The sequence below is a fragment of the Talpa occidentalis genome, unplaced genomic scaffold (assembly GCF_014898055.3).
Source record: "Talpa occidentalis isolate TD23 unplaced genomic scaffold, MPIMG_talOcc4v2.1, whole genome shotgun sequence".
NCBI lineage: Eukaryota > Metazoa > Chordata > Mammalia > Eulipotyphla > Talpidae > Talpa > Talpa occidentalis.
In genome coordinates, this window is record NW_026555331.1 from 143,041,222 (window position 1) to 143,271,060 (window position 229,839).

Genomic DNA, 229,839 nt, shown 5'->3' on the forward strand with positions numbered 1-229,839 from the left:
GAGGGCGGGGGGCGGGCCTGGCCGCGCGGGAGGGCCAGGCGCGGGCGCTGATTGCGTCACGCCGCGGCCGCCTACCGGCCCTCACGCGCTCAGGCCCGTGGCCCCGCCCTCGCCCCGCCAGGCTCCGCCCCGCCCAGCCCCGCCCGCTGACGCGGTCGTCGACCAGCGCCTGGAAGCCCCCGAGCTCGCTGAGTTTTCCTGCGCGGCTGCGTCATCTGACTGCGGCTGCCGTCTTGGTCAGCTGGGGCTGGACCTTGGAAATATTCCAGATTATCACGAGGCGGGCGGGGGGCGGAGGTGCCAACCCGCGTTCTGTCAATGGGGAAAGGCACGCTGGCAGCTAAGGCGACGCTTGTGAAGTCACACAGCCCGGGTGTCCTCAGAAAGCTCTGGCTCCCCAAAAGCCCCTGCACCGCTGAGAGAAGAAAGGATAGGGGGGGTGGGAATTGTATGGGGAATATAACCAAGATGAAAATGCATGCATTGTGCAAAAATGAAAGATGCTGTAAAAAATATATAAAATAAAAATTTAATCATAAAATAAATTATATAAACAAAAACAGAGAGAGAAGAAAAGGAAGTTTCCAAATAATATGGTCCCAGTCCTTGTAAAAAAGTTTGCAAGTTTGTGTGTCTGTGTTTGTGTACATTTTAAAAATTCAGAAAGCTGAGACACTAGCCCTAGATGTTGTCCCTGAGGTGAGACACAGGACGCTTCAACTTCCTATTTTTCACTTTTTTTTTTGGTTTGAAATCTTTACAAGTGTATGTACTTTTATAGGCAGGGAAATAGCCAGTGTCTTTAAGCCTTATTTTCCTCATCTGTAAATAGGGCAATACTACCTTGCAGAGTAGTAGTGATGATCTAATCATGATAGTAATAACGTGGGTGAAATGAATAGCCCGTCAGTAAAATAATTGTGGGTAAAATTAATACTACCCCCTCAGCAATGTGTGTTCCTTTCTTTCCTCTACTTGTGTGACTTTCTGCATTCATGGAAGTCAACTGAGAATCCTTACAGCCCTTGCCCACACCCTCCAAACCCTCTATGGAAATTTAGCTCCAAAGGGACTCTGATTTGTACTAGAGAAATCAGGAAACAAAGAGCAATCCACAAAGAGCAAGAAAGACAAGGCAGAGACTTGTTTCACCCTCTCTGTCTGCTTTACCCATCCCCCAGACTACCAGCCTTTCTCCTCAAGAAAAGAAAAGACATGGCCTCCATGACTGCTGGAAACATCCTACCTTAAGTGGGGGCTCAGGCTATCAAAAGGAAATGCCAGTGGCAACTGCTAAAGCCTCTGGCACCAGGAAGTTTGCCAGTTAGATTTCCCTAAGGGCACCTGTAGTGTCTGCCACTGTTCCCACCTGCCCACCTCCACCTGCCCTGGCAATTCTCAGACCAAATTCTATAAAACCAGCTAATTTTCTGATCAGTGAAAGGCAGCAACTCTGAGCCTTAGCACAAGCCCTTTCTCTGCCTGGAATGTCTTCCCCCAGATAAGTACATAGCTAGCTTTTCCCCTCCAGTGTTTTGCTGAAATATCATCTTATCAGAAAGTCTCTCTTATGGCCCATACAAAATAGCAGTACCCTCATCTTTAGCATTCTTATACCCTTGCCCTGCTATGACTTTCTCCATAGTTTTTATCACCATCTGACAAACTGGATATTTTACTCATTTAATTATCTGTCTTTTCCCCTCCTCACTAAATTAGAAGCTGCAGGAAAGCAGGATATTTTAGGTTGTTTGCTGCTGAATCCCCAGATCCTAAAGCAGTATCTAACTATAGTGGATGCTCAGTAAATATTTATTGAATGCCTAAATGAGGATAATTTCAGTGAAGATCCAGCCACTTTGAAGAACAGTTCTCTTAGAGGGAATATAAACTGTTGGATCACTCATATGTGTAGGCTTTGTGGGTGTCTGACCAGCATCCTGTCCAAAGCATTCCTTTCCCCCCATCTTCCCTGCAGACCTTTTTACTCACTCTTTAGAGATAACTGAGTTGTCTTTACATAACCAGAGAAAGTACTAGATTTTCCAGCTCTCATTCACTAGATCTGATTAGTTGTCCCGGTTAATTAATCTGTTACTGCTCATGTTCTGGTGCCTGCTACGAAAGTAGCAGGTAATATAGTTCATTTAAAAAAGCGCAGTGAGGGCCTCCCTGGTGGCGCACAGCGGTTGAGCGCTGGGTTGCGAAGCTGCCCGCGGCCTCTGCGGCGCCAGTTCGATCCCAGCTGCTCCCCGGCCTGGAGGAGGGTCCCACATGGCGCCCAATGTCTCCAATGCCTACCGTAGTCCACTGGAAGTAGGTGCTTAATAACTGTCTGTTGAAACAGTGAGCAAGTGCATGAAGTCCTCACGATGGTACTACCTGGAATTCCAAGAACAGCACATCCATCTTCATTAGTTTTAGCCAGGAAATCTTTTCTTACCATGGGCAGTGCCATAAGGATGTCTGCACACATCTGAAAACTAGAAGTGGCCCTCCATAACTCAGCCAGCCAATCCTCCACCTTGTTTTAGAAGACATGTTAGTATTTAGTTCTCTGAAAATCAATGACATACAAGTTAAAATAAACACTCTTTTGCCTTTCACTTTTGCATTTTTTAAAAAAAAATCTATTGCCCATTATTGATAAATGTAAAATGAAATGAACATTCTCATAATGTTCCAGAATGAACTTCTTTTCTAGAGATGAATTTATAATTGATCAGTCCCCCCAAAATGTTGACTCTTGAATTCAATGATTTGACTTCTAAAATTTCCCTTCAAGAAATATAAAAATAACAAGATTCACATAATAGTGCACATTAATTGAAAGTTATAAGTAATTAAAGGCTATGGTGAGGTATCCTTCCGAGAACTTGGGAATAAAGAAACTGCCATTTCCTACTGAGCACTAAACAGCAAAATCAACTCAACATGGATCAGAAACCTAGGATGCAAAATCAATGGAAAGAGAGAAAAGCTACTAGATTCTCCAGACTTGACTGAGGGCATCAACTCACAAAATAAATGCTGTCAATGAGAAGAGGTATTCAACACAGACACACAACAGTCCAGAGTATCTGTAGGCAGAGCCCATGAACGTGCTCAAGTGCACTTCAGTTGGCAGATGTCCTGTAATCTGTCCTCTGTCAAGTCCATTCTCAAGAGCAGAAGGGAGAGTGAGACCATCCCAATATTGTGCCACTAGAGAGACCTCGTTTCCCTTTTCCTGGCTCCAAGTTCACCATGGGGCCATCTGGTTCCCCTAACACTTGACTACATGAAGAGTTCCCTTTCTCCTAAAAGGGAATTTCCAAGTATGACTGCCTTCCAAAATGTCATTTATGCCAATGCTACCACAAGCACTTCCATCTGGGAGACAGAGGAAAGAATGGCACGCCCTGAGGTCCCTGTGCACTGGAACTAGTATGAATCAGCCTTGCACAGCCTGCTTACGCCTGGGCACTGCAAAGGACCAGCTCCAGCTCATCAGTTTCTCACACCAGCTCCACCTGGAGGAGTCCGTAAGGATCTTCACAGGGAAAGAGAAATCTGAAGCAACAAAATGTTCATCATTAGGCCTAAATAATGGTATGCCAAACCATGTGATATTAAATGGTCATTAAAAATCTGGGATTTTCCCAAATATTTAATCACTAGAGAAATGAATCCTGTATGTGTTTAAAATATATGATTTAGGGCCTCCCCTGGTGGTGCTGGCAGTTGAGCACCGCACTGTGAAGCTGTCCGCAGCCCTGTAGCGCCGGTTCGATCCCAGCCAGCCAGCGAGGGTACCACATAGCAAAGCAGACCTCTCCTATCTCGCCCGCTGCTCCCCTCAGCAGTGTATTTTGGTCATTCTGCCTGTTCTATTCCCCGCTCTGTCTTTGGTGAATCCTCTCACCCTCCTGCACATCTGGCCTGTATCCTGGTTCTTGTATAAATAAAATAAATCTTAAACACACACACACACACACACACACACACACACAAATATTTACAACTATTAGCTGGCTTTTGGTAGTAGGGGTGTTGGATTTGGAGGATAATTTCTGACATTGTCTTGTTTTTAGTAACTTTCAAATCTCTTACTATGGACACAATATTATTTTATGAACATAATGAGTATCTTGAAACAGCATTTGTCGTAACAACCATATCTTAGTGTCAACTCACACAAAGGATTTATCAGCTAACCCCCCAAAACTTAACTATAAACTACTGCTAAATTAGGAATTTATAGAACCCTGCATTTGTAGAAGGTTATAGAATTCTGTGTTTATACAAGCCAATCCTGTGTTTATATAAGTCAGTTTTGAAACCAAATAGAGGACCTCATACATGAACTCTGGCAAGTTGCATTTTGCTTAGATCAGAAGGGCTCCTTCCAGGTCTTGAGATCCATGGATCTCATACCTGTGTAAGGTTCCTGCTGAGAACCAAGGTCTGTCTGTTTAGAGCTGACAGCACCCAAGACTGAAACCATGAACCACCTTCTCTCACACCACTGTGATCATATCCCTTGAGGCATGCTCAAATTAGTGTGAGAACATGCGTTTCCTCCACCCTTCCTTCCACCTTAGAAGACAGCAGAGTACTCCCTTGCTCAGGAAAGTAAATCTCCAATAATGGCATTAGACAGACAGTAGTGGGAATCCATAGTTTATGAGTCTATAAAATCATTCACTTTCACTGCTGGAACAAAGTTTCCTTGGTTAATAAGTAATACCACCTTGGCAAACATCAGTGCAGAACAGCATAGGGGAATACCGTCTCTGCTGTCACACTTCCTAAAAATCGACTCCTTTCCTCCAGCAAGTTGGCTTCCACCTTCTGCAACATCTGGGACTCCTCCTATCACCCCTTCCACCCTCCTGCCCCTCCTCTCTGCCCCACCCCCACCCCTTGGCTTGTCTGCCTTGACCCATCCTGATGTAAATCCTTCCTCTTTCAACACATCATTCTCTTCCTCTGAGTTTCATTTCATTCACGTCCTACTGACCTTCTCTGTAAGAAATATTAAAAGAAGTCTTTCAAGATGAAATGAAAGGACACAGAGCATAACTTATAGACACAAAGAAATAAAAAGCACTAGTAAAGGTAAGTAACTACGTAGACAAATACAAAACACAGTATAAAGGTATTTTTCTTTGTAACTCTTTTCTTCTCATTTAAAAAAGACAAGTGTCAGCACAATAATTATAGACCTGTGTCAAAGTGCCTTAAAGATGCCATTTACATGACAATAGTAGCAAAAGGAATGGGAAGAAACAGTCCTGTATTGGAAGAAGTTTTCCAATGCTAGTTAAGTTATATTATTGCAACTGAGAATTCACAAATTCTTCCTAATTGCAGATGAATCATTTTCCCGGATAGACCACATATCAGTCCACAAATCCTTAATCCATCTCAAAAGAATTAAAATCCACTATATTCCAAAAATGAGTGAAATCTTTACAATATTTTTCTTTCTCCTGGTTTATTTCTCTTAGCATAACCCCCTCAAATTCCATTCATGTTGGATGGTGCTGGAAGGGATCATGCTCAGCAAAATAAGCCAGAAAGAAAAAGAAAAATACCGGATGGTCTCACTCATAGCAGGAATCTAGAAAACTTAAATAAGGGACCAGGAAAAAGAATAACTATAAGAAAGTAAAAATCAAAATCAACAAACAACTGTGAACCAGAGACACTCTATGGGGGGTGGGGGGCGGGGAAAGGAGGGATTGGGGTCAAAATAAGGGGTTGCAATTGTATGGGGAATATAAAAAAAAATTAAAATTAAAAAAATAATAAAAATTAAAATCTATGTTAAATACTATGCTACAAATGAAAGCACTAGCATAATTGTGAAAAATTGAAAATATATATATATATATATATATATATATATTTAGTCAACCATAAACAAATTGAAACTTGCACTAGTTAAACTATGAGATGCCTACAAAGGAGATGGAAAAAAAACAAAATAAAATTTGAGGACGAGTTCTACAATGGTAAGAAAATATAAAACTTTTGAATAAATCAGAAAGAGATGAGTTTTGAAAAAAAAATTCCATGTTGTTGTAAATGGCAAGATTTCGTCTTTTCTTTTTATAACTGTATATATACCACATCTTCTTTATCCATTCACCTGTTGTTTCCTTATCTTAACTATTGTGAAAGTGCTGTAACAAACATAGGGGTACCTGTATCTTTTCGAATTAGTGTTTTTTCAAATTCTTCAAGTAAATACCCAGAAATGGGATTACTGGCTCACATGGTAGTTTTTTTTTTTTTTGGTAGAGGCATTTTTTTTATTATTATTTATTTGTTTGTTTGTTTTGTTTATACATGCACTGTGTACAGTCAGAAGTGCGGGAGGGTGAGAGAATTCACCAGAGCCAGAGCGGGGAGCAGAACAGGCAGAAGGACGAAGTACACTGCTGAGGGAGCAGCAGGCGGCAGGAGAGGTCTGCGCGCCATGTGGGACCCTCTTCCGGTGGCCGGGGAGCAGCCAGGGATCAAACCGGCACCACAGAGGCCACGGGCAGCTTCGCAACCCAGCGCTCAACCACTGCACCACCGGGAGGCCCTCATATGGTAGTTTTATTTGTATTTTTTGAGAAACATCATACTAGTTTCCTTAGTGGCTGCACCAATTTACATTCCCATTTCCTCGTGGGTAAATGCCCAGCCAAACAGGATTGGCCCAAAGCAAGGCCCAATAGCCTGCCTCACATCTAAGGCACCCTCTGGGCAGGGACCCATAGAAAAGGGTCAGAAACAGCCAGACAAGTCTGGGAGGAAAAGAGCAAAATCCAAATCAAGATAAAAGCTGCCATTGTGTGGGCCTCCCTGTTGGCGCAGTGGTTGAGTGCTGGGCTGCGAGGCTGCCACAGCCTCTGCACTGCCGGTTCATTCCCTGGCCGCTGGCGAGGGTCCCACAAAAAAAAAAAAAAAAGAAGCTGCCATTGTGAACCTCCCCGGGTCTCTCACCCACATCTGTTTCAACCAGGCCAGGACCAAGAAGCAAGCGTGGCTTCTTCACGTGTCTCTACTCCATGTGCCTCCTCCAGGGCTCCTCCTTGCTCCCCATCCTGCTTCCTTCCTTCCCCATTCTCCTCTCCAGCTTCTTCTCCTCCCTGCTCAGCTCCACCCTCCCTTGGGTGGGGCAAGTAACCTGGAAACTCCCCTTTTCCTGGGGACCACCTTGTTACAAAAACAGGGAAGGGAAGAACATGAGGGAATGCGGTGATGGTTCGAGGGTCATATGGTGGCGGGAGAACTATGGGAATTACAATGATGTAAGAAAAAAATTGATAAATTAATAAAAATAAATAAAATGATATTAAAAAAATTTTTTTCCTTCACCTTTGCCTAAGAGGCTTATAGTTTCAAGTCTCAGCTTTCTTCATCAACATGTGTATAGCTCTCTCTGCATTTCAAAGCACTTTCTGTTTTAAAACCTTAAAACAGAAGCCCCAGAAGAAAGTCTCTTGGTTAATACTAAGTCATGATGCTGGGCCCTGAGCCCTTTGGAGTTTAACTCCGGAGGTTAGAGGAGGGTGGGCACACTCTCCCTGGGACATGACCTTGGGGGTCATGCATCTGCCCTCCTCTAGCAGAAAGTGGCCAGTCCTACTGTCCCTGCAGTGCCACCTCCCTCCCATAACGGAACTTGCCTTATTATAGCTGATCCTTGAAGCCAAAGCTGCTGCTGTGCAGAGCAGATGTCAGGGACTGACAAGCAAAGCTTCAGGGTTTGTCTGAAACTCTTGTTGGCAGAAATGCCCAGGAGCCCCTAATGGGAGTGGGAGCGTGCCCTTCCGCTGACCTCCACCTTCCCACTGCTCCCTCAGAGCCACTGTCCACAGACCTTCAGTTCAAACCTGAAGGTCTTGTTCTGAAACTTATAAAATCATGCAAATGTCTCTTTAGCCCAAGGCAGTTGGTATTCATTGAATTAAACGTCATCCAAGAAGGCACCAAGGGCAGAGGGCCAGAGAGAAACTTAGGTACTTAGATGTAAGCAACTCACTGCCCCTCCCTGAATCTGGCTTCCCCCTCCATAAAATAAAAATAAAACTCTTTATAAGGTTGTCCATGAGGATTAGAACACAGTAGATATTCAATACACAATCCATCTCTCATTTTGTTTGAAAGATAGAAAGATAATAGCATTGAGGCCCCTGCCCTTGATCACAAGCAGTACAGAAACCAACAATGGAGAATGTTCCTTGGACCATACACTCTGGGCTGAGGGGCACGGAACGGGTCACCATGCTGGGTTGGCATTAACGTAGGTATCTTATGTAGCTTCGTGCTTTCTGCTGCTGAGCTGCGTAGGGGAAGTGGGTGCTTTCAAACTGGTAAAGAGAGGGAAGTATTTTAGTTTAGGGTCTATGCTACTCTGAGGGGGTATTTCAAGACAGAATCCATGCTATTCTGAGGGACATATTTCAAGGAAGGATCTGTGTACTGTGGTGGAGCATTTCAGGCCAGCATCTGTGTTACTAGGAAGGAGGGGCCAGGGTCAGAAGGTGAGGTATTGTGTGCATGCTGTGGGGAGAATTCTGACTGTATCCAAAGTTGGTAATAGGCCACTAGGAGGTGCAGTGGGCTCTTGAGCAGAGCCTTCCACCTCACAGGGGTGGAGAAGGATCACTGAGGTGGATAGGAGATCTTCATTTTCAATACAGAAATCTGGCTGCCTCAGGTAAGGAAGCATCTTAGTAAGAGCCCCCCACTACTGCTCCCAGGACTGCATTTCTTCTTCATCTGCTCCCCAATGAAGCATTCAGGAAGGCAGATCTATGAGTGTGTGGTGGTGGAGAGGAAGAGGGGGTCTAGATGAAAGCCTAAGGCAGACTTGTTTCAGAATTTGTCGGCAGCCTCTCTGTGGGCAGGAGAAGCTCTCCAAGTCAGGCACACAGACTCCTGGGTGCCCTCTCTCCAATGGGTCCCTTGGGGCTGGTGCTGGGAGCCGAGGAGCAGAGCCAGGGGAGAGCAGGAGGGTGGGAGAGTCATGGCGGTGAGGGGAAAAAATTCCCTCAGAGATTGAGGTCAACGGCTGCCTGAGAGGCAGAAGGGACAGGTTCTCAACTTGGACAGAATTTGGGTTGAAATGGTCATCTAACATGTTTCTGGAAGGGAGAAGGAGAATGGACTCTTTTGGGTGCTTTCTCTGTGACGGTTACTTTACACATAAAACCTTGTTGAATTTAATGTCCCACCAAAACTCTTTTCAAGCAAATCTGTCACTCAGCAAAGCTGAATTCCAGGAGTGTCCACCATATGCCCCTTTGGGCACGGTTTAGTGGGCCTGCCTCATGGAGCCCACGGTCACTGCAAGTGAATCCAAATCCAGACCCCACCACAGGCTGAGCCTGTGGCCTCTGTTTCACCCCTGACCTGGGGTGAAGTTGCTAGCTCAGGTCAAAGAGAGGTCAGCACCCCCCCAAGGGCTGCTGCTCCTTCTCAAAGCTGGAGTGGAAGCTTGATCATCAGGAAATATTTAGGGGTGGAGGGGCTCAAGTGAAAGAGGCCTAAAGACAAGAGTCTATCTGAATTTGAGGGATAAAAAGGGTTTCACTCCCAAAGCTGAAAGAATATCATTTCCCAACTATCTCAGAGTAAACAATTTTTCTTTTTTTCTTCACGTTTTAAGGGGAGCACTCACAGCTGTCCTCTGAGCAGCCCCTCATGTGCCTCTTCTCCCATTTCCTCAATCCTGGTTTAAAAACCCTTCTCCTGTCCCATCTTCGATGAGACTCGATTTCCTGATGTCCACATTTTTTCGTCTTTCCTCTTGAGACATGGAGCCTGTGCTCTGGACTCTATCTGAGGGGTCGTCTCTACGCCTCAGGAGAACCCTAGAAGGCAGGCATTGTTGTCCCCTTTAGAGGGATGAAGGTACCTGGCCTAGATGTCAGGTGAGGGGCACCAGTCAGAGGACATCCATTTAGCCTCTGAGGGCACACACAGGCCACCTGAGGTGACACGGGTTACCCTCCATGACCCTTCAAGGAGCCAGCCTATGAGGTGAGAAGGTCAGCCCTGCCCTTTTCTCCTATCTCCTGCCTTCTGTTTGTGCCCTTCTGCCTTCAGACATGTTACTTTGTTTCTCCCACTGCCCCACTCTCATTGGCCGGTGGAGGTGGCTCCCCACTGGCTTGGGGTACAGGGGCACACTGTGATTGGTCCTTACCCTGTGTGGTAGTCTGTCTTCTGGCCCTTGACAGCCTCACTCTGACTGGTGCCCTAGGCAGGTGACTCTGTCACCAGTCACCACCCTCTGGGCTGCCTGGTGTCCAGGGAGTAAGGACGTCTGTGCCCAGGGCCCACCTTCCTTCGTATGTGAGTACTCGCTAGATTAAACACAGAAAGATGCTCTTGGCCTTCTGGGAGACTATGTGCACACAGGTGTTCATGTACATATAGGTGTTTATGTGCAGGTGAGCGGATTCAAGCCCTATATCCGAATAGGTAAACATTTAGGTCTATGGCAAGCCTTTAATATGAGTATTTGTATGTATTACCGTGACCACCTACATACTTCTAGGAATGATTTTGGATATTTAATATATATATATATATATATATATCATCTGATAAGCCCAGGGGACCACAGAAGCTGCCTGCCCCTTCCAGGACGTGACCCAGTGTGTCGTGTGCATTTGCCTAGGGTGTGCCGATCAGAATGGGTGACATGCAAATGCTTTGTGGAACAAGCCTTTAAAATGATTGAAAATTTCTCAGGCTCGAAGAGGGTGAGGTCGTATTTTTATTGAGTCTAGGGAGTGTTTTTAAATGTCAGCTCTAAGCAAGGATGATGTGATGTTTTCATGAGGTATTTGGTAGGGAAAACGCTGTGCTTTATGAACAAGAAGTAATTCAATGAGGCGTGACAGTATGAATCTTCACAAAATGCCTTTTTCAAAGAACGCCTGAGAAGCTCTTCTCACTCCCCTAAACGGAAGGTTTTGCTCAGCAAGTTGAGCTGATGAATGGATTTGAGCGTAGGGACAAGTTTTTAAAAGGGAAAATATGTCAAACTAGTGTCATTCTTAGCATTATTCCGGTCCCCAGTTTCCACAGAATGACCTGTGGCAGTGACCTGACAGAGGGCAAAAAATTCAAATTTTAATCTACTTACAGACTTCTTCACCCCCTTTATCAAGGAAAGAAAGTACAGCCTCAGCAAAGACGTCACATGGCCGGTTACCATAGAGCTAAGGCCGCCACCCAGGTTCCAGCCAATCTGCAATCTGGGTGTCCCAGTTCACTCCGGCGATGGGGTAGTCCTCTCACCCCAGATCCTTAGCACTGGCTTCCTCCCACCCACCATGTCTGCACTGAATTTCCTCACTTCTCATAAGCTTCAGAGCTTCAGACGCTCTAACCTTCCCAACCCTCCAAACATGCCCAGGCTCCTGAGTCAAGTGAGGCTCTGCAGGGCAAACCCCGGGCAATTGGCCAGCATCACCTGGGAGAGCTTTTACAAGTGCATCAAATGTGTACCTGGCCCTGTGACTCTTTCCAAGAACAGAATCCATGAGGTGGCAAAAGCTTCCGACGCAGATGGAACTGGCTGCTATTCTTTCACCCCAGGCTTCTGCTCATCCCCATGCCTGGAAGATCTTGTCTTAATTAACTGTCCAAGCACGAGGAGGCTTAGCATTTCAGTCCAGGGGAAGCAGGCAGGGAAGGGAGTGTGGATTCATCCCACGCACCAGGACGCTGGGACCCAAGGATCCTGACCAAGGACTTAGTGATTTGTTGGCAAAACAAGATTAAGTTAGAAGCATGTGGATGGGGACCTGGAAACTTCTTAGAGGATGGGGACTTGAACAGGGAACTGAGGGACAACTTGACTCTACAGATCGATGAGGGTGGGAGTGGGGAGCGGAGAGGGGGTTAGCATTCTGGGTGGGAGGAAAAGCAGCGAGCCTGGGCAGGAGAGCAAAGTGTCTTTTGTTAGTGTAGGAAAGAGAAATGTGAGGTGCTGACAAGACCGTCCAAATGCAGTGTTCAGCCCCGGGCCTCTCCCAGAGGGGTCTCAGCCTATGCTCTCCACACAGCTCCAGTTCCTTATACTTTTGGAAAGTTTTCTGCACAAGCTTTGTACTTGCATAGGGTTTTTAGGGGAAAAAAGTTTTTTCTTTCTGTTTTTGTTTTGCTTTTAAATGAAAGGTCACTTCTTGATCTCGTTTTGTATAGATCCCCATTCCTTGGGAGAATGCCAACCCGGGAAGGTGGAAGGAGAATCCCGTGCTCCCTCCCTTCCCCTATCCAAGCCTGGGCGGTGGCACTTGTCCTGGCTGAGCCATGCCCTCACGGGGATCACAGGGCCCGGCAGGACAGGTCTCACAGTCATTGCCACCAAAAGCTTGGCCTAAAAATAGCCCTGTCAGGGTCACGTGCAGGTCAATACAGGGAGCTAGAGAAGATGCCTTCGGGGAATCAGCAAGTTATTCCCAGTGGCAAGTAGGATGTAGCACTTATGGGTAGGGTATTTATTTTTTATTATTTTTTAAAGATTGTATTGATTTTTGCGTAAGAGAATTGGGGTACAGGCCAGATGCACAGGGGGTGAGAGGATTCACCAGAGACAGAGCAGGGAGCAGAACAGGCAGACTGACTGAAATACACTGCTGAGGGGAGCAGCGGGCAAGTCAGGAGAGGTCTGCTGCGCCACGTGGGTAGCTCCCTGCCTGGGGCTCGAACTCAGGCCTTCGTGGCAGGCCACTAGGGAGGCCCTATGTGTAGGAGATTTAAAACTTGCATGAGGTCAAACCAAGTTCAACATCTCTGTGGCTTGATTCTCCCCTTAAAGCAGAGTGGAAAGTTTCTCCCATTGTCTCCCAGCTCCTGACAGAGGGGGTCGCCAAATGGGGTGAAGTGGAGGTCACAGTTCCAAGCAGCCGGCGGGATTGCCATGGCTCTGCCTTTACCCCTAACAACTGCAGTCAGGGCCGCCCCCTATAGGCAAGGCAAAGGCCTGCACCCTTATCCGTGTGTCCAGCTGCACAGCCATCCAGACATTCCAGGAGTGTGTTGGGGCAGAAGCCTGGAAGGAAACGGGATAGTGGGTGTTGGCACTGGGAGAGCTCCAGGTTCCCCACTAGCCTAAAGGCCTTTGGTAGAGTATTCCTAGACTGCTAGAGGTTTCAGATCGTGGTATACTCACCTCTGTTCACATGTTGACATGCCCTGGTGTCCAGGCACATTCATTTCTCTTTAAACAAGAAACCTGTGTTCTTGGGTTCAAAAGGCTTTCCTCTCCCCCGAGGCAGCTCAAAACTTTCACTGGTTCCCATGGAAGATTTGTTGGCATCTGGAAATTGCAGACTATAAAGGTGTGACAGCTGATGTAACCGAGGCCTGGGCTGGAAGGGCTGCGGCAGATTGCACACTGACCTCCCCACCCGGGTGCTGTAGCTCCTGCTAATAAATGTTGACTCCCTGACAGGGGTCAATGAGCCACGTGTGTTTTCCTGCCACCATTCTGAGAGCTAACCCAAGGAAGAAGACGCTGGTGAAGAGCTTATCCTTGGTGGGAGATTTGCTTTCTGACCTCAAAAGGTCAGAAGTCCCACATCACTGTCTCTGTGGCCATTCTCTCCCTAAAATGAAGTGCTGCACCTCCCCCTGCTGTGCTGGTCCGCGGCAAGGAAGTTTTCTTCTGCCTCCTCCCTTGCTCTTCTCTCAAAGGAGAAGAGCCATGGCTATTTGAGAATTCTATGGGGATGTAGACCCAGGTAGAGTCTCAGAATCACCCAGGAATATGCTGCCCACCAGCTGCCCGGGGCCACCCCAGTGAGCCCAGATCCAGGGGTTTCAAGGCAGGTGCATCTTCCCAGCCTCCCCAGCAGATGCTGACCCAGGCCATGCCTTGTCCCTGTGCCCAGGACTGAATTAGAGGAAAGTGGGGTCGCAGAGACCCCTCATTCCAAATCACTCAAAGCCCCAGCAGTGAGTGCCAGCTGGGACACAGAGGTGATGGAGACAGTCCCTCTGTTGACAGAGGCAGTAGAGCAGAGACGGGAACGTTTTCTCTGGGTGGTGGGTGAGCATCCAACCTCCGTCCATGGTTCAAGCAAGAAGAGACCCTGGACCCCGTTTCTGGTTAAAAGGGCTACTTCTAAGTCCCAGAATCTCTTCTAAGGAAGAGGCTTATGTCACTCCAGTGACATGTACCATCTTTAGAGCCCTCTAGAAGCAAGACCAGACATACCCAATTCCACGTCTCATGGACACGTGACTTTTCACTTTCACAGGGAGAAGAGTTCATTCTCCCATTTGCTGTTCCAAGTGTGATAAATAGATATACAGGGAAGTTAGCAAATGTAGAGTGTACACGCTGGATTTTTTATCCTATGTCTAGACTCCAGTCATCACTATGCAGCCCAAACAGCAGTGCATTCTTTCTTTTACTCTTTTTTTAAGATTTATTTATTTATGCACACAAGAACTGGGTACAGGCCAGAGATGCATGGGGGTGAGAGGATTCACCAGAGACAGAGTAGGGAACAGAGCAGGCAGACCCGGGCCTCCCTGGTGGCGCAAGGGATTAAGCACTGCACTATGAAGCAATATGTAGCCACTGCAGCATGAGTTTGATCCCTGGCCAGCCAGGGAGAAACCCACATGGTGCAGCAGACCTCTCTTGTCTCACCTGCTGCTCCTCTCAGCAGTGTATTTCATTCAGTCTGCCTGTTCTGGTCCCCGCTCTGTCTCTGGTGAGTCCTCTTACATCCCGCATCTCTGGCCTGTACCCCAGCTCTTGTATGCATAAATAAATAAATCTTTAAAAAAAAAAAAAAAAAGAACAGGCAGATTGACTGAAATACACTGCTGAGGGGAGCAGTGGGCGAGACAGGAGAGGTCTGCTGCGCCATGTGGGTTGCTCCCTGGCCAGCCAGGATCGAACTCGTGCTGCAGAGGCTGCGTATTGCTTCATAGCGCGGTGCTTAGCCCCTTGTGCCACCAGGGAGGCCCCCCAAAGAGCAGCGCATTCTTAAGACAGGAAAGAAGGCCAAGAACAACACACCCCTCATCAGTTTTTAATAGTAAGGAATGAGGTCCTGGGGTGTGGTTTACTCTCCTTGGTCACAGCAATCAGTGACCAAATGTCTGCGGAGTACCTGTAATGTTCTGGAAACTTCCTGGTATAAGACAGCAGCAGCCCTCCACTTAAGTCAAGAGTCAGTGGCTTGTGTTTTTAGGAGAGGAGCTGACATAATAGATGTTGTGTCATCAGTTACTGACTCTGAATCTCGTTGATGATATTCATCGATTTGAGACATTTTACTTGGGAGTCAATCCCCTTTTCTGCTTGTCTTCCTTAATACTACATCTTCATCATTTTGAGCCTCCTCCCCAAACCTAATCTTATGTTGCAGCTACCAATGGCGACGGCTGAAGAAGGCAGTAACCCCCGGGGCAGAGCAACGGCCCGGCCGCAGGTACAGCTGCAGGAGCTCGAGCCCCGAGTGGCCCGCAGACGCCTGTCCCAGGCCCGCCACCGGGCCACCCTGGCTGGGCTCTTCTCCAAGCTCAGGGAGACCGTCTACTCCCAGTCTGAACTCACAGCCTCAAAGGTAGGATCCAGTGGGGACAGGCCTGGAGCTGTCACCCCGACCAGTGCCACCCCCAAGGGCTGCAGCCGAGGTGGGGTCAGCCCTCAGCTGTGGATGCTTCACGGTGCTTTCTGCTGCCACTCGTGGGTGAAGCCTGAGAGCCGGGCCTGACCCACCTGCTGCCTGGTCAGAAGGGAAACATCGGGCCTGAGAGACCCGGTTAACCAGTGGCGTCTGTGCCTCACCTTGTCGTGGGCCTAGGTGAGCCTCCAGCTGCTCCCAGGCCCCTCATCCCCCCATACAGCATATACACACCCACACCCACAGCCGGGCACACTGTCAGCCTGGGGCGCAGCCAGGCCTTGGCCCTAAGCAAGTGGCCTTATCTTTCCCTGCTCTTAATCTCACCTCTTTGGTCTACACGGCTGTCTTTATTGCTGACCAGGGTCTCTGGCAGTGCCTCAGGGAAGGCTTGGGTGGTAGTACAAAGGGAGGAAGCATTGCAGGAAGTAGGAGAAGATTGGTCCCTGAGTTGCTGGCAGGAACTAAATTGGAGGTAGCCCCAGTTTCTGGCTCCAGCTTCGCTCTCTTCCCACCATCCTTTCTACACCGGAGGCTCCGGCTCACGCGAGGCCCTTCCTGCATGGGGCCCTTCAGCAGGGTGGCTCATTGCAAGGATGATGTGCTTCCTGCTTACGGGCTGGTGCAGGATCCTGGTCGAGGGCGGGGGCAGGGGTGGGAGAGCTCCGTGGTGGGTCAGGGTCTTCGTGGCCCTTAGGGGAAGGCGCCCCCTGAACAGCCCATGCAGGTTCCAAGTAGGACCACATTTGTGTTTAACTGAAGAGTCTTAATGGAGACCCTCCTGCCCTTGCAGAGGGTGAGGTGGAAAGTGGGGGGTGAGAGGGGAGGGATGTGCTGCTCTTCCTTTCTCTGTTGAGGCTGGATGCTGAGCCAGCTCCAGGGGCTCAGAACTAAGGGCTCGGGTCTGCGGGGTGGGGAACATCCTATATCTTGACCTCACAGCAAAGAACCTGGACATAGCTCTGCCATGTCCCCTGGAGGGGGCAGATGTCTCCTGTGGGTGTGATAAAACCCCAGAGGCCCTGTCAGTGGCCAAAGTAGTGTGCCCAGCAGCAAGTCCACCAGCAACGGCATTCAGGGCCGCCAGTGGGAAGTGGGAGGAAATGGAGAGGAAAATCATTTGCACCCCCGAAAATCTGTACCTCCATAGGTCATGGTGGAGAGCCCGGCTGTTATCTGGCCGTGGTTCCTGTGAGGCCAGTTAGCTGCTAAGCTTCAGTTAACACCGCGACTACCCGGGGACAGATGGGTCCTCCGAGGCCTGATGGGGAGGTTAATATGATAATTGCGTGAAAAGCTGTAGCTCTGTCATAAGGGGTTCAAATGTTAGTATCGTTTCCCAAGGTGTGACCTCGCTTGCTCTTTTCATATCACCCACATTTTACTGATGAGGAAACCCGAGGCTGCAGAAAGTTAATTTGCCTGGAATGGCACAGCCCGGGGACAGTCTAGAAACCAGGTCAGCTCCATTTTCTCCTCTCTCTGCCTGAGGGACAACCCTGAATTCTGCATTTGTAGCACCCATGAAGAAAAAGATTTTTTTTCCCCAGCGTGTCGGTGTAGCAAGGTCACGTTGGTTTCCGAGGACTGAATGCCAGAAGCTGGTAACTTCAAACACCAGAAATGTATCGTCTCACAGTTTTGGAGGCTGGAAGTCCCACGTCAAGGGGTCCAGGGGCCATGACTCTTATTCCTTTTTAAGCTTCTAGCATTTTCCAGCAAAGCTTGGCATTCCATGGCTCACAGATGCTGTTCCTCCTGCCCTGTGTCTTCACATCACCTTCCCAGTGTGGGTCGGCTCTACATCCAAATGTCCTCTGTTTACAAGGACACCAGTCACATTGGGTTAGGGCTTTGCTGGCCTCATTTTAACTTGACCACCTCTCTAAAGTCCTGGTTTACAAATTAGTCCCCATTCACGGTTCTGGAATTAGGACTTCAACAAGTCTATTTGAGGGAACACAATTCTACCCAGAACAGAGGTGCTGAGGATGTCAGCCTGTCAAAAACATTCTAGAAACAGAGTTTCAAGGAATGGTGCCTGGCTTCCTGGCCCTGCCTGCTAACTGATGTGAGTGCGGTGTGGGCCTGCTGAGCCGGCGCCGGTAAACAGCCCTGGACCACACCCTGACCAGAAACAAGTGGCCCTGGCAACAGAGGAGGCATCGGAGTCCTTGCTGGCCCAGCAGAGTGACCATGAGCCCCAGGACTGGGGGCGCTGGGGCAGCAGACTGCGTGGGACGTCAAGTGAACCAGATGTGGAGTCTGCAATCACCTGTATTCTCACGTTGCTGTCCTCTGGGTCAGGAGAGTGCTTGCTTCTAGCTCCCTTCAAACCTCCATTTTGTTCACTAGGCAGAATCCGCTTGAATCTGGAAGGATGACCCCCGGCCGCCTGCAGGCGTCAGCATCCCCTCCCGCCACCCAACCTGTGTGAGGCCTGCGTGCCCAGCCTCTGCCCTTGCTCCTGCAGCTTGAGAGTCTGTGTGCACTTTGGAGCTCAGCTCGACTTGCTCCGCTCAGTTGCCCTGTTCTAGTGTCTTCTCCAGCCCTCCATTTGGAATCACTCCCTCCTCCCAGGCGTTTCCACGGCCCTTTGCTTCTAGCCCTTTGTGGCACTTACTTGATTCCAGCTGGTGTTACAAGCAGTGGCTGCCGTGCTTGTCATCCCTGCTAGCACATCCACTAACCTGGACGCAGGGCAGTCTTATTGACCCATGAGCCCGGGCTTAGAGACAGGCCTGATGTGTGGCTGGCACTCCTGATGGGGCTGGTGGGCAGCACACAAACAGAATGAATAGGCTCTCAGAATAGGCTGAACACCTCTATCAGGGGCCAGTTCTAAACAGGTGGGGATGTGGTTTGTGTGCTGGGTTTTTGGTTTGTTCCTCTATTTAGGAGTGAGATAGCCATGTTGTTGAGCAAGCTGGGCCTTGGTTTTCTGAGTCAGCATGCTATTTCTTGAAGGCCATACCTGGTCCATAGCTGCTAAGGGGGCTGACCCCCCTCTCAGACCTTGGTTTTTGAATAATCTTGCAGTTTCTCATTTTTGAATAATCTTGCAGTTACCATTTTGACTGTGGTGATATTTTATACAGGAGAGAAGGAAGGGGGGGCAGGGGGGGCGGGAGGGTCACAGAGGGAGGAGAAGGGAGGATGAGAGGAAGAAAGGAGAAAGAAAGGCAGGAGGTAGGAGGCGACCTGTGAGTCTTGCGGGACAGGATATTTAGAGTTCCAAGCTGAGGCCAAGATTTTAGCTCTTCTGGTGTGTATGCACCTAGCAAATAAAAATATCCTGTTAGAATAGCACATTTACTGGGGTGATGGGCAAATATTCATTCTCAGAGCCTTTCTGTCACCATTAACCCTACCTTCAAGTGGTGTAAAGACTTATTTGCCTTCTTTCAGCTTAATTATCTCCCAAAGCTTTAGGATTTTGGCAAGCACAGTTTCCAGGATTCAGAGGAAAATGTCTTGCCTTCTTGGCATCAGAACGAGCTTCTTGTTCTTTTTACCAACAAGGTCAGAGACTTGCCTTGTGCAGGGAGGGTCCTCTGGGGTCCACAAACCAGCCCCTGCAGTGGAAGGCCAGCTTGTCAGCATTGTCTGTCTCTGTTCTCAGTGGCAGGTTTTAAATAAGGCGAAGACTCATATTCAGGACCTGGAACACACTTTGGACAGTCTGCTGAAGCTGAAAGGTAATAGGTCCCTACCTGCCACCAGGGGGCGCTAGTTTACCTGTCTGTTGAAAACCCATTGGGTTAAACCTAGCGAGGTGACATGTATTGAGGTCCTACTGTGTGCCAGGTGCTGTGCTTGGTCCGGGGGTGTGATGAGATTCACATCCAGCCCTCCAGGAGCTTGCAGCCTGGAAGGACAGGCAGTCATCTGTCTGTTGAGATGTTGGGGTTCTGGGGAAGCTTCCTGATCTCATCTTGCGAGCCAGAGAAGAACCGTACTGGCGCCCGTCGGACTCAACAGCAAAGAGCAGAATCCGGCTCCCTCCTTGGTACCCAGAGAGATGGCTGGAACGGAATTTGGGTTTAATAAGTGATACTTCTGATATCTTGATGGAGAAGAGCCGGTTCAAGAAGCCCTTTTCTCTGGCCTAGTGCTCTCCCCTGGCATCTAGAAGAAGAGGAGGCAGCTAGCTCTGAATGTGGGTGGGCTCGGGGGTCACCAGACCACTCTCTTACCCCTTGTGATCCTGACCTTCCAATCCCCAATAGAAGCCTTCTTCCTGGAGGATGGGAACGCAAACAGCCTAGAAGAGGTCAAGGAAGAATATGCCAGAATGTACTATCAAAATCACAGGTAAGGCACACAAGCACCAGGAGAATCGGAGCTGCTTGCTGTTCTTTTTCTGCTTGGCTGTGTCACAGTCGCTCAACTTCTCCCTCCAGGATTTGGAGCAGAGTGAGGGGTGCTGCTAAGTTATCTAGAACCGTGTTGTGCTGGTGAGCTTCCTTTGCTGTTTCATGATTGTCACCTGCATTGGCTCTTTTTCTGGATATAAAAATAATCCATACTTATGACAGAAAATATCAAAAATATAGAAAAAGGCCCAAAAGAAAATAAAAATACGGGTCATCTCATTTCTCAAGTAAACTGATGTTAATTTGGAAGAATATCCTTTCAGTTTCTGTAATTTTGCATAGTATTTTATAGAGATACAAGGTCATAGGGTTCATAGTGTATTAATAGCTTTAGAAAAACTCAACCAATGGCTTCATTGAAGAAAACCCAAATTTCCTTCATTAAGGAAAACCCAAATCTCTGCCTATTTTCCAAGTTTCAGAGGGATCTAGAAAGTCAAATGAAACTCAGAAAGGCAATGAATGCAGAGATGCTGAAAGGGAACCCCACTTATCATGCCCCACTTGAAACTTGGAAGCAGAGGTTGGTTGGAGAAAGGTCTTTCTCAAATCTTATGATCTCACTTTTTATATTTAGCTCTAGGATGAATTTTGGGTCCATAAACGCTGTGCTGGGCACGCCCCCCACCCCTTCCCCATGTCCCATCCCGCCAAGCTGCTTCCTGGGGGGGATTCTGGGGCAGTGGCGGGGTCCTTCTTGTCTGGGGACCCCAGCACAGTATACCCAGCTTGGCCCTGGTTAGGCACAGGAGTAGAAACAAATTCACTCGCCCTGCAAATAGGATGGCAAACGGCCTAGAGCCTGTCTCGACCTGAGAGTTTACTGATGACTTTTATTTTTTTCTCTGTGCTTTTCTGTATTTTCCGAATCTTTTAAACAATGAATGTTTCCTAAGGGAAATGATGGTGGGAGGGGTGATAAATTATGAATGTTAGGTCAACAATTCACTTCCCTTACTGGTTAAAATATAAACTTTATCACCTACTAAAATCTTATCCATGTTTGTGTCACTTGCCCACGTGAGGATGGCTAAATTTCTTTAAAAAGTATAACAATCAGGGAAGCTTTTCACTAGGAATATTCCAAACCAGCATTAATCAAAACTGTTCATCAGCACAGGAATAGATTATGTTTTCTAATTATTATATGTTAGTGCATTCCATTAGGAGGGAGCTTAAGCATCTTTGTACTTACGTTTTCCTCCCTGGGGATTTTTTAAAAAAGATTTATTGATTTATACATACAAGAGCTGGGGTACAGGCCAGAGATGCAGGGGGTGAGAGGACTCACCAGAGACAGAGCGGGGAGCAGAACAGGCAGACTGACTGAAGTACACTGCTGAGGGGAGCAGGGGCGAGACAGAGGTCTGCTGCACCATGTGGGTAGCTCCCTGGCCTGCCAGGGATTGAACTCATGCTGCAGAGGCTGTGGATTGCTTCATAGTGCGGTTGCTTAACCCCTTGTGCCACCAGAGACTCTGGGGATTTTTTGTATCTCTCTTTTGCCCATTTTCCTGTTGGACTGGGGGCCTTTTCTTTATTTAATGGTAGGTTTCTTAGCATGTCCTGAGAAATTAGCTCTTTGTAGTAGATGACTTGCACACAATTTTCCCTTCATTATTGGTTTTATTATTTTGCTTTTGATGTTTTGGGCAGAAAAAAAGTCTAGGCTACCCATCTGTTTTGACGCCTGTTTGGTGGAATAGTTAGGAAGGTTTCCTCTGTTCTGAGATTTAAAAAGTAATAGTAAAAAGAATCCACTGATGTTTCGTCTGATATGCTTGATTTTTAACTCAGAGGAAACCTTGGAGTCACTTCTCTCAGTATGAAGAGATTCTGGGTCCAAGTCCTGGTTTTTCAAATTGCTTTATTATCTTAAAAGGGTCTTTAAAACAACAACATTTTAAATTTTTGATGAAGTCCTACTAACCCAGTTTTTCTTTCACAGATTGGGCTTTTTAAGCTAAGTGTAAAACTAAGTCTCAAACTTAATCATTTCATGTTTTTTGGTGTGATCGCAGGTGGGACTTCTTAAATTTCCACTTGGCAATTGTTCACTTCCTAATGATGAAAATTACTGATTTTTGTGTATTGAAGTTTGTGGTCTGCAACCTGGCTAAACTCCCCACTCAGTAGAGTCACATATTTGTAGATTCTCGGGGATTTTCAACAAAACATCAGCACTCTGTTTACAAATATAGACAATTTACTTCTTCCCTCCCAATTCAGTACCTCTTATTTCTCTTGTTCACCTATTGGGCTGGCTAGAAACCTTCAGCACAGTTTTGAACAGAAATAATGAGAGAGCGGGCCTCCCCGGTGGCGCAGCGGTTGAGCGCTGGGTTGCGAAGCTGCCCGCAGCCTCTGCGGCGCCGGTTCGATCCCCGGCCACCAGGTGAGGGTCCCACATGGCGCGCAGACCTCTCCTGCCGCCCGCTGCTCCCCTCAGCAGTGTACTTCGGTCCTTCTGCCTGCTCTGCTCCCCGCTCTGGCTCTGGTGAATTCTCTCACCCTCCCGCGCTTCTGACTGTACCCAGTGCTTGTATAAACAAAACAAACAAACAAATAAATAAATAATACATGCCTCTTTAAAAAAAAAAAAATAATAATGAGAGTGGACATCCTGGTCTGGTTCTTGCTTTCAAAGGAGAAACTCAGTCTTTTACTGTTAAGTATGGCATGACTTGTAGGCTTGGGGATATGCTTTTATCAAGTGTAGGTTCTCTTCTCTTGCTAGTTTTCGCAGTTTTTGTCATGAATGGATGCAAATTTTGCCAAGTACTTTTCTGCATCTATTGGGATAATTTGGTTTTTCTTCTTCAGTCTGTTGAGACGGTGAGTTCCACTGACTGATGAGAGCCATCTTGCACTTGCAGGATAAACCCCACTTGGTCATGACATATTAGCATAAATGCTTCTGTCAACGTATATGTCACTATCAATTATTTGTCTGTCTATACTTCAGTGTTGACGTTCATGAGCGACATCAGTCTCTAGTTACCAGTTTCTGTTTTCTCCCCCAGCCTGTTTGCTCCCCCAGTTCATCAGCCTGACTCTGCCACCTGGTACCCCTTCGAGGTAGTCGGGAAGGAAGAGGAGGCGGAAGAGGGGGAAGACCAGGAAGAGGAAGAGGAAGGGGAAGAGGAATTGCTGGAGGAGGAAGAGAAGAAAGTGGAGACGTTTCAGTCTCCCATCACCTTGACCCCAGACCTCATGGAATTTGAACGGTGTGAACAGCTGGGAAGGGTGTGGCTTCGCGCCCCGCGGGGCAGGAGCTCCAGGGAAAGGGGCTCCAGCCAGGGCAGGGGCGGGGGCACCCTGCAGCCTCAGTGCACTGACACCAGGCCCTGAATCCTGGAAGCGTGTGTTTCCACGTAGGAGAAGCTGGGGCGGGGGGTTGGGGGGGATCTGCAGAGGGGCCAGTGCAATCACCTTAGTGCAATCACCTTGAAGCTGCATTCACCCGCCACATACACAGGGTCACTCAGTCTGGGTGCTGAGCAGATTCCCCAGCTATCCTTGAGGGGCGGTTGATGGGGATGAAGAGAACTAAGTTCCTGCCCGAGTCTGCTTCCGACAGCATTACTGGTCTTAGAGTGAGAAAGATGGTGAATGGCCGGCATGGACTCCACGGCTACTCACTTCCCCTCCGCAGACTGGAGACCCTCAGCAGCCAGGTTGACTTCCAGAAGCGGTGACTCCACTCCAGAAGGAGACTCGCGCCACCGCCCAGCCTCACTTTCAGGCCTCAGATTAAAGCGGCATCTCATGGGTGCACACTCATGAGCTAGGAGATTTAGGGGGTTCCCGTGGCGAGAGAGCTGAGCCAGACACGCAGCCCATCTATCAGGCAGCCGGCTCCTGGAGTGGGGGGTGCGCACTGGGAGGACTTGCGGGGGAGGGCCGAGGCATAAATCTGTGTCATCCACACCCCCCAAGGTGGTTTCTGATCTGCAGAGACCAAGGGCTTGCAGAGACTAGTGACTCTAAGCCCGGGGTAAAGCTCGGAGCTGTGGCAAGGCCCCCAGACCGCCGTGGGCCTGCAGGAAATGACTTGGGGCGGGGCCTCCAACTGCAGCTTCAGGTCTGGGAGATGCTGTCCTTGCTGTTCCAGGTATCTCAACTTTTACAAGCAGACGATGGATCTTCTGACTGCAAGCGGGGTCGTCTCCTTGGGGGAGGTGACACTCCCCATAGTCTCTGCGGCCATCTCCCACCTGTGGCAGAACCTCTCTGAGGAGTGGAAGGCCAGTCTCCTGCAGGCCTGGCTGCAGAAGCACAGCGGCCTCCCGGGCCTCATAGCGGCCGGGCAGGAGCCAGCAGGGACCCAGGGCAGCATGAGGGACAGTGGTGTGGACAGCCAAGGGGCCAGCTGCTCGCTCGTCTCCACCCCAGAGAGGTGAGCAGACCTCGGGTGGCGTAGGGGGTGCAAAGGAGTCCTGTCACCCCAGGCCTGGAAACACCAGGGATCTGCTTGGGGTCAAATCTGAGGCCCTGTCTGGATCAGGCTCTCACTTTAGGTTTCTGGTTTTCCCGACATAATCTCCATGACCATGAACAGCAATTCTTTCTCTCCTGTTACTTTCCTGGACTTTCCATGGGGATTATGGAAGAGGCGCTTAGAAGGCTACAATGGTTGGGATTCTTGTGGCTGCAAGTGACCTCCTCATTAAACCATGAGGAAATGTGCTTCTCGCACAGGGAGGCCCCGAGGCAGGACAGGCTCCCTGCCAGTCTCTGGCCTGTCATCATGGACTCAGGGGCCTCTCTTTTCTGTAAGCTGCTTCACCTTAAGGCTGGTTTCTTGCCTTTTCTCCCCTCCCCAGCACTCCCACCTCCTGGGGCTGTGGAGTAGCAGTTGTAGCATGCCCTTTGGGGATGAAGGGCAAAGAGAAAGCCTTTCAACAGGCAGACTGAGAAATACACTGTATCTCCCTCAGCAGCCGAGAGCTGTGTCCAGTAGCAGTGATTCCTGACACAGACTGTGCTTTCTTTAGATCCTTTTTGAAGATGCCTTTGATGTGGCAAGTTTTCTGGACAAAAATGAGCCTCCAAGTACCTCTAGCTCCAGGTGAGGAAGGGGTGTGAGACAACATGTGTGATTGATTGTGTGTGTATCAGTGTGTATGACTGTGTCTTAGTGTATGAGTGTATATGTGAGGGTGAGTATACATGAGTGTGTATATAAGGGAACGTGGACAAGTGAATGTATATGTGTACGAGTGTGTACAAGTGTGTGTGTTTGTGTATCTGTGAGTGTGTAAGAGCATATGTGTGTGTATTTACCCCTGCTGGGATGTTTAGGGGCCTCTCCCCTGCTGCCCTCAGTGGGATGCATAATTCAGGGGAAGTTCTTAGAAATCATTTTTTTCTGTGATTCTAAATGGGCTGGCCCCAGGATTGTGCCACTGCGTAGAGGTGACCTTGTCTGGGGCTTCTTTAGAGTGGAAAGTTCTTCCATGCTGGTCCAGGGCAGAGGCAGAACAGGTTATCAACTCCAGGTGGCACTGTTTTCCAGGGTGAGGTGCTGAGCTTGGTGGGGAGAACAGCCTGTGTGGGGAGGGCAGGGGCTTTGGGGCAGGGAGAACATGCCCTGAGCTTATTGTGGGGGATGCGGGCGGTGCTCTGCTTGGGGAGCTGCTGTTCAGGATGTGATGGGCGTGGATGAGGGAGAAGCGGTGGAGGGGAGGGTTGAGCCCACCAAGTGAGAAGACACGAAATAGAATCTGGGGAGATTCTAGAACCAAAAGCAACTTGACTAAATCTGTACCTCAGGGGTGTATTCTCAGAGGGAACTAGTTTAGGGCTGGAGTCTCCTGCTACTTGGTTTGAAAATCTATGGCCAGTATGGCTTGAGGACACAGGCCCTTCAGATACCAATAGTGTGTCATGAATACAAAGGAGCGTAAACATCTTTTTTCTGCCCTGGAGTCAGGGAGACATTCATGTCTTCATCCCAATGAAACCTCCATTCTCCTGGTCCCCAAGTGGGCTGTGCACTGGGCTGTCCCAGAGAGCTGGCTGCCTGCAGGCCCCTCAACACCAGCATTCTCCCTCCTCCCCACCTGCCCCTCTAGGCCTGTACAGAGAGGGAGACTCAAGGCTTCCAAAGGAGAGTCTGGTCCTCTCCAGAGTGACTTTTTTTTTTAAAGATTTCTTTTTTATTTATACAAGTGCTGGGGTATAGGCCAGAGGCGTGGGAGGGTGAGAGGATTCACCAGAGACAGAATGGGGAACAGAACAGGCAGAATGACGAAATACTGCTGAGGGGAGCAGTGGGCGAGGCAGGAGAGGTCTGCCGCACCATGTGGGTATCTCCCTGGCCAGCCGGGAATCAAACCTGCGCTACAGAGGCTGAGAAAAGCTTCACAGCACTGTGCTCAACCCGCTGCACCACGGGGGAGGCCCTCTCCAGAGTGACTTTATGCAGGCACCCAAGCTCTTCTCAGCTGTGTGTGGGCTTGAGTTTTGCTGGAATTAGCTGGAGGCAGACATTCCTCCTCTGAGCTGGGCTCAGGCTGTGAAGACAACTGCTGAAGTGCGCTTGCCAGTACTTGGAACCCTCATCCTGCTCCCAGGCCACAAAAACAACCTATTAAAAAACCTTTTTTCTACTTGCCCTAGAAAAGGAAGGGGTTGCTGCCAGACGGTTCCTAAGCTGACTAAGGACCGCTTTCCAGGAGGACCTGCGGTCTCAGGCCTCCATCCTGGCCCAACTTGCAGGTTCTTTGCCCTCTGACCGTACTCCTGGGGCTTCTCCCCTGGTCCCAGGGAGCTGGTCTGCACACAGTCCTTCTTCGGGGCCCTCGGTCTGAGTTGGACCTACTGGGTGGCAGCATCTCACGGGATGGCATGAAAATGGGCCAGTGGTGCCTGAGCAGCTCTGCATCCCTGGGTGGGCAGACCCGGGGCATCGCTGCAGAGGTCGACTCCCTTTCTCCCTTGTTGCAAGGCCACAGCTCAGACACTGAGTTAGGGCTCAGGAGCCCACCCCCTAAAGGCTGGCTTTCCCAGAGGGTGCCAGACAGAACGCAGGAAGCCACACAAACCTGCCAGGAACGACACTGGGCTGCCTGACCCAGGGTTCAGCTGGGTGTTTCAAGTGCTTGGTTCACACTGTAATCCTAGTATTTTAGGAGGTACAGCTGAGGTAAAAGAGTAGGGTGCTAAATATCTGTTGTTTCTTCTTCCTTTCTGTTGTCAGTTCTCTGCTTACTAGCAGCAACCCAGAAAATCCAGAAGAGAAGTTTCAGCTCTATATGCAGATCATTGAATTTTTTAAGGGCCTTTGCTGTATTAACATGACCATCAAGGAGGTACGACAAGGCAGGGGGCAATGAGACCACATTCCCCTCCCTCAGGACGGCAGAGGCAACCCTTGAACGGTGTCCTAGCTGGACCTCACTCAGGTCACACCCCCAGGGCCATAGCCAGGGGACTTCCTTCCATGCTCTCTGGCCTGCTCCAGCGACAGGCAATTTGGGCTGTCCAGGGAAATGAAGGTTGTCCAGGGAAACTGAGGCTAGCGACAGAGGGGATGCTCTCCAGGGAAGACCCCAGGCTGGGGATCCCTTGACATTTCTCCAGGTGGTGAGACTCCTTGACACCCTCCCAGGAGGCCACACTCCATCACCTGAGACTCTGGGGTAAATCTGCTGTTAATGTTTGAAGCATATTAATTTCTGCTTCCAAAAATTGTGAGATGTATGGTGACATAGGAGTGACACATAACTGTACAACTGAAGCTATTCGGGGCGAGATAGGACTGGGGCATGCATGAGATGGTGGGGCCTTCTCATCTGCTTGGGGCCTGGAGTCCTTAAATAAAAATGTAAGCCTCCTCTACCCCATGTTTTGCAGGAACCAGACCTTCCCCTTGATGATGAGATGATAATGTTGAGATGCTTGGAGACCTTTGATGATGAAGATATGTGATGCAGATAGGCTGCGAGAGGAAGGGAATGAATAAAGGTGGATAGTTTTCTAGTTTGACTGCAGGTTGCCAAGTTTCAACTGACTTAACTTCTGGGAAATTCTGGGGTAGGCTGACCCAGAGAATTGTGATAGTTTTCGTTTCTGACTATTATAAAGTATTTTAAGAATGGTGTTGCTCGGGGGCCTCCCTGGTGGTGCAGGCAGTTGAGTGCCGCACTGTGAAGCTGTCCGCAGCCCCTGCAGTGTTGTTTCGATCCTGGCCGGCAGGCAAGAAACCCACATGGTGAAACAGACCTCTCCTGTCTTGCTCGCTGCTCCCCTCAGCAGTGTATTTCGTCAGTTTGCTTGTTCTGTTCCCCGCTTTGTCTCCGGTGAATCCTTCACCCTCCTGCACATCTGGCCTGTACCCCAGTTCTTGTTTAAAAATAAATAAATCTTAAAAAAAAAAAAATACCGTGGTTCATGTCAGTCTTTCTCGGTTGTTTGGTGGAAGGGATGGCCTATTACAGGGCATGCACCTGCTCCCACCATGCCCCTATTGACTTGCAGCCCAGGTCACCAGCCTTTAAAGAAGAGAACAAGCAGAATCTATCCCTGGGGGTGCCAACACTGGGTACTTTCAGTATGTTCTAGATTTGAGGCACTGTTCTGCTGGGTTCTCAAGAGTTCTGGCCCTCTCGCTCATCCCATGTGATCTGGGAGTCCAAGAACAATGCTGACCTCAACCCTGTGCTCCAGGACATCAGGGTAGAACCATCCAGACCTGCTCCTTCTGGTGATAAAGGCTCCTGCATGGAGTCAAAGTCAGACCCCACAATGTTCTGAGTGCTTTCTGGTGAGGCTCCTAGGCAGGGTATATAAGGTCCCTGGGGTGCACATCAGGTGTGGTGGTTAACTTTATGTGTGAACTAGGCCAGGCCACAGTGCCCATGTGTTTGGTCATGATTAAATATGTAAGTCATAGCAAATATTTAATATTTGAGTAAAGCACATTGGCCGCCATAATGTGGGTGGGCCTCATCCAATCAGTTGAAGGATTAAAAAGACCAAAAAGACTGACCTCCCCCAGGAAGAGAGAAATCCTTCAGATTTGAACTCTAGCTCTTCCCAGCCTGCCCGTTTACACTGCAGATTTTGGACATGCCAGCCTTCACAATCACATGAGTCCATTCCTTAAAATAAATCTTGATAGATGTATGTAAGTACATATTTATATTTGGATGGATAGATGGTAGATAGAGAAATATGGATATCTGTGTGTGTGTATACATGTATGCAGAGAGAATGGGTTCACCTGGATCCTCCCAGTTTACAAATTCTAACAACTGTGACGACCTTCCACCAAAGTCCTCCCTAATACGTTGACTGTTTCAGGCCTCTGACACACGGGTTAAGCCTGAGGATCCAAACTCTCAGACCCTCAGATCCAAACCCTGTGTGAGTCCACAGCCCTGGCTCTTACCCTGAAGGACCAAGGACGCCCACAGGGGATATGCCAGTTCAGTGGCACTTTCCAGTTTACAAATGATCAAACTGAGGAGGTAGGCCAGGGCTTGCCAGGCAGGGCCTTTATGCTGAACTTGTTGCCTGAACTTGTGCTGGAAGAAAGGACAGTTTCATGACCAGAGGACTCAGACTAGTCACCCTAGAGACCCCACAAGCCAGGAACAAGCCAGCGTGTGGGAAAGAAATCAGTCTTTACAGAGGTGCCTGCACATAGTAGGCCCTCAAGGAATGTGTGCTAGTTCTAGCCAGGCCCTCCCTGATTGCTCTAGCTTTTGCTGATCCTATTTAGTCCAAGTCTGTGATTTCATTTCTAGAACAATAATGTGCCAGGGAACCTCTGATCAGAGTGGACTTCAGCAGAATTGTGTGCTTTCTCCCCACAGCCAGGGACCAGAGCATCAACCCCATCTTCACTCCCTGGCCCCAACACCCCTCGGCTTCCCTATGCACTGGGGCCACTTACCAGTTCCACTCCGCTCCTTGTGGGGCTGCTGGGACTCCCTGGCCCATCTGGCTCCTCGTATGTGCTGTGATCATGGTTTTCCTTCAGGAGTTACTGGCTTGTTCTGCTGTTACCTAGCTGTGAATATATGGAGGAGGTGAGCTTGCTGCTCTCCTGGATGAAGCTCTTGATGGGAGAAGAGGTTTAGGCAAGAACCTGAATATTTTTTTCTCAGCAGTGGGTCCCAGTGTCCATTTGAAAAAAAAAAAAAAAAAAAAAAAAGCACTTCTGCTGTGGAGCTGACACTGCGTGGCGCTGCAGGTGCAACCTGAGTTCCCTAGGGAAATGATGGAAGTTTCTAGAAAAGCTCAAGGTGGCAGAATTGAGCTCAACTGCATCTACTCTGTCGCACTCTGTCAACAGTCTGCGGTCTCAGCAGAGGCTGTTGTCCCTTGTTGCTATCCATGGACTCTGATTTCCTTGGCTGGACTCTTATCCAGTAATTAGCTCACTGCCTGATGTAGCCTATTACTATAGGCTTCCCCTGGTTTTGAGAACAGAAAGAATCTTTATTGCAAACTGATTGCCACGGAAGCAGAAGAAAAACTCGAATTGATGTCCCAAGTTATGAAAGCGAATGGGGTTATATAGGTTTGGGGGGCTGCGGCTGAGAACAAAGGAGTTAAATTTTACAAGCTAGAAAGTGGGTTGGGGCAAAGGAAGGTGGTTGTAGCTGGAGCCCATTGGCTGATTATGGGGCAGTCCGTACACAGTCAGATATGAGAGGCTTTGTTCAGAGAACTGGATTTCTGATTTTCTCTGGCTGGGTTCCTTGCCTCCGGGGAGTCCCCTCCTTTATATCCGCGGTCTCCCTGCTCTGCTGGCCTGAGGCTCGGCTCGAGGTGGTCACGTCTGTGAATGCTCAGGCTGGGCCTCCTGCCTCTCTGTGGGGGAAGAGGACCATTCCTTTCACCTTCAGCAAACAGCCCACCCTGCCCCTGCCTCAGTCCAGGCCTCAAGGAGGCCAAAACCCTGCCAAACACACGTGGGCCAGAGGGGGAGCCACTGGGTGCAGGACGAGGGCAGGTCTTTGTTCCACTCCCACGGGGGAGGCAGAGACCTCCAAAGCCTTCGTGGTCTTCGTGGGTCTTCTCGGATTTGATTCTGTGCCAGGAGGCCTCTCCCCTCCCTTCTTCCTAAGAGATGGCAGGTTACACCTGTTTGCACTGGAGCCGGGAGGGCAGGAGTGTCATGAGGAGGTGACTTGAGGCCAGGCTGCAGTGACGAGGAGGCCAGGTTGAGGTCTGACGTGCAGCTTATTTGCTACCGTGTGAGGGGTGCCCACCGTACGTGGATGGGAGATGAGCATGTTGGGGGGATGGCCTGGGAGGCTTTGGGACATGCCGGAGGAGAGTTCTCACATCGTGGTGTCTGCCGCCCCCTTCCAGTGCTCTCCCGAGGACTCCTGGGAGCAGAAGTCCAGCTGGCTCACTTCCACCTCGTCCTTCCTACGATTTTCCAGCCTGGGCCAGAAAGGGAGCCACCGGGTGCATGAGGAGGTGCAGAACTTCGTGCCAATCCCACAGGGGAGGCCATAGACCTCCGAGACCGTGGTCATCTCAGGCTCCTCCTGGATTTGATTCCATGTCAGGAGGCCTCTCTCCTTCCGGCTTCCTAAGAGAAGACAGAGAACAGTCAAGTCTGGGCTCTGGAGAAGGGGGCAGAAGTGGGCAGGAGGGAAACTCCGACGCCCTCTGGAGGCGCCCGGGAGAGTCAAGTGCCTTCCACCTGCCAACAGCAGCTCCTCCGCCAAGCCCAAGGCTCAGGTTCAGCCCAGCAGAACCTCATCAGGCCTTCCCTGAGCTTCTGCTGGGGCTGACACTGGAGCTGCAGGTACAGTCACAGGTGAACTGCCCTCCTGTCCTCATCTTTGGGGGTGGACCTTTCCCCGTTTTAATGCTTCTGGACTGCAGCTGCATTTTACACTTGGTGGAGAGAGGGTGGAGAGTAGATCATAAAGCAGGGGTCCCTCCACAGGCTGGGGGTGGGGGGCAAGAGGGAGCATAGAAAGCCAACAGCGGTGGCAGCTGAATCTTCGCCTTCCACATCCACAGCACTTAGAGACTCGCTTTACTCATGACCAAGCTAGAACCCTGCAAGGTGACTCTTCCTGTCTCTTCCCCTAGAAGCCTGTGGGTTTCTGGGGCATGTCACTAAGTTTAAGGGCCCCTCACAGCAGCCGCTCCCCTGTACTACCCCGTTATCACTATAAACATCGTTCACTTAAAGTTTCTCCTCCTGCCCTGCCTCAGGCCGAGGCTCCTATTGTGGACGTGGTAGTCAGTTTCCCCTCAGAGGTTTTTTTCATTTTGCTTTGTTTTGTTTTTTAGTTTTTTAATTAACTGTTTTATTTTTATATCATTGTTCATTTTTAAACAATATTTGGCTTTGTTTCACATCAGTCTTGTTACGCGTCTTTGGAGGAGGCATGTCCAGAGTATTTTTACTCTGCTGCCATCTTGCTGGACTCTTGCTCACTGGGGTTTTTTGAAAATAGGAAGGGAGAACAGGAGAGGGAGGTGGGGAGAGACAGAGCAGCAATCGCCCTGTTGTAGTTGCCACCAGCTACACTGCAAGCTCCAGAGGGGAGCTATGCCTTTTTGTTTTGTTTCTTTTTTTTTTTAATTATTTTATATGTGAGAATATTTTTTTTGTCTTGTTTTGTTTTGGTTTTTTTTTTGAAGTTTTATTTATTTATTTATACAAGCACTGGGTACAGTCAGAAACGCAGAAGGAGGGTGAGAAGATTCACCAGAGACAGAGCGGGGAACAGAACAGGCAGACTGACGAAATACACTGCTGAGGGGAGCAGCAGGTGAGACAGGAGAGGTCTGTCGCGCCATGTGGGACCCTCGCCAGTGGCCGGGGATCAAACCGGCGCTGCAGAGGCTGCAGGCAGCTTGCAGCCCAGCGTTCAACCACTGTTCCACCAGGGGAGGCCCTTGTTTTGTTTCTGATGAATTTTCTCACCTTAGGTCCTGTTTTGGGCTTAGTTGTGTCTCCCCAAAATTCATAGGTTGCTGCCCTGACTCCTCATATCTCAGAATATACCTTTGAAGGGGTGATTCACTTAAAGATAAAGTCTTTAGGTTGACCCTAATCCAACTTGTCTGGTGTCTTTTTTAAGAAGAGGCGATTCCCCCAAGAGAGAAGAGGAAGAGATACAAAGGGTACAAGAGGACACAGCTAGAAGGTCACCAGGGAAGAAGCCCCACAGGAAACCACTTTGATCTTTGACTTCTAGCCTCCAAATGATGGGACAATATATTTCAGTTATATTAGCCACTCTTTGTGGAATTTTGTGATGCCAGCTCTAGAAAATGCATGCACGTCAGACCATACCCAGACCCACCCGGGGCCCCCACAGTGTACACTGTGGCCAACCTGCCACAGTAACTGGGGCCACAAAAGCTCAAAGCTGGCCATCTCCCCAAATCAGTAGCTTGTAGAGAGAAAGTGGGTCCTACCAGGAATGGTATTGTCCAGCAGGAAGCCCAGAAATCCACCCACGAACATGCCGGTGGTCAGCAGCACCTGGATGACCTGATCCAGCTGGAGAATCCCTGGGGTGGAGACAAAGGTGACAAGAAATCCCAGGAACCAAAGATCCCACCGGCTCCACCCTGGAGTGATTACAGTCTAGATGTGTTATCACCTGTCTGGAGCTTCTCCTGGTTCTTGTTGACCCAGTTGGGAATGGCGAGGCCACAGTAGATGGAAAAGCCAAACACAAAGAGATTCCGGGATGAGTTCATGTCTACGTACTGCAGGAGAGAGGCCCCGGCGGGCACCAGGTCATCAGTGCATTTATGACACATCAGACACCCACCCCAGCACCCCCACCACTGCCAGAGGGCAGCTAGGCTCAGCGTGCATGCTCTGTGGGGCAGCCAAGCGGAGACTCCCAGCTGACCTTGGGAACACAGCAGTTTGGACAATCCGGTTCAAACTGAAGCAATTTCTATTCTGCACAGGTTTGGAAACTTCTGGTTATTTCTTTCTCCCCTTTGGGGGCCAGTAGGGGTTCTGGGGCTGAGATGACCTTCTCCTCCCTGGCCCCAGCCCTGGACCACTCATCCCAAGGCGTCACTGCTTTTCTAAGGGTGCCTCGTCTCACCTGCAGATTGGAAATCCCCACGGCAGTGATGACCCCGAACATCACCAGGAACATGCCTCCGATCACGGGGGTTGGGATGGTGGCAAACGCAGCTCCGATCTTCCCAAACATCCCCATGAGGAGCAGCACACAGCCTGCGGCCACGATCACCATCCGGCTCCCCACCTGCGGGACGCGGGGAGAGGGTGCGGGAGAGACTCAACACCAGCCATTGATTAAGGAAATATTAGACTTTATCAAAGCTATTATTATGGACTTGGTATAAACCCTGATTTCTCTTTCATCTATTTTGAGGTTTATTTAGAACATACCAAACTGAAGTGAAGCCTGTTTTATGGTCTCATACAGTATTTTTTTTTTAAGATTGATTTATTTGTTTGTTTATACAAGCACTGGGTACAGTCAGTCGCGTGGGAGGTGAGAAAATACCAGAAGAGCGGGGAGCAGAGCAGGCAGAAGGACCGAAGTACACTGCTGAAGTAGTGGCAGGAGCGCGCCATGTTCCTCCAGTAGCAGCCAGGGATCGAACCGCGCTGACAGAGGCTGCGGGCAGCTTCGCAACCCAGCGCTCAACCGCTGTGCCACCAGAGAGGCCCCTCTCATACAGTATTAACCGGTGCTATCAAGAATCTGAAAGTGTGTTTGAAAATTGATGCCACAGACCATCAATTCTGCACTGAAGTCACGAATTCCCATTTTCTGTTTTGCGTAGGTCTTTTTGAGTTGCTAAGTATTTTAGAAGCCAAAGGAAGTAGGCTTCACACCCCTTAAGATGCTATTGGATCTTGGGACCTTCCTGGTGGCACAAGGGGTTGAGCACTGCCCTGCGAAGCAATCTGCAGCCTCTGCAGCACAAGTTCGATCCCCAGCCAGCCAGGGAGCAACCCACATGGCGCAGCAGACCTCTCCTGACTCACCCGCTGCTCCCCTCAGCAGTGTGTTTCAGTCAGTCTGCCTGTTCTGTTCCCCACTCTGTCTCTGGTGACTCCTCTCACCCCCTGCACCTCTGGCCTGTACCCCAGCTCTTGTATGCATAAATAAATAAATCTTAAAAAAAAAAAAAGATGCTATTGGATCTTGAAGTAAAATCAAGGTCCTAAAAAGATTAAAAGAAAACCACCGTGCTATAAGGACCATGACCTGTAGTTCATACACTCTCCCCACAGTTCAGTGCCAGGCTTCCCCAGCTGGCACACTGCTGGCCAGTACCAGTGTCATGTGAGTCAAGGGTTACAGTGTTTGGGTGACAACTACTGTCAGGAATACAAACAACCCCAGACTTTGAGGCCTTCGATATCATCCTCAAAAGTTTGGGTTGCTGGGTCTCCCTGGTGGTGCTGGGATTAAAGTCTCAGCGCTATCAAGGCATCGCCAGCCACTGCGGCCTAAGTTCGATCCCGGGGCCAGGGAGCTGACCCACATGGCGCAGCAGACCTCTCCTGTCTCGCCGGCTGCACCCCTCAGCAGGGCAGTTCAGTAGATCCGCCTGTTCTGCTTCCCACTCTGTCTCTGGTGAATCCTCTCACCCCCCGCACCTCTGGTCTGTACCCCAGTTCTTACATGCATAAATAAAAGCAAATCCTAAAAAAAAAAGTTAGGGCTTCACTGCGCATGTCCTGGCCTGAATATCCCCTTACGAGACTGTGGTCCATGACTGTATTTTGATAGTTGTCGAACCAGTTTCTCACCATTGTGCCTGTCTACTCCCAGTCCCCGCAAGTTACTCTACCACCCTAGATGCAAAGCTGAACAGTCCTGATGGGCTGCAAGCACCAGGCCAGGCTTCACGCTACATGGCTGGTCATTTCACAGAGATTAAAATGGAATTTTTATGTCACATGCCTTTTACCCCAATTAATAATATTTTTAACAACTATTCTATTGTTAACTAAAGTCCATTCATGCAGTGAGAGAGTAGCAGATTCTGCCTTTGCCTCTTTTTCTAGTCTGAGCTTATTTATTGAATAAATATGTCTTCATCTGAAGGCATGTGGTAAGCATTTACCGCCAAAGGAACATTTTGTTTTGTCCCCAACCCAAACCATTAAGTGTGGGAACAAAGGCACGAATCTAAGCACAACAGATCAATTTGTCAGCTGCTCACGGGAGACGCTGATGGTCTGGAGGTGCAGTCATCCCCAATTCCACAACCACAGCACTTAGCATGCAACCTTGGGCCTCTTCTGCTCTCAGGTGCCTCTTCTGGCATCTGAGCTGGGAGCCTGGATCCTAAAGAAGCGACTGGAGGCCTGGGCCTTTAGCCTGATTTCCCCCAGATTGGAGCAAACCCATGGGTGAGAGCTCCTCATTGCAGTCACACCACCAAGAAGTGCCTGAAAAGTCCACGTGGGGGAGGTGACCCCAGATCAGGTTTATCTGTGCCCCACTGGTGCCTCTCTGCTTTGGAGACTGCTCTGTGTCTATGTGGCTCTTTCCTGCTCTTCCCCTTGCCTTTAAAGAACTGGAATTGTAGAACTGGAACATCAAAGAAATGCTCGTTCTATTCATTGATTATGACTTTCTGTTCTGCATGAGGTTTAATTCTTTTTAGCAGGAAGATTTGCTGCATCATTCTCTGAATGTTCTGTATGGGTCAGTGGCTCTCATATGGAAAAGCATCCCCTCGCTTGCCCCAAAGTCTATGAAACCCTAAGCAAGAATCAGGGTCCTTGGCATCACAGCACATAGGACTTGCTGTTGGGGTGAGTGCTGGCTTGGTTATTTGCTCACAGAGTTTAGCTCCCACTGAGGTCCAGAGGCCATGCTGGCTGGCCTCAATTACCCAGGAGGGACCAATCAGGGTAGAGGTGGATGGTCTGAGGCCAGAAAGACAGGATGCTCCCCAGCACACAGCAGATACACTGAGGGAGCTACAGGAATAGGCGGGGTGGGAGTGGGGGATTTGGAGGAGCAGGAACAGACTTGTGCTGGAAACCACTGCAAAGTGCACAAGAATGTGAAAAGCAACAGCATAATATTCTAAGGCATCTTAGAAAGCACCATCCTGCAGAATTGCTGACTTTATGCAGTTTTGCTGTGGAACATGGGAAGCCATAAAGAGACTGTAAGCCAGGGACTAATCTAATCAGAATTGGGTTCTAGAAAGTTCCTTGGGCAGCCAGGTGGCAGCTAGACTACAGAGAGCCTGGGGAGAGAGACTGTTAGGGATACTGTGGTGTCCAGGACAGAGATGATAAAGTTGTGGCATTGGGAATGGAGAGCAGGACAGAAAGATGAGCAGAAAAGTTGAGAAAATGAAATCTATCACAGGGGTCCAGGACAGCAGGACGTTAAGGATGATTTGGGTGAACTCACTAAGGCAAGGATTGTAGGAGGGGAAGCAAAGAAAGGGCATGTCCTGAGTCTGTAGCTTTGCCAGACTGAGTGTGAGGTGCTCTGGGGACTTGCCAGCGGAGGTGGCAGCTGACTGTTCGGGTAATGGACCCAGCTGAACTTCTCAAAGTAGGGAATTTCTTCAGTGCTCACAGAGCCACTGACGTCTGCCGGGGCCAGGACAGACTTTCTGGAATAGCCTCAACCAAAGAAGGTCCAGTCAGGTAAGCAGAGTAATAGCCACTCAAGGATGTCCACACCCAATCCCTAAACCTGTGGATATGTTACCCCATATGCAAAAAGGGCTTTGCAGATGTAAGCGAAGGACTTAGAGATGCGGCAAATCGCCTGAATTATCTAGATGGGACCAATCAGTTATCTAGATGGGACCAGTCTTTATAGCAGAGCTCTGCCCGGCTGTGGTCAGGAAACCTGACTGTGAAGAAAGTCAGCGAGAAGCAGCGTTGCTGCCTTTGAAGATGGACGGTGGACACTGTGGCGAATGAATGTGGGCAGCCTCAGGATGATGGCGAAAGCCCGGCCACAGACTCTCCCTGGAGCCTCCAGGAAGGAACACGGCCTTGCCAATACCGTCGTCTTAGCCTGGGGAGACGTGAGTCAAAATGACCTCCAGATCAGGAAAATAACAAAAGAGAGTTTGTGGGAAGTCATTTGTTCCGGCAGCAATAGAAAACTAACACAAGGTGACGGATTCAGGTGCCCGCGGGAGACTTACCCTGGTGATGCCCAGCGCTCCGACATTCTCGCTGTAGGAGGTGGTGCCATTGCCGGTCCCCCAGGCCCCGGCCAGCAGGCAGCCCAGGCCCTCGATGCCAATGCCACGGCTGATGGCGTGCTTTGGAGGGGGTGGGGCCCCCACCAGCCGGGCACAGGCATAATAATCGCCAACGGACTCCACCATGGAGGAAACCACCCCGGCGATGATCCCGAAGACCCCCGCCAGGCTGATGGTGGGGAGGCCCCACTGTCCTGAAAATGCAGTGCAGAGAGACTATTAATGCAGAGGTCGCAGGACGCGGGAACTCACTTTCTCCACCAAAGGCGCTCTGGAAAGCTGTGGCCACCGGGCAGCCAGGCGCATGTGCTGCTCTGGTCTCTCCCTTGCCACTCAAATGCGGTCCTGAGAGCTTGTTAGAAATGCAGAATCTGGGGCCTCCCCTGGTGGCGCAGGTGATTGAGCGCTGTGCTGTGAAGCTGTCCGCAGCCTCTGCAGCGCAGGTTCGATCCCGGCCAACAGGCGAGGGTCCCACATGGCGCGCAGACCTCTCCTGCCGCGCCCGCTGCTCCCCTCAGCAGTGTATTTCATCAGTCTGCCTGTTCTGTTCCCCACTCTGGCTCTGGTGAATCCTCTCACCCTCCTGTGCATCTGGTCTGTACCCCGGTTCTTGTGTAAATGAATAAATAAAAGAAAAAAAAAGAAATGCAGAATCTGGGCCTCCTTGGTGGCGCAAGGGGTTAAGCACAGCACTGTGAAGTTATCTGCAGACTCTGCAGCTTGAGTTCGATCCCTGGCCGGCCAGGGAGCTGCCCACATGGCATGACAGACTTCTCCTGTCTCGCCCCCTGCTCCCCTCAGTAGTGTGTTTCAGTAGATCTGCCTGTTCTCCCCACTCTCTCTGGTGAGTCCTGTGATCTCCCACACCTCTGGTCTGTACCCCAGTTCTTGTATTCATGAATGAATAAGACTTTAAAAAAAAAAAAAAGGGCCTCCCCAGTGGTGCAGCGGGTTAAGCGCCCCACTGTGAAGCTGTCCGCAGCACAGCTTCTGCAGCACGGGTTCAATTCCCGGCCAGCCAGGGAGCTACCCACATGGCACAGCAGACCTCTCCTGCCTCACCTGCTGCTCCCCTCAGCAGTGCTTTCAGTCCAACTGCCTGTTCTGCTCCCCGCTCTGTCTCTGGCAAGTCCTCTCACCCTCCCATGCCTCTGGCCTGTACCCCAGCTAATGTATAAATAAAAAATAAATCTTAAAAAAAGAAAAAGAAATGCAGAATCTGTGACCCAGATCTCCTGAGAGAGAACCCGCTTCTGGGGCAGTGTCTTCTTAGCCAACCGAAAGCTTTAAAAAAGTTTTCAGTTATGCCACAAAGCAAAGCAAGGAAAGGAACTGCTCTGACACAACAGTAATGTGTGGGTAACTTTCAGAAGGCAGATGATGCTCTAGGACTAGGGGGACACCAGGAGCACCAGGGGGTGACCCTTAGCAAGTACAGTGTTTCCCTTGCGGGCCATAAAAATATTCTGGAATTAGATAATGCTGCGGTACAGGCAACTTTATGAATATAATGAAAACCACTGGATTGTATGACTTGAAAAGGTGAATGTTATGCTACATGAATTACTGTGTGTGTCAACAGAGTTGTTAGAAAAAAAAAAGACTGGGCAGCATGTCCCCACCCCAGAGTGTCCACAGGCCATGGCTGGGATTCCCGCCCCACCTGTCCCCCCATCCTGGGGCAGAGCCTGCGCTAGAATCGCGGCAAAGAAGGCCGGCCACGGGGCCTCGCCCCAGGAGGGCCTGAGGTTTTATTCCGGGAGGCCCTGGCTCCACGAGGCCGGGCACTTCTCGCAGGAACCCAGTTATTTATACCCCAGCCAACAATGGTGGGGAAGGAGAGCAGAAGTGGCCCAAGGATGGCCTTGTCCTCCTCTCTCCAGAAATGTTCTTGGCCTTCTCGGTGCAGGAGCCCCTGAATGCCAGAGGACACCCAAGGGTCTGACTAGGAGGAGGAGCCCCCTCTGTCTTCTCCCCACTCCCAGGCTTATGGGTTCTGAGGGAGAAGGGAATAGGGAGGTGGGTCAGCTGGGAGGCAGGCTTGAGAGTGGGAGCCTTTGTCCTGTCACACCCAGAGGATTCTTGGGACAGCCCAATGTCTGCTGCAGGACCTTGTCCCTCCTGCCTTGGAGGAGCGCCCTGCCCCGGCAGCTCCCCATCCAGGGCCTGGACACGGCTGGTAAAGGGGCTTCTGGCAAGCAGGGGTCCCCTGCTCTCTTACCTGGGTAAGGGAAGCGGAACCAAGGGGCCTGGCTGAGGACGTCACCTTTGGCGTCGGTGCGTGCCAGGTGCCCGTATTCCGTGGGGGCCGAGGGCAGGGTGTCGGTGACCGTGAGCACGAAGCAGAGGAGCCAGGAGATGCAGAGCGCCAGCAGCACCTGCCAAGGGGAGCCACCTTTGCCACTGGGCCTCACCCCTGCAGGCTGCAGAGGGGTTGGGCAAAGGAAGGAGTTCAGGAAAGTTCTCTGAAAAGAGGAAGTCTTGGGATACCACCCTCTCCAGTGACAGCAGGGACCAGCGTGTCGGGAGATAATTAGCACATTCAGGGAAGGTGGAACGTGAACTCTGGGGAGACCAGTGTCAAAGAGAGGCAAAGGCATCTAGCTAAGTGGGTACAGCCTGGGTCAAAGGGTCACCATCTGGCGCCTTCCGCTGTTGGCAGGTCATGTGACCTGGCTTGAGCTCTGCCGCCTGTTTCTTCATCTACAGAAATGAGCCAGATTTCTTCCATGGGGTCCTCAGTCATACTGATTTCTCATCGCTGTTGGCAGGACCCCAGAAACCTGTTTGTAGCAGTGTCCCCACAGTGGATTTCAGAATCCCTGGCCTACAGTGCAATCATTCTGTGGAAGCATCATTTTTAACAATATGAAATGTAGTTTGCAGTTAAATATAGCCTGAGAACAGATCTGTGTGGCTGACAGTGACACATGCTTGACTATGAAGTGCAGATTCAGCAGTGGCGGCTCTGAGTGGGGAGGTAGCACCATCACCACCAGGGACATGCATCACCCAGGAGCCACTGTGAGGAAGGATGGACACAACCCCCTCTTGGTTTACATAATTAGAGGTAAACCTGGCTGTCTCCCCAGTTCCTTGCTATGAGATCCTCCCCGGGAGCAGGAGAAGGTTGTCCCCACTTTCTGCTCAGAGTTCTGTGACCCAGAACCAGGCTCTGCCCCAGAGACAGCATCGAGGAAGGGGCTGGGATGGGATTACACCCCTCCAACATTCAGGGAGTTTCCCCCAAACTTCTCGGTCTCCTCTGCTGAAATTAGGAAGGTCAAGGAGGAGAGGCCACTGCAGATGGGGGAGCAGGTGATTCAAGGGCCACCTGGGAGCGTGAGAGACTGTCCCCTCACTGTCCAGGTAAGTCAGCTAAACATGGAGGTGGGTGGAGATGCTTCTTACAGGGAAGACCTGAAACAGGTAGAACCTGGAGGTGTGACACTTCTTCTCTCGTCCATAAACGGGCACGGGCAGCGCGATGTTTTTCAGGTATTGAGAAAACAGCACAATGAGGAAGATGGTCCTGAAACAGAAACAAACCACACCCAACATGGCGCACTGGCGCTTGGCCCCAGTGAGGGTGCGGGAGGCTGAGCGTGTCTCTGGAACTGAGGGCAGTTGCAACTCAGGGAGGGTCCCAAGAGGGTCCTGCCCTCTTGGAAAGGGTGGGCTGTTCCTTTCAGAAGCAGTGGCTAAAAAGGTGCTGAAAAAGAAATTGCAGGCAGGGAAGTTAATATTCCTTGGGGGCAGCTACTGGGTGCATCCAGCGGTCAGCTCCAAGGCCACAGAGCCAGAGATCATCTTCTCTCTGGGTCATTCTGTGGTCTTTGTGTCATGATAGGGGCTAGGGAGGAGGAGATCGGTGAGACACTAAGCTGGTATAGTAGGAAATCTGCACACATGTTGTTCATGGCTGTCCACTCTGCATTAATTTTCCAGCCCAAGGACATGTCTGGAGGAGCACGGAGAGCCAGTGGTCTCCGATGACCAGCCTCAGCACACTGGCGCGCTTGAGGCCAGGGGTCTAGGTGAGTGAGAAGGAGCTCCAGGGGCTGGACATCATGGGCTCCTGGCAGCAGTGAAGGCCTGTCTATTGCTGAACTGTCTTTGTTCAACTCTCTATAAAAAGTCAGCTGGAAATGAAACATCAAGGCAGTTTCTTTAGGGCGTTATCTACCCATCCAACAGATGGCTGGCTGGCTGATTAAAGTGCACCTTAAAGATTCCATTCCTGTCTCTACTGGCATTTGATGGTGACAGGTGGGCCAAACTCCAGTCTTCTGGCAAACTCCAGTCTTCTAGTTACAGTCAGAATAAATGTGTCCAGTGTGGTCATCCCCAAGTCCCTTCAAAGCACTGTTTAAATGCTTAGGGTCTTTATCCACAAAGCCTTCTGGGCTCTACCCACTGGCTGCCGTCACCCCCTCTCCTCAACATGTACAGCATCTGTCATCACTGCATCCTGGTGTCATGGTCCTTGGAGCCAAGTCTTACCTCCCTCCTGCACTATATGGTGCTGGGGAGCCGGGGCCATGTCTGTGCATCCTTCCCAGGTGCTACAGGTGAGCCATCATTTGCTCAGTGAAACCTTAGTAGGCAGAGGACTGACAGCACCCACTTTTTGGGAACATTCTGTGAAGTTTTTCTAAACATTTCCTGTGAGGAACTCATTATCTGTAAGTACTAATAACATAATACATGGCAGTCATAACAAAGCATCCATAACAATTACACTGCTTTTTAAGGTCCCATAATGTTCATGACAGTATTTGCAGAGTTTGCCAATACCCAGAACTCCTAGTATTCTTATTGGATACTCTCCCACTGAAGAGAATTTAGACTGGAGCTCCCCGCCCAGAGAATACTTACAGAGCAGCAATCCCCCAGTGGATCCCAGCGTCATTGCCCGCAGAATCGAAGAGCGGCAGGGCCACCAGGGAGATGGTTGGAGCGATGGTCAAGGGGCCAATGAAACGCAGGAGGAAGCCAATGAGGCCTGAGAAACCCACTAGCATCTGGACACAGGAAGCCACCATAACGGCGCCCTGCAACTGGAGAGGGGAGTTCTCAGCTCAGCCCCGGCCACTTCTAGATCTGGCCACTAGGATTCAGGACATTCAAAGGCAAGGGAGGGACAAACCTGGACCCCAAAGGAACTGTGGGAAGGGACCACTGACTCCCCATTCTGGACTTCCAGGCACCCACTGGAAATCTTCCCTGAGCATGAAGCTTGTAAGGAAGCAGACGGCAGAATTATCATCGACCATAGCAATGATGAGTATGCTGGTGATGGTGACTGGTAACACTGGCCTCACTCAGTAATACATTGGGCATCTTGTTGCTTTATTCTTCTGTTTTCTTACTTTCTACTGTAGGAATTGAAAAACTTTTTCTATGAAAGACCAGATAGTGACCGTTTTAGGCTTTGTGGACCACATGGGCTCGGTTGAAATTTTCCAGACAAGATGTAAACAAATGAGCCTTGTCGTGTGTTGAATTACTTCACAGCCACTAAAACTTGAACTTCATTTAATTCTGACAAGTCTTGAAATATTATTCATTTGATTTTTTCCAACCATTAAAAGTGTAAAACTAGGGGCCTCCCTGGTGGTGCAAGGGTTAAGTCTCAGCACCATGAAGCTATCTGTGGCAGCCACTGCAGCATGAGTTCAATCCCCAGCCAGGGAGCTACCCACATGGTTCAGCAGACCTCTCCTCTCTCACCCGCTGCTCCCCTCAGCAGTGTATTTCAGTCAATCTGCCTGTTCTGTTCCCCACTCTGTCTCTAGTGAATCCTCTCACCTCCCTACGCCTCGCACCTCTGACCTACACCCCATCTCTTGGATGCATAAATAAAATAAATCTTTTAAAAAACCAAAATTTCTGATCTATTAACATATTTTCTTTGTCTCTGAAGAACTTCTTGAACATTTCTTGCAAGGTGGGCCCACTGGCAACAAATTCCTTCAGTTTTTTCCTGCCTCAGAAAATATTTTTCCTTCACTTATGAAGGATCATTTGGCAGGGTAGAGTTCTAGGTATGTGGTTTTCACTCCCAATGCTTTAAATGTTTCAGTCCACTCTCCTCTTGCTCTCATGGTTTCTGAGAATCAGATGCAGTTATTATCTTTGTTCCTCTGTAGGTTAGGTGTCTTACTCCTCGTCTTGTAGGACTTTTTCTTTAGCTTAGATTCTCTTTGGTGTGAACATGTTACGCCCAAATGTAGTTTTTGTTTTGTTCATTGATTGATATTTTTTTGGGGGTGGGGGTGGGGTTTGGTGATGCATTAATCCTGCTTGGTGTTACCTGAGCATCCTGGATCTGTGGTTTGGTGTCTGGCATTAATTTGGGGGGAAATCCTAGGTCATTGTTTCCAATATCCCTTGTGTTTCTTTCTCTATTTTATTTTCTGGTGTCCCCTTTATACATATTACATCATTGATAGTCACCCCACAGCCCTTGGATATTCTGGGTTGTTTTTTTTTTTTCATTTCAGTCTTTGTTCTCTGTTTTTCACTTTTCAAGGATTCTATTGATATGTCATCTAGTGCTGAGATCTGTCCTCTGCTGTGTCCAGTTTACTAATGAGCTCATCAAAGGCAGGCTTTGTTCCTCTTCCAGTGTTTTTGATCTCTAGTATTTCTTTTTGCTTCTTTCTTAGGATTTCCCTCTCTCTGCTGACACTGCCCATCTGTTCTTGCCTGTTGTCTACTTTATGTGTTACAGCCCTTACATACTAACCATAGTTATTTTAAATTCTTGGTCTGAGCACTGCAACTTCCCTTCCATGTCTTGTTCCTATGCTTTCTCTGTCTCTTCACATTGTGTTTTTTGCCTTTTGATATGCCTTGTCATTTTTCTATTAGATAACCAGACACACTTTTACTGGGTAAAAGGAACTACTGTAAATAAGTCTTCTGGAGGCCATGACCTTCCCTTTCTTATGGATCCAATAAGGTTGTTGATATTTCAGTTTAGCTTTTCACTTGTTAGGATGCAATGATTTCCAAACTCCTTACATGCAGAAACAGAAACCCCTACATTCTATTTTTATTTTTATGGAAGTTATTCTTAAATTTTTAATGCGTACTAAGAGTCCACAAAATATTTCTATCCTCCTCAAAAATAGTACAATGGCCTTAGAAAACTAATTTCTATTATCATTCTTCTGTTTTCCATGCTATAATTTTCAAATACATAGTTACAGTATCCTGGATCATTTCCTTAGATAAACTTTCAGTTCATTAATCTCTTTTTTGCTGTTTCTAAATTTGTTTAACCCACTTAACCAATTAAATGCTCTTTTACTATATATATATGTATTTTAAGATTGTATTTATTTATGCATATAAGAGCTGGGGCACAGGCCAGGGTGAGAGTATTCACTACAGAGAGAGTGGGGAACAGAACAGGTAGACTTACTGAAATACACTGTTGAGAGGCGCAGTAGGTGAGACAGGAGAGGTCTGCTGCACCATGGGGGTAGCTCCCTCGCTGGCCAGGGATCGAACTTGTGCTGCAGGGGCTGCGGATTGCTTCATAGTGTGGTGCTTAACCCCTTGTGCCACCAAGGAGGCCCTTTTCTACATATTTTGATATCTAAAGTTCTATTTAGTTCTATCTTCAAATTTTCCACTTATTTCATCTTGTCTTTTTTCTGTATTATATCTATTTCTTCTGGATTTCTTTAATTATTTTAAACATATTGATTTAATTTCCTCTTTCAAGTTGTTGTACTCTCTCTTGTTTCTGCTGATTCTCCTTCATAATACATTACTTCCTTTTGTGAAATGATGACCTTTACATATGTGAGCTCACTTTCAGGGGATTTTTTTTTCCTGTGGTAGTCTTATGAGTCTTGGAATGTGAGTATTCCTAAAGAATATAATTACATCTTTGTACAGTAAATGAAGATGCTCAGGATTTTGTGCTGCTGGCCTCTGTGGCTATCCCCTCCAGCCTTGAATGCAGGAGGCGCTTGGGAGGTAGACTTGGGGTACACATGCCTGATGGTGGACACCTGGAGTGTAGTGTGTGTATTCATAAGGCAGAGAATGGAGAAGAGTGGTAGAAAATGGCTATGAGAGGAAAAGCCTCAGCTGCAAGAAGAAGAGACTAGGAGATGATGCAAAAGGAAGCCCAGAAAGAGTAAAGATCCAGCAGGGGCCAGGAAGCCTGTCCTGCACCTGGATGCCTTACTGTAAATGGTGCAGAAAGATCATTAAAAGTGTGAAAAAGCCAGTGAGGGCTCCAGGACTTTCCTTTACCCATCTCCTGAATCGATAGAGAACCCGCCCCATGCCTTGCTGGTGCAACCATCCACTGCTGAGCAATGCAAATATTTCATTAACAGGACTTTAATTTCTCAGCTTGAGAATCCTCTCACCACACCCATAAGTATTGCAGTGGTGGAATTTTTAATTGTCATGAAAACCTATGTTCCAATACCTTCCACGGGTTCCTGGACAGAATATAAGGCTTCCTTGTTAATTTGCTAGGCTGTGGGGTTAGCATATTATGGGCCCCAAGTCACAAAAGGGAAAGTTTTTTTAAGATCCCAGTTGATCATTAAGACCTAAGCCCTTAGTCTTTGGTCCTGTATCTGGGTCTGACTCCTTATCCCATCATCCTAAGTACTGTCTTTGTGGGTACAGAGTCCATCTTGTTTCTAGAAAGTGGGGTTTCCCCTAAATTTTGAGCTCAAGTCTGCATTTGAAGATATTATGTGTACCCAGCATTTTCACACATTAATAATGTGAACAGGGTCTATGTCAGCTCATACTACCATGATTCTAGAAGGTGAAGTTCAAATTGGTCTAAGATGTTGAAGACACTGCTCTTCCTACTACTGTTTACTTTATTATTAAGACCAAATCACTCTTCACCTCTCCATTATTTCTTTTTAAGATTTATTTATTTATGCATAGAAGAACAGGGTGTAGGCCAGAGGTGGAAGGTGTGAGGATTCATCAGAGAAAGAGTAGGGAACAGAACAAATGGATCTACTGAAATACACTGCTGAGGGGAGCAGCGGGCGAGACAGGAGAGGTCTGCTGTGCCGTGTGGGTAGCTCCCTGGCCAGGGATCAAATTCAGGCCTTAGTGGTGATAGTTCTGAGACTTAACCTGTAGGCCACCAAGGAGGCCCCTCCATTATTTCTTATTTCCCAGTAAGTAATGACATTCCTCTTGGCCCTGTATTTGCGTCACTTTCATTTGTAACTAGTATTGCCCTTGTAGTTGGACTGCCGGTCACCAGTGATTTCGAGCCCTGAGTTGTGTGTGTAAAAAAACAAGATTCCATGAAACATGGAGAATCTACCTTAAGTTCCAGTATGGCAACTCAGTAAATTATACTACTTAATCAATCAATTAATAAATGAAGTTGAACTTGTAAGAACTTTTTCTTGTTCACGGCGCTGGTGAAAATCATTGGGCCAGCAGAGGGAGCTAAAATACAAGCGATAAGACCTGGGTTTGGCCTCATTGTGTTGGACAGTGGGAGGCAAAGTGAGAAAAATGGTGCAAACTAGCAAGAGTGACTCTTCCCTGGGCCCTCTGATAGAGAGCAAGAGTCGTGAAACTTTTCTGTAAAAAGCCGGATAGTAAATAATTTAGATTTTCTGGGCCACGTGCAGCTTCTGTCACACATTTTTTTTTTTTATACAATTTTTTAACTCATGACTATAGGCTGGATTTGGTGCAGGCGCCATAGCTTAAAAAATAAAATGTTTTATTTTTAATTTTCTTTCCAAATATGGCCCTTGGTTCCCCTTCACACTTGTTTCTGTACTCTGGACAGGCTGCCACGGGGTTTGAATACCTCTTTCCGCTCAGGCATAACAAACTATGCAGATTCATGTTGTATTTTTCCTATTGCAGACCTAGAACCAGCTGTTCTCCAAGACAATGCTACCTTTCTGTGAGGACGGGTATTTTGAAAGCAAAATCTGGAATCTAGGGATGCTCACGGTTACTGGGGTATCATTGCACCAAAACTTTCCAGTAAACTTTGCTAAGAAATACGTGTTTTAAAAATCACTTCAAACCTTTATACTTTTAATGTGAACTGTGGAATTTTTTAAAAAAGCCATTTTCAGTGCTAATGATTTTAGAATATAATTTACAGCACTGATTATATTTGGTCAAAATCCCTTCAGTGCTAATAATGAGAAAAAAGTGAATATTAAATAAAACAATGCATTGATAGGACATAGATTCTATATAACTATATAGTTGGAATAAAGTGTCTTCCTTTTTAAATTTTTCTCCTAATTTATATATTTTTTTCACTCTTCAATTGCCCTTCCTTGTCCCCTGGTTCCACAGTGAATAATTGTCTTATGTCTCAGCTCTGTCTGTTAAAAAATGTTTTTGCCAGTATCTTTAAGTCAGTGCTCCTTCCCCCATCTCAGAATGTTTGTTTACGTCCACTAGTTTTTTTAAATTGCTTTACTCTATCCAATTGTCTCCTACGTAAATGTCCAGTTTTGTTAGCGTTCTGACTTACTTTACTGTATACAGGTCTCTAAAAATCCCTCCATTTTGTCAAGAATGACTGCATTCCATCCATTCTTGTGGCTATACAATACCCCAAGGTGTGATTAAACCATGTTTCCTTGGTCCAAGAGTTCTGACTCCTACTTCAGAGGACTCCACACATCACAAACACAAAAATAAATTGTAAATATATTGAAGAAAATATGGGTGTCTCTGTCACTGGGAATCCAGGACTCACTGCAGGCACAGCAGCCAGTATTCCCAAACACCCGTCTCACTACAACACTGGCCATTCTCCAGGGAAATGCTTTCCTATAACTTTTGCTCAGTACGTTCAAACAGAAGGCAAGACTTCAAAATTCAGTGCTGCACAGACTCTTCATTGGCAGAACAATTTGAACAGCAGAAGTGCTTAAGGAGGAGGGACAGATTAATTTGTCAGATCTTTCTTCTTAGTATGAAGGTCATGGATTCTTGCACAAGGAATTACAGTTCTTAGTAGGTCTGAGTGAACACCCTGCCCCAGCACCCAGCAAGGTTTTTTGTTTTTTGCTTCGAAGCCAAAAATAAAAATTGAAGAACACAAACAACATGTGTTCAGTGATACCTTTTACTGGTATGTAGTGGAACTTGGCTTCACTAAAGAAGGACATCCCCACTGGGGATCCAGCGTGGCATCCTGAGATTAACCAACTAATCTTGCAAACATCCAGGGCTTGCCAGCTTGACAAGTGAAATGCTGAGCTATTCTTGGTCTGGAACTACAGGAGGCTGATCCAGAAAGAGAAATGATAGCTCTGATCCCTCTGGGCCTTCCCTGAGATAAGAAGGAAGCACAAGGTCGTGATGAGATTATTGAGGGACACCCCATCTGGGGACACTGTGGGGATACAGTACATCAGAACACGTGCAAAGCCTGTCTTTGAAAGGGAAGACCAGCAGAAGTTTCCGGCTGAAAATCACAAGTTAAAACTCAGACCAATCTTTGCAAGCACCGTGCTCCTGAGACTTGAGCAGAGTTGGTGGCGGGCCATGCTGAATGACTGCGTTTGGGTGCCATGTGACCTGGGACAGCTACTCACCCACTGTCCCTTTGAAAGACCATTTCTAACCCGTCTGCTACTAGGCACTGTTTGGGACTGAACCACAACTGAATGGCATCAAGTGACTCTAAGATCGTTGATCTCAATCACATCTTGAGTGATGTCAGAAAGGGATTCAAATAAGGAAGGGGCTGGTCAATAAAATTTGCTGATGAAAGGAGGTGGTTACACACAGGAGTTGAAAAGGCACAGAGGGTCTCATGGGATCCATCAGTGACTGACAGTCCCCTCTCCCCTGGGGTGGATACTACCTCACAAGAAAATCTAACTCTAGCTACATAGACTTGGGTCTCACTGTGTGAGTCTCTGGATTCCAGAAGTGCTGGCTGGAGTCTTGCTTAGGGGGTTGCTTCCCAAGCTGCAAAAGGTAAGATTGGAAGAGTTGGACCTCTCAATAGCAGGACCCCGATGAAAAAGTAAGGCAAGGTGAACTTCAGCCAATAGGCTGAGTCACATGGGTGACTGTGCACACAGGAATACCCAGGATCGTCCCATATGATTATATAGATTCTTGCGCTGCGGCCAGTGGGCTAGCAGTTTGATCTGGCAATGGGTCACAGAAGGTGCTATTGAAATTTCACCTTTCAGGGCCTCCCTGGTGGCACAGTGGGTTGAGCACAGCACTGTGATGCTGTCCACAGCCTCTGCAGCTCAGGTTTGATTCCCAGCCGTCCACGGAAAAACCCACACAGCACGGCAGACCTCTCCTGTCACACGCGCTGCTCCCCTCAGCAGTGTATTTCAGTCAGTCTGCCTGTTCTGCTCCCCGCTCTGTCTCTGGTGAATCCTCTCACCCCCCTGGATCTCTGGCCTGTACCCCAGTTCTTGTATGCATAAATAAATAAATATTTTTTAAAAAAGAAATACAATATCAAGTAGTCTCATATTTCATATCACTTCTGAAAAGCAGTGAAATTATTTAAAAACTAGAATGTGTACTTGAAACAACAAAGGACTGGATTTGCAGAGCAGAAAATGCAAGATCTAGCTAAACAGGAGGGGGACAACAGTGAGTCATCCATGGAACAGTTTTTTGTTTTGTTTTTTTTTAAGATTTATTTATTTATTTATACAAGCACTGGGTACAGTCAGAAGCATGAGAGGGTGAGAGAATTCACCAGAGCCAGAGCGGGGAGCAGTACAGGCAGAAGGACCGAGGTACACTGCTGAGGGGAGCAGCGGGCGGCAGGAGAGGTCTGCGCGCCATGTGGGACCCTCCCCTGGCAGCCGGGTATCTAACTGGCACTGCAGAGACTGTGGGCAGCTTCACAGGCCAGTGCTCAACTGCTGCACCACCAATGAGGCCCCCCATGGAGCAGTTTTAAAGGAATGGCTGAGATATTTGGGGATCAAGAAACCCTATTTTTCCCAGGTCTAGGGATTTAGTTGTGTTCCCTAACATAGGAATGCTAGAAATCAATTGAATTTGGCTTCATGGAATGCTGATGGCATTCATGGGCTGGAATGGAAAATCTGGTATTTTCAGGATATATCCTACCCAGTGGAGAGGACCCAGCAACAATATATTTATTAAATCATTTGAACATACACTAAGAAAGGACACACAGGAAGCTTTAATGGTGTTACTTTTGCTGCCCAATCTCTAAAGGGTAGCAGAGAAGTCTTCAAAATTCCTCCTCCAGTAGAAGAAAGAGCATGGGATAAGAAGGGCTCCCAGTGGGGAAATACAAGATGGCAGCAGAAAGAACTGGAACCCCCAGGGCCTCACTGGTGGTGTAAGGAGTTAAGTCTCAGCACCATGAAGCTATCCGCAGCCACTGCAGCAAGAGTTCAATCCCCAGCCAGGATGCTCCCCACATGGCACAGCAGACTGCTCTTGTCACGCCCGCTGCTCCCCTCAGCAGTGTATTTCGGTCAGTCTGCCTGTTCTGTTCCCCACTCTGTCTCTGGTGAATCCTCTCACTCTCCCGCACCTCTGTTTCTACTCCCCATCACTTCCCCTCCAGCATCCCCAATCCCTCTCTTGTTCATCACCCTGTTTTATTTTCCCCATTGCACTTATAACTCCCTGAAGCTTTCCTTTTCCACCTACTTATTGCTGTCTCTGCTTCTTCCTCCCAGCCTGCCCAGCCATATACACACACTACACACGAACACCGGGCATGTGAATCAACTCCACTCCGCCCCGCACACCCTGGCCTTGTTACCTCTCGTATTCTCCTCTGCCATTCCTCAATGAATTCAGGAGCACTGGTGTTCACCTGGCTGGCATTGAATGTCCACTCGGGGCACTTCCAGGAGGGAAGGTTGAGCATGGCCAGAGAGGGAGCCACAAAAGCAAATGTCCCTCCCTGCAGAATAGGCAGCCTGGAGGAGGGGAAAGGATGCAGTTACCCATGAGAGCCTTTAGCACTGGCCTATTGGTCCCCCAATAGGTGCCTCTTAATCCCCAGTCCTTGCTGGGTTGAGAGACAACACATTACTCCTGCTTGGTATAAGAGGCTTCCTGGCAAGCTCCAACTCAGACCCACGAGCCCTGTCAAACTTTGGAGAGATGGGTGGGGGAAAGACAAACTGACCCAATCCCAGTCTTAGAGATGGGCACCCAGGAAGAGAATCCGGTGCTAGAAAACCCTCCGGAAATAGCACAGAGCTCAGGAAGATGATTCGTGGTGCCATTGTCTATCCCAGTCCCAGAAAAACTTGCCCAGATCCCAGGATCAAAGCACAACTCCACATACGGAGCTGGCCCACCACACACAGCCCATATTGGGGTTATCAGAATCCTTTTTGTCTTCAGCAATGAGCAGCAATCCCACACCTCTCCCTTCAGGCTCTTTTTTATCCCATGGACTGAACAGATCTGAGGTCAATCCTCAGGGAGTATCCCCAGCTGGCACTCCCCCCACCCCACGCTCACTCCTGATCAGCTTCTTGCTCTGGCTTCATGAGAACTTCCGACTGTGTCAGCCTGACCCGCCTTCCCTGTGAGGTAGACACAACCCATGAGTCAACCTCCAACAACACTCTCTTCCTAGAGGTCAGAGCCATCGAGGTGACTTACTCTGCCCGCCTGGACATTAGAATTTTGGAGGGTGGACAAGACGGACTTCACTGCGTTTGTCACTGTGGTACACCCAGTTCTGGTACTTTTTCTTCACTATACCAAAGGGGTGTTTTTGTTTCATTTTTTTATTGAGTGAATGTTGGTTTATATCACAGTTTGTATTGTGAAAGTATAGGATCCCCTACCATAGCACCACCAAAATGCCCACCATCCACCACCACAGTCCACGGTGCTGCCCTCCTACCCCAATTTTGTGCTGGTCCCTCCCCTTCTGAATGCCTCAGTTCTATAATCAGCTTTCAAGGGCTAGTTTTTGAATTTAGCTTTATCTAACTCTCTGTCTGGTTTCTCTATTCCACATGTAAGTGACACCGTCTGGTATCTGTCTTTCTCCTGACTTATTTCACTGTGCACAATCCTTCCAGCTCCATCCATGTTGTGGTACATGACGTGGGTTTATCTTTTTTGATTGCTGAGTAATATTCCATTTGTAAATATACCATGACTGTTTGATCCATTTGTCTATTTTGGGGCATTGGGTTGTTTCCATATCTTGGCTATTGTAAATAGTGCTGCAATAGGCACAGGACTGCAGATTTCCTTTTGAATTAGTGTTCACGATATCCTGTGGTTCAATGGATTGTGAGGCATTCCCTTACAGCATTTCAGAAGCAAGGACTCCAAGACCCCTGAGTTGTAGCTGGGAGGCAGCCATCCTTTCTGCCTAGGGTATGAACTGCCAGCTCCAGCCAGGCTGGGGCTGGAGGCTGATATCAAAGCAACACTTATTGCTCTTTATCACCCCCTTTTTATTATTTAATGTGGTTTTAATTACTAAGACCTTCCAATATCTTCTTGCAACATCAGCTAATTGAGGAAAGGCCATCATTAAATACTGGTTAAAGCAATAAGCAGCAAATAAATCTGCTTAACCTTTGATTCATAGCTCTGCACTATCATTTTTTAGGCAGTTAACGTCTCCATGGGTGGAATCAAACTCCAGTTCATTTTGCCCCCACCCTGCTCTAAAGACATCAGCCTGCGTTCATTCCCTAATTTTATTTCCCTTTTGCTTTGCTTGTTCTATGAGCATCTACGTTCTTTGAACCTTAACTCCTGACAGGTCTGCATTTCTCACAGAGCTGAGAAGGGGCAGCCACAGCTCTTCCACTACCAGTTTTGCAGGTGAAACGCGTCACCTCGTCATCTTCTCTGCTGATATCACAGGTGCCCACTACAGTAGTGACGGGAGGCCTGTTTAGATATTTTCTAGCTCAACTCTTGTTTTACAGATGGGAAAACTGGGCCTTAGAGAGGGCAAAGGACTTGTCCAATGTCCCAGAGCATAGAAGCCAGGACTAGAATTCAAGATCTATGGTTTGCAAAATCAAAGCTTTTCCATGATGACACGAAATGCCATCTCAGGTTTAAAGAGGAAGGACAGTCTCTGCCCAGAAGAGCTTTGTGTTTGGAACACTCCACAGCATGTCGACAGGGCCAAGGGCATGTGCCCACCTCAGGTCCGCACAACTGTCCCCTTTGAGTCCCAATATTCTCTTTCCCAGAGGCCCTGAGCCTCTTTCAGAGCCTGCTTGGTGTGCACACACCTAGGCCTGAAGGCTGGCCCAGGGGCACTTTGAGGAGCAGCTATTTGGGGGGCAGCTGTTTGCAGAATCAATCGTATATGGTGCATGGGGTGTGAGTGGACAGAGGTGGGTGTGTAGGGTGGGGTGTCCACATTCATGCATGTGGGGCCATTTGTGATCTGGAGCCAAGCACGAGATAGGAAGAGAACACTGACCAGGGGCTGCCCTCTGCCCCGCAACATGCTGTCAGTTCCCAAACAGCCAAACATCAAGGAGCCAGAGAGTCCTACCTTCAAACCTGGCCCTCCAGGGGGGATGATCGAAATATGTATTTTTTAAAGATTTTGTGAGTTTGCTTCTAACGTTTCAATATTTGGTCGTGGAATGTGTGGGTCTCCCTTTGTACCTCTCGAAAATACGAAGGGCAGGCTGAGCAGAGGCAGGAGATGGTGAGAGGGTTCTGTAGCAGTGTGGTCCCCACAGAACACGGACGTCCCATGTTCCCTGGCCCAGCAAATGAAGAGTGGAGCTGAGCACCCGGGGTGAGGGGGGTCGGCTAGAAGGGAGGAGACCAGAGAGGACCTGAGGGAAGACCCGGAGAAGTGTGTGGAGCAGGAAGACATGTGCAGCAGCCGCACATGCCTCTTGGGCAGGGACTTGTACCAGGGCCTCGGGGACATGGAAGAGACAATTGAAAGAGACAGAGACATGGATAAGAGACCCGTGGGAGGCTGACAGTGGCAGCCTTTGTCTTATCTTGGGTTTTGATGTTGATCCTTTCCTTCCAGACTTGCTGGCCCCTTCTGTCCCTTTCGTCTGGGTCCCCACCAGAAGGTGCCTTAGACTGTGGCAGGCTTTGGGGCCTCAGTGGTCCAGCTTTGAGCCAACCTGTTTGGCTGGGCATTTACTCACCAGAGGATGAATAACTTGGGGTGTTTATGGGGAAACCATTTTAACTATATTCCTTCTCTTCTCTCTACTACACACTAACTGTATTAAAGTCATTTTCTGTTGAAGGTCTTATGCATTAAGTTTTGACTTTACGCAGTGGATAGCGGAACCCATTTAGAGCAGGCAGGTTTGGGGGTAACAGGGTGCCCCTCATTCCGCCCGCTAACAGTTCCAGGAGTACTTGAGTCCCCAGCTCAATGTATCCCTGTGGCACAGATGTCCCTGCCTCTCTCTTGGTTTGATGTTATTAAAGAGCAGGTTTTGGCTGAAGCTCTTCCGGGTTTGTGTGCCTGGGGTGGAGAGGCCTAGCCGAGGCGCACAGCAGCGATGGAGCTGGGGTCTGAACCAGGCTTTCACTCCTAGTGCTCCTGCTCTCCTCACAGCAGCTTCCTAATCACTGCCCCCCTCCCCCGCAATCCACCCCTCAGGCCCAGCCAGCCAGCCTGACACCCAGGGAGTGTGTTACCAGGGGAGGAGTCTTGCCTACCTGATTCCCAAAAACACTTGCAGGAGAGTGCAGATGCCAGAGACGAAGAAGATGGTGCCAATCAGGTAGCTCTGGGTCAGGGGGTCGTGCTGCAGACACAGGTCCTTGGCCAGGATGAGCGGCACAGCCACCAGCCCACCCAGGGCAGTGAGGAAGTGCTGCGGGCAGAGGACAGCATGAGGGGTGGGTGCCCTCTGCAGGGGGAGTGAGAGGGAGTGAGGGGGGTAGTGGGGGGGATGTTTGCCTCTGTCCCCACAGGGGATTGGCAGTGGGATTGACCAGCCTGCCTGTTTTGCCAACATTCACCACTGCTGGATATTCTAACTTTTAAATAATCATCTATTGCTTGGATACTAAATGGAAAAAAGTGGAAATAGGGGGGCCTCCCTGGTGGCGCAGTGGTTGAGCGCTGGGTTGCGAAGCTGCCTGTGGCGCCAGTTCGATCCCCGGCTGCTCCCCGGCCACCGAAGAAGGATCCCGCATGGTGCACAGACCTCTCCTGCCACCCGCTGCTCCCCTCAGCAGTGTACTTCGGTCCTTCTGCCTGTTCTGTTCCCCGCTCTGGCTCTGGTGAATTCTCTCACCCTCTCGCACTTCTGACTGTCCCCAGTGCATGTATAAACAAACAAACAAACAAATAAATAAATAAGTAAACATGCCCCTATTAAAAAAAAAAAAAAGTGGAAATAGCCTTATTGCTTTCACGTCCATTCTCAAGCACTTTTCTTGAATGTATTAGTAATATTTTTTCTTTTGTGATGTGTTCATTGGTGCTCTGTGCCATTCTGGCAAACTTTTTTTTCCCTGTCATCTTATTGATTTGCCACTCGTTTACATAACTACATAATTTGGGGAGACAACTTCACCCCTCCACTGACGCACTATGCTGCGTTTTTTTTTTTTTTCTCAATCTTTTATTTTGGCCTTTAATTTCTCTCAGTACAGTTATTATTTGCATATGGGTTTTTACATATATCTTTATTTATTTATTTTAATCTTACATCATTGTTCATTTTTACTTTTTTTTTAAAAGATTTATTTATACACACAAGAACTGGGGTACAGGCAAGAGGTGTGGGGGTGAGAGGATTCACCAGAGACAGAGTGGGGAACCGAACAGGCAGACTGACTGAAGTACACTGCTGAGGGCAGTAGCAAGTGAATCAGGAGAGGTCTGCTGTACCATGGGGGTAGCTCCCTGGCCAGCTAGGGATGGAACTCATGCTGCAGAGGCTGCCGATATCTTCATAGTTTGCATCTTAACCCCTTGCACGACCAGGGAGGCCCCATTGTTCATTTTTAAACAGTGTTTGTTTTCTTTTCTCAGGTGTAGTCCCCATAGAGTTTCCACCACCATTCCCCCGGGCACCATCACCACAATCCTCTGTGCGCTTCCCTCCCTCCTTCTAATTCCTCTCCCTCCCCTGCAGGATGTCTCTGGTTTATAGTTGTCTGTTTTTGTTTTTTGTTTTGTATTGTTATTATTTTTCCCCCCTGATGCCTTATTTGTTTCCTCTATATTCCTCCTATAAGTGAAACCATCTGATATTTTCCTTTTTCCTTCTGACTTATTTCACTGAGCATAATTCCTTCTAACTCCATCCATGTTGCTGCAACTGGCATGAGTTTATCTTTTTTGATTGCTGATTAGTGGTATATCTGCTGCGTGGTTTTGAGTCCCTGAGGGTTGCCAGGACTGGCCCCAACTCCTCTGTGGTCATGAGCCTCCACTCCACGAGGGGCTCCTCTCAGGGATTTTTTGTGATGTTATCTTGTCTCCATATTTCAAATTTTATACGGATTTTAATGGGTGTGAGTTTTCGGATGGTGATCCTTGCATCTGGCAGAGTGATCAATACCAGAAAACTGGTATTGGCCTGGGTAGTAGGTGTAAAAGAGGAGCAGGGTCGTGGGCACAAAGAAATCTCCTCCAGCAAACTCAGGAATTTGAACTTCCTGCCGTGCGTGGGAGCCCGAGTGTATGGTGGGGTCCACAGTGATTCCCCCAAAGGCTGGCTCCTCGGAATAGTGTCTCTTAATGTCTGGCGTCCGCCTCTACTCCAGGCTATTATTAAGCCCAAGATGCAGCGCTGGACACTGGCTGGAGTTGATATGGGGCCCAGGCTGGGAGTTGTTCTATTTTCTTTTCCAGCACAGAGTCATCCTTGGTACTTTCTCCTTCAGATTTGTTCGAAGTTTCTTTGCTTTAGTTTTAGCCCTGGGGTGGGGGTGTTATAGAGCAACCCCGATACAAAACGGGGTGCCTGACTGTGGGTCCTCACCCGCGCGCTTAAAAGGACTTATCAATGCTCTACTGCAGGCACACGTGAAAGGTTAATAAAAAAGGTTTATTTACAAGGGAAGGGGAAATGAGGAAATGTACAGCTCTGGGAGAAAAGTGGGAGACAAAGTTTTAAATGCGTCCTACCCGATCCGCAGATCAGGAATCCCAAAATGGCGCTCTGAGAGCTGGCCGCCAGCCAGGAGCGGTGAAGCCAGGAGGCGAGCGATCGCGAGCCAGAGAGCGAGCAAGGCCCACGTGTTTGGTTTTTATATCCAACCTGGCTGCCCAACTCCACCCTCAGGTCCCAGCCACCCTCCCCTTGGTGGTGATGGGATTTGTCTTTCCCAATGTCCTGATGGCTTTAGTCTGGAGTGGGGGTGGAGTCCACAAAGCCTGTATGGGATTATCTCAGGACATCCTTTCCCCCTAACAGGGGCATGGCGGGTTTTGAGTACCCCAGCCCTGGCTTCTAGTTGTAAACTCCTTTATAAGGAAAGGCAGGTCCTCTGATACAATTCAAGCTACAGCCTGTATTTCTCACTCTGTGACCCACCCCTGCAGCTTCCAAAGAGGCAGCCTCTGTCCTGGGTGCCTGCCCGTGCACCCCCTTATCCAGTGCGGAGCTGGGTCTCAGCAGCCTGAACGTTGGCATGTGCCCGAGTCAGTAGGTGGCACAGCAGCCATTCCTCCTCTCGTGGGTTGTACTGTCCTGTTATCACTCTAAACAACATTTTCTTGAAGTTTTCCTACCCCTTCTGCTGGACTCGTGCTCCCAGTGGGTGCTCCCTGGGGGTTATTCTCTTTGGGGCACAGCAGTTCATTGTGAGTATTAGGAGAGCCGCCATCTTCTCTCGGCCGCCATCTTCACTCGGCCGCCATCTTGTCAGACCTCCTTACACCATCATTTGTTACCACGCCTTCATTTTCCAGCGTGCCTATTCCAGGTCAGGATGAAAGGTGGCTGGAGCTTTTCCTGGCAGCTCAAGGCACAAGGTGGGACCCAACCCTGCACAAGATGGCATTCTATCACAGGGCACATCGCACGCGTGCAAGCGTGTACACACACACACACACACTCACTCCGACATGGACAGTCGAGACAGGCCGTGAACCCAATGTGCCTGTCTTTGGGATGTGGGAAGAAACAGAGCACCCCAGTACCACATCCGTGGGAGAAGGAGCAAATGCCACACAGACAGTGGCCCTGCCAGGAATCCATTTTTATTTTCTCATTGAAAATAAAGCACAAAGGGAATGACAGAATTCCAGGAGCTACTGTAGATAGACAGAAGATGACAGCTTGATTAGATAGACAGAAAGGGAGAGAGAGATGGGGGCAAATGGCCCATAGAGGGAGGGGTTGCTACCCCATACACTCTAGTCCAAAGCTGAGAGGTTGGGCGGGTCTAGATGTGCATTCATCAGAAACATCCAGTTTCATTCTGAGCCCATTGTCTGACGTGACTCCAGTCCCACTGAGCCAAATATTTAAGGACAGCGGCATACAAAGGCCATCTGCTTCTCCCCTCTGCCCCCATCAGGCAGCTCTCTGGTATCTAAGGTCTCTGCCAGCGTGTCACTGGTGCCTTCCAGGTGCTTCTAGGATCGCCCCCATTTGCCATCAGCTGGAGCAACCATGCATCCCTGCAGGTTCGCCCAGAGTCCAGTGACCAGCTTCTTGCTAAGCACTGTCGCCTAAGTCAGGCCAGAATGCCTTGGTTTACAAAAGTTAGCTGCTGGGTCAGCTAAGACAGTAAGAAAAGAATAAATGAATGAACAGAGCCCCTGCTGTTGTTAATGTTAGAGACATTAAGGTGTCCTTATGATGGAATTAGGGCACAGGACCCTGCAATACCTGATTCCTTTGTCAGCCCAACCAGTCCTCTTCCTGCTAACGCTGAGCACCATCTACACACAAATGAGGCCAAACAAAGGGATCACTTGTTCTTACTTACTTGGGGTTTGATTCCAAACCTCTTTGTGAACTAAACTCTATACCTAAGGGAAGGATAGGTTTTTGTTTTCTTTTTTTGTCTTCAGACAATTAAACCCCCAAAATATCCATTTCCTGAAAAGATCTGCATTTTATACACACACACACACACACACACACACACACCAGGAGAAGTGAGTCTCAGGATTTACTGTTCCATAGGACGGAGGACCACACCCTCTCCTGTCATGCCACAAGGCGAGAGCTAGAAAGCACCCTTGGCCACCACTGAGGTCAGTCCTGGGCCCCCGGGGCCAGTACGCCTGGGGAGAGCATGCCCACGTCTCTCAGCCACACGGGTGGAATGAAGACGAGGGAGGGCAATGAAATGGCCAGGTTCTTCTTAAAGGGGGAAGCTCCAGCTCCTCTTCCTGGGTCAGGCTGTCCACAATCTCAGTTAACTCCTCAGCGAATAATTGGAATAATCCCAACACTCAGAACTGACTATCAGGACTGCTCTTTGGCAATAAGGGTGGGGCGATGTGTGTTGGAGGCAGGGAGACTGAACTTTTTGTCCATTCTTTGGCTAACCCAACAAGTTTTATTGGCAAAGGATGGTCAACTGGCGATTGCTCCCTCTTTGAGAAGAGGGTATGAGAGGGTTTTCAGAGAAGAAAGGCCTGTGTTTTTATAGAGCACTTGGGCACTGGCCATTGGCCCTGGATCCTCTCAGAACAAATGACCTGGGAAGGTCAGCCCCTCAGAGCCTCCTAGAAAAGCTTTTTGGACCTGCCACCAGCTAGTTTGAAACCACCCACTAACTTCTCCAAGCCCAGGGTCCTCTGGTGCTTTATCTCCCATCTGATATCATCTCCAGCATGTCTAGCAATCCTACTAACTCGATACTTATCAGACAGGCTAGCCCCTCCTATGATCAAACAAAGCTCTAGAGAACAGTAAACCCTCTGAATTTAGGTGGAAGATGAATAAGAAAGTGAAACTGTAGCTGGCAGCACTTGCTCCAAGGAAGCAGAGTCGACCAGATCTCTCTCTGGCCCCCCAGGGTTATTAGAAAAGAGATGTCACCCAAGTGAACTGGACCTTTGGCCAGCCCAGTGACTCCACCCAAGAAATCAATAGCCTGGAAGTGACATCAGCAAAGTGGGAATCTCTATTGCTTGTGTCCCCCAAGAAAGGTCAATTAGAACAACTCTCTGCGCAGGAAAATACCTTCACACAGGCCTGGCATCTGTCTGCATGCTCCCGGGACCAGCATCCCTGGTGCCAAGCTCCTATTGGGGGCCATTGAATCCAGACTCCAGCCTACTCCATCCGGCCTACTCCAAGGCATCAGGTGGCTCCCAGTCCATAGGCAGCTTCCCCAACAGAGCAACCTCCCTGTGGCTCCTGCAAACCCAGGCCCCTGCCTACCCTGCCACTTGCTGGCTGCTGTGGTCCCATCTGGCACCTTTGGCACCAGGTTCCCAGCAAACTTTCTTAAACCCACATCACATGGATATCTTGTTCTGGGTTTTGCTGATGTGTTTGTTCATTGTATAGTTTGATTTTACTCTAGTTGACCTTTAAACAAGATGGGTCTGAACTGTACCAGTCCATTTCTACAAGAGTTTTTTTCTATCTTCATTTCTGCAATCACAGAGTCAACCAACAACCAACCAACCAACCAACTACCCACAGGTATGAGTTGGCTGAAGGTTTCCATGCTGAACCTGTGGATATGAAGAGCTGACTATAAGGTACTTGAGCACCCATGGGTCTTACTATCATGGCTGGGGAAAGAGAGAAGGTAAAGGAGAATTGTTCTGAAACCAATCTCCAGTGGATACCAAGGAACCCAAGGGAAGACTTTAGTTTTAGGGAGTCAAGTGTTACACTAAGGTTTTCAAAGGCAGAGTTAGTCAGGAGTCAGCTGTGTTATCCGTAATGTCACCAGGATATCTTTATATTGTCTCCACACATCTTCCCAGCATAACTATAGAGAAATTCTCAAGCACTGGGGATGGGATTAAAGGGCCTGCGTGTTTTATGTGTCGACAGTTATTACCATATCATCATCCAGAAAGGCTGTACCTGATTCATATTCTAACAAAGTGTTTGAGAGTGATTGTTTCCCCAAATATACCAAGTTCATCAAACTTTTTAGTTGTTGCCAGTCAAATAATAATAGTGAGTTCTTAATAAAAAATGGCCCAGTCAGTGCCTTTGATGCGACCTATCAGCTCAGCATGAAGGAGAATCCTCTGTAACTCCCCATTCCAACTCCCACACTCCTGGAGAGAGAGACTGGAGGAGCCTGGAGCTCCCCTGGGCATCAATAACATGGAAGACAAGACCAGCACTGAAGCTGTGGGTCTGGAGCACTTTAACCTGCATGTGTGTTGATGTCGTTTTAGACCCTATGGCATTACCTGGATGCCCAAGAAGATGCAGAGATACCAGGGTGGGTTATCCAGGATGCCGTAGGCCAGATGGTCGCTGCTGTGACTCTCATGCTGCCCATCCATCTTCCTGCCTTGGCCATTCTCCTGGGGGCCGAGAGCACCATCAAGATTCTGCTGGGAACAAGAGAAAGAAGGACACGTCTGGACATTTACAAATGAGTCAGATGGACTTCCAGATTACAGCCAGACAGATGGATGGCAGACATCTCAGCGGCAAAAGGCAATGGGACCAGGATAACTGCCGGTCAACTAGAGACTGTCCATAGTATACATCTGCAGCAGGGTTTCCGAATGAAGTTGAGCCATCCCAGGGGAGTGAGTACCTTGCCCAAACCCTGGCAGAGAAGCATCTTTGTGGGGGAGCAGAAGGGAATGAGGTCCAAGGTCAGCTGCCCTACTATGTGCTGCCATGGCCCCAGATGTGTTTACATCTGCAGGACACTCATCACAGCAGGTTTATTATAGCCAGTGGTTTTCTCTCCTCCTGGGTTGTTCCTTGCTGGAATGCATCTCATGTGCTTATTCTTCTTCCTAGTTCAGCTTCTAGAACAGTCCCCACACTCAGCATAGATAGAAAAAAATGGATGAGTGAGTGGCTGTAACTGAGGGAGGACAGGAAGATGCTTGGTGCAGGGAGAGCAGGGGGAAGACTGGGGTCTGGGTAGAGGGAAATGGATCCCTTGCCCCCCCCTGACACCACTGATACCCCACACAGCCTTCTCTTTCCCCAGCTGACCCTCAGGTTCATTTCTTAATGTTACAGGGCACCCCCAATGTGAAGTGGGTTGGTCTAAGTGTGGGTCCTCACCCACATGCTTAAGAGGGACTTACAATGAGACTCAACCACTGGTAACACAAAAAGGTAATAAAGCATTTATTTATAAAAAGGAGAAATGAAGAAAGGAATAACCCAGGGAGAAAGAGAGAGATAAATTGGTGAATGTGTCCCACCAGTTCCACTGAGCTGGACCCCAAGATCACACTGAAGACTGGTGAAAAACCAAGGCCCCCCCAAGCCCCACATGTCTGGTTATACACCAAGCCTGGCTGCTTAACCCCACCCTCAGTTCCCAGCATGCTCCCTTCAGGGTGATGACATTATAGGATTTGTAGTCCTTGGATCTCTTTGGTCTGGGGTTGGGGTGGGGTCCATGAAACCTGAGTTTGTTCAGGCCCTCCCCGGCCCCCCACCACTAACACACCCACTCAGCTGGCCCTACCCAATGGGATTGTTCAGATCCCTCCAAAGGTGGTCCCCCTGTGCAGCCCTGGTGCCTTTGCTGGCTCTGTGCTCCCCCACCTTACCCCCCAGCTGGGAAGCCTTCAGGAGTCCATCATCCCCCATCTGTGTGTCTTCCTCTCTCCCAGCACATTTGGCCTCTGGGTAACTTACCATTTCCTGCCTTATATCAGGAATGGTTTCTGTTCACCTGTCGGTGCATAAGAGCCTGGGGCATACTCTTTGGTAAGTGTTAGCCTTCTCTCTTTTCTTCCTGCGCTTTTCATGCATAGAGCATAGCCTCAGTCAAAGAAATCATTATAATGCTAAGAAACCCAGAAAACAAACTTTCAGAGTCCACAGAGATCTGATAGCGGAAATAAAGCAAAGAGGATCCCTAGTTCCTCATTCCTTTGTAATTTACTCACAGTTTGGCCCTGGGAGCAACCTCTGCCCCTGGCAGTGAGACCCAGACCTGCAGGACACCTGACGCCCCCCCAGCCATTCCATGTCCTCTCCACATGCCCACCCCATCCTTAGCACTAATATCAGGACACCTGAGCAATCCTGGAAATGTGCTCTGTGCTCCCCACCACTCAGGCCTCCTCCTCCTGCCTGCCAGTGGTCCGTCTGCCCACCTCCTTTTCTCTCTCTTCTACCAGCACTTACCAAGGGGTCAGAGCACTCACAGCTGATGGTGGCAGGGTTCATGGCAGCTCAGGGCCCCCCTCAGGAGCGAAGAGAAGCAAAGGCACTCTTTGACGAACTTCTCAAGCAATAATGACAGAGAGGGAGAGGAGAGAGAGGGATTGGAGGGTGGGGCTTCCAAGCCCCACCTCACCTCCTATAAAAACTCCAGCTCTCAGGGCACAAGTACAGCTTCGATTTGTGCAACTTGGATTTGAAAAGATTGGGTAACTCAAAGACTGGGGGGTGGGGCAGGAGATGACAGGTGAAGGTGAGCCTCGGGGCTGAATGGAGAGATATTTCAGTTTGCTCAAGCTGATTCAATGGCCCCTCGAGAGGGAATGGAAAGCAATGCAAAAGTAAGCCAACAAGCAGGGGCCTGAGCTGCGGTACTGAGGTAACTGACGAGGAAAAGTAACTGCTGTTGACCTGGGAGCAGCCACTGAGGCTCCCAGGTGGAGCAGAGGCTTCTGGTGAGACCCACAGAAAACCTGATTCTAATCATGCTGTAACAGGGGGGTCCCCAGGAAAGGGGGAATTTCCAGGTTTCCTGCCCCACCCAAGGGAGGGTGGAGCTGAGCAGAGAGAGAAGCTGCAGAGGAGACTGAGGAAGGAAGGAAGCAGGATGGAGCCAGAAGGAGACCTGGAGGAGGCACATGGAGCAGAGAGACACGTGAAGATACCGCGCTTGCCTTTTGGCCGTGGACGGGGTGACACAGATGTGGGTGAGAGACCCGTGGGAGGTGACAATGGTGGTTTTTGTCTTGATTATGATTTTGCTCTTTTCCTTCCAGACTTGTCTGGTTGTTTCTGATCCTTTTCTGTGGGTCCCCACTGGAAGATGCTTTACACTTGTGGCAGGCTTTGGGGCCTTGCTCTGGGCCGATCCTGCTTGGGTGGACTTTTACCCACGAGGGGACGGGTCACTTTGGGTGCTTGATTTAGAAACTAGATTCTTGGCCTTTCCTGTATTGTCTCCTAATTGCATTAAAGTTCCTTCCCATTAAAGTCTCATATGTTTTGTGTTGATGTGGTGGATGGCAGAACCTATTGAGAGCAGGCGGGTTTGCGGGGTCTGAGCTGCCCCTCTCCCTGTCCTGTAACAATGCTTGTTCTCCCTAACAGCCCACCGTTGTTTTTTTTTTTAATTTTATTTTTATATTCCCCATACAATTACAACCCCCTTATTTTGACCCCAACCCCTCCTTTCCCCGCCCCCCACCCCCCATAGAGTGTCTCTAGTTCATAGTTGTTTGTTGATTTTGATATTTTCTTTCTTATAGTTATTCATTTTCCTGGTCCCTTATTTAAGTTTTCTAGATTCCTGCTATGAGTGAGACCATCCGGTATTTTTCTTTTTCTTTTTGGCTTATTTCGCTGAGCATGATCCCTTCCAGCGCCATCCATGTTGCTGCAAATTGCATGTGTTTATCTTTTTTGAATGCTGAGTAATATTCCATGGTGTATATGGACCACATCTTCTTGAACCAGTCATCTATTTTGGGCATTTGGGTTAACAGCCCACCTTTCAGGGACATCCAGGAAAGCACGGTCTTGCTTTTCTTATTCTGCACAAGGTACTTGAAAGGCCTTCCTCAAAAACGCTGTGTAAGCTCCACTTCATGAAGTATGAAGCAAGTCAGGTTCCAACTACCTATGGTGGTGGAGTATTCTGGAATGGGTGACATGGGCACCCAAGTTTCGGGAACTACGTGGCAGGATGCACATAGGTGTCACTGGGAGCTGGTCTGGGAGAGCCCTGAGAAACACAGCAGTGAGATGTTGGACCAGAGAGGGAAAAACCTGATTTGGGCTGTGCCAGAAAAGCCAATAGCACTAAGTAACCGGACTTTACTGGATATGAACTTGTCGCTCTGCTGCAAGCGTTTTGTATTCTGAATGGGCACAACACTGGAGCATTTGCATCCTTGTTTTATATTAGGAAACTCTGGCATTGATGGGTTCAACACTTCACCCAAGGGTCATAGCACATACAGGAGCAGAGATTCAAAACATGGGGGGTCTTGTTCCACAGCCCTCAGGAGACATGCACCCCTGCTGGGTCTGACAACAGCAAGGATGAGGCTCTGGGGGAGGTAACACAGAGCGTGTGGCCCTGAGGGGCATTCATTAGCAGAAATGTGGATCCTCTAAACTTGGACCCCAAGTCCTGGCCCTTATCAAAGTGTCTGTGCCTCTCCTATCCTTTAAGTGGAGGACAAGGAGTAAGAGGAGATTGTTCTTGATTTACATACAAAGTCATATCAAGTTATATCAGTAACTTCAGAGAGAACTTTAGCTTTGCGGTGAGTTTTCAAGCATGGGTATTAATGAATATTCCTCCCTTCCTTCCAGTCACCCACCCTTCAGCACATTATAGAGCACTTAGCATTACCTGGTATGTTCTAGGCATCGTACTAGGTGATGAGAGAATCCTACACCCAGGTCCCTGCCCTCATGGAACTCCCTCTCGTGTGGGAGACAGACATTAGTTCAAGACTCACACAGTTCAACATAAAGTCTCACCATGGCCAAGTGCTATAGGGGAGAGATGAATAGGAACATGAGATTTTATTATAAGAAAATTTAACTAGTTAAGGCAGTCAGAGAAAATAACAACTGATTTGATATGTTTTGACTCATTTAGAGTGTTTCAGGCAGGAGAAATAATTTGTGCAAAGGCCCTGGGGCAGGAACACTTGGAGAACTAAAAGAAGACAGGAATGAGGAGAAACATGAGGCAGGAGAGGCAAGTGGAGTCAGGAGAAGTAGGCAGGAAGGGCCCAGACATGGAAGGCCTTGTGGGTCCTATTCCTTATCTACAGAGGAATGGGAAGCCATTGATATGTTTTAAATCGGGAAGCGACATGAGCAGCTTTATTGTCTGTGGAGAAGAGACTGGAAGGGGAAGAGTGGATGTGGAGAGAACCAGGCTCTCACAGGGTCCCCGTGATAAAATACTCTGGCTCAGTGAAGGTGACAGAACTGACTGGAATGAAGAGATAGGAGGGGAAGTCAACAGAACTTGGTGATAGACTCAGCTTGGGTGTCTCGCAAGTAGGGACCCAAGAGACTAAAGATCATGGCCTCACTTCCTCCTCCCTCTAATTTCCTACAGGTGCTCCCCACAGGCTAAACACCACAGGAACCAGAGAATACACAGGCACCTATGAGGTAGCCCACGTCAGCTGGCCTCTCCAGGCCACGCACAGGATGGAGATGGGTAAAAGGAGGGTCTTAAGAGGCAACAGAAATATCCAGCACAATATCCTGACTCAGATAGAAAGGGTCAGTAGGTCCTCCCTGGAGACCTAGGGGTTACGTCTTTGTACTATCACCACTATAGCATGAGTTCGATCCCCAGCCAAGGAACTACCCATATGGCAGCAGACCTCCCCTATCTCCCTGCTGCTCCCCTCAGCAGTGTCTTTCAGTCAGTCTGCCTGTTCTGCGCCCCACTCTGTCTCTGGTGAATCCTCTCACCACTACCCCCCACACCTCTGGCCTGAACCCCAGTTCTTCTACACAAGAAAATAAAAAGGGTCAGTAACAGGAGGTGAAGGGTGGGTGTTTATGAACAGCCTGCTCTTATCTTCAAGGGACACCCAAGTCCTGGAAGAACATCCATATTCGGTTCCAGGCCGTGTGGTGGCTGTGTGTCACGGGCACGGCCCGTGGATGTAAAGCCACAGAAGTGCTTCCCAGACCCCAGAGGTGGAGTCTGCGCAAAGACACAGGGTGAAGGGCAAGACTGGATGCGAGCCCAGGTCGTGCCACCCACAGCTCCCCACCCCCCACCCCCAGCTCCTCTCAGCACTGACAGAGGGAGCACAGTCAGGGGAGGGAGGGAGGGCGGGCGGGGGCAGAAACGGGAGCAGGCTTCAAGCTCCTTGGGTGTGAAAGGACAGTGGACATCTGAGTGGACACTCAGCAGCTGGACACCCGGGCGTGGAGCCCCTAGAGAAACACTGCTATGCGCTGCTGTCTTGGGGTGCCCGACCTGGATGTGGTGAGGGCAACACCACGTCCCAGTGGAATCCAGCTCTGGGGCCAGGTGTCCACATGGAGGCCAAGGGCCCATTCCAGGAAGGACCGTCCCACCATTTCCTTTGGCCTGTGTTCCTTTTCCTCCCCACTTGCTCAACTCCCTGCCGTCCAGCCCCCCATGCTGTGCCCGTCCCCACCGCTGCATGCCTGGAGGGCTGTGCCTTCCCTCCCTTCAGCTGAAACCTCACAGCAAGCGGCGCACACCCACAGGGACACATCCAGAACGCGCCATCACAAAGCTCACACGGGCCAAAGGAAAATCAGAAGGACTGATGTGAGGCAGACGTGATCTTGGGCACAAAAGTATAAATCCCACACAGTTTTCCAAAGAAATGTCATCTGACCTGAGAGCACAGGCACCAGCGAGAATAAAGATTTATTCTATCCATGCAAGAACCGGGGTACAGGCCAGATGCGAGGGAGGGTGAGAGGATCCACCAGAGACAGCGGGGAACAGAACAGGCAGACTGACTGAAATACACTGCTGAGGGGAGCAGCGGTCGAGACAGGAGAGGTCTGCAGCGCCATGTGGGACCCTTGCCGCTGGCCAGGATCGAACCCGCGCTGCAGAGGCTGCGGACAGCTTCACAGCGCGGCGCTCAACCGCCTGCGCCACCAGGGAGGCCCGAGAAGTGAGTTTTCCTGAATGTCTGACGTGATGTCTACTCCAGAGAGCTGCTCCCCGACTGGGACTTAGCTCCGCCGCCACCAACCCCCGGGCTCATCTGAACAGAGCTGATGCGAATGGGAAACGTGCCAGCTTTTCATCAGCACCGCAGATTTCTTAATTAACTGGCTGGTACTGTCGCTGCTTTGGAAGGGAGCCCCACCACCACTATTTTTAGGGGTTGGTCCTAGGGACTCATCTATCCCTCCGCCAGTCTGTCTTCATGCAAGACTTGAATGTGGGCGCCGAGGATCACACAAGAAAGGAACACTGTGGTGCACCCAGGAGGGGCTCACCCCACTACTTTAGGGCTCCCTGGCCCCATGTTCTTTTCTACCACCTCTACCCCAGGGTTTCCAGGGCTGCTTCTGGCCGAAATGAGTCCATCAATCAGCACATGGCCCTGGAAGCCAGCTGGGGAGACGGGCTTTGTAGCCTGGACTAAGGAGGCCAGAGCAAGATAAGTCACAAGGCTTGGGAGCCCCCCACGAGGCCTGGGAGCTCCACAGGCAAGAGGGTGCAGGGACACCCAGTGACGGTGAGTCAGAGAATGAAGTCCTGGGGTGGCTGGTAACTTCGCCATCTACCCCAGTCACTCACAGCCCCCACCATCGTCCAGCCACGGCCACAGAGGTTATATAACTGAGTGGGAATGTATTAAAATAGCTGGAATTTCCAAAATCCCTTGAAAACCCCTGTTTTATAGATGAGGAACTGTGGTCCAGAAAAGCAAAATGACTTATAACTTATTCAGCATCACACAGATCTAGCTTCCAGGTTCTCCAGCAGCCAGTTAGCATGAGTCAACTCTGAGGCCCCCACAGCTGACGTGTAGAGTGTCAGCTCTGATTGTGAGTCCAGACGATCCTCCTCATCTACAGAGAGGGGAGAACCTTTACGTGGCTGAAGGATTCTCTAAAGACACAAATGTCGCCCCACGCCGCGAAGGGAGCCATTTTTACACCATTGGTCATTCCACATCATTGGTCATTCCACAAGAAGAGTCAATAACCACACAAGAGTATTTCGTTCAAGTGCCCCACATTTAGACTGGAAAAGACTGAGTGTGTAAGGGGCATGTGAGGCTTCAAGAAAGATAGTGACAACCGGTGGTAAAGTAAGACTGGGCTGGAATTGAAATTAAAAGAATGAAGAGGCTGACAATAAAAAACATGAAGTAACAGAGGATTAATATTTAAAAGGCTATTGTTATTTGCAAAGGGGGTGAAGAATCTCTTATTTTATTTATTTATTTTTTTAAGATTTCTTTATTTATTTATACAAGCACTGGGTACAGTCAGAAGCGCGGGAGGGTGAGAGAATTCACCAGAGCCAGAGCGGGGAGCAGAGCAGGCAGAAGGACCGAAGTACACTGCTGAGGGGAGCAGCGGGCGGCAGGAGAGGTCTGCGCGCCATGTGGGACCCTCGCCAGTGGCCGGAGATCAAACCGGCGCTGCAGAGGCTGCGGGCAGCTTTGCAGCCCAGCGCTCAACCACTGCGCCACCATGGGAGGCCCAAGAATCTCTTATTTAAAAAAAATTAGTCTCCACTGACTACTTCCATTTCTTCATCTCCCACTTCCTTACCACTACAGTCACACTTCTGCTTCCTTCTGGAAACTGTCAGCCATGACCCCCAAATTTCCATATCTATTCTTTGCTGTCCTCATCCTAACCTGGGCGCCACCGCATTTATCAGAGTTGACCAGGACGTTCTTTTTTTCTCTTAACTTCCATGAAACCTTTTCTCCCCTGGTTTTTCTTTCTTCTAAGTCTCTCTAGTTGACATTCTCCAAGATCACACGTATCACCTTCCCCCCACCCCACCCTCCCTTAGTTCCATTCTACCACCGTGGAAAACAAACAAACAAAACTCTCGTGGTCATCCTGAGCCAATGAGGATAGAGAGGAAAAGAATAATCTTCTTTAGAGTAATAAGCGTCATTTAAATTCCAGAGACATTTCTTTTTTTTTTTTAAGATTTATTTATTCATGCATACAAGAACCAGGGTACAGGCCAAGATGTGTGGGAGGGTGAGAGGATTCACCAGAAACAGAGCAGCTAAATGGTAACTTCTACCCCTGTTTCTAAGCTCTAATTGTGTGTCTTTTCTTATTTCAGCATCCATCATTCTCTTCCTCCTGAACCCACAGGATTTGGACAAGTTGTCCAAATCCAAGACCACAGTCATCGCTGCCCCCTTTTCTCACTTGACCTCTTCATTCAGACATGTGTCCCACCAATTACCTCTTAGAAATGTCTCTGGAGGGCCTCCCCCTGGTGGTGCAGGAGATGAAGTGCATGCTGTGAAGCTATCTGCAGCCTCTGCTGTGCGGGTTCGATCCTGGCCAGTGGATGAGATACCCACATGGTGCGGCAGACCTCTCCTGTCTTTCCCACTGCTCCCCTCAGCAGTGTATTTCGTCAGTCTGTCTGTTCTGTTCCCTGCTCTGTCTCTGGTGAATCCTCTCACCCTCCCACACATCTTGGCCTGTACCCTGGTTCTTGTATGCATGAATAAATAAATCTTAAAAAAAAAAAAGAAATGTCTCTGGAATTTAAATGACGCTTATTACTCTAAAGAAGATTATTCTTTTCCTCTCTATCCTCATTGGCTCAGAATGACCACGAGAGTTTTGTTTGTTTGTTTTCCATGGTGGTTAAATATTCATGACATGAAACTTATCATGTCTAATGGGTTTACATCAAGTTAAATTCTAAGTTGAATATTTTATTTCTTGAACACACATTTATTGAGTACTCCCAGTTAGAAAGGCATGGATGAAGGGGTGTGTTCCTGACTGCTAAGGAAATCACAGATTTAAAGGGGAGACTGACTTCAATATTTCTTAAAGTTTCTTCATTGAGAAATACAGACACTAAGTACATTCACAACATTGTTATCACTCCAGGACTTTTCCACCATCCCAAACTGAAACTCTGCACCCATTCAGCAGAAACCCTCATTTTTCCTCTCCTTCCCCTGCCCCTAACTACTATTCTACTTTCTGTCTCTTCAAATTTGATTGTTTTGGCACCTCACATAAGGGGAATACAACATTTGTCCTTTTGTATCTGACTTATTCTCAATAGCTTTTTAACTGGATTCATTACACCAGTTTTGTATTGTACACACCAAATTGCCTTTCTACAGTATGAAAAGACCTGTTGTTCCACAGTGACTGCAAGAGAAAGTCCGCACTCCTAAGCATGCTGGCCAAGGCCTTTCAAAACCTGGCTACCACCTATCACTTCAGGACACCTCTTGCTGCTCCTCCTATACCCCAACCACACTCCCCAACCCTCCACCCCATAAATACATTCATGCCTTTCTTGCTGCCTTGCACCTGCTACCTGCCCAGCTTGTAAGTCCCTAAGTATCCTCTCCAGCCTCTGTGCCCCCCCACAGATCCCTGGTCTCCGCACCCCATCCCTGTGAAGTTGGCCCGACCCTCCAAGGCTGCACTAGACCCTTCCTCCACCACACCTAGGCTTTATGCAGTTTTCATGATGGCTTATGTTTCTCAGTGGAAAACTTTAAGAAGTATCCATGTCAGTCTCCCCTTTGAACCTGTGATTAGTTTAGTGATCAGGAACATATCTCTTCGCCTGTGCAGTTCTAGCTGGTGGGTAGTCAAATGTGTGTTCAATAAATAGATAAAACATTCAACTAAAGCAAACAACATATTCCTCCATCTATACTAGGTGAGAGCTCAGTCTTCTTTGCTATATAAGAACACATTACAGGCGGTGCCTGAGGCTTCTGGGCCATGGATTCCAAAAGACTGCCCCCCTACCCTGCCATACACCCTATGAAAGCATCTTCTCCCCAAATGAAAAGCTGGGTAATAGTTGCTATTGCAACATCTGGTCATGATTAGTAGCTCTTCAAGTGTCAAATATAATAACGGCAATTACTCAAAGTTGTCATCTTGATAGTTGGAGGCAATCAGGCCCAAAGTCTTGGCTTTCCCCCAGGAGGGCTGGGGGAAGGATTCAAACCTGGAAGCCACTTAAAATGAAAGGTCTTCTTGAGGGAAATTGTGGGTGTCATTTGAGAGGTAGTGAGTGGTCCAGAGTGCAGCATGGCCTGTGGGGGCAGCCTCAGGGTTCCTTGATCCACCCTAAAGAAACCAACGTGGCCAAAAACTGATGCCATATTGCCAACCAACAGTGCAAAGCTTAGTAGTGCCATTTTGTGAGAAGAAAGCATCTCTCAGTCAAAAAAATAAAATAAAAATAATAAATAAATAAATAAGAAGTGGCCAAATTTCTTACAAAACTAAGGTTTTACTCATTAATTCAAAAGGGCACCGGCACCCCTATGTTTAAAGCAGCACTATTTACAATAGCTAAGATATGGAAACAACCCAAATGCCCAACAATAGATGACTGGATCAAGAAGATGTGGTCCATATACACTATGGAATATTACTGAGCAATACAAAAAGATAAATTCATGCCATTTGCAGCAACATGGATGGAGCTGGAAGGGATCATGCTCAGCGAAATAAGCCAGAAAGAAAAAGAAAAATACCAGATGGTCTCACTCATAGCAGGAATCTAGAAAACTTAAATAAGGGACCAGGAAAAAGACTAATTATAATAAAGTAAAAATCAAAACCAACAAGCAACTATAAACCAGAGGCACACTACGGGGGGTGGGGAGGAGGGAGTAGTGTTACAGGGCAGCCCCGATATTGAATGGGTTGCCTGGCTGTGGGGCCTCACCCGCGCACTTAAAAGGAACTTATAAATACTCCACTGCAGGGACACACAAAAGGTTGATAAAAGGTTTATTTACAAGGGAAGGGGAAATGAGGAAATGTACAACTCAGGGAGAAAATAGGGAAATAAAGTCTTAAATGTGTCCTACCTGACCCACCGACCTGGAAAACCAATGGCACTCTGAGAGCTGCCAGAGAGCCCCGAGCTGGCAGAGAGCCAAAAGGGGCCCCCCAAGACCCACGTGTCTGGTTTTATACCCAACCTGGCTGCTTAACCCCACCCTCAGGTCCCAGCCACCTTTCCTTGGGTGGTGATGGGATTTGTCTTTCCCAATGTCCTGATGGCTTTGGTCTGGAGTGGGGGTGGGGTCCACAAAGCCTGTGTGGAATTAGTTCAGGACATCCTTTCCCCCTAACAGTAGGATCAAAACAAGGGGGGGTGGGAATTGTACGGGGACTATAACCAAGATGAAAATGCATACATTGTGCAAAGATGAAAAATGATATAAGCTGCGCGCGGCCTCTGCGGCGCCGGTTCGATCCCCGGCTGCTCCCCGGCCACCGGAGGAGGGTCCCACATGGCGCGCAGACCTCTCCTGCCGCCCGCTGCTCCCCTCAGCAGTGTACTTCGGTCCTTCTGCCTGCTCTGCTCCCCGCTCTGGCTCTGGCGAATTCTCTCGCCCTCCCGCGCTTCTGACTGTACCCAGTGCATGTATAAACAAAACAAACAAAGAAACCAGCAAACAAATAAATAAAGCATGCCTCTATAAAAAAAAAAAAAAAAAAAAAAAAAAAAGAAAAATGATATAAAAATATATAAAATTAAAAAAAAATTTAAAATGGATATAAAAAACTAAGGTTTTACTAATTCTAACAATAAAAATTTGTTAAATAGTTAAAAAAAAAAAAAAGACTGCACCAGTTTATAATCACAGCAAAGGTGGGGATGCGTGTTCCTATACTTCCCCCAATCAAATTTTTCTTATACATAGGAGCAAAATGGATTTGTAGGCACGACGCAAATTTGGGACATTAACCTTCAGTCTATTACATAGGTTGCAAATATTTTCTTTGTTGTTGATATGTCTTAAATTTAGGTTTACTAAATTAATATTTTTCCTTCTGGGTCTTGCTTATAAGTATTTTTCTTACCTCAAGGTCATGAACACATTCTTCTGTGGCTTTGATCTGTGTATTCTCTTCTGTGCTGTTTCTGTAAGGGTCTTCTCTATCCCCCCATACGAGCTGGAAGAAAGTGCAGGCCTGACTTATTCCCACCTGCACCCCCACGCCCAGGGCACCTCAGAGCCTAGGACCTCTGTGCTCCCTAACTGCGTAGAGTGGAGTGGAGGGGGCCAGCGGGCAATGATGTGGCTATTGGTAAAAAAAGTACAGACATTCCTGGGAGAGAATCAATATATAGAATCTGGCTACAGTACCAGAGCACTTCTGTGTACAGTCTGTTAAATTTTACACCTAGGTTTTAATTCTGGCTATGGCCGGGGTCAAGTGAGGGGTCACTTGTTAGCAGGTGTGGCGTTCCCTGGGGCCCTGACCCCGACAGCGGGCTGATCTGTGAGCACAGCAGCATGCCAGAGACTGTGGCGTGGACTGAGCGCCCCCTACTGGTGGCCTTCGGTGGGGGCCAAACCTCACAGTGAGTACTTAACCTTCCCAGTTCAAATTCAGGAACCACAGGATTTTCAACCAGGGTAGTTACTAGAAGTTCCTGGTAATCTCCAGGAGCTCCTGCTAATCTCCAGGTAATCTCTCTCTCTAAAACTTAAGCGAAAATATATTATTGAGCAAATGAATATAATAAAGATTCCAGCAGAACTTCCAGCGCAGCAATGAACACTCCAACGCAGGCATAATCAACAAGTTTGCTTACTTACAGCTCCGTTCAAGATTCATGGCCAGGGGCTCAGCACTCTTATCTACAAAGTCAGGCAGCCAGCCAAGCTGGTCTGTCTCGCCAAGGCCATCCCTGAATGCCTGCATCTTCCCCCCCTTGCCTTGCCCGCCTTGTGTGGGGACTTTGCCACAAATGGTTGTGTCTGCTGAAAAACGATGCTATCCATGTAACAGATATGGAGACAGTTGTGTATAAAAGGAACCCTTGGTCTTTAAACAGGTGCTCAGACCTTACAGGGCTATCCAGGTTTGGGACCTCATGCATGAGTAATAAAGCTTTTCCTGACCTCACCATTCCTGCAATACTGCTTGTTCTTCCTCTGCCTGGGTAAAAGGCAGAGGAACAAGACTGATGGGCATTTCTGGGCAACATTGACTCATCTGATTGGATCCATTTTGGGCAGATGCTAATCACCTCAACAAGGTCCTTGCTACTTGATGCTGACTACTCGAATCTGTTCCTTTACCTGCTTGTCACATCCCCACAGCCGTACTTACACCTCTGGTGTATTCTCAAGCTCCAAATTCTCCATCCACCTCTGGACACATTATACTGACCTCATGGGTTCCTGAGACATTTATCGCCTCTACCTCTAAACCCTCCCTCTTATTTGCAACATTCCCTAAGAGTTAGCCTCCACAGGAGGCTCTGGATTCCAATTAATTCAGCTTTCTTGTTCAAATTTACTTTTTTGAATAATTTTGTCTTCTCTGACTTCTCACAGACATATGTCTTCCTTGGGGGAAGAAAAAGGCTCCTTTGCTCTGCTTTGCCTCTCAAATTGTGTCATTATCCCTTTACCAACTTCTTTCTAGCACATTAGCTCTAATTCTTTAATTCCTAGTCAGGCTTCAATCCTCTGCAACTGGCTTCTGGCACGTCCACTGGATCAAAACCCATCAAGTCAGTGCCTGAGGCGGGAGAACCTGCACCCCTAATATGCAAACAATGTAAACCATGTTACCTCAACCAAAACAAATAAAACCAATCCCGTGAAGATCACTGCTGACCTCCTGCCACCAAAGCTCCGTTCCTCGCCTCATTCATTCAAACTGAATGTCTAGTCGTAGGCCAAGCCCTGGTATATGCAGACAGAGAAACACCCTCTCTTCACCTCCTCACAGAAGCCACATACAAGGTACAAAGGGAGGACGGGCATAGGGAGGGTCCGAGGCTCGCACTGCCCAGTAAGGACGTGACATTCTGGCTGCAGAGAACAAACCTCAAGGAGCAGAGCACAGTGGTCCGGAGCTAAGAATGTCACTGCCGTGAGGGTGAGCACTGCACCTGCACAAGGCGCACCCCCTCATGTAGGCCCTGGAGAGGGGTTGGGGTAGGTGGAGTTTGACAGGGTTGTGACAAGACCCATTTTGGATGCTCCACACCAGGGTGCCAGCTTGCTGGTTGACAATTAGCCCACCCCCCACCCTCTGCTCTGCTTCAGCTCTCAGGTCCTTCCAACTGAACCCCAAGTTGGAGCCTGAGGATCAGAAGCATGGAGGAGAAATTTCAAGGTGTGAGAGAGGGCACACTTGTAGAGGCAGCAGCTGTGAGCAGGTAGATGCCCACTGGCAAACTTGGGGTTTTGACAACTGCTCCCCAGAACCCCTGCATGTCCCTCCAGATGGCCAACAGGGCCTCCTCACCTTTCCTCTCGTGGCTCTTTCAGTGCTTGTGAGTTCTTGTCCCCCACACTGTCCAGAAGGCCATTGTGAACAATTCTTGCCGAGAAATAGCTCTACGCAGACACCATAGTCCTAGTTCTTCTTCCTTTTAGGCCTCTTATATTTGTTTCACCCAAGATTTCTCTTACCTCTCTCCCTTAGAAAACTCCACTTCTCCTTCTGGTCTTTCTCCTCAGTTCCACACACAAATTTCCAGCTGTTTCCTGGAGCACTTCCCACTGGATGACTATAGAGACCTCACACTCACTAAGAACAGCTTCCTTTTAAACTGGTTCCTTTTGATGAGCCCACATTTCTTTTAAGCACAATATAATCATTTCCTCCCCTTCTCTGGCTCCAAACCACATACTGTACACAGTCATGGCATGTTTCATCCCCCTTCCTGCCCTTTGCCCGATGCTGGGAATATACTACTTAAAAGCAGATGCGTTTCCTGCTCTCCAAGAGCTTAGAATCTAGTGGAAGGCCTAAGAGAAATCAAAGAAGGTCCTGACATTGTTTTTCTTTATGCTTTTACCATATCCAATAACCTGTGAAACTTCAAGATTAGGGCCTCCCTGGTGGCACAAGGGGTTAAGTCTCAGCACTATGAAGCTATCCACAGCCACTGCAGCATGAATTCGATCCCCGGCCAGGGAGCTACCCACATGGCACAGCAGACCTCTCCTGTCTCACCCGCTGCTCCCCTCAGCAGTGTATTTCAGTAGATATGCCATTTTTGCTCCCCACTCTGTATCTGGTGAATCCTCTCACTCCCTACACCCCTGACCTGCACCCCAGTTCTTGCATGCATAAATAAATCTTTAAAAAAAAAAAAGCTTCAAGATTATAAAATCTCTCCTGAATTCATTCTGTCTTTCCATTTCCAACTCCTTTTATCAACTAACAGTCTTCACCTGGACTAATTCTCTAGCTTTCTAGTTAGACTTTTTACTGACTCAGGGGTATCTTTTGTTTTGGTAAAACCCGCAGGCAATGTCATGTTATGCAGACAATTTGCAGGGGCTCATATAATCCCTCTGAGGTCAAACCCTGGCTACTTTAGGCACCCAAAGAACCTGTGTCTTTCCCATCTTCACCATTCCAGCCCAAGGACGGAAACTTATCACATCTCTCTCCAGCTTAGAATTGATCACTTTTTCAACAAAAGCAGAGCCCAATCCACCTGCAGGCCTTCTTCCTCACAAGTCCTCCACACACCCCCAGGGTCCTCCCACACTGAGAAGCAATCCCTAAACACGCCCGTGACCTCACCTCAACGTGCTTCTTTGCTCACATTGTCACCCCACCCAAGGCTCAGCTTATACAAAGCTCATTCTCTCTTCTTTGAGAGACTTTGACACTGTACTTCTGACACTCACATCCAGAGTTTCAGAGTATGAGAGCAGTGACCTTCTTATCGTTATTACCTCCTGAAGCACCCAGCGTAATGCCCAGCCCAAAGTGATGCTCAAAAAGATGTCAGATTAATTAACCCCATCTCAGGGGCCTCCCTGGTGACGCAAGGGGTTAAAACACAGCACTACGAAGCTATCCCACAGCCACTGCAACAAAGTTTGATCCCGGGCCCAGCCAGGGAGCCACCCACATAGCGCAGCAGACCTCTCCTGTCTCGCCCGCTGCTCCCCTCAGCAGTGTATTTCAGTAGATCTGCCTGTTCTGCTTCCCACTCTGCCTCTGGTGAAACCTCTCACGGCCCCCTCCAAACCTCTGGCCTGTGCCCCAGCTCTTGTATGCATATAATTAAATCTTTAAAAAAAATTAACCCCAGGGGCCTCCCCGGTGGCGCAGCGCCGGTTCGATCCCCGGCTGCTCCCCGGCCACCAGAGGAGGGTCCCACATGGCGCGCAGACCTCCCCTGCCGCCCGCTGCTCCCCTCAGCAGTGTACTTCGGTCCTTCTGCCTGCTCTGCTCCCCGCTCTGGCTCTGGTGAATTCTCTCACCCTCCCGCGCTTCTGACTGTACCCAGTGCATGTATAAACAAAAAAAATTTAAAAATAATATAAATAAATCTTAAAAAAAAAATTAACCCCATATCTCTGCCACTTCTTAGCCCTGGTTGCATCCTTCATTCCTCTTCCTCTCCTACACAACTGTCCTCCAAATACTTGAAGACAATTCCCTTATCCTTGGTTCCTTAACTGTACAAAATCCAGGAGATACTGGTTAACTTGGCAGTTTAACTCCAGATCACCAGAACTTGATGAAAACACAAAATATTGAACAAGCTGCTAAGAGTTCTATTGCCCAGCCAGCCTTGGACGCTCTTCCCATGAGTTGGTATAAACACAGGATCTCTTCAGACACCTTCCACCACCACTTAACTAAAATAAGGTGGAAACAGACAATACAGCCTTAGTCATTTTATAAATATAAATAAGAAAGCTCTTGGAACTTAGGGACAGAAAGGGAGTACAATCTAAGAGGGTAAATGCAGTTGAGGGTGGTAACAACGAATTCTAGCTCTGCTTTTATATCTGTGACCCAAAACAAAAACCCAACTTCATTGGGTCTATTTCCTACTGTTTGCATGCTAGGGAGTCTGATAAAAGCAGAGGAGCCCATGTTATCAAAATAACATGGGAAAACACCCAGACACCAGGCATTATACTAACAGTGGTTTGGGTTTTTTTTAGTATTAAAGCTGAAGATAAGAAAAAGCATTGCTTCTCTTTAAATGATTTTATGTATGAACCTTACGAGTTTTGAAATCACCCAGCCCAACACACACAATTCTGACATTCATTTCTAGTGTCCTTGCACACCTACTTCCTTCAACTATGAAGGGAAGCTGTGGAAGGAGGTTCAACTATTCCCACAGACTCCCACCTAATAGACGCAGATTCCCTCAGAGATGACCAAAAGCAGAAGAGGTTCTTTAGAATGGACACTGCTTATTATGTGTGCCTGGAACATCTGAGCCCTTGTCTATTCTTGACCACGTTATCTGAGACACCACCAATTGGAAATGAACTATTTTACGCTTAGTGGTATTTTTCTAATCATGTACTTATTTCTTTAAATCAATTTATTCAGAAACAATCTTAAAAATGTATTTTCAGGGCCTCCCCAGTGGCACAGAGGGTTGAGAGCACCGCTGTGAAGCTGTACACAGCCTCTGCAGTACGGGTTCAATTCTGCAGTGCAGGTTCGATTCCCGGCCAGCCAGGGAGGGAGATACTCACATGGGGCAGCAGACCTCTCGTGTCTCTCCTGCTGCTCCCCTCAGCAGTGCTTTTGGTCTGCCTGCCTGTTCTACTCTCCCACTCTGTCCCTGGTGAATCTTCTCACCCTCCCACGCCTCTGGCCTGTACCCAGGTTCTTGTATAAAAAAAATAAATCTTAAAAAAAAAAATCTTACTTTAAAAAAATGTATTTTCAAAGGGATCACTTCCAGTTAGGAAACTGAGTAAAGGCTGCATCTGGACTAAATTAACAATGTGTTAAACAAGCACAGAGAAGTGAGTACTGATCTTTGTGACAAAGTTCTGCTTGGTTGTTTTTTTTTAAGAGTTCATGCTAATTATCTCAGTCACCTTTCACCTGCATAGGCCACTAGGGCATGAATAGCTCCTCCTGACAAAGGCTATGCTCAGGATTGGGTGTCAGGTATATAGCAGTCTGACACTTTCAAATTTACATGCTCTAAATACAATAAGAACCTTTAAATCTAATGGTGTTGGTAGAAAATTGGTAGAAAACTCATTTCACATGTGCTGTGTCTGCCATGACTTCAAGATCAGGTGGTGCTAGAGAGTGAGGCTACACCAGCTGTCACGGTGAGTCCTGCGCAAATACATTCTAGACACTTACTACTTACTTGCACATACAACTCACATACGGTTAAGGGTAGGCTATTTTCTCCTTCTCTGCAACTTACAGAATTCTTCTAATTCGATATAACCTAGAAAAGGACCCACTTCATCTCACTTGCAACCATTTCCAGTCCCCCCAAAACTGCTTTAAAACTTTAACATCCAGACTAAAATCTCACCATTAATATAACCCCCTGTATGATAACCTTTTGGAAAACAAAACTATTGACTGTAATTGAGAGCTTTGTTGTAAAAGAGGATCTTTAAAAGAGATAAACCACTGGGGCCTCCCTGGTGGGTTAAAGTCTCAGCGCTATCAAGCTATCCGCAGCCACTGCAGCACAAGTTCGATCCCTGGCCAGGGAGGTGACCCACATGGCACAGCAGACCTCTCCTGTCTCTCGGGCTGCTCCCCTCAGCAGTGTATTTCAGTAGATCCGCCTATTCTGTCCCCACATTGTCTCTGGTGAATCCTCTCACCTCCCGCAACTCTGGCCTACACCCCAGTTCTTGTATGCATAAATTTTTTTTAAAAAAAGAGAGAAACCACTGCAAGGTGAACAAAACCCCTGGGTGAATGCCCACTCACATAGAGTGCACAGCACAAGGCAGTGGGCACGCAGTGGCAAGGGGCTCCCTCCACGTCCTGCCTGATCAGCTGCACTTAATTAGCTTATAAAATCAGAGACAAATGGAGACTAAGATCAGCGATTCAAACTACTTAATTTCATTTCTTCCTAAAAGTCTAGTAAAATTAGAAGGAAAAAAAGAACAGCAGGGGCACATGTTAACAGCAGAGCAAAATGTGATCTGGAAGTGTGACTTGGCTGATTTGATAAAGTCGAGCATCAAGCTAATATTGGGGAAAGCTGAGATGCATCCAATTTACACCACAGAACCGTCAGGGGCACAGAAATCGACAGTGCCAGGTACCCCAGGAACCAGGGATAAAGCATGTGTGGTGAAGCTAAAATAAAGATTATTGAGAAAGCTGTTTTAAGAAGTTCACTCCCTAGATTTACTCCCTACCTCCACACCATAGTGCAACCACACTTTAAATGGGCAGATGTTTGGAGACTTATTCTCTAGAAAGGAAATAGGACTGCCATCAGGGATTAAGTAAATAAATGCATAATGGGTACGAGACCACCAACACGGTTCCAGCGATCAGACTCTTACCCTTAATCCACTCACTGTACGACTCTTCTCAAAGAAATCTGACAGGCCCAAGAGAGTAGGCTTAAAGGCACCGGTACAGGGGTTTCCAATAATCCACCCAGTTCTTCCAGCAGTGAAGTTCGAAGTTGGACTATTCAAGCTTCCCAAACTTCCCACGAGCTCTTTAGTCTTAATCATGAGCAGATAACCAAGGATTACTAGGGATCTGGGGAGCCTCTAATATGAAAGACAGAGATCACAACAGATAAAATCAACTTGAAGAAACCAACAGAATACAAGAATAAAACTATAAATAATAAAGTTGAGCTAGAACTTGCCAGAAAGAACAAAATGCAGAAATGGAAAATTGGAGAAAAGCAGAAGCCAAGTCCAGAGATGTGATATTTGAACAATGGGAGTTTAAGAAGGAACAGAGAAAATAATTGCAAGACATCAATGAAATAAGTCAAGATTTTCCCAGGATATGAGTAGCCCAGATTTTAAAAATCTACTGCCCGTGTCCAACACAATGAATTAAGATAGATCCACACCAAGGAACAACACTGAAATTTCAGAACAGAGAAGACACAACTTCTACAAGCTTCTAGAGTATACAGGTCACATAAAAAGAATCAGCATCGCACTGGATCTTTTTGAACAGCATTAAAACATCCACCACTGAGAACATCAACCAAACTATCAACTGAGACAGAATTTCCAAAGATGCAAATTAGTAACATACTTATTTCCTAGAAATCTCTCTCAAGAAGCTACGGATATCACTCGAGCAAATTAGAGAACAATTTTTTTTAAAGCAAGTTTGTGGCACGTGGGGGTCCGGGGGGAGGGACTCTAGGAATGACAGCTGTGCACCAGATCCGAGGACTGTGACCGACAGACATGTGAGGGCTGTCAGTGCCAAGAGGGCCACTGCTGTAACAACAGACTGTTAGTTTGGTTCAGGCGCTTTTCTGTCCTTATCTGATGTTGAGCAAACCTATGAAGCTTCTGTTCTCTGACCCTTACATTAAACCCTCCTGCCTCCCCACCTCTCAGGGCTGAGCTCTGAGCTCCCCCAGAGGATGAGCGGGAAGCTAAAGTGAGTTTAGTCACAGGCTGCAGAGGACCTGTCTGCCAGGGGTCCAGGACCAGGCGTGGAGAACCCCAATTCCCAGGAGTCACTCAGGACCCTGCCCACCGTCTTCCCCCCAAACTGGTGTTTTAAAGTTAGGGAGAAGCTAAAGCCAAACTATAGCCCAGAGACTGTTTAACTTCCTGACACCTAACAGCTTGCATGTAATAGCGACAAGACTGCCCTTGGCTTAGTGAGGTGTTGTGAGCTGCTGGACTTCCTACAGCTCCATGTCCCATTCAGGATAGTTGCAAAGATGCTAAAACTAAGAAAAGGTAACACAGAAATGAAGATAATGGCTATTGGTGGATGATGAGGAAAGAAAAGTGGAATTGGAGAGGGGCACCGAGGGGGCTTTTAAGATATTGTAGTTTCTCCTTTTAGCCTGGGTGGGGGACAGAGCGGTTTTTATTATTTTTTATTGATTATTCTTTAAATGATATTTATACTTTTTGTGGAGTCTCTGTATGTTTGAGGCCTTAAACACGTACACGCAATCACAGCACAGCCTTAGAAAATTTCCCTCGTTTACAGAAAATGCAACATTTTTATTGATTACCCTTATCGTAGGATTAACCACCCCCATCCCCCTCCTCAAATAAACAAAAAAAAAAAACCCACCGGGGTTACAAATCACTCTACCTGAATACCATTTGTGTGCTGGCCCATCACTCGGCGCTGCCTGTGCAGACTCAGAAACCAAAGCAAAGTGTATAGGACAGAGAGCCCGTGGCTTCCACTCCTCTGTCCTCTTATTACAGGAGCCTTTCGGTTGATTTTTAAAACACAATTTAGGCCATATTCCATCAACATCTACTGTTTTGACATTTATTGGCGAATACCCTGTTTATGGTTTTCAAATACAGTTCCAATTGTTTGTTTTTGGTAACAAACTGAAGTGTAAATGAGAGGTCTAAGGGAGACAAAGCAATGTGAAAGCTCAGAATGTAAGATTCGGAAGATTTACAAGATGCCCTTAATGGGTGTGGCCGAGGACACGCCAACTCCAGCTCTGGACTTGTGAGTGCAATCCGAGTCCAGACATACAAACCATACGGACTCTGGGGGATCGGGCAGGGTGCACTTCATGTCTGTCCTCTTCCTCTTTAGGGCAGTGGAATGTCATCGCTCCATCTCTAGGCCTCCCTAGCATGGCTGGTCATAGCTGTGGGTGTCTACATATTCCACTCTCTTTCCCATCAAGTCTTCCCGAAAGAACCAAATCATCAGCACGTCCACAGTCCGCCTGCTCCTGGCACATGAAGCTCCTCAGCTGGGAAGGTCTGGTCGGCACAGGTGACAGCATGGGGAGGTGTCTTCCATGGAAGCCACCAGGAGAGCCGGGCAGGTCTTCACCGACGGCAGTGGCTGACGGAAAAAGGAACCCTGTTTTCTAGTGTCTTCTTTTACAACATCCTCCCTGTTGTTGAAGATGTAAAACCAAGGGAAATGTCTAATGGCTGCGACTGCGAAATGTTTCAGACTCACATGCAATCAAACGGCAAAACAAAAACCACCACCATCCAAGGGTCATCATCAAGGTTTCTGTTTTATTTAAGATTTTAGTTTTAATTCTGAAGAAAGAGGTACAATTCCTTGCGTTTAGTTTTAGCATCAGGTTATAACCAGGTTTCTGTTTTCTCCTGTGTTTTCAATACTGCACAAATGTCCAGAAACTACAGGGTTAAGTAAAAGCTGCAGGCAAGGAAGTCAGAGATTTGCTCCTCAGATGGCCCCAGAGCAGTGCTAGCTCAGTGCCCTAGCCAAGGGAATTTAAGGTAAAAGAAAAAAGGTTCTGACTGAGGAGAGAGACTGAAGAAATCACTTCTATTTCTGTTTGTATATTATGCATAGGTATTAAATCTGTGAATACTTTTTTCCTCAAAACATTGGAATTTACTTTTAAATCTAAAGCCAAACTCTTGTTTTTCCTGTAATAAATAAATCGCTTCTCCCCTCCTTAGAAACTCTCGAGCAAGCAGCCAGATACTAGTACAGATCAGTGTCTTCCTGTCAACTTACAATAAATTCTTTTGCTTCATGACAAAATCAAGTCCTCTCCATCAACTTGCTTAAAGAATTAAAACTTAAATTAAAAGCATTTTTCCTGCAATAGTGATAAGCTGACTACCGATGGACGCCAGGACCACCGCTTCCCCCGTGCATTTAGCAATCTCATTTCAATTAACCTGGTTTTCCAACTTCTGCAGTTGATAATGCATTTATTTGACCTTTCCTAGAGATTAATTGTCATTTTCTGCTAAGCAGATTATGTCATTATTATGCGCCACAGACAAACAGTAATTTTCTAAGTATCGAGCCTCCCTTGGCTTTCCTTTTTTTTTTTTCCTCCTTAAAGGCATTTTTAGGAAACATTCAACAGTGTCACTCAAATGCTGGATCAACAGAAACTTTTACAATTTAAAAAAAAAAAAAAAAGATGATAATGACCCTGTCATCGCATTGCATCTTGGGGGAGGGAGAAAAAAAAAAAACTGATCAGGATCTGATTCTTCAGAACGTAAGAGATGAGAGGGAGCTGTGGTGGGCTGAGAGGGGATAAACGGGGAGGGATCAAGCCTGCGTCTGCTAATGGTCTCTCCTCTTTCCCTAGTGGCGGTCCAGTGTTGAACTCTGTAGTAAATCTGTGGGGGTTTTGCTGGGGGGTCTGAATGCTGTCTGAAAGCCTGGGGGTGGGGAGTGGAAACTGGACGGATTTGAAGGAGGAGGGTAGGGGTTCCAACTGGCTCTGTGCAGAGGGATCTGTGTGCTGAAGGGGGCGCTGTGGTGGGTTTGTGACGGAGCAGCACTGGGGCCGTCCATCTCTGTGAGGGCCTGAAGGGATTTTAGCCAGTGTGGAGGATTGTCATCTTGAAGAGAGTCTAAACTGTTTCCTGAAGATGCTGGAATACCTAAGGAGAGGGGAAAAAAACAAAAACAAAAACAAGAGGGAAAATGGTGAGTTTGTGCAGAAAGAATAAGAAGTTCGTCAAACAAAAATTTTAGTGATTAGTTCATCCAAACGAAAAGAAAAAAAACCACAGACACACAGAAGAAATTACAGTTTCAAGCGCCCTCCAAATCAGACCTCTTTCATCTTAGGTTCCTTCTGTCTCTTCCACCCACAACGATGGTGATTTATTGTCACACAAACCCATGCCTCCTCTTCGCTACCGAAAATGAGTCCCCAGAATTGTACGAGATGACTCCCCAATTGGGCTTCTCCTTCGCTCTTACAGATATGTAAACAAGATAGCCTTATAATAGAGAGCTTTATTTTTAAAAAGTGGAGTATGTTCCTTTAGGAAGGCTAAGTCTTTCAAGGTTTGTCCGTGGAGACCTGCACACATGCTGCCAGATGTTAGCGTCTACTGACACCAAAGAAGCGACCTGGGCACCGAGAGCCTCATGACACAACTAGGCCAAGAAGGTTAACCAAGACTGCGCGACCCTGGAGAACGAACAAGCCAGCCCACACGTGTGGCTTTGTGAAGAGACGCTTGTCAAAGAGACCTCTGTTCTTATTTAATCTGTGTTAAAAACCGAACTGAGGGCAGTCAGTGGAGCTGAAGGAGCGAGAAAGTTACCTGTGATGATGGCTGGGTCTGTCCAGCTGCCAAGGCTGTCCCAACTCAGGCTGTCGGTGGTGGCAGTGGTGGACGTTGGTGCACTGTGGTTGGCGTTGGAGGGGGAGGAAGAATTGGGCAGTCCACCAAAGTTGATGTTAATGTTGGGTAGAAGTGCCCTTAGCCCGTCCTGCCATTCCTTCATATTTAAACTCTCTACAGAACTGCTGTTGTCTGGGAGATTTACCAACAAAAAAATGAAAGATAAAAAAAAAAAAAATAAAAAGCTGACGTTAGAAACATATGTTGTTCTTTCGTGGTTAAGCGGGAGAAGAATTATTCTTTCTTTACTGAGCATTTAAAAATGGATTGTCCTAGCAAGAGAAAGTTGGTTAGGATTTTGCTCGTGAGCTCAGAGCCCCTGAAACGAGTGAGGAAAAACTTGCTCAAGGATCAGGAGAGGGGAATTCCTGTCCTCCTTACAGTCTCTTCACCACAATGCTTGTTAAATCAATCATCTGTGTTAAAGACTCGATGCTCCAGAGCACAATTCTGTTCCAGCTACATGATGACGTTTCCGTTAGTGAGGCAATGAGCCAGTCAGCTGATTTACACTATCAAAAAGGCAAGTCTGTGCAATAGAGGAGCTTATGACTAAGCCCATTAAATGGAAGAAAAGTCATTTTATGAAGAATAAACACAAGCCAATAGAAGAAGAAAAATAATTAAGTTCTTCCTGATTATGAAACTGGCAATGAATTTCAGAAGAGAAAGGCAGTCACGAATAGGCTTTTGAATTTGAAGAGTACTTTTCCCTTCGTCACAAAGGCCAAGGAGGCAGGCGCTAAGCCACCTCTCACAGGGGAGGGTTTCCAGCACAGTCTGTCTACTCTCCTCCAACAGTTTCAGAGACCATTCAAAACACGAGTTCTGGAGTCCTTCGGTCTACTCATTAACAACTTCAGACAAGATAAGACACTATGAACATAAGCCTTTTTATAAATTGTGGTGGCACTAACTTCCCCTACTATCATTTAGGATCCACAAAGTATAGCAAATTGGTTGAGGGGGAAAGGATAATACATGATTTCTGCTTAGGAGAGTCTGTTGAAAATGGGAACGTAGGGGAAGCTACCAACTAGAGTTTTAGAGAAGAGCAGAAAAATCCGCATCCCTGGTTCTAGGGAGCATCCAGCCATCGCCATTGATGACGACAGCGGTGACGATGGTGTTCTGTCTGCTGTTTGCTACCTGGCACATTCAGGATTTTCTTTTCATGATTTTGCTTTGTACCAATCACTGACCTATGCCAAATTATGTTTCAGCAAGTGAAGCATTTGACGCTACTGAATTTATTTATGAAAAGAAAAAACTACACCCGAGCCCAACAAAAATCACCTGGGTTTACCAAAATGAAGAAAAGGCAAACTACGACCTACAGACAAGAGAAAAAATACTCTTCACACCTCCTGCTTCCATTTCACAGTCAATGCAATGTCCTCAAGCTCAGCCTTCTAGTTGCATCTACTTAACATTTGCATCTTGTTCGATTTATGAGGCCCCTCTTAGTGCATTATCATTTTGTTTGCCCCTCCTGTGTGAGGTGGGCAGAGGAAGGGAACAGTCTGCATTTGACAGATAAAGGAACAGACTCCAGAACACTTTGCTCAAGGTGACAAAACTTGTATAGTGAGGACCTGAGCCCAAGCCCTACTGGTATTGCTGTTCTTTTTAATTACACCAAGTTCTCTCTCGATCTACTCTGCAAAGCCTAGTAGTTGACGTTTTAATGGGCCAAATGTTTAAGGAAAACCCTAGAGCCTACGAGAGCCATGATTAAAAGGAAACACGGCAGCAGTACAGCACATCCATCAACACCACTAGCAGGACAGAGAGAGAGTTTGGCTGAAGGAACAAACTGGATTTTAGGGGTTTGGGGGGAAGGCTTCTAATCAACAACACAAGCAGCAATACCCAACCTCCCCACTGCATGAGGCATTACCAAGATGACACTAATAAAGTCCTTGAAAACCCTCAGTTACAGGGAGGTCTGGTCACTGTGGTACCTTCTACCCTTTAAAGCAGCCAAGCTACGAGACTGAATAACTTAACATGGCTTTCAATGAACCAGAACTGAACTCGAACAAGGAAAACTTCCTAGAAAGCAAATAAGACCCCTGATATAGAAAGATGATGTTAACTATAAGGGAAAGTTTTAAGCAAGATTAACGCTCTTGAACTAGGTAGCCAAAGTTAGTGGGAAGCCAGTGCTTATGATGAGAACCTCTTTCTTCACTGAGGAGGAATAGGAAAATATCCCATTACTAAGACCAATTTCTCCTTTTGCTTTATATCTAGGAAGAAGTGAAACTAAGTGAAACCTCAATTTTGTATTAACAGACTATTTGCTTTTCTATAAATTTATTTGAAAATTAGTTCTACTATGAAGTCAAAAGACATTTATTCAGGGAAAGATATGGAATCTCTGTGCTTTGCACTCATTTTTTGCTCTGAACTTAACTCTGCTCTAAAAATATATTTTTTAAAAAGAGGTTTTTGTTCCTCTGACTTTAGACTAATGAAATCCAGCAAGAGTATGTTAGCCAAAGAAATTCACATTGGGCACGTGATAGAGAAACAGTGAGAAATTGAGATTTTCCCAAGTGAACTATGATTATAAGCTACCTAGGGAAATAAATTGGCTAGCTTATAATTCTTAGAATCTTGCCAAAAAGCAGAATCATGGGCCTGGACATCTTGAAATCCAGATAACACAAGTCGTTTAGATCGAAACCGCAAGTGTGACATGGAAGTGCACGGACACCTTCTACCCTTGGAACCACTATGACAAGTGGCTTTGCAGAAGCACATGAATTTCTCCATTACTATGCCAGGGATGGGCAGAAAGACAGGGCAAGAAAAAGGAAATCAGCTGAATCCCATGTCCATTAAGTAGTTCATTTCAGTCCAACATACTCGAAATCAGCTGCCTTACCTCCCCCACTGCCTGTGACCCGAATTTATTGTGGCCGGGAAAACTTCTGGTAATTCCACTGCTGGCACAACACAGCAGGATTTATCTACCTCAGCAGTGTTGACATTTTAGACTATGTAATTAATTCTTTGTGGTGGGAGGGCTGGTCTAAGCACTGTAGTATGTAGCAGTATCCCTGGCCTGGACCACTAGACACTTAGGAGATGTACACATGTGCGCGCACACACACACATGCACACCCTCCCTCCCTAATTTGGACAACTGAAAATGTCTTCAGACAATGCCAAAAGACTTCTAGAGTGCAAATCATTCCCAGCTGAGAACTACTGACATAAAGGAAGATTCCTTTGTTTCTAGGCTCTAAATAATCCCAGGAGAACATGTTTCCCTTTCAAATAGTACCAGGACTTTGACCACTGGACTCAACTTGATGCAACTTCATTTCCCCTCATTTACAGAGAATTTTACAGTGGGGTACAGCCTAACATGTAAAGGTCAGTGGGTCTAGTGGCGCAAACACCGGGCTGGAAATTGCAGGCAAGTACGAGACAGCTCCGCGCTGGTTTATTAACATGACTTTCGAAGATAGTACTTTCTGCTATCCTGTTGTGTAACAGTTTAAATATACTTTCAGTTCACCTAGCTCAGCAAACCTCAGAAATTATGGCTAAGATTCTGCCAGCCCGCTGGCAACCCAATACATGGTCGATCACCACACACTAAGCCAGTGGGCAGATCCAGTTTTAGCAATGATGGCAACCACAAAAATTATCTTCAAACGCATGTGTGATGGCTGCCAGAATGAGGGTCAGAGCAGCCGCCTGCAGAGGGCCCAGACTGCAGGCAGGACAAATGCACTGCGACCAGGACATGGGTTCCCAGCAGCGCAGGGTCTGGGCAGTTAGAACACACAACAGTTCAACGACTACAGTCTGGAAGGGCAAGAGAAGAAATGTCATAGGGTTGGACTTGACCAACAAATGTGATGAAAGTTTAAAAAGAAAGGCCAGTCAGGCACACATGTGAGAGCGTGGTGGCAGGTGCAGAGAACTTGCAGTCTTTCCCTTAGGGAGCTGTTTTAATCACTACACAGACGTCAGAGCCTGAAAAACCCACGACAGGCTGAAACGGTCTTTGGTGGTTTGATATAACATCAGACTAATCCAACTACGTAATGAGAGATAGAAAGACACGTATTATACATAAAAGTAAGCTGCGTTCTGACGTCAGAAACTTCCGTAGAAAATTTTAAAGCAGAAACAGGAGAATGCTTACGCAGGAGCTCACAGTTAGCATGGGCAGTAACTCAAATGGGTTTCTTTCCTTTCTGTGATTAGATCAACAGCAATAGGCTAATTATTCTGGAACTCAAAACTAGTGGTAGCAAAACACGAGAAAATCTGCTTCTTCCATTATGACTAGGGACAAGCCACTGAGTTTTGCAGGTTTGCATAAAATCCTCACCCGAAAGAATAGTCTTCAAATGCTGCAAAGCCACCTGAGGAGCCACCGGGAAGAAAGCAGAGGATGGACGGGCACTCAGACAACACAACCCCATCCCCACCCCCGCCCCATTCCTCGTTTCTTCTGTTTCACATATTAGGGTGCCATCTAAGATTTCATTTGGAAAACATGATCTGCTGATAAGAGTGAAGACAGAAGATCTATGTATAACGACAGTGAGAGAAAAACTCAAAATAACTTCTAAAACAAAAGACTATTCCAAAGTATTTGTTCCTCTAATATAATTTGTACGATGAGATCAGGATTTTCTGTCTCCTGGAATTCTTGCCTCTACCTCCTGTTTAGTACCCACCCCCACTCTCTTTCAAGGTCTTTTCATTAAACAATGAATGCATAGACCTTATTAATTAAACTAGCTTGATCCAACTAAATTCACAAATCCACCAACTTCTCCTTCGTGTCTAGGTAGGGACATGAAGTCTCACTAAATATTTGGTCCGTATATTTTGCATTAAGCCTTTCTCAAGTGCAGTCCACGGAGCCAAGAGACCAGTTATTCTAAATGAAATTGCTCTTCTAGTGGCTAAGCACACACCAACTGGGGAGCAGTCACAAAGTTCTAGTCCCAAAATAGCCTTAAAAGAGTATTTTCTATTCTTCGGTTTCTAAGCCTTACCTAACAGTTACTCCCCAAAGCTCCAATTTGTCACCCCATTCTGTTTTCTAAAAAGCTTTTATCTTCCTTTTCTTCATTGATGTCCTTTATAGTTCAAAGTTAGAGGCTCCCTCCAGTGGTTAAGTTACTTAATTAAACAATTTTTTCCTGGAACAAGTGGTTGTACACCAGAAAGAGTTCCAGTAATGATTACTCCTTGTCAGTCAGATTTTCGAATCTTCATGCATTTTTAGAAGGACACAGGTGACAGCCTGTCTCAGCCACCATACCCCTCTCCATACAGGCCCTCATCTCACCCCACTATATACTATTTTCTATCAGTTTGGGGACTGAGTCCATCTCCGTAGTATATGATAAGCCTAAACTTATCAAACCTCAATAACATCTCTAATCTCATAATCAATGAGTTATGCTAGTCATATGTTAAACCAAACCTTAAAGACAGCACAAAAGTCCTCCTATCAGAACTTCAAAGACAGCCTTCACGATGTAGGCACGCCATGCTCTCGGATAGCCACAAACATCAGACATAGAATAATTTCATTTACTTAAAAATGTTATTCTACTTAAGAGTTGACACTCAGGTTTCTAGCACTGTTTGTATCATAAAGCAAGACAGAGAAATACTACACAGCTGATTTACTAGGGCACAGGCATAATCTTAAGGGTTTAATAGATCTGAAAATACAGGTTAGACTAAGTGAAAAAATTCTGAGAATTCAATGAAAAAGAGTTCTGAGAACAGAATAAAAAATGGTCAAAATTTACCCTCACTAGAAGGAAGCAGAAATGACATACGCGGAAAGAGAGGGCTTGTGGAGAACAGCTAAATGGATGTGTGCTTTCTGGACTCTGTCTTGACTCCCTGCCTTTCTTATCTAGAATGCTTTCCTGATCAATTAACTTTTATTCAATCTTCCAAAAGTCTATTTCTTTTCTCACTCAATTAGATCTCACTCAATTAGATCACTCAGGTTGGATGTACACACTCGGCAGCAGCCTGTGCTGGGACATCCCCCATCCTGAGGGTTCCTGGGCGTGCACACCCTTCTTCCGCAGCTCCCCTCAAGGCCTGCAAACAGGGCATCAGCAGGTGGCTTAAGTGTCTTAGAAGCGAGACGTACTTTAAGATAGCTGCTGAATCGAAGGTCCAACTTGAGTGGAGCTGAAAATCACTTTCCCCACCCAAAAAAATCTGTTTAATTCCTATCTGCCATAAAGCTATGAATCAAGCTATTCTCTCCAAAGAGATGCCACTTTCAGAAAGCAGGAATCTTCTAAATCTTCTGCTCAAAAGCCTTCTGTCCATGTAAAGAAAAGGAGCCACTAAGATATGTTTTAGTAATACGCGAGATGCTAAAACAGAAGCAAATAAAATTTTAAAATCCCAGCACACCAAAATTATTTAAACGAGGCCTTTTAAAGAAAAAGATATCATATGTACAGGATATTAAACCAGTCGAAAAGACACGTTCTATTTTCTACCCTAGACACTATTATTTCATTCACTCTGTACTTTACATACTCAATTACTTTAGTTCCAATAGTCCAATGACTCATTTCACAAACAAGGAGACTGTATAGGCTCTGATAGTTTAAAGAATTTATGATAATGGTTATGTATGTGGAGGGGAGGCAATATAAGGCAACTCTTTGTACCTTCTGTTCAATTTTGCTGTGAACCTAAAACTGCTCTAAAAAATGAAATCAATTAACCAAAAAAAAAAAAGGAACTCTGCGAAGTCTACGAAATTAAAAAAGTTCAGCAATCAACCCCAGGCTGACTCCAAAGCATGTGCACTTGCCACCAAGCAGCTCACTACCAACCAGTCCCTGCCCCGGAGGACGAAGGGGCCAAGTACTGCTGGGAGGCGGGGGGTGGGGGCAGGGAGGATTATAAAGTGAAGAAGGGGCATAAAGAGGAAAATGAACAGTTCCGCCATTCTGCATGTAGACAGTGACAAGAGCAGCTCAGAGAAAGAGACACCAACAGGGAAGAGGGGAGCAGAGGGCAGCAGAAGCAGCTAGCCATGAAAAGCAGTGGGAACACTGCAAGCATAAGCAGATGTTTTGTACAATGTTCCTCTTCTCTTTAGAATGTTCCTAAACATCTATAAGTTTGTTGTGGGGAAGACTGAGACTATCTATTGAGAACCAGGAAAACGTCTGTACATTTGTTTTAGGAAGTATCTGAGGAGAACCTATTTTTTTTTAAAAAAGAAAATTACTTATGGAAAGACGACGATGTATAGAATAAGGGAAAAGTGAATTTAAAATTTAATGCATTTTAGACTGGATTAGATGGAATATGAACTAGAATATACAAGCAACAGTGATAAAGAGACAAAAAATCCAATAGATGAAACCTACAAAATGCAGCACAGGGAGCTTGAAGGAAAGCATTTAAGTGAGCACAAGAATGAGCACCAGGATGAACACAGGAGCTTATCATCTAGGAGAGAATAGGCAGGTCATCAGAATGATTTCCCCCAAGAAGTCAGAGAACTGTACACCTAATAGTGTCAATCACCCTAACATCTTTGAGGTTCAAATCTGCTAGAATATAAATCTGATAAAATTGACTTCTTGACCCTCTCTCTTTCTCAAAGTGGGAATGAGGGGAGCTTCCATTCTAAGCTTCTGACCAACAAAGAACTGGCTAGCTACTGCGAACACCACAGGAACCCAGGAGACACAGCTAGGATTAACAAAAGTAAGGAGAATGACTAGACTTGAGAGTACCAGGAAGGCAGGCGTGCTGGCTATTTTTTCAATGACCACAGAGTACTGCCATCACCTGCTTACATGTTAAGCATGTTCTGCTAGGCTGCGAGTTCCTTCAGAAAAGGGGCCTTGATTTAATCCTCTTTATATATAGTGAACAGTTCCAGAAATGGATCCTCAGGAGGTCTAAAGGAACAGCCCTGGATGGTTACTTCCAGGTTTTCTGAAAATGTAGCTTTCCAAAAGGTCAGGGTGGCCCCCTGGTTCTAGGGGATCAAGAGATTCCTTGGCCACAGAAGATGCTAAGACATGACATTCTGAATATGCAAGAATATACAACACTGAGAAAAGAAACTGGGGGAGAAATCTTAGAAACCAGTTGTTGTACAGGGATTAGATTTGAAAAGAAAGTTTAGGAAAGATGAATGGAGGTATGCATAACCCACCTGTATGTAAGAGGATCTTGCAGATTAAAATCAGAACCCATAATGATCTGAGGCTTTTGAAAAATACTCAAGGCACGAAAAAGCTGACTGGAATAGGAAGAAATGAGGAAAGGTCACTACTCAGGCCAATGTCAGAATGTTAAGCCACAGTTGGCAGATTTACGTAGTTCCATCTTCATTCTGACTTTTTCTGTCTTCCCTCTAAAACAGCACTATCCTCAAGCCAGAGAGGAAGATTCCGTGGTGTGAAGGAGAGATGCAAAGACAGGTAGAAAAAATCTGCTCAATTTATTTTTATTTTTTTAAAGATTTACCTATTCGTGCATATAAGAGCTGGGGCACAGTCCAGAGGTGCAGGGGGTGGGAGGATTCACCACAGAGTGGGGAGCAGAACAAGCAGACTGACTGAAATACACTGCTGAGGGGAGCAGCGGGCGAGACAGGAGAGGTCTGCTTCGCCATGTGGGTTTCTCTCTGGCCGGCCGGAGATCGAACTCATGCTGCAGAGGCTGCAGATTGCTTCATAGTGCGGTGCTTAACCCCTTGTGCCACCAGGGAGGCCCAAATCTGCTCAATTTAAATGAGTTTAAATCTCTAGATGCAAAATGAATTATATCCTGGGGTATTAACCCTCACAGATGTGATCCCCAAATCATTGTTAGCACAGTAGCAGCAAGTGGCAGGAGGGAGTGGGAGACTTCGAAAGTTACCTGCTTATAGTTACTTCTTGGGAAATTCCTGAGACAGGTTAGGAGCTGGATTTCTCTGTGGTGGATTTAGAAAACACTGTTCTACCTGCTTACATTTGGGCCATTTCTCACGGGTAACAATGTAACCTCAGTTCCCTTCAATGGAAATATACAGGAAATGAAACTTTGATTTTAAATTTGAATAAGCAGTCATGGAATTTCTATTGACAATTGCCCCCATTCAACATTCCCTGGCCTGCTTCCTTTCCTCCTCTGTTGCCTGCCCAAACTCAAGGACTTTGTACCAGCAACATCCCCATCATCCTACAAGTCCATGAAATAAATAATACAAAGGGATGGAGAGCCAAAACACATTATTAAAAAAAGAACCAGTCATATTAAGGTAATTTATTCTATGAACAGGCTTTCTAGGATGTCAGAAATATATCTCGAAGCCAGCAGTTTCTGATAAGTTTTCCGAAGTTACCTTTTGGGATAAGATGGTCAAACATAGCATGGATTAGCAGCAGTGTTTAGATGAACTTCCTGAACTGGACCTACTGTGTGTGAGCCCTAGTTTCTGCTTGGCTTATAGCTGACTCCATGCTTTTTACTATACTAAAAACCCACAGGTAACTTACACATGCAAATGAAGTGAATTCTAGTGATAATGCAATCATTAAAACTACAACTATCCTCCCAACCACTGCTGAGTTGCGAAGCTGCCCGCAGCCTCTGCAGCGCTGGTTCGATCCCCGGCTGCTCCCCGGCCACCGGAGGAGGGTCCCACATGGCGCGCAGACCTCTCCTGCCGCCCGCTGCTCCCCTCAGCAGTGTACTTTGGTCCTTCTGCCTGCTCTGCTCCCTGCTCTGGCTTCTGGTGAATTCTCTCACCTTCCGGCGCTTCTGACTGTACCCAGTACTTGTATAAATAAATAAATAAATCTTCAAAAAAAAAAAAAAAAAACTACAACTATTCTCAAATTAAAAGTCTTAAGATTCTTCACAAAATAGGGCCTCCCTGGTGGCCCAGAGGTTAAGGCTCAGTTCTATCACTTCTATGGCCTGAGTTCAATCAGTGTTTCAGTAAATCTGCCTGTTCAGCTCCCCACTGTCTCTAGTGAATCCTCTCATCCCCCTGTACCTCTGGCCTACACCCCAGTTCTTCTATACAAAAAAAAAAAAAATCTTCAATATGACTTTATTATCACATAGTTCTTTCATAAGACAAACCTTAAGATAGTGATGAACAGGATAAATCCTAACTACACCAAAAGCAAACAGTAAAAAAGAGATCTAACCAGTTGTGTGTTTGGAGAAAGGTCTAGTGGTTCCACTTAATAGACTTACAATATTTGACCTGACAAGTGGGTAATGCAATTCCTAAAAAGGTAACATTAAGACCACAAAAATGCACTTGTAGTGTTTAAATTAGCAACTGTATGACATTGGGCAAATCACAAATGATAACCACACAGCCTCAGTTTCCTCATTTACAAAATGGGGATAATACCTACTCCCACTGGACACTTTTATAAAAGCACTCTGTGAACTATAAAGGAACATACAAATATTAGTAATAAGAATTTTAATGAAAATCTATTAGCTGATAACATCTAGGTTATTAAAGTGTGAGCTTCAAGGAAAACTAGACTACAGAGAACTAGAAATGATGTTAAGTGTAGAATGGATGAAAGAACAGAAGACGTTTCATTACATCCAGAAGTTCCTAGACATGCGGCAGTTGCTTTCACATGTTTAATAAGTACAAGTGGGGAAAAGATATGATTTTAGTTTTAACCAAGTAAAAAAACTGTAACAATTAAAAGTTGCCCTAAAGAGAGCTCCCAACTAGAAAGTATTATATTAAGCTCCCAAAAGAGCTCATATCTTTACTCATAAAAAGCTCTTAAAAGAGGGCCTCCCTTGGTGGCGCAGCGGTTGAGCGCTGGGCTGCGAGGCTGTCCTTTGCAGCACCGGTTCCTTTCCCGGCCATCGGCGAGGGTCCCACAAAAAAAAAAAAAAAAAAAAAAAACCCTCTTAAAAGAAAGTATTTTACAGAGACTTTCTAGATTGTGTGTCTCTTTTTAGGGGAAAGATGGGTGGATGGATGGATGGGTTTATATCACAAATGAGGAAATGGGGTCTTCCCTGGTGGCTCAGTGGTTGAGTGCTGGGCTGCAAGGCTGTCCACAGCCTCAGCAGTGGCGGTTCGTTCCCCGGCCACCTGCGAGGGTCCCACAAAATGAGGAAATGCAGGTAAGAAAAGTGTCATTTGGTGAAATTTTCAAGATTCCTTTGTATATTGGGGAAATAAAGAGAAAATCAAGAGCTGAGGTTTTCAAAATTCATTAAGTATGCATACAGACACTTAAGAGCAGATCATATAATAGTGAGGGGAGTCTTAACACTGAATGCCACAGGAGAACTAAGAGGTAAGTTGTAACTCATGCAAATGAATTTAATTAAATGTTGCCAAAAGTCTAGATGTGACACAAAGCAGATTCGGTCTTTTTAGTCTCCAGAAAGTCTATCACTTTCTCTGAAGCTTGAGGCTACAACCTACAGCAGCCTCTTAGAAGTCATATTCTTCTGCTTGTTTCTGTATTTCGTTAATGGATTATCAGATTGGTCATTCCAAACAAAATCAGTGCTAGCATTTGATTGCTTAGTACCACAATATAGTGTAAATACAACCTCTTCACACTTGCATTCAGACAAAAGTATTTTGTTGCCTATGTAGGAAATCCCCTTCGGGTTACATTTCTCGTAATTTTCCACATTAAAAGATTTTCATGTTTTCTAAAAGTTATTAGAAACACCAAACCCAGTTTTTCATTCCACCTGATCACACAACACACTTTAAACAATCAAGATTCATCAATCTCATCTTTTCTGAAAGATGATTCCTATCATCTTAAGGATTTAAATCAAAGTAAAGAAAATCCCCAAAGATGACTAAAATTATCCATGTTCTGAAATTATTTAAATTGACAAATTCTTCATAATTCAGTTATGAGTTTCAATTTTAGAAAGTACCCTTTTTCAGGCACTAAAGCAATAATTTATTTCTTAATTTTAGAAAAAAATTCAGGAAATGAAATAACTTCCTTATTATTTTATACTAAAACTAAATGAACAGATATGGGTATAATCTAGTGATTAACATTTCCAATTCAAGAGACCAAGCCCACATCTTTAAGAGTTTTATCCCTTTGTCCTTGTACCTATACCAAAGATACTTGTTAAAATTTGCTTTGAGTTTTATAAATAAATGTTTAATTTTCAAAACAAGTATGTTTTGAAATTTAACTCTATTAGCCATGTGAAATGTATGAATGAACAAAATAAGGCTAGTGTGCTTTTTTTCCCTTATAACTTATTTACAATCTAGGGAAAATACTTTTTGCTTCCAATTTTCAAATGAGGTCTCGATTTAAAAAGAATTAGTCCTAATAAGTATGCATCCTTTTCAGACCAAGAAAAGATGATACTGTGGATGATAGCATTTTACAAGACCCTGTTGAATCCCAAGACTTATATATTCATTATTAGTCTAATATGGGGCCTTAGTTTAAAAATCACTTTATATATTTATTGAAGTGTTCATCCTCAGTAACGATTCATTATAGTTGAATTTGGAAAAGCCTGCACCAGAAATGGTCTTGACAGAACCAATTCATAATTTGTGCTGAGTCTTACTGTGAACAAAGGCAGGCAGAGAGAAAAAAGGCAAAGACAATCTGAGGGACACATTCTCATATATAAATTAGAAACTACAATTCTTATATCCTGGAGCTTTATACAAACATTTTAGTGGGGTGGGAAGTATTTAAAAATTGCATGTATTATTAAAATACTGAATCTAATCCTAGAAGAGTCTAGTTTAGTAGTCTTAAGAAGTAATACTTGATTTTTCAAAGAGCTAGAATCACTTAGGAATTGGGAGAAGTGAACGCCAATCTTACAAGGTGAAAAATCTTTATAAAAATTATAAAGATTTAATAGCGCAGTGGTTGTTCCCCCAAAGTCCAGCCATGCTTTCTGCTTAGTGTTGTTTTTAAGAGAAGTGGGAGACAATATACACAATCACGTAGAATCAAAAGTCAGCTTGGATATAAGCTGAAAAGCAGTCAACTGCTTTATTGGGGAGGTAACTGAGCGTAGAGACTAAGTAAACACTCAGCAACCTGATAGGTACAGACCTTTCTGCTTTGAAAAGGGAAAATTCAGGCCTGGCAGGGGAAACAGGTGGGCCGTGTGCACATTAAGATGGAGTCAAGACCTCCCACTCTATCTGTGGTAAGTTACAAGGAGAAATGGTTTCTTCTTTGACCAAAGACAAAGAAAAAAATGGATAGAGAAGGTGAGCACAGGATATCAGAGTAGTCAAGTAAGACTCACTTAAAACCTGAAAGTGGTTATAAAACAAAGGCTCGGACTATGTGTATTTATCTGAAAATTATAGATCTTTGCTTATTTTAGTAAGAGGTTTCATCCAATCACCTACCATTTAAAATACAGATGAGGTCTTGGGAGTTTACACCTAGCAGTACTGACTGCACTAGAACTCAAGGTAAGTTACAGCTATGTTAGACTAGGAAGACTACAGATAGGTTAATTTGTGAGTGTTAACAGTTCAAAAGTAAAAAGAAACATACCTGGTGGCAAATTCTACCTATGTTAGTATGTGTGGGGAGGTGGGGGCAGGGGGCGCAGATGGGACATAGATATCAGGAATCCATCACTATAAATTATACCAAAAACTTGTAATTTTTTTAATAGAGAAACCACATGTGGTAACAAAGGTATGTTACCCAACACTCAGCTTGAAGCCAGAAAGAAATCTTCCTACTCGGATGATGAAGTCAAAACCCAGGGCCTCCTTTACCTTTTGGCTGGATACTCATGAAGGGAAAAATGAACAGCTTCAATATGTCAGACTTCTTGCACATAAAGTGGACATTGACATATAAAATGGCTATGTTTAAAAACACAGCAATATTCCAGATCGCTATGTTCTGTTCCATAGACACATTATTTCCGTATGCAAGACTAATAACAGTGTAAATGCTAGCATAGTCCTTGGGATAAGGTCTCACCATATTAGGAAACATCGCTAGGCTATAAAAGTTGATTGCAGTCAGTTTTCTGCATTTCTTCTTGGAGATGGTGATGGTATTATCATCTTTAAATCCTTGTGGAGCTTTCCCTCTGTTTCATTATGCTGAAAACAACAACCTCCTTGATTGAAAAAAAAATCAGATATGCTATCATTTTACATGGTGTAGCATATAGTAGCTCTTCAAAGATGAATCTCTGATCACACCTTTAGTGTGGATGAAATGCATCTTCATGTCATAACTACAAGCAACTTTTTTTCATTCCTTAATACTAGAGATGGCACCAGTCTAGTGATCATGCATACTGGCCTTTTATTTTGGTTCTAACATTGGTAATTATTTTAAGTTTACATTAAGAGTGCCTGAAAGTTAAAGCCACCCCTCCCACACCCCGAGTTAATCTAAATGTATGGGGCCACATTTAACACAAGGCTGTTTTCACACCTTACAATATCTGTGATCAGATGCCTGTAGACAGACATCTTGAAAGCCTTCCAGTCATTATTTGCACTGATATTCCTAGTTGAAAGCCCTTGGCTTGTGGTCACTACTACAATAATCAAACTGGAAGACACCACAAAGTTCAGGGAAGAAATATGTTCTGAATCTTTTAAGTTTTTTCTGGGTGAATGATGTATGTAAAAGCAAATTCAGAGGGTGAAGGCTAACAGAACTTTAAATTGTGGTTAGAATTGGACTATGGGCAAATCACAGTCCTGTGAGCCTTGATTATCAGGTCTTCAAATGGAAATTTTTTTTTAAAGACTATGTTAAATATTTCAATGCTCTGAAATTTCAAGATTTTAATACTTTTTTTTTCTTATTAGTCCATAGGTTATCCAGTGAATGTGACATCGGTTGGGTGTGCTTAAAACTAGGAGTCAAATCTGATGAAAAAAAGTTCTCAAAAGATTTATTCAGATAAAACTTGACCAGGGATAACCAGTATTGCACCTCATCACATTTAATAGGTCTTTATTACTTAAAAACAAAAGACCTTAAAGAATATAAATATAGCATTTCTCCTGAACATATGAATTAATCAAAACACAGCAAGAATGCATGAAAGTCAGAGAGAGATAGCCTAACACTTTTCCTGTGCTATAGTGACTAAGTATTTAACTAAAAATTACTGTATATAAGCTATGAAACGTGCATGCACACACCGATTCACCCTCACGTCTGTGCAGAGAGCTAGGCTTACCATCTTTGTCAGGCAAACCTTTTCTTATACAATGCCAATTAAATGTCATGAAGACGGAAAGGCCATTAATGCCATTTCAAATCTTCAGATAGCTGCCTCAAATATTTTTACCTACACAGCAAAAGCAAGTAAATTAAGGGTCCTTGCTTACATCTCTTCCCTTCTCTTCCCCTCCCCACTGTTTTTGGAAGATGGGGTATAAAGGTTGCTTGCATCCACCATTTAAGTAGTACTGCTGTGAAGAAATAAGGAATATTCCTAAGTTTAACATTTGCCTTTCAGGCTACTGAGTCTAGATGCAGCTATTACCACAAACCCCCAACAAGGAACAGACCAAAATTTTCACAGTGGGGGTGGGTTATTTGTTCTGCTATTTTAACACTGAGATAATTAAAAAACAGTACTGGTTCACTTAACTTGTACATTTTAAAAGTTAATTGTATGTTATATGGATTTCACCTCAATTTAAAAAAAAGGCACTGGGTACTTTAAAGACTTTATACATTACATGGAGGGGGGAATAACTTTTGGTGTGCTGCTTTGTAACAGAACACAATAGGGAGTCTAAGTACCAAACAGGAGCTGGAACATCAAAACTGTTCTAAGCAACCTGTTTCAGGATCAGTTTGGAGATTTAGAATAACCATAACATAGGACGTGGCCTAAGAGCAAAGTCAAATCAACGACTGCCTTAGGAAGAGTGGTCTGAGGAACCTGGAGAAAATGCATTAACTCACGTGCAGCAATTTCCAATTGTCTTATGGAAATTCTAGGTACTTCAGTTCCACATTCAATTCTCAAATGGCTAGACTGCTTAGGTTTGCCTTTAGGACTCAGGACCAAATAGGTATATAAACTCTGTTTCTATATAGCTCAGATTCAGCACAGACTCAAATGCAGTGTGAAACATTCTTTTTAATGAATCTTGATTTCTCAAGAGTGATTCTGTGAAAAAAGATCCTGATTAAAGAGGCTGAAGGCTGGTGTGCTCAGTCATTTAAGACTGCCAGGAATACCACTCATGACAGCAAATATGGGACATTAAAAGAGACTCAAAAGCAGTGGCTTCTCTATCTATCAGCATGGCTTCACAGATAGTACTATTGAGTAATGCCTTGTGTTTTGAAGCATTATCATTTTTAAACATACCAGTGGATATTTCAGATGACATACTTGGAACAAGTCCCGTGAGTTTTACAATATTTCAGTACCAGAAAGCTAAGGATGCTTCCAAAGTAAGCAAAATTGCTATTAATGAATAATAAGGAAAAAACGTATATATCTGTGTCTATAGCTATGTCTCTATATTCATTTCTGACCCAAAACAGCTTCAGCAATTTTTCCTAGAGGTTACATCTAAATATATAAATACAAGGATCAAGAGTATATTAGTTTAATAACGGATTGGTTTGTATATATATTCTTACAAAATATTTTTTGGGGAAAATTAAAAAAAAATTACAACTTGTTGTGATAAAATTCTTAATTTCTCTTTTCTCCACTCTTTACCAATCTACTGCTTTTAATTCCAATTTGTTATGCAAATAAAGAGGAAGACCTAGTCAAACAAAGAAAGGTTATTTTCCATATGCAGGTGGAAAGATGATTCTTTCCAGTGTTTGTGTGAGCTTGGGTGAAAATAGCTCATACCTACAATATGGGTTCCTCACTGATCAGACTCATCATATGCTACGTCTACTTCCTCCGCCTGAATCTTTCACATTGTAAATATGCGTCTAGCAATATATTCTAATTGGGAATTCCTACATGTGTCCAGTATCATCCAGGGCTTTTCCCAGGCCTTTCTCTGCATTGTTTCCATGTTTTCCTACCATACTTTGAGGAAGGAATGTTCATCCAACTATGGGAAGTTTCCCTTTGGATCCTCTTCAACTGACAGGATACCCGCCCAAGATTCTCCAGGCAATACCAAGCTTTCTACAATTCCTTCAGATAATCTTCCTACTCTCAAGAAAGGACTAGAGGAAAAGGCAGTCGAGAACAGACCCCAAAGGTTATGAACAGTTGCCTTCTTTGCAGCGCCAGTCACAGTGCTGGACAGCTACCTACCATCCTCCCCCTGGTTCTCAGTCACCATTCAGTGCTAAGCAGTCACCCACCGACCAAGCCTCCTGATTGGTCATTCCCTTAACAATATTCACTACACTAAAATGTAAAATTCACTCAACTCCTTCCAACACATATCACTGGTTCTCTCCTGCCACAAGATTAGGTACTTGAAAGCTGTCTTCTTGAATATCCTTGTGACCTTTTCTTCTTCACCTCTAAAGTGAGGTGAAGGAGACCCTTCTTCACCTCCTATTGCTAACAGGAGCCCCTTCATCTATTCTTATTTTCTCTAATCCCACATTCTGTCTCCCAGGTTTTCTAATTCTTACAAAAAAGCAGGGGAGGATATATCCCACCTCTTCAAGCTAAACCCACAACCTGACCTCACCTCAGGAGTTTATGTGCTCCTAGCACCTTAAGAAACCAGTTATCTTAACAGATGAGCCTGTCTTCTCAGATTGTACATGTTTTCCTCTAAATTGGCTCTGTATGTTCTGCTTAAAATATTCAGGCATCTCTGTCATCTTAAAACATGCTCTCTGTGACCTACTACGCCTCTAGTGAGCATCTTGCCTTTCTCTTCCCCTTGTCACCAAATGGCTTAGGTGAGTAGTCAGTGACCACTGCACCCACAGCCCTGATGTTTTCCTCATGAATCCTAGGAATCTGGCTTCCATCTCTACTTTCTCTATGAAAGTTATATTTTTTAAGTCCACCTATCCAAACCCAAAGGCCCTTTATTAAACCTAATGCTTTCTGATCATAATTTCTTTTACATTCCTATTACTGTTCTAGACCAGGCCATGTATTTGCGCTAGCCAGCAAAGACGTACTTCTAACTTGTCCTAATTTCAAGCAAATGTATTACCAAATTAATCTTGTTCAAGCACTGTGTTCAAGTCAAATCTTTACCAAGATATATAGTTCTCTGCTGTCTCTGTCTACATACATATACATTAAGTATGAACACTTCTTCCTGGTTTTTAAAGCTTTAGCACACTTAACCACTTTCCCCACATGACCCTCACACCGCAGAGAAGCCCACCTCCTAACTGTGCTTCCCTCCTATGCCTTGGGTTTTTTTTTTTTTAACTTACTCCCTTTCCTGTATTTTCCCCTTCTATTATCTAAATATAAGCCATTCTTCAAAATAAAAAAGTCCTATACTTTTATGAAGCCTTTCCCTGAACCAGCTCGAATAACTTTTTTCTCTAAATCCTATTTTTACTTTGATAACATCACAATGTCTGACTAGTTCACTAAACATGCTCTGTGACTACCTGCCTCTATTGCTGCTATTTATTCAGAAACAGAAGACACAGAGTAGGTACTTGCTCAGATAAAAAGGCTGAGGGCAAAGAGATACAGCAGTAAGGGAAGAAGTTCTGGCTTAATACCGATTATTGACTGTAGCCTTATTTTGCAACAAACAAAAATTGTTGTTTTGGGTTATCACCACTTTATAATTTTTTTCAAAAAATTTTTTTCAATTGTATGACATCCATTTCTTAAAGTCAATTAAGCAGGTTTGTGAAAATCTTATGATCAAACAATCTAAAACCTTACAACTCTATAAGATAAAATGTCTCCCACTTTTATGTATATATCAATAACAATAATCTTTATTTTGTAAGATTTCAATGCACCTGCACTTTGTTCCCTTCTGTTGGCTTTCTGAGGCAATGGCTCTGTGGCAGTAATTCCCTATTGAGCTGTGTCACAGCAGAATAGCCCTCTGGCAGTCTTGAAGGTGCTTGGAATACTGCACAAGTAGGAGCCAGGTCAGTAAAAATGTGCACAGACACAATGCATTAAAGCTGTTTTCTTCAAAAAAAGCAACATATACAGAAAGTTCAAGATAATTCCCAGCACACTAGGCAGAGACACGCGCGGGTACACACTTACACACTCAACTGAGAAATACTTAAATACTGAATATTAGTCTTCCTTATGGAGATTTTTTTTTCAGTCTCTCCAAATTAAAATTTTAAAATGTCAAGTATCAGTGTTCAATACCTTCTACTGCCATTGTCAGAGAGATGAATAAGGAAATGAGTCTGGCCTGCTAAAGCTGTTCTTGTCATTAAAATATATCAAAACTGACTTTACGAAAGTAAGGGTCTGACACCCTTGGTTAACCAAACTCAACGATATCTAAGAACAGATATTCATTTATCACTATACCTTAAGACAAAGCCATTTTATTTGAAATAAAACTGTCAACAGAATGTTATCCTTGATGACAGGGTCTGTACTTTATTCAATCTTGTATCCCTTAAGATCTAACTCAGGTCACTATACAGAATAGGCACTCAAATATTTAATTAATGTTAAAATAAGGGAGAGTATACAAAAGCACCACCTGGAAAAACAAAATTCAACAGAATGAAAAAGAAAGTATTTTTCAATCAATATTTTCTAATGGAATCCACGAAAAGAGGCACTTGACATTCATCGGGCATGACTAAAATCATTTAGTAGAGGTCTCTATCTCCTATAGTGACACTAAAAACAATTCTAAGCAATTTAACTTTTTCTTTCAGGGGGGAGGGTCAGCAAACCCTTTACAAACCTAAGCACCACAGATTTCTCCCGAGAATAAAATAGACATCTATACCTATACCCAAAAAAAAAAAAAAAAAAAAATCACAACTGTGTATTTACTTTCAAAGAGTTCTAGACTTCAGGTTTAAAATAGCTGATCTAAAGAACAGACTGGTTGCTTTTTAAAGGAGGTGGATATAAAAGCATATAAAACTTCCCTTGTGTATGATGGCTTAATCATGAAGAATTTATCAAAGACTAATTTGAAGCTTTTAGGATTTCTCATTCTGTACCATCATTTGGCATCATCATTTACTTGCCATGTCAAGCAGTTCTTTCTTCCATGTGTTGCATAATTTCTTGCATACTTTTGTAAAATTAATGCCTATGATTTTAAGAATTCATTTTAAAAAATAAACATGTTATATGAAATGTTAAATAAGCAAAACCGTGAGGCTTATTATTCTTAGGTTTATAAGATATTGCAATTTACAAAGTTATATGATAATCTTCAGTTATTTCATATGAAAGTATGTAAGTTCAAGTCTCAATGCACAAGGACCATTTTTCTGATGTAAGACTGTGTGGAAGTGTGGCAAGAAAAGAAGTAGGCAGGAAGACAGTTCTAGAAATCTATGTAGGACTCTGTCAAGTCCGGGCAAACTACCTGACAGTTTTTTGGCATTGGCTAGAAACGTGAGAGAAAGATACCAAAGGAAAGAAGCCTTGTTTAACGTGTATCTCTCAGTAGTGAGAAGTGAGTAAATGGAGATTTGTAAGAAGATCCAGGTGACGAAAGGCTTGTGGTGAAGGCTGGAGAAGGGCCCTCGTCTGTTAACAAAGGCCAGCAGCCTCAGCACCACAGGAGACATCAAGTGGATGTCGTGGCCTCTTATAGCAAAGATGAAACCATAACTATCCCATGACAAAAGGCTTCTGTGTAAGACTACAATACCTTATTTTCTAGATTTCTTATAATGCTGTGCTAAAGTCACTTCTTAATAAGAAAGAGATTATCAGCTGTGCAGAATTTTATAAAAATAATTTCAAAGGCTACATAATAAGCTGTTTCTATAGCCTCGGTTAACCAAATTGAAGGACACCTAAAAACAGATTTTAGTTTACTCCCACTATACCTCAACAAGTCATTTAATTTGTTGTATTATATCTAACAGAAGGTAAACAGACCTAATATAGAGAAGTAATCTTGAAAACTCCAGCATAATATTAAGTATCATCTCCTAATAAAGTTATTATTCTGGTTGCTTTAAATCTTTAGGCTTCCTTTTTGGTATCTGTATGACTTTTTAAATATTTTTAACAAATTAAGGTATATCTTTTATCACAATTGTTTTTTGCAAATCTTAAGAAGAGACCTGACTTTCCTTTTTCTTCCCAGATGCTTAATTCAGGCAGAATAGGGTCATGTCATTTGAATTCAGCTTTTGTCTATTGCTCAGAATTGAATTCAGTTTATTTTCTTTCATTATCGGTTAAAATTATTTCAAGACCTTATGTACTACCCAAAAACACTGCTTTATATTACGTCCTATCAAGTAATCCACCATTCCGTGATTAACTAAAGTTATCTATGACAACTTATGTGACCTAATTTTAGACCAGCCTCAAACTCTTCTCTTCCCCCTTAATCTCATTCTGGTCAAGTACTTGTGATATAGTTTTATTATCACATTTTAATTATTAAACAATGAAATTTCCAAACAGATAACCCATAACTACTGTATGTTCAATAAAAATGTTAAGCTACTATAGTTGCTTCTCACAACGTGGACCCCATATTCAAGTCTCTGATAAATCAATTTTAAGTTGAAATTCCATTTCTGAGGCATTTCCTGGTATACTAGTCAGTGCATTAGAAAAGAGATTATATTGCATTTAGTCTATAATAATTATCTTTTAACTGTCTACATATAATTAACAACCATTCAAAAAGAAAGTGCAAATGTGCAAATGAGAGAACAAAAACAGTTTCTAAACATGTAATTCATAATATAGGATATAAATCCATACAACTAAAAACAATTGCTGACAACATCCTTCTGAGCATTAAATGACACCACCAACTCTGTTTTATATGTATTGTTTCTTCTCGAGTATTCAAAGAATGTAATAGACATGATCTTCTTAATTTTCAAAATTTTCATGAGTATATTAGGATATTACCATTTTTTTTCACAAACCGGAAAACAAAGAACTACTTATTACCTTTGTATATTTTCAGTAATATAGCCAAATAAGAACAATTCTAGCTAATCTCAGCTGGGATCTTAATTAGTACTACAAGTTTATTTGTGTGAGTTAAAAATATTATCACTCATGAGAAACAATGCCAAAATTATTATGCTGATAAATGGTGTTAAAGGCCTAATGAAGAAATACTTTAGCAACTATGAGGTAACACACTAGTTGTAGGCATGAGGAACGTTTATATTGGCTCTTTTGGGTGTATACATTAAATGCAAAATCAGAAAGGAATCATGCAAAAATCCGGTTGCCCATGCAAGCACCCCAGAGTCTAATCCTCTCCTCTCAGTTCTGTTGTCAGGCCACAGTAGTGTGGAGACTTGTAGGCTGCTGTCCTTGTTGTAATGAATGGGAAGAGGCTGACAGTGGCATAGTCGAAACCTTCACCTCTTCTTCCCCTGTGGAAAAGTCAGTCATGGTCTAGTTATGGGTGACTAGATTTGTTAACAGTCCCTTTAAAAATGATTTCAATATCTGGAATACTGACACATATATAAAATACATGCTTAACGGTTGGAATCCAGGTGTGAAACAAGACATGAATTTTTAAATATAAACTTATCAAGTACCTAGAAAGTAGTTACACTCTAAACACACCCATAATTTAATACTATGTTAGATTTAAGAACAAATATAACAGATTCAGGATTATAAATATACAAAAAGAAAAAAGAGAAAGACCAGGAAAGCCATTCTTTTCCAAGCCAATTGGACCCCTTATAAATTCAGATACTCCTAAAGTGAGTAGTATTTTGTGAAAAAATTAAAACTAAATTCATAGGAGTGAAAAATGTGACTTTTAGAAGGGAAAAACAACATGTTTTAAAAGCAGAAACTATGTGTAGTAAAAAGAAATAAAATGATATAAATAATTTAGAAAATTAACATAGAGCATCTGAAAATTCAATGTATATTTTTGAAGTAATTGGCAAATAGTAAAATGCTAAGAATACAATGATCCAATTGACTGAAAGTGAGATGACTACTTCTAGGTCAGAGAACCATACATGAAATGAGATCAGTTGTCCTAGTTATATGACTACAAGTGACTTGTTTCACCCATGACTCAAAATTCAATCAAGTCACTGTTAAAACAGCTAAATCAGAAACAAAGAAAAATGCCCTCATATGTGAAATTTGAATTAACAAAACACATGAAAAAAATCCAACCCTAAACAGTTTCAAGTATTTTTCTAAGTGGATCTTGAAACAATGCTTACAGACTTAGAGCTTATTATTGTTTGTTTTCCAAATAATTTTGAGCATTATGGAATAAAAACACCTGGCAGAAGTTCTTTGAAAAACAATTCTACAATATTACATTTAGAAAGACAGCTTAACTGGCATCAGGAAGAAAAAGACTTTTAGTCTTTAGAACAAGTTATTTCATATTTTTTCAGTAAATCGGCAGTCTATAAACCCCAAGTACATAAACAAGGAGGCTGAGTCAAGAAAATTTAGACTAGAGTTGTTGGTAAAAACATGGTATTAAAGAGGTCTAAGCAAGAGATTAATTTTCATCAAGCGAATAAATTTCATTCATCTTTTAAAAAACTATAGGCCATAACCCTGGTCTGGGCTAATTTTTTCACAAATAGGTATTGTTGATAAAAAGGAATCTGCAAGTATGTGAGAGCAACAATCAATTACTACGGGAAGAAAGCCAAGTGGTCTTCATATATGATGGAGTGCATCAGTGTTGTAGTGAAAAAACATTTCAGTAACTGAATGTGGGATCTGGGTTCTTATCTTAATTCTCCTATTAATTGAACATGTCACTTTAGCAAGTAATTTAACCTTTCTGGAACAAACTTTTGACATTCCTAAAGTGGAAGAATTGGGCAAGGTAAGTCACTTTCTAAAGTGAAAGCACATAGTTCCAATAATAAAGATCTGAAAGGACCCACTATAACTGCCTACAAAGTTTCCCCTCAAAAATTTTCAAAAACTCTTCCAAACCAACTGAACTGGATACGCAGCCAAGAAAATACTGCTAAAAAGATTTCACAAATTAAGGAAATAACTAATTTTAAGCACAAAAACATTTCAACTATGCAAAGGAAATGGAAGCCACATTTCTGTCAAACCTCTGGCAACTGTCCTTCCCATGATAGGTTTCAGATATACTAATCTTTAATAATGAACTGAAACAAACTAAAACTAAAAATTTAAATATGAATACAGAACAAACAGACACGGTATCTATGTGATATCTAGTTGACTGATACCTCTAAGTATCTGTCCTACAGGCAAGGATCCTAGTTTGCTCTGCTTATCCAAAGAATACACACATGCTTCTTTTCTAATGCAGAATATTGTTTAAGCATAACCAAAAGGCAGGTCTCACTGAAACAACATGTACTGTCCATTATGAAGCCTGCAACAGCTACCCTACAGTAAGATACCATGATAACCACTACAAGATACAAAGCTGAACCTACATCAATAGTTCAACTTAAGTACAAATGAGTTACAACTTTGAGGGAGGGATTAGATATTGCCTTGATATTAAACTAAACAGTTAAGATGCACATCATTTTGCTGAATTTTACTCTCTTATGGCTGTTTCTGAAAACCCTAAATCATCTAGCTACAATTATACAACTATTCTGTTTTGAGGCATAACACATTCAGTTTCCCTGAAGTAGCTGTCAAATGTCTATAAGCTATGAGAGGATTCTGTGTGACTCTTAATAACAATTTTAAATATTTTGATACATTAAAAATGAAATTTCTGTAGTCATCAGAGCCTTAAAAATAAGCTAATAATAAGCTTAATATAAGTCACCATTTAAATACCAAGCAAGTAAACACAGCAGAAAATGAAAATCTGAAATAGAAAATTCTCCCCACCTCCCCCAAAACATAACAATGATTCAGAACCTACAGTTGGTGACTTAAGAGTTTCTGAGCAGAAAGAGTATTTATGCTATATAATTAAGTGTATGTTAAAAGGAAAAAACCCCACAAAGTTAGGCCCATAACTTAATGCCACATTTTGTTTTCATAACGTTCCTTTAGATGAAGATTTCAAATGACTAACGTGAAGACAACTACACTCACAATCCACTATTCATTATCACTGTGGCATTTCCAGAATATCTACTGGTTTGAGTATTTGGGTTAAAACTGCTCTTTATGGGCTAATGGACAGTAACAATAACTGAAACTGACAGAATAATGTATCAAAGATGGTCGTGCAGTAAGTCAAATAAAAGCACAAGATGAGGTAAGCTAAGAACCAGAGTTCCACAAGCCATCCTCCTTCCTAATATACAGAGGCCATGCTGTCTGCCTTTCTGTCAGCACACTCCATCTTTTCATCGTATCTATACAATATATCAAAAGCACCTCCTGTTACAGAAGGCAATTCCATTGCTTCTTAATGTAATGACCTAGTACTTCCTGCCTCTATGCCTTTATTCAAGAGCTTTCATCAACATAAAAGGCCCTTCTCTTTCCCTCCTACTAATCAAAATCTAAGATACCATAATACAGATCAATGCCTACTTCATCAATAAAACCACCCCAACAATTATAGGCTCCACTGATGTTTCTTAGCATCTATTATCATAGTTATCACTTTCATACAAAATCTTAATTTTACCTCTTCAACTACACTGTAAAGTACCTAAAGACAGTATATCTCTTTTTATTAGCCACATGGCCTAGTTCACCATTGGGCAAACAGAAACCCAAATGTTCACTGTAAATTGGTTTGTTTTATTTTTAAGTGTTTGGAATATTTAGGGGAACTTAACTAATTTTCAATGTTATAATCAATTATGAGATACACTATTGGTAATTGAATGTCATATCTTTAAAAGATTAAAACGAAAAGACCAAATTACAGTCTAATATGCTGTCTTGGATGGAAGACAAAAAGGAGTATTGGGAACTGAACACTTGGCAACTCACAAGTGGTAATCATGTAGAAGGGGAGGACTGAAAAATGTCATTCTAGATTATCTACTACATAAACAAGTATCATAAGTCCCACCAATGTGCAAAGCACTACATGAGGTGCTATTAAACATGAGCAAACTAATTTCACTATACCAACTATTAACTTCACTATATCACCAGCCACAAACCTTTTTCTCATAACCCACCTACTGCACTGAAAATTAAATGTTGGTCGCAAAAGGCCTAGAGGCAAAGAACTTTGATGGATCTCTGTAAATTTACCTATTACCCCTTCTAAAAACAAAAGAATGAACGCTTTGCTGGTACAGCACATTATTAAAATAACACTGTGCCATGCCTGGTCTTTAAAGCCCAAGAAAAGGGATAAAAATTAATTTTATGAATATGCAACAGAATGAGGAACTATTTTATTTTACTTGACAGAAATCAGGAGAGGAACAAACTCTCTTTCTTACCAATCATTCTTTAAAGCCCAAATTAAATGAAAAACTATTAGTAAGAATGATTCCTTTAGCTATAGATGTCTCTTGATCTAAAAAACGTTAAAAGGGACCTTAAGACCCAAAAGTTCTGAAATCCTCAAGGGTAGCAGTACAAAACCAGAAGTATTCTGGCATCATTTACTGGAACCTAATATTTTCCCCAGAAATAAAAACATGACAGACCAAAAGGGAAAATATCTCTCCTTGAAAAATTTCTTTTTCACAGAAAGTATAGTCACATATGATATGTCTGTGAAACATTAATAATCAGAGTTCTCAAATATTAGGTACTTTATTAATATATAGCACAGGTTTGTCGTGTGTGTACATGTGTGCCTCAGTCAAAATAAGTAATTGCCAAAAGTAGTCATAGGGTGGCTTTATCCCTGATGCTCTCACTAAATAATTACCATCTTTAAAAATTTGTTTTAGAATGTGTAATCAGAATTTTTACCGTGGTGTTGGACTTTATAGCCATAATTTCAGAGCCCATTTTTTTCTTTTTGCATTTATGTGCCACTTGAAAGTTTGATATTAGTAAAATGCTTTCGAGCAGTAACTCAGTATAATACTCCACCATCCTTATAAAGCTCAATATTACAAGGCATCCATCCAATTAAAAATGTTTAGATTATGACAAGGACTTTAAATTTTTTCCCACAGAAATTTCCAAAACTAATGATAAATGCTCTCTGTTATTCAATAGCTCCCTCCCAGGCCCACCCAACAACCTGAAGGCATGAGTTATTCACAAATTCTCAAAGGCTATAAATGAACCTACCTGCTATAGGGATCCCTCCCAGACCTGTGTTGTGCTGTGGCGCGAGATTCAAGTCCAAGAAATTACTATTTGAGGTGGGGTTTGCTGTGTGGTTCAAGTGCATGATGCTATTGCGTGGAAAGGCCATCCAAGGATAGCGGGCTGCCTGGCCTGGAAAACTGAATGAATTATAAACCGCTCGATGCTGCTGAAATTGAGGGAACCTCTGTGGCAAGACTGAAAAGGTACTATTGAGAGAGTTGGCATTTGTAGGTGCAGCAGGATGCAGAAATCCAGAGCCAGGACCTTTGGCGGCTGTAGTGTGTGAAGAGGAGTTTTGAAGAGATGTGGGCGAAAGGGAAGGCTGGTCTTTGACTGACAGTTCCTTTTCAATCAGGTCTGCTAAGGCTTTTCGAGTGACATCAAAGGGATCAAAACCCAAGTCATCCTCTGGTTGTTTAGAAGAACCAAAGCCAAATGCTGCTTGCCAGTCTGTTGAGGACGATACTGGAATTGTCTCTGTTGGGAAGAAAATTAATGAGTTTAAAATACACAGCTCACCTTCACACTTAAAGGGAATCTGCACTAAAGTTAATGGGTCCTATTACAAGTCATATATAAATAAATCGGCATGGTTTCTTAGCACATCAAGATTATAAAATTACAAAAGGTATCATTTTTCTAGCAATAATTTCTTTTTTTTAAAAAAAAGATATATTTTATTTATTTATGCAGACAAAAAGTGGGGTGCAGGCCAGAGATGAGGGGGGATAAGAGCATTCACCAAAGACAGAGTGGGGAGCAGAACAGGTAGATCTACTTAAATACACTTCTGAAGGGAACAGTGGGTGAGACAGGAGAGGTCCACTGTGCCATATATGGTTTGGCTCCCTGGCCAGGGATGGAACTCATGCTGCAGTAGCTGGCAATAGCTTGATTGCGCTGAGACTTTAACCCCTGCACCACCAGGAAGTCCCTCTAGCAATAATTTCACTGTTAAGTTACCAATTTAAAAGCTGAATGACATAGATTGATTTTGCTAAGCAAAGGAAACAAAGTACTTGATACTCAAGTCACACTGTCAACCATTTACAATCAAAACCCAGAGTAAGTCATTTAAATGAAATCATAAATATGATCCGGCAGTTATAAAAGTTAATTTTTAAAAATGTAATCATCATTAAATAATTCTGAATACCTGATGTTTATAAACTGTTAAAAAATGTAATTTAATGAAAAATGTATCTAATTTTCAGTTTTTTAAACTGTCCATAGGTGCTATTGTCAATGTTAATTTTATGCTATTCTTCACATTCAGTAGTAATGAATAAAAATGGAAATGGCTCAAAATGTCAAAACGTAACTTTTTTTTTTAAAGTTTTTTTTTTTTTTTTATAGAGGCATGTTTTTATTTGTTTGTTTGTTTGTTTGTTTGTTTTGTTTATACATGCACTGGGTACAGTCAGAAGCGCGGGAGGGTGAGAATTCACCAGAGCCAGAGCGGGAAGCAGAACAGGCAGAAGGACCGAAGTACACTGCTGAGGGGAGCAGCGGGCGGCAGGAGAGGTCTGCGCACCATGTGGGACCCTCCTCAGGTGGCCAGGGAACAGCCAGGGATCGAACCGGCGTCGCAGAGGCTGCGGGCAGCTTCGCAACCCAGCGCTCAACCACTGCGCCACCGGGGAGGCCCTCAAAACATAACTTTTAATATTAATATATATCTCTTTGTTGGTGAGATGCGGCATGGGAAAAATACCCTCAATTTAATTATACAAATACAAATCTGATTTAAAATATAAATCTTTAAGATTTCCTAGAGAAATATGCATCATATTATCAGAAAAAGTAACCTAAACCCTTGATTTCTGAAAAGTCTGTTAAGATAGTAAGTTCTAGGTCATACAACAACTTATCTAACCATCCAATTCTATACAGTTTAAATGTTTACACCTCTCAGGAAAAAAGGAGTGGGGAGAAAAAGGATAAAAAACATGTCCATCGAGGGTTCCATGCTAGTCTGTGCGTAATCACTACCATGTGGCAGTACTGTTATATACCTGACGTGAAGAGGCTCTGTGGTTCTGGTGCTGTAGGCCAGTCACTGGATGTCTGTGGGGAACTGGGGAAAGGAGGAAGCCCACTTGGGATAGGGTTGGGATGACGAAAGTTGTCCGAGAATAACGACTGTGACTCAGTTACCGCCCCTTCAAAAGGTGACCGTGCACTGTGATTAGATGAACTGATGGGGATGACTGGATTGGATTTTGATAAACCAGGTGGTGGTGAAGGTGTATCACTATTAGATATCTAAATAAAAAAAGAAAAGAATAATCAATATGAATTTACACATTTTAAATAAGCCACAATTAACAGGGCTAACTGGAACAGAGCAGTGATCTTCGGTCAGTGATATTTGAGTGCTTTTTTTTTGAGAATATGAATATTCAGAAATCCAAGTACTCTTCTAAAACCAACCCTCCTGAAAAGACAAAGTTGATCTCCTCTCCTTATACAACCTAACTTTTCTTACTTTTCAAAGGAATGTATATTTCCCATTCTCTGAGATCTAACTACAGTATTTTGCTCCAGAAGGAAAACTCCCTAGGAAGTCAAACAAAAACTTACTAGGAATATTCATAACAGAGATGAAAGAGTGACTCTCAGATTCTCTTGCCATCTAGGCAATTTCCAATTTTTTAATTTTTGAACAAAAATCAAAATCAAGTTACTTCCCAAAATGTCATTCAAAATACTTTATAGGATAAATCATTATATGATCTAGGTATTAATTCAGAAAGAGTTCAAAGATTTGAATGATACTGATGTCATTCCTTCCATCTACTTTGCTATAGGAACAAGATGTCTCAGCACATACATTCAGAAAAATAAAGACACTATAGAGTTGCTGCTGGAAACTGCCTCCTTTTACCTATCTAGGGAAATCTGAGAATTAAATTTAAAATGGCCCTAGCTATCTTATTAAGAGACAAATTTCCAATATATTTTCAGCATTTATGTTAAAGACAAATTTTTATCAAAATCTATTCCTGTGTAAATTTACTTTGATTAAATCAAAACTACAAATAAAAATTCAGAAGAAATTTGAAATTCAAAGTCTTATGTCAGCAAAAATATTTTTGTCTTTTTATTTGAAATAAATATATGCCTGTCAAACATAAATTATACTGCATTAAGAAAAAAAAGTCTGTAATGGCAGTGGAAAAGGAAATTCAGTTCAAGGAGGAAAAGGAATGATATAAAATTTCTAATTGTTAAAGAAGCTAGGGCATGTTTTAAAATTGATGAGGCAGCAACAAAATGGTCCAATAATTTAACTTCTAAGATCTCATTAAAAAGCATTGTAATGCTTTTATGTAAAATAAAAATATTTACACTATGCTGGAAATTACATCCTTTGCAACTACTTTCAACTTATGAAAAAATGTTTTTTTAAAGATTTATTTATTTATTCATACAAAAACTGGGGTACAGGCCAAAGGTGTGGGGGTAGAGGATTCACCACAGAGTGGGGAGCAGAATAGGCAGATCTACTGAAATACACTGCTGAGGGGAGCAGCGTGTAAGTCAGGAGAGGTCTGCTGTGCTATGTGGGTAGCTTACTGGCCGGGGATCAAACTCATGCTGCACTGGCTGCAGATAGCTTCATAGTTTGCTTCTTAACCCCTTGCGCCACCAGGGAGGCCCTAATATAAATCTAAAAAAGTATAAGATTATTAAATTATTTTATTGAATTTGTGAGCAAAAATCTGGAGAAGCCCTGTATTACAGATCTCTTCAGTTTCTCATAAACATTGTGGCGAACTGGTCATTCTTTATGGAAGAAATTAAAACTATACATATATAGAAAATAATAAATTAAAACTATAATTTTTTTTTCTACCAATGTAAAAAGATGTACGGAATTTTAAGCAGTGAAAAACTAACAAGTGGACAAGATGATATAAAGCAGACTCTAAAAATCAGAAGTTCACCCAGGATATGATTGTGCTTATAATTTTAAATAAAACTATCATTCAAAACCCAAAGTTATTTGGAGAAAGGAGGAAAGTGTGGGAAAGGACTTGGAGAGAAATAGAAAATTAAAGTCAACAGCCAGAGATAAAAGGAACTTATAGCAGAGAAACAATTCTTAAAATCAAGAACTACAGAAGATACACTACTAATCTGGGACTATTTTGGATATAGTTGAAAAGATCAATAATATCAGCAAGCTCAAAGAACATTAGGGTAATGCCACACAGCACAATAACACATGGTAATAATGATAATTCTGAGTCATCAAGAACGGGTTAAATTATGAGGCTAAAAATACATTTAACAGAAGATGTCCATTAAAAGCATTTTAAAATAGTTTCTGTATTTAAAGTGCTTTTCACTGTCTGGAAAATTCACTTATGTAAAAATAGCTTGTTTTGGGAGAATGGCAGATAAAATAATTGATACAGTATCAAAATCTTACCTGCTGGGAATTATCACCATTCCCTATACTGAGAGAATCTGAAGGTTTATCAATGGGGCTGTAAAAAGAAAACAAATTGAACAAAATCAGAGTAAAGTCAATTCTTTTCCACAACAAAACCAACCGCTCCAAGTTAAAAAAAAAAAAAAGATATTTTATCGTCTCAAATTTATTGAAGCACTATGATGTAGTGCTTGGACATTAGGTCCAATGTTGAGGACTCAAAAAAGTACATGTAAGATAAAATTCTTACCCTTGAAGAATTTACAGATTCTAATTAGATTCTCTAAAAACAATGGAGTAAATAAATAATGGTTTATGAAAAAAAGGTAACAGGTCAAAAGTCTAAACCCCAGAATTTAGTTTTCTGCATGTGATAAAAATATTCCCAATTAAAATTCTTCAAATAATACTCACCCATTTTTCTAGGTGTCTGACCAAAGGGCATAAAAGTTATTAAAATGTTCTTTATGTTACTAAGAACAATGCATTTCTTTTGATACCTCAATATCTTAATCATAAGCCCAAAGGCACAGGCACATGTGTACATACACATACACAAACTACACGTGCAAGACTAACAGAAAAACTTTTGTGCAAACTGTAAAAAGAATAACCTTAAAACTTGACTTCCATATAGAGAAAATCCAGTACCACAGTTATGAAACAGAGAATTGCTAACTTCAAGTCCATTTTATCTTGTCTAACCTAAAAATATAACAAAATCTTTTATACACATTGTAACACTGACCTAGTGAATCACTTCTGTAACTTTATTTAACCTAGCACATGAACAAAAGAGGCTTAATTCTGATTAATATTATAGCAAAATAATTAAGATCTCGGATTTCTCAACTTTATTGCTTGGAAATATATACCAAGCAACTTAGGGACAACTTACAGGCACTACATTTTAAATGCTTTAGAAAAGTTAAACAAGGGCTAGTATGCTATTTGAATACAAACTATATTTTCTGTAGGAATATTACCAGACGCTCTTGAATTTGAAAATAAGTCTGAAATTTACTTGAAGAACGTCCTTACTTATTTATCAATAAATCAAGTTATATTATTAAGTAGATAATACCAAGAATTTAAAGTATAGAGATACTTGAGTAAACCAGACAGGCGCATACCAGCTCTATCAGTCAGTGCCAACTATTTAGTGAATTGGCTAATCAACAAAAGACATTGGTCTTTAGAAAAAAGGCGGCGCTAAAAGTGGAGCAATGAGGGGATGCTTCCTAAGGGAGTTCTAATTTGTAAAAAAAGATTACACAATAAGGAAAAGGAATGGAAAGGGGAAAAGAACATATTAAAGGTAGGAGTAGCAAGTGTGTCAAGAATCAAAAGATTGGAAATAGAGTAGGGGAAAAGTTAATTAAGTTAACATTCAGGAACATTTTTATAACAACGGTAGGTAAGATAAAAAGAAAACCAGAGGTCAGACACTAGAGGTCAATGGAAATTTTAAGCACAGAGTGTGTTTTAATACAGCTAATGTGAGGTAAACTTGCAATAATTTGGAAAACATACTTTACATAAAATTTACCATATTAACAATTTAAAGCCAAAATTTAGGGGTATTTAATATATTCACATTCCTGTGCAAGTGCCACCACCCATTCCTATAACTTTTTTTATCCTGTAAAACTGAAAACTCTAATACTAACTTCCTATTTTCCCTCTTCTCCCAGCATCCACCATTATTTTTGATTACTCTAAGTACCCTAGTATTTGTCTTTTTGTGATTACCTTATTTCACAAACAAGAACTCCCTCATCTGTGTTGCAACATGCAAGAAAACTTCTTTCCTTCCTAAGACTCAATAATATTCCATTTGTGTATATGATATTTTGTTTGTCCATTCATCTGTCATAGACATGTGTGTTGCTTCTACATTTTAGATATTATGAATAATGCTGCTTATAACATGGATATTCAAGATCTATTTTCAATTCTTTTAGCCAGAAGTGGAATTGATGAATCACTTGATAATTCTATTCTTAATTTTTTGATGAACTGTCATACTATTTTCCACCTCAGATATATCATTTTACATTCGCATTGACAATGCAGTGTTCCAATTTCTCTATATCCTTCTCTGCTTTTTAATAAGAGCTGTCTTAATGTGTGAGGTGATATCTCATGGCAGTTTTGATTACATTTCTCTAATGATTAAGATGTTAAATATCTTTTGATGTCTTTATTGATTATTCACATATCTTCTTCACAGAAATATATATTCAAGTCCTTTGCCATTTTAAAAATCAGATTGCTTCATCTGTTGTTGAGTTTTAGAAGTGTTTTATATATTCTGGATATTAATCCCTTATCAGACACAAGATTTTCAAGTATTTCCTCCCATTCTGTGTATTTACATTTTACTTTGTGGATAGTTTTCTGATGTACAATTTTTAAAAAATTTTTATCAAGTTCGAATTGTCTTTTTCTCTTTGCCTTTTTCTTCTGTGCCTATGCTGTTACATCCAAGAAACCACTGTCAAATTAATGTTGTGAAGTTTATGTACTATGTTTCCTTTAAATGATTTTGTTTTAGGTGTTACATTTAGATCCATTTTGAATAAACTGAATAGTTTTATATATGGAATTAGGTAAAGATACAATCTTTCTTTTTATATAATTGTGTAGTTTTCCCAGCACCAATTGTTGAAAAGATTGTCCTTTCTTAGTGCTAATCTTGGCACCTTTCAAGAATCAGTTAACCTATGAGTGTCTAACAGTTTATTCCTGGGCTCTATTCTATTCCACTATGGCCTATATGTCTGTCTTTGTGTAACACCATACTGTTGTGATTAGTGTGGCTTTGTAGTAAGTTTTGAAATCAGAACGTGTGGGCCCTCCAGTTTTGTTCTATTTCAAGATTGTTTTTGGCTATTGGGGGTCCCTTAAGATTACATATGAATTTTTTTTTAAAGGTTTATTTAATTTTATACAAGAACCGGGATACAGGTCAGAGGCACAAGAGGGTGAGAGGATTCACCAGAGACAGGGCAGGGAGCAGAACAGGCAGACGGACTGAAAGCACTGCTGAGGGGAGCAGTGGGCAAGACAGGAAAGATCTGCCATGCCATGTGGGAATCACCCTGGCCAGCTGGGAATCGAACCAGTACTTCAGAGGCTGCGGACAGCTTCACAGACAGTGCTCAACCCACTGAGCCAGCGGGGAGGCCCTACATATGAATGTTAGGATGATTATTTTATCTGCAAAAATATCATTGAGATTTTGATAGTTCACTGATTCTATAGATAGTTCTGGGGGGAAATAATATTTTAATATTATCAAGTTTTCCAGTTAGTGAACATGGGGTGTTACCCTTAATGTATTTAGTTTTTTCCAGAAATGTTTTGTGATTTTTACTGTACAAATCTTTCACTTCCTTATTTTCTAAGTATGTTATTATTTTAGATGCTGCTGTAAATTAAACTGCTTTTGTGATTTCCTTTTCAGGAACAGAAATGCATGTAATACATTTATATAGAAATGCAACTGATTTTTGTGTTAACTTTGTGTCCTGCTACAACTCTGAATTCATTAGTACTAACAGGTCATTTTTGGGTAATCTTAAGAATTTTCTACATATAAATCATCTGCAAATCTTTTATTCTTTTCAATTTGAATGCCTTTCCCTGGCTAACTAACACTATCCAGTACTATGTTGAATAGAAGTAGTGAAAGCAGGCATCCTTGTCTTGCTCCTCATCTTCGAGGAAAAGCTGTCAGTCTTCCACAAATAAGTATGATAGTCACTGTGAGGTTTTCATAAATGGTATTTATGAAATGTCCTTCTATTCCTAGGTTGCTCTTCATCATGACAAGAGTAATGAATTTTGTCAAATGCTTTTTCGACATGAGTGTGTTTTTTTTTTTTTTTGGTCAGAAGTTGATCTGGCAAATTATATTGATTTTCATATATTAGGATCATCCTTACATTTCAGGAATAAATTTCACATGGTCAGGATGGAAAATTCTTTTAATGTGCTGTTGAATTATTTGTTAGTATTTTATTGAGGATTTTTACATCAATAGTCACAAGAGATACTGACCTATCTATAGTTTTCTTCTATTGTCTTTGTCTAGCTTTAGTATCAGGGTATGAGTTAGGATGCATTCCGTCCTGTTTAAATACACTGGGAGAAGTCTGAGAAAGCTGGTATTAATTCTCCTTTATTTTTTGGTAGAATTCACCAGTAAAGCCATCAGGTCTCATGGTTTTCATTGTTGGGAAATTTTTGATTACTGATTCAATCTCTTTATTGTATATTGTATATTGTATTGTATTCAATCTCTTTATTGTATATTGTATCTATTTGAATATTGTATTTCTTCATGATTAACTTTTGTTGGGTTTTGTTTCTAGGAATTTGTCTATTTCATCTAGTCTATCCAATTTATTGGCATATAATTGTCATACTATTCTCCCATAATCCTTCTGATTTCTGTACAATCAGCAGTTATGTCCATACTTTCATTTCTGATTTAGTAAATTGAGCCTTTTTCTTTTTTGTAGTGCATCTAGTTAAAGGTTTTTCAATTTTATTGATCACTGAAGACGAAACTTTTAGTTTCACTGATTGCCTGTTTCTGTACTATCTATTTTATTTCAAGTCTTTCTTATTTCTTTCCTTCTACTAGCTTTGTGTTTAGATTTTCTTTTCTCTAGTTAAGTTGCAAAGTTAGGTGGTTAACACAGGGTTAACATGGGGTTAACAGGATAACACGGGGTTATCTTTTTAATGTCAGTATTACTTTTTCTATTTTCTATTAGCTTTGGTGTGTGATGCTTTCATTTTTATGTATTTTTCTAATTTACCTTGTCATTCTCCTTTGATAAATTAATTGTGTAATGGTGTTTAATGTCCACAGTTTTCATATTTCCTTTTGTTAATGATTTCTAACTTCATCCTGTTGTGGTCTGAGAAGATATCAGTATGATATCTTTTTAAATCTAAGATATTTCATTTGTTTCCTGATATATGGTCTATTCTGGAAAACGCTCCATGAACACTTAAGAAGAATGTGTACTCTTATTGTTGGATAACCATGTGTGTTAGATATAGATGATTTATATGTTGTTTAAATGCGCTATTCTTACTGCTCTATCCATTACTGTAATTGGAGTACTAAAACCTCCAACTGTTATTGTAGGATTACATCTTCCTTCAATTCTCAGTTTTTATCTATTTTCATAGTCTGTCATTAGGCTTGTAGATGTTGATAAATGTTATATCTTCCGAACCTCTTACTAATAGATAATGTCCTCTGTCTTGCAATCTTTTTAATTTAAAGACCATTTTGTCTGATACTAATATTGTCATTCCTGGTATTTTTTAGCTACTATTTGCATGGACTACCTTAACCATCCTAGTGAGTTGTTTAAATTCCTTAATTTTAACTAAAGTAAAATTGACATATAAAATCACTAGTTTCAGGTGTACAACATCATGACTTGTATTTGTATACAATATGAACAATCACCATAGTAATTCTAGTTAACATCCATCCATCACCTATATAGCTACAAAATTTTCTTTCTTTTTTTTTTTCTTGTGACAAAGACTTTTAAAAACAATTCTCTCCGGGACTTTCAAATATTCACTACAATCACATCAATCTATACATGACATCCCACAACTAACTCATTTTATAACTTATTTTGTAAGTTTATAATACTTGTCCCATTGTTCCCCTTCTCCCATTCCTTTCTCATTTCTTTTTTGTATATATTCTACAGGCAGCTTCTTCGTTGTTATCATAGGAATGATATTGAACATCCTGAAGTTATAACACTCTGGTTTAAATTTATACCACATAAATGATAATATGCAAAAACTCTGAAGCTTTACAGCTGTCGCCATCCCTGTTGGTTGTACCCCTACAGTTGTCACAAAATTACAACTACACACTGGGATCCCAAAAACATAAACTAATTCTTTTAAATGCCATTTCTTAAATTATGTAAGAACAAGATTTGGAGTTATAAACAAAAATTACAGGAATACTTGCTTTTATAATAATGATTGCTTTTTCATCTTTAAATGAATTGGTCTTAAATTACATAGAAAACCAAAAGCAGAGTTAGAAACTACCATTAAAATAATACCAGCTTTTATAATTTCCCATTTATTTATCTTTATTGAATCTGTTTCTCCAGAGAGCCTCCAGTGATTGTCTAGTGTCCTTTCATTTCACTGTGCGGAACCTCCTCGAACATTTCTTGCAGGCAGGTCCAGAGATCATGAACTCACTCAGATTTTGTTTTACTGGGAATGTCTTAACTTCTCCTTCACTCTTGAAGTACTGTGTTGCCATATACAGGGTTCTTGGTTGGTAGTTTATTCCTTTTAGCATTTTTAATATATAGGTCCACTGTCCTCTGGCCTCCAAAGCTTCTGATGAGAAACCGGCTCATGATCATACTGATAATCCCGTCTGTGGTTGGTTGTTTCTCTTGCTGCTTTCGTATTCTCTCCTTCACTCTTGCTTTTCAATGTTGGATTATAATGTACCATGGTGTAGGTCTCTTTATTAAGTTTCTTGGATGTTTATATTATGTCTTTCATCAAATTGGGAAGTTTTCAGTAATTATTTTTTTAAACATTCTCTCTGAACCTTCTGTCTTCCTCAGACTTGATAACATTTCCATTGTCTTTTCAAGGTCAGATTCTTCTACCTGCTCAAATCTGCTTTTGAACTGCTTCAGTGATTTTTTTCATTTCAGGTGTCATACTTTTCAGGTCGAAAATCTCTTTTCAGCCTCTCTCTTAATGGATACTTCCATTGTGTTCACATATAATTTTCCTAACTTTCTCCACATTTTCCTTTAGCTCTTTAAAAATCTTTAACAGAGTTGTTTTAAACTTTTTGTCTTATAACTGGCTTTTAGGGTTTCTTTAGGGAGTTTTTCTTGATTTATTTTTTTTTCTTTTGAATAGGCCATATTTTTCCTTTCTATGCCTGTGATTTTCTATTGTTGTTGAATACTTAATCTAGTAATGAGGTATCTCTGAAAATTGGATTCCCTACCTTCTCCAAGATTTGCTTTTTTGGTTAGTTTTTGCTTTTTTGATTGTTACAGGCAGCCTTAAGTATAAGTTCATACCTTTGGAGCAATCTTAGGTACAAACTTAAGTCTTCTCAGGTCTTTTCTGAGCCTTTCCCTGGATATGCAGTCACTTCTTAACTTTTCCTGTATAGAGCAGTTGTTTTTTTTAACTGTCTAGTCTTTAATACCTGGCCCTCAAAAAGGAAAAAACAAAAATTAAATCCCCTGGAAATCACTTCAGTCAAAGGAAGAAGGGCTTGCAAGAATGCGGATAGGTGTAACAATGGCTGCCACATGTTTTCATATCTGATCAGAAGTAGTCATCAGAAATCAGAGCAGATATTCCCAAAATTTGAAGAACCTTCATATTCTGAAGCTGCATACAAACACTCCAGGAATATATGCACAGCTGCCTGTCTATGCCTGAGAATGGGGATAGACAGCTACTGCTCTACTGCTGTTCTAAGAACAAAGAACTAAATATGACCAAAATTAACTTCTCTAGTCTTTCTCTGAAGGTTGCAAGCCTTCAACAGATTAAAAAAATTCCAAAATATTTGTTCAAACAGAGTCTACGAGTGCAACTGTTGTCCAGGTACAGACATAGATTCCTAGTGCAACTTACTCTGCCATCTTCCCCCAAGCTCACACTATTCTTGTAATATGGGAATTGGGGCTTAAAGTTAAAAGGAAACAGTAGTGATAAAAATTAAAGGATGAAGTCAATGTGTTATAAAAGAAGAATGTCAGTGTCTTGATCCTGGTTCATTTTCCCAGCAATTACCATTAAAAAATACTAAATAATAACTTTCAATATAGATGACTTCAGTCTTGCTAAAGTCAAGGGCATCAGATGAAAACATTATTGCATGCAAGATAAATCTTGAGTGTTTTTGAATAACAACTATTAGAATAACTTGTCCTTGTCCTGCCCATCATGCCAACTATAATTTCATAAGCACTGATTTCATGACACCTAAAAATTTACCCAGGAAAATTTTATGACAGATATTAAAAAATTTCGCGATCAGTGTCATCAATGCAAAGACAGCTGCTGAAACATCAGTATTGGGGCAAGATAACAGTAAATATATGTTCCACTCACTTTTAATATAGTCTTCAATTTAAGAATAACAAATTGAGGGAGTAATTAGTGAAAGGTTTAAGAATAATATATAACTAAAAATTGTTTTATTTCCTATGTGGGCTATAAAAAAACAATTACAGTTAAACCTGCCATTATAAATGCAACTATCAATACAAAAAATGGAAAAGATGGGAGAATTCCTGCAAATATTTGTATAACCTCAACAGCAGGAAAATGCACATTTACAAATTCCAATACAAGTGAACTCCTTGGATCTCTAGTGTCTGAGCAGAAAGCAGATAACCCAAGCTTCCACTAACAGGTCAGAGTTTCCACAACTCTTCTAGCATCTGGTTTTAAATTTCCTTTCTTATTAAGCTATATCACTTAAGGTGTGGTCTTACAACAAATATGTTGTTTTATCTCAAAATCCACCCACCAATTACCAATTCAAGAAAGTTCGAAAAAAAAGGAAAATAAACTTTTAACAAATACCACATTAACTAATGAAGAAATGAACTATTCTCCGCTCAAAAACTAACAAGCCCCAATAATATTAGACGTAAGCGGACTGGGTATGCTAAGACAGATTGCACAGTTTGATTACATAAAAACAAACAAAAAATTTACAGGTTCCCCTACCCCTCAGATCAGCACAAAACTGTAGCCATTAAAGGCCTCTTACTGAACAGGAGGCACAGCGCCAGCCAGGATACAGGCTCTGTACAGGGCCTCACTTTCATTTGCATCTGAAGCTAAACCAGAAGCCTATCATAGAGCAGCTGTCTCTGGGGGTTCCCTGGGAATGGCTCTATAATAGGCTCCAACTTCAATTCTGGTCCCAAGTTTGGCGGGTATTCTTTGTGATATCATGCTAGCTGGCCCCAGATTCAGTCCTCTCTTCAGGCAGTGGATTTAACTCCAAACCTAGATGGTTCAGCCTCAACTCTAACGCTAAAGACACCAGTTCTGGCTCCAGCTTAAGCTCTGGTGGTGGTTGTAGCTCGTCTACCTGTTAGAGACCACAATGAGGCTATGTTTCAGGTATTTCCCCTATTCCTAGAGATTAAATTTTTTCTGCAGTAGTAACCCAAAGTATCATCTCACAGAATGGAGGGATCCTGGGCATATATATGGATTCTGGGCATGTTCTCCTCAGTGAGCAGTTGTTTGGTGGATGACTTGAATCTGTGTAATAGTTGTTTGATATAGGGCTGCATAAAATAAATAAGCACCTTTCATTGTCCTGATGTTTCTCCCAGAAGCAGGTAATGCTCCCTTCTGATAATGCACCCTTTTCAAGTACACTGTAAAGTGTCAAAGATGGTCATCTTCAGCAGCTGTCACTTTTGACTCCAGCTTACAAAGCCCATGATGCACTTAAAATTCCAGAGATCCTTGAGGTGGACACGTAACGGTGCAGAATCTTGTCCAGCCATGTCCAGAATGAAAGCTTGGGGGGAAGTTCTCTCATCTAGCGAAGTGACCCCAGGACAACAATGTGCCCTCAACTGCAGAATTCTGTCCTAACAGTAGTCCCTTAGCACACTCAGCTGCTCTGGGCAGAAGCCTCAGCCAATGCAGGAGAACTGCCAACTGAGCACAAAGCCCAGCAAGCTCCAGGGATCTCTGGAGAGGCTAGAAAAGAACTGCTGATTCTGGGAATTTGAGTGGAACAGAATGAAACAGAGAGATGAGATGCAGGCAACCAGAGTAGGTTTATGTTAGAAATAATCACCACATACTGGATGAGTGTCTTCAGCTCCTGCTTCAGACCCTGGTAGGTGTTATCTATCTGAAACTGACCATGAAACTGATAATGTGCAGTTTTTCTGTCATACCCAGCAGCCCTGTATTACCCCTTCTTCCAGAACCATCTAAATATTGCTCTACCTGAGCCAGAGAATTAAAATTGCAAATTAAACCTTGACTTTACCCCTTTTCTCAAGGGTCTGAAGTCAGAATGTTGAACTTCCAGAAACCTTTTAATTGAGGAGGATTCCTGTCAACAGAATGGAATGACCATGATACCATGGTCAGTGACTCACTATCCTTCTGGAGTCTCACTAGCAGCCTTGCTTATATAGTAAGCCTGCTCTCAATCTTGAGGATGAGGTTATCAGTGGAAGTTTGGGAAATGCAGGACTGGGTTTCTACCACAAATGCATTATAGACTGTAGCAACTCTGTGGCCTAGGCCTACTGCAGGCCTACCTTTGATTTGCTGTCTGACAGTTAACAAGGTGATTCAATCCCTTCAGCAGATGAGATAGGTAAAACGATAGCCTTGTTCCAGCTACAAACTACTTCTCCAACTATTCCAACCTGTGGTAGATCAAGGAGGCGCTAACGCAGGCATTTTACTGCTGAACTTTCCATGCCCCCCAACTTTAGCAGCAATAACTCATTTAGGGTAATCGGTCCAGCAGTAATTTAGAGGCATCTAACACCTCTATCTTTTTTTGTCCAGTTCACTGAGAGTTTCCTGCAGGACTTGCTTCTTTCCAGCCTGAGAAGGGTCCAACAAGGGTGTCTTCACTGGGGCCTTACATCAGAAGCAGAGAATCCTGCTGGTCTTTCAGTTAGCTGATGGATTTCACCAGTTTCTCCATTGTAGATCTTAATTCCAGGATCTAGAATTCAATTTCATGCTGCTGGCTCTCCATAGGTGCTTTGAGGTCTGGCTCTCCTTGCTCCAAGTGAACCCTCTGAGCCTGGATCAGAATTAAAGAGATTAAAAATCATCTCAGAAAATTGGGTAGGGTCCAAGGAAAGGTCTGAAACTTCCAATAGACTTTTCACAAGTTTTGCTGTAGCAATAAGCACTCAGGTCCTGGCTGAAGTGGCCACACTAATAGTTCAGTTGGTCCAAGAAGTAGAAGCATAGCATGTTAGTCTTGGATTCATCCTTGCCCAGTACAGCCTCCTGCCAATTCTGGTCTTCAATACAGAATACCTATTATTGTTGAATGTCCACCAGTAGGAGACTACTTGAGTAGAGCTGGTATAGAGGATGCTGTTGTTGAGATTCTGTAGCATCTCCCATTGTGTCATTTGGGGGCTGAGTCTGGCTAGAGACTCATCCTCGCTGCCTCCAGTAGCTCCGGTCACAGGTTCCAATCCCTACAGGGAGCTCCAGGGCCCTCAGCCATGGCCCTTTTGACCCAATCCTTCACAGTGAGCTTGAGGGGGTGGCAAAACCCTAGAGCTTGCCATTCCCAGCAGGGCACCCTAACACTGGCTGCCACTAAACCCAAGCCATACTTAAAAATTAGTTTTCATTCTGAAGCAACTGTTTTGTTGTTCACTCCATGGTCAATAAGAAAGACTAACAACCATTTGCACAACACCAAGCAGTGGGGGCACAGAAGTTGCCTAGTAAGGAAAAGGACTAAAAGGCTTAAGAAAGTTGAAGTACACTAATTGGTTCTCTAGGATAAAAGCAGGTAATATAAATGACCTAAACCAAAGCATGACAGAACCCAAAACAGAAGCTAACAACCAGCTTTGAAAATGCTAAGAGCTGGAAGACAAAGAATATGCTATTTTTCAGTTACCCAACAGTCAGTCTCCAGTATTATACAACTTTTTAAAAACATATACATATATAGGTTTATTCATTTTAAGTTAAAAAGTATATTTCCAGACTCTGTTCCTTAAAATTCTGATTCATTTAGTCTAAAGAGAGCCACCTGGTAGCTGATGACCATTATTCTAGAGGAAGAAGAACATGGTAGAAACACTATTACATCAAATCTCCTTAAAGTCACTAAAATTACTAGATTTTAGAGCTAGAAGGAATTATTAATACGTAATTTAAATACTCTGTTTACACATTTAAAAAAATTTACAATTATCTGCAAGCTGTTATTCTGGCACTGTTGCATCACCATTTGGAGTCTCACCTGCTCAAACAACTTTGCTTGTTTCTAACTTGCCCCAAAGGTAGCACCTGAATGACTTCTTTTTACTTCCTTGGTGGAAATGTTACAGGGCAACCCCGATGTGAAATGGGTTGCCAACCAAATTTCTGCAATAGCCCCTTAGCTCATTTCTACAATTGACAAGCAACTTCAGAGTAGAAGAATCAAAGAAAAAGATCGCTTTCCAGGGCTGAAGGTGATATAGAACAAATATTGAGAAAAAAATGCTGCAGTCTCATTTCTGTGTTCATCACATTTAAAAGGTCAAAATAGTCTCAGGGACTGCACTAATTTTGTTACATTTTGGATTTATAAGGTATAACTTTAGACAGATGTCCAATATAAAAGACACAAATATCATGTCATGTTACTATTATATACAAATACTGATTCATGTTGCTTCTAAATGAAATATTCACAAATTCATTTAGAAAAACTCACTTTTATGTTTTATGATTGCAACATATGCTATCATAAAGGACAAATTTAAGTTACAGACAAGTAGCTTTTATAGAGTATAATTTTTTGACACAAGCTTCAAATATATAGTCACTTTTAAAGTATTATTTGCTGCTAACATATAGCCACATCTTAAGTAACATGACATAGTTAGCTATTACATTGGCAAGAAAAATAATGCCTCTTTAATAAACCTGGACAGAGTGTAGTTTAGCAAATACGACTTTAGTTGCAATTTTCTCTTAACTCCAGGATCTACCCCTGTGAATAAAAATAAATCTTCTGATTACTAGTAAGCAAAAAAAAAAAAAAAAATTCTGAATTGAAAGATGACATCCTCCATTCTAAACATATCATAGGAGGTGGCAATCTTTACAAAATTAAGCAAGTAACATCTCCATTTATTCATTTTAATTTTATATTTCAATTTTAAAGGTTTATCTTTTTAAAATATATACTATCTATGTTTAGTTGAATTTAAGCATATAATTGCTCATTGGTCATTTTTTCTATTCTAAGAAATAAAAGCAGCAACAACCTTATCTAATCACCCCTACACCCTGATACTTATTTACATCCCAACCTCTGAAATAAATACGTTTTACCAGTGGCTCTATAACTTTTTAAAATATAGTCTCCTTAAATGGAGTAAGATAACCCAGCTCATTTACTATACTGTTCCAGTGTTTAATTGCATAGATGCAGTGGCTCTACATATCCAAACACAGAATGGAAGAAAATGAGTGAAATCAAAGAATGTGAGAAATAACTTTAGAAAAAAATCTTATAATGCATTCATTTTAATGTAAATAATTAATTTTAGCAAAACTGACTAATTCATCTCCTTAATATACTAATATTTAGCCCTTAATTTTATGCAAAAACAAAAGGAAGGAGCTGCAAATCATTTCTCCATTAAAAAAGAGGCATCCAATTGGGCCTCCCCTGGTGGCTCAGCGGTTGAGCGCCGGGCTGTGAAGCTGCCCGCAGCCTCTGCAGCACCGGTTCGATCCCCGGCTGCGGCCGCAGGCGAGGGTCCCACATGGCGCGCAGACCTCTCCTGCCGCCCGCTGCTCCCCTCAGCAGTGTATTTCATCACTCTGCCTGTTCTGCTCCCCACTCTGGCTCTGGTGAATTCTCTCACCCCCCGCACTTCTGACTGTACCCAGTGCTTGTATAAACAAATAAATAAATCTTTTAAAAAATATATTAAAAAAAAAAAGAGGCATCCTATTTATAATGTTTGGGATCCATTTTATAAAAAAGGCCACCCACCTCCATGGTACTTTATCTATACTTCAACAACCACTGCCTTATACTAGGCCTGAATTCTACACAAGCCTGTCTTTCTATCGATACCAGCATATACAAGTTCTTTCTAAACCAGCATGACTATTTTTAGGCTGTAGATCCTTCTCTCCAGAAAAAATATTCTCATTCTCTCTCTCTCTCTCTCTCTCTCTCTCTCTCTCTCTCTCTCTCTCAATATTTCAGAGAGCTCACAGACCTTTGCATCTTATCTTTTCTAAATCTCCGGGGTTGACCAAATAAAGCTAGAGCAGAAGAGGATTCACGTAGTGACCACTCCCACCCTACTGACTAAATAAGGTACAATGACTGCCTTCAGTCTATCAGAGCTTATACTTGATTTCCGTAAGAATACAGCCATACTTTTTAAAAGATGTACATTTCATTCAATGAATTAAATGTAATAAGAATGGACAAATCCCTATAGAAACATTCCTTTTACCACTTCTTTAGTTCATTTTCTACTGTTATCAATCTGTGGTTTCGAGAGGGTTTTACTTAAACTACTACCAAATCCTTGAAATTTATAGTAGAAAGACTATATTTATCCCAAGGCAATAGTCTGAATTAACAAAGATCCTCAAGGTCAAGCAATATATAGTCATCACAGCAGTTTCACTTAATTGATTTGATTCTCAGTAGTCTCAAGAATTTCACTACTTCTAGACTAAGCAATGGCAGAGCTAAAAATTAACAGACTTTCATTAGGTTCTGGTTTATCCCTTATTTGTAAAGGATACTGGCAAATTATTTAAAATCTTTATGAGTTAGCTTTACTGCCAGTAATAAATAACAATGCTATCTACCACAGAGGGCCACAGAGGAGATTAAATGAATACAGGTTACCTAATTTGTGTTCAATGCTCTTTTCACTTAAGTCTACAGCTCAACATCACTCTTTCCGCAACTGTGGCTTGCTGACGGAGCCACAGGGATCAGCACATCCCACGGTCTAGCTCCCAAATCCCTCAAGGCAGGCCTGCTCACTGTCCTGAGCAGAGTGGCCCATCTAGCTGCTATTCCTTTCATCATTTTCAGGTAGTACTCAGAGTATTTTCAACCTACATTAAGATATTTCAAAGCCCCAAACTTAAAAACAAAATATCCAGTCCTTAAGCATCACTACTGCATGACTTCCTCACATCCCACTCTCATCTTTTTATTTATCATTTCAAAATAATGCATTAGGGTAGAAAACCAGTATATATAATCAATATACAATCTGACCAATTCATAATAATAATCAATTCATAATAATAGGGAGCAGTGATGGTTAGCAAGCAAATACACTTCCATTTTACAATTTACTGTTTGATTAGGTGAGACAGGAATAAAACATATTACAGAAAATTTCACTTATGAACATATATATTAAGGAACCATGCCAAGGTTCAGGGTGCAGTAAAGATAAGTAGCTATGACACTCACACTTGCTCTCTGGCTTAATCAGAAATGAGAGAAAGGGCCTCCCTGGTGGCACAAGGGGTTAAATCTCAACATACGAAGCTATCACCAGTCACTTGCAGCATGAATTTGATCCCTGCCATGGAACTGATCCACATGGCCCAGCAGACCTCTCCTGTCTCTCCTGCTGCTCCCCTCAGCAGTGTATTTCAGTCAATTCGCCTGTTCTGCTCCCCACTGTCTCTGGTGAATCTTCTCACCCCACCCCTTCACACTGCTGCCTGCACCCCAGTTCATGTATGCATAAATAAAAAAAATCTTTCTTTAAAAGAAAAAAAGAAATGAGAGAAAACTACATTTTATGTTTAGTGTCAATCTGTAAGATTCCAAGTTTTGCTTTCTTGCAATTCTTATGAAACTGCTATTCACTACAAAGGAATGCCAAGAAAAGAGAAAAAAAGAACAGTTCTTTTTCTTTTTTTCCCTAGCAGATTAATTCTCATCTTGAATAAGAAAAATGTATCTCTTGGATATCCTGGAAAGAGTCACATTGCTCATCATGATTTTAACTTGGCACACTTCCCTGTGGGAAAAAGAAAACTCATCTACAAATTCATCTCTACCACTGAGTGCTTCTTTATGCCTGCCCTACATGGTGACAATGCGCACATGGGGACCCAAACTGACCTCTGGTATTACTGACAGTCAGGTGACTTACTCTCTTGCATGGGAGGCATGGAAAGAAAACAAGTTATACAAGTTTGCTCAAAACCAACTCTATTCTTGGGCCATCAGCTGTCCTTAATAAATTTGGGGGACTATTAAACAAAAAAAAACCTCTCTCGTTCCAAAAAACCTTATGCAAACCTTGTGCATAGGCAGAACAGAGGTAACTATGGCAACATTTATTCTGCTCCCAGCAGAGGTTCAGTACCACTAGCTTCGGGGAGAGTTATTAAATGCCATTTTAAATTTCCTTTTTCTTCCTTTTTTCCTCCCCTCTACCACTGGTGGCTTCTCTGATACTCCTTTCATGCTACTGTGATAGTTATGAATGTGCTTTGATGATACTTTATATAAAAACAAAGTCAATAAAGTATTAGTCAATCTATTAATAACTGATCACCAAAAAAATTAAAGAAAAGTTAAATACTTGTAAAATATGCCAAAAACTTCTTTGGGTAAATTCTGCTTTTCATTGCCAACCTAAAAATAAGTTCAATAAATTAGAAATAACTAGGTGTTTTCATATTGTTAGAATATGGTTAGAAATACTTATCTCAAATAAATGGTCAATATCATACCTAAGAGTGAATAAAAAAAAAAAAAAACAGTGGCAACATCCCTTTGAAAGTAAAGAATGCAACAAAGACATCTGCTAGTCACATTTTCTAATACTATTCTTTCATTTTTAGTCTAGGGATACTCACAGGAAGAGGCAGTGGTGGGAGATCTAATAGAGTGAAACAGGAAAAAAGACAGTAAACAGAAAAAAAAATCTTTACTGAGACACACGAAAGGCTTAAAAATGAGAGAAGAGATACCATGCTAATGGGTGAGAGGACCCAATACTATAGTGTAGAATATAAATTCTTCCAAAGTTGATTTATAAATTCAAGAATTCTGAAATAGATCATCAACTAATTGGGGGAAGTGAGAACTGTGTAACTGCACATAAATACAAATACAATAAAACATGGCAAAAATATATGAATTCACAATGCATTAAAAGCTCACACTACAGCAACATGGATGGAGCTAGAAGGGGTCATGCTCAGCGAAATGAGTCAAAAAGAAAAATACCGGATGGTCTCACTCATAGCAGGAATTTAGAAAACCTAAATAAGGGACCAGGAAAAAGACTAATTAATACAAAGTAAAAATCAAAATCAACAAGCAACTATAAACCAGACACACTACAGGGAGGAGAGGTGGGTAGAGGAAGGACTAGAGTCAAAATAAGCGGGGGGGAGGGGGGTGTAATTGTATGGGGAATATAACCAAAATGAAAATGTACACATTGTGGGAAAATGAAAAATGATGTAAGAATTATATAAAACAAAATATTAAAAAAAAATAAATCATGACATAAAATTAAAAAAAAGTCTTCAGTTTTAAAAAAAAAAACGCACACTATTAGTCAAGTACAAATAAAAATGAGATGGCTCTCCTGAATTTCAATTAGCAAATGTGCAAGAAAAATACTCAAGTCAACAAAATAGGAACTCATACTCTTTGACTCAGTCATTGTAAGAACATCAAAGCAGTACCCAAAATGTTTATATGAAAAACTATTCATTGGTGTTATAAACAATAGCACCAAAATGAAGATAACATAATTGAGATTGGTTCAATAAATCTGAAATATTCATATATAATGGAACACTATATGCAGCTATAAAAAAATTGCATTTTCATGACATGAAAAAATATTTGTAATAATGGGCATTAATTTTAAAATGTAATAAACCAATGTATTTTTTTTGTATATGTACATTCACAAAAGGAACTATAAAGACATACTACACACTGCAAGGAAATACATATTACACTCTACAAATACAGATAGAAACTTCAAGGAAAATATATCAAATCATTTTCAGTGAAAATGTCTGGTTATTGAGATCACATACAATATTTATGTTCTTCTGTATGTTTATATAGTTTTCTTCAATAAAAACATGACTTTTATATTCAGGAAATAACAAATGCTATATCAAAAAGAGAATCTAAATTTTAAATTTCTGTTCTGAATTCTCTAGTGGTTATACACTCAGGAGAGGACTTTAATTAGAATGACATTGTTAATATGAACTACAAAATGTATAAATGTTCAAAGCAACTGAAATAATTATTTATGACAATAATTCCACTCTCATAAGTAGCTCTGCAGAGTTAGGTGCACATGAAGTAAGTAATCACACATAGCTCAAAATAAAATGAACAAATAGGCAGAATATAGTAGGCACAAAACAATCAATGAAAGAGATAAAAGCTAATCAACACAGAATATTTCTTTCAGACTTAGCTTTTATTTTAATTTTGATATTGACAAATTTGACAAAGTTTACTATGTAGCAATTTTATGTTTAAATCTGTGGTCTCTTCCATATATATGTTTATATATGCATGTACATGTGTGTGTATAAACAAAAAAATATTTAAATTTAAATAGTTTCTATAAATAATCTTTACTTTCAAAAGAAACTTAACAGGGCTCCAAGAATTTAAAGAAAGAACATATTTTCGGAGAAACTGAATGACATCAATCCATGCAGTTACCATTAGCTATATTTGAAAAGCGGCTCTGTAATACTTTAGTGCTAAGTAAGCAGTGGACTATAACAAGAAATACCCAGACATTTAAAACATCTCTTAAGCAAATTTTGACTTTAGAATACTTAAAAAAGAAAATCAACATGATTAAATTAATTATAGCTATTTAAATATTCACTTTATGAAAGGTAAACTTACCAAATTAAAAAAAAAAAAATAAACAAGGTCCTAACAACACTGAGGATAGAGTACAACTCCAAAACTATTGTTTTTATTAACAATACAATTTTCTAACTGGTACAACTAAATACAACCCAACACATGAAAATTACCACATCAGAATGAGATGCAGTACTTAACACTATAATTTTGTTTCAACAGTGACACAATATAGATCCTACACAAAAACAAGCTATCTCCTAAGATGAGTAAGAATCTGAATATGGATACTCTCTCACTCGTAGGCTATAAGACTTGTTATTCCTGAGACTAAACAACCAAAATATTTCTCAAAACAAAATGCTTCAGGTAACTCCCACTCCCTTTTACAGCATTTTCCCAATCATTACAGCAGAGTGGGAAACCTCATTTAGGTGACAAGTGCCTTTTAATAACCTACATCCCTTAATTTCCTCTTTATCAATGAGGATGTTCTCTAGGCCGAGGTAGCCTGCAAATCAATGCCAAGGGGAAGCCATAAAGCACCTCGTCTGAAGTATAACCAGGGAGCAGCAGCGGCAACTATTCAAACCCAGAAACAGACTCAGCCCTTCCTGCATAGCACAAAATTCTGCATAAGCAACAGATAGTGTCAAGGATTCTGCATGAAAAAATGAAGAATGAAAAGACAGACCTAAGGAGGTGTCTGATCATACTAACATTGGTACTTACGTATCATACCTCTGCAATGGTGTCACTTTGTTCTTATTCTTATCAACTGAACCCGTAGATAGTTGAAGAAAATTGGGATTTAATTTATATAATTCTTGAAGTAGCTTCTGTTCATATTCTTGGTGCTTACCCGCCTAATAGAAGAAGAAATTAAAACTGCAGTGGGGTTCACGAAATGATTGGTATAAAATACTGAACTACTTTCTGAATTATGAAAGATAACTGAATAAATCATGTAAGGGTTTTTTCATGGCATCAGAGAAACCTGTGAGGATGATGACACAAGACCTTTAGACCAAAGAAAAGTTCTTCCAAAAAACCTACATGATATTAATTCCATTCATTAATTAAGGCATTTCATTAACCACTTCAATGTGGAGAAAAACATACTGAAAAAACTTTATTAGCTCAAAACACCAGAGGGCCCCTTTTAAACCTACTTCCCCTTCTTTTTGATAAAAATTAGGTCTTTTAATTTTTCATTTTCTGAAGGTCATTTAAAAATCAAGCTGCTTAACTTTATTTGCAGCAACATGGATGGCACTGGATGGGATCATGCTCAGCGAAATAAGCCAAAAAGAAAAAGAAAAATACCGGATGGTCTCACTCATAGCAGGAATCTAGAAAACTTAAATAAGGGACCAGGAAAATGAATATAAGAAAGTGAAAATCAAAATCAACAAAAAACTATGAACCAGAGACACTTTTTTGGGGGTGGGGGGCGGGAGGGGAAGGATTGGGGTCAGAATGGGGCGTTTGCAATTGTATGGGGGAATATAAAAATAAAATTTAATATTTAAAAAAAAAAAAAAAAAAAAAAAAAAAAAAAAAAAATCAAGCTGCTTAAAAAATGTGTTAACATGGCAAGTAATACAAAGAATCAATAAATCTCTCTATATATTTATTTCATTATCTTGACACTAAGCAAAAATTCCATTAATACTTTGTTTATACATGAAAATTGGCATATTTTAAACTCTAGATCGGGGTGGCAATGACTAGCCAGCCACTTTGTTTTTATAAATAAAGTTTTATTTGAACAGTCCATTCCCTCATTTACATGTTATCTCTATGGTTGCTTTCCTGCTACAAGAGAAGCTGAGTAGTAACTACAGGTATTACTTCCGGCCCACAAAGCCTAAAATATTCACTAATTGACCCTTTACAAAAAAAATCTGCTGATCCCTATGCTATGCAACAAATAGAACTCTGCATTTGGATAGCTGTATATCAGAAAGCTATGTCACAAATGTCATAGGAGAATTGGGCAAAGACTAACAAATTGATTTTGAATAAGTTTTTATGATTTGCCTGGATATCATGACTAGATTAACATTTTCACTTACCTTCAGTGTATCAGTTACTTTAAAAATGTGGTCTAAATATTTGCTATGGGAAAACCAAAACCAGAACAAAACAAGCCAAAATAATAACAAGCAAAGTAGTAGTATTTAATCAAGCACAACTGTATCACATGGAATGCACAATGTGTCGTTCCCTGTTCTGAGAGGGCTCCTGTGCTTCAACGGGGTCTACAAATATTTCATATAGGACTCATTTTGGTAATGCAGTTACAAATAAAGATATCTTTTGATTTTTGCCATGATATAATTTGTTGAAATTTCCTTTCTACACTGAGGAAATATTTTAACAAAGAAACCTCTTTTAGTTTTAAACTCAAGAAGAGCAAGAATTCAGGATAACATGAAATGAATACTAAATTATGAAGAAAAATACAAATTGATGTGGATTTCAATCTCAAAAATATGAAAAGCCTGGAATTTTTTTCTGCAGTCAATACTGGAGATACTATGGCTTCCCTAATCCACAAAGAACTCACATTTATATTCAAGTGATTCTACAGGGGCAGTTCATAGCAACAGCTTAAATCCCATTATAACTTCCAAGGGACTGTTGATCAATTTTCTTTTAGTGTCCAACAGCATTTAAATATGAGATCAAATGGGGCTTACAATTTTTTTGACAGAATTTTCTAGTAAGTAAAATACATTCCACCGAAGATTTTTTCACCCCAAAAAAAGGAAGGAAAAAAAATCAAGATACTGTTTAAGTCTTTACTCGATAGATAACTTACAGGAAAGTAAGAAACCAGGAGGTTATCTGTCCCCATTAAACATCAGTGTTATTTTAACACTGTTTTTGGACCATAAAGGTGACACCATCAAGAAACTCCAAAGTATTTATTATAATGAGATTTAATTGCTAGTAACTCCAAGTCAAAAAAAGGTACTATTTCATTTTATTGAACAATCTGCGCTTAAAGGAGCCCCTACTAGACTTTCTCTAGTTTGACCTGGAGAATGAAAGGTAGCAATCAGTGCCCCCCACCTTCTAAATGAGAAGTATTCCTGCAAAAGTCCACAGCAACAATCTGAAGTCCTCATCTATAATAGGGAAGTACAGCATTGTGCTTTGGTATAATCCTCATTTAATATGCCGTATGGTCAACATTTTTACTTGTAAAGGCATGTTTATACTACAAATTGAAAGGAGACAGAAGAAGAGGAAATGTAAAAAAGAACACAGGATAATAAGCCTTCACCCCAATTCACTCTTCACAGGATAGTGACCTAATATTCCCTTGAAGGGGAAATTATTTTATGAAAATGCTAGTTTATCTGCTAGATTATTTTCTAGCATACTCTGTAAGAGGAGAGATGGGGGGAACAACTCATAATTACAGTACCCTACGTAGGCTTCATTTTCCTGACATTCCCCTTAAAGTAGCATTTCCCAAAGTGCTTTTTTTGGTATATACTACCCTCTTGGATATGTATTAGCATGTTAAATATCTAGAAAAATCCTGCAAGACAATAACCTATATACCTTCATTAAGCTAGCATGTTGCGACAGTGTACCACACACCCATTTTTATCATAACATCTTGAAGAAGTGACATTCCGTGCGACACTGGAAAAATGCTACTTTAAAGTAATGCCCAATTTAGAAAAAATAAAGTCACTAGCTTCAGCTTTTGCAATTTTAATTTATGAAGAAAAATACTCCCTTTTCTGCAAAGGTGGTAATTCAGTTACTTTACTACCTGCATTTCTTCTTTCGTGAAGCTGGCTGCCTCATCCCCCAATTCATGTAGATACATGCAGTCAGGTTTTGGACACTGCATATTCTTTAAGAAGTAACTGCAGTATTTTGTTGTACCTAGAGATGCCTGGAGGAAAAAACAAAAGGGGAAAAGGACCCAAAATGTGAAATGACACAATGAGAATTTCCATGTGTTTTCACTAAAAATGAGGCACAAACACAACAAAACAAGTATGGAGAACTAAACAATTACTAAGCAGAATTAAGATTATTCTCATTCGAAAGAACTAAAGAAAACATCTCAGTCTATAGTTTCCCTGAACCTGAGCACCTAAATCTTACCTTCTAGAGAGCAGAACATAAACAAAATCTATTCCATGTAAGTGGTTAGGCACATAAGAAGGCAAATTCCTCTTTATTATGATGCCATCCTCCTACCATTTACATAAAATATTGCTTCATGGGATCCTTCACTCAAATCTGCGCTGATCAATGTCTAAGTTTTTAAGGCCAACAAATCAGAACCCTTATTTATTTCCAGTGAGAATAATAGATCCATTTTCACAAAATTATATGAAACACTAGAGAAGTATTATCCCCTTATAATATGCTTATTCCTACCTAAACAGGAACTTGCATAAGTCAGCAGGAAACAAATTAGCTATCATAGGGTGGTATGGGGGCCTAAGAAGCAATCTTCAAATAAACTCCCTTCAATACAACACATAAATGCTAGGTCTTGTCTACTTATTACATCCTATCCTTTCCCCCACCCCCCAAAAAATCAAGAGGCCCATGTTACCTTAAGCGTTCTGCCATCTACCACGACATTGTTGACACACTGTATGGCTCTGAGAGCATCTTCTGACCGGATATAAGTGACATAAGCACTGGCACTTGGACCCTAAAGTAAAAACCCACTGTGATTAGTTTCAAACTAAATGAAAACTTAAAAGAAAAAATTCTCTCGCAATCTGACTAGAGAATGCAAAAGGCCTTTACTACCACATCATTTAAAAAATGACGATAATTAGAGGTAGTAGTACCTTCGATTAAACTTACACTAGCTTACTTTAAAACAATAACAATAAATTTTATCTCATTTTAAGTAGCCTAAAATACATATAAATAATCTTTCTTTTTTAAAAAAGTTATTTGATAGGCTGTCAAGGTTACAAAAACAAATTTTGAAATTTAGATTTTAAAACATAAGGCTGAAGACACTGTGTCAAACTATGCTCTACCGAAAGTAAATGCCATGTGCTAAGTATCCTCTCTGCTAATACCAGCTCAACGAACATGCTCTATTAAGTTTTCAATATCTGAAAATATTAGACATTATATCAAATTACTCAACTCCCCCTCCCCTGCAATCCATCAAGTCACTAAATCTTTTATTTCCTCATTACTATTAACCACTGTTAAGTACTAGATCAAATGAGCGCCAAAAATTCCCCTATCCCACCAATAAGGGTCACTACATTGCTTAAATCCTTAACCCTCAAGCTCTCTAATCACAGAAAGTAAAATTTCCTTCTGAACAGTCCAGGTCAAGCCCAGACAATACCAGGAAAGGCAAAAATCCCTAAAATTAGTTACCTGTGAGCCTGCATATGATGTGCTATTATTGATGACAACTTTATGTATTTTACCAAACTTCCCAAAATATTCTGGTCGTTTTAAAACCTATAAAAGAAGAAGAAAGAAGGTATAAACCGCCCCTATTTTCATCAATTTTATCCTTATAATAGGGACATTCACCATCCCTCTTTAATGAAAGAAAAATCATAATTTCTTAAGTTTTCTAATAAATATGACAACTTCCTAATTACAATTTCTGGGGTGAATCTACAGGAAATCATAAAAACTTTTTTATTAACCCACTGAACAGAAACTGAGACTCATTATGTTTGGGATTGACTACTATGTTCTAATATCTGCACCAATCATCTATGAGATCCTACCTTCTTAAATATAAGATAGTTCAAAGATCTTAACCACATTTTCATTAATAGATGATCCTTACAAGAAAGTAACTCTCAAAACAATGATTAAAATTATGTATTAAAGACAGAGACAGAGGCCCTCCCCTGGTGGCACAGGCGGTTGAGCGCAGCGCTGCGAAGCTGTTTGCAGCCTCTGCAGTGCCGGTTCGATCCTGGCTGGCCAATGAGAATCCCACATGGCGCAGCAGACCTCTCCTATAGCGCCCGCTGCTCCCCTCAGCAGTGTATTTCATCAGTCTGCCTGTTCTGTTCCCCACTGTCTCTGGTGAATCCTCTCACTCTCCCACGCATCTGGCTGTACCCCAGTTCTTGTAAAAATAAATAAATAAATAAATAAATAGATAAATAAATAAATAAATCTTTTAAAAAGAGAGAGAGAGAGAGAGAGAGAGAGAGAGAATCTCAAGACAGGCAGTAGCGAGAGTCTCTACTCATAACTCTATTGTATATAAAGTTTAAAATATAAATTACGTGGAAACATTTAAGTTACAAATTCCAGTTTTTGTAAAGTGCCCCTAATTATCTCTGCTTTATGATCCATAACTGTGTGTGTGGACACACAGACGTACACACACTTAATTTCCTTAAGTCTATCAATTTTACCATTTTCCCACTGTCACTTGTTATTTTTGTTTCTCTCTCTTTACCTGGTAAATAACATGTCAGGTAATTGGGGGAAAAAACATTTGGGAAACAATTTTGTACATTTCTTTCTCTATCACCTGATAATTTCCCCTCATATTTGTGTCACCTCCTTTACTTTGGGATCAGTCTAAGCATTCACTTAGTTTCTCTTACAAACTCATACAACCTTAGATAATCTGACCACCATACAACTTGACACAAAAAACTTCTCCCATGATGTGTAACTAACTCAAAATTAAATTTTTCTCTTTATAGAATTTACCTATGGACCTACTGTTCCTATAATCTCTCCAAAGTGCTCTTTCAATGAAAAGCTTCCTGCATGGACCTGTTCAAGTGTGTGCAAAGTATTCTTTCCACACATATTTATTCACTTAATATTCTGAAATTCTTACCTAACATGTTCTGCATCTAGCAGAATCAAAATTTTGTGACTAGTCTATGGCTGGGGTGTCATTCATGCTTAACAGTTTTTAATTTAATTTCACTTTAGGTCCTTATAAGTACAGAGTTGTTAATGTTTTGACCATTGTAATGGATTAGAAGGTGAAGTGATTGCACCCACTGATTTTCAACCTTTTTTCTACCCAAGTCCCCTGAGTTATGATAGGAATTGTGGGCTAGGGTTGCTCACAGTCAACTTTCAGGGAAGAGTATACTTTGCAAAGCTTTCTGGCAGGTGGTGTGTGGAACAGGCATTCACTATTCAGCTGGATGCATACCAACTCAGCTAAAGGGCCTGAAAGCCAAAATATCTTCTTCAAAGAATTCAGGCTGTTCACAGGTTATGCTGCATCTGCATCTCATATCACATAAGAGTATACAGAAGTTCTCAATGAAGGCAGCATTCAAAGGAGCATTTTGGAAATTTGTGGAAGGTTTTACTGAAGATTATTAACGTGATTAGGAGACAATATTGGTGGTCAGTGGGTGGGAACCCGGGTGGCTTACAAAGCTCAGGTTAGCCCTACGCAACTTTGCAATGTCCTGTAAGACATTTACATCGCTGAGAAGCCTGTTTATAATTGAGTGAACTTAGACAAAAATTTCATATTATATATAAGCATGAAGTATTTTCCCACAGATTTAACATACTGAATTCGTAGAAAAGCATATAATATGTAATTAAGGAAGACTACAAGTGCTGTGTTTATTATTTCTTTGAGTTGTTTCAGAAAAATCATTTCATGGTTCCTGAGTTGCCAATACATACACCTGTAACAATCTGCATTTGTAGCTGTCACATTCACGGTAACTCTATAAACAGATGCGAGCATCTTAACTGTTTTATTATGCACTGAAAAACTACTTCACATACTTGCATATGCATACAAATCATTTGAAAATCTACTTAAAATGCAGATTAGGACCAATGACTCTGAGGCAGGGCCCAAGAGTTTGCATAATAAGCTCCCAGGTGAAGGAGTCACATCTTGCTTAGCGATGTTCTACAGTAGCATTATCCAAGCATTTACAGGCAAACATAGCTACTTCTAATTATTTATCTTTTATTTCTCCTTTGCTTTTTTCCCCAAATTATGTATATAGACAGATTATTATTATCAAGAAGTCTTTTCGTGAGAGTCAAAGGGTGTCAGAAAATAGCAGTTTTTTTTTTTTTTTTTTAATAGAGGCATGCTTTATTTATTTAATTTATTTATTTATTTTGTTTGTTTGTTTATACATGCACTGGGTACAGTCAGAAGCGCGGGAGGGTGAGAGAATTCACCAGATCCAGAGCAGGGAGCAGAGCAGGCAGAAGGACCGAAGTACACTGCTGAGGGGAGCAGCGGGCGGCAGGAGAGGTCTGCGCGCCATGTGGAACCCTCCTCCGGTGGCCTGGGAGCAGCCGGGGATCGAACCGGCGCCGCGGAGGCTGCGGGCAGCTTCGCAACCCAGCGCTCAACCGCTGCGCCACCGGGGAGGCCCAGAAAATAGCAGTTTTTTAAAAGAGTGTACTGCATCTGATAAGGTTGAAGACACCACTGTCTTATGAAAAGTTTCTCACCAATATTTGGGTACAACATTTTCACAAAATTATAAGATTTGCATATAATTATAGTGAATGTCACATTGCCGTCAGAATATTTTCAAAGTACAAATTCTAGCCATGGCACTCTGTTCTTAAGAACATTTGATAGCCTCCTACAGCCTTTAGAATCAAGCACAAACTCCTTAGCATAGTTAGAAAGCCCTTTATCATCCATTAACACTTACCTCACCAGCCTCATCTCTCACCATTGCACGCTAATCTTCCAGCCAAACAAATCACTTGCAGTTCAAGTTCTTTCTCATCCCGCAGCATATGTATAGTTCCTGTGCCAGGAGCACTTTACCCCAAAGACAGCAAAGAGCTACATAACTGCCCCAAAAGCTCAGGCACTCTCTGTACTTCCACGGCACAGAGCACTTCTCTAGTGTTCATTTTATAAATAAGTGGGGACTACTTGTATACTGGTGTATGCTAAGTGTCTCACATAGTGCCTGCAGTACTCAGTAAATGATTATTAAACTACCTTAGGGTCTTAGATCTGAAAAAAGAGAATTGCATGGATGTTGAACACTACTGGGTCTCAACATATTAGCAGATAACCTGTGGTTTAAGAAATGGCCTTCCAAGGCAAGGGAAGTTCAAAAAAATTTAATTTTCCATTATTAAGTGGAACATTTCAGCATCTGCCCAAACATAACAGTCAACTGGCAAAATGGTATTCCAGTGGATAAAGCACTTGGGCAGTAAGCAGAGTACTCTGTGTATCCCCACATTATCCATATATCCAATGATATGTATTTACTTCATAGTAAGCTGGTTTTGTACTAACATAGAATGCAAAAGGCCATAAGACAAAATTATAAATGTCCAATGGCATGTCTAATGCATAAAAATCTCTTAACAGTCAAGTGTCCATGACTATATCAGAGGAAAAAAAAAAAACCTGATAAACATATGGACAGATAATGGATAATTAGGCACACAGATGAATGATAGAAGAATCATCAGTGCAAAATACTCTGAAATAGGCACTTTAAGTACTGGAGGTTTTATTAGCCCTGGTTAAGCTATGAAATAGATATATATATATGTGATTATTAAGGAAGTCACTCAACTTTCCTGTGCCTTAGTTTCTCATTTATTAAGTGAAATGAAAATTGTCTTCCTGCTAATCAGTAAACTTGAAAGTAGAGACTATGGACTAAACAACCACATCTCCAATATTGAAGCACAACACAAAGTAATTTTTCAAGAGTTAATCTGCAGAATAAATTAGGTTCTTACAAATCTAGAATTGTAGGTCTTGGGTGAACCATCATTACTGCTAATTATACCATGTCTTCCAATATAGTTTTTCTATTGACTGATTAATAATTCTACAATAGATCTTGGTATGAATTTTACTGATATACAAAAATTATTTACAAAATACATGTTTGAAAATCCGGACTTTCAAAAAAATGAGAGAAACCAATATTTAAAAAAAAATCATTGTCCTCCCATCAAGCAATGATGCTTTCACAAAAGTATTATTAAACCAATAGAATGATTTTTTTCAGGTATATTTGACTTATAATAAAGTACTCTCACTAGTTACCACCTAGATTAATTTCTTTCTGTATAAGAGTTCTTAATTTTACGGGAGTCATGTTATTTGAAGTAGAAATAAATCTCTATCAGTAAATAAAAACAAATCACATTCTAAAGAAGAGGTAAGGAAACCTATAATCCAACCATCAGATTGAGACCGTAGCTTCTTTTGAGTCAGTCCTCAGGTGCTGTTCACTATGCCTCCAGTACTACAGCTGACTGGACTCATGGTACAGCAACAAAATCAATTACATCTATATCTAAGAGTTCTCAAATCAAGATAAAAGTTCCATTAGTTTACTTAAGTAACCATTTCAGAAATGCAAATGTAGGAGTAATTAGAGGGAGGTAAATAAAAAACTTGTAGAGGCAAGTGCCCTCTGGTTAGAAAAAAGTCAGGGTTGAAAGAGGGAGATACAAGTGTTTGGCGGTGGTGCTTGAGGAAAAAAGGTCATAGATGATTTGGGATTCTGTTTGACTGGACCAAGTACTTGCTTAGGAAAAAGGAAACTAGCAGCTTAGACTGAGCTGAACCCTCACTTTAACATCTTTCATTGAAGTTTTTTCCTACCTCTTCGAAAAGAACCTGGTCTCCTAAAAATCATGTTGTCCATTAATGCCAGCAACCCTGACCTAAGGTTGAGGAAGTTTACTGCCAATGATAAAGGCTCTTAGTTAGAACTCCTGATCTTTTTCTCTACTAATCTTGAAGCCCTTCATTGGCTCAATAATGTAAACGCATCATCAATAATTACCTATATTCTCTCCAAATAAATTTCCTCCTTCCAGAGTCTTTGGTATACTTAGCCAAGTACAGAATCCCACCTTCCTAAGACATTCATTGCAATCCTCCTTCTGATTGGTACCATGGCAAGCATTACCTCAAGTCCTTCTCAAGGAATAACGTCAACAAATCCCCCAAATCCCTCTGTCCTATTACAGCAAATACTCTGGTAGTCAATCTGTTTCTATCTGCCCCGCCATCAATCTAGTCAGCACTTGTTGATATTTCAGAAACTAAACATTAGCAGATGTGCATCCAAGGGCATCAGGGAAAGTTAGGCGTGCACCACTATTCTAGTAAGGGTTAAAGACCCCCCCACCCTCCAAACAAGTGAAAAAGATCAGGAGCCCTAACTCAGAAGCCTTTATCATTGGCAATAAACATGGAGGAACTTAAGACTTGCTAGACGTTAGGTCAGGGATGCTGGCATAAGTGGGCAACACAATCTTCAGGAGATTAGTTCTTCCCAAAGAGGTAGGAAAAGATTTCTTCAATGAAATATGTTAAGAAGAGAGTTCACTTTAGCTAGTTCATTATTTCCCTTCATCAAATTCTCCCTTTTCCCCCCAAAATGGCTTAAAATGGATAATAAAACAGTAGCGCATCAGTTCTAAAACCGTTCTATAACCAAAAATTACTATTCAGCCAGAATAAAAATACAGGTTATTAATCTCTCTAGAGGGTTCATGTGACTGCAACTCTACTGTTGGTTCTGATAAAGCAATGAGAAAAAAGGAAAGAAACAGAGCAGTTATGTCACATGGCGCCTTATAGCACCAGAACCATTTAGTCAGCTTTCATAGATTATTAGCACCAAAGGAAACATGAGCAACACAGTTCAATCACAGTTTTACAACAAAAGAAAATGAGGCCAAGAAATATTAAGACACTTGCCTAAGATTATAATCAGTCTCAGGTTTCTTAATAATTACTAAAAACTCATTTCCCAGTTTCTCCTACGTTTCAGTATTTTCAAGGGATTCCTATGATTGGGCAGGGCCACAGGTTATTTCCAATAAGATAAGCAAATAGAAAAAATGTCCAAGTTGAGGAAAAAATGGAAGAGGACTCACCTCTGGGTCGGCTAGACGCTGAGACAGACCTACAACAAAGACGAGGTTTTTTTGTACAACACGCACACTAGCCAAATGTTTGCGATTTTCTGATATTTTCTGTTTTCTCTCATTTTGTTTCTGTTTCTTCTCATTCTTTATCCTTTGCAGTTCTTCCTGGGAAAGTGGTTTGTAAACTGCTGGGTCTTCCGGATATGGCTTTAAGTATAAAATAAACAGCGAAAGAAGTTAGCCTGAAATAAATGACTACACAAATAACAATTATCAAGTTCTGGATAATGGTTGTTATAGTTTCCTTTTTCTGACTCAATTGCTTAAAATAATTTTTATTTAATACAATTTGTTCAAATACTTTTTTTTAGTTTAGCACAGACCACTTTTAATGCTAAAACATAAAATGCCACCAAAAGTTCTAAAATAACAAAACCAATTTTGGTATTCCCTATAGTGCCCAGCAAATAATTTACAGGAAAGTTAAGGTTCAATGGTACTACAGAAGAGGCAAAGAGTATAAATCCTGTCATCTAAATATGGATGTATGTATTACAATCAACAAGTATTTACTGAAAACTATTTGTTGAAACATTAATGAAGTTAAAAGAGCTGAATCTTTAATGTATTCCCAGTTAAAAAAAAAAAAGGAGACAGAAGTGCAAATAAGCAACAGTGCACACTGGCTCAGCAGTTTGAACTTGGTTTCAGCACTTACTAGCCATGTGGCCAGAGATAAGATAATTAAACACTATACCTTAGTATCATCATATGTAAAATGATAATCATTTTAAACGATGGTGTAAAGATAAAATAACCCTTGGGCCTCCCCTGGTGGCACAGCGGTTGAGCGATGGGCTGCGGCGAAGCTGCCTGCAGCCTCTGCAGCGCTGGTTCGATCCCCGGCCGCGGACGAAGGTCCCACATGGCACGACAGACCTCTCCTGCCGTGCCCGCTGCTCCCCTCAGCAGTGTATTTCGTCAGTCTGCCTGTTCTGTTCCCCGCTCTGGCTCTGGTGAATTCTCTCACCCTCTTGCACTTCTGACTGTACCCAGTGCTTGTATAAATAAATAAATAAATCTTAAAAAAAAATAATTTAAAAAGATAAAATAACCCTCAGAAAGCAATTATTATTGTGACTGCCACAAATTAATCCCTCAATAGATACCAGCAATCACAGTTATAGTTTTTTTCGTTGTTCATCATAACATTATTGTTTTTATTTCTACTGCTAATACCAAGGCTACTGGTGACCTGAATAAGAGTTAAGGAGCAAGAATGTCTGACTTTGAATCCTGGCTCACTCTTTACTCCCTGAAAGACCGTGGCTACATTATGTACCTATCTGCCCAAGTCTTCTCTTCTGTAAAGTGGGTATTACAGCATCTTATTCACGTCCATGAGAGTTAAAAGATATAATGTATTTATAGTGATTAAAATTGTATAGCGCACATAAGCTTTCAATAAGTCAGTGGTTATTACTACTAATAAAAATTAGTCAACCATAAATGGAAGATGAACACTATACAGTAAAACCCCAGGAATAGGACCCACAATCAGTTGGGAGAGTGTGCCTATCATAATACAGAAGTGGGTGCCCTCAGTCAGAAATGAAGCCATGGAGATAAAAAGTGGGAACTTCAACTAGCAATATCATGGTCTCTAAAAATCATTTGATTTACCCATTAAAAAATTCTGAATCTTTTAGTTGATTGTTCTACATGGCATATTCCATACTCACTTACCAGTAGGAGGATTATAAAACTCCTGACTTTTGCATGACCTGAGGACTTTCTCCAGAATCAAACACAAAGTTAGTATCACACATTTTAGGACCTCAGTATTTGCCAAATGTACACCATGCTACTCTATGGAAATTTGGTGCTGCAAATTTTTCTTTTTCTTTCTTTTTAACTCATTTCAAAATATTTTAACATTTTAACTTGGGAAACTAATGGTTACAAATTTATTATAAGTTCAATTCTTTAATCGGTGATGTTTCCTTTCCCATTGAAGTTTTCTTTCAATGATTCCTCTCAAACCTTTCTCCTCCACCCACTTTTCTGTACCTATAATCTTTCCTTTCAAATCTTATGTATCTTCCCCTGTGATTTTAATTACACAAAGCAATTTGGAGCTATAAGAGCACAAGCATAAAAATAAACTACATGCAAACCAATTAAAATATCTTTCCAGACAATCACTTAAATTTTTCATTGGCACAAAGAAAAGGCTTTTTTTCTCCTATCAGATTTCTGGGTAGCTCTTTTGGGAATGCTTATCATGAAGTTCGTTTGAAAAGTATTGCCCTCCACTAATATCTATGGGGTAATAATCCAAATGAATCAAGTGTATGGATTACTCCTAGTTCCATTTCAAACTGTGTTCCATGCACTGCATTTCACCAGTCCATGATAAGAAAAGTACAAAACTTGAGACTAAGCATTTGGAAACTTTTACAGCAACTTAACACTGCCACAACATTCAAGTACCTCATCAGTGGACTCTTGGCAGAACAAGATATCAGTGTGGCTGTTATCAAACTTGGGTGGCAGATCATGTGTCACAAGCAGGGCACTAGGCATGCATAAGAGACCTTGTATCGGGCCTCAACAGACTAGGGGGTGGGAAGGAAGTACTCATACAAATTGGAGTTAGTTTGAGAAAACAAAGTACTCATACTCTTCATTAGAGTTAGTTTGAGAAAACAATGATGGAACTTTTCGGGAACTCAAATTCTTTTGAAAACATGGGAGATAGCAGACAAACACTCAAAGATATTTTTCTTTGCTTATATTCTCTGACATTGTAAAATCCTGACGAAAGATGACACAAAGTAAAATAAAAGCAAGAAATGCATGACTACATACACAAAAACTGATGGAGACTGACAAGTACCAAAGATGAGGTGGTAATATGAACTCTCCTTAGGTATATTACTGACGCAACATCATGCTGTGTCTTTTAGGAAAATACAGTTCCATCAGGCTTCAAAGTCAATTTTATTGGAAGATACGTACTACTGATACAATAACAAAAGGTATCAACACAGGAGAATAATGAGACAAATTAATTCACTATGATTTACCCACCAAGTACCTCTTATTCTAAGATACTGTTTATCTCTTTAACTCAAAAGAAGTTATAATACTCGCTTTTTAATCTTGTATTTGTGAAGCTACATCTCTGATGTTAGGAGGAATCAAATAAATTTTTCTAGACAACATAAAACATACTGACTCTATACACAAATAGCAAATATCCAGAGCTTATTAGGCTTCATAAAACACTGGGCAAGTATCCATTCTATGGCAGCACCTCCACTGCACACACACCACACCAATGCCTACTCTGTAAGCTGAAGAACAGAAAATTAATAAACTGAGACAATGAAATGAGGAAGGGAGGCAAACTAAAAATGGGAGATGAAGAAATATAATGTAACTGTAGAAAGTGAGACCCACACAGCTAATTAATAGCAATACTAAAAATGAACATACAGAAAAACACAGCTGATCTATTTTTTGACTGAAACACATGTCAACCATCATTTTCTAGAAATATAGGATCAAATGAAAACTTACAAGTAGAAAATTTTTCTTTAAAGGCACTATTACATGTTATATATCAAACTAAAGACAAATAGGACACTTGCAGCGGAACATCTTAAAAGTGTAAAATCTTCAATTGTATTAATTTGGTGATTACAAAGCAAATGATTAACAGAGTTTAGAGTGTCTAATGTTTCATATGTGTAGTTAAACTCCTACTTTTATTCCTAATGTTATATATATATATGTGTGTGTTTTGTTTTCTGATAAGACTTGCCAAGAGTTTACTGATCTTTTCAGAGAATTGCTCTAACTTTTTCGGGAACCTACTTTTTTCCTATTTCACAGAAGTGTTTCATCTCCATCTTCTACTGTCACAATGTTTGTTTTTTTTTCCTTAACTTTGGTTTTTTAACTTGGGAAAAAGTTCATCTATTTTTGTTCTTCCTCTTCTAATAAATGCATTTACAGCTTTAACCTTTCCTCTAAATACATCTTTGGTCTCATTCCAATGATTCTTAGAAAGAGTGTTCCAATTATTGAATTTAAAAAATTTTTAAAATTTTAATTCCCTTTTTGTTCTCTTCTTTAACTCAAGAGTTACAGAGGACCATAATTTTTATTTTACAGGTGGGTAGATTTCTTCTTTATCCTTTTGGTGTTAACAACTAATTGTACTGTACTATTTTGGGGGGCTTCTGATTTCCATTATGGTGAGCTAATTAACCCTCTTGCTAAAGGCAAGAAAAATATTATTAAAAACTTATTTTAAAAACCAACATCTTAAAAAAAACAATAATGATATACACTGGAGGAAGTCCCACATTAATTTTTGGATAAAAATAAAATTCCAGAGAGATAAGTGGAAAATCTAAGTGACCACAAATGTAAGGAGGGACAGCATTCAAAGTACAAGGATAACCCATGGTAATCAGAAACTAAGCTCACCCCTCTTTTAGTCTCAGGATAAGAACCAACTCCAGAGAGATAAGAAGGTAAGAAAAAAAATAAGAAGGAATAGAAGAAAAAACATTCTTGAGAAGTTGTGGAAACCAATCCTAAAAAACACTTGTAGCTTTACACTTGAGGCATCCCTAATGGTAATGATTACTGGACCCACTAGAAGCCTAATCAGAGCCTCTCTGGAGGAGGGTAAATCTACCTTGGGCTTATAAATAATACTCTTAATGACAAGGGTTGGGTAGCAGGCATAAATAACCAAGAAGATAAAGAACAACCACCAGCAAAAACATTCCTCATATGCTCTGTAACTGGAATTACTAGACACAGATCTTAAAACAATACTACTAACCTTTTTAAACAAACATAACAAACCTGAAAGTATCTGCAGGGTATAAGAATCTATGTAAAAAAACAACACATCAATTATGAAAAAAGTACAAATGCTACTTTTGAAATGGAAAATGCAGAACAAAATTTAAAAACTCAATGGACATATGTAGCAGCAGACAGGATCAGGGAAAAAAAATAAAATGTGAGAGAATTAGAAGAAGTCATCCATTATGCATTAAGGAAATATAAAGACACAAAAGACCAAAAACATAATAAGAGACATGGAAGACAGTGAAATATATTTAATCAGATCACAGAAGGAACGGAAAGAGACGAAAGACAGTATCTGAAAAGATAATAGCTAGATCTTTTCCAGAATTAAAAAAAATCTCACCAACACAGATTCAAGAAACCCTATAAACCCCAGATGGGGTTAAAAAACAATAACACGGGCCTCCCCGGTGGCGCAGCGGATGAGCGCTGGGTTGCGAAGCTGCCCGCGGCCTCTGCGGCGCCGGTTCGATCCCCGGCTGCTCCCCTGCCACTGGAAGAGGGTCCCGCATGGTGCGCAGACCTCTCCTGCCGCCCGCTGCTCCCCTCAGCAGTGTACTTTGGTCCTTCTGCCTGCTCTGCTTCCTGATCTGGCTCTGGTGAATTCTCTCACCCTCGTGCGCTTCTGACTGTACCCAGTGCTTGTATAAACAAAACAAACAAGCAAACAAATAAATAAATAAAATGCCTCTATTTAAAAAAAAAACAATAACACAAACAACTAAATCCTACGTTCTAGAATTGTTTGATATTTCCATTGTAGCCTGTCAATTTTTGTGACCACTGAACTTGCATTTTAAAGTGACATACAATTTAATTTTTACAAAATTGTGTGCATGTACAAACACACACATGCTTGCTAAATGTGTCACTTAAAGTGTCTATTTTTTAAATTGTCTATTTCTAAAATATAGAAGCTAAAATCAGTCCATAATGAATGTGCATGCAATTTGCCCTGGTATTTTTATCAATTCAATATACCTCACAGTTCTTCTATAAAGTAAATATTCATGATTTTAGAAAGAAAAATTCTTTACACTTTAAAATTAAATGTTTGATCTTGAATTTAATTATGGCTAACATCATTATTATTACACATTCTTTCCCATGATTTCCATTTCCCCACTACATCTTTCTCCCTTACTTTCACCAACATGTTTCTTGTATGTTTCCAAATGGTTCCACAGGAGTTATTAGGAGGAAAAGAGTAGCCTCTCATTCCCTTTTATTCCCACATCAGTTGCCTCACCCTAGAAATAATCATGTTTACTCTTAGATGATTCTTTTGCCGATAACATGCTTGTTTGCTACCTTTTAAATTTTCAGTTTTATGTATTACTATGTTATGCAAGCTAAAGATTTTGCTTTCCGTCAGGCAGCCTAACCATATACCCTTAGTCCCCTTTCTAACTTTCCACCAATTTTTGGTTTGGTCACTATTCAAAATTACACTATAAAATGCAGATGTTATTTACACATTTCCTCTTCCAGCCATAACAGACTAGACCTACCAGCATAAACAACAAAAACTAGACAAAATACATAATATAACTGTTTTCAGACACTGGACAAGAGTCAGTGTGCAGCAGAACTGTGACCTCTGACAGAGAAGACATATGAAAACCATTTGCTCTTCTAGCACTTACTGGACCCTGGTAATGGGTCCAATAATGACAGTGAACAGATGGGACAGAATGCAGGGGACAGACAAATTTGAAGAAACTGAGGCAACAGAAATTTATAGGATAAAATACCAGAAAGAGGAAATTACTCCAAAATGAATTTCAGAACTGGGCATCTCATGGCAGCTTTTCTCCACTGACAGTTCTACAACCAAGACCCCTGAGAGAGTCAATGTATTTATTGGGTTGTCCAAAAAATCATGACATATTTTTTCTATGTTTCCAAGCAAAAATGTGTCATGACTTTTCAACAATCCAATAAATAATTTGAGGAGGACATAAAGTAATACCAATCACATATAAATACTTACTCTTTCAGAACACAGATGATGAGGAAGTGATTTCTAACTCACTTCAAAGCTATTAAAGCAAGGAGGCCCTATCTGCAAATACGCAGGTTTCATCTTGTAGGTTGAATGTGTTTTTTCCAATTTCAAACCATCCTACCTAAATCCATTACCTCTTTTGTCCAATCTACTTAACAGTCAGCACCACTGATTTTGTTAAACTCCTCAGAGAAGAAAACTAAAGGGCAACCAGAGAGTTATGTGACTTTACTGAGATTATATAGTTAACAAAATAGCCAAGACTTGACATTCTCCCAGGGCAATGTTCTTTGCATTTTATTATATCATAAAAATATAATGCTATATATAATCTCACCTGAGGTTTGCAGAATCTTTGAAATCTATTTACTCATACACGGAGGTGGGGGAGATATATATAATTTTATTTTGAAGTACTCACCTTTCGACATGCAGGACAAAGCCCATTTTCATCAGTGCGAATTCGATGCCAACAAAATCGGCAAATCTGGTAGCCACAGGTGCAAGGGAAAAAGTTGATATCATCTATCTCCAAGGGCTCCATGCAAAGAGGACATTCCACAGGGTCTTCCTTCGCATCGGGACTGCGAGACATCTTCACGTTTATTAAACAGCAGCAAGAGTTTATAATAATTTAAGGGAGAAGGAAGTCCAGCACTGAGAACTAATGTAGAGAACTTCAAAGGCCTGCATGAGAAGAAACAAAATAAACTGCTTACTACTGGACAAAATGGCAGTTTTAGCAATCAAGAATCACACCAACAATTTTGAAAAATATTGACTAGATCAGCATGCAATTCTGATAATTTCTGCATTTCATATTGAAAGGCTTAATTAGTGTTGTTAATTTTTTGGATTCAATGGGAAAAAAAGAACTTCCTTTTACTAGATTAAATATTATTAACATAATCATAGCACATTTAGGAGAATTAAAAAATATAAAGAAGCAACTTCAGCATTAAAACACAATCTGGGGCCTCCCAGCAGGTTATGCGCAGTGCAGCGCGGGTTCGATTTCTGGCTAGCCAGGGAGATGCCCACATGGCATGGCAGACAAAAATGGACTAATTTATAAGCAGTTATAGGATACTAGGGTTATCTACTTTGAGGGAAAAAGAACTTTAATAGGAAAAAAATTTTCAAAAATAAGAAGGAAAAACAACATTATGCCTCATATTCAGTCAAAATAAATCACAAATGGTCTGTCTACAGAGCCACACACGGAAATAAACTATTGAAGTATTGGAAGAAAAAAATATTTTTTAAAAATGTTGGGATACAGACGATCCCAAGCAAAAACAGAAATTCAGGAACTCATAAAAGAAGAATGCTTGACTTCGCACTAAGGAAAGAAGAAAACAAACAAAATCTGAGGCAAGCAGCAAGATAAAGGATACATACATAGGTATATTTTGGCCACACTGTGTCCAGAACATGTAAAAAAACTTTACAAAGCAATTTAAAAGGGCAACTAAGTCAAATGGAAACAGAATACGAATAGTTAACAGAATTACAAATGATTACAACATAAGATGGCCAACCTTTAGCTAGTAAATAAATACTTTTCCCTTTAGTCAAAGGACCTAGTCTACCTACAAAATAAAGAAAAACACTAAGTGATAAGATAAAATCTAAGTTCCTATTCACAAAGAGGAAATGGGACACAAAAACTACCTTGCCTGAAGTTGCACAACTACTAAGTGATGTAGCCTTGATTCACTGCAAGTCTGCCACTCCTCGCACCACCCAAGAGTCTCTGCTACATAAACACACTCATGCAGCTCACACTCAAGTACTGTGCTAAATGCTTACAGAACTGTTCAGAAGTGTAACAAGCTGCTAACAAACTGAGTGTCCATCAGTTGGGAAATTATTAAATTATGATAGTTACAAGGTTGATCTGTGTGTTGCATTAGGAGATGTCATATTTTTAATTTTTAAAAGTAAGCTGTGGGGCCTCCCCTGGTGGAGCAGTGGTTGAGCGCTGGGCTGTGAAGCTGCCTGCAGTCTCTGCAGAGCCGGTTCGATCCCCGGCCACCAGCGAGGGTCCCACATGGCGTGCAGACCTCTCCTGCCGCCCGCTGCTCCCCTCAGCAGTGTATTTCGTCAGTCTGCCTGTTCTGTTCCCCGCTCTGGCTCTGGTGAATTCTCTCACCCTCCTGCGCTCCTGACTGTACCAGTGTTGTATAAATAAATAAATAAATCTTTACTGAAAAAATAAATAAATAAAAGTAAGCTGTAGACGAACACTAATATACAATTACTATTATATAAATACATAAACTATACACGTTTGATTTGTTTCTCTAGGAAAATAAAGCACATGAAAATTTATATATCAAAATGTTCTATCATAAAATCAAAATGGATAAGAGGAAACTACTAATTTTATTTTCAAAAATATGTATCACCTAAACCATTACAACATAATATTTTTGTAATTCATGACTAAGCCTTTTTTTAAAAAAAGAGAAATTATTTTCACCTTGTTGAGGTTTTGCTTTTTGATTGTTTCTGTGTTTTAATTAAAAAAAAAAAACAAACAGCCTACAAGAGTATGTATCTTCTAGCTTAAAGGGAAGAACGGACCAACAGCAAGTAGTCCCATAATACAAAAGGCAAGTACATTCTGTGAGCTTTTAGCACCATGGAGAGAAACCATGCAAGCCGGTTGTCAACTGTAATCCAACAACTAGTAAAATGTAGAAGGAAAGACTCAGTGGCAGAAGCCTGCAACAGCAGGTAGGAGAACTGACTTCTGCCTCTTCTTCTACCAAGGAGACATGCAATCTTGAGTACGTCACTCTAAAAGCTCAAGAGTGCAATTTACTTGTCTGAAAAACGTGAACACACACAAAATTTGACAGTATTTTAAGGACCCAGAAATTTCCTTTATGTAACCCACAGAACTAAGTTTTTAAAATGTTTTGAAATAAATTATCTCCCCTCCAAATACCCTGACCCAAATATTCATTTACGGACAAATAATTTTATTTCATCAGCCAGTCAACTAATACTAAGTAAAAATAAAGCAATGCACTAGAACAATGAGGCTTACAAAGCCTTTAAGGCTTTTATAAACCTTTACGGTTTATAAAGACAGAAATAAAAGGTGTTTTTAAATGAAAAAGGAAAGCCCATACCGTCTAGATCAGCTGTGGGGGTTAAGACAGTGACTGGTTTTTGATTTAATAATTGATTTTGTACCCCAACAAGTTCATTTTCACATAAGTTATCTAATTCTCAGTGACCTAATAAGAACATATTATATCCCCTCTATGAAAGATGAAATTGAGGCCCAACAGTGACCCAGTCTTTAAGTGTTAGATACAATTCAAAAGTAAGACTTCCAAATTCAAAATCTATGCCCTTTCCAAGAATATAAGACAAAAGCTATGATTTACTGAAGTCACAGCTGCATACACTTGGCATATGAAGTGCAAATGTCCGAAAAGTATAAACATGACTTTTTCAAAAAAATTCTACAGGAAATCTCTGTATCACCTAAAACAAATACCACAACACAGAATAAATTCTCACATGCGTAATAATGCTACAGGACCACCCAAAATCTTACATGCCATGCAATAATTGTACAAAAGTAAAATCATGCATTCAAAACCAAGCCAGAAATTCCTCATCACTCTTTAAAGTGTTGCATGCATGCCTTTGTTTGTAAGACCTATTCAATAGATTTACATAAAAACACACTATAAAATAAAAAGTACTGCAGCCACTGTGGAAGCTTGATGGTTCCTCAAAAAGTTAAACATAGAATTAGCATATAATCCAGTAATTCCTCTCCTATTTATATACCCAGAGTTGAAAGACTTTGAACAGATACTTAGCACACAATGTTCACAGCATTAATCACTACAGCCAAAGTGAAAATAGATGAATTGCTAATTTGGCCAAAGCCAAACCAGATGAACTGCTAAACGAAATACAGTCTATACATACAGTAGAACATTATTCAGCAATTAAAGGAATAAAATTCTGATACATTCTATAATGGACAAGAACCTTGACAACATTAAGTGAAATTAGTCTGTCACAAAAAGACAAATATTTTGTGAATCACTTATATGAGGTGTCTACAATAGGCAAATTTGTTGACTCAGAAAACAGAAGTTACAAGGGGTTGGAGGTTAAAAGAATGAGGAATGAGGTTAAAAGAATTATCTCGATCTGGAGAGATAAAAGTTTTACCAACAGAAAGTGGTGAAGGTTACACATACCGTGAATATGCTTAATGCCACTAAATTGTACATTTGAAAATACTTAAGATTATAACTGTTACTTCACAATAAAATAAGAGAATAACACTATACACAGTTAAATGCAGTCTATTTTATTTTTTTATTTTTTATTTATTTTTTTAATAGAGGCATGTTTTATTTATTTATTTGTTTGTTTGTTTGTTTTGTTTATACATGCACTGGGTACAGTCAGAAGTGCGGGAGGGTGAGAGAATTCACCAGAGCCAGAGCGGGGAGCAGAGCTGGCAGAAGGACCGAAGTACACAGCTGAGGGGAGCAGCGGGCGGCAGGAGAGGTCTGCGTGCCATGCAGGACCCTCCTCCGGTGGCCGGGGAGCAGCCAGGGATCAAACCGGCACCGCAGAGGCCGTGGGCAGCTTCGCAACCCAGCGCTCAATCGCTGCGCCACCGGGGAGGCCCAAATGCAGTCTATTTTAAACAGCAATTTTCAAAGCAAATTTGTTTCAGCTGGCTTATTTAATTAATCCTTAAAATTTTTCTGCCAATCTCACAGCTGAATTTGTGATAAGCTAAATGTGTGTACACGATGCAACTCTGCTGAACAGTTACATAGAAATTACACTCCTGAATACACCATATGCCCAAAATTATACACTATGTTGGAAAGCTGTTTAATGATATGAAATACACACATACATTGGTATATGAAACAGCATTTTAAGCGTCCATAAAAAACCACACATTCAATTCTACACACACACACACACACACACACAGAGTTATAAACGAACATTTAAAAACTATAATACAAAAACAATACCATATAACTTTACAGGGCAACCCTAATATGAAATGGGTTGGCCTGTCTGTGGGTCCTCACCTGAATGCTTAACAGGGACTCATGATGAGACTCAACCGCAGGTAACACAAAAAGAGTAATAAAGGGTTTATTTACAAAAAGGGGAAATGAAGACATGAATAACTCAGGGAGAAAGAGATAAGTTGGTGAATGTGTCCTACTGGTTCCGCTGAGCTAGAACCCCAATAACATGCTGAAAGCCAGCAAAAAGCAAGAACCCCCAAGGCCCACATGTCTGGTTGTATACCAACACTGGCTGCTTTACCTCCACCCGGCAATCCTCCCTTCAGTGAGGAGGACATGATGGGGTTTGTGGCCCTTGGTGCCTTGGATCTCATTGGTCTGGGGTGAGGGTGGGGTCCATAAAACCTATTTGTGGAGTTTGTTCAGGGCATTCTCTCCCCCCAACAAAACCAGTATACCAGTTATCTTGCATACTATAACATGCCCCCAAAGTATTTTTGCAGAAGGGATAGCTATAGGTAGAAGATGATGCACTGAATCTTTTTTCAATAGCAAGTAACCTCCAGCCCCCAGGGGCCTCCCTGGTGGCCGAGGGGTTAAGTCTCAGCACTATCACTGCTACAGCCTGAGTTTGATCCCCTCCAAATTGGGGCAGGCAGTCAGAGAAGGGACCCTCTCACTACAGCTACCAGTCCAGAGCTCTAGCCCCGGGAAAGGCAAGATATATCAATATTTCTCGTCCTGCCCAAAGCTACCTGATGCTGAAAATAAGTTATAGGTAAGTGCAGCCGAAGTGCAACCCCCTCTTCCACTCAACTGCCACTCATGGAAAAGAGGCCCTACATCACTGCTGCAATTTGAAAATAAGAGAACCCAAAGTGCCCTCACCCAGCTACTTTGTCAGGAAAAAAAAAAAAACTGCAGCCACTATACACCTCCCTCCAAGAAGTGCTCTATTAGTAAAGCAGGGTGTCACACAGAAAAACAAACATCACTGTCCCACTACTGGCCAGCTCCAGAGCCAGAGATTCTGCCAGGAAGGTGAAGAAGCCCTTAAACAGATAGCTCTGAATCTCTTCCAAAGAAATTGACTTTTTTTGCATCTGACTGTGAAGTTCAAACCTAAGGGCGATTTCAAAACCGATGGGGCTGTGGTGAAAAGCAACTGGGAAAAGACTCAGATACAGGTTAAACTATAAGCTAGCTAGTTTGTGGGTAATTAATAATGAGAATCAGGGAATAAAGATGGCAGAGATGGGCCCTCCAGAACTAATTTCAAGCACTCAACTCAAGATTTATCCCTCAGGGCCTCCCCTGGTGGCACAGGCGGTTGCACACCACACCGTGAAGCTGCCCGCAGCTTCTGCAGCACTGGTTCGATCCCAGCCCGCTGGCGAGGGTCCCACATGGCACAACAGACCTCTCCTGTCGTGCCCGCTGCTCCCCTCAGCAGTGTATTTCGTCAGTCTGCCTGTCCTGCTCCCCGCTCTGTCTCTGGTGAATCCTCTCACCCTCCCGCGGATCTGGCCTGTACCGGGTTCTTGTATAAATAAATAAATCTTAAAAAAAAAAAAAAAAGATTTATCCCTCAAAAGGGTTTAAGTTTTTTTGGATCAAACCAAGAAGCAATATATATCCTAGGGCATATTGGAAATACAACACCAGTCAGCTAGCAATTAGTGGAGCTTAACATCTGGGTGTGGTCAAGGAAAGAGACAATAAAAGACAGCTGTGCCAGAAACCCTGTCATCCAACATACATATGGGCTTACCCAAACTGCAACTCCAAGGAGCAATACCAGATGCTTAACACTGAATGACAGAAATAATCCACCAGTCACTAAGCAAACAAGCTAATAGCAAGCCTTGGGAGGGATGGCAGGAGAGGAGATCACTACCCAGAGCTGTATTACATAAAATGCCCAATTTTCAACAAAAAGATTATGAGCCATGCAAAGAAAGAGGACTAACCCATACACCAAGGGGTTGTGGGGAGGAGGGAAAGGCTATCTGTGAGGATAACCAGATGTTGGACTGAATAGATCAAGACTTCAAAGCAGTTATTGTAAGCATGTTCAAAGAACAAGAAAAAATTAAACAAGTATTGTATGGTAATGCCACACATCAAATAGAAAATACCAATAAGTAGATCAGATATTATTAAAAAGAACTATATGGAGATTCTGCAGTTGCAAGTACAATGACTGAAATGAGAGAGTCACCAGAGGGGCTCAAAGGTACATTTCAGCTGGCAGGAGAATGGAATGGCGAAACAGGAGAGACTGAGAGATTGTGCAATCCAAAAATCAGAGGGAAAAAAGAATGAAGAGAAATGAACAGAGCTTCAGAGAAACCGTAACACACCATGAATGCATCAACATACATATAATGGGAATACCAGAAGGAGCAGAAAATGTATTTGAAGAAATAATGACTATGAAAATGAAGAACTACAGCTGAGCCACACAAATGAATCTCACAAACATACTGAGTGAAGTAAAAGGAAGACAGTATCATTCCAGTCATACAAAATTCAAAAGATGAAAGAAAACTAACTATATTTTAGGGATGCACATAAAGGATTTAAAAAACAGTGACTGCTTCTGGGTGAAAGGGGAAAGACCATGAAGAGGAAGAGAGGGGCACTCTGAGACACTTGAAATATTCTACTTTTGACCTGAGAAATAGTTAATAAGGTGTTTGCTTTACAGTGAAACTGTACCCATATTTTACACGTATACATGCGTTGTATGCTTCTGGATACATATTTCTCACTTTCTTTGAAGTCTTAAAAGAAAAGATAAAAGTGGCAAATTTCCCAGAATTGGCTAAAAATACTCCCCAGATCTAGAAAGCACAACATACTCTCAAGTGGGATCAACAAACCCACACTCAGACACAAGACAGTAAAACTACAGAATACCGAAGGCAAAAATAATCTTCAAAGAGGACATTTAAAAAGTACCCAAATGGAATGATAGCCAGAGGAACAGCAGCCTGCTCAGAGGGAAAGACAAATACTCAAGAGACTGAGAGAAAATTACTGTGAACCTACAACCTGCATCTCGAAAACAATAATCTTTTAACAAAGACTGTAAAAAGACTTTCTTGAGATAATCAAGATTTTCACATGGACTGGGAATTAGATAATAAGGAGTTATTGTTAATTTACTTAAGCATGATAGCAGTATTTTTTAAAGCTTTTCTAAAACAGATACTTTCTGAATTATTTACACACTTTATGATATGACATTCCAATAGGAAAGGAGTTATAGAAAGAGATGAAGCTAGAATAGCAAAATATCCATAATCACTGTAGAAACTGAAGGATAGAAATAAATGAATGTCACAACATTCTTTGGTCTACTTTCATGTATGCTTAAAACTTTCAATGATAAAGATAATTTAGGAAAGAGTGAATTTAAATTAAAAATTAAAACAAATGAACAAAAATAGACAGTTTACCAACAAGAGAGAGTACACACTAAGGAACTTGTAAAAATACTCTCCAGGAGAAAAGAAAACTCTCCCAAAAAGATATTAAAGAAGCGATGGTGAGGAAAGAATATGGTAAATATATATATAAATTAAATCATATATTTTCCATTTAAATGGCCTAATTTGCTAGATTTAAAGAGGACAAAATAAAATATTAAACAATAACGACATGTCAGTTGGAAGACGAGTGATATGAGAAACTGATAAAGGTCTGAAGAGCAATATGAATGGTAGAATTTCAGAGGTAATCACAAACTCTCTCTTACCTACTAATTTCACTTCCCTATAGTCCTTAGAGAAACAGACGCACATTTTAATAAGGAAGCAAGTACAACCAGATGTAGCAGTGTATTGGGAAACAATGGAAACCTAAACAGCCATCAATTGGAAATGGCTAACTCTTGGTATATTAATTAAAATTAAAAAAACACAACACAGCAAATTTGAAAGACTAAGATCTATACAAACTAAATGAAAAAAGCAAACTGCAGATTTGTATCTGTGTAACAGATTTTACATTTAAAAAGAAACCCCATATTTTCTATATATACATAATATTTATATATGCAAAATCATTTTAAGATTAAACGCTGGTAATGGCGTTTAACCTCTAGGGAAAAGCTGAAGGTAGTGGGCTGGCTTGGAAACCTGTGTTTTGCCCATGATTTCTGCAGAAACTATGCGTACTTGTTCTATAATAGCAATTTTTAAAAAATAAGTTTAAGGATATTGAACTTTGATTCCTTTGAGTGCAAAGATTCTGTCTACTGTGTTCAACACTACCATCGGCAAGTACAGCAAAGTAAAGGTTCTCACAACTATGTGCGTGTGGTGGGGGGCGAGGGGTAATACATAGTAGAGTGATACAAAGAAAGAAGAGCTTGTCCCTAGTGGGATGTTTACAGTAATTTGCTTCTTTCCTTTCATTTTCCAACTTTCATATGGGAAAATGATTTTAAGTTAATAAAAAATTAAGCAAATTTGACAAAAACAGACAAAGCAAAGATGTGAAAAGAACGTGAACATATGAACTAGGGAATCAACATCAACTTGTTTCCTATTAGCTTAATGCTCTCTCAGAAGGATAGTAGTTAAAAAAATTAAAGGTTAAGTCTGATGAAAGTATTATTAAGATAAAATCAAATCAGTGTGAAATCAAAGCAGAGACTAATGTGTGTGCAAATTCATTAGTTCTTTGCCATACCTGTGTGGCTGTCCACATGAGGCATTGCCTTACATTGTAGTATTTTCAATTCAGCGGGGGAAAAAGAAAGATCTATGTCTATGTTAAAGATCCTGAAGGACCGACCCAGGGACCTAACTGAAACAAATGCATCCAGGAAATATTTAAGGCAATCCTTTCAGAGATGCTGGAAGTGCAACCACTTCCTTTCTCATCCAAACCAAATGTCACCCAAGCACTTAGATTCTATCACCTCCTAAATTCCGAATCCAGGTTACATACTGCCAATCATACAACTACAATATAACCTAGCAATTTCAATTCCAGACATTTACCCAAGAAAAATGAAAACGTATGTACATAAAAGGGATACATCTGAATGTTCATAAGCAGCTTTATTCACAATAGCCAAAATGAAAACCCAAATGCCCACCAACATGTGAATGGATAAACTACGGAAATTCTTTCATTGGAATACTATACTACTACTCAATAGCACAAAGGAACTGCTGACAGATTCAAGGACAAACCTGTGGAGCCTTGACAATTAAGTCTACTCTTTAGACTTTGGTTCTAATAGTCAGCTGGGTGGCTAAAAGCTGGAGGTAAGCAAAGTATCCAGTGTAAGGGAGCGAATGAAGACAATTTTTCAAATACATGTCCAAGAACTCTAAATCTTGAAATATTCAAGATTGTTATCTTAAATTACAAGTAAACCTTTACAGTGAGTAGAGTGGAAAGAGAGAAGGGATTCTGGTTGATGAACAGTCTCAATGCATGTGGGAAGGTGTCCAAAACAGGCACCAGGAGTCAGCACCAGTCTAGTTAGGAGAAAACTGGACTTTTGGTGGTGATTATGATATAGTATATACAGATGTCAAATTACAATGATGTACAATGCTGAAACCTATACAATGTTATAGACCATTGTTACTTCAATAAAAACTTATTTTTTAAAAAAGTCCCTATTGTTTACAAAACCAGAGATCACTCAAACTACTGAAAAAACTTGGTACTTTTAAGAAACTCTTTAACGTTGCAATTCCTTAAGTAAGATCTATTACTAAACTGTAAAATATTTTGCAATTATTTTGAATTGTGACACATGCTTAAAATTATTAATAACATTTCCCTATGAAAGGACAGTGCCAGAGACCAACTTTACAGGGATCTGATAAAATTATGTTTGGGGAAGAAAAAAATCATAGAGAAATTAAAGGTAGACTGATAATAACCTTGGGCCTCCCCGGTGGCGCAGCAGTTGAGCGCTGGGTTGCGAGGCTGCCCGCGGCCTCTGCAGCACCGGTTCGATCCCTGGCTGCTCCCCGGCCACTGGAGGAGAGTCCCACATGGCGCGCAGACCTCTCCTGCCACCCGCTGCTCCCCTCAGCAGTGTACTTCGGTCCTTCTGCCTGCTCTGCTTCCCGCTCTGGCTCTGGTGAATTCTCTCACCCTCCCGCGCTTCTGAGTGTACCCAGTGCTTGTATAAACAAACAAAATACATAAAAAAATAAATAAATAAATAAAACATGCCTCTATTAAAAAAAAAATAATAACCTTAAAACTAAATTATTGAATGATACCCTCTTTACTTTCTCTATACAATATTCAGCTCCAAGTACACATTAGTCAAAACTGTATTAGTCAAAACTGGCTTATATTATAAATGACAACCTTGTCCCCTAGCTAATCCCCTAGGCTAGCGTCTTCAAGGCAGTATCCCCACATATAGCAGTTGGGAGGCCAAAGGAGATCTTGATGTATATCACAATAAATGTTTCTTACTACAAGTAGGTCATCGCAGAAAACATCCAAAGCATCTTAAGCAACTTTCAAACTAGCCCAAAGAGATAATGATTGGCTCCAAAAGAATTAGAGGAAAAAAAACACAAATATGCACCTCACAAATTATAAAAAATTTTAAACAGAATATGTTAAAAATGACTCTCTTAAAAGATGATGCAAATACTATTTCTTATTCTATTAATATTAAAAATAAATAAAAAAGAATGATTACCCTACCTTAGAATCAGGTTTCAATAACATTATTGGTTTGGAGGTTAGAATAAATGCCCTAAAGTGTCACAGATGGGAAAAGTAAAAATATTCACTCACCCTCCTAATTAAGTGGTTTTTGTTTTCAGACAAATGAACTGGTAACATGCCTAACTTAAAAGATTTCTAGATTTCTCTTAGGTAAATTACTTTTAGTTTTAAAAGACATACTAAAAGCCAGTAAGGAAAAAGTAGGGCTTCACTAACTTTTGTTGTAAATGAAAAGGAATAAACAAGAAAAACCATTAAAATATGACCAAAAGAGTTTTTTCTATTCACTTCCCTGCAAAATATACTATAGCATTATTAATTTGGCAAAAAAATTAAAAATAAGTCTTTTAATTGATGGAAGAGAGCAGACACACAGAGACAGACTAAAAGTAGCATTTTATTTTATTCAGAGGCTAGAGGGATTGAGACAAAAAAATAACTCCTCTGTTTTAAGAGTACAACAGTATCCTTTCTGACTTCCCTTCAAGGGACACTCTTTCATTATGCTAATAATCTATTTTAATTTTAAAACTAACTTTGATTTAAAACATTAAATAGGGCCTCACTGGCGGCACAGGGGTTAAAGACACAGCACTATCAAACTATCACCAGCCACTGTAGCACAAGTTCGATCCCTGACAAGGGAGCTGACCCACATGGCGCACCAGACCTCTCCTGTCTTGCCAGCTGCTCCCCTCAGGAGTGTATCTCAGTGGACTGCCTATTCTGCTCCCTACTCTGTCTCTGGTGAATCCTCTCACCCTGCGCACATCTGCCCTAACCCCAGTTCTTGTATGCATAAATAAATAAATCTTTAAAAAATAATAAATAAAACATTAAACAGTACACACAAGGTGGCACAACCAAATGCCCAGATTAAGTTAACATTTCCCAACCTCATCCTGATCTGTTATTCCCATTAAATTTCCACAAAAAGCAAATGAAGTACAAATAAAAGCAACTATAAGACTATTTTACACCTTGTTTACTTTTAAAAATAGTAATGCCTAACTCTAAAGAAAATATATTGAAACTGAGGTGCTTACCCACCACTGATAGCATTATAAATTGGTTCAGTCCTTTTGCTAGACAACACAAAACAAACTCCAAAATGACAGTACAATCCTCTAGCCCAGTAAATTCATGCCTAGAAATACAGCTTAAGCAAATAACTTAAAGAAACATAGTTGTTTCAACCTTGCCAAGCCCTTGAGAGTGCAGTTAGTACAATTTAGCATTTAATTTAAGCAAGCTAAAGTCTGGTTTAAGTCAGTGTGAAAAGCTATTATTTCTGCCACCCAAAATGCCTTGCTGTACTTCACAGGTATGTTACCTATGTGACAGAACAAGCAACAAAAACTATGGACTAAAACTTTATCGAAGATATGGGTAAGTTACACCCTACATTTTCAAATGTCATCACCGAAACAGGAAGCCTAAAAATAAAAGAGGTCAACATCATGACCAGTACACCTTTAGAGTGAAATACAAAATAAAATGAAAAAAGAAATCTGAGATTCAATGAATATGACAACAGTGTTTAGCAGTCCTACACTACCAAGACAAAATGCTTATAATTTTCTCTTAGGATTAGCTGAGAAATGTAACAGCAATCCTTTATTCAATTTGTAGAGAATATTCACAGCAAAATTAAATAGACCATAACTAAAACTGCACATGACAAAACACTGGATGTCTAAAAATGGATGACTCATCTCAAACTGACAAAATTTCAGTGTATGATACATATGGATAGGTAGAAGTGAGTTCAAAAGAAAAATAAATACCAAAGCTCTAATCTGCAAAATTAAGAAAAATATAATTAATAAACTTATTTATTATAAATTGTGAATTATTACTCATAACTAATAAATTATTCTAAAATGTAACAAAAAGAACTGATAACAAAAATTATTTGATGGGGAAAAAAATGGAAAAAGAAAGTCTGAAATGTTTAATGCCACTATGCAGAAAACTGACCAATAAATGTAAATGATTTATTTTCCACAAAAGATAATCTGATTAAGATTCATTAATGCTGGTAAGAATGATTAAAATGCTTGTAATTTAAAAGGTCCTTCGAAGGCATTGGTCAAAATGATACTCATTTTAAAAAGGTATACTATTACTCTAGTCATATCATTAAAAAACTAAGAAATACCCAAATGTCCAATTTCGATCAAGGAAAAGGTGTCATTTTCAACCCACTATAAAACTTTAAGAATGACAGTGATGCACAAGAAGGGACAACCCGGGCCTCCCCGGTGGCGCAGCGGTTGAGCGCTGGGTTGCGAGGATGCCCGCACCCTCTTCAGCGACGGTTCGTTCCCCAGGTGCTCCCCGGCCACCTGAGGAGGGTCCCACATGGTGCGCAGACCTCTCCTGCCACCCACTGCTCCCCTCAGCAGTGTACTTCTGCCTGCTCTGCTCCCCGCTCTGGCTCTGGTGAATTCTCTCACCCTCCTGCGCTTCTGACTATACCCAGTGCTTGTATAAATAAATAAATAAATCTTTAAAAAAAAAAAGAAGGGACAACCCACCCCACCCATAAGATAGTGACCAACCCTGACAATCAATGTCACACGTGCACTGCCTTCCAGTCAAAAATATAATGGAATATTAAATGATTGCTACAAAGGATATTTGTAGAAGTTTACTCAATGTCCCCATCTTATATCAAAAATATGGCAATAAGCATATGGCAGCTGGAAAACACCAATGCTATCGTAAGTAAACTAACCAAAAAAGTAAACATTAAACAAAAAAACTGAAAGGGAACATGGTTAAACCAACTTGTTACCATAGCTTTGGAAGACTTTCTAGTATTTATAATTTTTCATGGATTCTACAATGACTCTAAGCTACATATAATTTACTTTACTTTTACTGGTTAGTAAGAATGATTAAAACTAAATTGCAATAAAAGACTACCATTAACTTTTGTTTCTCTTTCAGAGTCCATATGGCACCTACTGGAAAATAATGCTTGTGTATTTTTCCAGATACATTCAGGGCACATATAAACATACACTCATGAATATATCTCATGTCCCCCTCTTTTTTTCATTGAAATGGAAAGTGTGTCCATGGTCTGAACCTTCCCCTTTTCACTTAACATACGCCGTAAGTTTTTCTATCTTAATACATGTATGTCTACTTCATTCTTCTATGAAGTAGACGTAATTTAACAAGTCCTCTACTGAACTGACAATAATGTAAGTAGTTTCATCTTTTGGTATTACAATACTACAATGTAAACTTTAAACACATGTTGCTGTATTTTAGTATATCAAAATAAACCAATTCTCCCATATTCAACCTCCAGGCAATAAATTTACCACAATTACCAATTTTACATATTCACCTCAAGAATCTGAACAAACCAGGCACATGAACCTGATTATATTTTATATTTGCTCATTTTATATTGCTACATTAATATATCATAAGTATTTATAATATAACATAGATTAGTACATAGCATATAAAATGTATATATACATTTATTTACTAATTTAATAAATATTAGCTACTGATATTTATTTTCATGTGTGCAACTTTATAGTTAATATCGTAATATAAATATATTATTTATATGTTATTTCTATATTCTACATATTCTGTATTTCTACATTCATTAAATATAAATTTGTTAATTCTGTATTTTCAGCCATTACATTTTTTAATTCAGCATTTATGATATGATTTGGATCACTGTTTTTAGTTTTTCATTCTCGTTTGAATGAAATATTTCATTATTTAAAGTCCTAAGATAATTTTATTATCATTTTTCAATGCCCCAATGAAGATAACACTTCATTTTTATAGCAATTAATAAAAAAAAAAAATACTGGCATTTCTTCTTGGTGTGGCTGTCCCAGGTATTTCTCAGTCCTAGGTAATATGTTATAAATTTTGCATATTAGATTTTTTTTTTAAATTTATTTTATTTTATTTATTTATTTATACAAGCACTGGGTACAGTCAGAAGCGCGGGAGGGTGAGAGAATTCACCAGAGCCAGAGCGGGGAGCAGAGCAGGCAGAAGGACCGAAGTACACTGCCGAGGGGAGTAGTGGGCGGCAGGGGAGGTCTGCGCGCCATGTGGGACCCTCCTCCGGTGGCCGGAGAGCACCCGGGGATCGAACTGGCGCTGCAGAGGCCGCGGGCAGCCGCGCAACCCAGCGCTCAACAGCTGTGCCACCGGGGAGGCCCAAATTTTGCATATTAGATTAATAATGAAAATAATGAGTACTGACTGTGAAATGTTTTTCTGAATATTAAGAACATTCATAAAAATCAACTAAAGGTGTAATGTTGAACATTCCTAAAAATTATGCTAAATTTAGGGGGGAGGGAAAGGAGGAATTGGGGTGAAAATCGGGGTTACAATTGTATGGGGAATATAAAAATAAAAAAATATTAAAAAAAGTATATATGACTTTGTTGTAAAAAAAATTATGCTAAATTTCAATCAAAAACACAAAAAGTAAGGTTGTTAGATAACTGAAATTGAGAAAAGAATTTTAAAAATACCAAAACGCTAGAAAAAACAACTTTCGAAGCAATTATAAAGAAATCAGAAAATGCTAGAATAATTAAAACAGTTTTCCAAGAATTGGAAAGAAATCAGAATGAACTGAAAAAGTCGCCTATGAAATGAAGCAATGTTGGCCATAATCATTAGGAAAATATTTTCCTGAATACACTGATCCAAAGAATTGGTAAATCTGACAAGTCAGTATGTAGATTAATTGAACTAGGTCAGCACATTTGTAGAACAAATTCCTAGAAATGAAATTGTTGGATCAAACATGGCATATGTAATTTTTTGACTGACAAACATTGCCAATGGTCATTTAAAAAGCTGTACAACCTATGTTCTCACTAAAGACCATTAGAACCAAACATTTTAATCCTTCCCAATCTAAAATGTAAAAGCTGAAATTGTTATTTTTAACTTGCATTTTTTTAAAGTGAGGGTGTATGTATTTGATAGTGCGGTAAAATCCTTTAAAGTGATTATGAAGAAACAGGAAAAATATTTAAATAAATTTTAAAAGTATATCAAATGGCTTCATACTAATAGCAATGTAAAACCAAGTTCACATCTCAACAAGAAATCGAGTTAATGTGTTAAAAAAACCTGAAAAGTTATTTACTTTATAACTTTAGATTTATGAGCTCCTTTCCATTTTTTAGGATTTTCTCCAGTATTGTTATTATGCTGATTTCTGTTAACAAAAAGTTCTGGTAGCCTGCGAATAAATAATAATCACAGCTTTTTATACCACCCAAACTTTTTATTTCTTGTCAATGGCCCACCCAGTTTTCAGTTGTCCAGTGCCAAAACCTGATCATAATCTTTGCTTCAACAGTTTCCTCCATTCTCTAAACACAAGTCATTAAATCCTATTAATTTTATTCCTTTAATAAATCTCTCTAATTCACCCTTTGGTCACCATTTCAATTGGATTACTAACACAGACTCTAAATGAAATCCCTCTTCTCTAGACCTCAACTTACATAGTTTTGTTTAACTTCCCTTCAACCAGTGTTTATCAAACTTGATCATGCATACAAATCACTTGTGCATCTCTTAAAAATGCAGATTCTGCTTCTGTAGTCCTGAGTTAGGAATGAAAATGTGCATTTCTAACAAGCTCCCATGTCTTGCCAATGCTTTTATTTCTCATTCTTCAAGTCACTCTTCAGATTAAGAATCTTTAATTGTTCTACTGCCTCCTGTTCAAATTTACCTTCTTTCTTGATGCTGCACTCTCTGGTTCTTCATTACACCTCTACCTCTCAGAAAATCCTTCTCATTCTCCTTCCATGCTCATTTTGGTTTAGTAATCCCCCTAGACAGTGTCCCCCAGTTGTATTTCACCTTTCTTTCCCACTCTACCTACCTACTCACTCAATAACACTTCAGGAAAACACACAAATTAATCTTGTCCACATACTTTGATCAATCATTTTCTGAATTCCCACAGATCTTCCCCATTAAGCAGCTGGTGTCATCATTCAATCAGAACTACTACAGAAGTGTTTATCTTCCCATGACATTCTTGAGGGTGCAAATTTTCCTCCCATGTAATGCCTACACATATGTTTACCATATAATCTCTAATTCACTCTAATTTTATCCAGAGAATCATACTTTGTGGGTGACTTTTGCAAGAACAAAAACACAATGCCATTGAAGCAGTAATACCTTGAAGTAGTAATATTTCAAGGTCAATTTGCCCCTAACTTATGAACAAATTACTGTCGATATAAAAACAAGTGACTAATAGAAAGATTAAATTTTACTGAAAACTATGGAAAATGTCAAATAAGACGTGGGACACAGAAATAAAGAATTTATGGAAAATACATAAAGAATTCTAAGGAAGGGAAATAAGAATACATCAAAAGTAATTATCAATAATAAGGAACATGAGCCAAATAAAATGGATGTAGCAGGAATAAGGGGAGAGTTGAATAGGGGCAGAAAGTTGGATAGGAGAAATAGAATAAGAATAGGAAATGAAAAATAACAGAATGCACGTTCTTTCCAAGCACCCAGGTCATAAATTATCCTGATCAACAAAATCCTGTGCCATAAACAAAACTCAACAAATCTCAAAGTACTGAAATCATATAGAGAATGCACTCTGTCCATATGGAGTCTAATCAGAAATCGATACCGGAAAAATAAGAGGTAAATCTCTTCACATTTGTAAATTTAACAACATATTACTGAACAATCCAAAGGCCAAAGAGAAAGTCTGTAAGGAAAATTTAAAAATATTAGTTAAGTGAAAATGAAAATTAATATATCAAAATTTGTAGTGACAAGAAATATGAAACACTTCTGAGTCAGGCCCAGACACATCCAGGCATGCCTAGGCATGCCAAGCATGCTCAGATATACCCACCTCCAGGAAGGAGCTGCAACAGACCACCCATAATCTCAGAGCTCAGAACAATCAGCACGTGAAAACTTTCCAGCAATCAAAACTGCACTGACTGAAAATTTAATTTGCATAAAGCAGACCTGAGAAAAACAGTATTTTTCTTGTGTATTTAAGCACTCCTAACTCTGGAGCTATCAGGCACACAATCAAGAGCTTCTTTGGGACTGTATTCCCTATAGCCCTAAGAAAATCTCCAAGTAAATGTTTGTATTTTGTTTCTATCAGGTCTCACTCATATTGGGATAACAGTGGAATGTAGCTAAAGCAGCGCTCAGAGGATAATGTATAGCACTAAGTGCCTACATTAGGAAAAAAAAGGTCTCAAATCAATTATGTTATTAGTTTCTGTCTCAATTTACACTCTCTTCCAGAAAAAATGGGAAGGGGCCCTTCCGAGTTCATTTTTAAAGCAGTATTACTTTGGTACCAAAACCAGACAGAGCACCAAAAACAAACTTCAAACCATTATTTTTCATGAATTTACAAGGAAAATTCCTGAGGAAAATGTCAGAAAGTAAAATCCAGTAAAGTATAAAAAATATATACATTTATTCTACATATGCAGGGCTGCTTCAACATTTGAAAATCAATGTAACCTTTACCATGCCAAAAACCTAAAGAAGAAAAATTTCCTGATTTTATCAGTTGACAAAACACATTTGACGAAATTCTAGGAATAGAGGGGAACTTGGTAAAGATTATCCATAAATGTTAACATCACACTTAGTGGTGAAAACCATAATCTTTCCCCCCTTAGCCAGCACACAAGGCAAGATGGCTACTGTTTCCAACCTTATTAAATGGAGTTATGAAGCTCTAGACAACAAATAACAAAAGAAAGAAGGAAATCAAAGGCAAACAGATTGATATGAAGTGGAAAAAAAAATCTGTCCCTGTTTGCAAGTGACATGACTTTCTAACTAGGAAATCCCAAGTAATCAAAAAAAAAAAAAAAAATCCCCTAGAACTAACATTTCAGTTCTTTAGAGTCATAGGATAACAAGATTAACACACAAAAAGCAATCATATTTCTGTATATTAACCAATGAAAATGTTAAACCATAAAATACAAACGTGCCACTTTTAATAGCTCCAAAGAACATGAAACACTTAGATATAAATCTAATCAAACGAGTACAGAATCTATACACTAAAAATTACAAAATTTTTTAAAAATTTTAAAATCCGATAATTGCAGTGATTGGAAGACACAACATTAGGGTTATCAATTCTCCCCAAACTGATCTAGAGATATAATACATTTCCTACAAAAATCCCAGAAAAGTCGTTTGTAGAGATAAACTTATTCTAAAATTTATATGGAAAAGAAAAAGCCTGATGCAGTTTTGAAAAGAAAAAATCAAGTGTAAGGGGGGCCTCCCTGGTAGCGCAGGCAGTTGAGTGCACCTCCGTGAAGCTGTCCGCAGCCTTTGCAGAGCGGGTTCGATCCCGGCCGGCCGGCTAGAAGCGTGTGGCAGGAGAGGTCTGCACGCCATGTGGGACCCTCCTCCGGTGGCCGGGGATCAAACCGGTGCTGCAGAGGCTGCAGGCAGCTTCTCAACCCAGTGCTCAACCGCTGCGCCACTGGGGAGGCCCTACACCCCAATTCTTACATGCATAAATAAATAAATCTTTTAAAAATAACGAATGACTAAAATAACAAGGACAACACCCAAATCTGATTAGAATGCAGAGAAACTGAATCACTCATACAAAATTTGTGGGAATGCAAAAAACAGCACGCTAGAAAACAGACTTGATTTTCTTCTAAAACTAAGTATGCACTTACCCTATGACCCAGGAACTGTTCTCTTGGGCACTTATCCCAGAGAAATAAAAACATATGTTCATGCAATAATCTGTACAAAATGTTCATAACAGCTCTATTTTGGCATAAAAACCAAATAACTAAAAACAACCCAAATATCCTTCAACAGGTAGATAAACAAATTGTGTTATACAGCATACCACAAGACTACTAATTAGCAAAATAAAATAAACATTTGATATAAACAACATAGATGGATTCAGAAATTACTCTTAAGGATCAACCCAAACCTAAGTCTGCACAGCTAACAGAAATCACATTTTTTCTCAAAGCTTTTAGGAGCCAAAAAAATAAACAGTATTTTAAGACTAGGGAAATGCAAAATCTATATTTCAATCTAAGTTATCCTTCCATTGAGCATCTAAGAATGCAAACTTTAATGAGCTTTGTTTTCTTCTTACTATCCACGATTACTATTATCCATAATCTCTATTCTTTTTCCCCCAGATATTCTTTCAACTAATAGTACTTATTTACAAAACCTATTTTTTTACAATCCCAGCCATTAAAGAAAAAAATACTCAAGATTATTAGTCAACTTCTTGTATCTTCTTCTTGTGAATGTGCTTTTATATAATTTTTAATACCTAAGTATGTACTGTAGACTTACTGACTGGATAAAAATTTTAAAAAGTAATAGTTCTTCAGTTAATTACTTTCTAAAGCAACAAAGTCATTGTTAGTAATGGTACAACATATCATGAATTATTTTCAAATATATTTTAGAACTTATAAGTCAATATCTCCCTTTAAAAACTATAATCACCCAACAATCAGCTGTTCACTTAAAAATTACCCAGATCTGGGCCTCCCTGGTGGCACAGGGGTTAAAGTCTTAGTGCTATCAAGCTACTGCCAGCCATTGCTGGAGGAGTTGGATCCCCAGCCAGGGAGCTGACCCACATGGCACAGCAGACCTCACTTTTCTCACCTGCGGCATTCTCAGCAGTGTATTTCAGTAGATCCACCTGTTCTGCTCCCCATTCTGTCTCTGGTGAACCCTTTCACACACACACCCACACCTCTGGCCTACACTCCAGTTCTTATATGCATAAATAAATAAAACAAATCTTTAAAAAATAATTACCCAGATCTGAGCTATGTTCCACTTCCTTTAAAACACACAAGACTTGGGTCTCCCCGGTGGCGCAGCGATTGAGTGCTGGGCTGCGAGGCTGCCCACAGCCTCTGCAGGCCGGTTCGATCCCCGGCCGCCGGCGAGGGTCCCACATGGCGCGCAGACCTCTCCTGCCGCCCGCTGCTCCCCTCAGCAGTGTACTTCGGTCCTTCTGCCTGCTCTGCTCCCCGCTCTGGCTCTGGTGAATCCTCTCACCCTCCCGCGCTTCTGACTGTACCCAGTGCTTGTATGAATAAATAAATAAATAAATCTTTTTAAAAAAAGATAAATAAATAAAACACACAAGACTTAACTCTCAAAAGCATTCACTGTACCCAACATAAATCTTTTTCTAAACAGATGAAGGTAATATAGATAAAACTGTATAATTAAATCTTTAATGTACAGAGAAAAAACAGCAGTAAGGTCCAAGTTTATAAAACAGTTAAAGTCCAAGTTTATAAAATTTATAAGACGTGTGACAGCTAACTGAGTTATGTTACTGTTTTGCTTGTTTATTTGTTTGCTTTACCTTTTGTCAAACAGACAAAATCTCTCATCTGTAAAATTTTCAATCCATTTTCTATTTTATCATGTGCAAACTGCCTCTAAACATTAAAGGTGGAAGTATTGTAAAATGTACTAATAATAGTCCTAACATTAGGAAGAAAATTAAATACCAGATCAACTCTGATACTTTTTATCTTAAATTCCACCTTCAAAATTCTTTCAGGCAATGTAGAGAAAAAATAATTAATGCTTATGCAGTACCATGGGCAGAGTATGGCAAAAGACAAATAATTTAAAAAAAGAAAATTCAAGGCTTGAAAAACTTAATACTAAGAAGAATAACAACATAAAAGTCCTAAACTTTGGGGGGGCAATGTTGTCATAATATATAACACCAAAATCTCTTTTAGCAAATATGCAACAGATCATTGACTGAGTCAAAATAACTAAAAGTGTTAGGGCAAAGAAAAGGTAAATTTAGGCTGTATCCACGAGAAATACAATGCAAACCACACGTGTAATTCTAAATTTTCTAGTAGCCACATTAAGAAAAAGAATAGGTATCTTATTTAACCCAATATATCCAAAGTATTATCAACTCTACAGTAATCAGTATTTTTTTTAAATTACCAAGATAATGCATAACTTTTTTGTGTACCATAAGAACTCAAACTCCAGTGATTATTTTACACTTACTACACATTTCAAATCAGACTGGCCATTTCAAGTGCTCGGTAGCTACTTATCGCTAATGAGTTCCATATTGCACAACACAAAGGTAAGAAACAGCTTGATAAAACAAGCATATACCTAAGACGAAAACAATAAGTATGATAACCTAAAAGGATCTGAAATCAATACTAATTTCTACACAATATTACAGAAATGATGGTTGATCACAGTAAGAGAACTCTCAAAGTTAAACTGGTTTGAGAACATTTGCCTTCAGAGAAAACAATGTAAAGAGAAAAAAGAAATGAAGTGTGACGTCCCTTTTTGCCAACCAATCTCTAAGCTTCTTCGTACATAGTAAAGAATAATACAATAATATAACTCCTATAGAAATTATTATCACTATTAGCTTATGACAAGCACATTCAAAATATACAATAAAAATCTTAATTTTCCCCACATTTTACATGATTTCTTTTTTCCCCTGTTAGTATCAATTTCCCTTTTACTATCATGTCCACTATGTTGGAAACTTTAATAACAAGAGTAAAACCAACTCACAATAGCCTTAAGAATAAGTTTCAGGGGCCTCCCCGGTGGCGCAGCGGTTGAGCGCTGGGTTGCGAAGCTGCCCGCGGCCTCTGCGGCGCCGGTTCGATCCCCGGCTGCTCCCCGGCCACCGGCGGAGGATCCCACATGGTGCGCAGACCTCTCCTGCCACCCGCTGCTCCCCTCAGCAGTGTACTTCGGTCCTTCTGCCTGCTCTGCTCCCCGCTCTGGCTCTGGTGAATTCTCTCACCCTCCCGTGCTTCTGACTGTACCCAGTGCATGTATAAACAAAACAAACAAACAAACAAAATAAATAAATAAAACATGCCTCTATAAAATAAAAAAAAAAAAAAAAAAAAAAAAGAATAAGTTTCAGGAGTCTAAATTCACTTTTAGAATACAAAATACCAATTTGAATAGAGCCAAAAAGCTTAGAAACACAACATTTACAACTGGGAATAGAAAGAAACAGAGAAAGAGCATGGGTATTGTGAAGACACTAAATTTGCCATGAGGTAAGGAAAAGTGTTACTAAGAGAGGTTGTTCGTAGCAGTAAAATAACCATAGACTTCTAGTAAGAAAAGCTGACTCAGTCTTCCATTCAAAGCAACTTTCCAGAACAGCATCCACCTCAAACTCTCTCTTTCCAACTTTTTTAAGGACACAAGTGTCTGGTGTTTGGCGGGCGGGGGGGGGGGGGGTAAAGGAGGAGAGGTCTAGAGAGGATAAAAGAGGAAGATCATGAACCATCCCCGCCAACTCCTTCCCCACCCACAAAAAAATATGCATAATCAAAGTCTACATTAAATATGCCTTGAGAACCAGCAAGATTTAGTAAAATTAGACTGCAATATAATCTCTGAATGAATTAATGATATTTCTTAAATGTGATACAAAAATCTCTTTACCATCCAACTTAGATCTTCAAAAGATCATTCTGAGAGTTGTTTTAATAACAGGCTATAACGAAAAGGGAAGAAACAAATCTGTTAGAAGGTTGCTGCAATTATCAAGCAAGATAGAGAAAGATGGCTATGGAGTTGGTGAAACTGGTTGAATTTTGGATATATGTTAAAACAGAATCAACAACTTTCTAATGTATAGATCGAGTTGGGAAGTAAGAACAAGGAGTCAAGAATGACCCCCAGGTTTCTGCCTAAGCAACTGGAATCTGCTAACAATAGAAATGAGAGGCCTCCAACATGGCCTAGGGGTTAAGTCTCAGCACTATGCCCATTACCGCCTGAGTTTGATCCCTGGCCAAGGAGCTAACCCTGTCTCACCTAATGCTCCCATTAGCAGTGTAAATCCATCTGTTCTGCTCCCCACTGTCTCTAGTGAATCCTCTCACACACACATCCCCGCCCTAGCACCTTTGGGCTACACCCCAGTTCTTCTACACAAAAGTAAATTTTTTAACATTTTTTTTTTAAAAAATGAAGGGGGCGGGCCTCCCTGGTGGCTCAAGGTGTTAAGCACCACACTATGAAGCAATCCACAGCCTCTGCAGCACGAGTTCAATTCCCAGCTGGCCAGGGAGAAACCCACATGGCGAAGCCAACCTCTCCCGTCTTACTCGCTGCTCCTCTCAACAGTGTAATTCAGTCAGTCTACCTGTTCTGTTCCCCACTCTGTCTCTGGTGAATCCTCTCAACCCCTCAAACCTCTGGCCTGTACTCCAGCTCTTGTATGCATAAATAAATAAATCTTTAAAAAAAATGAAGAGGGCTCATTGGGTGGAGCAGATATGGGTGGACAGATGTAGGAGGGAACAGAAAGATTTCGGATATGCTGAGTTTGAGATGTTTATTAGTCCTTCAAAAGGAATTATTGAGTAAGGGACTAGGCAGACAAATCAGGAGTTCAGGAGAGTAATCTGGGCAACAGAAATAAATCTGACAGTCATCAATATTTAGAAGGGTTCAAGCTATCAGAGATTACCAAAGCACATGCACTCAGACACAGAAGATAACCAAGGATTTAATCCTGGAATGTTTCAATATTTAGAAGAGGCAAGGAAGACGATATGCTGAAACTAAGGAGGAGCACCCAATGAGTTTTGAGGAAAACCAAGGCAATGTGATAACCCAAGAGGCAAGTAAATCAAGTACATCAAAGAGGAAGGAGAAAATAAATTTGCCAAATGCAGACTGATCACTAACCGACTACTACATTTTATAACTATTAGAAGTTCTGAACAAAAACAAGCTTAGTACAATGATAGAGGCAAAATCCTGATTGGAACTAGTTTAAGAGACAACATGAGAAAACAATTACATTTAGACAACACTTTAAGGGGTTCTGCAACAATAGAAACAGAGAAGAGCAAGGAAAGTGATCAAGAGAAGATATTTTTAAAATGAGAAAAGTATCTTTCTTTTCCATCTTCCTTGTTTCTCACCAGTGGCTGTACCAGCCACACACAGTCACCTACACCCGGTAACCATGCCTTGCAAAAGTCAGGAAATCAAGGACTTTAGGCTCACAGCCCAGAAAAAGAATGTCAAATCCATCAAGATCAAGAAAAACAAGGATAACGTGAAGCTTAAAGTCCAATGCATCAAGATACCTGTACACCCTGGTCATCACAAAGAGAAGGCAGAGAAACTGAAGCAGATTTAGCAGTAAAGAAGTAGAAATGAATCAGGCATCCTGATTTGAAATATATTTTTAAAAATTTAATATAAAAAAATAAATGAGACACATAACAGTATGTTTGTACATTGATGGAAATGGTCCAAAAGAGAAGGAAGGGCCTCCCCTGGTGGCGCAGCAGTTGAGCACTGGGCTGCAAAGCTGCCTGCAGCCTCTGCAGTGCCGGTTCCATCCCCAGCTGCTGGCGAGGGTCCCACAAGGCGCGACAGACCTCTCCTACCGCGCCCGCTGCTCCCCTCAGCAGTGTATTTCGTCATTCTGCCTGTTCTGTTCCCCATTCTGTCTCTGGTGAATCCTCTCACCCTCCCGTGCATCTGGCCTGTACCCCAGTTCTTGTAAAAATAAATAAATCTTAAAAAAAAAAAAAAAGAGAGAGAGAGAAGGAAGAATTGATAATATACAAAGAGGGAGGAAGACTGCTAGGTCAATGTCCAGAAAAATGAAAGGGGATGGGATTCTATGCATTTAGGTAAAACTAAACTGTTTTAGGTAAAAGCAGAGAACTGTTTAGGTAAAAGCAAAGACAGTTCATCTGCAGTAAAAGAAGAAAGGCAAGATCTATGAGTCAGATCAGAAGGTACACAGATGTTGTAGTAGACTCTTAAATGTTCTTCTGACTGCTTCTATTTTCTCAATAAAGTAGAAAGCAGATCCATCAACTGAAGGCAAACATGAGGAGGAAGGTTGAAAGTTTTAGGGACAAGGAAAGGGTACAGACCAAGGTCTATTAGAGAGGAGAAACCAAGTGAACATCAGAAATAGACTATAATTGCCAGATAATACTAAAGGCTAGCTGAGATTTCTTATTATTAATATAAAGTGAGAGTCATCATAGATTTTTTTTTGGTTGTTTTTGCTTGTATGCTTGTTTTTTTAGTCACTTTCAGCTGCAAAGGTAGACATGAAGAACTCAGAGAATTTGATTTAAGTAAGGTTGAAGTTTTGCCATTAAGTACAAAGAAGCAAAAAAAGAAAAAGGAAGTTGAGGGCATTTGAAGGTGGATAAATATAATGACTGATCATTAGGTAATAAATGTATACGACTTAAGGGAAGAAAGGAAATCAAGGGGGAAAGGGACAGTGAAAGGAGAACAGAATTGTGAACTGGTAATCCTAATGGCAATAAAAGATTGTTGAGTTTGGGTAGCAGGCAGAATGAACTGAGAAGACTCATGGCAGTCACCAAGTTGGCGTCACCAAGTTGGCGTCATGAATCGAAAATCATGGAGGAGTGTAAGTTATTATTAATAATAAGGTGTAAGACATAACCATGGAGTGAGAGGCTAAAATAGGATAGAGAGCAAGATCATTAAAGAAATTTTAGAACTTACGAGGCCACACTATTAGAAAGATATTGAAGTAACCAAGAATTAAAAGAGGCACAGAGTTAGCAAGAATAACTGAGCTAGAAGCTGAAACAGTGAAGAACAGAGGTATAATGCCAGGAGCAGACAGTGACAACAAACATGAGGGCTTATGGACATTAAAACCAGCTAACAGACAAGTTTTAGGGAGGAGAATGGAAGAGAACTGCGCGTTCAGGTTCAGTGAATCAGGCTCTCTCTTTGCTATTCAGTGGAGGTTGGCTCTCTCTTTGCTATTCAGTGGAGGTTAGAATAAGAAACGCAGTCTTAAATCTCAGTGCATAGGACTTCCCGCTGACCCTTGATGATGGTATATAAGAAAAAAATGGGGGGGCCTCCCCGGTGGCGCAGCGATTGGGCGCTGGGCTGCGAAGCTGCCCACAGCCTCTACAGCGCTGGTTCAATCCCCGGCCGCCAGCAAGGGTCCCACAAGCCATGCGGACCTCTTCTGCCGTGCCCACTGCTCCCCGCAGCAGTATACTTCGTCAGTCTGCCTGTTCTGCTTCCCGCTCTGGCTCTGGTGAATTCTCTCCCCTTCCCACGCTACGGACTGTGCCCAGTGCTTGTATAAATAATCTTTAAAAAAAATGGGGACTCCCTGGTGGCGCAGGCAGTTGCGCGCCGCACTGTGAGGCTGTCCACAGCCTCTGCAGAGCAAGTTCAATCCCAGCCGGCCAGCAAGAATCCCACATGGTGCAGCAGACCTCGCCTGTCTCGCCCGCTGCTCCCCTCAGCAGTGTATTTCGTCAGTCTGCCTGTTCTGTTCCCCACTCTGTCTCTGGTGAATCCTCTCACCTTCCCATGCATCTGGCCTGTATCCCAGTTCTTGTATAAATAAATCTTAAAAAAAAAAAAAATGAAAAATTTAATTGCTACCATATAAGAGGGCTACAGGGAAGGCAGTATTTTCAGGAGAGTAAAATGTAAGGAAATGTTCAGGGATAAAAACAAGGATACAGGAGGGCCTCCTTGGTGGCGCAGCAGGTTGAGCGCAGTGCTGTGAAGCTGTCCGCAGCCTCTGCGGCATGGGTTCGATTCTGGGCCAGCCAGGCAGATACCCACATGGCGCAGCAGACCTCTCCTGCCTCGCTTGCTGTGCCCCTCAGCAGTATCTTCAGTCCCTCTGCCTGTTCTACTCCCTGCTCTGTCTCTGGGGAATTCTCTCACACTCCCACACCTCTGGCCTGTACCCCAGTTCTTGTATAAATGAATAAATCTTTAAAAAACAAAACAAAACAAGGATACAGGAAATTTTGCTGATGGAGAGAAGAGTGAAAAGACAGGAAACATTCAGAATCTGCGGGGATTAAAGTTTGAGACAGAAGTACAATGTGGGAGACTGGTGGTGACTGGCGGTGGGGAGAGATAAAATGAGATTAGTCCTGATATACTTCAACTGAGTGTCAAGGCTGTGAATGCTGGAGGACACATGAGGTATCAGAAGCTCTCTGGCATGAGAAGCATGCTCTTAGAGTCAGTGCAAATGGCTTCACCTTTACCCCTAAAATGGTCTGCAAGAAAACTGTACTTGTAAGACTCCTGAAGAATTTTTAAAAACTAACAGAAGTTAGAACAATGCGTAGCATCTAATAAGCACTCCAAGATGAGCTTTCATTAGCTAATCAAATATAAAATTAATTATTAGAGCAAAAAAGAGATCCATTTTACACTTTCCTAGCTTCAGCTAAATGAGTGATTTTTGAGGAATCCACTCTCAAAATGTACCCAAAATTCATTTGATAAAGAAGAGGAAGTCTTTGAGATCAACTTCTACGCAGTGTCCATCAATCTCTGAAAACTGACTCTTCTCCAAAAAGGTATCACCACCAGCACTTAATTCCCCATCCACACCACTTCAACAGTAAATTGACTTAACCATTCAACAAGCATATATTGGGCACCTACTATATATCAAATACTATTCCCAGAACCTGGATATATCAGAGAACAAACATCCCTACCCCAGTTGTTGGAGAGCAGTACTGTACATAACGAGTAAGTGGGGCTATATGGTATGTTTGAGGATTAGTAGTATAGAAAAAAGTGAAACAACACAAATATTGAGGGAGAAGGGTGTGGGTTCTATATATAAATAAATAGTTCAGTCTATTAAAAAGGAGGTCATTTAAGCAGAGGTCTAAAGGAGTTAAGATAACTATGTGGTTATTAAGGAAAATGTCCTCCAGGCAGAGCAGTCAGAATAAAGGTTTTAGAGACTTTTCATTTGGTTCATGCTACTACTTGGCAACCAATTTATTACATTTTTTTTTCTATTTCTTCTCTTTGAGCCTACAATCCTACTCTTGACCATACTTAAACACCAGTAGATAATAATAATATCTGACATTTATCAGTTACTGCACACCAAGCATTGTTTCTAAATGTTTTAAAAGATTAATTAATGTGATCCTCGCCACAAATCTACAACATAAGTGCTACTGCTGGGGCCTCCCTGGTGGCACAGCGGTTGAGCGCTGGGTTGCGAAGCTGCCTGCGGCCTCTGCGGCGCCGGTTCGATCCCCGGCTGCTCCCGGCCACTGGAGAAGGGTCCCACATGGCGCGCAGACCTCTCTTGCCGCCCGCTGCTCCCCTCAGCAGTGTACTTCGGTCCTTCTGCCTGCTCTGCTCCCCGCTCTGGCTCTGGTGAATTCTCTCACCCTCCCGCGCTTCTGACTGTACCCAGTGCTTGTATAAACAAGCAAACAAACAAACAAATAAAATAAATAAATAAAAACATGCCTCTATAAAAAAAAAAAAAATACCATTAATAAGTGCTACTGCTGGCACCAGGTTATAAGGGAGAAAACTGAGGTATAAAATGTTGAAGCAACTTACCCCCAAGATCACAGAATTAGCAAGAGGCAGAGTCCTAAAACAGCATGTCTTCTCTGCTACGAAATTTAAGAACATTCAGAACAAAGTGCCTCAAATTTTCTCATCTCTAAAAAAGTAGAATCTCTCACAGCAAACATTCATAATTATGAAAGCTGCTATTACACTGTCTTCTTGCTTTTTTCAGTCTTTTTCCGGACTGAGTGGTCTTTACCTATGTTCTCCACTTAATACCTTCCTTAACCTCCCCCCAATCTGATTTATAGTCCCAGTGTATGCTCTCGGGAAGGTTAGTGACCTTCACACCACACGTCAAAGCACTTTATTCTCATTCTCCTTGAATGCTGAATTGGACCATGTCAATCCCTTTCCTCATTACTGAAACAAACCACACCACCCTGCATCTTCCTATCCCTATCTGTGACTTCTCCTGAAAAATCTCTTTGTTTTCCAAAACATACTTTTTCCATCTTCCTCCTACCTCTCCAATTGTTCCTTTAATAGTATCTTTTCACTTCCACCCCTTTAAGGTTAAGAGTCCCCAGAGTTTAACCTGGGTCTTTTGTACTTTTTGTTATCCCACAGCCTACCTTAACATTCATTCATGAAATAAACATTTATTGAGCACCTAGTATCTACCAGGCACGGTTTCGGTCACTCTGGATAAATCAATGGACAGAACAAAAACAAAATTCTCTGTCCACATAAAATAAAATACCATGCACACTCAAAAACATCTTTTCCTAAATACTATTAAACAATCACTTTCCTGAGTTAAAAATAAAATTTTCTGCCTTAGTTCAAAACACTCCATAATCATGTTCTATCATACCTACCCAAGTTCACTTTCCATTACTCCCTGACTGAAAAGAATTTCAGGCAGGTCAGTCCTTTGATTATCCTCCCAAACACATTATTTGTATTTTCAGCTAGTCAAATTACTAAAAACATATGTCCAGTACCTAGACATGAAACAGTGTACTGAATTAGAAAGTAAGCCTTCAAAAATGGATTTTTTTATTCTTTCAGGCATATAATATTAGTAAACACAGCACAGGGCTTTCTATGTGACGAGCACTGCTCCATGCACACTCCATACATTAGCTCATTCCACAGAACAGCCCCAGTAGCTCTGTCCTAAAATGAGAAAACTGAGGTCCAGACAGGACAAAAGTTAACTTGCCCTGGGTCTGACAGTACTAAGTGGTAAAGTCAAACTTTATACTCAGGGAATCTAGTCTGATATTATACTAAAAATTCTCAATACGAGCTATAAATAAAAATAGGGATAGTTCAAAGGACTTCTATAGAAAACTAGAGGTTATTGAAAATGATGTTCACATATGAAAAAAATCACTTAAGTTAGTGCTTTACTCCAAAACTAAAGAACATTATTTCCTTTAATATCATGCCAAGTTTTAAAAATTGTAGAATTAAGTAGTACATAATTAAAAGGACAATCTGGAAATATAAACACATCATATATTATTCAGAGTTCCACAAAGCTGCTGAAAATAATTGCCAGGCATGACAAAGAATTTATGATGACACATGATTAACAAACGTTCTTTGTGAGGGTGCTTATATTAAAGTATTTTACTATCATATTTATTTTTATCAGGATCAAAATCAATTTGAATACAAGGCAGAAACAGTATCAATCTTAAAGAAATATTAATAGCTTTACTTTTTGGAAGCTAAAACTCACATCTGGACTAGGTCCAGTCTGACAGAAAAGATTTTAGTAGAAGCAACAAATTCCAATAAAGTGCCGCCAAAGTGTCTAATTTTTCTAGGTACTCTTCAAACTATTACCACCTGTATGGCGAAAGGATCTTTTAAAAGGTGTCTAAGGACTCAGTAAATTCATGAAGCTGTATTTTTAACTGATTACATAAAATTAAAAATTAAGGGCAGAGGTTCTTGACAAAACAATCCTAGACTACTACAACACGAACATACGAGCAGACAGAGTATGAAACCTAGCACTTCCTATTTCCCATTCGCCCTTTCCTTCTGGCAGGAAAAAAGAGACACAAATATGTCAGACTTGTAAATCAGAAAGATTAAAATGCACGAGCCTGGACAGAGACACTATTTTGATTTGGAAAAGGCTACAATTTGTAGCTTCCCAACTACTACTGACAATCTAACTTAGAAAACCTAGACCATGTATCCAAAGGTAGCAAAGGAGCCAGTGTAGTTCATAGTTAGGTGAAAAATGCACAATAGCAAATATGAGAGTTAGAATTTTCCCACTTTGTTTTCTGTCTTTCTTCCTCTCTCCTAGGTTTATAATGCACCTACCCTTCTGGCTACCCAAGGCACCCCCAAAAGCACCCACTCAAAATCAATCCCTTCCAAGTACTGTAGGAATGAAATATATGTAAACTATTAATAATCTGAGATTAATTCAAGTTATCAAAATCGGAGAGAGCTTTGGAATAGAGAGCCATTTTCTCCTCCCCCACTGCCACCTACTATGACAAAAGTGGTTCCACACTCCAAGGGATTAAATTAAAAATTCTTGGAGGAAACTACTGGATTGGCAGTTACCGCTAAAAATATTATCAAATACTAAGGTACTATATTGCCTATTTGATATTTCTCTCTCTCCCACATACACTAGTGGCAATGAGAAAAGTCATAATCCTCAAGATTCTCCTGCACAAAGGGGATGTCAATTTCACCTTAAATCCAAATCAATGAAGTCCCTGTTAAACCCCAAAGAAGGCAACAGTTTTCTAATTCTAGTGACCATATTAAAGAATACACTGGCCAGCTAAATGTAAATTCACTATTTTTTTTAAAGGTTCCCCCGCCCCCAAATATTTATTTATTTATTTATGCAAGCACTGGGTACAGTCAGAAGCGCGGGAGGGTGAGAGAATTCACCAGAGCCAGAGCAGGGAGCAGAGCAGGCAGAAGGACCGAAGCACACTGCTGAGGGGAGCAGCGGGCGGCAGGAGAGGTCTGCGCGCCATGTGGGACCCTCCTCCGGTGGCCGGGGAGCAGCCGGGGATCGAACCGGCGCTGCAGAGGCTGCGGGCAGCTTCGCAACCCAGCGCTCAAACACTGCGCCACAGGGGAGGCCCTAAATTCACTTTAAAGAAGTAAAAATACCAGGAGTAAGGTATTAGAAGGAGGGAATGTTAATGTTAATTTTCCAATAATGTGCTAAATTGAATCATCATCTTTATCCTTATTAATATTTCCCAAGTACTTAAACAGATCATGGCATTATGGTAAGTAACAAATTTTATAACAGAAAGAAAATGGTTGGTAAATTGAGATAAAAAATTTAATTCTGGGCCTCCCCGGTGGCGCAGCGGTTGAGCGCTGGGTTGCGAAGCTGCCCGCGGCCTGTGCGGCGCTGGTTCGATCCCCGGCTGCTCCCCGGCCACCGGAGGAGGATCCCACATGGCGCGCAGACCTCTCCTGCCGCCCGCTGCTCCCCTCAGCAGTGTACTTCGGTCCTTCTGCCTGCTTCTCTCCCCGCTCTGGCTCTGGTGAATTCTCTCACCCTCCCGCGCTTCTGACTGTACCTAATCTTTGTATGTATAAATAAATAAATAAATAAATAAAGATAAGTCTTTAAAAAAAATTAATTCTGAAGTTGTAAACACCCTCAACTTAACATATTTTCAGACTCAGTAGTGAGAATCCTTGAGATTCACATGCTTCATCTTGGAGAAGGAACACATGTGATAAGGAAGCAAGAGTAAGTGGCAAGACATACAGTATTATTAATCTACAATTTACAAAGCCAAAAGCAAAAAATCTAATTTTCCCTACTTTTGTAAAACTTTCTTTCACACAACAAAGAAAGCTATCCAGATACACAAAAACATACAACAGGTTCAGAAAGTTGGTATAATGAAGAGTCAACAACCAAAATAAAGAAAAAAAGAGTAAACATCAAGGGTCTTAGAGCTTAAAAGAAATCCAATCAAAATAAATATGGCTGGTGCTTAACCAGACCTGGTTTTCATAATTTTTTTAATACTTGTATAAAACCAGGTATATATAAAAAAAATCAAAGAATACATTTTCATTTCATAAGGTCCCTACACTCTTCTTTGGCCTGCTCACCTAAACTTATCCAGCTGAAGGAGAGCTTGGAGCAGACAATATTAGTGTCCTACTTAATCAGCATTTTCTGCCATTCCTTGTATTCTAATTAGGTCACTATTAAACTTTAAAGATATTCAACAATATCTCCTGATTACAAGGTGTACATGTTTCCTAATACTCCAGAACTCACACACACTGAAGCAGATAAGGCACAAATTTCTCTTACAAATATGTCCCTATCTTAAATAAAGACTGTTCTCTTATTTTCCAAACTTTTATTCCCCAGTGAATGAATATCCAAAATTCTGAAGAACTGACAGTTATTTTCTATTTAAAAAAATTTTTTGAAGATTTATTTATTTATGCATACAAGAGCTGGGGTACAGGCCAGAGATGTGGGGGGTGAGAGGATTCACCAGAGACAGAGTGGGGAACAGAACAGGCAGATTAACCAAAGTACACTGCTGAGGGGAGCAGCAGGGAAGCCAGGAGAGGTCTGCTGTGCCATGTGGGTTGCTCCCTGGCCGGCCAGGGATCGAACTCGTGCTGCAGAGGCTGTGGACTGCTTCATAGTGTGGTGCTTAACCCCTTGCACCACCAAGGAGGCCCCTCTACTTAAAATTTTTTGATACTGTTATTGAAGTGCTCATGCATCACTTCCTTTCCAAAAGCTAGGCTTGTATAACAAACTGCAGTTCACTGTCAATGACAATTCTCTAATCACCAAAACCTAGGTGCCATTTCTGAATATAAGGAATAAGATGGACTCAACTAGCTGCCAAATCCTGTAGAATTTCTACACTAACAGCTCTCAGATGACCTCCTACTTCAGTGGTCTGGTCTTTAATTGTTCAAGCTCAACTCAACTGTCAACCCCCAAATATGCTGTATATTACTCAGAGAGCAATCGTTCTAAAAGAGCACTTTTATTATGTCGCCTCCTATACCCTCCCCCATCTCTAATGGCTCCTTGTTGCATAGCAGATCAAATTCAAGCTGACACTGAATACACCCTTCATAATCTAGTACAACACTAGTATATTAACTTATCCTACAGCATTCCCAGAATTCGATCCCCACAGATCAGGCTCCTTACATCCCTCTCACATCATGCTGGTCCCCACCAATAAGTGTTGGCTCAAGCTGCCATCTCCCACATGGAATATATGGAGTATTCACCCTCTGGAGAGGCTCTGCCTATGCAGAGAATATATATTCTTTATTTGAGTTTTACTTTCTTCAGGAAGCCCCACTCTGAAAACTTCAGTCTGCAGAGATCTCTACACTAACACACTGGACTAAGACCATAAATACCAGACACTATTTGCATGCTGCTTTAGACAAAGCTAGTTATACCATTATAAAAGTATACCCAACAAAACAGTAAACTCTTAGAAGAGGTTGAATGACACTTCCCTAGAAGCCAGTCTATAATAAGCACTCAAAGCTGACGGAATAATCCTGATTAAAAAATTAAGATATTTTATCAAAGGAGTTCTTATACAAATGATACAATGCAATAACAATTAGCTAGAGGTACAAGAGGCAAAGTGGGGGTACAGAGGAAACCAAATTGGCCATGAGTTGATAATCTTTGAAAGTGAGTGACAGCTACATAGAAGTTTGTGTTTACTTTGACACCTGTTTAAAATTTTTCTCATTAATAAGTTTATTTTTAAAAAGCCACTCGTGCTGCAGTGGCTGCCAATAGCTTCATAGGTATGTCTTAACCCCTTGTGCCACCAGGGAGGCCCTGAATTAGTAGGTTTTTAAATAATCAAAAAATCCGCACTTTATTAAAGGACTGAAAAACACACTTAGAAATTTCAGATATTTGGCTTACTGACAATGTATCTGTTTGTTGCTGCTAAAGAATGCTTTGATATTTCAATCTATAGCAACTTTCAAAATTCAGTCATCATTTTCCCTACCTCATTCACCAATTCCTTTCAAAAGCAGGTACATAATACTCAGCTACCTTTATATGCTGGCATTTTAGTCTTGTGATTACACTGTTTACTTTTCCCCAAATCTGGTTTTAGGCAAAAATACAAACGAATCTGATTATTTTGATTCCCCCCCTTCCATATTTTCTCTAAATCTTTAAGAGGTGAGATTTTAGTTACCATAACTAAAAAACACTTTGAACAGATACCTGACATACACATACAACTAGCATGTTTATGATATTTTGTATGTTTATCCTAATAATGTTTATACTAATAACAATATATCATCTGCCTAGCACACAAAGAAATTAAAAGTTTGAAACAGGACAACTCTCCTGTAAACAGAGTTGAGAAGAGTAGTAAAACCATCCTCACAAATAATCTCCCTAGGAAAAACTAAACTCATTAACTAGCTCTTGCACTACCTTTAAAGTCAAGTTTTCCCAACAAGTAAAAGTATCCATCCCATTTTTTTGTAGCATGCAATTTCTCTTCTGGTAAAAGAAAAACTTACAATGGGAGAGCTAATCTAAAGGGCCAACATAGTGTTGAAATTTTCTCTTCTATAAAGTATTTTCTAATTAAAAAAATAAAAGAATCATACTATGAAAAAGAAAGCTGTGATGAAACCCACAGGATTATATTACTACTTTAGAAAAAGCTGACACTTTATCACACATTCTTCTAATAAAGAAGGCCACATCATAATGAGATTAGAAAATTATGAAAAAAAATTCTTTCAGAAAACTGTTCAATGCATGATTAAAAAGTCCCACTTATATTCTTTCCTTACATCACTAAATAATTGAGTAAGTTATGCTATCTTTAATTTTTAAACTCTCAACTTCTGAGAAAAAAATACATATCTAGTTTTAAGATATTAGGGATATTGTCACATTTATAAAAACATGGCCATTTATAGATTTTCCTAAAATCTCTGAGATAACAAATTTTTTTAAAATCTCAGAACGTGTTAAGCTTTATCCAATACATGCTATTCCAGTGGGATGAAAACCATTTGCAAGTTCCACTTAGATTGAGATCCTTTGAGAAAAGTATGTAGTACATTCTACTTAAACTATTTCTAGAACAGCAAAAACTTCTCTAACCTATTTCCCTACTGTTTTTCTTCAGAAGCACCTGAGCTGAATGCAACTTCCTTAACAAACAGCCAAGCTAGCAGCAGTTACACTAAATGACAGTAAGCTAACTGAATTTTCAGTAAAGGCTGAAGGTTTTCACAAATTAAAACTTTCTATTCCACTTGAATGGTCTACAAAAATAATATCATTGTGTTGAAATCTATTCAAGTGAGTATTAATTGCAGGCACACACAAAAAAAAACACATTAAAATGAAAAGTGTAGCTTCAATTTAAAAGCTAGAGCAAGAAAGGGAAGAAAGGGAAGAGTTCTAAAGTCATAATGCTTACACTGAGATTATTTTTTTTTCACTCTTAACACACAAAATCACTTTTAAAATAAAACTCCTCTAAGGCAAGGAGTACATCCTTAAGCAATATCCTCTTTGTTTTATAAAGTAATGAGTTGTAAGTTACCTCTAGAGCTCCCATTTAGACTGAAGCTATGGGGTATTACAAAACACATTTATTTTCCTGAATTTTGCCATTTGGCTATAACTAGCTCATCCTAATAAGACTGAAGATTAGTCTATGCAACTTGATGAAAACAAATTTATATTAACTTTAAGTATTTCATGTTCTAAGACGTTTGTATAGATAGAATCAACTCATTTGGAGAATTCAATTATTGAACATGGCAAAAAGTATTCCAAACTAAATCTATATTAAAAAAAAAAAACCCTCAAAGGGAATAATAGGAAGCTGCAATGTTCACAATGTTATATCTAAAAATTTAAACCAAACAAAAATATTTTGCAATCTCAGCTCCCTATTTCCTACCAAAATGTCAAAGAACTTTAGGTAACTTTTTAGGTAATGCTAAAGATCCCAAAGTCGGGCTTCCCTGGTGGCGCAATGGGTTATGCACAGCATTGTGAAGCTGTCTGCAGCCTCTGCAGCAAGAGTTTGATCGGAGCCGGCCAGGGAGCAACCCACATGGCGCAGCAGACCTCTCCTGTCTCGCCGGCTGCTCCCTTCAGCAGTGTTTTCGGTCTGTCTGCCTGTTCTGCTCCCCACTCTGTCTCTGGTGAATCCCCTCAAGCCCGGCACCTCTGGCCTGTACCCCAGTTCTTGTATGCATAAATAAATAAATATTTTTTTTAAAAATAAAGATCCCAAAGTCAATTTCTTTTGATTTCAGGGAGGGCTGAACTTGATTGCAGGAAAAAGTATAGAGAGAAGAAAATTACAATACTTAGTAAGCCAAATATCTTTACAAAAGAAAAGATATATTACAATCATTTACCCTCTTCTGCCAGACAGACAGTCCTCTCCTAGAACATAAAACACTCTGTTAAGAGTTTAGCCAAGAGTAACTGCCAGACCTGTGTGACAGGCGTGTTCAAAGTGGAGAGCATCTCTACCAAGATAGTACAAAGAAAATTGAAGTTTATTTTTTACTTAGAGTTGAATATCAGTTGAATTAAATACATACCTACTGATAAACTAAATATAAGTAATATTTTTTTTAAAAACCTTAAGTTAAAACTTATGACAAGACTTGCTATACAAATTGCTTCCAATTCTCAGAAGAGCAGGGATTTATTTAGTTTCCCCAAATTGAACATGAGTAACTGAAAGTAAAGAAGTTTTATAAAGGGCCTCCCCAGTGGCGCATCGGTTGAGCACTGGGCTGCAAAGCTACCCGCAGCCTCTGCAGCGCCTGTTCGATCCCCGGGTGAGGGTCCCACATGGTGCGCAGACCTCTTCTGCCACCCGCTGCTCCCCTCAGCAGTGTACTTTGTCAGTCTGCCTGCTCTGCTCTCCCCTCTGGCTCTGGTGAATTCTCTCACCCCCCTGCACTTCTGACTGTACCCAGTGCTTGTATAAATAAATAAATAAATCTTAAAAAAAAAAAATCACCATAATACAGAAAGATGCAAAAGTGATTAAAAGAGTAACTGAATGCATTTGCATTTACATTTGAGATATTATTACTTTTGCAAATAAGAGATATATTTCTGCATGCGATTGCTACTGACTTCTAACATTTTTACATCATTTTTACATATGTCCTAAGAACACAATGTCTTATTTATGCTTAAACCTGAGATGTATGTATCTGAAGTGTGTAATCCTGTTTGCTTTTCTGGTAATTACTTCACAGCAGTTTGGTTATAGCAAAGGCCCCTTCTCCCCATTATGTCATTAGTCAGTCTATTTCAATTTTGCTTTCACCAAAACATGGACATCATAAGGCACTTCTTGCTCCCAGTTTCTGCTCTTTAATATCAACAATGTCAGTGAATGCCACCAAATGCACCTATGTGTATAGCTCTGTCATTTCTTGTCCCAGCCCCCTTCTTTTTGTTGGGAAAAAATGAGGGACTTAGTTTTGGGGGGGAAAAAAATTGGTATTTCTTTTGCATACATCCTAATAGGTTTTCAAGAGATTATTTATTCAGGTACCTACCATACCAGAGATGTTAAAAGACTTTCCCATATCCAAAAACACTAAATTTGATATTAGCTGGAGAGGAAATCTCCACTCAAACCATAAATAAAATATGTCATCAATTAAGCTGACCAACAGTATAACTCACTCAGTCAATAATCAGTTCTCAAGAGGGAAGAAGATCTGTAACCCACACATAACCTACACGTATTCAAAATATCATTAATATTTGCGCGTGGAGTCACAGGTGAATTCTCTTTGTGCCAGATTTATCTTATTTTGAAATGCTTAGGCCAATATATGTTGGTATAACCAGAGCCCACAAAAAAGTGTCCTGGGGAGAGGCAAGTCAGAAGAATGCTAAATAGCATGGGAAAACCGGTCCCCCCCCGCCAAAAAAAAAAAAAGAAAAAGGAAAAAAAAAAAACCCCATGTCCCAACAGAGTGAATAATCCACAAACAGATGACTGCACGCAAAACGCAAACACTCCTCCCCTGAGCAGCCTCAACAAACGACCTTCCTCACAACGCGTGATAGTCAGTCTCCTGCCTCCCTTCATTCACTTCCCAACTTCTTGACTTTTCAGGGGCCAACCCGGGGCATCCCTTTTTCTGGAGGTGTGTATTCCGAGACTCTGTACCAGGAAAGAGGGCAGCAAAGGACGATGCCCAGCAAGGCTGAGAAACAGGTGGGTGAGCCCGAGGAGGAGCAATCATCTGGAGACTTCAGGGGCAGCTCGAAAAATGACAGATGTGGTGAAGGCAAAGACTACTAATCGGAAGCCGCTCCCGGGTGGCAGACAGTCTGGGGGCTGGTGCAAGCACAGAGGGGGGCGAGGGTGCCTCGAGGGGGGCAGCGGCGGGGCAGGAGCAGCGGCGGGGCGAGCGGGGCAGGCGCGCCGGGATTGGGGGGCGCGCAGGCTGGTGGGGTGCAGGCTGGGGTCGCGGCCCCGGGGCCGAGGGGAAGGCACGTCAGAGCGGGGCCGGGAAACGGGGCGTGCTGAGCCCTCAGAATCCTGCCCTCCAAAGACGCAGGGGGGTGAGAGAAGCCCCGAAGCCGCCTCTGCTCCCCAATGAGGAGGTTTTCGAAGGCGCCGGCGCTGGTGGCCGCGCCGCCCGCGTCCCGCTGCCTTTTCCTGGTGGTAACTGCTGTGGCGTAGAGGGGAGAGGGAGGAAGGGCAGGGGAGGAAGACCCGGCAGGAGGGGGTGAAGATGAGGCGGGGGGTGGGGAGGACGGGGGGTGCGGCCTGCACAGACCCGGAGAAGCCTCCGCTCTCTCGTAGCCGGTCAGCCCCGGGTTTCCCCTAAGCCCAGCCCCGCACAGACTCACCCGCCTGCCTTGCCTCGCTTTTCCCTCAGCCGCCTCCACGCGCTGCCGCGTCCTCCCCAGAGACCGCTGAACGAGTGTCGGGGAAAAAACTCTTCAGAACCGGGCCTGATTGCTTCAGCGAGTCCGACCTTTACGGCTGAGAGGCAGACTCTCAGCTTTCGGTGGGTTCCACAGCCAGACGGGCCACCATCTTACATTAGGGTAAGACTCCTCCGGCCTCCGGTGCGCAGGCGCACGCCGATCCGGCCGGGAGGGGCGGGGGAGGGGCGGGAGGAGCGGCGAGCGGCCGCCCCCGCAGCACCCTGGGAGTTGTAGTCCTCCGAGGGCAACCGCCCAGCGGCACGCTGGGAGTTGAAGTTCTCGCTGCGCAGGCGGCCGCGCTCGCCCGGCTCACGTGTCTGCTTCGGGGGCTGCTGCTGTTTTGCTTCTGCTCGGCCCGCGTGTGCTGCTGCGCTGCCGTGGGGTCGGCGGGCTTCGGGAGGGGCTGCGTTTCCTCGGTGTTGGCTGAAGGGTGCGATGCTAAAACTCGGGGCGCGCTTCACTGATTTGGAGGGAGCCGGGCCGGCTCTGCGGCCCCGCCTACGGGGGGGTGCCTCGGGGGCGGGGTCGAGGCAGGTGGGGCGGGGAGCAGCGCGGGATTTGATCGCGGGGAGACCTGGCGCTGCAGGGGCGGCTGTGTGCGGAAAGCGGGCGCTTCCTCTTTTCCCGTGTGCATGCATTTGGGGGCCACTACCCTGCAGCCCATTCTCACCAGCAGGCTCAGGTGGAATAATACCCCAGCTTGGCCTGGGCGAGCTGTGCACTTACAAAAACGTGTTTCTGAGGCTGGAAATGGAACATTATGCAGACTTAGGTGCAGGTTAGTGTTAGAGGGGTGCCCGGCCTGCACACTCTGTGCATGAAATTCACAACTGCGCACTGTCAGCTCAGCCCAGAGAACATAAACATGTGCCTGATCCCCACGAGCGCCGAGGGCGCCTCCATCCAGAAAATCAGTGTCCTGGTCCCTCCCCCCTGCTTGCTGCCTAGAACTCTGGTGGAAGCCGCGCTCCAAGCTCTCGTTTTCCTTTATTGCGATATTCAGGCATTCACACAACAAATAGTCTTGGAGTCCCTGGGTGCCCGGTACTGCTTGTACATAGGGATGCCTCGGTGGAAAAAGGCAAAATTCATATTCTCAGAATTCGTGTATTCAGTGAACCAGGGTAAGAGGGAAAGAAGAGAAGACGACTTTTAATATATATGGTTAAAATGCAGAGTATGTCGTAACTGATAAGGAAAGAACTTAAAATTAACAGGGAAGGGGACTTGAAGAGGTTGCGAACTTAGAACAGGGAAGGGGCATAGGAAAGTGGGTTGCGTTTTAAATCTGTGAATCTCATAGTGAGAAGCTTTCATTTCATCTTTTTTTCCCTAATACATTCGTAGTTCTCTGTGTTTTAGTTTCTTCGTTCTCAAGCCTAGAGACAATTATTTGGTGAGAATTTTAAATATGTAATAAACTCACAATGTATCATGAAGTTGAAATGACAGAAGCATGTAATGATTACTGAGTAAGGAAACTTGGGAAATCGTGGAGTCAGCTTTAGCTAACAAGTGTTGGAACATTCGAATAGCTGACATGCTTATTTTTTTTTTAATTCTGGGGGTTACATTTTTGCTCCTCCATATATGCACATGTTCCACTCACCCTCCACGAAACCACCCATGCCCATACCCCTCTGCCTGCCTCCCACACTCTCCTTCCTGCCCAGCCCTTCCCTCTGGCTACCATTATATTCTTTCACTGATTTCAAGATTTATTCTTACTGTATTTTGCTTGTGTATTGTTTTTTTGTTATTTCCATAAATGAGTGAAACCATATCAGTTTTTCACTTATTTAACTTAACATATTCACCTCAAGGTCCATCCATTTTGTTCCAAATGCCACTATCCCATCTTTTTCACAGCTGTGTACCATTCCATTGAGTATATATTCCACAGACATATATTTTTTTAAAGATTTTTTTATTTATGCATACAAGAGCTGGGGTACAGGCCAGAGGTGTGGGGGGTGCGGTGAGAGGATTCACCTGAGACAGAGTTGGGAACAGAACAGGCAGATTGACCGAGGTACAATGCTGAAGGGAGCAGCAGGCAAGTCAGGAGAGGTCTGCTGCGCCATGTGGGTAGCTCACTGGCCAGCTGGGGATTGAACTTGCGCTGCGGAGGCTGAGGATAGCTTCATAGGTTGTGTCCTAATCCCTTGTGCCACCAGGGAGGCCCCAACATGTATTTTTTTTTTTAAGATTTATTTAATTCATGCATACAAGAACCGGGCTATAGGCCAGGTGTGCAGGAGGGTGAGAGGATTCACCAGAGACAGAGCGGGGAACAGAACAGGCAGAGTGAAATACACTGCTGAGGGGACCAGTGGGCGAGAAAGGAGAGGTCTGCCGTGCCATGTGGGTATCTCCCTGGTCAGCCAGGATCAAACCGGCACTGCAGAGGCTGTGGACAGCTTCACAGCGCTGCATTCAACCAGGGGAGGCCCCCCCACATGTTATTTTTTTTAAATGTGTTTGGTTTTCTTGTATATATCACCAATTTTTGGTTTTTCCCCTCAGTTTTTAGTTAGTCATCTGCATAACTATCATTAGAGGGGTATACTTGTCACACCACTATATATGCACATGCTTCACTCACCCTCCACCAAACCCTGCAAATGCCCTATCCCTTTTCCCCTCTCCCCCTTCCCTCTGAAAATATTTTTCACTGAATCTAAAATTTTGTTTTATTGTATATCACCAATTTTATAGTAGAATATAAACAAAGTAATAAAAAAATCCTTTCCATTATTAAAGATTAGAACCAATACATTAAGAATTAGATGGGACCTTAAGCATTTATTTTTTATACTTCCCTCCCTTAAGCGTCATCTATTTCAGCGGTTTGCAACCGTACACTACCAACTCTCCTTTTTAAAATAAATATTTCATAGTGTCTATTTTAATAACCTAAAATGGATCTGTAGGTAATATAGCCTACCCACATCCATTATTTTGTTTGTGTTTATAATGCCTGACTTAGAAAAAGTACAAAGAAAGTAATTTATAGTAGTTTGTATTTAAATATATAAATGCTTAAATATGACTATTCAAGAAAATATAATCAAATACTTACTTGCTGGCACTTATAAGTCAAATCCACATGAATGTGAACGCTACAAACACCAGCTGACAGAGGTGTGGTGTTTTGGCCATGTCTAATGGACACATTCATCTGTCCACTGAAGATGCTTTCCTAAAACATTCACTGTAGAAATGTAAAAATAAAACACAGCTTGTGTTCACAGGTAAAATAGATTCTAGGTACAAATCATTGTATACGGGTGTTTCACTATATATAATGCAGCATTTAAAAGTTGCAAGGGGGGGACTCCCCGGTGGCGCAGCGGTTGAGCGCTGGGTTGTGAAGCAGCCCGTGCCTCTGAGGTGCCGGTTCGATCCCCGGCTGCTCCGCGGCCACCGGAGGAGGGTCCCACATGGCGCGCAGACCTCTCCTGCCACCCGCTGCTCCCCTCAGCAGTGTACCTCGGTCCTTCTGCCTGCTCTGCTCCCTGCTCTGGCTCTGGTGAATTCTCTCACCCTCTCGCGCTTCTGACTGTACCCAGTGCATGTATAAAAAAAAGAAACAAACAAACAAACAAATAAATAAATAAAACATGCCTCTATTAAAAAAAAAAAAAAAAGTTGCAAGGGGGCCGCCCCTGGTGGCACAGCAGTTGAGCGCTGGGTTGCAAGGCTGCCCACAGCCTCTGCAGCACCAGTTCGATCCCCGGCCACTGGCGAGGGTCCCACCAAACAAACAAACAAACAAATAAATAAATAAATAAATAATGAAAGTTGCAAGGGGGCCTCCCTGGTGGTGCAAGGGTTTAAGACGCACCTGTGAAGCTGTCTGCAGCCACTGCAGCACAAGTTCGATCTCCAGCCAACCAGGGAGCTACCCTCATGGCGCAGCAGACCTCTCCTTGTCTCGCCCGCTGCTCCCCTCAGGAATGTATTTCAGTCAGTCTGCCTGTTCTGTTCTCCACTGTCTCCAGTGAATCCTCTCACCCCTCAAACCTCTGGCCTGTACCCCAGTTCTTGTATGCATAAATAAATAAATCTTTTTTTAAAAAAAGTAGCAAGGGACACAAAATAATTTATCAATTAAACAGTCGCAGGTTTTGCTGAAAATCTACCTGACCTCTGCTCTCCAAAGGGCAGTAGTAGCGCTCAGAGTAGCTGCCACTAGGGGGCAGTAATATACCTACTGAGTCATTCATTGATAAGGCTAACAGGAAGGAATATTTACTAGGTAACCAAGAAATGAATGAGTCACTGCTCTCTCCAGCCAGTGCTCCTTTCACTACACTGTATCACCAATTTATCATATGTATATATGTGTATGTATAATTTCATATAGATGTGTCTGATACTTAATTCTCATATCATTTTAAAAGTTTATTAACACTAACTTCTGTTACCACGCTTGCTGGTAAGTCCTTAGTGCAGGTACGTATATTCACTTAAAATGGTTTTTCCCTTTAAGCATTGTGCTAGTTGCTGGTGATATAGCAAAACACTGTTCTTTTCTCATAGAGATTGGTGCCAACTGGAGAAGGCAGAGAGTAGCCAGACATAAATACAAGTAGATAAATATGAACATTATTTCTTATATACCACGATAACTGGTGAGGAGTACTATGAAGAGGTCATAAAAAAGTTAATTAAGAAAGTAAGCTAATTTAGATTGGTGGGGAGAAGGTTAGTCAGGGAAGATCTTTGCAGGTTAAAAGTGAAAAATATGCAGGGACCATCAGGTAGGAAAAAACCTTGCCAGGTGGCTAGCATAGTGATAGTGAATAAGGGGAAGTGTGGTATAAAGTAAATTTAAAGAGAGAGAAGGACTAGATCACTCCAGAGCCATGTAGGCCCTGCTAGGAATTGTTATCTGATTCCACTGGAGAACTTCTGAAAGAGTCATAATCTGATTCACATTAGGAAACCATGCTAGATGTTGGAGACTTTTGATATAAAGATGTGAGGTCTCAGGTTGGCTACAGGGCATGGAATAAGGAGTCTTAAACAAAGGCAGACCTGTTACCCCGCAGATTTCAAGGACATTTAAGCAGAGTCTTGTAGTTTGCCAGTTGAAAGGCAGCTGGAGGCATGCTCATGAGATAGAGGATAAAATGAACTTTTGATCGCAATGATTCTTTTCATAGCAAAAAGTCACCATATATCTGAATGTCCATCACTGGAAGAATTTAATTTTTATACTACAGTCTCTGGAATTTTACATTGCTACATAAAAAAGAGAAAGGAAAAGAACTATATAGTCACCTGAAAGAATGCCCATGATACATTATTAAGTATTAAGTAGATATTCAGTAAGTAATTTACATGACATATATATATGTGTGTATATATATATATATATATATATATATATATATATATATATAATGTTATTCACCTTTCAGGAAAAAATGAAAAAAGAATCAATCCAAAAATATTTGACTACATTTCTGTATAGCGCAGGAAAAAGCATGGGAGGATACATTCACATTAAATACTTGATGCATGGTTGCTTTCCTTGGGGGATTGTAATTGGATTGAGGTGAAGGGCAACTATAGCTTTTTCTTTATAAATCGCTGTATTGGTATATTGTTATAGATATGAATTCATTTTATATATTTTATTTAAATAGACCACTTTACTGTGTGAACAATGGATAGGAAAAAGGAAAAATGAAAAAATGGAATAACTCATTAAGAGAACATTTCAGTTATCCAGATGGTGATTCTGATTGTGGTGGCAGCCGTCTAGGTAGAAAATTTTTTGAGATTGAAACACTAGGTCTTGGCGACAAACTGGATTATAAAGTTGTTCTCATGAATGATTCAGATTTTCTGAGTTAAGTGAGCTTGTAGATGGTGGTTCCTTTGGTAAAGAAGAATGGTGAATATAGAAATAGCATCTGTAGAAAGTAGGAGAACAGCTTCATGAGAAAAACAACAGGATGTCAGGGGGAAATAATGATTGCCCATTAGAAACTGGTGAACTTAAAAATTATGGGAAATCTGTTTTGCCTGATTTGATGACTTTTCTCCACTAATGCTTATCAGTTTGGGTTTGTCATAAAAGCAACATCTAGGCTGGAGAAGGAGAATGAAAATGGAGGAGGGTTAATAGACAATTAACATTATGGATTGTTTCCCATTTTTTTAACCTTCATAAATTATTAATATATGGATATTTTAAATTAAATGTTCAAGTTATCCTCGGGACATGGTCTCACATGTAGACCTAGTGAGCCAAAGGAGGTGATCAGTTCTATGACCCCTGTTAAAACCAGATTGTTTTAATATTAATGAATATTAATGCCATCTTATTTGTGGGGCATTTCCTCCCAAAACACATTTACTTTGACTCTTATTATTAGCTTTTTCTAGTTTTATATAGTGAATAGTTGAGTGCTAAATATTGGGATAGAGAGTGGTGAGCAAAGCACTTAACTCCCTTAAAGATCTTGGGGTTTAAGAAGAGCAGAAACCAAATTTTAAAAAATCAAATAAATCTCGACTTGTACGTTGTCAAAATATTAGGAAGAAAAAAGGACAGAGTAACAGAAATATCAGGAGGGCGTTTATTTTAGACTGGAAAACCCCTATAAAGAAATGATGGGTAAATGAAATTTTAAGGATGAGAAGATAGCATTTATTTAAATGGCCTGTTTGGATTTTGTTCGAACTAGATTAAGAGACAATTGAATAATTTGAAGCAGAAGTCTGGATACACATTATTTCAGTTGACCTTTTCAAGTGATCTGTGTGGCTACCATGTGGAGAAGAGATCAAAGATAGATAGTAAAAGTAAAAGTGGAGAGACCAGTTAAGAAGCAATTGCAGAAATGCAGAGTTAATGAGTGGTTTCCTAGGGCGGGGCTGGAACTTGGATGAGGTTAGGGAGGCAATCACCTGAGACACAGAACTCAAGCAAGCACTAAAAGCTACTGTCATCAAGGTAAATAGGATATTGATATGCCATTTTTAAAATCAAAATTAATACAAAAATCCATGATAAACAAAATACTAAAATATAAAATAAAGATAAGTTCTGACTCTGATTTTATACCACCCTGCACCCTTCCCTCCTAATACTGACCCCAGTTCTGATAACATGTTATTAACCGAAATAGATAACTGGCTCACAGACTATAGATTGCTGGTTTGATTTTTTAATATTGTTCATATAAGAATAAAAATAGCCCATAAATATATATTCCACAACCAAACAGATCTACTCCTGTATTTGTGTGTGAATATATTCACACATATAGATTCTTATATATTCATGTGTGTGCATAATATATCTGTATATATGTAGGTATATGGATATGTAGATATATATGCCAGGAGGTTTGATAACAGTGTTAGTTATAATAACTGGGGAATAAAAAGAACTGGAAATAACCCAAATATCTATCAATAGCAGAATGGATAAATTCAGTAATTTAATAGAAAAGAATGAACTACAGCTACATGCTTCAACTGCAAAGAATGAATTTCAAAAACAAAATACGGGTCAAATGAAGAAAGTCACAAATGATTATACATATGTTATATAAAGTTCAAAAATAGGCAGAACTAAATAATAGTTCTCTATAGGAAGAAAAGAGATGATTTTGGAAGGTTATATACAGGGAATTTCTAAGGAACTGGTACTAATGTATTACATTATCTATGTTATAGATATACAGGTGTTCATTACTCTTATTTTTAATAAATGCAAATACGTTTTTTGCTTTCCTTTATGTAAAGTGCTTCACGATGAAAACAATTTTATCATTCAAGGACATAGTCATGAAAAAAATTGAATTAGTAATCAGATTTCCTCTGCTGAAAGACCCCAAATCTGAGTATTTTTGCAGGCTAGTTTAGTTGGTCGTTCAAGAAATAGATAAACACCTCTCCTATTCAACTCTTTCTATTCAACATCTTCAGTTTCAAGAATTAATGCAGCATAATGTAACATATCAACATATTAAAAGAGAAAATCCATATGATCATTCTAATAGATACAGAAAAAAACTTTCAATGAAAGCCAATGTTCAATGAGTAAATATTTATTTTAGCAAACTAAGAAAAAGGGGACTTTTTTGCTTTTTTAAGATTTATTTATTTATGCATACAAGAACTGAGATACAGGCCAAAGGTGTGGGGGGTGAGAGGATTTACCAGCCATAGAGTAGGGAACAGAACAGGCACATCAAGTGAAATACACTGCTGAGGGAAGCAGCAGGTGAGTTAGGAGAGGTCTGCTGTGCCATGTGGGTGGCTACCTGGCAGGCCAGGGATCGAACTCGTGCTGCAGTAGCTGCAAATAGCTTCATAGGTTGCATACTTACCCCTTGTGCCACCAGGGAGGCCCCCAAAAGGGGGACTTTTCTTTTTTTGTGGGACCCTCGCCTGCAGGCGGGGGAACAAACCGGCACTGCAGAGGCTTCAGGCAGCCTCGCAGCCACCACCAGGGGAGGCCCAACAGGGGGACTTTCTTAATCCACAAAAGCCTACAGCAAACCATTAAGAGTGAAATTTTAAAAGCATTTTCTTTAAAACATGATGAAGGATGCTCACAGCTATCATAGTTCCTATGCAGATACATAAGAAGGAACAAGAGATATAAGACTAGGAAAAATAGAAAAAAAATCTTACAGATACGATTGTCAGCATGGAAAATTCAAGAGAATAGATGAACAATGAAAACTGAAGCTGTTTCAGCAAATTCATTGGATACAGTGTCAACATACAAAAATCAATAGCATTCTTTTTTTTTTTTTTTTTTTTTTTTTTTTTTTTTTTTTTAATAGAGGCATGTTTATTTATTTATTTGTTTGTTTGTTTATACATGCACTGGGTACAGTCAGAAGGCGGGAGGGTGAGAGAATTCACCAGAGCCAGAGCGGGGAGCAGAGCAGGCAGAAGGACCGAAGTACACTGCTGAGGGGAGCAGCGGGCGGCAGGAGAGGTCTGCGCGCCATGTGGGACCCTCCTCCCGTGGCCGGGGAGCAGCCGGGGATTGAACCGGCGCCGCAGAGGCCGCGGGCAGCTTCGCAACCCAGCGCTCAACCGCTGCGCCACTGGGGAGGCCCATCAATAGCATTCTTATAGATCAGCCATAATAGTAATAAACACTTCAAAATGCACATGACAAAAATAGGAAGATTTGTTAAGTTTTTATTGGGTTTTTAACAGAGTGGAAGTTCTGGCTTTCGGTAATAACATAAAAGATGATTTTGATCGACTTCTCACGCAAAGGAGGCAGAGGTGCCATGCACTACAGGGCTGCAGAGTATAAATGCAGAGTGAGATTTAGTGGAGAAAGCATACTGAAGACGCCACAAGCATTGCTCCTCCTAATCCCACAGATATTCTGGCATAAATAGTTTGGATATCCACTCCCCCCCCTCCAAAGGGAGAGTCAGGGGATTTCTCTGTGATAAACTACATTCCTGTGATGGTTTAATTACTTTTTAGAGAATGGAGATGTGTAGGCGATTATGTAACAATGAGAGGCTCTGAGTAGGGACAATGACCTGTTAGAAAAGAAAAGATTCTGGAGCTCAGATTTTGATAATGTACTATTTTCTATTGTGTTACTTCATACCTGCTGAGCCAGCTTCTTGCTAGACTACTTGTATGCCACAAAAGTGCTATGTAGCAATCTATCCCCCCAAATGTACTGACTTATAGGAATTATCAGCTGTCATAATATCAGAAGTATTTACTAAAAAAAGTCATTGAAGGCATAATTATATAGTAGGCCTTTTACTAGGAAAGAGTGGGAACTTATTTTTTTTTTTAAAGATTTATTTATTTATTTACACAAGCGCTGGGTACAGTCAGACGCATGGGAGGGTGAGAGAATTCACCAGAGCCAGAGTGGGGAACAGAACAGGCAGACTGACAAAGTACACTGCTGAGGGGAGCAGCGGACGTGGCAGGAGAGGTCTGCGCGCCATGTGGGACCCTCGCTGGCGGCCGGGGATCGAACTGATGCTGCAGAGGCTGTGGGCAGCTTTGCAGCCCAGCACTCAACCGCTGCGCCACTAGGGGAGGCCCAGAGTGGGAACTTAAAGGGGTGACATTGGAGCCATTTCTGTTCAAGGGACATTGGCTCATCAAAAAAAAGTATCTGACTCTTTTTCCACGAACCTGCCCACGTAAACTACGTTTGCACCATGACCTTGAAGATCGCAGCCAGAGTCGTTATTTAGAAGTACTACACATGCCTGGGCAGCGACTTCCACACCAACAAGCCCAGGTGTGAGAAGTAAGAAGGTCTTTACTCAGCTGAAAAGATAGCAGGCATGTCTCTCCATGAGCTGCAGAGGAGGGAAGAGAAAGGAGAGAGAATGTTATTCCTGAGGATCAGGGGATCTTTGAAGCAGTTCCTGACACTAAGGAAAAACTGAAGCTCGGGCCTCCCTGGTGGTGCAAGGCATTAAGACACAAACTATGTAGCTGTCTGCAGCCTCTGTAGCACAGTTTGATCCCTGGCCAGGGAGCTACCCACATGGCGCAGCAGACCTCTCCTGACTCGCCCACTGCTCCCCTCAGCAGTGTATTTCAGTCAGTCTGCCTGTTCTGTTCCCCACTCTGTCTCTGGTGAATCTTTTCACCTCCCCCAACACCTCTGGCCTGTACCCCACTTCTTGTATGCATAAATAAATCTTTAAAAAAAAAAACTGAAGGGCCTCCCCGGTGGCGCAGCGGTTGAGCGCTGGGTTGCGAAGCTGCCCACAGCCTCTGCAGCGCCAGTTCAATCCCCGGCTGCTCCCCCGCCACCGGAGGAGGGTCCCACATGGCGCGCAGACCTCTCCTGCCGCCTGCTGCTCCCCTCAGCAGTGTCCTTTGGTCCTTCTGCCTGCTCTGCTCCCTGCTCTGGCTCTGGTGAATTCTCTCACCCTCCCGCGCTTCTGACTGTACCCAGTGCATGTATAAACAAAAACAAAGAAAGAAAGAAAGAAAACATGCCTCTCTATAAAAAAAAAAAAAAAAAAAAAAAAACTGAAGCTCTTGGACTTTGACAGTCTGTCTAATCCACAGGACACTCCACCTACAGTTGGGATGAATTTCAAAACATGATAGGGAGCTGTAGGGTAAGGTAAAAAGTATCAGCCTTTTCTGCCCTCCCACCATTAGGATAGATGATGGAACCCTGTGGTCCCGAATGCATGCCTGATGGTGGGCACCTGGAATAGGGTGTGGGCATATGTAGATGGGATTCACCTGGGCTAAGACTGGGCTTTTAAGGGCGGCGTCATGGGTAAGCCAGCAGAAGCAGAGAGAATGCAAGAAAAGGCCGGAGAGCCCAGAAAAAGTGAAAACTTGCTGGGGGCGGGGAGGCTTGCCAGCCTCCTGGCCCCCCAACCCCCCTACATGCCATGTACTGGGTAAATCCCAATAAAAGCCTGCAAAAGCCACTGAGGACTCTGACTCCTCCTTTACCCAGTCTGCTGGATCAGAAAACCTGCACTGTGGTCTTCCTGCCCCTACAGGAGCTGTTGGAATCTTTCTGCTGTGCTATGATATTTTCAATAAATGTCAGACAAAGGCATCTGAGCCAAGGCTGCCAAAGATAAAGAGCCCCCTCCTTGTTAAATATGCTTAAGACCTACTGCTTTTATGCTGGAGCCATTTGCTAATCTGAGGCGGGGAAAATGGAGTGGGTTCATGGTCACCCAGGGCTAAATGAATAGGGGTTGGAATTCAACACATGCTGAAGGTGTGGATCCTGAAATGCCTACTTTAGAAAATAAGGGTAAATACTCGACTCCAATAGGTCATGTAAAGAATCTAGTCTTGCCCTGGACCATTGGCACCGTTGGATACTTTGTAGAAGGAAAAGGAAATTTTCTGAAAGGAATCTTCATTATCACAGCTTTTTTTTTTTTTTTTTTTATAGAGGCATGCTTTATTTATTTATTTTATTTGTTTGTTTGTTTTGTTTATACATGCGGGAGGGTGAGAGAATTCACCAGAGCCAGAGTGGGGAGCAGAGCAGGCTGAAGGACCGAAGTACACTGCTGGGGGGAGCAGCGGGCGGCAGGAGAGGTCTGCGCGCCATGTGGGACCCTCCTCCGGTGGCCAGGAAGCAGCCGGGGATCGAACCGGCGCCACAGAGGCCGCGGGCAGCTTCGCAACCCAGCGCTCAACCGCTGCGCCACCGGGGAGGCCCCATTATCACAGCTTTTAAATTATTACCAACAGTCATGTTTAAAATAAAATGTTGAAGAAATAGTAAGAGATTATGGAACACACCTAAATCAAGATAGTGCAAATCAGAACCACACCCCTCCAAAAAAGGCAGGAAAAAAAATCCATAGGAGGGCAAATAAATAAATATAAACAAACAAACAAATAAATCTTTAAAAAAAATCCATAGGAACACTGAATATTAGAAATTATCACAGAGAAGCTATTTCTATTTTCCATTTTCATGTAGAGACAAGATCCACTTTAAAGTGTCTGTAAGGAACCAGAAACTAATGAAGGGACATTATGGAGTTGAAAGAGATCTAATTTTGAATAATGAAGCTAATAATCAACAAATTAAAGACTCAGCATGTGTGTTTAATAGAAGATTAAATTGATCTGAACAGAAGATTTACCCACAGTGAATTCAGCACATGGAAACCAAAAGAACTCAAATACAAAAACAGAGCAAGTGTATAAAGTGCAGTAGATGGCCCAAAATAATTAGTACCCCAGAAGGAGCAAAGAGAGAAAATGGAGTTGAGGCAATATTTGGAGATAATGACTGAGAGTTTCCCAGAATTGGTTAAAGACCTTAAATTGTTGATTCCAGAAGTCCAATGATTTGCCAAAAAGAAAAAAAAAGAAAGCATGTGGGTTCATTCTAAGGCCCAGGCTTAGGGGGCAGCAACATACTTTAGAACCTATGTTAGGATTTACTTCTTAACCCATCTAATGGTCACTACCTTTAAATTGGGCTGTTTAGATCATTTATAGTTAATACATTTTTTGATATGGTTGGATTTAAATTTACTGTATTGCCACTCATCTCTATTTGTACCATTGTTATTTTTGTTTTTTTCTATATTCTTTTGGGTCAGTGCATTTTATTATTTCATTTGATCTTATATATTGTTTGTTTTTCTTTTAAAACATTTTATTGAAGTAGTAACATTATATAGGTTTCAGGGATATAGCATTATAAGTTGATATCTGTCTATAGTCATTTGATCACCACCAAAAATCTAGTTTCCATCCACCAATATATAATTGGTCTCCTTTATTCAATTTATCCACTCCTCTTCCCTTTCTCTTTCTGGTAACCATCATTTTGTACTTATAATCTAAGAGTTTGTTTTTTGTTTTATTAGTTTTGTTTATCTTCCACATAATATTGACTTTTAAGTTATATATCTTTTTAAATTATCTTAGTAGTAGCACTAAGGTAACAATATCTGAATATGTCAAATAGTATCTGTTCACTTCACATATAGTGTAACAATTTCACAGTGATGTATTTCCAAGTTTTCCTTCCTAACATTTGTTCTATTTTTGTCATGTAGCTTACATAAATTATATATCCTTAATACATTGTTACTATTTTGCTTTAGTTAATTATTTCTTTTTTAAAAAAAGATTTATTTATTTATACAAGAACTGGGTACAGACCAGATGCGTGGGAGGGTGAGAGGATTCACCAGAGACAGAGCAGGGAGCAGAATGGAGCAGAACAGGCAGACTGATGAAATACACTGCTCAGGGGAGCAGTGGGAATGACAGGAGAGGTCGCTGCGCCATGTGGGACCCTTGCAGGCCAGCCAGGATCCAACCAGCACTGCAGAGGCTGCAAACAGCTTCACAACTTGGCACTCAACCGCCTGCGGCACCAGGGGAGGCCCTAGTCAATTATTTCTAAAAAAAAAAAAAAAAAAAAAAAAAAGAGAGAGAGAGAGAGAAAAACAATTTTATAGTTCCCTTCTTATTATTGTTTAAGTTCTTATTTTTTATATAGATATAAATGTCTGTCAGGTATCATACTTCTGCTTGAAGAACTTCTTTTAACATTTTTTATAATCCAGGTTACTCTCAATTAATTCCCTCAGCTTGAAAAAGCCTTTGCATCATTTTTGAAAGATATTTTCTTGAGTATGAATTCTAAGTTTATAGGCCTTATAGGTTTTCAGGAGTTCGAATACTGTGGAGGTCATTAAGGGGCATTGTTCAGATGTTCTTTGGCGAGAACTTGCTGCAAAGAGCATAGTTGACGCCTGATAATAATCCCAGGTGCCATACATATCTATGTATTTTATTGTTGCAGGTCTTATGTCTGCATCTTTAATCCACTTGGGGATTGACTTCTGGGTATAATGTTATGTGTTCTACTTCCTGGACTCCTGCAGCAGTAACTGACCAGAACTCTTGTTGCCAGATAAGCCATGTGAAGGCACCTATCGTGGCTGCTAGCCCCCACACAGAGAGGGAGATGGTGCCTTGATGGTGCTTATAATTTCATGGGTGCATACCTGTTCCCAAACTCATCAAGTTGCTAGCTTTTTACATGTCAAGTATATCTCAATAAAATGGTTTTAAAAATTATAAATATGGCCACATGTATTTGTTCTGGTAATATCTAGTGTTTTCTCTACAGTAGGTTATCTATTCATGTTGCCCTTTAAGTCCTTAGCCAGCTGCCCCAACACTTTGGCTACTTACCTCAATTTCAGAACACTCTAGGAAGCTTAAACAAGGCTTAAGTTGCAAGGAGGATAGGTTTGTGGGTATGGGAAAGAAACTGATAGTTTTTTTACCCCATTCTCTTTCTCCTCTATTTTACTTATTAAAAAACCCTGATCCACCCTTTCAACCAAAAAAAGGTGTTTTTTCCTAATCCTTGTCTGTATTTACATGATCCTTTATATCCAACTGTGTCACAGAGAGTCACGGTATATTGTGCTTATGTGCTGAGATGACTGTTAGCCCAATAGACCTCTTTTTCCCCTGCCTTTGTTTTTCATGGTGGTTCCCCATAAATCTTTTTTTTTAAGATTTATTTATTTTATACAAGAACTGGGGTACAGGTCAGAGGCACGGGAGGGTGAAAGAATTCACCGGAGACAGAGCAGGGAGCAGAACAGGCAGAAGGACCGAAGACACTGCTGAGGGGAGCAGCACGTGAGACAGGAGAGGTCTGCCGTGCCATGTGGCACGCATGGCAGAGGCTGAAGACAGCTTCATAGCACGGTGCTCAACCCACTGTGCCACCAGGGAGGCCCAGTTCCCCATAAATCTTTGTTGGATTGAATTTACCAGAATGGAATGGAATGTAATTGAAGCAATTCAGTTCATTCAGAGTTCAGTGCATGTTTTACACACTCTAACCAGCTGATTTATTCAAAAAGCATTTCAAGGGAGTTAAAAATAGAGATCTGGATCCAGGAAATTTGTTCAGAGAATTTTGAGGGGGTAAAACAACTCTGGGCTAGGGTCTTTGTTACAAGAAAAATGCAAATATGAAGCATCACAAATACCACCAACGAGATGTCTAGGTGTTTTTGAACCTTTGGCAGAGAAGGATTTCTGTGCAGAATACAATCCTTCCCTTCTCTCAAGTCTCTAATCTGTCATGGTTTAGCCCAGTAGCACATAACAAATAGACAAAATTTATAGAGGTCTTTTCTAAGTCTGATCCTTTGAAAATATGACCTGGCAATTCCTTTCCCCACCAATAATTCTGAAGTCAACATGTTACAGGACAGGGAGAGGGGCAGCCCAAACCCCGCAAACCTGCCTATTCTAAATGGGTTCTGCCATCTACCGCATCAACACAAAACATATGAGACTTTTTAATGGGAAGGAACTTTAATACAACTAGGAAACAATACAGGTAAGGCAAAGAGTCTAGTTTTTAAATGAAGTACCCAAAGTTACTGTAAAGGCAGGACTGGACACTGTGCAGGTTTTCTGATCCCATGCAGACCGGGTAAAGGATGAGTCAGAGTCCTCAGTAGTTTTGCAGGTTTTTTATTTGGGGTTCACCAGGCATATGGCAGGCAGCCCCCAGCAAGTCTTCACTCTATCTGGGCTCTCTGGTGATCTCTGCTTCTCTTCGGCTTCTACTGCTGCTCCTGCTGCTCCTGATGCTGCTGGCGTCCCCGTGATGCCGCCCTTAAAAGCACAGTCTTAGCTCAGCTGAATCCCATCTACCTATGCCCACACCCTATTCCAGGTGCCCGCCATCAGGCATGCATTCAGGACAAGGATCCATCATCTATCCTGATGGCGGAAGGGCAGAAAAGCCTGATATTTTCTTTACCCTACAGTTACCCGTCCCCTCGTGGGTAAAACTCCATCCATATGGGATCGGCCCAGAACAAGGCCCCAAAGCCTGCCACAAGTCTAAAGCATCTTCCAGTGGGGACCCACAGAAAAGGGTCAGAAACAACCAGACAAGCCCGGAAGGAAAAGAGCAAAATCAACATTAAGATAAAAGCTGCCATTGTCACCTCCCCACGGGTCTCACCCACATCTGTGTCACCCAGTCCACGACCAAAAGACAAGCACAGTTTCTTTACGTGTCTCTAGGCTCCATGCGCCTCCTCCAGGTCTCCTGGCTCCATCCTGCTTCCTTCCTCAGTCTCTTCTGCAGCTTCTCCTCTTCCTGCTCAGCTCCACCCTCCCTTGGGTGGGGCAGGGAACCTCCCCCTTTCCTGGGGACCACCCTGTTACAAACATGGCATGTAAATATGACAACTGTGTGTTCTGGCTTTTCCACCACAATTTTAATTTAAGATACTATTTTTCAGGATCAAACTTTATCTCATTTTTGTTTCAGATTCTGGAGATACTATACCAAATAGTTTGTGTAAGAAAACTACTATGTAACAGTATTTCTAAGGTATTACACTGTATTTAATTATTTTAAAATATAGAGTAGGGAGAGTATTTGGACTCCTTATGAAATTTATTTGAACGTATGTTGCATGGGACAACACCACACTGACAAACGGTTGTCGTGGACCAGGCTGCACAATGCAGGATGGTGCTGAAGAGCAAGATCATGACCCTTATTGACACATGGCATTGGTTGTAAAGGGAAGGTGCAAAAGGAGACTAAGGGGAAGGAGATTAAAGAAAGGGGAAGGGTGTAGAAGATTAGGGATTGTGAGTCTGCCCTCCAGGCATTTCTCATCTACTCGATGACACACCCTAATCCCCAGCCATAGTTTTAATCTTATCAACAAGGCATTCCACTGATCAGCTTCTGGGGGCCCTTGTCATACATCGGTCCTCGACCCCCGGGCATTCCCGGTCATACCTCATGATGTATAAGTCCGGAGTACGTGTTATGCATAGGTCCTCAGCCCCCCAGGCATTCCTGACATACCTTGTGATGAATAACCTTCCAGTGTGATCCAGCTTTGTGCTCTTGTTTGATTTGAAGGGCTAAAGGGTTGGGCTCCTGTACCTAGCTGGCCTGGCCATTTTAACCTTGTTTAGGTGACAAAATGGTGGCCGAATAGGCTGCCTAGGAGTAGCAGGCCCACAAACATATTCCTGAACTTCATGAGAAGTAAAAAATCCAACTTAAAATCAGATACAATTTTTAAAAACTTTATAGAAACATCTATTTAAAAAATATTAAGTTTGGGGCCTCCCCGGTGGTGCAGCGGTTGAGCGCTGGGTTGCGAAGCTCCCCGCGGCCTCTGCGGCACCGGTTCGATCCCCGTCTGCTCCCCAGCCACCGGAGGAGGGTCCCACATGGCGCGCAGACCTCTCCTGCCGCCCGCTGCTCCCCTCAGCAGTGTACTTCAGTCCTTCTGCCTGCTCTGCTCCCCGATCTGGCTCTGGTGAATTCTCTCACCCTCCCGCACTTCTGACTACCCAGTGCATGTATAAACAAACAAACAAATAAATAAATAAATAAAAATACATGCCTCTTTTAAAAAAAAAGAATAAGTTTGGTGAAGGTTGAAGAATCAGGTACACTCTCTGGCAGGAATATAAAATGTTTGAAACAATTTTGCAGTATCTGTCAAGAGCATTTAAAAATTCTTACATGCTAAACTAATAATGTTACATTTAAGAAACTGATTTCTAAAGCATGTGGACAAAGATTTATAAATAAAGATGTTCACTGGAGTGTTTATATAAAACGAACAATTAGAAGAAATTAAATATTCAGTATTAGTGTTGTAGAGCAACCCCGATACAAAACGGGGTGCCTGACTGTGGGTCCTCACCCACGCGCTTAAAAGGACTTATCAATGCTCTACTGCAGGCACATGAAAGGTTAATAAAAGGTTTATTTACAAGGGAAGGGGAAATGAGGAAATGTACAGCTCTGGGACAAAAGTGGAAGACAAAGTTTTATTTATTTTATTTTTTTAAATAATAAATTTTATTTTTATATTCCCCCATACAATTGCAAACGCCCCATTCTGACCCCAATCCTTCCCTCCCACCCCCCGCCCCCCAAAAAGTGTCTCTGGTTCATAGTTTTTTGTTGATTTTGATTTTCACTTTCTTATATTCATTTTCCTGGTCCCTTATTTAAGTTTTCTAGATTCCTGCTATGAGTGAGACCATCCGGTATTTTTCTTTTTCTTTCTGGCTTATTTCGCTGAGCATGATCCCTTCCAGCGCCATCCATGTTGCTGCAAATTGCATGTGTTTATCTTTTTTGAATGCTGAGTAATATTCCAAGGTATATATGTACCACTTCTTCTTGATCCAGTCATCTATTTTTGGGCCTTTGGGTTGTTTCCAAAGCTTAGCTATTGTAAATAGTGCTGCTATAAACATAGGGGTGCAGGTGCTCTTTGGAATTGATGTTTCTGTGTCCTTTGGGTAAATACCTAGGAGTGGAATTGCTGGATCATATGGAAGCTCTATGTTTAGTAGGTCCAGAAATCTCCACACAGCTCTCCATAGTGGTTGGACCAGTTTTCACTCCCACCAACAGTGCAGAAGAGTTCCTTTTTCTCCACACCCTCGCCAGCATTTGTTGTTGCTAGTTTTTTTAATATGTGCCATTCTCACTGGTGTGAGATGGTATCTCATGGTAGTTTTGATTTGCATTTCCCTGATTACAAGTGATGTTGAACATTTTTTCATATGTCTGTTAGCCATTTGCATTTCCTCTTCAGAGAAGTTTCTTTTTAGCTCTTCTGCCCATTTTTTGACTGGATTATTTTCTTTGTTGTTGCTGAGTCTCATCAGCTCTTTGCAGATTTTTGTGATCAGTCCTTTATCATTAGTGTTGGGTGCAAAAATGTTCTCCCAGTTGGTGGGGTTTCTCTTTGTTTTTGTTATTGTCTCTTTTGCTGTGCAGAAGCTCTTTAATTTGATGTAGTCCCAGCTGTTTATCTTTGCCTTCACTATCACTGCTTTGGGTGATGTGTCTGTAAAGATGTCTTTGATATGCAAATCCCGTAGTGTTTGCCTATATTTCCTTCTATGTATTTTATGGTTTCAGGTCTTATGTCTAGTTCTTTAATCCATTTTGAGTTGATTTTTGTGTATGGTGTGAGGTAGTGGTCAAGCTTCATTCTTTTGCATGTAGCGACCCAGTTTTCCCAGCACCATTTATTGAACAAACTTTCTTTGCTCCAATGCATAGTCTTTGCTCCTTTGTCAAAGATTAGTTGGCCATAAATCTGTGGGTTTATTTCTGGATTTTCTATTCGATTCCATTGGTCTGTATGTCTGTTCTTGTTCCAATACCATGCAGTTTTGATGATTATGGTTTTGTAGTATAGTTTGAAGTCTGGGAGTGTGATGCCTCCATTTCCTTCTTTTTTTTTCAGTAGAGCTTTGGCTATTTGGGGTTTTTGGTGATTCCATATGAATTTCATCAATAATTGTTCTATTTCTTTGAAGAATGCCATTGAGATTTTGATTGGAATAGCATTGAATCTGTATATTGCTTTTGGTAGGATGGCCATTTTAATAATGTTTATTCTTCCAATCCATGAGCAGGGGATCTCTTTCCATTTCTTCGTGTCTTCTTCTATTTCTTTTAACAGTGTTTTATAGTTTTCTTTGTATAGGTCCTTTACCTCTTTTGTTAGATTTATTCCCAAATATTTGATTTTTTTTGTTTCAATAATAAAAGGGGTGGTTTTTTTGATTTCTTCTTCTTCAGATTTATTGTTTGTGTATAGGAAGGCTACTGACTTTTGCGTGTTGATTTTGTATCCTGCCACTTTACTGAATTGATTGATGAGTTGAATTAGTTTTTCTGTGGAGATTTTGGGGTTCTCTATGTATATTATCATATCATCTGCAAATAGTGATAGTTTGACTTCTTCTTTTCCTATTTGGATTCCTTGGATGTCTTTCTCTTGTCTTATTGCTCTGGCTAGGACTTCCAGTATTATATTGAAAAGCAGTGGTGAGAGTGGACATCCTTGTCTTGTTCCAGATCTTAATGGAATTGCTTTCAGCTTTTCACCATTGAGAATGATACTGGCTGTTGGCTTGTCATAGATGGCCTTTATGATGTTGAGGTATGTTCCTTGTATCCCAAGAATTTCAAGGGCTTTTATCATGAATGGGTGTTGCACTTTGTCGAAAGCTTTCTCAGCATCTATTGATATTATCATATGGTTTTTATATTTCTTTTTGTTGATGTGTTGGATAACGTTGATTGATTTTCGGATGTTAAACCATCCTTGTGCCCCTGGAATGAATCCAACTTGGTCGTGGTGAATTATCTTATGGATACATTGTTGGATTCTGATAGCTAAAATTTTATTGAGGATTTTTGCATCAGTGTTCATTAGGGAGATTGGCCTATAGTTTTCCTTTTTTGTGTTGTGGAAGACAAAGCTTTAAATGAGTCCTACCCGATCCGCCGATCTGGAATCCCAAAATGGCGCTCTCAGAGTTGGCCGCCAGCCAGGAGCGGTGAAGCCAGGAGGCAAGCGATCGCGAGCCAGAGAGAGAGCAAGGCCCACGTGTTTGGTTTTTATATCCAACCTGGATGCCCAACTCCACCCCCAGGTCCCAGCCACCCTCCCCTTGGTGGTGATGGGATTTGTCTTTCCCAATGTCCTAATGGCTTTAGTCTGGAGTGGGGGTGGAGTCCACAAAGCCTGTATGAGATTATCTCAGGACATCCTTTCCCCCTAACATTAGGACCTCAATTACATAAAATTAGGACAATATATCCATGTGCTAGAGTCATAGACTAGTTTTTGGCATCTTAGCACAAAAATGTTCTCTGAGTGAAAAACAAAATTAAATGTTGAGTTTAAAGAATATTTAATAATGAAGATAATGCTTAGAATGTTCTTATTAGAATATAAGAAAGTAAATAGATGGTATGAATACTTTAAATTAACCTCAGTGTGTCCAACTGGAATTAAATCAAAGTCTCTGCCCATAGGATTATGACCAATTACGGTTTTAATTCTTTGCACCATTCTGTTTTCTAAATGGCTTGTAATGAGCATCTGTTATTATTGTAATCAGAAAAAAAAACAATTAAAATTTATAGAGGTATATCAGTGAATCTCAACATAGTAATAAAATCCTTCCCAGGATTTTATTTATTTTATTTATTCCCAGATTCCTCCACCCTGCCCAGGGAAGTGGAAATTAAATAATTATTCATTCTCAAGCTCATTCAGTTTATTTATCCAAGATTTATTAAGGACTTCCTAAATATCAGGCACTGTGAATGGCTCAGGGAATGTATTGGTGAATAACACACCAGAACAAGTGTATTAATTCATTGCTGTAAAGACCACATCATGGGAAACCATAGGGCATTTCAGAAAGGACTTAAGGAGTTTGAACTTTGGTTGGGTAATCGGGGAGGGTTCAAGGATGCAGAGGTTGGTTTGGATTGGTGTTTGAGGAAGTGAGTATAATTCAATGATCAGGTGTATATGTATATCTTATCTTTAGGGAGGGAAGACTAGAGAAAGGCTAAGGTGTAATTGTGAAAGAAGTGGCAATTAGAAAAAATTAGCTGGAGGGAGGATGTTTGGTATTTTGTAGCTTGGACAATGTTCATGTTTTCTGTCTTTCCAGATTTGACTATAGAGTGGTCTTGTTCAGGACTTGATTCATTGTGCACAGGGTTCCCCGTAGGTGTTGATATTATTGAATATGTTTATGCTCAATGGGAAATGTCAACACAGAGCTATGAGAGCTGGGCCAATTCATAGCTGTACCAAGTCCAGATTGATTACATCAGACCAACTAATGCAGAACTTCAGATGATGCTAAGTGCTATTGACAATGAATCATGTGCAATGATTAAAAAGAATTAAGGGTAGAGTGTGATCCTTTGGTTGAAGAAAACTCCTCAGGGAGCAATGCTCTAATTGAGACTAGGAGCACATTACATTTGCTTACATGTGGAACCTGGATCGCTGTGTAAAATGTGTTTCTTATTGAAATTAGAAAAAAAATTGTATACCACCTTACACTAGCGAGAATGGCACATATCAAAAAAACAAGCAAAAACAAATGTTGGCGAGGATGTGGTAAAAAAGGAACTCTCTTACATTGCTGGTGGGAATGCAAACTAGTCCAACTGTTATAGGGCAGGTAGAGGGGTAGCCCAAACCTGCAAACCTGCCTGTTCTAAATGGGTTCTGCCATCCGCCACATCAACACAAAACATATGAGACGTTAATGGGAAGGAACTTTAATACAATTTGGAAACAGTACAGGAAAGGCAAAGAATCTAGTTTCTAAATCAAGCACCCAAAGTTACCCATCCCCTTGTGGGTAAAACTCCATCCAAATGGGATCGGCCCAGAACAAGGCCCCAAAGCCTGCCATAAGTCTAAAGCATCTTCCCGTGGGGACCCACAGAAAAGGGTCAGAAACAACCAGACAAGCCCAGAAGGAAAAGAGCAAAATCAACATCAAGATAAAAGCTGCCATTGTCACCTCCCCACGGGTCTCACCCACATCTGTGTCACCCAGTCCACAACCAAAAAGACAAGCTGTTTCTTCACGTGTCTCTAGGCTCCATGCGCCTCCTCCAGGTCTCCTGGCTCCATCCTGCTCCTTCCTTCCTCAGTCTCTTCTGCTGCTTCCTCTTCTCTTCCTGCTCAGCTCCACCCTCCCTTGGGTGGGGCAGGGAACCTCCCCCTTACCTGGGGACCACCCTGTTACACAACCACTATGGAAAGCTGTCTGGGGGTTCCTCAGTCTACTAAAAATGGAGCTACCATATGATCAGGCAATTCCACTACTAGGGATCTATCCAAAGGACACAAAAACAGTGATTCAAATGAGCACCTGTACACCTATGTTTATTGCAGCACTATTTACAATAGGTAAAACCTGGAAACAACCCAAATACCCAAAAATAAATGACTGGATCAAGAAGATGTGATTTATATACACAATGGAATATTATTTGGCAATCAAAAAAGATAAACTTATGCCATTCGCAGCAATGTGGATGGAGCTAGAAGGAATTATGCTCAGTGAAATAAGCCAGAAGGAAAAAGAAAAATATCAGATGGTTTCACTTATAACAGGAATATAAGGGAACCAAATAAGACATCAGTGTAAAAAATATATGTAATAACAGTACAAAACACAACAAAGCAAAAACAATTATAAACCAGAGACATCCTGAAGGGGAGGAGGTAGGAGAGGGATCAGAGGTGTTGTAGAGCAACCCTGATACAAAACGGGGTGCCTGACTTGGGTCCTCACCCCCGCGCTTAAAAGGACTTATTTTTTTTTTTTGATTTATACCACTTTATTTTTTTTTAAATAATGAATTTTATTTTTATATTCCCCATACAATTGCAGCCCCCCCATTCTGACCCCAATCCCTCCCCTCCCGCCCCCGCCCCCCTAAATTAAAAGGACTTATTAATGCTCTACTGCAGGCACACGCGAAAGGTTAATAAAAGGCCTGTATGGGATTAACTCAGGACATCATTTCCCCCTAACAGAGGGAGGGAGGGAGGAGCACAGGGGACTGTGGTGATGGTGCATGGGTGCCTTGGGGAAGGAAATTCTATGGGGACTCAATCTAAGGGGGTGGGGAGAAACAAATATTGTCTAAAAAATGTAAAAAAAATGATAAATGTTAACATAAAAAATAATAATAATAAAAGAAAGAAAAATAAATAGGAAATAATTGAAAACCATTGCATGATGAGAAAGCAAGGTGGGTAAAGAGTGAGAAGAGATTGGCTCCAGATTATGCAATATACTATACACAATATACTGTATTCCTTATAAGCTAGGAGTTTCTGTTTCAAGTATTACATTGATAATTTAAAATCATTGATTTTCTACTTCACTTGGGTTAACTTAACACAATGGAATTCCATTAAATGTTTAGTGTAAGTAAGGGAATGTCTCGGCTGGATCATGCTGTAAAAAATATAGCTCTGGCTGCTTGGGAGGATAGCACTGAGGCAGGAGATAAGGCAGGGAGAAAATCAGCAAGAATGTGATTGCTTTGAAACAATCTTGTTTGGTACTGAATCCTTAGATTGGTTGGCTTGGAAATCTATCTTTCCTATTAATAATCTTGTGAGTGTGCAGTAAGGAACTGACTTATGCTAAAAAAATTCATGAGAGATTGATAATAAATTCAGAATGCTAACTTATTAATTCACAATGAGAAAATTACCAAGTGACTGAATTCTTGTGTTTACTAATGAATACCATGTCTTTACATGGGTAACTAAATTCAAATCAATAGGTTGTTTGATGGGATTGTAAGAAATCAGAACAAGAGAAATTGGTGAGAGCATTACTTATGCAACATTACTTAATAAATGTGCAATTTAAAGTGTGTAGGGTTGTACAACATGGTGGAATAACACTGCCATGGGAACTTGATTAATACAATTCACTGATGCTGTACTATTACTGGCACCTCATTAATACATCTTTATTTGCCTTTTATTCAATGACTCTTTGTCTTTCTTCAATCCCTTTACTTTAGTCTCCTTATCACTACTACCCCAGGGTATCTTCTAAGTGCTTTATGTGAAATTCATTATTTCACTGAATCTTTATAGGAATTCAAGAAAAGTATTATTTCAATGTAAATGGATAAAGGAACTCAAACTGAGGGAGGTTGAATAATTTTCTCACTATCCCATAGTAAATCATTGGCAAGTAGAAATTTAGAGCAAACTTTCTTAAACATCTCTCCTCAACTCCACCAACATGATAAACCCTATATTGTTTATCAGTCTATGCCTGGAATCTCAACTCTTCTGTGAAATAGGAAAAGAAGATACAAGATACAGACCACTGAAGAATAAGCCTAAGTCAAACTAAAGCTGAGAGGGCTTCCCTGGCGGCCTGGGGGTTGAGTCTCAGTGCTATCTCCGCTGCAGCCTGAGTTCGATCCCTGGCCAGGGAGCTGACCCATATGACACAGCAGACCTCTCCTCTCACCCACAGCTCCCCTTAGCAGTGTATTTCAATAAACCTGCCTGTTCTGCTCCCCACTCTGTCTCTGGTGAATCCTCTCACCCCTATACTTCTGGCCTGCACCCGTTCTTCTATGCATACATACATACATACATACATACATACAGCAGAGAAATGACACGCAACAAATTCATGGAGAATCTTTTTCCAAATTTGTTTTTTTTTTTTTTTGCATTTGTTTGCAGCTTCTTAAACTCTTTCTCCAATTTATTTGTTTTTGCATTTGTTTGTACTTGCACTATTGTCCTTTGTTTCTAAGCTGACATCATTTCCTGAACAGTGCCGTGGCTTATTTCAACCAACGCTTCCTTGCTCTTTGTACAGTTTCACTTTGAGTATTCTTCTGATAGGATGAATGCTCCGCTCTTTCATCACACTCAAACAGAATTCTGCTTTCCTCAGTAACCCGCACACTCCCTGCCAAGACCGAAACTAAGTATTCATGCTAATTCCCGGAATGCAGTCCAGACTCTTTGATCAGATAAACTGACTTTGCCATCAGTATTTTTACATCCCTCTTATTCCTACTTGTTTCCTGTTTTATGTCAAGCACTGTTGTAAGACACGCCTTTTGTCTGCACCAGAATTCCCCTACACTTATCTATGGGAACAGGTTTCGACCAGGTAATTCCTTAGCTGGAGTCCTGATGATTTTCATGAAAGACACTGTGGATTGCCCTACCTCCTTCAGGTCCTTATTACTGCATCAGTCTTCTTAGAGTTTTCAGGCACTTGCAGGAGAGATGGTGGTTCATAAAGTCAACTTCAAGGAGCTCACAAGATAGCCCAGCAGTGGGTAGAGGACAGCAACTTGGCCTTTCCTTATTCACAGCTATGGGGTAGCTCTGCTCTTTCTTTCTTTTTATAGATTTATTTTATTTATTTGATGCACACAAGACCCGGAGTGTAGGTCAGAGGTGCAGGGGGTGAGAGGATTCACCAGAGACAGAGTGGGAAACAAAACAGGCAGATTGACTGAAGTACACTGCTGAGCGAGCAGCGGGTGAAACAGGAGAGGTCTGCTGTACCATGTGGGTAGCTCCCTGGCCGGGGATCAAACTCATGCTCCAGTGGCTGCAGATAGCTTCATAGTGCTGAGACTTAACCCCTCGGGCCACCAGGGAGGTCCTACTGTTATAGCGCAGGGAGAGGGGCAGCCCAAACCCTGCAAACCTGCCTATTCTAAATGGGTTCTGCCATCCGCCGCATCAACACAAAACATATGAGACTTTTTTTTTTTTTTTAAGATTTATTTATTTATTTAAGCACTGGGTACAGTCAGAAGCGCGGGAGGGTGAGAGAATTCACCAGAGCGGGGAGCAGAGCAGGCAGAAGGACCAAAGTACACTGCTGAGGGGAGCAGCGGGCGGCAGGAGAGGTCTGCGCGTCATGTGGGACCCTCGCCCGGTGGCCGGGGAGCAGCCGGGGATCAAAACGGCGCTGCGGAGGCCCCGGCAGCTTTGCAACCCAGCGCTCAACCGCTGCGCCACCAGGGAGGCCCCCAAAACATATGAGACTTTAATGGAAAGGAACTTTAATACAATTAGGAAACAATACAGGAAAGGCAAAGAATATAGTTTCTAAATTAAGATCCAAAGTTACCCGTCCCCTCGTGGGTAAAACTCTATCCAAATGGGATTGGCCCAGAGCAAGGCCCCAAAGCCTGCCACAAGTCTAAGGCACCTTCCAGTGGGGACCCACAGAAAAGGGTCAGAAACAACCAGACAAGCCCAGAAGGAAAAGAGCAAAATCAACATCAAGATAAAAGCTGCCATTGTCACCTCCCCACGGGTCTCACCCACATCTGTGTCACCCCGTCCATGACCAAAAGACAAGCGCAGTTTCTTCACGTGTCTCTAGGCTCCATGCGCCTCCTCCAGGTCTCCTTCTGGCTCCATCCTGCTTCCTTCCTTCCTCAGTCTCCTCAGAAGCTTTTTCTCTCCCTGTCAGCTCCACCCTCCCTTGGGTGGGGCAGGGAATCTGGAACCTCCCCCTTTCCTGGGGACCACCCTGTTACAATACCTCTCTGCTCCTTCATGTGGTGCTTTCGACCCAGGGGCAGACAGACAAGGTAATACAAAATTATTATAATACATAATATGTAATATAATACCTTATATTAGCTTAAGATGTACTAAATTATTTGATATTTATTATCTATTGTGAATTGATCACCACAAAAAGTCTAGTTATCTGTCCCCATCTATGGTCACGATATTTTTTTCTTGCAATGAATATTTTTAAGATCTACTTTCTGTAACTTAAGTATACAATATTACAGCTGTCCCCCTTTATCTGAAGTTTCTCTTTGTGTAGTTTCAGTTACCTACAGACAACCATGGTCAGAAAATATTTCTTACAATAAGAGATTTTGAGAGAAACCACATTCATGTAATGTTTATTGTGGTATATTATTATATTTATTTTATATTAGTTATTGTTATTAATCTCTTACTCTGCCTATGTTATAAATTAACGTCTGTATGTATATATGTGTATGTAGAAAAAACAGCATATAAAGGATCCTGTACTATCCAGGATTTCAGGAGCCCATTTTGTGGGTCTTGGAACACATCTCCCAAAGTTCAGGGGTAGCTATTGTATTAATCACAGTTACCTTGGATGTGAGATTAAATTTAAGAAGACTGAAGGAGTCAGGTCATGAATAGCCTTGTAAGAACATTCTAACAAACAGACTTCGAATAAATGTCAAAAACTTGAAGGGTTTAAGGAGTGACCCCTTTGATTAGTATAGATGGCTCAATTGAAAACAGGTGAGACTGGAGGCAGGAAGACCAGTTAAGAGGCTGTTGGAATATTCATTCTATGAAGGGAAGTACTTCTATCAGATCTACGTGCTGTGTTTTGATTGTGGGTTTTAGGGAAAATCTAGGGCAAGTTTATTTTCTACTCCACAAGAGACTGAGCGCTTTCCAATATCAGTGGCTTTGCAAGTACAAAGCCACAACTGCTCACAGATTGGGGTCAACACATAATGGTGAACCTTTGCTGCCTGGGGTGATCCATTTGGTGGGTTCTGCAAAAAAAAGTCATAGAACTTGAAACTCATCTAAATTTCTAAGCCTTGCCCAGAGGAGTTTTGCAGTTTTGTAAACACTAACCCCTGGACTTTGTCACTTTCTCACTGGTCTGTTCTCTTAACTCCCTGTCCCCACACACTTTCATGACCAGCCTATCATCTGTCTACTTAAAAGCCAGTTCTTTGGTGTAATTTTCCCTAATTTTCATTTTTGAGACTCCAAACAAATTAAATACCTGGGTTTTAGGATCTGTAGTTCAAAATCAACTAATTGGGGCAATCAGGGAAGTCACAAATAATGGATCAATTAGACTGGCACACTGTCCTGTCAGTTACCCTAGATAAACCACAGATTGCTTAATTGCTGAGTGCTTTCACATTTGTAATGCATGTTAACAACTTGGTTAAATCATACCAAGTAATTGGCCATACCTCCATTTAGCACTTATTTTGCCTTAAAATAGGTACGTTTTATTTAACAAATATTCATCTAATACTATGTGTCAAGCCCATTCTAAGCACTTTACAAATTAACCTTTTAACAAATCTACAAAGCAGATATAAACATCAACATCCCATTTAGAGATGATAGAAAGTACTCAATAAAGATGGTTGCACAGCTACTAAGTGGCAGAAACAATTTGAGTCCAGGGAATCAAACTCTAGAGTGTGTGCTCTTAACCACAATTATATGTGCCCTTCTCTCTCTCTTCCAGTAGATTATAGAAGCACCAAACTCTGTTAAGTTTTATTTTATTTTATTTTACTTTATTTTATTTTCCCTGAATTGTAACTGCAAGCCAGAGGTATGGCAAGAACATGGACTACAAATATAAGTAGACACAGTTGCAGCTGTCCAAGAGTAAATCAGTTTACTGAACACAACAAGCCGCGAAACTATAGTTAAAAACAGCAAGATGGGCCTCCCTGGTGGAAAAAGGGGTTAAATCTCAGCACTATGAAGCTATCCACTGCCACTGCACCACGAGTTCTATCCCCAGTCTATCCCCACATGATGCAGTAGACCTCTCCTGTCTTGCCTACTGCTCCCCTCAGCAGTGTATTTCAGTCAATCTTCCTGTTCTGTTCCCCACTCTGTCTTTGATGTATCTTCTCACACCCACACCTCTGGCCTGTACCCCAGGTTTTGTATGCATAAATAAATAAGTCTTAAAAAAATAAAAACAGCAACATAAAAGAAATGAAAACAAAACAAAAATAAGTAAAAAAGGAAAACAAAAAAAAAAGACAAAACATAATAAAAGAACAAAAACAACAGCCATTTACTTATAATTCTGCAGTCTGGGCTGGGTTCTCCTACCCATGTGGTCAACTGATGGTTCCACTAGGACTGGCGGATCCGGGATGGCCCTCCTCCCGCCTGGCCTCTCAGCTGGGATAATTGAAACAGCTAGAATAAGGCTAGGTTTCTCTCCTCCTGGTTCATCATCCTTGAGGAGGCTAGCTTTGGTTTCCTTCCAAAATGTCTCAGGACAGAAAAAGAGCAAAAGTGGATGCAGCTAAGCTTCTTAAATCCCAGACTTGAAACTTGCCCAATGTCACTTCCACTGCATTATTTTGGTCCAAGCAAGTTATAAGGCCAGCCAGATTCAGTGTGGCAGAATGACTTGAATTTAGGGACATGTGATTCACTGGGGACCTTTGACAACAATATCATATAAGGAACTAAGAGTTTTGGTAGAGAGATAATCATCGTAGCATATAGGGTTATAAATAAGGTGGGTAACAATGTAATAGGGATACAGGGAAAGACCCTTGAATTTGTTGGGGGTGATAAGGAAGAGTATCATGGAGATACTTTAGCACAGACCCTAAGACTTGGATGATGCATCATGTTTGGGAGGTTAACTTAATGAGTGGACAACAGAAGGATGGAGAAGGGATGGAAGGGCCTTTTAGGCAAATAGTACAGCAGGTGCAAAGGCGCTGCTGATATGATACATAGTACAAAAGACTCATGTTGTACTTGGGGAATAATGAATAGTTCTCAATTGCTATGGAGTGAGGAAGTATCCCAATTGCTATGGAATGAGGAAACCTGCAAGATAATGCTGGTAGTGGGTGATTGAAGGAGAGTTGTAGGAAGTTAAAGAATTCCTTTATAGAGAGAAGTGTTGTGCTATGTGAGCTTAAAAATTGTGTGCGGGTGGAGGGGGAAGGCTTGTAATAGTTATGCTGAAAAAGAAAATCTTTGAGGGGCCTCCCCAGTGGCGCAGCAGTTGAGCGCTCTGCCCGCAGGTTCTGCAGCGTCGGTTCGATCCCTGGCTGCTCCCCGGCCACCAGAGGAGGGTCCCGCATGGCGCGCAGACCTCTCCTGCCGCCCGCTGCTCCCCTCAGCAGTGTGCTTCGGTCCTTCTGCCTGCTCTGCTCCCCGCTCTGGCTCTGGTGAATTCTCTCACCCTCCCGCGCTTCTGACTGCACCCAGTGCTTGCATAAATAAATAAATAAATCTTTAAAAAAAAAAAAAAGAAAATCTTTGAATGCCACCTCTTGCCAAGTTTCTGCTTAACATTCTCCCTATTCTACCAAATTTTAGGAGAAATCCCCTCACTTTTATTTTTCTCTTCCTCTCAATCTTTAAACCCACTTTTATTGCAGTCTGACATTTGTCTCTAAATAACAATGACTTTCAACAAATCACCAATGAATTTGGTGTCCACCTATTGTATACTGTGTCACTCAAGTCTCTTTGTTCAAAAGACTGAATATACCTGATATTCTTTTTTTTTAAATTTTTATTTGTTTATACAAGAACTGGGGTACAGGTCAGAGGCGCACGGGGTTGGGGGGGTGAGAGAATTCACCAGAGAGAGCAGGGAGCAGAACAGGCAGATGGACCGAAGACACTGCTGAGGGGAACAGCGGGCGAGGCAGGAGAGGTCTGCCCCATAATGTGGTTATCTCCCTGGCTAGCTGGGAATCGAACCCACACTGCAGAGGCCGCTCCACCTGCTTCCTCCAGGTCACTTTCTGGCTCTCCATCCTCCTTCCTTCCTTCTCCAGTCTCCTTTCTATCTTCTTCTCCCTGCTCAGCATCATCCCTCCTCTGGGTGGGGCAGGGAATCTGGAGCCTCCCCTTTTTCCTGGGTACCACCCTGTTACAATAATGTCATAATATTAATATAATGTAAAAACCCTAATGAATAGCTACACATTATAGTAAGTAATAATGACAATATTTTATTTTTTTCTTGATTTTTTTCAAATTTAATTAATTAATTAATTAATTAATTTTATTTTTATATTCCCCATACAATTGCAACCCCCCCATTCTGACCCCAATCCCTCCCCTCCCGCCCCCACCCCCCAATAATGACAATATTTTAGTTTGAAAATTAGCCCATTAAAATTTAGCAAATGAAAAAAGAAGGTTCAGCTATTTGGGGGTTTTTAGGTAGGAAAGTATTTGTGATTATGAAATAATATATCTGCAAACAGCTTCGAAATAATCTTTGTTGGGGTGGAGTTCAGGTATTGCCACTTTCATAATAAAAAGTGATAATTTGTTTCACGCTCTACAACTATGTTGGCACAATACACTTTGTATATAGAAATGCGATGAAAACTTGGTGTGTGACAGATCAAATGGCTTTTTGAGCTTTAACACCATTCACCCCACTTTCCTGCCCAAAATAAGCAAAT

General features: G+C 41.9%; 3 protein-coding genes and 1 pseudogene across 8 annotated transcripts; 1 reads left to right on the top strand and 3 right to left on the bottom strand.

Annotated features, from left to right (window-relative positions):
* Positions 1-10,204: 10,204 nt before the first annotated feature.
* Positions 10,205-28,387, top strand: LOC119247411 (stimulated by retinoic acid gene 8 protein homolog). Its single transcript, XM_037513840.2, is given in 9 exon segments — positions 10,205-10,341; positions 15,390-15,587; positions 19,270-19,345; positions 19,877-19,961; positions 23,047-23,250; positions 24,138-24,422; positions 25,005-25,094; positions 27,228-27,339; positions 27,884-28,387. Coding segments are annotated over 8 exon segments (1,119 nt in total). The 5' UTR covers positions 10,205-10,341; positions 15,390-15,395; the 3' UTR covers positions 27,959-28,387.
* Positions 28,388-30,195: 1,808 nt separating this feature from the next.
* On the bottom strand, positions 30,196-62,658 carry LOC119247418 (solute carrier family 23 member 1-like). The gene is made up of 11 exons (XM_037513852.2): positions 62,523-62,658; positions 55,877-56,034; positions 51,993-52,152; positions 43,091-43,272; positions 41,624-41,744; positions 40,434-40,590; positions 38,153-38,406; positions 34,084-34,248; positions 33,622-33,730; positions 33,434-33,529; positions 30,196-31,580 (listed from the first exon to the last, which is right to left on the bottom strand). Exons 1-11 carry the CDS (start codon positions 62,616-62,618, stop codon positions 31,324-31,326), a joined length of 1,755 nt encoding a protein of 584 aa, XP_037369749.1. The 5' UTR covers positions 62,619-62,658; the 3' UTR covers positions 30,196-31,323.
* A 21,410-nt stretch (positions 62,659-84,068) lies between these two features.
* CNOT4 (CCR4-NOT transcription complex subunit 4) lies at positions 84,069-197,871 on the bottom strand. Of its 6 annotated transcripts, none has more exons than XM_037513873.2 (12): positions 197,631-197,871; positions 156,907-157,172; positions 149,591-149,788; positions 143,099-143,185; positions 142,302-142,403; positions 141,501-141,626; positions 138,446-138,570; positions 119,023-119,080; positions 116,600-116,849; positions 114,564-115,061; positions 87,195-87,407; positions 84,069-86,519 (listed from the first exon to the last, which is right to left on the bottom strand). In XM_037513873.2, exons 2-12 carry the CDS (start codon positions 157,078-157,080, stop codon positions 86,218-86,220), a joined length of 2,133 nt encoding a protein of 710 aa, XP_037369770.1. In that variant the 5' UTR covers positions 157,081-157,172; positions 197,631-197,871; the 3' UTR covers positions 84,069-86,217. The 6 variants fall into 6 exon arrangements, with proteins under 6 accessions (XP_037369770.1, XP_037369760.1, XP_037369786.1 ...); XM_037513863.2 differs by having other exon boundaries at positions 138,437-138,570; XM_037513889.2 differs by lacking the exon at positions 87,195-87,407 and having other exon boundaries at positions 84,070-86,519; positions 197,631-197,870.
* Positions 125,086-131,867, bottom strand: LOC119247455 (signal transducer and activator of transcription 2-like; annotated as a pseudogene).
* Positions 197,872-229,839: the final 31,968 nt, after the last annotated feature.

What these genes read in the sequence shown, in the direction of transcription:
- CNOT4 (XM_037513863.2), bottom strand. Translation starts at nt 157,080, where the DNA reads ATGTCTCGCAGTCCCGATGCGAAGGAAGACCCTGTGGAATGTCCTCTT. An exon ending in CCATTGCAGAGGTATGATAC is followed by an intron (nt 119,081 to 138,436) that starts GTAAGTACCAAT and finishes TTCTTTTTACAG; the next exon opens with CCCCATTGATAAACCTTCAG. An exon ending in GGGAGGGATCCCTATAGCAG is followed by an intron (nt 87,408 to 114,563) that starts GTAGGTTCATTT and finishes TAAATCTCCCAG; the next exon opens with ACAACAGCAGTTCTGTAGAG.
- LOC119247418 (XM_037513852.2), bottom strand. Translation starts at nt 62,618, where the DNA reads ATGGATGGGCAGCATGAGAGTCACAGCAGCGACCATCTGGCCTACGGC. An exon ending in GAGCGCTGGGCATCACCAGG is followed by an intron (nt 34,249 to 38,152) that starts GTAAGTCTCCCG and finishes CGCGTCCCGCAG; the next exon opens with GTGGGGAGCCGGATGGTGAT. An exon ending in TGGGGATTTCCAATCTGCAG is followed by an intron (nt 33,731 to 34,083) that starts GTGAGACGAGGC and finishes TCTCTCCTGCAG; the next exon opens with TACGTAGACATGAACTCATC.